The 282441-nt window shown below is 52.1% G+C and overlaps 3 protein-coding genes across 3 annotated transcripts; all 3 read right to left on the bottom strand.

The window, feature by feature from the left end:
* Positions 1 to 104499: 104499 nt before the first annotated feature.
* On the bottom strand, positions 104500 to 108573 carry LOC138101664 (serine/threonine-protein kinase pim-1-like). The gene is made up of 6 exons (XM_068999437.1): positions 108561 to 108573; positions 106320 to 106423; positions 106188 to 106228; positions 105495 to 105892; positions 104928 to 105104; positions 104500 to 104603 (listed from the first exon to the last, which is right to left on the bottom strand). The coding sequence occupies exons 1-6, from the start codon at positions 108571 to 108573 to the stop codon at positions 104500 to 104502; spliced, it is 837 nt and encodes a 278-aa protein (XP_068855538.1).
* Positions 108574 to 109460: 887 nt separating this feature from the next.
* LOC138101663 (centrosome-associated protein CEP250-like) lies at positions 109461 to 167221 on the bottom strand. Its single transcript, XM_068999436.1, has 34 exons — positions 167207 to 167221; positions 166273 to 166320; positions 165879 to 166126; positions 165269 to 165422; positions 154888 to 155081; positions 153465 to 153592; positions 153106 to 153275; positions 152191 to 152370; positions 151447 to 151581; positions 151027 to 151170; positions 150289 to 150569; positions 148931 to 149090; positions 148109 to 148352; positions 147344 to 147498; positions 146070 to 146411; positions 145509 to 145664; positions 130753 to 130800; positions 130359 to 130606; positions 129749 to 129902; positions 127448 to 127591; positions 126711 to 126991; positions 125353 to 125512; positions 124565 to 124774; positions 123567 to 123654; positions 122813 to 122967; positions 121539 to 121880; positions 119368 to 119561; positions 117982 to 118072; positions 115507 to 115635; positions 114770 to 115050; positions 113412 to 113571; positions 112591 to 112834; positions 111839 to 111993; positions 109461 to 109616 (listed from the first exon to the last, which is right to left on the bottom strand). Exons 1-34 carry the CDS (start codon positions 167219 to 167221, stop codon positions 109461 to 109463), a joined length of 5994 nt encoding a protein of 1997 aa, XP_068855537.1.
* Positions 167222 to 180621: 13400 nt separating this feature from the next.
* On the bottom strand, positions 180622 to 274567 carry LOC138101677 (centrosome-associated protein CEP250-like). Its single transcript, XM_068999451.1, has 33 exons — positions 274553 to 274567; positions 273619 to 273666; positions 273225 to 273472; positions 272615 to 272768; positions 262234 to 262427; positions 260811 to 260938; positions 260452 to 260621; positions 259537 to 259716; positions 258793 to 258927; positions 258373 to 258516; positions 257636 to 257916; positions 256278 to 256437; positions 255523 to 255699; positions 230648 to 230714; positions 229894 to 230048; positions 228620 to 228961; positions 226449 to 226642; positions 225063 to 225153; positions 222588 to 222716; positions 221851 to 222131; positions 220493 to 220652; positions 219738 to 219914; positions 194746 to 194812; positions 193992 to 194146; positions 192718 to 193059; positions 190547 to 190740; positions 189161 to 189251; positions 186686 to 186814; positions 185949 to 186229; positions 184591 to 184750; positions 183769 to 184012; positions 183003 to 183157; positions 180622 to 180777 (listed from the first exon to the last, which is right to left on the bottom strand). The coding sequence occupies exons 1-33, from the start codon at positions 274565 to 274567 to the stop codon at positions 180622 to 180624; spliced, it is 5604 nt and encodes a 1867-aa protein (XP_068855552.1).
* Positions 274568 to 282441: the final 7874 nt, after the last annotated feature.

Below are 282441 nucleotides of genomic sequence, written 5' to 3'. Positions count from 1 at the left end.
GAATGTAAAGGGAAAGATTCTCGGCTACGTCTCACTCAGCGCCCAGTTTTAGGTCACCAAGCTTACCCGGAGCTTACCCGCGACGCGTGGAAATTGGTATTTGAACCACATTCAAGTGGTAGCTTTCTTTTCTTTAAGCCTGCAGAGCGCCGTCAGATCGCGGTGCTCTCTGCACCTGCCTTCTCCCTTCCAAGTACCACCGCGCACCTTACAGCCTCGCAGGGAGCAAAGACGTGGAGAGATGTCTCGCAGAGAAGATCGTGCAAAGACGAAAAGATGTTCTTCTTTGCTCTTCCTCGTCGCCCAGATTGTGGTGCTCTACTGAAAGCGTGGGCTAACGAATGGCTAATCTAGCATGTGCTTCCCTTCTAATGCATTTCGTTGAGCGAGAGCTGAGGAAAATCCTTGCACTGTACACTATGGATGCATGCAGTAGACACGCAGAAGAGCGGCACAGCTCATAACCATCGCACACTCCAGCCCAGAGCTCTGGGGCTGCGTTCTTCTCAATTTCCGGCGCTGGACAGAACTGAGACATTGAGCTTTGGCTCTCTTTAGTGTGTGTACTGCACGCATCCAGAGCGCGCTGTGCACAGATTCTCCTCAGCGCTACGTGCAAGCACAGACTTTCTGCTTCGCAGAGCCCAACTGTCCGCCGAAGCTCTCGCTCAGAGAAATGTGTCAGGAGAGAAGCACTTGCTGGATTAGCCTTACACTGGCCAACAGTTCCAAAGAAGCACCATAGTCTTCTTGCGAGAAAGGATAATAAAACACATGTATTGTCCCAGCAAAGTTCTCTGTGCGAGCCGAAGCCGAGAATCTTTCCCTTAAGATTAAGGCCATAACGCAGACAGCATTTTGTGCCACTTAACGCTGAGAGGGATAGCCCAGGTGTGTTTCGGCAGAGGCAGAAGCCCGGAGCATTTCTCTGCCGGCACCGTGCTCTCCGGGCGAGAAGTAGACGACGCTTCGACTCCGGCAGAATGAAAAGCGCGACATGGTACGAAGAGCATACGAATGAGGGCGCAGAGCACCGAGCTGGTGTGCGCATCGCACAGGCTGCAAGAAGAAGCGTGGCTGCCGCTCGCTTCTTTTCGGATTCACGTTAGCAGTTGAAAACAAAAGTTCCACTTGCAGCTACTTGTGCTGCTACCTATTTCTCTTCCAGCTTTCCCTGGGAAGAATTGTGCCGAGCTTTATGCTTCGAGATGCAGAGATGACAGTGGTAGATGCGGCGGAGAAGGGAAATAAAGAGTACAGCGGACAGTTTATGGTGCTTCACGTGCGGCAAGGCGAAAGTACAGCCCGGCAGTGCTTTTTTACTTCTGGAGCATTTTGCTTTGGTAGCAGCTGCTGCAAGTGGGCAACGGAGCTGCGAGAGTGAATAACGTGACGGTACGTCTATCTGAGAAGGAAGCTCCCGAGCCGCAGTGTGTTGTGCTCAGTTTCAAGGCTGCTTGGAGGAGGGGGGTACTTGAAGACCGCCTTCTAGCTCGACGCGTCCTACTGCGTGTGCTCCAGCTGCATGGACGCTGCAGCATTGAAGGTGTAGGATACTGCTTCTGGCCAGGTAGTGTGATGAATGGAAACGGCTGCGCCTTACTTTGTGAAGCAGCCAGAGCATTCTCAGCTGAATCTGCTTATGAAGCAGCTTTTGGCTGGACATTTGAAATTCGGTCCACTGAGTACGTTAACGCGGTGCCCAGCTGCTTCGTTCTTCGCCTTCTGCGGTCTGGACAGAACTGAAGCCCAGCGATGGCTTTGAGTTTTGCCGCTCTTCAGCATGTGTACTGCACGCATCCACAGTGTGCTGTGCAAGGATTTTCCTCAGCTCTCCCTCAGCGAAATGCATCAGGTGAGAAACACTTGCTGGATCAGCCTTTCGCTGGCCAAGGCTTTTAATACAGCACCACAATCTGGGCGACAAGGAGGAGAAAGGAAGAACATCTTTTCGTCTTTGCACGTTCTTCTCTGCGAGACGACTATCCGCGCCTTTGCTTCCTGCAAGGCTATATTGTGCGCAGTGGTACTTGGAAGGGAGAAGGCAGGTGCAGAGAGCACCGCGATCTGACGGCGCTCTGCAGGCTGTAAAGGAAAGAGGGCTGCCACTGGAATGTGTGCAAACACAAGTTTCCACGAGTCGCGGGCAAGCTCTGGGCGTGCTTGTTGACCTAAAACTGTTCTCTGTGCCCGACATTGCTGAGAATCTTTCCCCTTACATTTGGACGACAAGAAAAGACCGAAAGTGCTGCTGTATGTCGCTGCGAGAAAAGTGCATAGCCCTGGTGTGTTTCGGAAGGGCGGTCGGCTGGGGCATTTCTCTTCCGGCACCGTGCTCTCCGGGCGAGAAGTAGACGACGCTTCGACTCCGGCAGAATGAAAAGCGCGACATGGTACGAAGAGCATACGAATGAGGGCGCAGAGCACCGAGCTGGTGTGCGCATCGCACAGGCTGCAAGAAGAAGCGTGGCTGCCGCTCGCTTCTTTTCGGATTCACGTTAGCAGTTGAGAACAAAAGTTCCACTTGCAGCTACTTGTGCTGCTACCTATTTCTCTTCCAGCTTTCCCTGGGAAGAATTGTGCCGAGCTTTATGCTTCGAGATGCAGAGATGACAGTGGTAGATGCGGCGGAGAAGGGAAATAAAGAGTACAGCGGACAGTTTATGGTGCTTCACGTGCGGCAAGGCGAAAGTACAGCCCGGCAGTGCTTTTTACTTCTGGAGCATTTTGCTTTGGTAGCAGCTGCTGCAAGTGGGCAACGGAGCTGCGAGAGTGAATAACGTGACGGCACATCTATCTGAGAAGGAAGCTCCCGAGCCGCAGTGTGTTGTGCCCAGTTTCAAGGCTGCTTGGAGGAGGGGGGTACTTGAAGAACGCCTTCTATCTCGACGCGTCCTACTGCGTGTGCTCCAGCTGCATGGACGCTGCAGCATTGAAGGTGTAGGATACTGCTTCTGGCCAGGTAGTGTGATGAATGGAAACGGCTGCGCCTTACTTTGTGAAGCAGCCAGAGCATTCTCAGCTGAATCTGCTTATGAAGCAGCTTTTGGCTGGACATTTGAAATTCGGTCCACTGAGTACGTTAACGCGGTGCCCAGCTGCTTCGTTCTTCGCCTTCTGCGGTCTGGACAGAACTGAAGCCCAGCGATGACTTTTAGCTGTGGCTCTCTTCAGCATGTGTACTGCACGCATCCGCAGTGTGCTGTGCAAGGATTTTCCTCAGCTCTCCCTCAGCGAAATGCATCAGGTGAGAAACACTTGCTGGATCAGCCTTTCGCTGGCCAAGGCTTTTAATACAGCACCACAATCTGGGCGACAAGGAGGAGAAAGGAAGAACATCTTTTCGTCTTTACACGTTCTTCTGAGCGACATGACTATCCGCGTCTTTGCTTCCTGCAAGGCTGTATTGTGCGCGGCGGTATTGGAACTGAGAAGGCAGGTGCAGAGAGCACCATGATCTGACGGCGTTCTGCAGCCTGTAAAGGAAAGACGGCTACCACTTGAATGTGGTGCAAACACAAGTTTCCACGCGTCGAGGGCAAGCTCTGGGCGTGCTGGTTGACCTAAAACTGTTCTCTGGGCGGGACATAGCAGAGAATCTTTCCCTTTCCATTTGGACGACAAGAAAGACCGAAAGTGCTGCTGTATGTCGCTGCGAGGGAAAGTGCATAGACCAGGCGTGTGTCGGCAGAAGCAGTCGGCTGGGGCATTTCTCTTCCGGCACCGTGCTCTCTGGGCGAGAAGTAGACGACGCTTCGACTCCGGCTGAATGAAAGAGCGACATGGGTACTAAAGAGGCCGAACGAAGGCGCAGAGCACCGGACTCGTGTCCGCAGCGTACAAACTGAGAAAGGAGCGTGGCTAGCACTCGCCTGCCTGCCCAATTCACGTTAGCACTGAGAAGGAGGAAGTTCAACGACAACTACTTCCTTGTGCTACTACTTATCCCTCTTCCAACCATCCCCAAAACCACTGGCGCTTAACTTTAGGCTTCGAGATGCAGCAAACACAGTGGTTGCTTCCAAGGAGAGGGGAAGTAGAGAGTGCAGCGGGGAGTTTAGGTGGCTTTACGTAAGGCAAGGGGAAGGTGCAGCCCAGCATTGGCTTTTTCTTCTAGTTCTTTTCTTCAGGAGAGCAGCTAGCAAGCAGGCTGCGAGAGGCAACAATGGGATGGCTCGTCTGTCGGAGAAGCCGCAGTCTACAGTGCTGCAGACTGCTGTGCACAGTTTTAATGCTGCTGTAAGTACACGGTACTTTTGGAACGTCTTCTCTCCTGACTCTCCCATCTCTGGGAGCTCTAGCTGCTTGAACCTGGCCACACTGAAGGTGTGTGGACGTGGTCGCGCTGCGAGTATCAAGTCTTCCAGAGAAGAGGGATAGTCAAGAAATGCTTTCTCACCTGGCCTATCTCTCAGTCCGAACTGTGGCTGCAAACGCTGCGCTGCAAGGGTGGACTTACCCACTTGGAGAGAATGTGATGATGCTCTAGATATAGTTGCGAAGGAAAGTGCTGCTCACTGGAATGTTTCGCCTAGTTCACAGACTTTAAAAGGACTAGGAAGGCCAACGCCTTGTTCTAGCACTTGTTCTCTGCGTGCAGCTGCTGGATGTTTGGAAGGGCTTTGGGATCCGCCAGAGGTGGAGGGTAGGATGCTACAGAGAGCTTGAAGGAAAGTGCCTATCTCCAGAGCCTTTGATGCAGTTCAGCGGGTGCGAGTGGCATGTTGAGCATGTTCATGATGGCACAGAAAAGGTTCTGAAAGAAAGAGGCCGTGCTGAAAGTGCCTTTACTTTTGCCGCTTGGAAACTGCTCAGCCAACAATGAAAAGATTCGTCTTGCTTCCCCGCTACGCGCAGGGTTGCATCCTTTTATGTCTCCAAGAGGCAGGATGCACAGCGGAGCTCTTCCTCCAACTGCTTCCACACGACTGGGGCCGCGCCAGCCAAGCGCTTTTTGCCGGGCACTGTCAGCGCTCATGGAAACAACCACACGATGGCGCTGCAGACTTGCAAAAGAAGGCCAAGCACCTGGCCCAGCTCGAAACCACCCCAAGGGCAGACAGAGGCAACTTGCAAACGGCCCTGCTCTCAAATCAACGGTGTCAGGACAAAAAGATTGCCCTCATCTTCCCCTTCCAAGAGCACACTCTTCTTTACACCACACCTCTTTGTGTGGTGTAACAAATCTTTTCCCTCTCGCAGATTCCGCCCACCAACTTGAAACCATCTGGCAAAAACAGGGCTCAAAACAGTGCCAGCTGAGGAAGATCTTGCTGCCTACAACTTCACCTGCACCCCTCAAACTAGCAGCACACACGCTGTTCTCAGCACTCTCCTTCTCAGCTCTAGGTACCATCCTAAGCCTTCCCTCTCCCAGAGTCAGGATCCAAAGGCAACGGCACCAGGGACTGCTCACACACTGAAGGCACCAGGACAAATAGCTTAAGAGCTTGGCCTTTGCATTCCCGCTGACAGCTCAACAGCTCGAACCCAGAGAGAGCTCTGCCTGTTGGGAAAAGCCTTTAAAATCCCTAGGAGTACCTGATGTGCACATCCAAACCTGCCTTCCTTGCCAAAGAGAGCAACTACAAGCCCATCTCCAAAGAAACGGCATCCCCTCCTCCAAAATACAACACATCCAGCGACTGATCCGCCTCCAGTATTGAATATGTCCAACAATTGCCCCCACACGCACAGGGGCCAGAAGAGAAATGTCTTGCTGGACTATTCCTCCCCACAGTACCTTAACATCTGCTCCAGCAACACTGGCACTATGTCCTTGCCTTCCCAAGGAAAGGCACTCCGAGTCTCTTGGCCTTGCCTTGTCTAGTTCTTCTTAAGGTACCCTTGCTCTGCTTCCTTTGCCTACGTCTGCCTTGCCTCGCACTGCCTACAACTTGCTGGCTTTGCTTTGCCCGGCCTACCACTCTTTCCCTTGCCTTCCATGCAGGCAAGGCGCTGCAAACCGAGTGCAGGCAATTGTGGGCAAGTCAAGGGAGAGGTAGGCAAGGCCAGAGCAGTGAGGGGAAAGCAAATGGAGTGGTAGGCAAGAGAAGGCCCAGAAGTTAGAGGCAAGGCTGGCTGTAGGAAGGAAGGGCCACTGATGGGAAGGCCAGGCAGAAACAGGAAGGGCTCAGCAAGCCAAGGCCCTGGAGGAAAACAGTAGGCAGGTCATGTGCTGGGCATGGCCGTGCAAAGGAATGCAAGGCTCCAGAGGGCTAGCAGGGCAAGGCAAGGCAACTGTTGTGTTGCCAAGGCAAGGCCAGGCAAGGCAGGTGAGAAGTACATTCAAGGACTGCTGGTACACAAAAGTGGCCAGGACCAAGTGCTCTGTGTGGCCTTGATCCCGCGTGGGTCATCTCTCCTCTGTACCTAAAAGACTTGAGCTACCTGCTTGCCCTTGTATGCAAAAGAACTCTCTTTCTGGTCCCCGAGCTCAAGGGCAAAATGTGAATTGCCCCTCCAAGGTTCAAGACATGCAAGGATTGCTCCCAGACAAAGGCTGCCCACAGAGATGAGTGTGGCAACATGCGTCCTCCCCTGGTCTTCCTCTCATGGGATCCTGAAACACCAGAGATGCTTGAGAGCTTTGAGATTCCTCGGAGGAGCAGAAAGGGCAGGGCAAGGCCCAGAAATGTCATTGAAAAGGGGTGTTGAATTCCAGGTGGGGGAGGGGTGAGCAAGGTCATGCAAGGCAAGGGAGGGGTTCAAGGGCAAGGCAAGGCAAGTGGTGGCTTTGCGAGGCGAGGCAAGGCAATGAGGGTCCTAGAAGGAAAAGGAAAGATGAGGCCAGACCTAGACGAATGTGAAAGGAAGTCAGGTGGGGGATGGGTGAGCAAGTCAGTGCAAGGCAGGGGAGAAAAGGCAGGTTGAGGGAAGGCTACAGAGGGGGCAGCAAGGAAATGCAAGGCATGGGGAAGCATGCGAGGAGTGGGTGCTGCCAGCCGGCGGGGATGGCAGGGGCGGGGCCACTGCAAGTAGCATGGTGGGGATGTGGAGGGGGTGTTAGTGTGCGGGAGGTGTGTGTGTGTGTGTGTGTGCAGTGGAGTGCAGGGTAAGTGCAGGTGTGTGTGTGCGTATACGGGGGTTTTGTGCCAGGTGCTGTGCCGGGGAGAGCCGTTCCACCGCAAGGAAGGTGTGGGAGTGAAAGGAGTAAGATAGATGTGTCTTTACAAAGAGACCGTGTGAATCTCTCCTTAGACAAGGCTAGGAATTTACAGGGAGGGAAGTAACAGAAGAAAGTATTCGTTCTAGAAACTGTTACTAATCAACAGAGACTGTTGCTCAGCCAAGGCCCTGCTAAATTCCCGAACCTAGAGCAAGGCAGCAAAGACTTCCCAGCATTAGGAATAGTTTGGTTTTCTTCCTTTTCCATTCCAAAAGGGGAGTGCATATTAGAGGGGGGCATAGAGTAGGCAGTTCCGGAAGTCTGTAATTCCCGAGTACCTCAGAGGGTGCTGTTGCCAGGAACTTAGCATCAGAAGGGGGCTGCATCCCGCAATCATTTGAGAGACTCCATGGCAAAAGCCCCATGGCCTCTCCCTGGAGTTGAAGAATGTTACAGGACTCCTCTGTCTCCTTTTTGGTGGATGAAGAAACTCAGAAAGCCACACTTCTGCCAGAACTCTCCAAGATGCCCCCTTTGCTCCCCGTGACTCCATCACTGCCCAGGAAGCTGTCTTTTCTACCACAGCAGTTTGACATACAGTTAAAAGTCGTGTGGCAGAGAAAAAAGGCAAGAATTGGTTTCCAAGGGATGGCAAACAAGAGATACCAGAACCTTTGGCCCTACCAATATTAAAGCAACTCCATTAAGAGAGTTCTTGCACTTCCTGAGGATTGGCAGAAGCCTATCTCATGATGTATGTTGCTGGGGGTCTTTTTAGACTGGCAAAAGGAGCTGTTGAAGGTTGCTTGATCTGTGCTAAAGCCAACAGCCAAGTTACAAAGTAACTTGCTAGGGGAGGGAGGCCTTGGGCTGCATGGCCCTTCCAAAGATGCCAGGTGGATTTTCCGGAGATGCCCCAAGTGGCAAGGCTTAATATCTTCTGGTAATCGTATGTCAGCTAGCAAGGTGGCCAGAAGTATTTCCAACTACTTCAGTAATGACAGGATCTGTTCTTAAGGCATTTTTGGAACAAATCATTCCAAGATACAGCATTGTAGAAGCAATAGATTCAGATAGGGGAACTCATTTTGCAGGAAAGATCCTTCAAGGGGTTTTGGCTTCTTTAGGAACACAATGGAACCTCCATAGGCCCTGGCACCCCCAGAGCTCGGCTCGGGTAGAAAACAATGAAGAGAGAAATAAACACCTTTTGAAGCTGGTAATAGAAACCAAGATGCCATGGGTAGGGCTTTGGACATTGGCTTTGGTGAGAATGAGGGCCCAACCCAGAAGAGAGATTCAGTTATCTCCCTTTCAATCGTTGTTTGCAATTGCCCTCCTGGTAAGTCTCCACCCAGTGGGGGGGGTAGAGGCAAGTGATGCATTTTTAAAACCATCTGTGGCCAGGATCCTGCTTCTTGTGAAACCCCTTCAACAGGAAACTCAGCTGGCGCAAGCCCGGCCTTTGGACTTTGCTGCTTTTAACATCCAACCAGGAGATTGAGTCCTAGTTAAGGAGTAGAAAGAAGCGCCAGTGCTGGTGAAATGGCGTGGCCCATTCCAAGTGTCACTGACGACAGAAAACAGCCGTCAAGTAAGCTGAACACAGGTGAACCCGTCACTCTCGGGTCAGGGTCTCTGAAGCCTCAGAGATTTGCACATCTCAGCTGGAGGAGAAGGCCGGGAGGCCGTGACTGACACTCTGCAGGAGTGGGCCGGAGCAGTAGGCAGTGCTTCGACATCGGAAGAAGCCCCGCAGTCCTACCTTCAGACCGTCTGCTGAAATAGACTGTATAGGCATCCCTCCTCTAGAATCTCCACTCACTTGGGGGCTAATACTTGTGGCCATTTTGTTACGTTAAGTGGTTTCTGTGTCTTCAATTGCCACAGGTGCTGCAGAAGACAACGGGAAAATTAGACTAGCTAATTAGATGACACTATTAAAACATTTTCCTTACTAATTCTACTTTGATATGGTTAGCTGAGTTTAGGCCAGGAGTGGGAGAATCAATTTGCAGCCTTAGGAGAAGAAGTAGCAAAAGTTTTTAACCTTAGCAATTGCTGGCTCTGTGGAGGGCCAGGAGGATCTGAAGAGTGGCCATAGTTGGCTAGCCCAGCTGAACCTAAATGGTGGGTCAATGTGAGGGCCACAGTGGGATGGGATTTGGGGCCAAAGAAGGAAGTTCATGGCCACTTCATTCTTCTCCAACAGGCACTTATTGCCTAAATAGGATAGGGCGTGTCTATGTAGGAAAAGGCAATTGTCAATTGACTTTCCCTCTGGGCTTGAACAACTGGGTTTGGACCCCCAATTGCCCTCCTTCCAATTGTTCCAAATATCAAGGCAAATGCAATCAAATACCTGTTCGGCTCACTAACAGTAGCTGCGTAAGGCGTTCTTATCACACTTACCAAAAATATTTGGAAGCCTGTAAAGCAATGGGGAGGGACAAGGGGTTTTTTTGACCACCTGTTTTTGAGCAGTCCCCACAAAAATTCCACAAGTAGAAGACATGTTGTTTGTGATTATCAGTGGGAATGGCCACACCGGATTGGAACTCAAAGCCTTTTAGTGAGTTCTGCTCCAAATCCAACCAAGCAGCTTGCAGATGTAAATGTAGGTGGGAACCCTGTGCGGGAGCTTGGAAATGCAAATGCTGGGACCCTTATGGTGGGGCAACTCTTGTTGGAGGACCGTTAGGCCCGGGAATCCTGCTGTATTTTGAGCCACCAATTGATGACCATGGGTAGGTTCCTTTGCTAATGGAACACGGGCTTTGAAAGGACAGTATTGGATTTGTGGCCAACATGCTTAGCTCAGGTTACCTCCAAACTGGTCAGGGATATGGTATATTTAGTAGACTGTTGTTCTTGTTGCTACTACAAGTTCTGGGAAATCGCTTAGGAATCAAAATCTGTGATGATTTAATTAGAGAAAAGCAGTCAGCTGATGCAGCCCTGGCTGGAGGAAGCACCCCAAAACGGGGAAATGATGAACGGCCAACAGAACAAGTTACCCAACACGATGGACCAGCCCCTTGGAAACCTAAGGAATTAATCCCAGATGCCTGGGAACCCATTTATCATTTGAAGGAGATAATTAGGTTACAAGCTGTCTCGGAAATAATTACCAACCAGCCAGCCACAGCGCTTGACCTTTTTGCTGACCAACCCACTTAAATGAGGAAAGCGGTATTTCAACATTGGATGGTATTAGATTATCTGTTAGCAGAAGAAGGAGGAGTTTGTGGGAAATTAAATGACTCGAGCTGCTGTTTGCAAGCAGATGACAGCAGAAAAGTGGTCAAACAAATAACAAAGGAAATAACGTCAGCTCGTGGACCTGTCCAAATGTTGAAAGGATGGGGATGGGACATGTTTTCATGGTTAACTGGCCAGCTCTGGGCTAAATGAATACGATTCCTCCTCTTATATGCTATAGCAACTCTCATCTTTTTACCATGTGTGACACCATGCTGGCTGCAGCTCTTTCAGCAGGTGCTCAAGGGGATGCCGCTAGCAGCCATGCCTACCTGATCCAGAAATGACTACAAAAGGACAGAAAAGAATGTCACTGCAAATAATAGCAAAACCCAAGAAGACTCCAGAAGAAAAAATTAAATCCATGGTAATTAAGGTTTGTAAAGACAAATACAGAGCAAATAAAAAGAGGAGGGATTAAAAGGAATGAGATGGATGAGTCTTTACAAAGAGACCGTGTGAATCGGCCTGTAGACAAGGCTAGGAAGTTATGGCTAGTGAAGTAACAGAAGAAACTAGGAGTTCTCTAGAACTGTTACTAATCATCAGAGACTGTTGATTAATCAAGGCCGTGTTAAATTCCTGAACCTAGAGCAAGGCAACAAAGACTTAAGAGCATTAGGAATGGGGTTCTTATCTTTCTTCTCGATGCCAAGAGGGGGGTGCATATTAGAGGGGGGCGCATAGAGTAGGCAGTTCCGGAAGTCTGTATCTCCCGAATACCTCAGCCAGTGGGGAAAAGGAAGAGGGTGCTGTGGCCGGGAACTTGGCATCAAAAGGGGGCTGCATCCCGCAACCGTTTGACAGACGCCATGGGAAAAGCCCCATGGACTCTCCGTGTAGTCGAAGAATGTTGCAGGACTCCTCTGTCTCCTTTTCGGATATAAACCTCAGGCATCGTGGATTAATTTTCCCTAACGGCAGCGACCTGCCGCGTGGTCTCCGTGCTCCTCTCCAGCCCCCCGGGACGTGTAAAATAGTTCCCAGCGGCTCCCACCGCGCGTTGCAGACGGCTGCGCGGCCCCGGGGCTGCCCGCAGTGCTCCCCTGCCCCGCCAGGGCTGCCCGCGGGCTGCGGAGCCGCCTCGCCACCGGCGCGGCCAGGGCCGGGGCCCTTCTCGACAGCAGCCGAGGGGCTGCGGAGCGGGCGGCTGCCGGACGATCAGCTATTTTATGCCGCGCGGTGCTGCCGCCTCCATCTAGCTCTCCATCGCGCCGCCGCCCGCCGCCCGCCTGGCGCGCTCACGCTCGGCCGCGCTCGCCGCCCGCCCAGCCTCGCCGGAAGCTCTCCCGCCCGGGCTGTGCCCCGGCTCCGCCGGCAGCTCGGCAGGGCCCGGCCGCACGCGTGCTGCGTGGCTCGGAGCAGCCGCGTTGCGCCGCAGGCGACGGGGAAGGCGGGGCGGGCCGGCGCCATCGTGGTAGCGCGAGGAGAGGAGCGCCCGGGCGGGGCGGCGAGCGGCGCGGCGGTGAGCGCTTCTGCTTCCTGTCGCTCGGCGGCCGCCCACGGCAGGTGCCGTGTGACCCCGCGGAGCGGCGGGGCCGGCCGGGCGGTGCGCGGCGAGGCTTTCGGCCAGCGGCGGCCACAGCGAGAGGCTGCTGGCACTGCCCGTGCCGGTGGAGAGAGCGGGGATCCGAGGCCGGCCTTCCCCGGGCGACGAGGGGAGGCCGCCTTTGCCGCGCTGCCCTCCGTGCAGCATGTGGCCGATTCCGGCGAACCCGGGGTCTCCGCAGCGGCGCGGGCGGGAGGGAAGTGGGGAGCGCGCTCGGTGCCGTGCCGGCCGCTCCCGGCCGGCCAGCGCTGCGCTGCGCCGAGGCGTTTTCCCGCCCGTCCTGGGAAGGACATAAGCGACACCGTAGTTGGAGCTTAGCTGTCAGGGGGTACAACTTCCCTCCATTGGCGACCTCCTTTTCCCTCTGATTCAGCTACCTTGTGGTAGGTGCGATGGTGCTGAAGAAGGGTGGCGGCTTGGCACAGTTGCTGTCATAGGTGGTGCGAGAGCTCCACGCAAGGAGCTTTGAGTGGCATGTGTGAGGGTAGGAGGGTACGGCACCCATAGCTGAAGGCAAAAAAGGTCAGGGCATGTCATCAGCCGCAGTCGTGCTAAGTTGTTCATCTTTGCAAACTGCTTGCCGAGTTGTTCCTTTCTTAGGTAATGGGGTTTTGTACCAACCAGAACTGCAAATGGTCAGTATTTGCAGACAAGGTTACTTGGACTGTTGTTGAAGTGAGTGTAGCAGTTTCTATGGCATTCTGCAAAAAAAGTGACAGGTCTCCCTGTGTTCCCCAGTTCTTAACAAAGATGAAGTTAACAAACCCCTGAAAAGAGGTTTTGCAAAACTTCAGGGATATTTTCCTACTAGTACTGTAGAGACAACCATAGTCACCTTGTCTTTCCAAAAGTGAAGGTTCCCTATTTTTGTCCAAGAGCATCAAGTGCTTTTGATCAGCGTTTGTGTGCATGCATTAGCCTCGTTCTTGCTCTTCCTTGGAGAACTTTTACAATACTCACATGATCTGTGTAGGCTGCAGACTGCAGTGGTGAACTTCAAGGCTTCCAGCAGAAGGGAGATGCTATCCACATTTTGGATTCTCCTTAGTCTGAACCTTCAACGTCCAAGGCTTCACTTTTCAAGCAGTTGGAAGAGCTCCAAATTAAGACATGAACAGGTCTTAATTGACCTTGCCACCGCCTCAGTTAGTCAAGTAATGCTGTGCATTGGATTTGACTAGTGCAACATGTGCTTAAAATATGTAGAGTAACTCCTCGATTACCCTCTCAGAAGGGTTGGAATGGAGAACAAGGAGTTCCCAAGACAAATATTTGGTGTACGAGGAGTAGAATTTAGGAGTTGATTGCAGAGCACTGCATGCACAAATGTCTAAGGAGAATCCATCTTTTGATGTCCCATCTATGCTTGTTCTCATTTGAAATCCTGCACATTCTGCAGGCTGGTTTTGTTAGGCTTGGGGCTGGGGAAGGAGTGATGGTGGGGGAGGAGTGGGTGTTGGTTTTGGGTTATTTTTTTGTTTCCAGAATAGTGTACACAGAACTTGTGCCCAAAACCAGCAGTAGGAAACAATGCAGGTATAAAAGAAGGTCACAGAAATGTCAGATAATACGAATCTGAAAGCGCTTCAGTATTTTACTCAGGAGTTTCACTCTAACAAGGTGATTTTCCTTCACAGAAATGTAGTGGCAGGCTTATGCCATGCTAGAAGTGATGACCTTTCTCTGCCCCAAATTGAGCAGCAAAAGGTTTTGGCTCTTAATTTGAACCCCTGAGCCAGCTGTGTTTCAGGCTGCAGAAGCTGCAGCTGTTGTGGCAGACGCGGGGTGCAGCCCTGCCTGCCAGTTCCGAGCTGGCCTGCGCTGGTGGCAGCCGTCAGCGCCCGGGGTCCCCTGTGCCACCCATGCCAGGGCTCTGCCTGCCTGCCTCGCAGCCCTGGTAGCCTCAGGGAAACATCGCACTACTCCATCTGCTTTAAAAACAAACAAGCAAACAAAAAGCTCCCTGTAAATATATGTAGAAGTCTTGAAACTAATTCTCAGCGCTTGCTCGGAGTTTGTTGATGGAGCAAATGGATTTTGGATAAACTGCTATTGCTAGTACTACTTAGGTTCCTAAACTTCAGAAGGGAGGCTATGGTGGTCACGTACCCCTGAGGAATGTTGGGAACAGTAAGACAGCTCAGTCATTTCAAGGTGGCCAGAAAATGGGTGTGGCAGTGGAGTGGACACTCTGTGAGTAGGTAGCCTTAAGTCATGTAACGACATGCACTTCAGTGGGAATTTTGCATCAACACCAAGAGATTGTGTCATGATGTGTTGCGTAACAACAAATTGGGCCAAAATTCTGCTGATTTTGACCAAGGTGGATGGGCCACCTTCACTTAAGCTGGCAAAGGGACATAAGTCAATGATGTTTGAAAAACAGCCATGAAACATAGCCCCTTTAGTTTGTTGCTCTGTTGCAAGTCTGCAAAGCTCTGTTGACAGGTCATTGGAAGTAGCTGTTGGAATCTAAGTGCAGTTGGACGCTTTGTCAGTCAGCATCAGCAGGAGGCTTAACGGTTTAGGTTGAGAGGTGGTGCATGGTTTTTTTTCAGAGGAATGGCCCAGTGAAGAGCAGTGTTCACTGCCATGACTACCGTTGTAGCCTTCAAGAGCAATGGTTCATTCAGAGAGAACTTCCTTGGTTCTGCTGGTTTGGTTTCGCAGCTGGAGCAAAGGTACAGCACTGGAAGCAATTCCTAGGGCAGAAGCGGGAGATATCCGAAGCTCTGGACTTCGTTGCCTAAGTGAGCGTAGTCTAATTGGAAGAGTGGTGAGCATCAGTGATATCAGATTTTTTACAAGTTCTTAATTCTGTCAAAACAAGAAAGAAGGAGAGTGATGAAGATGAAATCCTTTCCTCTTCAATCTGCCTACGCAACAACTTCAGCTGTAGTTGTAATGTGTATTCACCTATTTTGAATTGCCCAAAACCAGGCCTAGAGATGCTTCAGAGTCAGAGAAGCGGGTATTTGCTTTATTCGGCGCTGGGTGCATGGGGGATCACTCCTCCTAACACACACACACAGAGCACTCCATACAGTCCAGCATTATGTGTAAAATTTATGAACATTCATCACAATTCTTGGGATAGGAGTGGTTCTAGAAATTACTTCTCGGAAGTCATTAATATCATTAGCATACGTGCCATGCATGCGCTGTGTACGCTGATGGGCGCACTGAGGAAGGCTCCTCTTCTTCCTCGAGGGTCTTTCTGATGAAGATCAGTAGTCTTTGTCACAATGCACTTTTTACCTTTCTTTCTGGAGCATGCGCAGTTCTTCGGTGGCTGATGCAGCGATCTCTGTGCCGGTTTTCAAAAGATCCTGTTCCTCTTATCTTGACAAGATTAAGGCGAATCCTGCTGCTTAGGTTTTGTGATTAACATTTGCTGTCTCTTAGTAGTTCACTCGTGTTTACATGAGTTAACTATGGATCAACCCCCTTCTCAATTTTAGCACTGAAAGGATATTAGAGTCATTTAAAGAGATGTCTCCTATGGAGTACTATAAAACTGCCATAATGGTAAGACGTTTTCATACAGTAGTTTTAGCACAGAAGTAATATATGTACAATCTTGGATGTTTCATCCTGCTGGCTCAGGAGCCAGTATTGAGCTTTTCTCCTTTAAATCCAGTCTTAGAGCTCTGCAAGGATCACTGCAGCATGACGTTGTGACAAGGGGACGCTGATTCATGCATAAACCTTTGACGCTTTCCTTCTATCTTCAAGCAGCTTTGAAAACCAGTGATTATCTGGCATGTTGCGACTTGAGAGTCATGGTAAAGGTTTCACCAAACACTTTGTAATATCAGGCTACAGCTTTCATTCCTAAGGAAAGAGCATTGAGCAGATTGCTGGCAAAATGCTGAAAGAATGAGCCAAAACCAAAATCCTTTAATGGGAAAGATGGAAAAAATTTAGATGTGTTTATTTGAACTAAAAATAATGTGGACCAAGCCTAAATGTATTTCACACTAAATTCTTAGAACTGATTTTAAGGGAAGAAGTGAGAAAGATGAATTCCCAAGCGGAATTTTCAGCAGCATAATATTGAGCATTTATTAGTAGAACAAAGGCATATCACAGTGCAGGAGCACTTAGCAATATTGCTAGAGGCGTGGCTCCATTCATTTTACTGTGAACTTTAGTACTTCTTTAAACATAGTCCTTAAGCCCAGAAAGTCATTTACACTTCACTCAACTTTCCCCCCTCCGTCTCTGCCCCCTTGCGCCAGCACACGCCAGCACACTGCCACCTCGGTCCTCTGAGTAGCTCCAGAATTGAAGGCAGGCACCCCCCTCCGGTGCCTCCTCAGTCTCCAACCTAATTTGTAGTTGATGGGTTCTTTGGGAGGTGTGAGTTTTGATGAGATAACAGACTTCCTGGGATGCATGCGGTTTATCTTCTTTGTTTCTTGAAGATGTCTTGGTTTCCACCTCTGTAATTTCTCAACTGAAAGGACATTTATTATCATGTGTTTCTTCCTACGTTTCCCAACATGTTACCACTCATTCGAAGTTACAATTTACTCTAGTCTTGTTTTTACTTACCTATATTTTACCTTAACACTATTTCTACATAGTACATTCTCACTTCTAAATGTTAAAGTGATAGATGCGAAAGACAAAATTTATCGTTCACTCATTTATCACAAGGAGGAATGTGTTAGCTGCTTGTGTTGCAGTTCACTTGTAATTGTGGTCTATTACCGCAGGCCTGGGCCCTAGGGTGTATCACTGTGTCCCGCAGCCATAGGGAGGAGGAGGAGAGAAGATCCAGCAGGCAGGAATTGTGCACCAAGATTTATTCATTTAATTATTTCACAAACTCTTTTACAGACTTTTTTCTTCATAGTCTAATTGGACAAAGGATCAGCCCCCCCCCTTGGGGTGATTGGCTAAAATCCTAAACCATCCATTGTCAAAATATTTTTCTACTAGACCATAAACCAGACTTTTCAAGGTTGCAGGTGGCTTGGTTGTTTACATACTCTGCTACCTCTTCTGTGAGAGAGAAAAGTCTCTCACAGACTTAGAAAATAGCAAGAAAATCCTCGCTAGCAGCATTTTGGTATCTACAATTCCCCCTTTTTGTTTGATAAGATAACAACTCCACTATTAATCCTAAATAGAAATTTACATCAGTTATTAATTCTAAATATGTCCTTAAGGCTTTAACGATCTGACTCCATAACAAGAAATTTAAAGTTCAGTCTCTGCTTGTGGAAGGACCATCCCAGTCTCTGCTTGTAGAAGGACCATCTGCCTGATGGTCAACATCTTGGTCATCATCAGAAGAGTCTGATGGCTGATGATCTACATTCTGGTGGCCACTTGGATGGTTGGTGTTCTGGTCATCATTTGGAGGTTGCCTGTTCTGCCTCTGGTGCCGTAGGGCAGGGCGAACACATTTTGCAGCTAGCCACCGTACCCCAGTATCTGTAGAAACGCAAGCATAGCCACGACCCCAAACCATAAGTTCCCGCAGGCCTTCCCACTGGTTAGTGAGTAAATTCCACACCCAGACTTTTGCCCAGGGCAGTTGTCTCTTGCCTGCAGATTGCAATGAGAGAAAGTGATTCAGAAGAACAGGATTCTTTGAATTTTGTGGTACCGTAAGGTGATTAATTGTATACGAGCTTTTGCTAGTCGGCTTCAGTAACCAAATTCAAAGGTTCCTGTGAGAATCGTTGAAAAGCCATGATAACAGCCCTTAATTCAACTAACTAAGCAGAGTCTGACTCGGATTGGTGTGTTAATCAACCACTGCAAAGGCAGTGTAGGATACTGTGCACCTTTGCGCACAGTGACCCCTGCTAAAAATTTGTCCCGATCCGTATGCCCCAGGCTGCCAACACATCCCGTCCCCAAAGGTTAAGGGAAGTGGTAGTAACATAAGGCCTAATTGTAGCTGTGTGCCCCTCTGAGTCCTTCACCGTCACAGGCCGTTCGCTTCAATAGCTCTGTGTGGTTCATCCTCATCCTGTGATGGCCGATCCCACTGGGGGTAAAGGCCATGAGGGAGGCCACGCAGAGAAGGAGATGATAGTTACATCAGCACCAGTATCAATCAAACCTTGAAGCTGAGTCCAGGGCGGACGGGCGTTCGGCAGGATCAGGGTACACGTCATCTGTGGCCTTTGGTCAGAGATGTCTGCAGTCCAGAAGGCCTGCAGAAGTCCTGTAGATCCACTGCTGTTATCTTTGTGAGTTTGTTGTTCTATCCTGGGGACACAAGACTTAAAAGGCACTAATTTAGCAAGGCAGGTCTTTTCAGGAATAGTTACAGGGGGTTTTCAAATTCCCTATAAAACTGAGGACAAGGCTCCGAGGAGCGGATTCCCATCAATCCGACCTCATCCTCATCCTATCGCATTAAACCTGTTAGAAGCCAGACCTGAACAGCCCCTCTCTTCCTTTGTCTCTGAGCTAACGTGAGCCGACATCAACGGCTCCTGCCGTGTTTCCCTCTGCAAAGAAGCCAGCTAGCTAGCCCAGCAAGCTCTTTTCCTGATCCCGAAGTCGCTTCAGCGACGCGTGGAGGTAACGCAGCTGGACTGTCTCTGACCAGGGGCACGCCAGAGTCAGTGCCTCGAGCACCAAACGCTGCGTTATTGGACATTGAAGGTTCAGGCTAAGGAGAATCCAAAACGTGGACAGCATCTCCCTTCTGCTGGAAGCCTTGAAGTTCACCACTGCAGTCTGCAGCCTACACAGATCATGTGAGTATTGTAAAAGTTCTCCAAGGAAGAGCAAGAACGAGGCTAATGCATGCACACAAACGCTGATCAAAAGCACTTGATGCTCTTGGACAAAAATAGGGAACCTTCACTTTTGGAAAGACAAGGTGACTATGGTTGTCTCTACAGTACTAGTAGGAAAATATCCCTGAAGTTTTGCAAAACCTCTTTTCAGGGGTTTGTTAACTTCATCTTTGTTAAGAACTGGGGAACACAGGGAGACCTGTCACTTTTTTTGCAGAATGCCATAGAAACTGCTACACTCACTTCAACAACAGTCCAAGTAACCTTCTCTGCAAATACTGACCATTTGCAGTTCTGGTTGATACAAGCCCCCATTACCTAAGAAAGGAACAACTCGGCAAGCAGTTTGCATAGATGAACAACTTAGCACGACTGCGGCTGATGACATGCCCTGACCTTTTTTGCCTTCAGCTATGGGTGCCGTACCCTCCTACCCTCACACATGCCACTCAAAGATCCACCTGTGACAGCAACTGTGCCAAGCCGCCACCCTTCTTCAGCACCATCGCACCTACCACAAGGTAGCTGAATCAGAGGGAAAAGGAGGTCGCCAATGGAGGTGTTATAAACATATATTATATTGGCTTCTCGCAAAGTATAAAGTAGATATTATATAATGTTAGAAATGCTTTTTGCTGTGTGGATGTAGTTTTCTCTCTTTTTAGCAAGAATGTTAACAAGTGTGAGCACGTAAGATAACCTCCAAACGAACAGAGGATGAGGCCCGAAAAGCTGCTAATCAACACTTTGTCTAGGGAGCAAAAGGGCCCAAATGCTACTCCGCCCGGAGAACAGGCGGCCAGGAGAGTCCAAGAGCCGTTATCACCACTCTGCCCGGAGAGACGAAGAGGCCCAAAGCTGCAATCAGCCCTGTCTGTCTGGAGAATTAAGAAATCCACCCTACCATCGACTCTTGCCTAGCGGGCCCAACCCCAAGAATCAAGAGAAATAAAACCACAAGGCAGAAGACTACGCATGCTCTAAAAAGGCGGACCAAGGAGTGGCCATGCAGAACAGCTCCAGGAAAAGTTTTAATATGAATAAAGAACAGACAGTAAAAATGGTATAAAAAAGACTCACCTCTGGCATCAGGTGTGCTCTTGGCAGAGCACCAAGGCACCCGGCCATTACCCCGTTGCTTTATTTGATGTGTCTCTTATTGTCTTTATATTAAACCCTTTAAATTCTCACAGGAGAGTGAACCTCGTTTTTCACAATTAAGGGCTCGTCCCGGAGCTACACCTCGCCTCTGAAAAGCGTGGGAGGATTCAAGAAGCAAGGGTAAGGCGCCTCCCGCCCAAGTTGGCAGGACCTTTGCTTAGCATCCTCTGGCGTGATTTGGTGGCAGCAGGGCAACACCCGGAGGACAAGAAAGACACAAAAATAAAGCAAATGAAAGAGAGCGCTCTCGACAAAAATCCCACAGACACTGGAAAAGAAACAGGACTGGGAAGTATTGTCCAAAGAAAAAGGGGGTGGTTACGGGAGATGAGCGTGTGTGAATGAGACGTGGGCTGGTTGCCCCCAGATCTGCGAAGCGAGTGTGGCAGTCTCTGAGTGCTGCCGTTCCGTCTTGTTCACGAGAACAGCGGCCAGCGAGGAGACAAAGCGAGAGATAAGCGGAGTGAAAGAATCTCCGGGGGTGACTGGGATGGGGTCCCAGAGAAGGGGTTGCAAAGTGGGAGCTACCCCCCCATATGCTGGGTTGAGGAAAACCCCAAGAGCACCCAGGGCCTAAAAGTACCCCAAGAGAGGTTGGGGTTTGGATGCTAGCAATGCTGGGTTGAGGGAAATCCAAGAGCACCCAGAATCCTGAGGATTATATCATACCCATGGGTGGATACTAACAAGTGACTTGAAAGAGGTACCTTATTATTCTGTTGTGAGTAGGAATGAGTGAGTGAACAAATATTAAAAAAGAGTGAATGTGTGAATGAAAAACTGTGTAATTCGAAGTTAACTTTGTTTTTGGGGAAGGTGGGCTCTAATAAATTTTTTGGTGTTTTTTGTACTGTGAAAGGGTGGGTAGTATTTTACAGCAGTGAAGATTGGTGTTTTAAAGGAATGAATTAGTATTTCAAAGGGGGGGATAAATTGGTATTTTGAGTAATAGAGAACTCCTGGAAAAATGGGACAACAACCTAGTAAATTAAGTTCAAATTATAAAAGGGTGCCAGAGGATATACCCCGAGACAGTCCCCTCGGGGTCAAACTCGCAAACTGGGAAACTGATCCTTCTACAAAAGGAAAAGAGAAAGTAAAAATGATTCAATTCTGCATGAAAGAGTGGGTAAAAAAGGAAATCAGATCTGATCATGTGTACTGGCCAAAATACGGGTCTGATGAGGCATGGATTTGCCAGGCTCTAAATGTATTTGTAAATTCAAAGGAGCCATCTCACCCTGAGGAGAGAGAATATGCTTCTTGCTGGACAGGAATTACAAAACCTCTGGGAACCAAAGTCTTCAAAATATCAGAAACCGCAGAGGAAAAGCAAACAGAAGAGAAAAAAGGCTGAGACCCTTTAGAAGTATTGCCTCCGCCGCCAGCACCAGAAGCTGCCCTCCTCCCCCTGGCTCCGGGGCTTCCCCCGCCAGCCCCCCCTCCGCCCGCACCGGGGGCCTTTCCCCCGGCAGCCCTCCCGCCCCAATGGAGCTGGGGGGGAGCCCTGCCCCCGCCCATGCCGGGGATCCCACCCTTCCCATATATCTCGGGAATCCCAGCACCCTCAATTGCATCAAGGGAAAGGTCACACGTCCCGGCTTCAGCCCCTACCTCTCCTGCCTTGAGAAACCCGGCTTTAGCCCCGGTGCCCGCCTCCTGTGCTCCGGAATATCTGGCTTCACTGCCATACCCCACCCCCACCCTCTGCACCACAGAATATTCAGCTTCAGCGCCAGACTTTGAATCTGCCCCTCCTCCCCAGGGGAGTTCGGTGCTTTCTTCCCAAATCAACCCTCTTCTTAACGAAGGAGCACCATCCCAGAATACAGGAGGTGCCATTAAGGCTCCGAGGCAGCCCAACAAGCCCTCCATTGCTAAACAAACAGAGGGAAGCCGAGAAATTCATTTCTTTCCGTTAAGAGAAGTACCTACGGGAGGAGGGGGAAGCGGCTTTGTGAGTGCTCCTCTAACCTCTACAGAGGTTAGGAATTTCAAAAAAGAAATTAAAGGATTATTAGAAGACCCCATAGGTACAGCTGAAATGTTGGACCAGTTCTTAGGTCCCAACATTTTCACTTGGGAAGAAATGCAATCAATAATGAAAATAATATTCTCCCAAGAAGAAAGAGAAATGATTAGAATTGCTGGAATAAAAATTTGGGGAAAAGAAAACCAACAAGGTCCACCCGGGGATCAGAAAATGCCCATTACACCTCCTAACTGGAACCAAAATGATGAAGCTGGGAGGGGACATATGAATGATTATTGTAATTTGATAATCAAGGGAATAAAAGAGGGGGCACTCTGAGGACAAAATGTCAGAAAGGCCTTTGAGGGGCAGCAAGGGAAGGAAGAAACCCTGACTGAGTGGCTGGAGAGGCTCCGAAAGAATATGAAACAATATTCTGGGAGAGACCCGGAGTCCCTAGCAGGGCAAGCCCTGCTAAGAGTTCACTTTGTCACTCATGCCTGGCCAGATATTAGAAAAAAATTGGAAAAAATAGAAGATTGGTATGAGAAACCATTACAAGACCTAGTAAGGGAAGCTCAAAAGATATGTATGTCCGGAGGGATGAAGAAAAAGCCAAAGTGGGAGCAAAGATCATGATAGCCACTATGCGAGAGAGTACCTTCCAAAAAAAATCTAAAGCCCTCAGGTAACACTCCTAAACATTCCAGATTCAGAAATGGTGGAAAAGAGAAAAATAAAACCTCAGCACAATCAAGATTCCAAGAACAACCCAGGGATGCCTGTTTCTATTGCAAGGAAGAAGGGCATTATCAAAGAGAATGCCCCCACCTGAGGAGGGATCTGAAAAGATTTCAAGAGACACGCACAGAAGAAAAATAGGGAAATCATGGGCTCTATTTTTGGGGGGATAAATACCATCTGGAGCCTTTGATAACTTTAAAAGTAGGCCCCGAAGAGGAAGTATTGGAATTTATAGTTGACACTGGGGCAGAAAAGACTTGTGTGATGAATATTCCAAAAGGGTGGGATGTAAGTAATGATATGGTAAAAGTAACAGGAGCAAAGGGGGAAGGATTTAAGGTCCCTGTCATTAAAGATGTGGTTATTGAAGGGGAAACAAAAATAGGGATAGGGGATGCTTTGTTAGCTCCTGAGGCTGGCAGCAATTTATTGGGAAGGGATTTACAAATCCAACTGGGGATTGGAATCATACCAGAAGAAGGGAAAATGACGGCCAAAGTGTTTAAACTTAGCCAAGCAGATGAAAGCAAAATTAACAGAGAGGTTTGGGCTAGGGAAGGGAATAGGGGTGGACTAGATCTTGACCCCATAAGGGTCACAATTGAAAAAGAAGAAGGTCCCATTTGTGTACATCAGTACCCTATATCTTTAGAAGGGAGAAAAGGCTTAAAACCAGTGATAGAAGAATTAATAAAGGATGGGACACTAGAACCTTGTAAATCCCCTCATAATAGCCCTATTCTCCCAGTAAAGAAATCTGATGGAAATTATAAATTAGTGCAAGATTTAAGAGAAGTAAACAAAAGAACACGGGCCTGCTACCCTATGGTTCCTAATCCCTGCACTCTTTTAAGCAAAATTCCACCTCAACATCAGTGGTTTAGTGTGGTAGATCTTAAAAATGCCTTTTGGGCCTGCCCACTGGCAGAGGAAAGCCGAAATATTTTTGCCTTTGAATGGGAAGATCCAAACACAGGGAAAAAGAACCAGTTGAGGTGGACTAAACTGCCACAGGGCTATTGTGAGGCCCCAAATTTATTTGGGCAAGCCTTGGGAGAAATACTACAAACCTTCCCCACTCCCCCAGGAATACAATTTATCCAATATGGAGATGACCTTCTAATATCAGGGGAAGATGAAATGAAAGTTAAAGGAGCTACCATAAAGCTTCTAAATTTTCTTGGGAAAAAGGGACTAAAGGCATCAAAAAGGAAATTACAGTTTGTGGAATCAGAAGTAAAATATCTCGGCCACCTGATAAGCAAAGGTAGCTGACAACTAAGTCCTGAAACAATTACAGGGATTTTATCCCTCCCTCCTCCCTCTTCAAAAAAGGAGGTTAGGAGACTGCTGGGGCTACTGGGATATTGCAGATTATGGATTGAAAGATATACACAAGCAGTAAAATTTTTATATGAAAAATTAACAGGGGGAGACAATATACAATGGACCAAAGATGATGATGATAATAAATTAGAAAAACTGAAGTTGAAACTAGCCTCGGTACCAGCCCTAAGCTTACCCTCACTAGAAAAACCCTTTCATTTATATGTGAATGCAGAAAATGGAGTAGCTCATGGTGTATTAGTCCAGGAATGGGGAGGGGTGAGAAGACCAATAGCTTATTTAGCTAAACTATTGGACCCAGTAAGCCGTGGCTGGCCAGTATGCATTCAAGCCATAGCAGCTACCGCTATTTTGGTGGAGGAGAGCCGTAAGCTCACCTTTGGAAGTAAACTGATTGTATACACACCCCATGCGGTCCGAAATGTGCTAAATCAAAAAGCTGAAAAATGGTTAACAGACTCCAGGCTATTAAAATATGAAGCAATTCTGATTGACAGTAATGATCTAACTATAGAAGCAAGCAAAAGCCTCAATCCGGCCCAATTCCTGTATGGAGAACCAAAAGATGACCTGGCACATGATTGCTTAGAAATTACTCAATACCAAACAAAAGTTCGAGAAGATCTAGCTGAACAAGCCCTCTTAGAAGAGGAAAGAATATATGTGGATGGTTCATCCAGATGCTTGCAAGGAAAAAGAATGTCAAGATATGCCTTAGTCGATGGGATAAATATGCAGGCCATCGAAAAAGGAAAACTACCTTCAAATTGGTCGGCGCAGTCTTGTGAATTATACGCTCTAAAGAGAGCACTGGAGCATTTAGCACACAAAAAGGGGACCGTCTATACTGATTCAAAGTACATACCTTTGGAAAGATCTGGGAAGAAAGGGGTTTACTAAATTCAAAGGGGAAAGAACTGATACATGAAGGCCTGATTTCAGAAGTGTTGGAAGCATTAAAATTGCCTGAAGAAATAGCCGTAGTGCATATCAAAGGACACCAAGAAGGGATGACCCCAGAAATAAGAGGGAATAACCTAGCAGACCAAGAAGCCAAAGATGCAGCAGAAAATGGGACTGAACCAATTCTGTTAATCCTGACCCCAGAAAGGGGAGAATTGGAAATCCCCAAATTTAGTAAAGAAGAAGAAAAAGAATTATTTAAGATAGGGGGAGAACAAGATCAATCTGGAAAACGGAAACTTCCTGATGGGAGACAGTTACTTAATAAGCCACTCACTAAGAGAATATTAGAAGATATGCATCAAAAAACTCATTGGGGTACTCAAGCTAGCTTGTGTGATCATTTTCTAAAAAATTATGGGTGTATTGGAATCTTTGGGGTAGCAAAACAAATAACTGGGAACTGTAGAACTTGCCAAAGAGTGACTAGGAAAATAATGAGAAAAACAACATTAGGAGGCCACGAGTTAGCTCTGCGACCATTCCAAAGTATCCAAGTAGATTTCACTAAACTTCCTCAAGTACAGAGATGGAAGTTCCTATTAGTAATAGCAGACCACCTAACTTGTTGGGTAGAAGCAGTTCCTGCTACTAGAGCTACAGCTAACATAGTATGCAAAACCCTTCTGGAACAAATTATTCCCAGATATGGAATGGTTAATAAAATAAACTCAGGTAGAAGAACACATTTTACATCCAAAGTCTTACAACAAATAACTCAAGCCTTGGGAATAAAATGGGAATTACATACCCCCTGGCACCCACAAAGTTCAGGCCAAGTAGAAAGAGTGAACCAGACTTTGAAAAAAACTTTAACAAAATTAATGATTGAAACTCAAATGTCATGGGTAAAATGCTTACCTTTGGCTCTGTTGAGAGGCCGAACACAGCCCAGGTCAGACCTGGGAGTGTCTCCTTATGAGATGATGTTCGGATTACCCTTCCTTACTGCTCAACATGAAACAGCCACTTATGAAGTAGGAGAAGTAAGTGTCAAAAAATATGTCACCGCAATTGCCAGAACACTTGAAAATTTGCGGCTGAAAGGAATGATCCCTCAAACCACAGCTTTGGAGTTCAAAATTCATAATATCCATTCAGGGGAATGGGTACTAGTAAAAACATGGAAAGAACAATCTTTGACTCCACAATGGGAGGGTCCTTTTCAGGTACTGCTGATGACTGAGGCCGCAATCCAGACCAAGGAACGAGGGTAGATCCATGCCAGCAGAATCAAAGGACCTGTAAAAGAACCTGAAGAGTGGACTGTAATATCCAAACCAGGTGATACCAAATTGATTCTTAAACGGAGACCAGGTGGCAATGAGCTAGAACAATCTAAATAATCCAAGGGATATGCAAAGAATCACACCTAACTGAGAAGTAAAAGCCAAATTTATATCAGTGGCCCCTGGACAAATTCTGGGACATCGTGGAGAAGAATATTCTCACTTCAAACAGGAAGGGTTGGGACTGGATCAAACAGGGAACTCTCATGTTCTGATTCTAGCCTGTGATTTGTATTAAGAAGGGGGAGAATCACAACTTCCATCAGTGCCACATCATATACCCTGTTTGAATCATTCTAACACGGGGCATGCCAACCACGTCAAATATAAGTAATTAATCTAGAGGGAAATTGGCATTTCACACCGTCGACACCCTAGTTGTAAAGGGTGTCAAGCACAAAATCGACCCCCTATCCAGACAAAATCATAAGCAACAAAAGCAATAACTTTGCTCTGCAGATGGGAATTACTAGTGCCTGTTGAATGGGAAACACCTAAGATACGATAAGATACTACAGTTAAAAAGGTGCCAAAAGAAATTTGCCTAAAAGCTACAAAGGAAGTGACAAGGAAATAGAGGGCAAGACCGGGTCGGCCACTGTACTCGCTACCGAGAAGATCCAATACACCTGCTATGGGTTGCAACCTCATAGGCAAGGGAGGTGGGAGTATAAGCCATGCCGGACCTCTGTTATTCCTTCTTTTGTCACTTCTCCTGGTCCCTTTTGGGACACCGGCAAGACCATGTTACAAATGCTATCGAAAGCTCTACGTGGAAAGACACCGGGGCTTCTTTCTTATTACTCATACCCATACCAACAGTCACTGTTATGACTCATCCAAATTAGGTATTTGCATGCATAAAGGAGAAAAATATTGGATTACAGAAAATTTAGGAACAAGTGGAAACAGACTAAGAAGCAATTGTCCAAAAGGAGAAAAACAGATTTGCTCCACAGCTGCCACCAGGGGAACAGTCCAAGATTTGGTAAAAGAGCAAGTGGTAAGTAAAGATACAAAGCCAGCACAGCAACCTCGCCCTATATTCACCTCACCACGCCAGGACCTGTATGCAAAGCTCAAACAACAAAGAGGAAAAAACCCCAAGGTTAGGAAAAAACCTGTTTGTGGAATTGGGGGAGAGGATAGGTAAAGAACTTAACATAACCAACTGTTGGGTCTGTGGAGGAGCTTTAATGACAGAAGAATGGCCACGGAAAGGTAGCAGCGTAGGCCCGGTAGAACTCCTTAAATGGAACCGGACAAATATAAGAGGGGGGAACCGACCTGAGGGGTGGATTTTAAGTTCAACAGTGATAGGGGAAGAATGCCTCTGGCGAACTGGGATAAACTTTCTTAATGAAGTAGGAAACACTCCCTGTAAAAGCTATAAAGTGAGTAACAAAACTTCAAGGTGGTGGGTCCCAGAAAAACCAACTTGGTATTGAGCCCAGAAAAAAGGAAAAGACTGTGTATATGATCATGACGTTGGACTCTTTCAGTGTAATGACACGAGGAAAAATCCTTATTTTGGAATCCCAGAAATAGCCAAATTTGGGGAGAATATAAATCAACAAGAAGGTGATTATTGGAAAGCACCAGATGGCTTCTTTTGGATATGTGGGAAAAGGGCATCCCCAAGACTCCCTTCACATTGGAAAGGGAGTTGTACACTAAGAATCATTCAACCAGGGTTTTTCCTTTTCCCAGAACCAGTGGGAGATCAATTAGGTATACCTCTCTATGAAGACTTCAAAAGAAAGAAAAGAGATTTAATTGGAGGATTCCAAAAATGGAAAGATGAGGAATGGCCCCCTGAACGAATATTAGAAACAGATGGGCCAGCTACCTAAGCACAAGATGGAAGCTGGGGATATCAGACCCCAATTTACATGCTGAATCGTATCATCAGACTCCAAGCTCTTGTAGAAATCATAACCAATGAAACAGCTGGGGCTATGGAATTAATAGTCAGCCAGCAACGCCAAACCAGAGCTGCAATACATCAAAATAGGCTGGCTTTAGACTATTTACTGGCCGAAGAAGGCGGTGTGTGCAGGAAGTTCAATACATCGGACTGTTGTTTAAAAATTGATGACAATGGGGATGCCGTTCTAGATATGGCCAACCAAATCAGAAAAATAGCCCATGTACCAGTCCAAAAATGGGAATCAATGATGTCTGCTAACTGGTGGGATGGCATATTGGGGAAAGAATGGTGGAAGAAGCTAGGTTTCTTCCTCTTATGTGCTACAGCTAGTCTAATATTTCTCCCTTGCTTGATCCCCTGCTTTATTCGGCTAATCACCAGCATAGTTCAAGGCATGCAAGTTGTGGCAATGCCTACTGACCCAAAGTTGGCTATGTCTGGAACAGCACAAAAAATTATGGTATTAAAAAGACAAAGTGATATAAAAGACCCTCTTGAAGAAGCCAAATTGATCTGTGAAAAGAACGAACAGACATTAGAAGCCAAGAAAAAAGAATTATTGCTCAAGCCAAATGATTTATAAAATAGAAAAGGGGGGATTGTTATAAACATATATTATATTAGCTTCTCGCAAAGTATAAAGTAGATATTATATAACGTTAGAAATGCTTTCTGCTGTGTGGATGTAGTTTTCTCTCTTTTTAGCAAGAATGTTAGCAAGTGTGAGCACGTAAGATAACCTCCAAACGAACAGAGGATGAGGCCCGAAAAGCTGCTAATCAACACTTTGTCTAGGGAGCAAAAGGGCCCAAAGGCTGCTCCGCCCGGAGAACGGGCGGCCAGGAGAGTCCGGGAGATTTTATCACCACTCTGCCCGGAGAGACGAAGAGGCCCAAAGCTGCAATCAGCCCTGACTGTCTGGAGAATTAAGAAATCCACCCTACCATCGACTCTTGCCTAGCGGGCCCAACCCCAAGAATCAAGAGAAATAAAACCACAAGGCAGAAGACTACGCACGCTCTAAAAAGGCGGAACCAAGGAGTGGCCATGCAGAACAGCTCCAGGAAAAGTTTTAATGTGAATAAAGAACAGACAGTAAAAATGGTATAAAAAGGACTGACCTCTGGCATCAGGTGTGCTCTTGGCAGAGCGCCAAGGCAACTGGCTGTTACCCCGTTGCTTTATTTGATGTGTCTCTTATTGTCTTTATATTAAACCCCTTTAAATTCTCACAGGAGAGTGAACTTCGTTTTTCACAGAGAGAAGTTGTTCCCCCTGACAGCTAAGCTCCAACTACGGTGTCGCTTATGTCCTTCCCAGGACGGGCGGGAAAACGCCTTGGCGGAGCGCAGCGCTGGCCGGGAGCGGCCGGCACGGCACCGAGCGCGCTCCCCACTCCCTCCAGCCCGCGCCGCTGCGGAGACCCCGGGTTCGCCGGAATCGGCCACATGCTGCACGGAGGGCAGCGCGGCAAAGGCGGCCTCCCCTCGTCGCCCGGGGAAGGCCGGCCTCGGATCCCCGCTCTCTCCACCGGCACGGGCAGTGCCAGCAGCCTCTCGCTGTGGCCGCCGCTGGCCGAAAGCCTCGCCGCGCACCGCCCGGCCGGCCCCGCCGCTCCGCGGGGTCACACGGCACCTGCCGTGGGCGGCCGCCGAGCGACAGGAAGCAGAAGCGCTCACCGCCGCGCCGCTCGCCGCCCCGCCCGGGCGCTCCTCTCCTCGCGCTACCACGATGGCGCCGGCCCGCCCCGCCTTCCCCGTCGCCTGCGGCGCAACGCGGCTGCTCCGAGCCACGCAGCACGCGTGCGGCCGGGCCCTGCCGAGCTGCCGGCGGAGCCGGGGCACAGCCCGGGCGGGAGAGCTTCCGGCGAGGCTGGGCGGGCGGCGAGCGCGGCCGAGCGTGAGCGCGCCAGGCGGGCGGCGGGCGGCGGCGCGATGGAGAGCTAGATGGAGGCGGCAGCACCGCGCGGCATAAAATAGCTGATCGTCCGGCAGCCGCCCGCTCCGCAGCCCCTCGGCTGCTGTCGAGAAGGGCCCCGGCCCTGGCCGCGCCGGTGGCGAGGCGGCTCCGCAGCCCGCGGGCAGCCCTGGCGGGGCAGGGGAGCACTGCGGGCAGCCCCGGGGCGGCGCAGCCGTCTGTAACGCGCGGTGGGAGCCGCCGGCAACTATTTTACACCTCCCGGGTGGCTGGGGAGGAGCACGGAGACCACGCGGCAGGTCGCTGCCGTTAGGGAAAATTAATCCACGATGCCTGAGGTTTATATCCGAAAAGGAGACAGAGGAGTCCTGCAACATTCTTCGACTACAGGGAGAGTCCATGGGGCTTTTCCCATGGCGTCTGTCAAACGGTTGCGGGATGCAGCCCCCTTTTGATGCCAAGTTCCCGGCCACAGCACCCTCTTCCTTTTCCCCACTGGCTGAGGTATTCGGGAGATACAGACTTCCGGAACTGCCTACTCTATGCGCCTCCCTCTAATATGCACCCCCCTCTTGGCATCGAGAAGAAAGAAAAGAACCCCATTCCTAATGCTCTTAAGTCTTTGTTGCCTTGCTCTAGGTTCAGGAATTTAACACGGCCTTGATTAATCAACAGTCTCTGATGATTAGTAACAGTTCTAGAGAACTCCTAGTTTCTTCTGTTACTTCACTAGCCATAACTTCCTAGCCTTGTCTACAGGCCGATTCACACGGTCTCTTTGTAAAGACTCATCCATCTCATTCCTTTTAATCCCTCCTCTTTTTATTTGCTCTGTATTTGTCTTTACAAACCTTAATTACCATGGATTTAATTTTTTCTTCTGGAGTCTTCTTGGGTTTTGCTATTATTTGCAGTGACATTCTTTTCTGTCCTTTTGTAGTCATTTCTGGATCAGGTAGGCATGGCTGCTAGCGGCATCCCCTTGAGCACCTGCTGAAAGAGCTGCAGCCAGCATGGTGTCACGCATGGTAAAAAGATGAGAATTGCTATAGCATATAAGAGGAGAAATCGTATTCATTTAGCCCATAGCTGGCCAGTTAACTATGAAAATATGTCCCATTCCCATCCTTTCAACATTTGGACAGGTCCACGAGCTGACGTTATTTCCTTTGTTATTTGTTTGACCACTTTTCCGCTGTCATCTGCTTGCAAACAGCAGCTCGAGTCATTTAACTTCCCACAAACTCCTCCTTCTTCTGCTAACAGATAATCTAATACCATCCAATGTTGAAATACCGCTTTCCTCATTTAAGTGGGTTGCTCAGCAAAAAGGTCAAGCGCTGTGGCTGGCTGGTTGGTAATTATTTCTGAGACAGCTTGTAACCTAATTATCTCCTTCAAATGATAAATGGGTTCCCAGGCATCTGGGATTAATTCCTTAGGTTTCCAAGGGGCTGGTCCATCGTGTTGGGTAACTTGTTCTGTTGGCCGTTCATCATTTCCCCGTTTTGGGGTGCTCCCTCCAGCCAGGGCTGCATCAGCTGACTGCTTTTCTCTAATTAAATCATCACAGATTTTGATTCCTAAGCGATTTCCCAGAACTTGTAGTAGCAAAAAGAACAACAGTCTACTAAATATACCATATCCCTGACCAGTTTGGAGGTAACCTGAGCTAAGCATGTTGGCCACAAATCCAATACTGTCCTTTCAAAGCCCGTGTTCCATTAGCAAAGGAACCTACCCATGGTCATCAATTGGTGGCTCAAAATACAGCAGGATTCCCGGGCCTAACGGTCCTCCAACAAGAGTTGCCCCACCATAAGGGTCCCAGCATTTGCATTTCCAAGCTCCCGCACAGGGTTCCCACCTACATTTACATCTGCAAGCTGCTTGGTTGGATTTGGAGCAGAACTCACTAAAAGGCTTTGAGTTCCAATCCGGTGTGGCCATTCCCACTGATAATCACAAACAACATGTCTTCTACTTGTGGAATTTTTGTGGGGACTGCTCAAAAACAGGTGGTCAAAAAAACCCCTTGTCCCTCCCCATTGCTTTACAGGCTTCCAAATATTTTTGGTGTGATAAGAACGCCTTACGCAGCTACTGTTAGTGAGCCGAACAGGTATTTGATTGCATTTGCCTTGATATTTGGAACAATTGGAAGGAGGGCAATTGGGGGTCCAAACCCAGTTGTTCAAGCCCAGAGGGAAAGTCAATTGACAATTGCCTTTTCCTACATAGACACGCCCTATCCTATTTAGGCAATAAGTGCCTGTTGGAGAAGAATGAAGTGGCCGTGAACTTCCTTCTTTGGCCCCAAATCCCATCCCACTGTGGCCCTCACATTGACCCACCATTTAGGTTCAGCTGGGCTAGCCAACTATGGCCACTCTTCAGATCCTCCTGGCCCTCCACAGAGCCAGCAATTGCTAAGGTTAAAAACTTTTGCTACTTCTTCTCCTAAGGCTGCAAATTGATTCTCCCACTCCTGGCCTAAACTCAGCTGACCATATCAAAGTAGAATTAGGAAGGAAAATGTTTTAATAGTGTCATCTAATTAGCTAGTCTAATTTTCCCGTTGTCTTCTGCAGCACCTGTGGCAATTGAAGACACAGAAACCACTTAACGTAACAAAATGGCCACAAGTATTAGCCCCCAAGTGAGTGGAGATTCTAGAGGAGGGATGCCTATACAGTCTATTTCAGCAGACGGTCTGAAGGTAGGACTGCGGGGCTTCTTCCGATGTCGAAGCACTGCCTACTGCTCCGGCCCACTCCTGCAGAGTGTCAGTCACGGCCTCCCGGCCTTCTCCTCCAGCTGAGATGTGCAAATCTCTGAGGCTTCAGAGACCTTGACCCGAGAGTGACGGGTTCACCTGTGTTCAGCTTACTTGACGGCTGTTTTCTGTCGTCAGTGACACTCGGAATGGGCCACGCCATTTCACCAGCACTGGCGCTTCTTTCTACTCCTTAACTAGGACTCAATCTCCTGGTTGGATGTTAAAAGCAGCAAAGTCCAAAGGCCGGGCTTGCGCCAGCTGAGCTTCCTGTTGAAGGGGTTTCACAAGAAGCAGGATCCTGGCCACAGATGGTTTTAAAAATGCATCACTTGCCTCTACCCCCCCACTAGGTGGAGACTTACCAGGAGGGCAATTGCAAACAACGACTGAAAGGGAGATAACTGAATCTCTCTTCTGGGTTGGGCCCTCATTCTCACCAAAGCCAATGTCCAAAGCCCTACCCATGGCATCTTGGTTTCTATTACCAGCTTCAAAAGGTGTTTATTTCTCTCTTCATTGTTTTCTACCCGAGCCGAGCTCTGGGGGTGCCAGGGCCTATGGAGGTTCCATTGTGTTCCTAAAGAAGCCAAAACCCCTTGAAGGATCTTTCCTGCAAAATGAGTTCCCTTATCTGAATCTATTGCTTCTACAATGCTGTATCTTGGAATGATTTGTTCCAAAAATGCCTTAAGAACTGATCCTGTCATTACTGAAGTAGTTGCAAATACTTCTGGCCACCTTGCTAGCTGACATACGATTACCAGAAGATATTAAGCCTTGCCACTTGGGGCATCTCCGGAAAATCCACCTGGCATCTTTGGAAGGGCCATGCAGCCCAAGGCCTCCCTCCTCTAGCAAGTTACTTTGTAACTTGGCTGTTGGCTTTAGCACAGATCAAGCAACCTTCAACAGCTCCTTTTGCCAGTCTAAAAAGACCCCCAGCAACATACATCCTGAGATAGGCTTCTGCCAATCCTCAGGAAGTGCAAGGACTCTCTTAATGGAGTTGCTTTAATATTGGTAGGGCCAAAGGTTCTGGTATCTCTTGTTTGCCATCCCTTGGAAACCAATTCTTGCCTTTTTTCTCTGCCACACGACTTTTAACTGTATGTCAAACTGCTGTGGTAGAAAAGACAGCTTCCTGGGCAGTGATGGAGTCACGGGGAGCAAAGGGGGCATCTTGGAGAGTTCTGGCAGAAGTGTGGCTTTCTGAGTTTCTTCATCCACCAAAAAGGAGACAGAGGAGTCCTGTAACATTCTTCAACTCCAGGGAGAGGCCATGGGGCTTTTGCCATGGAGTCTCTCAAATGATTGCGGGATGCAGCCCCCTTCTGATGCTAAGTTCCTGGCAACAGCACCCTCTGAGGTACTCGGGAATTACAGACTTCCGGAACTGCCTACTCTATGCCCCCCTCTAATATGCACTCCCCTTTTGGAATGGAAAAGGAAGAAAACCAAACTATTCCTAATGCTGGGAAGTCTTTGCTGCCTTGCTCTAGGTTCGGGAATTTAGCAGGGCCTTGGCTGAGCAACAGTCTCTGTTGATTAGTAACAGTTTCTAGAACGAATACTTTCTTCTGTTACTTCCCTCCCTGTAAATTCCTAGCCTTGTCTAAGGAGAGATTCACACGGTCTCTTTGTAAAGACACATCTATCTTACTCCTTTCACTCCCACACCTTCCTTGCGGTGGAACGGCTCTCCCCGGCACAGCACCTGGCACAAAACCCCCGTATACGCACACACACACCTGCACTTACCCTGCACTCCACTGCACACACACACACACACACCTGCACACACACACACCTCCCGCACACTAACACCCGGTCCACATCCCCACCATGCTACTTGCAGTGGCCCCGCCCCTGCCATCCCCGCCGGCTGGCAGCACCCACTCCTCGCATGCTTCCCCATGCCTTGCATTTCCTTGCTGCCCCCTCTGTAGCCTTCCCTCAACCTGCCTTTTCTCCCCTGCCTTGCACTGACTTGCTCACCCATCCCCCACCTGACTTCCTTTCACATTCGTCTAGGTCTGGCCTCATCTTTCCTTTTCCTTCTAGGACCCTCATTGCCTTGCCTCGCCTCGCAAAGCCACCACTTGCCTTGCCTTGCCCTTGAACCCCTCCCTTGCCTTGCATGACCTTGCTCACCCCTCCCCCACCTGGAATTCAACACCCCTTTTCAATGACATTTCTGGGCCTTGCCCTGCCCTTTCTGCTCCTCCGAGGAATCTCAAAGCTCTCAAGCATCTCCGGTGTTTCAGGATCCCATGAGAGGAAGACCAGGGGAGGACGCATGTTGCCACACTCATCTCTGTGGGCAGCCTTTGTCTGGGAGCAATCCTTGCATGTCTTGAACCTTGGAGGGGCAATTCACATTTTGCCCTTGAGCTCGGGGACCAGAAAGAGAGTTCTTTTGCATACAAGGGCAAGCAGGTAGCTCAAGTCTTTTAGGTACAGAGGAGAGATGACCCACGCGGGATCAAGGCCACACAGAGCACTTGGTCCTGGCCACTTTTGTGTACCAGCAGTCCTTGAATGTACTTCTCACCTGCCTTGCCTGGCCTTGCCTTGGCAACACAACAGTTGCCTTGCCTTGCCCTGCTAGCCCTCTGGAGCCTTGCATTCCTTTGCACGGCCATGCCCAGCACATGACCTGCCTACTGTTTTCCTCCAGGGCCTTGGCTTGCTGAGCCCTTCCTGTTTCTGCCTGGCCTTCCCATCAGTGGCCCTTCCTTCCTACAGCCAGCCTTGCCTCTAACTTCTGGGCCTTCTCTTGTCTACCACTCCGTTTGCTTTCCCCTCACTGCCCTGGCCTTGCCTACCTCTCCCTTGACTTGCCCACAATTGCCTGCACTCGGTTTGCAGCGCCTTGCCTGCATGGAAGGCAAGGGAAAGAGTGGTAGGCCGGGCAAAGCAAAGCCAGCAAGTTGTAGGCAGTGCGAGGCAAGGCAGACGTAGGCAAAGGAAGCAGAGCAAGGGTACCTTAAGAAGAACTAGACAAGGCAAGGCCAAGAGACTCGGAGTGCCTTTCCTTGGGAAGGCAAGGACATAGTGCCAGTGTTGCTGGAGCAGATGTTAAGGTACTGTGGGGAGGAATAGTCCAGCAAGACATTTCTCTTCTGGCCCCTGTGCGTGTAGGGGCAATTGTTGGACATATTCAATACTGGAGGTGGATCAGTCGCTGGATGTGTTGTATTCTGGAGGAGGGGATGCCGTTTCTTTGGAGATGGGCTTGTAGTTGCTCTCTTTGGCAAGGAAGGCAGGTTTGGATGTGCACATCAGGTACTCCTAGGGATTTTAAAGGCTTTTCCCAACAGGCAGAGCTCTCTCTGGGTTCGAGCTGTTGAGCTGTCAGTGGGAATGCAAAGGCCAAGCTCTTAAGCTATTTGTCCTGGTGCCTTCAGTGTGTGAGCAGTCCCTGGTGCCGTTGCCTTTGGATCCTGACTCTGGGAGAGGGAAGGCTTAGGATGGTACCTAGAGCTGAGAAGGAGAGTGCTGAGAACAGCGTGTGTGCCGCTAGTTTGAGGGGTGCAGGTGAAGTTGTAGGCAGCAAGATCTTCCTCAGCTGGCACTGTTTTGAGCCCTGTTTTTGCCAGATGGTTTCAAGTTGGTGGGCGGAATCTGCGAGAGGGAAAAGATTTGTTTGGGCCATTTGTTTGGTCTGGCTCTTGGAGTTTGGTGTAAAGAAGAGTGTGCTCTTGTAAGGGGAAGATGAGGGCAACCTTTTTGTCCTGACACCGTTGATTTGAGTGCAGGGCCGTTTGCAAGTTGCCTCTGTCTGCCCTTGGGGTGGTTTCGAGTTGCGCCAGGTGCTTGGCCTTCTTTTGCAAGTCTGCAGCGCCATCGTGTGGTTGTTTCCATGAGCGCTGACAGTGCCCGACAAAAAGCGCTTGGCTGGCGCGGCCCCAGTCGTGTGGAAGCAGTTGGTGGAAGAGCTCCGCTGTGCATGCTGCCTCTTGGAGACATAAAAGGATGTAACCCTGCGCGTAGCGGGGAAGCAAGACGAATCTTTTCATTGTTGGCTGAGCAGTTTCTAAGCGGCAAAAGTAAAGGCAGTTTCAGCACGGCCTCTTTCTTTCAGAACCTTTTCTGTGCCATCATGAACATGCTCAACATGCCACTCGCACCCGCTGAACTGCATCAAAGGCCCTGGAGATAGGCACTTTCCTTCAAGCTCTCTGTAGCATCCTACCCTCCACCTCTGGCGGATCCCAAAGCCCTTCCAAACATCCAGCAGCTGCACACAGAGAACAAGTGCTAGAACAAGGCGTTGGCCTTCCTAGTCCTTTTAAAGTCTGTGAACTAGGCGAAACATTCCAGTGAGCAGCACTTTCCTTCGCAACTATATCTAGAGCATCATCACATTCTCTCCAAGTGGGTAAGTCCACCCTTGCAGCGCAGCGTTTGCAGCCACAGTTCGGACTGAGAGATAGGCCAGGTGAGAAAGCATTTCTTGACTATCCCTCTTCTCTGGAAGACTTGATACTCGCAGCGCGACCACGTCCACACACCTTCAGTGTGGCCAGATTCAAGCAGCTAGAGCTCCCAGAGATGGGAGAGTCAGGAGAGAAGACGTTCCAAAAGTACCGTGTACTTACAGCAGCATTAAAACTGTGCATAGCAGTCTGCAGCACTGTAGACTGCGGCTTCTCCGACAGACGAGCCATCCCATTGTTGCCTCTCGCAGCCTGCTTGCTAGCTGCTCTCCTGAAGAAAAGAACTAGAAGAAAAAGCCAATGCTGGGCTGCACCTTCCCCTTGCCTTACGTAAAGCCACCTAAACTCCCCGCTGCACTCTCTACTTCCCCTCTCCTTGGAAGCAACCACTGTGTTTGCTGCATCTCGAAGCCTAAAGTTAAGCGCCAGTGTTTCCAAGGATGGTTGGAAGAGGGATAAGTAGTAGCACAAGGAAGTAGTTGTCGTTGAACTTCCTCCTTCTCAGTGCTAACGTGAATTGGGCAGGCAGGCGAGTGCTAGCCACGCTCCTTTCTCAGTTTGTACGCTGCGGACACGAGCCCGGTGCTCTGCGCCTTCGTTCGGCCTCTTTAGTACCCATGTCGCTCTTTCATTCAGCCGGAGTCGAAGCGTCGTCTACTTCTCGCCCAGCGAGCACGGTGACGGCAGCGAAATGCCCCAGCCGACTGCTTCTGCCGACACACGCCTGGTCTATGCACTTTCCCTCGCAGCGACATACAGCAGCACTTTCGGTCTTTCTTGTCGTCCAAATGTAAAGGGAAAGAGTCTCAGCTCCGTCTGGCACAGTTTTAGGTCAACAAGCTTACCCGGAGCTTACCCGCGACGCGTGGAAACTTGTGTTTGCACCACATTCAAGTGGTTGCTGTCTTTCCTTTACAGCCTGCAGAGCACCGTCAGACCGCCGTGCTCTCTGCACCTGCCTTCTCAGTTCTAAGTACCACCGCGCCCCTTACAGCCTTGCAGGAAGCAAAGACACGGGTAGTCATCTCGCAGAGAAGAACGTGGAAGGACGAAAGGATGATCTTCCTTTCTCCTGCTTCTTGCCTGAATTGTGGTGCTGTATTGAAAGTCTTGGCTAGCGAAAAGCTCATCCAGCAAGTGCCTCATTCCTGACGCATCTCGCTGAGCGAGAGTTTCACGAAGAGTTTAGACTCTGGAAACAGCAAGAAAATGATTGTACGTCGAGCTGAGAAAAATCCGTGCACAGCACACTGTGGATGCGTGCAGTGTTCGCGCTGAAGAGCGACAAAACGCAAAGCCATCGCTGGGCTTCAGTTTCGTCCAGACGGCAGAAGGCAAAGAACGAAGCAACTGGGCACCGCGTTAATGTACTCAGTGGACCGAATTTCAAATGTCCAGCCAAAAGCTGCTTCACAAGCAGATTCAGCTGAGAATGCTCTGGCTGATTCACAAAGTAAGGCGTAGCCGTTGCACTCTATCACACTATCAGGCCAGAAGAAGTTTCTTACACCTTCAATGCTGCAGAGTCCATGCAGCTGGAGCACACCCAGAAGGACGCGTCCAGATAGACGGCGTTCTTCAAGTACCCCCCTCCTCCAAGCAGCCTTGAAACTGAGCACAACACACTGCGGCTCGGGAGCTTCCTTCTCAGATAGACGTGCCGTCACGTTATTCACTCTCGCAGCTCCGTTGCCCACTTGCAGCAGCTGCTACCAAAGCAAAATGCTCCAGGAAGTAAAAACCACTGCTGAGCAAACCTTTCCCTTTGCCTCACGTAAAGCACCATAAACTGTCCGCTGCACTCTTTATTTCCATTCTCCGCATCTACCACTGTCATCTCTGCATCTCGAAGCATAAAGCTCGGCACAATTCTTCCCAGGGAAAGCTGGAAGAGAAATAGGTAGCAGCACAAGTAGCTGCAAGTGGAACTTTTGTTTTCAACTGCTAACGTGAATCCGCAAAGAAGCGAGCGGCAGCCACGCTTCTTCTTGCAGCCTGTGCGATGCGCACACCAGCTCGGTGCTCTGCGCCCTCATTCGCATGCTCTTCGTACCATGTCGCGCTTTTCATTCTGCCGGAGTCGAAGCGTCGTCTACTTCTCGCCCGGAGAGCACGGTGCCGGAAGAGAAATGCCCCAGCCGACTGCCCTTCCGAAACACACCAGGGCTATGCACTTTTCTCGCAGCGACATACAGCAGCACTTTCGGTCTTTTCTTGTCGTCCAAATGTAAAGGGAAAGATTCTCAGCAATGTCGGGCACAGAGAACAGTTTTATTTCGACAAGTACGCCCAGAGCTTGCCCGCGGCTCGTGGAAACTTGTGTTTGCACACATTCCAGTGGCAGCCCTCTTTCCTTTACAGCCTGCAGAGCGCCGTCAGATCGTGGTGCTCTCTGCACCTGCCTTCTCAGTTCCAAGTACCACTGCGCACAATATAGCCTTGCAGGAAGCAAAGGCGCGGATAGTTGTCTCGCAGAGAAGAACGTGCAAAGACGAAAAGATGTTCTTCCTTTCTCCTCCTTGTCGCCCAGATTGTGGTGCTGTACTGAAAGCCATGGCCAGCGAAAGGCTAATCCAGCAAGTGTTTCTCACCTGATGCATTTCGCTGAGGGAGAGCTGAGGAAAATCCTTGCACAGCACACTGTGGATGCGTGCAGTACACATGCTGAAGAGCGGCAAAACTCAAAGCCATCGCTGGGCTTCAGTTCTGTCCAGACGGCAGAAGGCGAAGAACGAAGCAGCTGGGCACCGCGTTAACGTACTCAGTGGACCGAATTTCAAATGTCCAGCCAAAAGCTGCTTCATAAGCAGATTCCGCTGAGAATGCTCTGGCTGCTTCACAAAGTAAGGCGCAGCCGTTTCCATTCATCACACTACCTGGCCAGAAGCAGTATCCTACACCTTCAATGCTGCAGCGTCCATGCAGCTGGAGCACACGCAGTAGGACGCGTCGAGATAGAAGGCGTTCTTCAAGTACCCCCTTCTCCAAGCAGCCTTGAAACTGAGCACAACACACTGCGGCTCGGGAGCTTCCTTCTCAGATAGACGTGCCGTCACGTTATTCACTCTCGCAGCTCCGTTGCCCACTTGCAGCAGCTGCTACCAAAGCAAAATGCTCCAGAAGTAAAAAGCACTGCCGGGCTGCGCTTTCCCTTGCCGCACGTAAAGCACCATAAACTGTCCGCTGTGCTCTGTATTTCCATTCTCCGCCGCATCTACCACTGTTATCTCTGCATCTCGAAGCATAAAGCTCGGCAAAATTCTTCCCAGGGAAAGCTGGAAGAGAAATAGGTAGCAGCACAAGTAGCTGCAAGTGGAACTTTCTGTTTTAAAATGCTAACGTGAATCCGGAAACAAGCGAGTGACAGCCAGGCTTCCTCTTGCAGCCTGTGCGATGCACACACCAGCTCGGTGCTCTGCCCTCATTCTTTAATGCTCTTCGTACCATGTCGCGCTTTTCATTCTGCCGGAGTCGAAGCGTCGTCTACTTCTCGCCCGGAGAGCACGGTGCCAGCGGAGAAAGGCTCCAGAAAAACGCTCCAGGCTGCTGATCCTTCCCAAACACACCAGGGCTATGCACTTTCCTTCGCAGCGCTAAGTAGCATCGCATTCTGTTTGCGTTGGAGCCGGAATGTAAAGGGAAAGATTGTCGGCTACGTCTCAACGCCCAGTTTTAGGTCACCAAGCTTACCCGGAGCTTACCCGCGACGCGTGGAAATTGGTATTTGCACCACATTCAAGTGGTAGCTATCTTTCCTTTAAGCCTGCAGAGCGCCGTCAGATCGCGGTGCTCTCTGCACCTGCCTTCTCCCTTCCAAGTACCACCGCGCACCTTACAGCCTTGCAGGAAGCAAAGACGTGGAGAGATGTCTCGCAGAGAAGATCGTGCAAAGACGAAAAGATGTTCTTCTTTGCTCTTCCTCGTCGCCCAGATTGTGGTGCTCTACTGAAAGCGTGGGCTAACGAATGGCTAATCTAGCATGTGCTTCCCTTCTAATGCATTTCGCTGAGCGAGAGCTGAGGAAAATCCTTGCACTGTACACTATGGATGCGTGCAGTAGACACGCAGAAGAGCGGCACAGCTCATAACCATCGCACACTCCAGCCCAGAGCTCTGGGGCTGCGTTCTTCTCCCTTACCGGCGCTGGACGGAACTGAGACATTGAGCTTTGGCTCTCTTTAGTGTGTGTACTGCACGCATCCAGAGCGCGCTGTGCACAGATTCTCCTCAGCGCTACGTGCAAGCACAGACTTTCTGCTTCGCAGAGCCCAACTGTCCGCCGAAGCTCTCGCTCAGAGAAATGTGTCAGGAGAGAAGCACTTGCTGGATTAGCCTTACACTGGCCAACAGTTCCAAAGAAGCACCATAGTCTTCTTGCGAGAAAGGATAATAAAACACAAGTATTGTCCCAGCAAAGTTCTCTGTGCGAGCCGTAGCCGAGAATCTTTCCCTTAAGATTAAGACCACAACGCAGACAGCATTTTGTGCTACTTAAGGCTGAGAAGGATAGCCCAGGCGTGTTTCGGCAGAGGCAGAAGCCCGGAGCGTTTCTCTGCCGGCACCGTGCTCTCCGGGCGAGAAGTAGACGACGCTTCGACTCCGGCAGAATGAAAAGCGCGACATGGTACGAAGAGCATGCGAATGAGGGCGCAGAGCACCGAGCTGGTGTGCGCATCGCACAGGCTGCAAGAGGAAGCGTGGCTGCCGCTCGCTTCTTTTCGGATTCACGTTAGCAGTTGAAAACAAAAGTTCCACTTGCAGCTACTTGTGCTGCTACCTATTTCTCTTCCAGCTTTCCCTGGGAAGAATTGTGCCGAGCTTTATGCTTCGAGATGCAGAGATGACAGTGGTAGATGCGGAGAATGGAATAAAAGAGTGCAGCGGACAGTTTATGGTGCTTTACGTGAGGCAAAGGGAAAGGTTTGCTCAGCAGTGGTTTTTACTTCCTGGAGCATTTTGCTTTGGTAGCAGCTGCTGCAAGTGGGCAACGGAGCTGCGAGAGTGAATAACGTGACGGCCCGTCTATCTGAGAAGGAAGCTCCCGAGCTGCAGTGTGTTGCGCTCAGTTTCAAGGCTGCTTGGAGGAGGGGGGTACTTGAAGAACGCCGTCTATCTGGACGCGTCCTACTGCGTGTGCTCCAGCTGCATGGACTCTGCAGCATTGAAGGTGTAAGAAACTTCTTCTGGCCTGATAGTGTGATAGAGTGCAACGGCTACGCCTTACTTTGTGAACCAGCCAGAGCATTCTCAGCTGAATCTGCTTGTGAAGCAGCTTTTGGCTGGACATTTGAAATTCGGTCCACTGAGTACGTTAACGCGGTGCCCAGCTGCTTCGTTCTTCGCCTTCTGCCGTCTGGACAGAACTGAAGCCCAGCGATGACTTTTAGCTGTGGCTCTCTTCAGCATGTGTACTGCACGCGTCCGCAGTGTGCTGTGCAAGGATTTTCCTCAGCTCTCCCTCAGCGAAATGCATCAGGTGAGAAACACTTGCTGGATTAGCCTTTCGCTGGCCAAGGCTTTTAATACAGCACCACAATCTGGGCGACAAGGAGGAGAAAGGAAGAACATCTTTTCTTCCTGGCACGTTCTTCTCTGCGAGACGACTATCCGCGCCTTTGCTTCCTGCAAGGCTATATTGTGCGCAGTGGTACTTGGAAGGGAGAAGGCAGGTGCAGAGAGCACCACGATCTGACGGCGCTCTGCAGGCTGTAAAGGAAAGAGGGCTGCCACTGGAATGTGTGCAAACACAAGTTTCCACGAGCCGCGGGCAAGCTCTGGGCGTACTTGTTGACCTAAAACTGTTCTCTGTGCCCGACATTGCTGAGAATCTTTCCCTTTACATTTGGACGGCAAGAAAAGACCGAAAGTGCTGCTGTATGTCGCTGCGAGAAAAGTGCATAGCCCTGGTGTGTTTCGGAAGGGCAGTTGGCTGGGGCATTTCTCTTCCGGCACCGTGCTCTCCGGGCGAGAAGTAGACGACGCTTCGACTCCGGCAGAATGAAAAGCGCGACATGGTACGAAGAGCATGCGAATGAGGGCGCAGAGCACCGAGCTGGTGTGCGCATCGCACAGGCTGCAAGAGGAAGCGTGGCTGCCGCTCGCTTCTTTTCGGATTCACGTTAGCAGTTGAAAACAAAAGTTCCACTTGCAGCTACTTGTGCTGCTACCTATTTCTCTTCCAGCTTTCCCTGGGAAGAATTGTGCCGAGCTTTATGCTTCGAGATGCAGAGATGACAGTGGTAGATGCTGAGAATGGAATAAAAGAGTGCAGCGGACAGTTTATGGTGCTTTACGTGAGGCAAAGGGAAAGGTTTGCTCAGCAGTGGTTTTTACTTCCTGGAGCATTTTGCTTTGGTAGCAGCTGCTGCAAGTGGGCAACGGAGCTGCGAGAGTGAATAACGTGACGGCACGTCTATCTGAGAAGGAAGCTCCCGAGCCGCAGTGTGTTGTGCTCAGTTTCAAGGCTGCTTGGAGGAGGGGGGTACTTGAAGAACGCCGTCTATCTGGACGCGTCCTTCTGGGTGTGCTCCAGCTGCATGGACTCTGCAGCATTGAAGGTGTAAGAAACTTCTTCTGGCCTGATAGTGTGATAGAGTGCAACGGCTACGCCTTACTTTGTGAACCAGCCAGAGCATTCTCAGCTGAATCTGCTTGTGAAGCAGCTTTTGGCTGGACATTTGAAATTCGGTCCACTGAGTACGTTAACGCGGTGCCCAGCTGCTTCGTTCTTCGCCTTCTGCCGTCTGGACAGAACTGAAGCCCAGCGATGACTTTTAGCTGTGGCTCTCTTCAGCATGTGTACTGCACGCGTCCGCAGTGTGCTGTGCAAGGATTTTCCTCAGCTCTCCCTCAGCGAAATGCATCAGGTGAGAAACACTTGCTGGATTAGCCTTTCGCTGGCCAAGGCTTTTAATACAGCACCACAATCTGGGCGACAAGGAGGAGAAAGGAAGAACATCTTTTCGTCTTTGCACGTTCTTCTCTGCGAGACGACTATCCGCGCCTTTGCTTCCTGCAAGGCTATATTGTGCGCAGTGGTACTTGGAAGGGAGAAGGCAGGTGCAGAGAGCACCACGATCTGACGGCGCTCTGCAGGCTGTAAAGGAAAGAGGGCTGCCACTGGAATGTGTGCAAACACAAGTTTCCACGAGCCGCGGGCAAGCTCTGGGCGTGCTTGTTGACCTAAAACTGTTCTCTGTGCCCGACATTGCTGAGAATCTTTCCCTTTACATTTGGACGACAAGAAAAGACCGAAAGTGCTGCTGTATGTCGCTGCGAGAAAAGTGCATAGCCCTGGTGTGTTTCGGAAGGGCAGTCGGCTGGGGCATTTCTCTTCCGGCACCGTGCTCTCCGGGCGAGAAGTAGACGACGCTTCGACTCCGGCAGAATGAAAAGCGCGACATGGTACGAAGAGCATGCGAATGAGGGCGCAGAGCACCGAGCTGGTGTGCGCATCGCACAGGCTGCAAGAAGAAGCGTGGCTGCCGCTCGCTTCTTTTCGGATTCACGTTAGCAGTTGAAAACAAAAGTTCCACTTGCAGCTACTTGTGCTGCTACCTATTTCTCTTCCAGCTTTCCCTGGGAAGAATTGTGCCGAGCTTTATGCTTCGAGATGCAGAGATGACAGTGGTAGATGCGGAGAATGGAATAAAGAGTGCAGCGGACAGTTTATGGTGCTTTACGTGAGGCAAAGGGAAAGGTTTTCTCAGCAGTGGTTTTTACTTCCTGGAGCATTTTGCTTTGGTAGCAGCTGCTGGAAGTGGGCAACGGAGCTGCGAGAGTGAATAACGTGACGGCACGTCTATCTGAGAAGGAAGCTCCCGAGCCGCAGTGTGTTGTGCTCAGTTTCAAGGCTGCTTGGAGGAGGGGGGTACTTGAAGAACGCCGTCTATCTGGACGCGTCCTTCTGGGTGTGCTCCAGCTGCATGGACTCTGCAGCATTGAAGGTGTAAGAAACTTCTTCTGGCCTGATAGTGTGATAGAGTGCAACGGCTACGCCTTACTTTGTGAACCAGCCAGAGCATTCTCAGCTGAATCTGCTTGTGAAGCAGCTTTTGGCTGGACATTTGAAATTCGGTCCACTGAGTACGTTAACGCGGTGCCCAGCTGCTTCGTTCTTCGCCTTCTGCCGTCTGGACAGAACTGAAGCCCAGCGATGACTTTTAGCTGTGGCTCTCTTCAGCATGTGTACTGCACGCGTCCGCAGTGTGCTGTGCAAGGATTTTCCTCAGCTCTCCCTCAGCGAAATGCATCAGGTGAGAAACACTTGCTGGATTAGCCTTTCGCTGGCCAAGGCTTTTAATACAGCACCACAATCTGGGCGACAAGGAGGAGAAAGGAAGAACATCTTTTCTTCCTGGCACGTTCTTCTCTGCGAGACGACTATCCGCGCCTTTGCTTCCTGCAAGGCTATATTGTGCGCAGTGGTACTTGGAAGGGAGAAGGCAGGTGCAGAGAGCACCACGATCTGACGGCGCTCTGCAGGCTGTAAAGGAAAGAGGGCTGCCACTGGAATGTGTGCAAACACAAGTTTCCACGAGCCGCGGGCAAGCTCTGGGCGTACTTGTTGACCTAAAACTGTTCTCTGTGCCCGACATTGCTGAGAATCTTTCCCTTTACATTTGGACGGCAAGAAAAGACCGAAAGTGCTGCTGTATGTCGCTGCGAGAAAAGTGCATAGCCCTGGTGTGTTTCGGAAGGGCAGTTGGCTGGGGCATTTCTCTTCCGGCACCGTGCTCTCCGGGCGAGAAGTAGACGACGCTTCGACTCCGGCAGAATGAAAAGCGCGACATGGTACGAAGAGCATGCGAATGAGGGCGCAGAGCACCGAGCTGGTGTGCGCATCGCACAGGCTGCAAGAGGAAGCGTGGCTGCCGCTCGCTTCTTTTCGGATTCACGTTAGCAGTTGAAAACAAAAGTTCCACTTGCAGCTACTTGTGCTGCTACCTATTTCTCTTCCAGCTTTCCCTGGGAAGAATTGTGCCGAGCTTTATGCTTCGAGATGCAGAGATGACAGTGGTAGATGCTGAGAATGGAATAAAAGAGTGCAGCGGACAGTTTATGGTGCTTTACGTGAGGCAAAGGGAAAGGTTTGCTCAGCAGTGGTTTTTACTTCCTGGAGCATTTTGCTTTGGTAGCAGCTGCTGCAAGTGGGCAACGGAGCTGCGAGAGTGAATAACGTGACGGCACGTCTATCTGAGAAGGAAGCTCCCGAGCCGCAGTGTGTTGTGCTCAGTTTCAAGGCTGCTTGGAGGAGGGGGGTACTTGAAGAACGCCGTCTATCTGGACGCGTCCTTCTGGGTGTGCTCCAGCTGCATGGACTCTGCAGCATTGAAGGTGTAAGAAACTTCTTCTGGCCTGATAGTGTGATAGAGTGCAACGGCTACGCCTTACTTTGTGAACCAGCCAGAGCATTCTCAGCTGAATCTGCTTGTGAAGCAGCTTTTGGCTGGACATTTGAAATTCGGTCCACTGAGTACGTTAACGCGGTGCCCAGCTGCTTCGTTCTTCGCCTTCTGCCGTCTGGACAGAACTGAAGCCCAGCGATGACTTTTAGCTGTGGCTCTCTTCAGCATGTGTACTGCACGCGTCCGCAGTGTGCTGTGCAAGGATTTTCCTCAGCTCTCCCTCAGCGAAATGCATCAGGTGAGAAACACTTGCTGGATTAGCCTTTCGCTGGCCAAGGCTTTTAATACAGCACCACAATCTGGGCGACAAGGAGGAGAAAGGAAGAACATCTTTTCTTCCTGGCACGTTCTTCTCTGCGAGACGACTATCCGCGCCTTTGCTTCCTGCAAGGCTATATTGTGCGCAGTGGTACTTGGAAGGGAGAAGGCAGGTGCAGAGAGCACCACGATCTGACGGCGCTCTGCAGGCTGTAAAGGAAAGAGGGCTGCCACTGGAATGTGTGCAAACACAAGTTTCCACGAGCCGCGGGCAAGCTCTGGGCGTGCTTGTTGACCTAAAACTGTTCTCTGTGCCCGACATTGCTGAGAATCTTTCCCTTTACATTTGGACGACAAGAAAAGACCGAAAGTGCTGCTGTATGTCGCTGCGAGAAAAGTGCATAGCCCTGGTGTGTTTCGGAAGGGCAGTCGGCTGGGGCATTTCTCTTCCGGCACCGTGCTCTCCGGGCGAGAAGTAGACGACGCTTCGACTCCGGCAGAATGAAAAGCGCGACATGGTACGAAGAGCATGCGAATGAGGGCGCAGAGCACCGAGCTGGTGTGCGCATCGCACAGGCTGCAAGAAGAAGCGTGGCTGCCGCTCGCTTCTTTTCGGATTCACGTTAGCAGTTGAAAACAAAAGTTCCACTTGCAGCTACTTGTGCTGCTACCTATTTCTCTTCCAGCTTTCCCTGGGAAGAATTGTGCCGAGCTTTATGCTTCGAGATGCAGAGATGACAGTGGTAGATGCGGAGAATGGAATAAAGAGTGCAGCGGACAGTTTATGGTGCTTTACGTGAGGCAAAGGGAAAGGTTTTCTCAGCAGTGGTTTTTACTTCCTGGAGCATTTTGCTTTGGTAGCAGCTGCTGCAAGTGGGCAACGGAGCTGCGAGAGTGAATAACGTGACGGCACGTCTATCTGAGAAGGAAGCTCCCGAGCCGCAGTGTGTTGTGCTCAGTTTCAAGGCTGCTTGGAGGAGGGGGGTACTTGAAGAACGCCGTCTATCTGGACGCGTCCTTCTGGGTGTGCTCCAGCTGCATGGACTCTGCAGCATTGAAGGTGTAAGAAACTTCTTCTGGCCTGATAGTGTGATAGAGTGCAACGGCTACGCCTTACTTTGTGAACCAGCCAGAGCATTCTCAGCTGAATCTGCTTGTGAAGCAGCTTTTGGCTGGACATTTGAAATTCGGTCCACTGAGTACGTTAACGCGGTGCACAGCTGCTTCGTTCTTCGCCTTCTGCCGTCTGGACAGAACTGAAGCCCAGCGATGACTTTTAGCTGTGGCTCTCTTCAGCATGTGTACTGCACGCGTCCGCAGTGTGCTGTGCAAGGATTTTCCTCAGCTCTCCCTCAGCGAAATGCATCAGGTGAGAAACACTTGCTGGATTAGCCTTTCGCTGGCCAAGGCTTTTAATACAGCACCACAATCTGGGCGACGAGGAAGAACCTCTTTTCTTCCTGGCACGTTCTTCTGAGCGACATGACTATCCGCATGTTTGCTTCCTGCAAGGCTGTATTGTGCGCGGCGGTATTGGAACTGAGAAGGCAGGTGCAGAGAGCACCATGATCTGACGGCGCTCTGCAGCCTGTAAAGGAAAGACGGCTGCCACTTGAATGTGGTGCAAACACTGGTTTCCACGCGTCGAGGGCAAGCTCTAGGCGTGCTGGTTGACCTAAAACTGTTCTCTGGGCGGGACATAGCAGAGAATCTTTCCCTTTACATTTGGACGACAAGAAAGAGCGAAAGTGCTGCTGTATGTCGCTGCGAGGGAAAGTGCATAGACCAGGCGTGTGTCGGCAGAAGCAGTCGGCTGGGGCATTTCGCTGCCGGCACCGTGCTCTCTGGGCGAGAAGTAGACGACGCTTCGACTCCGGCACAATGAAAGTGCAACATGGGTACTAAAGAGGCCGAACGAAGGCGCAGAGCACCGGGCTGGTGTCCGCAGCGTACAAACTGAGAAAGGAGCGTGGCTGGCACTCGCCTGCCTGCCCAATTCATGTTAGCACTGAGAAGGAGGAAGTTCAACGACAACTACTTACTTGTGCTACTACTTATCCCTCTTCCAACCATCCCCAAAACCACTGGCGCTTAACTTTAGGCTTCGAGATGCAGCAAACACAGTGGTTGCTTCCAAGGAGAGGGGAAGTAGAGAGTGCAGCGGGGAGTTTAGGTGGCTTTACGTAAGGCAAGGGGAAGGTGCAGCCCAGCATTGGCTTTTTCTTCTAGTTCTTTTCTTCAGGAGAGCAGCTAGCAAGCAGGCTGCGAGAGGCAACAATGGGATGGCTCGTCTGTCGGAGAAGCCGCAGTCTACAATGCTGCGGACTGCTGTGCAGTTTTAATGCTGCTGTAAGTACACCGTACTTTTGGAACGTCTTCTCTCCTGACTCTCCCATCTCTGGGAGCTCTAGCTGCTTGAACCTGGCCACACTGAAGGTGTGTGGACGTGGTCGTGCTGCGAGTATCAAGTCTTCCAGAGAAGAGGGATAGTCAAGAAATGCTTTCTCACCTGGCCTATCTCTCAGTCCGAACTGTGGCTGCAAACGCTGCGCTGCAAGGGTGGACTTACCCACTTGGAGAGAATGTGATGATGCTCTAGATATAGTTGCGAAGGAAAGTGCTGCTCACTGGAATGTTTCGCCTAGTTCACAGACTTTAAAAGGACTAGGAAGGCCAACGCCTTGTTCTAGCACTTGTTCTCTGCGTGCAGCTGCTGGATGTTTGGAAGGGCTTTGGGATCCGCCAGAGGTGGAGGGTAGGATGCTACAGAGAGCTTGAAGGAAAGTGCCTATCTCCAGGGCCTTTGATGCAGTTCAGCGGGTGCGAGTGGCATGTTGAGCATGTTCATGATGGCACAGAAAAGGTTCTGAAAGAAAGAGGCCGTGCTGAAAGTGCCTTTACTTTTTCCGCTTGGAAACTGCTCAGCCAACAATGAAAAGATTCGTCTTGCTTCCCCGCTACGCGCAGGGTTACATCCTTTTATGTCTCCAAGAGGCAGGATGCACAGCGGAGCTCTTCCACCAACTGCTTCCACACGACTGGGGCCGCGCCAGCCAAGCGCTTTTTGTCGGGCACTGTCAGCGCTCATGGAAACAACCACACGATGGCGCTGCAGACTTGCAAAAGAAGGCCAAGCACCTGGCGCAACTCGAAACCACCCCAAGGGCAGACAGAGGCAACTTGCAAACGGCCCTGCACTCAAATCAACGGTGTCAGGACAAAAAGGTTGCCCTCATCTTCCCCTTCCAAGAGCACACTCTTCTTTACACCACACCTCTTTGGCCCAAACAAATCTTTTCCCTCTCGCAGATTCCGCCCACCAACTTGAAACCATCTGGCAAAAACGGGGCTCAAAACAGTGCCAGCTGAGGAAGATCTTGCTGCCTACAACTTCACCTGCACCCCTCAAACTAGCAGCACACACGCTGTTCTCAGCACTCTCCTTCTCAGCTCTAGGTACCATCCTAAGCCTTCCCTCTCCCAGAGTCAGGATCCAAAGGCAACGGCACCAGGGACTGCTCACACACTGAAGGCACCAGGACAAATAGCTTAAGAGCTTGGCCTTTGCATTCCCACTGACAGCTCAACAGCTCGAACCCAGAGAGAGCTCTGCCTGTTGGGAAAAGCCTTTAAAATCCCTAGGAGTACCTGATGTGCACATCCAAACCTGCCTTCCTTGCCAAAGAGAGCAACTACAAGCCCATCTCCAAAGAAACGGCATCCCCTCCTCCAGAATACAACACATCCAGCGACTGATCCACCTCCAGTATTGAATATGTCCAACAATTGCCCCTACACGCACAGGGGCCAGAAGAGAAATGTCTTGCTGGACTATTCCTCCCCACAGTACCTTAACATCTGCTCCAGCAACACTGGCACTATGTCCTTGCCTTCCCAAGGAAAGGCACTCCGAGTCTCTTGGCCTTGCCTTGTCTAGTTCTTCTTAAGGTACCCTTGCTCTGCTTCCTTTGCCTACGTCTGCCTTGCCTCGCACTGCCTACAACTTGCTGGCTTTGCTTTGCCCGGCCTACCACTCTTTCCCTTGCCTTCCATGCAGGCAAGGCGCTGCAAACCGAGTGCAGGCAATTGTGGGCAAGTCAAGGGAGAGGTAGGCAAGGCCAGGGCAGTGAGGGGAAAGCAAATGGAGTGGTAGACAAGAGAAGGTCCAGAAGTTAGAGGCAAGGCTGGCTGTAGGAAGGAAGGGCCACTGATGGGAAGGCCAGGCAGAAACAGGAAGGGCTCAGCAAGCCAAGGCCCTGGAGGAAAACAGTAGGCAGGTCATGTGCGGGGCATGGCCGTGCAAAGGAATGCAAGGCTACAGAGGGCTAGCAGGGCAAGGCAAGGCAACTGTTGTGTTGCCAAGGCAAGGCCAGGCAAGGCAGGTGAGAAGTACATTCAAGGACTGCTGGTACACAAAAGTGGCCAGGACCAAGTGCTCTGTGTGGCCTTGATCCCGCGTGGGTCATCTCTCCTCTGTACCTAAAAGACTTGAGCTACCTGCTTTCCCTTGTATGCAAAAGAACTCTCTTTCTGGTCCCCGAGCTCAAGGGCAAAATGTGAATTGCCCCTCCAAGGTTCAAGACATGCAAGGATTGCTCCCAGACAAAGGCTGCCCACAGAGATGAGTGTGGCAACATGCGTCCTCCCCTGGTCTTCCTCTCATGGGATCCTGAAACACCAGAGATGCTTGAGAGCTTTGAGATTCCTGGGAGGAGCAGAAAGGGCAGGGCAAGGCCCAGAAATGTCATTGAAAAGGGGTGTTGAATTCCAGGTGGGGGAGGGGTGAGCAAGGTCATGCAAGGCAAGGGAGGGGTTCAAGGGCAAGGCAAGGCAAGTGGTGGCTTTGCGAGGCGAGGCAAGGCAATGAGGGTCCTAGAAGGAAAAGGAAAGATGAGGCCAGACCTAGACGAATGTGAAAGGAAGTCAGGTGGGGGATGGGTGAGCAAGTCAGTGCAAGGCAGGGGAGAAAAGGCAGGTTGAGGGAAGGCTACAGAGGGGGCAGCAAGGAAATGCAAGGCATGGGGAAGCATGCGAGGAGTGGGTGCTGCCAGCCGGCGGGGATGGCAGGGGCGGGGCCACTGCAAGTAGCATGGTGGGGATGTGGACCGGGTGTTAGTGTGCGGGAGGTGTGTGTGTGTGTGTGTGCAGTGGAGTGCAGGGTAAGTGCAGGTGTGTGTGTGCGTATACGGGGGTTTTGTGCCAGGTGCTGTGCCGGGGAGAGCCGTTCCACCGCAAGGAAGGTGTGGGAGTGAAAGGAGTAAGATAGATGTGTCTTTACAAAGAGACCGTGTGAATCTCTCCTTAGACAAGGCTAGGAATTTACAGGGAGGGAAGTAACAGAAGAAAGTATTCGTTCTAGAAACTGTTACTAATCAACAGAGACTGTTGCTCAGCCAAGGCCCTGCTAAATTCCCGAACCTAGAGCAAGGCAGCAAAGACTTCCCAGCATTAGGAATAGTTTGGTTTTCTTCCTTTTCCATTCCAAAAGGGGAGTGCATATTAGAGGGGGGCATAGAGTAGGCAGTTCCGGAAGTCTGTAATTCCCGAGTACCTCAGAGGGTGCTGTTGCCAGGAACTTAGCATCAGAAGGGGGCTGCATCCCGCAATCATTTGAGAGACTCCATGGCAAAAGCCCCATGGCCTCTCCCTGGAGTTGAAGAATGTTACAGGACTCCTCTGTCTCCTTTTTGGTGGATGAAGAAACTCAGAAAGCCACACTTCTGCCAGAACTCTCCAAGATGCCCCCTTTGCTCCCCGTGACTCCATCACTGCCCAGGAAGCTGTCTTTTCTACCACAGCAGTTTGACATACAGTTAAAAGTCGTGTGGCAGAGAAAAAAGGCAAGAATTGGTTTCCAAGGGATGGCAAACAAGAGATACCAGAACCTTTGGCCCTACCAATATTAAAGCAACTCCATTAAGAGAGTCTTTGCACTTCCTGAGGATTGGCAGAAGCCTATCTCAGGATGTATGTTGCTGGGGGTCTTTTTAGACTGGCAAAAGGAGCTGTTGAAGGTTGCTTGATCTGTGCTAAAGCCAACAGCCAAGTTACAAAGTAACTTGCTAGGGGAGGGAGGCCTTGGGCTGCAGGGCCCTTCCAAAGATGCCAGGTGGATTTTCCGGAGATGCCCCAAGTGGCAAGGCTTAATATCTTCTGGTAATCGTATGTCAGCTAGCAAGGTGGCCAGAAGTATTTGCAACTACTTCAGTAATGACAGGATCAGTTCTTAAGGCATTTTTGGAACAAATCATTCCAAGATACAGCATTGTAGAAGCAATAGACTCAGATAGAGGAACTCATTTTGCAGGAAAGATCCTTCAAGGGGTTTTGGCTTCTTTAGGAACACAATGGAACCTCCATAGGCCCTGACACCCCCAGAGCTCGGCTCGGGTAGAAAACAATGAAGAGAGAAATAAACACCTTTTGAATCTGGTAATCGAAGCCAAGATGCCATGGGTAGGGCTCTGGACATTGGCTTTGGTGAGAATGAGGGCCCAACCCAGAAGAGAGATTCAGTTATCTCCCTTTCAATTGTTGTTTGCAATTACCCTGGTAAGTCTCCACCTAGTGGGGGGGGGGGGGGGTAGAGGCAAGTGATGTATATTTAAAACCATCTGTGGCCAGGATCCTGCTTCTTGTGAAACCCCTTCAACAGGAAACTCAGCCGGCACAAGTCCGGCTTTTGGACTTTGCTGCTTTTAACATCCAACCAGGAGATTGAGTCCTAGTTAAGGAGTAGAAAGAAGCGCCAGTGCTGGTGAAATGGCGTGGCCCATTCCAAGTGTCACTGACGACAGAAAACAGCCGTCAAGTAAGCTGAACACAGGTGAACCCGTCACTCTCGGGTCAAGGTCTCTGAAGCCTCGGAGATTTGCACATCTCAGCTGGAGGAGAAGGCCGGGAGGCCGTGACTGACACTCTGCAGGAGTGGGCCGGAGCAGTAGGCAGTGCTTCGACATCGGAAGAAGCCCCGCAGTCCTACCTTCAGACCGTCTGCTGAAATAGACTGTATAGGCATCCCTCCTCTAGAATCTCCACTCACTTGGGGGCTAATACTTGTGGCCATTTTGTTACGTTAAGTGGTTTCTGTGTCTTCAATTGCCACAGGTGCTGCAGAAGACAACGGGAAAATTAGACTAGCTAATTAGATGACACTATTAAAATATTTTCCTTACTAATTCTACTTTGATATGGTCAGCTGAGTTTAGGCCAGGAGTGGGAGAATCAATTTGCAGCCTTAGGAGAAGAAGTAGCAAAAGTTTTTAACCTTAGCAATTGCTGGCTCTGTGGAGGGCCAGGAGGATCTGAAGAGTGGCCATAGTTGGCTAGCCCAGCTGAACCTAAATGGTGGGTCAATGTGAGGGCCACAGTGGGATGGGATTTGGGGCCAAAGAAGGAAGTTCACGGCCACTTCATTCTTCTCCAACAGGCCTAAACAGGACAGGGTGTGTCTATGTAGGAAAAGGCAATTGTCAATTGACTTTCCCTCTGGGTTTAAACAGTTGGGTTTGGCCCCTCAATTGCCCTCCTTCCAATTGTTCCAAATATCAAGGCAAATGCAATCAAATACCTGTTCGGCTCACTAATGGTAGCTGCGTAAGGTGTTCTTATCACACTTACCAAAAATATTTGGAAGCCTGTAAAGCAATGGGGAGGGACAAGGGGTTTTTTTGACCACCTGTTTTTGAGCAGTCCCCACAAAAATTCCACAAGTAGAAGACATGTTGTTTGTGATTATCAGTGGGAATGGCCACACCGGATTGGAACTCAAAGCCTTTTAGTGAGTTCTGCTCCAAATCCAACCAAGCAGCTTGCAGATGTAAATGTAGGTGGGAACCCTGTGCGGGAGCTTGGAAATGCAAATGCTGGGACCCTTATGGTGGGGCAACTCTTGTTGGAGGACCGTTAGGCCCGGGAATCCTGCTGTATTTTGAGCCACCAATTGATGACCAAGGGTAGGAAGGCCCCTTTGCTAATGGAACACGGGCTTTGAAAGGACAGTATTGGATTTGTGGCCAACACGCTTAGCTCAGGTTACCTCCAAACTGGTCAGGGATATGGTATATTTAGTAGACTGTTGTTCTTTTTGCTACTACAAGTTCTGGGAAATCGCTTAGGAATCAAAATCTGTGATGATTTAATTAGAGAAAAGCAGTCAGCTGATGCAGCCCTGGCTGGAGGGAGCACCCCAAAACGGGGAAATGATGAATGGCCACCAGAACAAGTTACCCAACACGATGGACCAGCCCCTTGGAAACCTAAGGAATTAATCCCAGATGCCTGGGAACCCACTTATCATTTGAATGAGATAATTAGGTTACAAGCTGTCTCGGAAATAATTACCAACCAGCCAGCCACAGCTCTTGACCTTTTTGCTGAGCAACCCACTTAAATGAGGAAAGCGGTAATTCAACATTGGATGGTGGTGGGGTTTTAGTTTTGTCCTAGTTTTTTTTTCTGTTAGAGGAATTTTCTCCCATATGCATGTTGCTAGGGGAGAAATGACTATACTTAAGAAAGACAAAAGCAGAAGAGCAGCCCGTTTTGGGGGTGGGGTGGGCCTGGCTACTCTTTGTTTCACCTGGGCGTGTTGGGAGTTCGCTCTCAGCGTCTGGAGAGAGAAGCTGCAGAAAGAAGAGCTGCTGGTTCCCGTTTTAGGTGTCTTTCCTTTCTGCTGGAAAAAACACCGGGATCCCAAGGCTGCTTTCCCTGCCCTGCTGGAGGCTGGGGCTGTGGCCGCCCTGCCCCGCTGCTGTTTCGAGCCTTCGCTACGCTGTAGCCGTGCTCGCCCTGCCTGCCTGGAGCCCCGGGGGGTTCCCCTTTTGGATACATCTCGTCTGCCACCCGGGATTTGTGTTTGTGCCTGCCGCTCCGGCCTGCCATTCCAGCCTGCTGTTCCGGGAGTCCAGGATCGGCTGCCCAGCGGTTTGTGAAGCTCCTTTGTTCCACCCTTCCCCGGGATCCCAGGGCCCCATTGCCGCGTGTTCCCCGAGCTCGCTCCGGAGCGCCCCCTGCAGCCGCGGGGGAACCATCGCACGTGCCCTGCTCACCAGGAGCCGCCAGCGATCCCTGCTGGCTGCGAGCGGAACTGCACCCGAGGGGAAAGGGCCTGACAGCCGAGAAGGCTGGGACTGGGTTTGTGTTTGCTGTTACTGTCATAGTTGTTGTTGTTTTGTTCGACTGGTTATCTATCTATCTATCTATCTATCTATCTAGTAAAGAACTGTTATTCCTATTTCCCACATCTTTGCCAAAGACCCTTGATTTCAAAATCATAATAACTCAGAAGAAAAGGGGTTGTATCTGCCACTTCAAGGGGGGCTTCTGCCTTCCTTAGCACACACCTGTCTTTCAAACCGAGACAGATGGTATTAGATTATCTGTTGGCAGAAGAAGGAGGAGTTTGTGGGAAATTAAATGACTCAAGCTGCTGTTTGCAAGCAAATGACAGCGGAAAAGTGGTCAAACAAATAACAAAGGAAATAATGTCAGCTCGTGGACCTGTCCAAATGTTGAAAGGATGGGGATGGGACATGTTTTCATAGTTAACTGGCCAGCTCTGGGCTAAATGAATACGATTTCTCCTCTTATATGCTATAGCAATTCTCATCTTTTTACCATGCGTGACACCATGCTGGCTACAGCTCTTTCAGCAGGTGCTCAAGGGGATGCCGCTAGCAGCCATGCCTACCTGATCCAGAAATGACTACAAAAGGACAGAAAAGAATGTCACTGCAAATAATAGCAAAACCCAAGAAGACGCCAGAGAAAAAATTAAATCCATGGTAATTAAGGTTTGTAAAGACAAATACAGAGCAAATAAAAAGAGGAGGGATTAAAAGGAATGAGATGGATGAGTCTTTACAAAGAGACCGTGTGAATCGGCCTGTAGACAAGGCTAGGAAGTTATGGCTAGTGAAGTAACAGAAGAAACTAGGAGTTCTCTAGAACTGTTACTAATCATCAGAGACTGTTGATTAATCAAGGCCGTGTTAAATTCCTGAACCTAGAGCAAGGCAACAAAGACTTAATAGCATTAGGAATGGTTTCTTTTTCGTTCTTTTCGGTGCCAAGAGGGGGGTGCATATTAGAGGGGCGCATAGAGTAGGCAGTTCCGGAAGTCTGTATCTCCCGAATACCTCAGCCAGTGGGGAAAAGAGGGCGTTGTGGCCAGGAACTTGGCATCAAAAGGGGGCTGCATCCCACAACCGTTTGACAGACGCCATGGGAAAAGCCCCATGGACTCTCCCTGTAGTCGAAGAATGTTGCAGGACTCCTCTGTCTCCTTTTCGGATATAAACCTCAGGCATCGTGGATTAATTTTCCCTAACGGCAGTGAGCTGCCGCGTGGTCTCCGTGCTCCTCTCCAGCCCCCCGGGACGTGTAAAATAGTTCCCAGCGGCTCCCACCGCGCGTTGCAGACGGCTGCGTGGCCCCGGGGCTGCCCGCAGTGCTCCCCTGCCCCGCCAGGGCTGCCCGCGGGCTGCGGAGCCGCCTCGCCACCGGCGCGGCCAGGGCCGGGGCCCTTCTCGACAGGAGCCGAGGGGCTGCGGAGCGGGCGGCTGCCGGACGATCAGCTATTTTATGCCGCGCGGTGCTGCCGCCTCCATCTAGCTCTCCATCGCGCCGCCGCCCGCCGCCCGCCCAGCCTCGCCGGAAGCTCTCCCGCCCGGGCCGTGCCCCGGCTCCGCCGGCAGCTCGGCAGGGCCCGGCCGCACACGTGCTGCGTGGCTCGGAGCAGCCGCGTTGCGCCGCAGGCGACGGGGAAGGCGGGGTGGGCCGGCGCCATCGTGGTAGCGCGAGGAGAGGAGCGCCCGGGCGGGGCGGCGAGCGGCGCGGCGGTGAGCGCTTCTGCTTGCTGTCGCTCGGCGGCCGCCCACGGCAGGTGCCGTGTGACCCCGCGGAGCGGCGGGGCCGGCCGGGCGGTGCATGGCGAGGCTTTTGGCCAGCGGCGGCCACAGCGAGAGGCTGCTGGCACTGCCTGTGCCGGTGGAGAGGGCGGGGATCCGAGGCCGGCCTTCCCAGGGCGACGCGGGGTGGCCGCCTTTGCCGGGCTGCACTCCGTGCAGCACGTGGCCGATTCCGGCGAACCCGGGGTCTCCGCAGCGGCGCGGGCGGGAGGGAGTGGGGAGCGCGCTCGGTGCCGTGCCGGCCGCTCCCGGCCAGCGCTGCGCTGCGCCGAGGCGTTTTCCCGCCCGTCCTAGGAAGGACATAAGGGACACTGAACTTGGAGCTTAGCTGTGAGCGGGAGCAACTCCCTTCCATTGTCGATGTCTTTTTCCTGCCCTCCGATTCAGCTACCTTGTGGTAGGTGCGATGGTGCTGAAGAAGGGTGGCGGCTTGGCACAGTTGCTGTCATAGGTGGTGCGAGAGCTCCACGCAAGGAGCTTTGAGTGGCATGTGTGAGGGTAGGAGGGTACGGCACCCATAGCTGAAGGCAAAAAAGGTCAGGGCATGTCATCAGCCGCAGTCGTGCTAAGTTGTTCATCTTTGCAAACTGCTTGCCGAGTTGTTCCTTTCTTAGGTAATGGGGGCTTGTATCAACCAGAACTGCAAATGGTCAGTATTTGCAGACAAGGTTACTTGGACTGTTGTTGAAGTGAGTGTAGCAGTTTCTATGGCATTCTGCAACAAAAGTGACAGGTCTCTCTGTGTTCCCCAATTCTTAACAAAAATGAAGTTAACAAACCCCTGAGAAGAGGTTTTGCAAAACTTCAGGGATTTTTTCCTACTAGTACTGTAGAGACAACCATAGTCACCTTGTCTTTCCAAAAGTGAAGGGTACCTATTTTTGTCCAAGAGCATCAAGTGCTTTTGATCAGCGTTTGTGTGCATGCATTAGCCTCGTTCTTGCTCTTCCTTGGAGAACTTTTGCAGTACTCAGATGATCTGTGTAGGCTGCAGACTGCAGTGATGAACTTCAAGGCTTCCAGCAGAAGGGAGATGCTGTCCACATTTTGGATTCTCCTTAGTCTGAACCTTCAATGTCCAATAACGCAGCGTTTGATGCTCGAGGCACTGACTCTGGCGTGCCCCTGGTCAGAGACAGTCCAGCTGCGTTACCTCCACGCGTCGCTGAAGCGACTTCGGGATCAGGAAAAGAGGTGCTTGCTGGGCTAGCTAGCTGGCTTCTTTGCAGCGGGAAACACAGCAGGAGCCGATGAGGTCGGCTCACGTTAGCTCAGAGACAAAGGAAGAGAGAGGCTGTTCAGGTCTGGCTTCTAACAGGTTTAATGCGATAGGATGAGGATGAGGTCGGATTGATGGGAATCCGCTCCTTGAAGGCTTGTCCTCAGTTTTATAGGGAATTTGAAAACCGAGGTGAAAGGGGAAAACAACCATGAGTTACAAGCCAGGGGGAGGATACAATGAAACAAGAACCACTGTGGTAAACCGAGAGGCGGGAGGTATAACAGAACCAATGAACGACCGAGTAACCGAGATTTTTCCCCAACCGGGGGAGGCGGCTTGTACCCGGGCTCTGCCCAGGGGGTGTGGCTTAGGCTTCTGAGCCGCCCGCTGAGTCTGACTCTTCAGGGAACTCGATCCAGGGGAGGGGCTGGGATTGATTGGCATTACCCAGCTTCAGCCCTGCAGTGGGCTGGGTCACCCCAACAGTCCAAGGCTTCACTTTTCAAGCTGTTGGAAGACCTCCAAATTAAGCTATGAACAGGTCTTAATTGACCTTGCCACCGCCTCAGTCAAGTAATGCTGCGCATTGGATTTAATTGACTAGTGCAACATGTGCTTAAAATATGTAGAGTAACTCCTCGATTACCCTCTCAGAAGGGTTGGAATGGAGAACAAGGAGTTCCCAAGACAAATATTTGGTGTACGAGAAGTAGAATTTAGGAGTTGATTGCAGGGCACTGCATGCACAAATGTCTAAGGAGGATCCATCTTTTGATGTCCCATCTATGCTTGTTCTCATTTGAAATCCTGCACATTCTGCAGGTTGGTTTTGTTAGGGTTGTAGCTGGGGAAGGGGCAGTGGTGGGGGAGGGGTGGATGTTGTTTCTGATTTTTTAAATTTCCAGAATAGTGTACACAGAACTTGTGCCCAAAACCAGCAGTAGGAAACAATGCAGGTATAAAAGAAGGTCACAGAAATGTCAGATAATATGAATCTGAAAGCGCTTCAGTATTTTACCCAGGAGTTTCACTCCAACAAGGTGATTTTCCTTCACAGAAATGTAGTGGCAGGCTTATGCCATGCTAGAAGTGATGACCTTTCTCTGCCCCAAATTGAGCAGCAAACGATTTTGGCTCTTGATTTGAACCCCTGAGCCAGCTGTGTTTCAGGCTGCAGAAGCTGCAGCTGTTGTGGCAGACGCGGGGTGCAGCCCTGCCTGCCGGTTCCGAGCTGGCCTGCGCTGGTGGCAGCCGTCAGCGCCCGGGGTCCCCTGTGCCACCCATGCCAGGGCTCCGCCTGCCTGCCTCGCAGCCCTGGTAGCCTCAGGGAAACATCGCACTACTCCATCTGCTTTAAAAACAAACAAGCAAACAAAAAGCTTCCTGTAAATATTTGTAGAAGTCTTGAAACTAATTCTCAGCGCTTGCTCGGAGTTTGTTGATGGAGCAAATGGATTTTGGATAAACTGGTACTGCTAGTGCTACTTTTAAATTAGGTTCCTAAACTTCAGAAAGGAGGCCATGGTGGTCACGTACCCCTGAGGAATGTTGGGAACAGTAAGACAGCTCAGTCATTTCAAGGTGGCCAGAAAATGGGTGTGGCAGTGGAGTGGACACTCGGTGAGTAGGTAGCCTTAAGTCATGTAACGACATGCACTTCAGTGGGAATTTTGCATCAACACCAAGAGATCGTGTCATGATGTGTTGCATAACAGCAAATTGGGCCAAAATTCTACTGACTTTGATCAAGGTGGACGGGCCACCTTCACTTAGCCCAGCATAGAGACATAAGTCAATGATGTTTGAAAAACAGCCATGAAACATAGCCCCTTTAGTTTGTTGGACTGTTGCAAGTCTGCAAAGCTCTGTTGACAGGTCATTGGAAGTAGCTGTTGGAATCTAAGTGCAGTTGGACGCTTTGTCAGTCAGCATCAGCAGGAGGCTTAACGGTTTAGGTTGAGAGGTGGTGCATGTTTTTTTCAGAGGAATGGCCCAGTGAAGAGCAGTGTTCACTGCCTTGACTGCCGTTGTAGCCTTCAAGAGAAATGGGGTAGGCTTAGAACTGTGTGAGAATTCTTGGTCCATTCAGAGAGAACGTCCTTGGTTCTGTTGGTTTGGTTTCACAGCTGGAGCAAAGGTACAGCACTGGAAGCAATTCCTAGGGCAGAAGCGGAAGATATCCAAAGCTCTGTACTTCATTGTCCTCAGCACAGTGTAAGTGAGCGTAGTCTAATTGGAGGAGTGGTGAGCATCAGTGATATCAGATTTTTTACAAGTTCCTAATTCTGTCAAAACAATAAAGAAGGAAAGTGATGAAGATGAAATTATTTCCTCTTAAATCTGCCTACGCAACAGCTTCAGGAGTAGTTGTAATATGTATTAACCTATTCTGAATGGCCCAAAACCAGGCCTAGAGAAGCTTCAGAGACAGAGTCAGAGAAGCGGGTATTTGCTTTATTTGGCGCTGGGTGCGTGGGGGATCACTCCTCCTAACACACACACAGAGCACTCCATACAGTCCAGCATTATGTGTAAAATTTATGAACATTCATCACAATTCTTGGGATAGGAGTGGTTCTAGAAATTACTTCTCGGAAGTCATTAATATCATTAGCATACGTGCCATGCATGCGCTGTGTACGCTGATGGGCGCACTGAGGAAGGCTCCTCTTCTTCCTCGAGGGTCTTTCTGATGAAGATCAGTAGTCTTTGTCACAATGCACTTTTTACCTTTCTTTCTGGAGCATGCGCAGTTCTTCGGTGGCTGATGCAGCGATCTCTGTGCCGGTTTTCAAAAGATCCTGTTCCTCTTATCTTGACAAGATTAAGGCGAATCCTGCTGCTTAGGTTTTGTGATTAACATTTGCTGTCTCTTTATAGTTTATTCGTGCTTACATGAGTTAACTATGGATCATCCCCCTTCTCAATCCTCCCTTTTCCTTGATCGTTTGTAATTCTTTACAAACCTTGCATGTCTTGAATGTAAGTACCGTTCTCTATCTTGTTTCTATGTTTGTGCTTTTGCCATTGTGTATACGCATTGAGTTACTAAGCACCTAATATCATATTAACAATAACTACTAATACAATCAGTAAATAAGAACGTCACGAGACAAATAGCTATTACAAACAATTGTTTAAGCCAGGATAAGTTGGGTAACCATGCTGTGAGTTTATCTTCTATCTCTTTAAACTTGCAAGAAGCGTTATCTAATGTAATCTGATGCAGCGTTCGCGTTTTGTCCCAAATTGTAAGGTCCTTCCCGTTTTTCCTGGAGTGGATTTCCGGAAAGAGACTTAATATAAACCCAGTCTTTTGGATTCATATTATGGAAGGGTTTATCAGGTGGTGGTGGTTGACAATGAACAACTGTAGCGCATATTGATTGTAATTCTGGACGTAAATTCTTAGCAAAGCCATGGGCAGAGCCTGATACCAATAGAAATTAGTTTTTTGACAAATTTTGGCTCATTGTTGCTTTATTAAGAGACTCATCCTTTTTGCTTGTCTACTTGCTTGTGGCCTATATGGTGTATGTAGTTGCCACAGAATACTTAGTAGATGACTCACTCCTTGCACTACCTAGGCTACAAAGTGTGATCTCCTATCAGAATTCATTTCCCTCGGTACCCCAAATTGTGGAAGAATTTCTTGTACTAAAGCTTTAATAATTTCTCTAGCCTTATTTGTTCTACAAGGGAAAGCTTCTGGCCAACCTGAAAAAGTATTTGTGAGGACTAAGAAGTACTTGTATGTCCCTTTTCTAGGGAATTCAGAGAAGTCAATTTGCCACACATCTCTTGGTAAAATTCTTTTAGGGATAGTCTCTGTGCTTAGCCTAACAGTGGTATATTAGGGTTGTTTTTCCTCCTTTGTCTCCTTTAATTTCAGTGCTATTACTTTTTCTTCTCAGTGGTTATGTAAGGCGTCAACTCCCTAATGTGTTTTAGAATGTTTGCTTTGGATAAATAATTTTAACAGTTTTCTGGGTATGACTATGAGATCTTTTATTTTAGCCCACCTGTCTGTTCTTACTTGTCACATTTCTTCCTGTATCCAATTTAAATCATCAGTGTTGTATGGTGGGGGTTTTTTATTCCTAAGGATGCTAGAAGGGATTCAAGCTAGGGCTTGAACTTGAACCTTACTAGCCACTGCCTTTGCTGTTTTGTCTGCCATAGCATTTGTCAGTTCAGGGATGGTGTTACCTTGGGAGTGTCTTTTACAATGCATTATAGTCACTTTTGAAGGTTTTGACAGTGCTTCCAGCAAGTGTAAAATTTCATTAGCATGCTTGATTTGTTTCTTCTGTGGGGTCAATAAACTTATTTTTTTTCAAATAGCCCTGGGAGCATGTACTACTCCAAAAGCATACTTTGAACCAGTCCAAGTGTTGATAGGTTTTCCTTCAGCTGATACTAAGGCTCCATTTAGGGCTGTTATTTCAGCCTTATGAGCTATGTCCGCACAGGTAACAGATCTGCTTCAATGACAGCATCTGTGCTTGTAATTGCATAGCCAGCAAACTGCTTACCATTCTTGACATAGCTGCTTTCATCAGTGAACCAGTTGTCTGCATTTTCTAGTGGAGAGTCCTTCAAGTCTGGGTGGCTAGAGTAAACTGCCTCCATGGTTTCAGTGCAGTCATGCTGTACAGGCTCCTCAGCGGCCTTGCTCTGGCGGTAAGCTGCTGGATTGAAGATGTTAGTTACTTGGATACTCACGTCCTCCGATTCTGTTAGGACAGCTTGGTGTTTGAGAAAGCGAGATGGGGTTAACCAGTGATTTCCTTTCTGTATGAGCACTGCTGACACTGTATGTGAGACAAAAATGGTTAGCTGCTGGCCCATTGTGAACTTGAGGGCTTCCTCTATGTTCAGTACCGCGTCTCCCGCGGGTGGCACGGGTGGTGCGGGTGGCACGGGCCCAGCGCACCCCACACAGCGGGGTGCCTCTGGCATCTGCAGCAGGTGCTTTTACAAGCTGAGCAGTTCCAATAGCTGTCGTGATATATGCGGCAGTTCTGTCAACAAAGGCAAATGACATAATAGAAGGTCGACTGCTTGGGTCTGCGACTGCGCAGAACAGTCTGGCACTATGGAGGGTGATGGGCCGCACCCGGGCATTCTCGGTGCAGCAGACGCATGTGCAACATTGCCCGGGGCTACGCGGGGCAAGAAGGTACATCCAGGCATTCTCAGCGCAGTAGACGCATGCGCAGATGGGCTAGAAGCTGCCATGGGGGTCCAAGAGGCTAGACCGCTGACCCACAGCCCTGGATAAGCCGTGGCCACCGCTGAGCCAAACGGCAAGGTGGGCTGCACGCCCTCTTGCTGCCCCGATACCCCCACCAGTTCATCTGTTGGCGCGGAGTCCTTGGGGGGCGTGGAGCCCTGTGACTGTGCAGGGTGACCCGGTGCAGGCTCCAGGGCAGGCTCCGCCCGTGGACCCGGAGAGGATTTTTCATATCCACCACCACGTGCCCCTGGAGCCCGGTCAGTGGGGTCCACGTCAGATATCTCTCCTTCACTCTCCACCAAGACAGGCAAGCCAGCTCTGCTGCCACAGTTAAGGTCTGTCAGCAGAATAAACATTGAACGCCAAGTCTGGAATAATTCCAACACTGCCAGGTCCCCAAACGAGAGCTCGTGCCATATAGCACAGCCGAGTTCCTGCCACAGCCCAAAGTCCAGGGCAGTGTCTCTGTCCATAGGAATGCCATGCAGGGCAGCCCAGTCTAATAACTCACAAAGTGAGTTTTCAGGAATGGAGGTGTGCATTATACTGAAAACACCTTTCCAGACCGTTACCACAGCATCGGTTTATGAGCCGCTCTTCACCATTTTCTCAGTCCTGTCGGACCTCCTGGTCCCGGGGGGGGGGGGGGGAACAGTGTAGCTCTAGAGAAATTCGGCTTGGCTTGCAGCAGCAGGACACTTCGCAACGTGCAGATCACGTTGGCGTACACCAAATATTAGTGCAGTAAATATTACCGTACCCTGTCACGACGGAGGGAAGGCCTGGACACTCAAATATGAGGGATCAGCAGGATTCCGTTTATTAATCATACTAAAGTTTCTTATATACTATCGATAATAGATTTATGAATATTCGTAAAGGCGCATTCTATGTGGTTCACGTAGTCTTAGCTGACTTCTTAACCCCTCCTAGCTCCTCTTCTGTGGTCAGCAATTCTCTTTCTTCTTTGTCTTTTCTAACCAACAGTATTTTATTGTTTTACTGCCAAAGACTAACCTTGTTAACTCTGCAATAAAACACTTAGCTCAGCAATAAGAACTCAATGGAAGCCCAGTTGTTAAGCAGGAAAACTGTAGCTTTTTGCAACTTCATTTGTTACACAAGATGCGTGCGATCAAACCGCAGGGGTTTTATGTGCCCTTTTTCACGTAGCCAATCTTCCACAATATTCCCTTTCCCACAATCTTCCTCAATATTTCCCCCGATAGTACCCCGCAGCTGCAGGGAGGAGGAGAGAAGATCCAGCAGGCAGGAATTATGGAGCAGGATTGATTTCTTTAATTATTTTACAAACTCTTTTATAGACTTTTTTCTTCATAGTCTAATTGGACAAAGGGTCAGCCACCCCTTGGGGGTGATTGGCTAGAATCCTAAAACATCCATTGTCAAAATATTTTTCTACTGTACTATAAACAAAGCTTTTTCAAGGTCGCAGATGTTCATGGTTTACAAACTCTGTGACTATCTTCTCTGAGAGAGAAAAGTATCCCACGACTTAGAAAATAGCAAGAGAAATTCTTGTTAGCAGCAATATCGTATGCATACAGATGCGTACCATAGAGTGGCGGCAGGTGTGCGTCACATTGTGCGCATCCACTTCACCCCTGACGAGAACAAGGTGAGACTGGAGGAGCGTTACCTCCAAAGCCATGGTTTCCATTGCACTCTGGGTACAGCCCGTTCCATTCGCTTCAGGCCCTGGGCAGGCAGCCTGCAGCCAGTCACACCTTGGCATGTGCTGTCAGGCACTGCATGCAGGCCTGGCAGGCTCTGCTTCCCCTCCCTGCACATTGGTGAGCATTCCCAAGGGCAGATGCACAGGGAACAGTATGAAAATGACAGAGGAGTGTTGATATGTGTTCAGCCATCTCTAGGCACAGTGGAAGGGGTTTAATTATTGTGGAGAATACCAGAGGAACAAAAAGGTCAGAGAGCTTTCCTCCTTCCCAACTGGCAACAGCTTCCCTGCCTCACCCTGGACTGGAGCACAGACAGTGCTTTTTCACACCCTCTGTTCTCCAGCCTTGCAGCTGTGCTGTCCCAGATGCATGATACTGACCATGATACTACTGCAGGGCCAGGGCAGAGGATGTGCCATGCCTGTGGCAGGGAGCCAGCCTGGCACAGGCACACTGATCTCTAGGTGCCCTTAGTCAGCAGAAGGTTGGTGAGCTGCAGGTGACTTAGACACCTGCCTGAAAGAGCTCGTGTAGGGCAGGTACAACCTGCAGGCAGACAGACCTGTGACCCCAGAGCCTGTGGCAGTGACACTGCTGTGGCTCTGTCTTCATGCCTGTCACTGTGGTTGCTCTGTCAACTAGCACCCATTCTGTGCCAGACGTGCTTTTCCTTGGAGGTTTGAACAGCAGTGCTGAGGCCCTGGCAAGTCTGATCTCAGTGCTGTGATGTGAAGGGTTGATGCTGTGATCTGGGACTCGTTCATACAGAAGGGTTTAGGACATGGCATGGAAGGGAGGATGCCTTGCAGGGAAACAAAGAGAGGCTCTTTCCAACAGCATCCTGCTACCTCTTAGCACTGTTCTTCTCCTGACTTGGTTGGACAGGCAAAGTTAGAGGAAAGCTCTGAGACAACTGATGTTTCTACGCCAGGCCAGAGGTGCAGGATCTCTTTGGGTGCAGCTGTTTTCTCATCTTCCTTTTGCTGCTTAGAGTCAGTTTAACACTTTGTCCTATTCTCAAACAGCAGGAATATAGAAACCTAAAGAGGAATGTCCTGTGTTCCCTAGCTCCATGTACCTTTGAAGAGACTTAGGAATTATTTAACGTCATTAAAATTTAGAGTAAAAATTATGGTGGCGTAGGGCAGTTCTCTGTATGACACAAGAGCTTAATGCCACTGAGACAGGTTTTGCAAAGTGCACTGGTGCCTTTAAAATGCGACATATTAGTAGGACTTAGTGTTGATTTTGGGGGTGGAAGTGGTAAATTGATGCCCTTGAAGGGTTATAGGAAATGGTTTTTCTTCTGCCATGGAGATGGCACTAAATGCCCTGTGCTGAGCCAGTTTCTTTTCCTGCAGGATTATTCCCATGAGCTCTCCTGCACCAGTGGAAAGGAAAGGATAGTTGTGCCAATTCAGGCCATTGGTGGCCGACCTATCCTGGACTTCCCTGACCAGCTGGACTTCCCAGTCTGTATAGTCAAATGCAGCAGTGAGAAGACTCTGCTGGAAAACACTGGAAACCTGGAAGCTCAGTAGGAGATGAACACCAAGAGGTGAGGCAGCTCATCCATTCTTATGCAAAACACCTTTGGGTGAAAACAGAGTTGGGAAAGAGTAACAAAAGGAAGCAGCGCATCCGAGCTGCTGCCCTGAAGCCCTGGCTGGAAGTGAGCAGGATGGGTGGCATCTGCTCTTGCTTCCAGCGTTCTTAGCAGGATGCAACCTTTGAGCTTTCTTTGTCCCAGGTTTCCTGGAGGGTGCTGGAACATGTTAGTAGCTGGCTTGCACCCTCCTGAGCACAAGCAGCTTCTGAAATGGTTACTCAGCACTGTCAGCCAAATAGACAGGAGTAGGTAACCAAATTCTCTGGGAAGACACAGGCACGTGGCATTCCAGCTGTCCCCACATTGGATGCCCAACATGAGCTATGTTGTGGGCAGCCTGTGCAGTTCCTGTTACTTAAAGCTGATCTGATTTCCCTTGTCAGCTGAGGGCATCAGTCACCTCTTCTGTTCCATGATGAACCTTTGAAAGCCAGTTTAAAATTTCAAACAGATGATTTAAATCTCTGAATAAGGTCGGGCCCCCTTTCATTGAGATTTCTTTGTAAATACTCTGAAGTTCCTGTGTTTCTGCTCTGTTTTTCAATTTTGTTTTGTGTTAAATGTTTGCCAAAATTTCATGAATTCTTCATTGGGAACTTTCATAAAGGTCGAGCTCCTCTAATGCCTGTCAGTATAGCACGTGCCCATAGGTATATGCACAGGTGTGTAGGAAATATGACACATTTAGAGAATATGTGAAAAGCAATTGGGCTGATTTAGAAGAAAAAACTATAGAATAACTTTTGCTGGAAGGGACCTCTGGAAATCATTTGAGCAAACACACTGCTCAAAGCAAGACCAGTGTCTGGGGCTTGCAAGGTGCCCGTGGGAGATCTGGATGTGTCTTTGGATGCCGTACAAGAAAACAAACATCCAAATGGATCTAGTTAAAAAGCCGAAGAAAGCAAGCCATTAGAACCTCCTTCATACCTTACCTTTTCTGCCTGTCAGGTGCAGTAGTGATTCATGGAAAGGGTAGATCTAACAGGATGAGAACTATCTCAAGGAACAGCTCACAATGAACAGATAAAAGGCCGAAATGTAGCCTGCCAGCCCCATCTCTTGGCAGTGGTTTTCATTTGGTTATTACAGTGACAGGGATGTCTCCTTCACAGCTCTTCGTATGTGTGGGCTCAGGGAAGAGCTTAGTGATGTTGGCTGAAATTCAGAGGAGTTAAGTTTAACTGCAGAGCTTGTGTCCTTGGGTCTTGGGGAGCCTAGTCTATATGTGAGAGACGACTGCTACAGCAGTAACAGAGGAGTCTGGTGGGTACAGCCTAGGTTGGGATGTAGGAGATGCAGGGGTTGATTTGCACTCAGTTTTTCAGTCCTGACAGCTGAGTTCTGAGCTTGGCTGGATCCTCTTCTGAAAATTTGGAAATAAGAAGATACCTTCTTTCTCAGGCAACCCCTGAAGTCACCCCCAGGAGTGTTATTTCCCATCCTGCTAACTGAGGGCAGGAGTATGTAGACATGGGACAGGAGTGGGAAAGGGATGGGATGGAAGGCAGCGCTGAAGTGTGGCCAGAGATTCCCTTAACTTGCAGCTTCTCTGTTCTGGTGCAATCTCTGGAAAAAGAATAAGAAAAAAATCCTGTGCCTTGCCCACACCAGGCACTGATCCCCCCTAGCCTCAGCAGAGACCTGCAGCAGTCCTGGCACCACCCCTGGGGCAGATGCAGAAACACGTACAGTAATCCAGCTCTGGGGCTGGTGGGGCCTTGTCTTTCCTCCCCTCTCTCCAAAGTCTCAGGTCCAGCACATAAACATTTCTGGCCCAAGGCTTCTCCATCAGCCAGTAGTGATGCTCTCACTACTGGTAATGGGAACAGGCCAGGCCCATAATTGCAGCAATACGTCCTTAATGAGCAGAACCTGAAGCACCTTCATCAGCTGTCACTACTGACATGAATAAAGTTCAGCTTGCCAGATGTTCTCCTTATTTTTGTGTGTGATGCATTCATCACCAAACTCCCCAGAACACACTTTTAAGGTGACAGATTGACCACTAGCAAAGCACCAAGGCCAGGAACTTTTATTTCCTCAGTGACGCTCTGCAAGAGCGCAAAGCCCAGCAGCTGCTGGGCAGAAGCACATTTCACCTGACCTGTCCCTGTGCATCAAAGCACGGAGTCTTGTGTCTATCAGGCAAGAGCTGTTTACCTGGTGACCAATCTTAATTGCTCCTGTTAAATCAAAGTGCACCAACACATTTGCATAATTATTTCCAACACATTGCACAGAGTTTGTCTGGGGGGCCAAGCAAACAGTTAACCAGCCTGGATGACAACCCAGAGTCCCAGACTGCATTGCTGGTAAATACACAGAAACCTTCTATTCTGTTTCCTTGATGTGCTCCTGGTAATGGTGCTTCATTTAGCTGGGACTGGATCCTTCAGATGTAAATGGCATCCTCCTTTTGGGTCTTGTTTCCATGCCACTGTAGTCCTCTAATGTGCATTTGTACTCTTTCAGAGTGTTGATTGCTCCTTTTCTTAAAACAGCATTCATTGAAATGCTGATAAAATGTGCCCTTTTTAGGCTAAATCAGGTAGAAGAAACCTTTCTTCAAGGTAGAAGAAATCAAAGAACCACACTGCAAATTCAACAGTAATTATTCCTTGGTCTTCAAGGAGGAGCTCCTTTTCCCTGTCTGATTCCTAGGCTGTAATCTCACAGGGCAGGTAGTGCCCTAACATTTGCATCTCTTGAGATGAGGTTTATAGGCAGCAGGAAAAAATAAATTCCTGAGGCAGTCAGTGTCAAATTGTGCATGCAGATAGTTCTTAACCCTCTCTGTGCTTTTCACAAACCATTCTCTGATGGGATTGCTGACGGTCAGACCCTTGATTCTCCACTACTGTGTGGCTATATCTGGGTGAAGTTTTCTTTTATTCCTGGGCAGTGCCGTGTGTGAGGTGTCCATCAGACTCACTCCAATGCAACGTATTTCTTGCACGCTTCTGTCCTGTATGCTGCTTCTCCATTGTCTTGTCACGGACGCTTTTTCTATGTTGCCCTCTACACGTGTGTAATTTCTGTCTCATAACATTTTCAGGCCCTCATGTTCCTATTTGATAACAAATCAAGACAAATTTTTCCTCATCCCCATTCCCCAGGCCACTCATGCTGTTGCAAACCTCTCCCATCTATCTCCCATTTGATTTCCAGACTGAGGAATCCCATTCAGTCTTCATATAGAAGCTGCTCTCTACTTATTAATCTTTCCTTTGTCCCTTTTTTATTTAATTTGAAATGCTCCAGCTTGGTTTTTGAGATGAGAACAGTATCAAATATTTCAAGACTGATGTGGCTGTGCATTTGGACAGAGAGATGATGATTTTCATGGTGTTCGTTTTGTAGTTGTTTGTCATATTGCAGAGCACTGGGTTGTGTTTCCTTGCTTGTGTCCCCTCCTGCTGTGGGCTGTCACTTCACTTGTTCCTCTGGGCCTTCCTTTTCTGCCCACATGCCCCCAGGCATATTTTCTTGTCAGCAACAAGGGATCAGGAGAGACAGGAGTCTCGCAGGATGCCCAGGGGAGACCCTAGGCAAGCCAGGACTGAACAGGGCTCCTCAGCGTCACCTGAAGGACTTTGATGCAGAATTCCCAGTGATCAGCATGGGTCACCTGAGCACATCTGACAAATCCCACTGTAAATACTGTCACCTTGGGGCCAAATCTCTACAAACACACTCGGAAATAAAGCATTTAAGGAGGTGCCCAGGGCATCCTCACTCTCTACACACAGAGCTGTCAGGATGTGATAAATGTACTGATCCATAGAACTGCTTATTCAGCTAAAAGCTGTGACACTTTCTTCTGTCACCTGTGGCTTGCTCTGTTCCTTGTGCTTCCATCAGTGCCTGAGCTGAGCAAAGACTCCTCTTTGCTTTGTTCCAGATGAAACTATCCAGACAGAACTTCATGGAGAAGCTATAGATCTCAATGTTGGGTTGAGCACATACTCCGTGGAGCTTGAGAAGACTTACATCACCATGTTGTGCCACACAACCATGGTCATTGAAAACAGGAGTGACACCACAGCCCACTTCCAGTGGAGGACTTATCCTAATGAGGAAGAAAGGAATCAAAAGAAGATGAGGTGGGTTTGAAAGATGCATTTCAGTGAAATACGTGGCCCAAGACTAAAACTAATGTATGGCCTTAGGGGTTTGTTGGTGCTTTTGAATGGTTTAGGTCAAGTAAACCATCTCTGAAATTAGGGTGTGTGTCCCTGGGCTTCAGGAGCTCAGCACTTTGCATTCCAGTTCCATTTATACTCCAGCCAAGGATGGCGTTTTGGGGAGGAAAGGTTGATCGCAATGACTGGATTTCCTCAAGTTCTAATTGGGCTTTTGCCTCTCTAATTTTCTTCCTACGTGACCTGGCAACATCCTTAAACATTTCCTGAGTTGCCTGCCCCTCTTTCCAAAGGTCATACACCCTCTTTTTTTCCCTTAGATCCTTCAAAAGCTCCTTGCCCATCTGGGCTGGTTGTCTTCCCCATCAGCTCGTCTTTCAGCACATTGGGACAGTCTGTTCCTGTGCCTTCAAGACTTCTTTCTTGAAGAATGTCCATCCTTCCTGGACCCCTTTGTTTTTAAAGGCTGTTTCCCAAGGTACTCTCCAAATCAGTCTCTTGAACAGGCCGAAGTCTGCCCTCCAGAAGTCCAGAGTGGAAGTTTTGTTGATGCCTCTCCTTGTTTCACTGAATATTGAGAACTCTATTATTTCACAGTCATTGTACTCCAGACGGCCTCTGACCACATCTCCCACCAGCCCTTCTCTGTTTTATGAACAGCAGGTCCAGCAGAGCTCCACCCCTTGTAGGATCACTCACCAGCTGTGATAAGAAGCTCTCCTCCATATACTCTTAAGAACCTCCTAGATTGCCTCTTCTCTGCTGTGTTAAGTTCCCAGCAGACATCTGTCAGGTTAAAGTCACCTACAAGAACAAGTGCTGGCGATTTTGAAACATCCTTCAGCTGCTTGTAGAATAACACATCCACCTCTTGGTCCTGGTTGGGTGTTCTATAACAGACCCCCTGCCGGGATGTCAGCCTTGTTGGCCTTCCTCTGACTCTCACGCACAGGCACTCAACTTTATCATCATTAATCTCAAGTTCCATGGCGTCAAGAGCCTCCCTAATATACAGAGCCACCCCTCCACCTCTTCTCCCTCTCCCATCTCTTCTGAAGAGCTTGTAGCCATCCACTGCAGCACTCCAGTCATGCAAGTCGTCCCACCATGTTTCCATGATGGCGACTACATCATAGCTTTTCTGCTCTACCATGACTTCCAGCTTCTCCTGTTTGTTACGTGTGTCACTAATGCGTGCATTAGTGTACGTGCACTTCAGCTGGGCTGCTGACTTCACCCCTAACTCTGGCTTACCGCCCTTAGGCTCCTCTCTGGAGAGTGTGGTTTCATCCCCTTTCCCTTCAAATCTAGTTTAAAGCCCTCTCAATCAGACCTGCCAGCTCAGGGGCTCTAGCAGGCCAGGTGCCGTAAAAGTTGCCCCCTGATCAAAAAACCCAAAATTTCACCGATGATACCAGTCCTTAAACCACCTATTGATGATGTGGGTTTTCTTGTTCCTTTCATCATTCATCCCTGCTCCTGAAAGAACTGAGAACACCACCTGTGCTCCTGCCCCATCAACCAGTTGACTCAGAACCTTGAAGTTCTTTTTAATTACCCTGGTGCCTTTTCTGTCAGTCTCATCACTACCAGCCTGGACAACCAACAGAGTAATAATCAGAGAGCTGATTTAGTTCATTTAGTTATTAGGGAATCTTCTGGTGATATCTACTACCTGTATCCCAGGGAGGCAGCAGACTTCCCTGTGGAATGTATCCGGTCAACATACAGGGCCCTCAGCTCCCCTTAGAAGGGAGTCACCTACTGCAACTACTCTTCTTAACACTTGAGATTGTGATTTGTCTGACAGACAAAGTGTAACTGAAAGACTCTCCAGACAGAATTTTTTCTTTAGTGTCATCTGCCTGACCCTCTGGATCCAGGGCCTCGTACCTCTTCTGTCAGGGCACCTGGGTAGGTGATGGGGGTCAGGATGGAATTTTATTACCTCCCCAGGAGAGACCCATTTCCATTCCCCACCATTTCCTAGGTCTTCTCCTTCTGCCTGGTGGCAGGAAGGGCAGGGCTCTCTGACTGCTGCTGAGCTTCTCTCAGGGTTGGAAGGGTGTAAATCCACCAGCCTTTTTCCCTTTCCTTCTCCCTAATACTCCCTCAGCCTTTCCACTTCTTCCTTAAGCTCTGCCACCTGACAGAACAGATCATCCACCTGCTCACACCACACACAGGTGTCTTGTGAGCTGTCCTCTGGCACTAATGCCAGGCTCAGACCCTCCCTGCAGCCAGGGGCCTGCACAGCTGCATCCTTCCTGGGGGTTCTGTTTGGGTTAGTACACTCTTGCTGGCAGCAGCAGCAGTGGCTTTTGATAATTTTTAAGCCCTTCCTGGGGGGGGGGGGGGGGGGTGTGCGGAAATGCAAGCTCCTCAGAACCAGCAAAAAGACACGAGCCACTACCAGGAGGGTAGGTGGCTGCACCCTTTCTGTTCAGCCTGCTTGCGTGAATGGGCGCGCAAAAACTGACAAACTGCGTGCCAAAATCGCCATGCCAAAACTGCCGTAGCAAGCCCCTGTTTGCTGCGGTCTGGGTCACTCCCACTCCCCAGAGCCATTTTAAATTGCCTGCCAAGGACCAGGCGATCGACCCTCGCCAGCTTGAATGGATGGCAAGAGGGTCCTTTAGTGCCCTGGGCTTCTTGGTTTTCTACTGTTCTCTATCTACTTACACGGTATCTGACTTCATGCAAGCTCTGTGTGTTAAAAGAAAATCCCCTGACATTCTCTGGCTACTTCCCTGGACTGTTTATTTCCATTTTTTCCCACTTGCCTGCCTCAGCCTGGACCCCAAGACCCACTTTCCCCTCAGAAGCAACTAGGTTTCCCCACAGTTAACTTCCGCCTGGTTTTGGTTTTGTGGGTTTTTTTCCAATTACATTTGTTTTCATGCCATTTTGTGTCCTAGACTTTGACCAGGACGTTTTGTTCTTCCTTACTTCCAGTCTTAGGGATGGTTTTAGCTCCAAGGCTACTGTCTTGCTGTGAGATCTCAGAGCAGAGAGGACATTTTTATGAGAGGAGACAGTGCAGGATCCTTTCCCTCTCAGCACATTCTATGACCATGCACTGGGATGGGACCCAAAAAGCCCTGGATCATGAAAAAGTCTCTCCAGGAGTTTGCTGTCTCCCTCCTGCACAACAAAAGTCCCTTCCCTTCTCAGGGCCTCTGTTTTCATGCATATAAAACCTTGAATGTCACTGAAGGGATGCAATGTCTGAATTCATCAATTGCCTTTGGAAGTGCTCTGGGATGCTCTCATGGAAGGCAGAATAGGGAACAGGGCAGGTCGAAAATGAAAGAAACAAAGAGTGATGCTGGTGACCTGTAGCTGCAACCCAGCTTATTTTCCTCTTCCCAGAGAAGTCCTGCAATGGATGCTCCTTGATCTTGATCTGCCGCCCCTGAGTAGCTTAGCTTATGGAAAAGCCATTTGGGGTGGCTGGTGGATTCCCCTCAGCTGTGGCAGAGGTTTTGAGCCAGAAGGTTCTCTTGAGGGCTGCTGGCTTTCGAAACCTCTCCTGAGCTTGTAAGTGTGGAGTAAAACTGCATGCTATGCCAGTGAACAACAAGTGATCCTCTGATCCATTTGGGACCCCGTGGGTCGGGGTCAGCCCCTTGCTGAGGAGCTGCTGCTGCTACTCCCCAGGTGCTTTGCTCTCCTGCACTTACACTGATCTCTGCAAATATGTGGCTTATTAAATGATCTGCTGGGTTCGTCTCTCCCTGCGGCTGCAGGCTCTATCATTTGCTTAGTCTGGAGAAAGGGGTCTGGCTGGAAAATTTACTGGAGGAGAAAAAAGTAATGGAGGAGCTGGGCACTTGTGAAGATCGCACTGCCATCCTGAGCGACATGGTCAATGAGGAGATGGCAAAGGTGCAACAAGACCCCATACTGTTCTCTGATGAAATTTTTTTCATTGAGCCACTGCTGAGTAATAGCTGAGAACCTCATCCCCTCTTCCTCTTCCTCCTCCCTCCCCCCTTCCCGTCACCTCCCCCCATATGGTCACTCAGCAGATCCTCAGCTGGCTTGATGTGCTGACAGGGAAGACATCCATTTTCTGGTGAGGCTAGAGAGCTCGCTACTAAAAGCATTTCTGCCCTGTGGGCTCAAGGCAGGGGTGGGAGCCTGAAAAAGCCAAGGCCTGTCCTTGCCGTGTCCACAGGGACCGGTTATTGTAGGTAGGGGCTACCCCGTGGTGTGTGGGGTTTAGCAGGGGTGCTGGAGCACTGCCAGTTCACATATTGACCTGAAGCATGCAATGGTTCACTGGGAAAAGGAGGCCAAATTCAGCCCAAGGTTAATCATAGAAATGCCAATCCCTTCGTATAACCACGACTTGCACTAAGTTTCTGAGTCTCCCTTCCAGTGTCATCTGCGAGCCTGGACACAAGGCTGGCAGGTTTAAATGGGCTTTTTGGGTTCTGTTGCACACAGGGACAGAAAACCTTTTCCTTTCCTGTTTATGCAAACAAAGCCCCACCTCCTGCCATCAGCCAGAGCCCTGATTCTGAGTACTGGCATAGTGAGAGATGATGAATGCCTAATGTCTGCACAGTGCAAAATCCCTTCTCGGAGTAAACCCTAGAATAATCCCAACCACCTCTGCTTTCTTTCAAAACAGGTTAAACTAATATTTTTATTTCCAAGGAAGGTGTTAGGATCAGAGTTAGGAAAAGTTGGCTTTCACAAAGTTGTTGGTTAATTGTTGAAATAAAAATTGGTAATTAGGAGATAAAGAAAGTTGTTAATGAGTTGGTTGAGGGTTTCCACAGTTGAGCAATTGTGCATTGATCAGGTTTTAATTGTTGTAATTTATTCAAGGTTAAAAGTCATTAGTTACTGTGTTAATTATATTTATTGTTAATAAAAATCATTATAGGGATTGTGGTACAAAATGGGGAACAGGAGAATGTTCCAGAACCTCTATGAGGTAACCAAAGAGGGAGGTCCCCCGAACCTACGAGGTAATCAAAAGGGAGGGCTTCAGCCGTTATCTACATAAGGGTGGAAAAGAAGGACTTTTACTGGATGTACCCCGGAGCAGTCAGAAGACCCCAGACAACAGCCAAAGGACAAGGAGCCAACCAAAGGACTCTAGACATGGGATAGGCAAGCAGGATGCTCTGGCTGGGCGGGGAAAGGGGCGGCCGGGCACTAGGGGTATAAAATGTGTCACCCGAGGCAGGGAGAGGAGCCTCTTATTTGCCCTGGCCTGTGTCAAGCTTTCAGTGCTGCTCCCTTTGTCTTGCGTGAGGCAACTAGCCACAAGTGGTCTCTTACTGTCTTTTATTTCTTGTTAATAAGTTTATTTTAAAGCTCAATCTTGAGCCCATTTTTAACAAAGGAGATCGTGTTCTCTTCTTGGTTACCCCTGTGGCCCATCTAAGGCCAAGAGCTGCCAGTGCACAATGGCAGTTACACACCACTGTAGCTGACAGCAGCGTGAAATCACCAAGAGCTTGTGTAAGAGCAGTAGGAATATTGTGGAGAGTGGGAGCTCATCGGCTGAGCATTACGAGCTCCCAGCGGTGTGTTGAGCTTGGTTTGGTTTCCTCGGGCTCCTTGTGTTGTTCACTCCTTCCTCAACGTTGATGCTCCAAATAAAGGTTTATAGGACTGTGGGTAAAAACAAGAAATGTGATATTATAATATAAGTGGTTTGCTGTCTCTTTCTTGTTTTAGGAGGGAGAGATCGGGCCAAATTGTTCGGCCAAAATCAAGGTGACCTTTAAACCCCAAGAAGTGCTAGAGTATCGAAGCGTGGCTTACTGCAACATCTCAGGTACAGCTCCTTTCCCCTGCTCCTCTCACCCACAGTGAAGCCATGGTGCAAGCCCGAGCCTGTTGGGCTCCCATGTAACTGCTGGGAAGAGTCCGTGGTCAGCGGGGCAGTGCTGGCACATCCCCACTGTCCCTGCAGCTTCCAGGGAGTCTCCTGTGCAAGGCCAGGGCTCAGAGCACCTGTGTCTGGATTACTGATCCCAGAACAACCCAGGCAGTGCAGGGAGAAGCTTTCATGCCATGGCTTTGCCAGCATTTCCTCAAAGGCCAAAGAGCTACAGAGCAGAAGAGCTTTAGTGAATGAGCACTAAGTCCTTCTAGACCACTGACCTCCAGGATGGGTCCATTTGACATGGATCCATCATCAGGCAGTGGGAGCTGAGTTAGAAATGTGCTCCCTGACCCTGGATCACCTCCCACTGCCCAGACACCACCAGACCAGAGGTGGCTGAGGCCTGCAGAGCCTAGGGTGTTTGTGGAAGGACCACCATTGGCCAGCACCTGCTTCTCTCCTGTGTGGGAATTGTCACCTTACAGCTCTCAGTCTGTGGAAATAGAACACAGTGCTGAGTGTCAGAAGTTGAGGGCTTTGGCAACAGAGTCCTGTGCTGCTGGGCCACCTACAAAACCCAATTTGCCAGGTAGCAATTGCCAAACTCTTTATGAGCTTTGTGCCTTCACTGGATGGATTTCAAAGCTCCTCTAAGTGCATGGGAAGGAACCCATAGAATCACGTTAAGTATGTTAAGGATGGAATGGACTTTAAAGATCCCCTAGTCCCAAGCCCCCTGTCACTGGCAGGGCCACCTGCCACTAGACCAGGTAGCTCCAAGCCCCATCCAGCCTGGCTTTGAACACTTTCGGGGCTGGAACCTCCACAAAGTCCCTGGGCAGCCTGTTCTAGTGTCTCACTACCCTCACAGTAAAAATTTCTTCCTGGTATCTAACCTAAATTTCCTTTCTTTCAGTCTGTACCCATTACTCCTTGTCCTGTCACTACAGGACATCAGAGATGTTTTAAACTCAGCAAACTGGTGGCTAGATTAGAAACCAGCCCAAGGAATGGGTTAGAAATTGGAAGTCAGCCCTAAGGGATATCTCCTGAGGGAAGAAAAAGGTCCATATCTTCTCTTGGAGCATCAGGAGCTGGTTGCATCCAGCTCAGAGTCAGGGACTACCATTGAGGCAGCCTGGAAAATACAGGATAACAGAGAGAATTATTGTACTGAAATGGACATCCTTCCACAGGCTGTGAGACCAGGCTGCCCTTGAAGCTCAGAGGGGAAGGCAAAGGACCCTGGGTTGAAGTCAGCTATCATACACTGAACCTTGGGAACATATATGTCAACACACCCCACGCTCATAGAAGTGAGTAGCCAGGGTTGGGGTGGATCCTGATGGCTCCTGAGGCAGCAGTGAGCCTGGTGGACCTGTGGAATTCCTGGCAACTTGGGCAGTTGTGAGCAGGGAATATTTGATGTACTGCTCAAATCTGGAGGGGTCAGAAAGGCATGTCTGCTGTTCATGAAGCCCCAAACCCTGCTTTTTGGCAGCCTTCCTTGGCCATCAGCTGGTAGGCTTCCTGCAAAGTCTTGCCCCATGAAAGCAACACTGGGTCAAAAAGCTGCATGTGCAGAGGCTTTTGTTCCAGTCCCAGACACAAATCAGCTTTGTGCTCAGGCTGTCCAAAAGCAGCTGGAACAAACTGGCTGCATTTGAGTTCGAGTCCATTGCAAACAGTTTTCAGTCCAGTGCCTCCTGCCTATTCCTGGCAGTCGGAGGAAAGCCATCCACCCTCCTGGCTCAGCACTGGTCAAGGGGGCTTGGGAGTGCTTTCTCTTGCTGAGCAGTCCCTCACCACACTTCAGCCTTGGTGCATCTCTGGCTTTAGAAAAAGTGTTCCTGGAAATAAAGTAAAGGAATTTTCTACTTATTTGCCTCTACCCCAATACTGTCAAGTTTGCAAAACAAAAAAAACCAAAAAAACAAAGAGAGCAACTGAAATAGGTAGGAAATGAGGCACTACATCATGCCAGACACTTTCAAAAGCTTGGCTGTGGAAGGGAAAGGTGGTGATGGTCTATACAGTTTCATGCTGGTGCCTCATTGTTTATCAACGAATTGTTTCTGTGATCTGAGAAAAGGTGAATGAGTAGATGGTACTGTTGGAGCTGTGCTAACCAGGGCAGCAGCAGCTCTGTGGTGATTCACTACGCAGCTGCAATCACCTCACGTTGCTCCCAGGGCCAGGTCTGAATGAGCTTGGTGATGCTGACCAGAGGTGGACTGCTCTGTGTCCATGGGATAACCCCAGGGTGACTCTGGTTATGTGAAGTTACCATTGCTTTGCATGAAAACCCAAAGGCAGAACTTGTCCTGTTGTATTTTTTTGTCTTCTGTCGTTCAGCAGCACAAAGCATCTTCTGCCCTTTCCAGGTGTCAGTTGCTTCATTAGAAAATAACTCCCAAGAAGGGAAGATTCCACATGTATTTCCATTTTGCTTTCTTGCTGCTGCAGGTGGATCTGATTAACAAGGGCCCTATTGATGCTCACTTCATGCCTCCAACTGCACACGTGGCCTACTGCTTCGAGCTTGCGCCCAGGAAGGACATCATTGCACCAGCCGAGAGACAGACTATTCAGATCTCCTTCAAAGCCACCCTGTTGGGGATGTTTGATGAAGAATTCCAGTTCAGTGTGGCTGGATCTCCTATGCCTGCAGTGCTGAGAATCAAGTAAGGAGTCTGGGAGCTTGGTGGGCACATCTGTAGCTGACTCTGGGACATCCCCCAGATGTTTGGGGTGGAGCAGAGAAAAAAGGTGTTTCCTGAGGTCATAATCTCTGCTCTGATCCTGACATTGCCTTAGTGTGAGGATGCCTGCTGCCCTGTGTGGGTACCCAGGAGCTGGAGTGACTCCCCCTGCAGGGATCTCCCTCTGCCTTGAACCATGGCGGGCAGTGGGATGGATCAGCTTTGGGCAGTAGCTGCTCCGGCATGTCCCACCTGAATAACAGCCAGCAAGGCCTCCAGGGCTTTGGAGATGGGCCAGCCTGGGTGATTGTGCGCCAGAAGCAGCATTTTTAAATCCTCTGATAAGAATTGGTCCTAATGGGGCAGCAGCAGCCTCACCTCAGCTCTCATGCCCATGCATGGAGACAGGCTGAGCTCCCAACTCGTGTGTAGAGAGTGCTCTGGTACCTCCTTTCCACAGCCAGGAAAGGGCTGGTGTGGGACAGGGAACTCTGCAGCAGGGACTGTCACAAGAACTTGGCCTTCATTCCATGGGCTGGTGCCATTGCAAGAGATAATCCTTGCCTAGCAAAAGGGAGAAGGGGTGATAATAGGGGAGGCAGAGCTCACTTCTCAGAACCACAGCAGTGTGAGGGCTTGTCTCTGCTAGCCTGAGCCATGTGCTGGTGGGATAATGTAGTGTAAGCAGGAAAGCTGGTGCTGGCTGCTCTGGAGCTTTGGAGCTAGGCTGCTGCTGTTGGGGGGCACTGGGTTAAGGCAGTAAAGAAATGAAAGCAATCTGCAGTTGATTGTACCTTGTATCAATAAGAGGAAATGGATGAAAGAGAACAAGAAGGTTATTACTAAGTGAGAGAAAAGTGGTAAGTGGGTCTGCCCATAGCAGAGAAACAATTCTGCTGGCTTTGTTTTTGGAGGAAAAGTGCTGGGTTTTTATTTTGGAAATCAAGAGGGAACCTTTTAACATCAAGTAATTGATTCTCCTCTGTCCCTCCCCCAAACTGGTCATGGGCTGTTATTGCATAAGCAGCTTTCTCCGTGAGCAAGGCGTCTCTTGTTGACATGTGTAGAGCAGAGCCAAGGGCAGTCCTGTGAATACAATAGAAGGCACAGTTCACTGGTGCTTGATTTTTAACCAGAAGCCAGAGTGGGCATTGACTGGCATCAACCATGAAATAAACTTGTGAGTGTTGCTTCAAGTGCTGATTTCAATGGATGTTGGTGACTTTTGGAGCCTGTGTCTGCTGAGTTCAAGGGCAGGTGAGGTGGTGTGGTAGATTGAGGACACCCATGTTTGGTTGTTTAAACCATTGCTCTTGGCTATGTAAGCTGATGCACTGGGGACAAGCTGGTCCTTTCCTCTTAAGATTCATCTGTTCACTGTGTAGGATTGCTGCTGCTCTTTTCAGAAGATGTTTGGGGCTCCCCTGGCTTCATGTCTCAAAACTCTGTCTGTAATTACTGTGTGGGTCCTGAGAAAGCTCCATGGAAACACCAGTTACAGCTAAGAAGTAGCAAATCAGGGAAGCTGTGGCTGGAAAGGCTGGTTACAGAAGTCCATCACATTTCAGATGGGGAAACTGGCACAGAGCCATGTCTGGGTGTGTGTTCAGGGTCCTTCGTGGGACCAGCAGCAACTCCAGGGCACTTCCTGCCTGCCCTGTGCCCAAAGCCCCATCAGGGGCTGTTGGCTGCTGACCACTTGGCTTTGGCTGCCTCCTGTCCACATGGACACTGTGCTGAGCACATGGTGGTGTGTTGGTTTGAAACCCATGGTGTCCCTGACACCAGGTTTTCTGCCCCTGAGCCACGACAGGCGGACGCTTTGCAATTCCCTTTAACCAAGCCATTGCCTCCTCTGTCCTTGTCATCGCAGGGGGTGCATTGATGGACCGAATTTACACTTGGACGTCAAAGAGATCGACTCTGGTGACATCGCCTTTGGTGAGTGTTCCCTGGGCTTGGATGCAGTGTGAGGGGTCTGTGCATTCCAAAATTGAGCACGTAAGAGCATCCATCACTCACGTTCTGCCTCTTCAGGGTGTGAACTGCAGGGCTGCTGGTGCCTCAGGTAGCATTTTGCCATCGTGAGATCAAATAGAACCAAGGAATAGAATGTCAGTATGTTCTGGTGTGTCTCTGTCCTGGTTTAAAAGACAGATGTCTGCCAAGAAAGGCAGGAATCTTCATGGAATGGAAAGATGAACCCCTCCCTCCAAATTATTATACCTTTGGAATTACAGGGCTTCCAGGCAAAGATCTGGGAAAAGGAATAACGGGTCTTTACTAGAATAGATCAGGACAGCACAAACAACAACACAATAACAGAAGATTCCAACCCACCCAGTACTGTGTTTCCCTTTGGGTGTGATTATGATCCCAGGCAGGAGGAGCTGTTGGTTCTGGTAGGGCAGTGATCCTCTCCCAGCTGGCATCGGCAGGGAAGGAAGCAGGGAAATCACTCTTTTTGCAAACTCAGGGGCAGCAGGCGATCTCGGCACTGCTGAACAGCAGCAGGCAGGAGGGGGGAAGGCAGGCAGGTTTGATCATAGTGCCGAGTTGCAGCATAGCGGAGTCCCGGGGCCGAGCACACAAGCTCCCGCAGCACCACATGGCCAACCTTCCCGATCCCTGAGAGGAAGGAAGGAAAGGTCCGCTCCCTACGAAATCTCAGGTCCGAGTTCACAACCCCTCGTGGCATCACACCACAATTCCTGAAAAACCCTGAACGCAAAAGCCCACCCCCAAGCCAAAATCCTCCAAAACCTCTATCCCCCTTCCCAGACCAAGGGAAAATTTGCTATGAAGCCTGAACCCATAACAATGAAGTTCATGAACTTTTTAAAGAAAATTCATTGCCTTCCTGAGCTGCTTCTTCCCCTCCCTGCATCAGCACTGAGGCACTTGTTAAGCTGCCTTTTGAATAAATGAAACAAGAAAGGCAGCAGGTAGAAACATGTTTCTGTAATAGGAGATTCATCCTGCTTGATCCAATTTCATTCCTAAGGTCCCTTCAGCTGAAGGCAGCTGTTGTGTCTTTGCTTCTTTTCAACTGTTGTCTGCATGTGGCGACCTCAGCCTCGTTTGAGGTTGTGACATCTGTGTTTGTCCTTTTTGTGCCCCTCTGCCTGTGTGCTGGAGTCACTGCTGGAGCCGGCAATGGTCACTGTTGATGGGCACGGAGGAGCTCTGGGCTGTGCCTGCTGTTGGTTTTCCCCTCAACCTGTGTTCAAATGACTCTTGGTGAGAAGCCTGGGGAGAAGTCTCCTCTCCACAGAGCTGGCCAGCCAAGCCAGATGTCCACTGCAGAGCAGGTTGTGGCTGGTGTTTGCGCTCTGCGGGACACCCCCACCATGCGTGGCTGTATCTCTGGCTTTCCAGTATGGAAAGCAAATCTCAGAGCTGAAGTGGGGTAAACCCTTGCAGGCAGCAATTACAGTGAGCAGCATGGGTGTGATGTCCCCATTTGTTGGGTGAGGTGCGATGTGGTTCCTAATTGCGAATCTTGAAGAAAGGCTCAGGTTTGTCTCCAGTGGAGTGGGCCTGAGCTGTCACGTGCTCAGGCCCAAACCAAGAGATGCCTTAAGGATCCTGCAGAGAGAAACTGCATTAGGGTGCTTTGCAACACGTTCTGTTTCCTGATTCCATCCTCACTTTCTTTTGCTGTAGCTTCTTCTCAATGACAGCTCATTGCTGATACATCTTGAAAACAGTGGCAGTGTTGGCAGACTTAGCAGGGAATTTTACAGCTTGAATTTTCAGTAAGTGCTCAGTCTGGGTGCACACTCAGTGAGAAATAACTGGTGCTGGTTTGGAGCAGGTGAGGGAGCTTCTCCCCATGTGAAAGAGAGAAACTTGTGGTGTTCAGCAGGGCTAAGAGTGGGCATTTTCAAGGCAGCAGTCTGGGATCAGTGTCAAAGGGAACTAAGTGACGATTAATTCCTCATGCAGCTGCTCGGTGATCTGTAGTTCAGATAACAAAAAGCTAAACTCAATAGCCAGAGATCTGCTGGGATGAACCACGCTTCTCACAGAGATATGATGGAACTCCTTTTATTCTATTGTCAGTCCCACATAGTTATACTCTAATTCCCCAAGCACGCATAAGCAAGCTCCATACTATTGGATTACAGCTACTGTTCACATGGCCTTTAATAGCAAGCGATTGGTTGCAGATTAATGTGCACGCGACTAACTAACATAAGTCTTCCTCTCTCTGTGGTCAGCATCCCCCTCTGCAACATCCTGTTGGCTTGCCACATCAGCATTACTCCTCTCTTTTTTCCCTAGTCAAGGACAGTTCACTAATATAGCTTGGATTGTGCACGTATACATGTCCCTCTTCACTCAGCCATTTCTCTACAATTCCCCCTTTTTCTTCTTGTACAAGCCAAGCTCGATGAACAACTTTCTCTAAAGCTTTCCATATGCACCCCAAAACACAGCAAATTATTATTGCCACAATTACTAGTGTAGCTAGCAGACGTAATCCTTCTTGAACTAGATTTCCTAACCATCCTGTCAGACTGAGTGAGGACAGCCACTCAGAGAAGCTGGCTGTATGGATCTGTATCTTCTGAAAAGCATCTTGCAGTTCTGAGAGCTGTCGATGGATACTCTGGGAATGGTCTGATAGGTTCATACAACACATACCTTCAAACTCTTTGCAACCATGGCTGCGAGCTAGCAATAAAAAATCAATCACAGCTTGATTTTGTAGTACAGCATGCCTAATACTATCTACATCAGTTGAAAGCTCATTTAATAGATGGGAAGTCCTATTAAATTCCTTTTCTGACCAACAGGCCAACTTTTTCAGATTGTTATAGCCATGAGCTGCAGCACCCCCTGGGTTAAAAATAGCCAATGGTATAAATGCACTCAAACTCATAATGTTTACCTTATCATTACAATCTTTATCAAATGTGGAAACACTACGCTGGTATCTATTCCACATCCTACTTTTCAAACTTTTCGATGCCGTAATGTTTTTCCGTGCTCGTATAGAAGGGGCAAACATAGTTAGCTTTCCCAGGTAGGAAGGACCCCCAATCAGACTATGTGGAATCCCATTCCATGCTCTATCTCCGCATATCAAAAACACTCCAGGAGGTAAAATCTTTCCTCCGGGTGTATCAATAGACTCAGCTCCTCCCAACGTGGCTGGCACGTTCCAGCCTGGATGGAGTGTCCTGATACATGCTGTTTCCATGGAAAGTAGCCTATGCCCTGTCGTGCCTGGTAGTCCTCTGTCCGTTCCTCGCGCTTTCACATGTCGGAGGAAAAGAACTTTAAGGGATGGGACTATGCAACTACACGAATTTATTGTTTAAAATAACAAACGCATCAGTCGAGGCATGAGATTTTACAACACCTCCGAGTAATGGCGACTAGTCACAAGATTTAGGGTTACATTGTAATTTATAACTTTCTAATCCAATAGATACTTAAAACGACACTTTGTTTTAGATTAATGACCTATCACCTGTGGCACTCCTCACTGCATTGCAGCTATGTCTTGACCAATAACTTCTCATGTCACATACACACAGTTGTCTCTCTTGTACCATCTACAGTCTTAACTTAAACTATATAAAATCACACTATTATATTTTAAAACCCTTCACCAAAACACCCAGTGTACAATTTTACTTATAATGAGAGGAACACAAGTTTGTAATCCTTTTGCTTAAAGTCCACAAATCTCTGTCAATTAAGCCAGACCTAGTCTCTTCCAGGGTTGTAAATCAAAGCCTCCTTTAATTGCAGGAGTTTCTACTCGTCTGTCTCCCACAGTCCTCCCAAGGATCTCCATAGGAGAAAATCCCAGACCCATTGGCATATTGCATTGGAGGCACCACATTGGAACAGTTGCTCCATGGTGTTACGTTAACAAGAGTACTGGGAAGAAGGGACCCATAAAGCTGTAGCTCTTGAAGAGGCAAGGTTGCATTTTTTGTTAAATTGGCAAAAATACGGGTTTGCTGCAAGGAGTGCCAATAACTAGACCAACAACCTAAGCACTCACCCCAGTTTCTTTTGTTTTGCATTTGTTGCTCCACTTCCTCATTGATTTTCCCTATATCTGTCACCCATTTTTGAAATGTGTCCTCGAGTGAGATCCATGGCATGCCCATTAGACATGTGCGAAATGGATCTGCTGCCGATGCCACAGCCAGACAGAAGTCTGTCTGGTTCGCCTGGTGAGCCCATGTTACCCACACATTTTCTTTCTGACACTGAAGTTATCACAGCTTTACTCAGGGTGAAAGTACTTGAGAGGAGGAGCCATGTAGGGCACTATGCCTGGGTTACAGTGGTCTTTTAACTCACTTACAGATGTCTGATGGCTTCCTTCCCTGCCCACACTTCCAAGCTTCATACAAACTCATGTGGATCCCTGAATGAGCTAACTCTTATCTGTTGTGGTGGAATTCCGAACACAATAGATGCACACTGCCTAAAACTTCTTGTCTCAGCCACTTGGTAACATTCTCGGCATAAACTACCTTGCTTGTCTATATTCCAAGTTCCCCTAGTAAGCTCTTCCCCACAGCCCCCACAGCACAAGCGCAAGCACAAGCTATTATAACAGCATAAACAATTTTTGCAGCGATTAGCATGCACACTTGCTGACTGTTCCCAGACTCCGAGTGGTCGTCCAAATGTGAGGTCGTCGGCCACCAAGCAAAGGTTCACTTCCCAAAGGTTGGGAACATCTGCTGTACATGCCACGTCCTGGCTCAGTTGGTCACGCACTCGCTGGAGCCGCTTTTGTCGACAGCAGGACTGGGAGCAGGCTTGGTCCATCTGCTAGGAACCCATATTGGTCCAGTATGTGTAGAAACACAGCTATAACCTCGATCGTTAAATAACAATGGAGCTGCCCCCCCCCCCCCCCCATTGTCCCGTCCATGGGTCTTTATAACAAATTTGTAGCCCTGGGGTGGCTTGTAACCCAATACGTGTGATGGGGGGGCTGTTCGGCATCTCCTGCCAAACTCAAAAAATTTAGAGTGAACAGTACCTGTTGCAGCCTAATTACAGGATCTGTTTGCTCAGTACCCTTCTGTTTAGCTAAATACTCCTTGATTGTCTGATGGGCCCGTTCTTCAATGGCCTGTCCTGTAGACACATGAGGAATGTCGGTACTATGCTTTAACATCCCATAGCTGTAAAAACTTCCGCACTCGACCCCCCATGTAAGCAGGCCCATGATCAGTTTTTAAGGAGTCTAGTATACCCATGATGGCAAAACATGCAGTTAGGTGGCGAATCACATGGATTGCCTTCTCTCCTGCCTGTGCAGTATCCCATTATCATTTTAGAAAAGGGATCTACAGTGACATGCATGTATTTTGAACGCCCAAATTCAGGCACGTGTGACATCCATCTGCCACAGTTCGCACGCCTGCAGCCCTCTTGGGTTCACTCCGAGGCCTAAACTTGAGCCGTGCTGGCTGCACTGTGGGCAGGCCCTCACAATCCTGTGTGCATCAGTGTTGGTAACGCGGAACTGTCTTTGCAAGGCCTTTGTGGATTGGTGGAACATAGCATGACTGTTATGGGCTGCTGCAAAAGAGTCCTGAGGTGCCTTCAATAGCGGGCTAACCAAGGCATCGGCTCAGGTATTGCCTTCGCCTAATCCTCAGTCAGAGAGGTGACTTCTGATGTGCAGTATACTGCATGGCTCAGTCCGATCATACTTGCCACACCTCAAAGAACAACTGTCCAAGTTGTGGGTTGCTGGGTGGTTTAATCAAAGCATCCTTGATTCTCATCACTACATCCACCACTTACTTCCGCACCCCTTGGAAGGGTGGTGAGGTGTTGCCTCTCGGAGGCGTAGCGACCTGGTTCAGGAACGGCGCGACGACCACCTCAGGTCATTCGGACCATCAGCTCACAGACACCAATGTGGTGGACGGCAAATGGCGTTTATTCATGGATTACATAGGGTTAAATAACCTGGGTTTACTGCGTCACTTCCTTCTGCTCACGTATTACCTGTAGAGGGGAGGGGTTCTACCTGTCCCGTACAACGCGATATCTTCCGAACGCCTGTCCCTAATCACCTACATTTCCCCCCCCCCATCCTGAATTACCCACATTTCCCCCCTCCCCCGATTGATTAAGAAACATACAAAGTATAAATGGTATAAAATTTCAAGAACTAGTAAAACCTACATAACAAGTTATAAAAAGTGATATAACACTCACAAAATAGATGCGCTCTGGAGCAATTGTTGGCGGTCAACAAATAGAATGTCAACCTTTTCTAACCAGCTTTTAACAAATGACACTAATTTGTTTAGTATGCAAGGCCTGAAAATCAATGTTAGGAGTAACATAGTGAGGGGGCCTATTAGAGTGGAAACAAGGGTGGTCAGCCATGGAGACTGGTTAAACCATGACTCGAACCATCCTTGATGGGCTTCTCTTTCTCTTTTTCTCTGGGCTAGCCTTTCCCTTAGTTCAGTCATTGAGTCCCGTACGACTCCGGTGTGGTCTGCATAAAAGCAGCATTCTTCTTTCAAGGTGGCACACAGGCCTCCTTGTTGCATGAGCAAGAGGTCCAGTCCTCGCCTGTTCTGCAGGACGACTTCTGAGAGCGAGGAGACAGATTTCTCTAGAAAGGAGATGGATTTTTCAATTCTTTGTAAGTCCTCATCAATAGTCATCTGCAGCTGAGAAAGTCCCTGGTGTTGGGTCACGAGGGCTGAAACACCTGTGGTCGCGCCGGTGGCTCCAAGGCCGAGCAGCATTGCGATGGTTATGCCTGTTATTACTTCTCTCTTGTGGAGCCGGCTAGGTTCTTCGAAAAGGTGGTCCATTTCTTCTTCTTGGTGATACAGGACTCTAGGAACAATTAAAACTTGGACACAAAAATCAGCAGAGTTATCGAATCTATCAAGAAGCACACAGGGGCTTATTCCGGATTGCTGGCAAACAAACATTCTTGACATGGATGGGACCACCCACCTATTGATCGTTTTGTCAAATTTGACAAATTCAGTACAGACATTGCCTATTCGTTTTGCTAAGACTGCATTGCCAAAGCACTTGCCTTGGCCTGTGATCTGACTCAGAGTAACTCCTCTTCAGGGGGCGTCCCACCTACACTGGTCGATTTTGTGCTGCTGAGTAGCCGAAAGGAACATGCAGGGGGATGGAAAAGAAACAGTCTTTAACGTCAAGCACCGCACAGGGCTGCCCTTTTGGTATCATAGAGTTCATGGGCAGCAAAGTTTGGACTGGACCCATTGGTTGGATTTTCTTGTTCACCTCCCGCAGGTCGTGCAGGAGGCGAAAGCCCTCGCCAGATCGTTTGGGTATTACGAAAACCGGGGTGTTCCATGGGCTTGTGGAGGGCTCTATGTGGTTCCGCTGTAGCTCGCGGCTAACGAGCTCGAGGAGGGCGGTCATTCGAGGCTTTGACAAAGGCCACTGCTCGATCCACACTGGGTCAACCGATTTCCATACCAGTTTGATGGGCAGCGGTGGGTATGCGGCAGTGGCCCTTAGAATAAATTTGTCACCCTGACTTTCAGCAGGGCAAGGGCATCCCTCCCCAACAAGGGTGGACATTTTGGCATAACATATGGGAAAAGGGTGATAGTTTTCTCCGGTCCTCTTTCGGTGTGGAGCATTATCGCTATCAGTTGGGTGCTTTTTTGGGCCTGAGATAGTCCCCCAACTCTGCCCACCATGGGGGCCTCCTCCAGTTCCCAATGTATAGGCCAGTACATTTCTGGGATGACGGTAACATCTGATCCCGTATCAATCAAAAAGGGGAGACGAATAGCAGAGTCACCTGGGTTGTTGTGGAGACAGCAAACTCCCCACACTATCGGTGGGTGGCTGCCCACTTTCATGGCCAAAGCCACCCAGGGATCTCGCTCCCAGGGGGTTGTTCCTGCTGTGCCTGGAGCGCAGAGAGGTTTAACTGAGCCATCGGTTGAGCTGTGGAATTGGTCATTTCCCGGGGGGGGCAGTGGGTGCGGGAGCTCCGTGGCCCATTGAGGATTGGCATAGCTGGGCCGCTTCATGTCCCGAGTGGGAGGGAGCTGTGTGCGGCCCGGATGCCCCCTCCCCCTCCCGTTTCCCTGGAGCTTGGATCTGCATTCTCTGGCAAAATGTCCCTTTTTCCCACATGCCCAGCATGGCCCTCTAGGTCACGTCTGGTGTGGGGGAACTGCTGTTGATGGAGGCTCTAATTGGGGGCAATTCATTACAACGTGGCCTGCCTGGCCACACTTAAAGCATGCCATTACACTGGTTATTGCAGTGCAGACGGCTGCCTGGATTGGGGCCAGATGTTCTTCTTTTGCGACATGCTTATTCATATCTGCGATACTGGACCCGGCTGGTAATGACCGTAAGATGTCCTTAGTGGCAGAATAGCATTGTTGGCGCAGACATTCTGCCACCACAGGGCCCTTTGCTTCTGAGGGCAAGTTAGAGGAATCGACTGCTGCCTGGAGGCGGTCCAAAAACTGTGTGAAACTTTCACTCTCGCTCTGCTTTATTGTGGACCATGGCGATGGTCTAGCAATAACTCTGGAAGCAGAGCAGATAGCTTCTCTAGCGGCACAGGTAGTTGCCGTGACTTCGTGGGTCCGTAGGCCCTCGGCCTGCGCCTGGGGGGTGATCATGGTCGGATCCGTGCCCATTAGCCACTGCAGGCTGGACCTGTGGAGGGGGTGGTCTGCCCCAGTTACTAGGGCTAGTTGCTTTGCGCAATTGTCTTCCCACTCTTGTTTGAAATCATCCCTGCCCCGTCAAAAATTAATCTGCAGGTTTGTTTAATGTCAAATGGGAGCAGGTCATCCCCTCCAAAAAGGCTGTCAATGAGGGTGGAAATCATAGACGAATTAATCCCTCTGTCTGCAATTGCTTTAACAATTGCTTGTATATCTTTAGGATTTATTGGTGAGTAAGTCCTCTGGTTTCCGCCTTGCCCTTCTGCTCGGACCGGGAAAGCTAGCGTGGCTGAAGGGGCCCATTCAGCGCAGGCTGTTTTTATCTTTCTCCAGTCTGTAAGCGGAGTATGTTCTTTTTCAAATTTCCCCTTGGCCCGAGTAGGAGCGCGGTGGTTATAGCTTTTATCTATTCTGAAATCATCTTTGTCAGAGTCAGAGTCGGTTACGGACCACTCGTCAAGCCACTCGCTCCAGCTATAGTCCAACTCGGAGCCGGAAGTCGACTGACTGGATACTTCCAGGCTCTGGAGCTTTTTCCCCGGGCTCCTACCCCACCCCCTTCTCTTAGGATTGGGCCACTCCTTCCCCCTGGGCTCGCCTGCCTCCTGCTGAGGGAGGCTCTTGCTATATAAGGGCATGTTTCCAGGCGAGCGCTCTGGTTGGCCTTGGTTCCCCCTCCGGGATTCCCCCCCCTTTTCCGTTCACGCGCGTCTGTGGTATCTAGCGCACCTCCGCCGCTCCCGCCCGCCACGTGTGCGCCCCCCGGCGCACCTCCGCCGCTCCCGCCGGCCACGTGTGTGCCCCCCCCATGCCCTCCAGGGTCGGCACCATTCTGCGGGGCATAGGGCGGGGGTCTCACCCACGCCGTTTCGGACTCCGCTTTAATGGCAGCTTCCCTGGCCTCCTCCACCAGCCCGCCCCAGAATGACTGCACCCGCTCCTTTCCCTCTGTAGGTAGGGTTGGGCTGGGGGGCTGTGGAGAGGGTGCTTGCTCCTGCGAGTCGGTGCGCTCGGCAGGGCAGCTTTCATCCGTAGTTTGCGTGGCCACCCCAACTCCCAACCGAGGCCAGCAAACAGTTCCATGCGGCTTTCCAGGTCTCCTGCTCTTGCAGAGCCTTACGCAAAGCCTGCATGACTTTTCCCCATAATTTAAGGTATTTCCCCGAACCCGAGGACATCGTTTCATCGGCTAGAGCCTTAGTACATTTGTCCCATACTTCTGGGTGGAGGATATCCACCGGTCAGTCTATGACCCCAATTTCCAATAGCCTCGCAACAGCGAGTGTAAAATCTTTTGGCTTGCAATGGATACCCCATTGCTTATGAATCTGAGATACGACCTTCGCGAGAGCTTCCATCCTCCTCGCTGGTCTGGGAGCGTCCTCCCCGCTGGGCTGGTCCTGCCGCGCCGGCCGCCGTTCACCTGTCCAGGCGAATTCCCGATCCCGATTCCAATTCCGATTCCCGGGTTTCGGCACCACTTGTTGCCTCTCGGAGGCGTAGCGACCTGGTTCAGGAACGGCGCGACGACCACCTCAGGTCGTTCGGACCATCAGCTCACAGACACCAATGTGGTGGATGGCAAATGGCGTTTATTCATGGATTAATAGGGTTAAATAACCTGGGTTTACTGCGTCACTTCCTTCTGCTCACGTATTACCTGTAGAGGGGAGGGGTTCTACCTGTCCCGTACAACGCGATATCTTCCGAACGCCTGTCCCTAATCACCTACAGTGAGGACACGTTTCGTATTTGGATTGGCTCCTTCAAAGGCCAACAACTTAAACATACTCTGCTTTGCGTTCTCTGTCATGTCTGATTGGCTGGCCAGAGCTTGCCAAAGCCTATCGATGAAATGCGAGTATCCTTCAGAATGGCCTTGTCGGATGGTGGTGAAGCTGGGTTGAGGCCGGGAATCAGGTACTGTGTTGAAGGCTTGGCAGGCAAGCTACGCTGACAGATGATGTACGAGCAACGGGTATTGAAGCTGCACTTGTAAATGTCCATATACTCCAGACCCGGTCAACATGTCTGGGTTAATACCGTATAGAGGTTCATTCTGCTGTTGCGGACGATTGGCCTCCATCTGTGCTAGTCTTTTCCACTCTCGCTCCCAGTGAAGGAACTGGGAAGGTGTCAACAGAAGCCTTGCCAGGTTAGTGCTGTCTATAGGAGAGTTGGTATCTGCTGTAAAAATCCAATCCAAGGCCATGCGGGTGGCCTCAGATTTTATTCCATGATCTGTTACGGACTTCTTGGCTTGTTGTAAAATTTTCCAGCAATGCTGCTCATATCGTCATTCACCATTCTGGAATATGATGGGGCAGGCAATTTGCCCTGCCGCTTCCCAGTCTCCCTCCAAGATAGCACCTTTTATAATTCCAGACCACCTCTGTGCCAATCGAGAAGTAGTGGAAGCGCCTGTGACACAGGGTGGAGGTGGTGTGTTATCAAAGTCGGGAGGTGGAGTGGAGGGCTCTACTTGAGCCCATTCCTGTAGTTGCAGGGCTGTCTGGGCCACACCCTTTCGGGACTCAGTGGGACCCTGTTGTGGCTTGTGCTTCCATTGGAGCTTTTCTTCCATAGAAGACAGAGCACAATCAAAGTGTGGTTTCATTTGATGCATTGCCTCTTATACTTGATGAGCCCATCTTTCCAATGCTTGTGGGTTCTCACAAGATCCTGGGGGATGAGCAGGTAGCTCATTTGTTGCCTCTGTCATTGGTATGTCATCATCTGGCAGAGGAACAGTCTGTGGCTCTGGCCGAAAAACAGTCTATGGCAGAGAAGCAGTCTGTGGTCCGGGATGAATCTCTGCTGGCAGCGGAGGTGGAGGGGGTGGGCAAGCAGGGTAGAGGCGCACTTGACAAGAAGGACCACCCGTTGCTCTGCCCATTGACTGGTTGACTGTAACTTCCGCGTTTGCCTTCAGTTTGCTCTGAGGCGCGGTGGCGGTAACTTCCTCTTTTGGCTCTGATTGCAAGAGCTCTTTCTCCTGCTCCCACAGGAGCTCACTGACAGTCTCAAAGTGCTTCTCTGCTTTCTGCCCTTTTATCGCGCTTGGGCTTTTAAACAGTCCACTCAGCCCCCTGCGCTGCGTAGTTCGGGCAGGAGTGACAACCCCAGCCGGTGTTGCAATTGCCTCCACCACAGCTGCAGCTACTTTTGACTCGGCTTGCATATTTTTCAAGGCATTTATAACAGTTCTCCAGGTGGGCCCTAATTTTGTCATTTCTTTCCCTTTTCCTTGGATTGTACAGTCTCACAGGTGATCCCCTACTTCCCTCCACTTGGCTGCATCGAAGAGGAGGGGGGGACTCGCAAATGTCCATGCTCCCGTGTAGGTACAAAAATGCTGTTAGCGAGGATTTTCTTGCTATTTTCTAAGTCCGTGAGAGACTTTTCTCTCTCACAGAAGAGGTAGCAGGGAATGTAAACAACCAAGCCACCTGCAACCTTGAAAAGTCTTGTTTATGGTCTAGTAGAAAAATATTTTGACAATGGATGTTTTAGGATTCTAGCCAATCACCCCCAAGGGGTGGCTGGTCCCTTGTCCAATTAGACTATGAAGAAAAAAGTCTATAAAAGAGTTTGTAAAATAATTAAAGAAATCAATCTTGCTGCACAATTCCTGCCTGCTGGATCTTCTCCTCCTCCTTCCTATGGCTGCGGGACACGGTGATATACCGTAGGAACCAGGCCAGCGGTAATACTCCCGCGCCCATAAAACGAGCTTATTTAGATCCTTTTCCTCGACCTCCTCCCCTCGCTTAGTGAGGATACTGAGGAGTAATTCCTGTGCTGCCGCAAACTCTAAATCCATGCTAGCAGGGTATCACGGAGGGAAGGTAGCGACCCTTCTTACTGGCCTGACCGACGTCCTTTGATTCGCGGTCGACACTCTCTGCCTGCAGTGTCCCTGTCGCTCGTCATCATCACCCTTCTTTCGGTGATCAGCGAACATATCTTCCTCTGAGGAACTGTCCCTGGTCAGGCGCCAGAAATAGCCAGAGATCTGCCAGGATGAACCACGCTTCTCATAGAGATATGATGGAGCTCCATTTATTCTATTGTCAGTCCCATAGTTATACCCTAATTCTCCAAGCATGCATAAGCAAGCTCCATACTATTGGATTACAGCTACTGTTCACGCGGCCTTTAATAGCAAGCGATTGGTTGCAGATTAATATGCACGCGACTAACTAACGTAAGTCTTTCTCTTTCTATGGTCAGCATCCCCCTCTGCAACATCCTGTTGGCTTGCCACATCAGCATTGCCCCTCTCTTTTTTCCCTAGTCAAGGACAGTTCACTAATATAGCTTGGATTGTGCACATATACATGTCCCTGTTCACTCAGCCATTTCTCTACAAAACTCCAAGCACACTTTCATCCTACCAAGATATTCACACCAGGAGTCATGATGTAATTGGTGCCTGAATGGATATTTGTGTCCTTTTCCTAGGCCTTCCCTACACCAAGAACTTTTGCCTTACTAACACATCTTCGGCGTCCCTGACATTCAAGCTCTGCATTCCGGACGATGGTTCAGGGCCTGTTGTTACCTGCTATGACCAAATGCACAACAATACTGACCCATCCTGGAGGAAGGGAATTCATTTTTATGTGGAGCCAAAGGAGTTTACAATGACTCCCAGCCAAGGGACCATCCTCCCCCAGGGACACCAGGATAATGAGGTATAGGAAGAGTCCAGCTGGTGGGGCTGAAACTTCACTGGAGTGTGGGAGTGCTTTAGCTCTGCCAGCTTTGAGCATCGTGTGCGTGAGAGACCTGTGTGGATACAAAAATGCTGCTAGCAAGAATTTTCTTGCTATTTTCTAAGTCTGTGAGAGACTTTTCTCTCTCACAGAAGATAGTAGCAGAGTTCTATAAACAATGAAACACCTGCAACTTTGAGAAGCCTTGTTTATACTATAGTAGAAAAATATTTTGACAATGGATGTTTTAGGATTCTAGCCAATCATCCTCCACCAAGGGGTGGCTGATCCCTTGTCCAATTAGACTATGAAGAAAAAAGTCTATAAAAGGGTTTGTAAAATAATTAAAGAAATCAATCTTGCTGCACAATTCCTGCCTGCTGGATTTTCTCTCCTCCTCCCTACGGCTGCGGGACACGGTAATATTTTACGGCATTAATAGACCTGCACCGATGTGAGGCCTCTGTTAGCTGGGTTACTGGGGATGCTCCTGAAGGAGCTGTTTTGTCTCCAAAATAACAAGCTGAAACCATGTACCAGATGATCAGTACAGAAGCCGTTCTTGTACTTTTGAGAGAGATTTCTTTGATTGAAAGTGCGTAGAGGAAGGATGAGGACAGGAGGTGGCTATTAGAGAGATGTCACTGTATAAAGCAGTTTGCTTTTCTTCCTGGTCTCATTTCTCCTCTCCTGGAGCAGATGAGAAGATGAGTTGTGTTCACTGCAAGGATCTCCAGGGGAGACAGAAAAAACTCTGCAGCCATGAACTGCCCAGCACCTGCTGGGCCACACTTTGCCCTCAATTTCTTGCTGTAAAGCTGGACTAGTTCTGTTCAAGTCAGCAGACTTCCTCTGCGTTTATGTCATTGCAGTCAGATAAAAAATTGGCCCCTTAATTTGAATACAGTGGTGCACAGAGGTTTACTCTAATGTTTCAATTTAGCTGACCTATGCCCTGATAGAAGGGTGTGTTTAACAAATCCGGTATTGCCAGAAGGCTTGTGTTACTCCCAGAGACTGTGCTCTACACATGGACCAGCAGAAGAATTAAGGCAAAATCCTCCCCTTCCTTGCCATGAAACAAGAACTGGAGGACACCACACACGGGCAATGAGCTTTTGTAAGGAAGAATTTACTGCTCTTCTCTTCCACCAGGTGACCCTGTGTTCCAACACCGTGATGGAATACTACCGGTGTATCCTGGTGGTCATGGAGGGTGTTGGTGAGGGAGTGTCGGCACTGAACGTCATGGGCAGGTATCAGCATTTCCCTGGCCTCCCCCAGTGCCTTGGGGTGACCTTATGATGTGTATCCCATATCGCTGCCTATGCCCAGAAATGAATTCCTGTGCCTTTCTATGCCTCTAAACTGAGCCTGAGAGGGGGAAGGAAAAAAACTGAGCAAAACTTTTTCAAAGCAGTTTGCAGCTTGTTCAAGGTCACACACAGATAGCAATTTGTTTCCCAGCTGCAGCAGGGAAGGGAGGAAGCACCCGGCTTGCTGCGCCCAGGACAGCTTTTGTTTTGGCCAGTTGTTCAGCTGCTTTGTTCTCCGGAGAGAGACTGAGAGTTGAATTTTTCCTTCCCTGGAATTTCGGATTTTCTCCCTTTTCTACTGGACTGCTTGATTGCTTTAACATCAGAGCACATTGGGAGGACTTTACACCGGGCACAGAGGGCCTGGCCCTGGGCCAAGCCCCAGCTCTGAGGAGACCAACAGGAGGACTCTAACACTTCCCCAGGTTTTTTCTCCACAGCGAAAGATTTTATTATTTAGCATTATTTTCCTTTCCCGTGTGTTTGTTAAATAAATAGTTTTATCTCCTTCACTTTCCTTCGAGGAAAATTTATTTTTTCCCGACCCTGGTGGGGGAGGGGTGATTGTGCCTTCTCTCAGAGGATATATTTCTAAATTTGGCCAAACCGGAACACCCAGCACACTGCCATGCACAGGCTTTGCTGGCTGCAGCTCCCAAGGAGAAGTGTTGCTTAATGACCTTGTGTTCTGCCCAGCTGGACATGAGAACAGCAGTACTTGGAAAGCAGCTTGTGGTGAAAAGCACCCCTGCTTCCACCCCAGCATGACCCTGGGCCTTTTTCTAAAAGGAACAGGAATGGTATAATTTATTGGCCTGGTTTTTGGTGCTTGAGGTGGAACAAATTTCCCGAGGGCCTCTTCTCCTTTTTCCCGCAAGAGGTGGAGTTGTGCTGGGTTGTGAGCACCCTGCAGCATTGGTTTGGGACACAGGGAGCAGCTTGCCGAGAGTCAGGGTCTGGTTCTGTTAATGAGGGCACTTGCCAGTGGGGAAGTGGCTCACAGCGAGGGTGGTGAGGGCACGATCTTATGAAGGGAAAACAGCCCTTAATGGGGCAGGTCAGCTCTAGTTTTTCTCCTTCCCTCTGCTTCCCATTTTGAGCTTTAACGTTCTCAGGCTTAACCCAGAAGTTGTTCTTGCTGCAGCCAAATTCCATCCTGCTATGCTGCTGTGGACATCAGTTTAATGACAAGAGGGATGCAGCTCCCTCTCCCAGGCAGAGCCGTCTGGTCAGTGCCTGGGCAGCAGTTTTGTCAAGCAAATGCAAATGGGGACAGTCAGTGTAGAGAGCCGTGGGGTGAAGGACCAAGGGAGCTGTAGGAGGTGGGAGAGGGTGATCACCCACTCTGTAGGGCAGGTGGTGGCTTGTGACCTCCAAGGCTGGGGCAAGCCAGCTGACTTCTCAGGCCAGGGCAACAGCGCCATGAGAGAGAAGGGAGTTCTTTTTACTGAGACACTGTAGTCTTGTGTTCTTTGAGCCTTGGTGAGCACTGGTCCTTGTTGGCAAGGCTCCCCCAGAGCTCATGGATCACTGGGACTGTTACAGGAGTCCTTTCAAGCCTTCTTGGGTAAAGGAGGGGCTGAGGCAGCTGTGGGACAAGTGCTCTGCCTGGGGCACTTGGCAACCTCTGGGTGCTGCCTTTCAGGGTTTGCCCCTCCTTGACAAGACATGTTTGAGTGGGAAGACTTTGAAGGCAATTTATCACTGTAGGGCTGTTAAATGTCGATTTGACAGTGACAGATGTGTTACGCTCCATTTCACAACCTTCAGGGGTAAACGTTCTCCATTCTCAGTATCTCTGATTCCCTTGGGGTCATCTCTTTCCCCAGATGCATCGTTCCTAAGCTGAAAGTGTACCCCTACATCCTGTGCTATGATGAGTGCCATCTGAAGGAGCCGTACGAGAGGAAGTTCCTCATTGTGAATAACAGCCACATTCCTGGCTGCTACGGGCTTATTGCCCAGGTTTGGCATCGCATCCACCTCCTCCTCTCCAATATTATTGAGGAGATTATTGGGGGAAAAAAAGGGTTTGGTTTGCTGGTTTCTATTCAGTCTTAAAGATCTGCTGAGAACAAGATCCTACCTGAATGTAAACTTTAGGGTGCAGTTTAACCTCCTGAGGAAGCAGTTCATGTTCTAGTCTTCGGGATGTGGGAGATCTTAGAGGGTTGTGAAAAGCTGCTGCATCCACAGACACCAACGCCTGTGCTGGCAGCCTCCTTGCAGGACCCCCTGAGAATGCTAAACCTACAATTCTTGCATCTTGTTTGTGCCTTTCACCTTTTTCCTGGGGATTTTTAGAAGTGTGTGTGAGTTGCCATTGTGGTGGATGTTAAGGACTTTAAAGTTTCTTCAGAGGTCCCTCTGAAGTTGCATTTGATTCTGTCCCTTCTAGAAACGCAAGGAAGATACTCCTGTGTTCTACTCCAGCTCCGAGCCCTGTGGGATTGTCCAGCCTTTCAGCATAGCAGAGATTCCAGTTACAATCGAAGCCCAAAAATTGGGCGAGTATGACACCAGTGTCCTTATTGGCGTGTTCGGGGATGAAGGAAACTTGCTGGTGAGTGCAAGGGGAGACGTGTGCCTTTGTGCAACTCATCCTGGCAGGGTGCAAAGCGTACAGGGATTCTTCCAGAGAAAACAGGCACAGGCTGGTGTGGAGAAGGACAGAAGGGATTGGTGGCATACACAGCTCATGCCTTATAGGTGGTAATCTCAGTGTCTGACACAGCATATAGTTCATCTAAGCTGGAATCAAGGATAATTTTAGTTAATTAATCTTTAAAATGCCATTAACTTTGGAAACATCTGTTTAAAAATGTCATGTCATCTCTCTGAGCACAAAAGAGAATGTCAGAAGATTTCTGGAAACCTTGAGCTTTCTGTAAAAGAAAGGAAAGCTGGCATTTGGAAAGTAGTTGCAAGGATCCAAACATATTAAGACATATGGAAATGATGATGCCAAATCCCCTGGATGGCACCATCACACTGGGCCAGTGTGGCACTGCATGTAAGTCAGTCAACAGGAGGGCCAGGCAGTGCAGGCTGTGGCAGGGAGCCTGAAGTTTGACAAAACAGTTGCTTTTAACTATCACGCTCCTTACCTTAAAGAGGAGGGTTTCTCCCCACTAGAATAACCAGTTGTTTAACTGTCAGCCTGGTCTTAATTACAGATTTCTTGAAAAGCTTTTACCTTTGGGCCAATAATTTGTAGTTTGAAGCTTTCTCTTACCTTAATCCTTTTTAATTTGGAGGTGAATGTATAGGGATTCCTTGTGGAACAGGGGCATATGATAGCCCAGGAGAGTTTGGGCAACCCAGGACTGCTGCAGAAGCACCCCTGAAGGGGCCTCAGGCTGCAGATAGGCCAGAAAGACACCTGGCAGCAGGCAGCCTTGAACAGCCTTGGGAAAAGTTACATGCTGGTCGGCTCCCCTGCTGCTTAGAGGCTGTCCTGTGGAAATAGTGCGTGAAGCTTTGTAGATATAAGTGAGTGTAAGTAAACAATAAAGGAAGCACGATGCTCAAATAGTATTGGTGTTCGTATCGTGACTTTGGCCGGCTCCCCTGCACTCGGAACCACCCCCCCCCCCCCCCGCTAAAGGTGAATGTGTCTTTTTTTTTTCCCCCAAAAGCCCAGTATTTCAGCTGGAGAGTGGTAGTTGTCCCTAAAGAAATAACTTGAGCAGGATTGAGCTGTTTAAGCTTTTTAGCTTTCCCTGTTGTGGTTTGGTTTGGTTTTTTTTCAAATCTTTCTTGCCTGCTTTCTGGAACAGAGACAGGTGTTACGGAGCACTGGAACGCAGGCGGATATCTACCCAAGTCCAAGACTGATAGAATTTGTCATGATCCCAGCGCTACGTTGTAGTACACAAACCTTTCACCTCGTCAATGAGGGTTTTGTTGCTGCAGACTTCAGGATGGCGGTCGTACCCCCCCTACAGGGTCCCCAAGTGCAGGATCTCAAAGATTGAGTAATAGTTTTGGGCGCAGATTAATGCAAAATACAGTAACAGGATGAATCACCCCAGAACAAACATTTTGGAGGAAAACACCAGGTCCTGTCAGCATCTCCTGGAAAATGCTACATTGCCGTTATAAACATATTTTTCTTTGCAATGATGACATCAGAAGGGCAGATTATCAGACACTGTTTCTGGTCCACATTAAGACCTGGAAATGAAGACAGTCTCCAAGCTACTAACACCTCAAATTGTTCATTGAGAGCAATCTGATGACCAGGGAAATATAGCTACTCCCATACTGTTTTCCATCTTGTCTTCTCTTCTAGCCTCATTCCCTGCTTTTGTTGGTTCAAATTCACAAACGGGGGCTACCATTTCCATTGGCTCTACTGGACCATGGAATGTTACAGACCACCTGAGGAGGAGGGCCAGAGCCTCACATCTGTCAGTAGCTCCAAGGACGAAGAGGATTCCCAGAGCCCCTGTTTCAGCTGCAGCCACGGTCAATGGAGCTGCAGCCAGACGAGTCAGCTCACATGGTGGTGCAAGGCTTCTCCAGCGTTCGGCAGGTGAGGTCCCCACCAAGGGCTGAGCCTGGGGAACCATCAGATCCCCTCCCCTGGGCTTGTTCCACAGTCCCTTGACATTTGCCTGGGGGAATGAGCAGGGGCCTTCAAGAAACTGGCTTAAGGCCACACGTTTCCATGGCAGCACCAGTTGCTTTCCTTGCTGGCCACCATCAGGCCAGCTAAGGCTTTATCGTGATTTCACATCTACCAAAACCCAGTGCTGATCCCAAAATAGGGGTGGAAGGAAATACTGCTCTTTTGGGCAAACAGTGTTGCATGCTGAGTCAGCAAGGAAAGACAGAGAAATAAGTTACACTTAGACTAGGAGCCCAAGAAGAAAGTGAATTAAACAAGTGCCAAGTGGTTTATCTGGGGTATGCACAGAGTAAGACAAAAGTTGTGTGAGAAGGGAGGGAGGGTCTCCCAAGTGCCTTTTGTGGCTGTTGGGGTGCAGTGTTAGAGACAATTGAGAAGAATAAATAAGCTGGAAGAAAAGGGGGCAGTGACCATAACTCTGGGGCAGGAATAGGGCCCGTGGTGGGTGGTGAGCCAATTTGCTGGATGCCAGCAGCCGCTGGTGACAAGTGTCTCTTGCAGGCAGGCGGTGCAGGATTACGTGCTGTGTGAAGCCACCATTGGGGAAAGCACAACCGCAGAGCCAGTAACAGAAACAGTCCTTACTTGTGAGTTTATTGGTCCCTCTATAGAAGTATCAGCCAAAGAATTCCCTTTCCGAGTGGAGAAGGTAAGTCTCTGGATTGCAACCTGGCATTTAACAGCACAGCTGAGGAGGGTGTGTGCTTGTGTTAAAGCCCCTCTTTTTACCCTTCCTGAGGCACTTTGTAAAGTGAGTGAGGATGCTTTTAGAGATGAGACTGGTGTTTAACTTCCCCAAAGTAAAATTGCAGTAACAGCTGCACTGCCAAGGGGGATCGTGGCCACTTACAGAGAAATACCAGTTTCTCTGCTCACTATAAAGGGAGATTTTTGAAGATCCTCTAAGGCAGGGTGATGTCTAAACACTGATACTGTAGGGAAGCTGGGGAAAATGGGGATTCCTGTGAATTCCTCAGGCTTACAAGGAAAAACCCATCATCTCCTGTGTCTCTTTGCCTTCTCTGCTGTTGGCATGAATGCTTTATGGTATAGCTACATGGTATAGCTCTGTGCCCCCAAGCCTCACCTGCCTCAAAGGACCCCCAGACATCCTGCAGCTGCAGTGATGATAACACTGGGGCAGAGCAGGTGCCCTTTAGTCTCTGGATCCCAACTCCTGCATCATCTTTCCCTCTCCTGCAAGTTGTCTGAAAAAGAGATGTTTCATTATTTGGTTTCTGCAGTTTCAGGCCTCTCCTCTGGTACCCAGGCTTCCACAGATGTAATTAGAAGCTTTTCAGCTCTCCCTGATTCTGCCTGGCTTCTGCTCCATGCCACACACATTGATTTATCACATACTATAGCACAGCACCAGTTTGGTATCAGTACATCCAGAACTAGTTTCCCAAACTCTCTGGTTTCTTTAAACCATGCAGGAAGCCCAGCACAATGCATAGACAGGAAAGAAGAGCCTAGGCTGATCAGAGCTTTGAAGCCACAGACACCTTGTCCCTGTAGCAAGGGCAGCAGGACACATGTTGCAGATGAACTGCTTTTATGAGGCTGCTAGAGCCAATAAGGTTGTAAGAAATGACTGTACGTGAGTGAAGATCATCTAGTGCTGTTCTGCTCAATAGAGAGACAAAACTAGAGACAAATGCTCTGGATTCCCTTTCTGCTTTAGATCTTGTTCAAGCAGCTGCCTCCTCTCAGGGCCCTATTCCCTCATCTGTATGTGGGAGTGTTTCCCTGTCCCCCAGAGGATGCTGTGGTTTCTAAACATGAAAAGCATCTGCTATAAAGAAAAATCTCCTGGAAGGGTAGAAGCAAATAGAAAGGGTAATAGAGATGGATGCACTTCTGGGGCTGAAAAATGTGAAATGCAGCAGAAGCAGGAGGAGGTCTGTGGCCACTTGAGGTTGTTTTTCCTTGTCTCCCTCCCTTGCTGGACAGGAGGTGCTATGAGCATTCAGGGATTCTTTGTTGGCATAGCAAAGTCTCCAGAAGGCAGCTGGGGAGAAATACCACTCCTTCCACCCAGTGTTCTAAAGCTCTGGGCTACATGGTACAACAAAGTTATCAAGAGTTGCTCTGTTACATAACACAACTCCCGAATGTGAGATGGGGTTAGAGGCTGGTAACACCAGGGGGGTTCCCTTGGAGTCCCTAGGGATCACTTTCTCTGCCGCTCCTTCCTCGGCAGCGGGGGTCTCCTCATGCTCTTTCCCTGCCCCAGCGTGGGAGGCTGAGCCTGCTGGAGCGTGTCTATCTGCCCTAGAGTCTCTTTCAGCATCTGTGCATCCCTGCACAGCTCCTTTAGGTGCTGCTATCCCCTGAATCCGGGCAGACCGGGCTGCATTTGCCTGCTGCCAGTGTGAGGGGAAGAAAGAGCAAGAGTTCATTAGGGCTTGACCTGAAATGATGTTTTGGCATTTCTGCTTCTTCTCACAGCTTTGGCAGGTGAGCAGCATCTCTGTCCCTGCCGCCTGCTGGCCCTTGGAATGCACACATGAGCCCAGGTATCACTTCTGGTGAACCCAAGTGGCCGCGTCAGTTTGAAAGGGCAGCTGTTGTTTCACTGTTAGCTTTCTAGGCTGGTTACAGCTCCTCCTGCCTGTACTACAGCCTGTGCTTGAAGACACAGACCAGCCATGATGCCTGGAGGAAAGGCATCAAAAGCTTGACAAAGGCTGAAGGGAACACTCTGATTACCCCTTTTCCCAAGAGGGTTCTTTAGCTGAAGTTGCTAAACAGGACCAGACTTGACACCCCGGCATGGGTTTGTGATTGTTTTATTTCTCGAGCCCTCAGTCCTGCGTGGGACTCAGTAACCAGGTGCTGCAGAGGCTCCGGCAAGGCATCAAAGACGCCTGCCCCGCACCCAAGGGTGGCGCAAGATCTCCTCCAGCGCTGGCCTGTCCGCAGGGTGCTTGGACAAACACCAGCGGATCAGATGTTGGCACTCTGGGGAGAGAAGCCAGAAAGCGCCGGTCACTTGCAGAAGGCTCCTGCCCAGCTGCTCCCGGCACCCACAGGGCCCGGGCCGTGCTGCGTGTGCTCAGAGCTGTGCCAGCCTCCTGGCTGACTCTGCCCTTTGCGGGACAGTGGCACGGCAGGACACGCGCCACCTCCTTCAGCCAAGCAGGCCACACCGACCACGTCGTCACGGGCTGCCTCCTGCGGCCAGCTCTTGAGGGCAGATGGGCCTCCCGCGCAGCTGCGTGAGGGCCACGCTGGGCTGCGCGGTGCCATCTGCCAAAGCCTGCCTTCTTGAGGCCAGACACCAACCTGGAGAGACCTGCTGCCAGAAGAAGAGCTGCCCCGACACGATGTCACGGTCCTCCTGGAAGGGCATGTTCCCGCAGACCATGACATACAGCAGCACGCCCAGGGACCAGATGGTTGCCGAATGGCCGTGGTAGCAGCCAAGGCAGATCCACTCGGGTGGGCTGTACATGTGTGTTCCTAGGGGAGACAGGTGGCGCTGTCCAGGGCTTCCAGAGCCTGGTGCCAGCCTCCTGGCGGAAGCAGGGGCTGCACCGGTGGCCACAACTTCCCCCCGAGGCCACCAGGCGTTCCCCAGCCAATTGGCCAAAGCCAAGAAACCATTTTGCAAGGCAAACAAGGCCAGCGGAGCAGCCCAAGCCCTTGGGGGCCTGCCAAGCCGAACGGCTGGGGCCTGGCTTTGGCAGCCCCCCTCTGTGGGCAGGGCTGGCAGCTGGCTCCTGGGGCACAGCATCTGCCCCGTGCCAAAGGGCAGCCGGCAGCCGGCTGAATGCCGCACCCCACAGCCCAGGAGGTAATGGGGCCGTGCAGTGCCTGGCACTGGGAGCAGGGCCCGGCCTGTGGGCTCACCGGCAAATCGCGTAAAGGCCTGCTCCTGGAGGAAGGTGCCACAACCGAAGTCGATGAGCTTCAGGTCGCCGCTCTCCGGGTCCACGAGGAGATTCTCTGGCTTGATGTCCCGGTGCAGGACGCCGCAGGCGGTGCAGTGCCGCACGGCCTCCAGCACCTGGCAGAAAAGCCAGCGCGCCATCTCCTCGCACAGGAACCCCTGCTCTAGCAGGAAGGCCAGGAGATCCTGCGATGGCTCCGGACGCTCCATCACCAGCAGGAAGCTGTCAGGCAGCTCAAACCAGTCAAGGAGCTGGATGATGTTGTGGCAGCCAGAGCCCACCTTCTCCATGAGCACGATCTCCATGGGAACACGGGTGCCGTCGGGCTGTGAGGAGGAGACAGTGCCTCCAGCAGGCCTGATACTGCCCTGTGGCTCCGCTGCCTCGTGCCTGGGATGCCCCAGTGCCCCCTTGGGCAGCCTCCCTGGTGCTTGGGCTTCCTCCCGCCCAGGGGATGCTTGGGGGGGTGCCCCCCTGCCCGGCCCCATCACCAGTGTTTGGCATCCCCGGGCCCGCGATGCTCCGGCTCGCACGCTGAGCCCACGCCCGCTCCCCCCGCCCTGCGCCGCCTCCCGCCCTGGGGCCCCGGCCTTATCCCTGCCCGCCACGCCCCGCTCTGTCGCGGTGGCCCCGCTCACTCACCAGCTCGTACCACTGCAGGACGCTCTCCCGGGCCACGCGTTTGATGGCCACCTGCAAGCCCACGAGAGACGGGGCTGAGCTCAAGCCCTGCCCCGCCCCGCCCCTGGCCCTCCTCCCCCGCCCCGCCGTCCCGGCCACTTACCGGACTCCCGTCTGAGAGGCGGATGCCCGAGAAAACAGTGCCGAAGCTACCGCTGCCCAGCTGAGGGCCCAGCTGGTACAGCTCCTGCAGCTTCTTCTTTTGCCCTGCGACCGAGACCGAGCCATCAGCCTTGCGCCCAGGGCCCCCCCGGCCAAGTGCCCGCGAGTGAAGCGAGCCGAGCCACCGCCGGCCACGTTGCTCTGACCTGCTTCCTGCTGCGCGCCGGGCAGCGGCCACCGCCTTGCAGCCGTCGGGCAGGGGAGCGGCAGAGCTGGGGCAGGGGAGCGCGCAGAGGCGGCTGCAGGAGCCGGAGGGCAGCGGGGCAGGGCGGCACCGTCGCTGTCCCCGGCGTCGTGGGCTGGACTCTGCTGTTGAGGACTGCCGGGGCTACAGCCCGAGGACTCGCACAGGGGGGTGTCAGGAGCAGCTGCAAACCAGGGAGGGGTTTTTTGAAGCCGTGGCATCAGAAGCACTGGAAACAGCCAGAGACTCTGCTGCTCTCAAGGGCCCTGGCCTGGCCTGTGGATGCCCCTCAAGAGCCCCGAGGGAGCCTCAGACAGCTCCTCAGAAGATCTCACCTGCTACCAGAAAGGCCTTCCTGGTAGTCGGTGGCCGTCTTGGAGCAGCTTCCTGGAGATGGAGGAACCTCCTGGGTCTCTTGAGGGTCGTCTCTGCCACCAGGCACGGGCTGTTGCCAGCTGGCACAGCCAGCACAGCGTCCTGGGAGCTGTGGGCCGGCAACTGCTGGCTCCAGCTGACTTGCTGCTCCGCCACCTGCCACCTGCTCCTGAGAAGGCTCTCCTGGATCGGGCTGGGCTCCCACTTGGACTTCTGGGCTTTCCCTGGCCACATCAGTTGTCAGGGTTGCGCCCGTATTGTTGAAGTCCGTGAGTCCAAGGGAGCTGGGAGACCTGTCCACAGGCTCTGCACCTTCTGCAGGCTGAGAGACCCCTTTAGACAACCCTCTAAGACCATAAAAGGACTTCCAGTAAGGGGCAGAGGTGGGTAAATTAGTTCTAGGAAAGTAATGTTTATGTATTAGCCCGGAAGCACCTTGTAATGAATGTGTATGATCCTGACGGAATAAACACCCGGTGTAAAGTTTCATGACACACATCTGCTTAGAGGAGACATCCTCTGCATGTAAATATTAGTCGTTAATCAACAGTAATACCGGCTCCAGGGAGGATCAGTGAGTGGTGTCACCACAGCCTGGCCACTTCCTGCACCTGATCCAGCAGTACTGAGCCTGCTGGCTCGGGCAGTTTTCCATTCACTTGGCCGCTCACTCGGTCCGTACCTCACCAGTCCGGCTGTAAGGAGACTGTGTGGCTGTTGAATGGTTTGCAGTGTCAGCAAAACCCTCCCTGGTCCCCCATTATTCACAGAGTCCATCAGGTCGACCAGCCATGATTTCCCCCGTGGTAAATCTGTGCTGGCTCTTCCCAGTGCCCTTCCCTCGCAGTTGCTTGAAAGGGTGTCCAGGACCATTTGCTCCATCACCTTCCCAGGGATTCCAAAGGAGCTGATTAGCCTGTAGTTCTTCAGATCCTCTTCTGTGCCCATCTTTAAGACTGGTGTAACACTCTTTGCTGTTCTCAGGAACCTCCTTCAATGGCCAGGCTTTTTTGAAGATGACAGACAGCTCCTGTAGCTTCCTCTGGTCCTCAGACCTGGTGGATGCCTGGCTCAAGAGCTCCCTGACTATTCTCCCCCTCCCCTACTGCTTCCACAGCAATGTCTGTTCACTCCTTCTGGATAACTTGATTCTTCTTCCACAATTTTTTCTTCCACATTCCTCCTTTCTGAGATGAGGTTGATCACAAGTTCCCCGCTCAGTTGATCTCCTGTCAGCCAGGGCTGTGATTCTGCTTTTCACCTTGCTAAGTTACCTTATTCTAAACTAGGACCTCAACCCCTGACCTTCTCATCCTCAGCCAGTTCTTGAGTGTTTCCAGGATCAAGAATTCCTCCCACTGGGAGGGTGGCCGAGCACTGGTGCAGGTGCCCAGGGAGGTGGTGGAGTCTCCATCCCTGGAGAGATTCAAAAGCCGCCTGGACACCTCCTGGGCAGCCAGCTCTGGGTGGCCCTGATGGAGCAGGGGGCTGGGCAAGGTGACCTCCAGAGGTGCCTCCAGCCTCCCCCAGCCTGAGATTCTGTGACTCGGAGAAAAAACAGGTTGCAGTTTCCTAAGGACAAATGCAAAAGCTCCACATGTGGCAGGATTCTCCTGCCCTCACCAAAGTGGTTCATGTCACGTGTCTCCCATCTGCAGATTCCTCCCTGGAGTGAGGATGCCCCTCAAGGTCACTCCTTGAGGCTGACAGAAATATTTGCCCACGGTCATTGGTTTGGGTGAGAAGCATCAATCTTTAATTATTAATTGGTTTTGCTGGCTTGAATATAACTGCTTCCATGTTGCTTCAAATATAATGCACTCTACCGGAAGTTATAGTTCTCTGTACTGGGTAGTCAATAACTCTGATAAAGGTCTTTTTGTGTAGTCGTAATAAACACTTTATTTTTCTATAAATATATCCTTCATCCTATGGAACACAGTTGTATAAAGGTTCAATTACACCTATTATCCTACAATCCTACAATTACACCTGCAATCCTTTAAACATAAACTATGGACAAAATCCGAGGCTACGACTGCATGCAGCTGCACCCTGTCTCCTCTCTGACAAGCCTAGGAAGTAAGGAGGTCCTTGTGACTCAACGAGAGCATCTCCTGCCTGCTCCCTGCACAGCTCTCCAGGGGTTCCTGCCGGTCTCGGGCCAGCTGTGACTGCAGCAAGGACACCTGAAAGAGGCAGAAAGCCCAGCTCAGACAAGCCCACGTGGGCAGGAGCATCCGCAGCCCCACGGTACCGGCTGTGGGGGCAGACACAGCCTCCAACTCCAGCCCTCACCAACACTCTGCCCTTGGGGAAGGGGAAAGGAACAGGCTCCCACACTGCCCCTGAACGGAGCTCAGATGATCAACAAGTCCAGTTCATGGCTGGCAAACCCTTCCCTCATACAACCCTCAGCCACCACAGGTCTGGGAGAGAGAGTTCCGACAGGATTTAGGAACCCAGCTCTGATTCCCAAAGCACGCATTCTGGCCACTGACCCCTTTCTCCACAGGCTGTGCCTCAGCACGGGGGCTGCAGCTCCCCTGAGCTACTGGAGGACTCTTGTCTTTCAGAGGTTGATGCATTTTTCTGGTCAGACTGGGAGACAGGCAATGTAAAGTAGTCTGGGGGGAACACTCTCCAAAAAGTTCTGATTCTCCTCCCTTCATGTTCATCCTGCAGGTTGGATGGGAGAAAGGGTCACAGAAACCTGTCAGCAAACATGGGGCAAAAGGACCTCTGGACATCAAGGCAAGGAGATCTCTGCTCACAGACCCTCAATTGCACCAGACAGCACTGGGGGCAAAGAGCTCTCGCTGGGGGCTGTGCAGGAGAGGCCAGTGTGTGTCCGGGGACACGGGGCCAGGGAGGGAGGCAGCGGAGTGAAGGTGCCTTTGTGAAAGCCATGGGCTGCCACAACAGAGAGAACAAACAAAGGGGTGTGCCCACAGCAGGGACAGGGAGAGGCAAGGAAACAAGCAGAGGACTCCAAAGCACTGCCTGGGCACACGAGTCATGATCCAGAGGAGCCTGAGGCTCTGCAGAGGCAGTGAAAGCCCACTTTACCTCAAAAGTTCTCCTGAGCTCACGCTTCTCTGGCTTGTCTGCTGCTGCTGCTGCAACCTGGTCCCGCACACATTCCACACCCCTCCTGGAGTGCTCAGACAGCCGCTTGCCCTCTGCTCCAACAGCCTGCTGGGTATTCAGAGAGGAGATGATTCCCTTATTTCAAACACCACAAGAGCTGTCCCTCAGAAATCTCCATCTCGGGAAGCATCCTCGAAGCTCCAGCAGTGCAGCTGCTCTTCAGCCCTCGCTACAGAACTCTGCTCACTTCAGTCCATCACTCTGCTCACCTGCTCCATTCCTTTCCACACCAAATCCAACCCACACATGTTGCCTGCCCTTGCCTGGGCACGGGAGAAGCAATTCCCCATGCCCAGCTTTTGGCCTGGAGCTGATTTGAACAGCAGCTCCAGAGCTGCCTCAGTCGTTCCAGGCGTGCCAGCAAACAATCTGGCAGCCAATGGTCTCTGGCTGGAGCCAGGCAGACACACAAGGCTGCCTGCTGCAGCCCGGGCTGCTTTGCCCAAGCAGGCCTAGACTGACAGGGATCTAGAATCCCACCTCTTCATGGGAAACTTCATTGGAATCTTTGAGAGACGTTGCAGTGGACTGAAGATCAATGCCAGTGCCTACCTGGGGATGACTCTTTCCCTGCAGAAAGGCTGAGTGTTTCTTCAGAGCCTCTTTGGCAATTTTACACTTGGCCAGTGGAGCACACAGGACTTGAGCGTTTCCTCTGCCTTCCTTTAAAGCAGCAGCCCCATGCTCCAACTCCTCCTGTTTTCTTTCATTTTCAGCGTCCAATTGTTGCATTGTTTCCTTTCTTGGAATTTCAAGTGTTTTCATTTCATTCTTCTTTTTCAGATCCCTCATCTGCTCCTCGTACAATTCCCATTCACGCTGCCAAAACAGGGAGGTCACTCATTCCCTCTCTCAGTTTGCTTTTCATACCAGATCGGGACTCCTGCCACAGGCAGGCAAAGGCTGCCCCTCTCTCTCTGCCTCTTGGGATGCCTCAGACCTTTGCTGGGACCGCCCTTGACGCTGAGTCTTTCCCAGCTCACTCAGCCCATCCCAGCTCCCTTTCTGCCCTTCCCCGACCTCTTGCAGCTCCACTCGAGTGTTCCTTTGGGGAGCAGCTGCCAGAACTGCAGCCAGGATTCCAAGTCCACGCTAAGCAGGATTTAGGCGGTGCCATGAGGATGTGCTCTCCAGCAGGGAGAAAGGGAAGAGCAGACACCCCCAACATTTCATTCCCTGCAGCTGGGGTGACAGGAGTGGTTTTTGAGCTCTCCTGTGTAGAGTTTCCATGGCACCATCCCCGAGAGCCCCACTGCCCTCTCTTGGAGCAGCAATGGCCACATCAGTCTGTCATTCTCTGCTGCCACTCAGGACGAGTTCTCCCCTTGCAGGCACACGTCCTTATCTGCATCAGCACTTTGCTTTTCTCTCTTTTCTCCCCACTGGCTGCTCTCTGATGGCCAAGGCCAAACACCTTTCTATTAACAGCAAACTTGGCCTTCTCACCTCTCGTTCCAGGTCCAGGTATTTGAAATCTGGACGTGGGTTTGGACACGAGGAATTGCCCAGACCATGCAATGTCCATAGAGACAGTGTGGACATTGAGAACTACAGGGCACAAAACTCCAGCATGGAGGAAAACCAGCAGCCTCAGCACTAACTGGCTTTGGCATGACTACGACATCTTTTCCTCCTTATTCAGAAGAATGCAGTTTGAAAAGCTCAGCTGGAAAGAGGTGCTCCTTAGAACTATTAACACAAGGGCCAAACATAGCTAGGAAATGGCCCTTCATGGCATCTGCCGTTCTCACCAGCACATCCTTCCTTTCCTTCTCCAGGCTCTCCAGTTTCCTCTGCAGAGATGCCACCTCCTGACAAAGAGTCACACCCTCTTCCTTCAGGGCAATGGCCTCTTTCTCCAGGGCAGTTTCTCGAGAGGTCTTCTGGTGTTCTGCCCTCCACATCGCTGCAGCAGGAAGGAGAAGGAGAATGAGAACAGCAAAGCAAAGGCAAACTGATGTGCATCCTGCAGGGACAACAGCACTGTCTTCTTGGCCTGCCTGTGTTTGCCAGCCCCTAAGGCCGCAAGGGCTTCCAAAGATGACAGAAATGAAGAAGAAAAAAGCAGGAATCCAAGGGGCAAGGTTCAGAGGAATAGGAAAGTGTCTTTCCTCTTGGGCTTGTGCAGAGTGAGCAGTCCAAGAGAGACAAAGGAGCGGGGATGCCTGTGCAGCCCTGCTCCAGAGAGGCCAATAGCCTGGGGGCTCTGGCAGGGCCTGGAGTTGGGGGGAATCGAGCTGAGGCATCCAGCTACAGCTCCTCAGCACAGACACAGCACCTGAAAGGCACCACCTGTGCACGGGATCAGCCATAGCACAGCCAGATGGCACTGCCAGCCACGGCATCTTTCTCGAGAAAAAGCTTTCACTGGCACTGGATGGAGAAATCTCCTGCTGGTTGTTCTTCCCCTCTGCCATCTCTGGGCACTTTTCCTCTGCATGGGATCAGAGAGCCCTGCTGGCAAGACAGGATGGGGCAGTGGGTGCGAGAGGAGAAGCTCTACCTTGCTCACTTTCCTCCAACTCCTGCTGCAGCTCCTGGTTGCGAGCCTTCAGATGGTCTATCTGAGCCTGCACCTCCCTCAGCTCCAGCTCCAAAGTCTTACACTGCGTGGCCATGGCCTCTGCTCTTTCCTCAGAGCTCTGGAGCCTCACATGCAGCTCAGACCCCTCAGTTTCCAGCTCCTGCTTCTCCTGAGTAGGCTGGGGAGCCGCCTTCTCGATCACTGCTTCCAGCTCGGCCGGCATCTGGAAGATGGATGCACAGAGCCTCAGGGACAGGGCTGCTCCTGAGGCAGCAGAGCAGGCAGTAGAGCAAGCAACAAAGGAGAAATGATTTCAGGCAAAAAACATGCCCAAAACAGAAGGCACAGAGCCAAGGATTCCAGTGGAAACAAGTGTCCGGAAAATAGGGAAAGGGAGCCAATGGGCATCCTTGAGGCTGCAGCTCTGAACACCGGCTGAACTGGCTGCGCTGGAAGTGCCCTCCCCAGCCTGCCATAGCCACGTCTGTGTGCCCACATTGCTCGGTGCCCAGCACAGGCACCAACTCCATCTGGGACAACACTGCTAACAGAGGGATGGAGAAGCTCCAAAGGAGTCTGCTGCTGCTTCTCCTCCCACATTTCCTGCTGGGACCCGGGAGAGAACGGAGGAAAACATCGGCAGCAGACACCAGATCCAGCCTTGGCCTGTGGGTGCAGCAGCACCCCGGGGCAGAACACGGCAGCAGTGGATGCTGCTGGGAGGAGAAAGCAGTTGGGGCCTCCAAGCCAAAGGTGATGATGTGTGTCCCTGGAGAAGAGGACGCCAGGGCACAGATTACCTGGGTGTTGAGCTTCAGCACTTGTCCTGTGCGGTTTGCACAGAGCTGCTCGGCCTCGCGAAGAGCAGAACGAAATTGAGACACCTGATTGTTCAGTGCCTGGTTCTTTTCTTCCAGTGTTCTGAGGCACAGGTTCTTTTCCTCCAGAGACAGAAGCAGCCTAAAAGGGAAGCATGCAACTCATTACTACACGGTATCACATTTTAGGAACTCTTAGGACTCGCACCACCTCGGGGAAAACTGCTCTGTCTGATGAGGTTTGTCTAAACAACGTGGCTGTTTGTTTGTTCCCCCTGCAGTCACAGCCCAGCATGTGCCCACTCTGCTTTTATTCATGAAAGAATGGGGAGTTCCTGCCTACATGTCCTACCTTCTTCTTGAGATGGGAATGTGAATATAGACCTAACAAAGTCTTGCCATGAAGAGATTAGGGGAGAGGAAGAGTTTTCTTCTGACTACGCAGGCTCCAAGGGGGAAAGGTTTGGTCAACATGGAAGAGACATTTCCTTGCCCCATCTTGTATGTCCAGGTAGGAGGAGCAGCACCCTACAGCCAGAGGATCTCGGGGAAGTTCCCTAAGATTTACCAGCACCCATCCTACTTCCAGCTGGAGAAACAAAGGCCGATAGCAGAAGTGGCAACAGAGCCTTGGAGCACAACCTGATGGAAGATGCAGAAACCTGCAGGCAAGCAAGAGGGCCCTGCCCTTTCTTTGTCTTCTTCTCGAAAGAAGAATCCTGTGGCACTGAAGACCGGCAGGACTTGGTCAGCTGGAGGGGCCCCGCTAACCTTGGTCTTGTCTCTTGCATTCTTTGCACAGTCAGTATTGCCTGTGACTCTGGAGGCTGGCAGGGACCCTGCTTGAGCCCCCCCAGGCACCTGGGGGCATTTTCTGAGGAACGATGCAACAGAGACATTCTTGGTTCTTGGGTGCCTTTGAGGGGAATCTGGCCTAGGTCAGCAATCAGGGCCTTGAGATGGTTCTGCCAAGCAAAGGCATCAGGATGCCAGGCTGCTCCAGATCCCAAAGGCTTCAAGTTACAGGACCCAAGGCGGAGCTGCTGGATGTGTCCAGCTCCTTACACTGCAGCTTGGGCAGTGTTAGCACACCCACCTCACAACAGAACACACCCCTAGAGGGAAAGAGCTACTCCAAAAGCCTTTGTCTTCAGAAAAACTCTAACTGAAGGCTTGAAAGAAAAGAAAATGAAACACAACATCCAGATAACGAGACGCGTCTGCACGGAGAGTTCAGAACTCTGCCACATAGGAAATGCTGCCAGAGCCCCTGGCCAGTGCAAAGATGGCAAAGAGGGAATCCATTCCCACAAGGCAGAGTCCCACAGGCTTTCATTTACCTGGCTTTTTCCTTCTCTAGGGTGTTCAAGGAAGCCCAAAGTCCCGAATTTTGGCGTGCCACTTCTTCCCATTGACTCCTTTCCATCTCCAAGTTCTTCAGGTGCACTTGCAGCTCCTTGTTCTGATGTTCTGCCTCCTCCAGCATCTTCTGGAGCTGCTCAACCTGCAACAGCTTCTGCCTTGACTGCTTCTGGGCCTCCCTCACATCTTGCTGGGCTCTCTGAACAATCGTTGCCTGGGACTCTCTGGAGGCTGCCAGCTGAGATGTCAACTCTCCCACCTCCAGTCAAACAGAACAAAGCAGTCAGAGGCTACAGCCACAGCCTGTCACTGTCAGCCACAGCAGAGGCTGTGAGAAAAGGCAAAGGCCAACTTTCCATTTCTCCCTGTCCTCAGAGCACCAGATTCACAATGCATACGGACAACTTGTTTCAATCTCTACGTGGCCCACCAAGGGCACCTGAAAAAGCACCTCCCACACCAAGGCCAGCAAGAAGAGGCCAGCAGGAATCCGTGCTGATGGTTGCTGGCCAACAGCCCAGAGGACTAGCCCAGCTGTCCAGGGCAGCAGCTGAGATTCAGCAGAGCACCGAGGGTCCTTCAGAGCAGCTGCCAAGGAGCCCAGAGCACGAGGCAGCCCCAGGGACCACCCCAGCAGCTGCTGCTCTGCCATGGAAAAGCAAGAAGGGCACAGACCCCCTGCTGGATGCTGCGGTGCCACTGCTCTTTCACTCACCTGCTTTTGTAGAGCCTCCCTCTGCTCAAGGAGGAGATTCATTTCCTCTTTGATGCCTCGTAATTCTTCCTTGTGCCTCTTCTGCGCTGCCTGGATTCCCCTCCGAGCTTTCTGCAGCTCAGCTTGCAGCTTTGCCTGGATGGTCTGGCAACAAAATGCAGAGCAACTTCCTGCGACCTGCCCTCAGGCTCAGCTTTTCCCACTTGCTCTCTCAAAATCCCATTCCTTCAGCGACTTCTTTTGGCTTCTCTACCCAGCTCTGCTTCCATTGTAAGCCTTGCTTCCCGGGCCTGAGCTCTGGAGCTTGCCAGGCTCTGTGCTGCCAGGGCCTGAAGCAGCCCTTGCCTCCTGACTCCCAGCACCTGCCTTTTGTGCCTTTGCCACTGCCCTGCACTCTGTTCCCTGCCTGCTCAGACTTACCTGCCCCTTCTCTTGCTGCTCTTTCACCTCCTGCCTGAGCTGCTGCACCTGCTGGCAGGCTTGGCTTAGCTGTCCCCGAGTTTGGAGCAGTGTCTCTGATAAAGAATTCTTCTCCTTCTGCTTTTCCAGCAGGACCTGCACAGAAGGAAAGAGCAGAGGGCTTGACACTTCCCCTGCAAACTCTGTGTGGCAAGAGGCAAAGACTGATGGGCTCACGCGCTCTCAGAGCACTCGGCTGCTGCTCCCCTGGGCCACTGTCTGCCCTGGGGGGGACACAGCTTCCCAGAGAGTGACTTAGAACACAGCCCAGGAGACATCTCTGGGTTGCTGTTCAGAAATACTCCAGGCGAGTCTTTAAAAAGATTTGTCTCTTGTCAGCGTTCCCGCTGCGCCCTCCCTGTGCCCACAAAAGAAAAGTCCTACAAACTCAGTTTGGCTATGGACACCGACCAGTACACACCAAAAGAGGACCCTTAAGAGAACAGTGAAGATCCTCCGAGGTAAGTCTTAGGAAAACAGAGCACAAGAGCAGCACAAAAATCCCAACGGAAAGCTGATGTTTCTGCCGGGCTTCCTGTGAGAGGGCTCATTCCTGGGCCCAAAGATAGCCCTCTTCACCTTTCACCTCCCCAAATTCAATGTAGAAGACATGGAGGGCATGCTCCACACAGCCCCATAGCCTGCCATCTCCCACAGCTCCAGCCTTGCAAAAAATCACACCAATTCTCCTTGCACAATCATTACCTCTCGCTTGGCATTTTCAAATCTAGTTTGTTCCTCTTGTCTTTGAGCCTGCAGGGTGGCAACTTTCTGCCTCATCTCAAACAGCACCTTCTGGTGCTCCTGCTCTCTCTCTGCCTTCTCTTTTCCCCATTGCTGCAGCATCTCCTGTATGTCTGCATGGTACCTTTCCCGCTCAATTGCCTGAGGAGGTTTGGAAAAATCTTCAAGTTGAAGTCCCCAGGCAAGCTCCTCGCTGAAAAACGTGAAGCTTCATCCCTCCCACAAACCCCAACCTGAAAAGACAACAGCACTGGTTCTCTGCTCTCCAGAAACCGTGTCCTGTCAGGGAATTTAAAAGGAGGCTCAGCAGGTGCAAGGATCCCAGAACCATGGAATCATTTCTGTTGGGAAAGACCTGCACAAGCATTGAGTCCAACCATTCAGAAAAGGAGGTGTCACCTTCTGGCACCCTGATGCCCCAGTCACAAGGACTGAAGGACCGGGGCCTGTTCCATTTGCTTCCAGCCCAAAGCTAATCCCTCTGTCCACCGTGGGAGCACAGCAAGACAGGAACCGAGTTCCCACGCCTGCAGCCAGCAGCACTGTTGGCATCTGCTCCACGCTGGCATCTGCTCCGTGGCAGGTGGGACTCGGGGAAGATCCTGCCCTGGGCCGCCACGCTTTGGGTGGGCACTGCCCAAGCTGCTCTGGAACTCGCCTTACGCCCTCACGGAAGCCGTGGCTGCATTTACTGGCCCAGCACCATCCTGTGGGTCTTCACGCGCCTCCAAGTCCGAGCCGCCGCCTCTCCTGCCCGGCCCAGCAGCGGGAGGCCTCTGGCAGAGGACTGCTGCCCTTTCACACCCTCAGGCTCTGCTGGTGCTAAACCAGCCCCCAGGGCCAGCTTGGACAATTCAGAAGCGTATTGTCACCTACCAGGTCTTGCAGGAGCTTGTTTATTTCCACCTGCTGAGCAGTTCCCTGAAGCCTGAGGCTTTTGTGACACTGCTGCTCTACCTGCAAGAGCTGTTGTGCTGTGTCTTCCTGCTCCTGCTTCCTGAGAGCTCTCTCTGCTTCCAGCTCACGTTGGAGGCACTTCACTTCTCCTGCAAACACGACCAACAGCAAGATTCAGAGTCTTTACTGCCTTTACTGACTCAGGCCCTTTCAGTGTCAGCGTAGGAGGGCCCTGCCTCCAGCGCCACCGCTCCTCAGAAGCCCTGCAGACAGAGGAGGCTTTACAGCAGCTTCTCTAGGTGGGGCGGCACCACAAACAAAGCACACGAGGTTCTCACCTTGTAGCGCCTCCTTGGCCTGTGTGACTGTGAGCACTTGAGCCTCCAGATGGTTGCTGGTGATCTCCAGCTGGGATATCTGCTGCTGAGCAGCAAACAGGCTGGATTCCAGGCTCTCCTTCGCTGACCTACAGGTTGCAAATACGGAGAGACATGAGCTGCTCGCTCCTGACACTCCCGGGCAGTTATTCCAGGACAACGTGGCTCAAGATGCCCAGGCCTGAGAATGCAAAACGGGTCGCATGGAAACTTGTACAGAGAAGGCCCATTTGTGCCATTTCAGTAGCAAAGCAGGGCCCTCTGAGGGAGTGCCCAGGCCTTCCTTATGGCCTGGCACAGCACAGACAGCCCAGCCCAACGTGACCTCAACAGCCGAACCTTCAGCTGCTCTTCCTGACCTATGACCCTGGCTAGCTGTGCCCACACAGGCTGGGCCGAGGAGCAAAAGCCCAGCCTCTGCTCACAGCCCTTCTCTCATCAGCACTTCCAAGCTGCTCTGCAGGGGGACAGAACAGACTCTCGTCCTGGCTCACTCCTGACTTGTTAACTCTCTTCATCATGGACATAAAGGTACATAATTTTCCAGACACTCTGTATTTAAGAGACTTCAGAACTACTTTGCATGATACAGTAAAATCTCATGGTCATGGCAGCACTTGTAAAAATTCAGAACACCATGTTGTCTGAACAACAACTACCTGAATGCAGAGACTGCAGTTTAAGCTCCTGCACGGTCAAGGAATAGACTTGCCACCTTTCTTTTAGTGTTGCCAGCTAAGCAGGCAGTAGCCCAAGTCTTGTCCTTCTTTGGAGAGTGAGAGGGACCATCCAAAAGGACCTTGGCAGGTTTGACAGGTGGGTGCCCATCAACACAGCAAGAATCCCCAGGGGCTGTCAACAATTCCAAAGAGGTTTCCCTGCTGCTCTCTAAGCAGCTCTAGGTCCTGCCTCACACTTCTCAAGAGTGTGCTTGGAAGCAGAAGGCCCTCAGCATTTTCAGCAGGAGCCTCTGGCTTCCCCCTGAATGGCAGCATGCTACTGCCAACATCCCAAGGTCAGAGCCTGGAGTTCTGAAGATGAAGCTTCAGTTCTGAAGATCAGGATTGTGTCAAGCTACTTAGGAAGGAAAGAGGGATGTTCAATGCCCAGCACAAGGAACTAAACCCAAGAGAAACTTGAGGTTTCACTCAACAGCTGCATGGTTTAAGTACTACTCAATTCAGGGCCGGGTGGCTTGCTTTTGACTTCCCACACGAGTGTGCTTGGCGGCACAAACAGGAGCCCAAGGCTCACAACAGCTTTGCTGGCTTTAGATGTCAGAAAAATAACCTTCACATTGTGGCATATTTCTTTTTCTTGAGACTTCCATTTTCTGTCCATGCAAGGTAAAAGCATCCGGAAAGGGTCTCCTCCCTGCCTTTACCTGGTCTCTGCCAGCTGCTTGGAAAGGTCTTGTTGGTGACGCTCCATGGCTGCCAGTCGGCCCTCAAGGGCAGCCTTCTCCCGGCCCAGCAGCTCCTTCTCTCTGCACACCTGGGCCAGTGCGTGCCCTTGGCCAGAGGGCTCCTGGTGCAGCTGCTCCAGAGCCCTGCTCAATGACTCTTGCTCCTGGGAAACCTGGAAGCAGGACAAGGTACAGCTCGAGCCCTTCCTCAGGAGCCCTGTGCAGAGCCAGCCAGTGCCACCTCGCAGGCAGCCAGAGGACAGGGAGCTCCCGTGCTCTGGGCTCAAAGTTTCACAGCATCTGCCCTCTGCAGCTCCGATACCCTGGGCTGCCAAAAGCCTCTGGCACTGTTACCTTGGAAGTGCTGTGTCAGGCCCTGCTGGCTTGCCTGGCACCAGATTGCTCCTTCCCAACAAACATCCCTGCCCCAAATTCTGTGTTGTCACCCAAAAATACTGCATCTTCCACAACTGCCAATACACTTGACTCTAAGCACCAGCAGTGCAGCTGCTGTTCAGCCCTCGCTACAGAACTCTGCTCACTTCAGTCCATCACTGCTCACCCCCACGTGTTGCCTCCCCTTGCCTGGGCAAGGGAGAAGCAGATCCCCATGCCCGGCTTTTGGCCTGGAGCTGATCTGAACAGCAAGCTCCTGCACAGCCAGCCCAGGGACAGGGAGCAAACTCTCCTTCTCCCAAACTTCAGAGCATTCCACATGGGAGCAGAGCACAATGTGGGCAACGAAGCCCACGGGGAGAATGAGCCTTCAAGCACTGCTGAGGCCACGAAACTCCTCCAACTCTTCTTTCCTGACACCACGGGCTTGTGGCTGCTGGGCTGGCTGGCAGCAGAGAGCCAGCTGCTCCCACCTCCTGCTGGCTCTGCAGCGGGTGCAGCCACAGCAGCTCCAGCACGGTGCCCTCTGTCTGCTCTGGAGCAGAGGAGCTGCCAGCCCTGGGAGCAGCGCTCAGGGCTTGCCTGGCTTGGGGAAAACAGCTCAGCTCACAGCTGCTACTCTGCTTTCTGAGGGACATGTGCCTTGCCAAGGGTTGTGTTCCTCCCACCAAGGAAGATGATGTTCTCACCTGTCCAGAAGTCGACCTGCTGTGCTGGGAAGACGGGGGAGCATCCACTCTAATGGTATCCGAGAGGTAAACATTCCCAAAGATTCTCTGGACACTCCTCCCTTCAGGTTCCACCTGCAGGTTGGATGGGAGAAAGGGTCACAGAAACCTGTCAGCAAACATGGGGCAAAAGGACCTCTGGACATCAAGGCAAGGAGATCTCTGCTCACAGACCCTCAATTGCACCAGACAGCACTGGGGGCAAAGAGCTCTCGCTGGGGGCTGTGCAGGAGAGGCCAGTGTGTGTCCGGGGACACGGGGCCAGGGAGGGAGGCAGCGGAGTGAAGGTGCCTTTGTGAAAGCCATGGGCTGCCACAACAGAGAGAACAAACAAAGTGGTGTGCCCACAGCAGGGACAGGGAGAGGCAAGGAAACAAGCAGAGGACTCCAAAGCACTGCCTGGGCACACGAGTCATGATCCAGAGGAGCCTGAGGCTCTGCAGAGGCAGTGAAAGCCCACTTTACCTCAAAAGTTCTCCTGAGCTCACGCTTCTCTGGCTTGTCTGCTGCTGCTGCTGCAACCTGGTCCCGCACACATTCCACACCCCTCCTGGAGTGCTCAGACAGCCGCTTGCCCTCTGCTCCAACAGCCTGCTGGGTATTCAGAGAGGAGATGATTCCCTTATTTCAAACACCACAAGAGCTGTCCCTCAGAAATCTCCATCTCGGGAAGCATCCTCGAAGCTCCAGCAGTGCAGCTGCTCTTCAGCCCTCGCTACAGAACTCTGCTCACTTCAGTCCATCACTCTGCTCACCTGCTCCATTCCTTTCCACACCAAATCCAACCCACACATGTTGCCTCCCCTTGCCTGGGCACGGGAGAAGCAATTCCCCATGCCCAGCTTTTGGCCTGGAGCTGATTTGAACAGCAGCTCCAGAGCTGCCTCAGTCATTCCAGGCATGCCAGCAAACAATCTGGCAGCCAATGGTCTCTGGCTGGAGCCAGGCAGACACACAAGGCTGCCTGCTGCAGCCCGGGCTGCTTTGCCCAAGCAGGCCTAGACTGACAGGGATTTAGAATCCCACCTCTTCATGGGAAACTTCATTGGAATCTTTGAGAGACGTTGCAGTGGACTGAAGATCAGTGCCAGTGCCTACCTGGAGACAAAGCCTTTCCTTCAAGATGTCCAGGTCTTTCTTCAGAGCCCCTTTGGAAATTTCACTCTTGGTCAGTGCAACACTCAGGACTTGAGCGGTCTCTTGCCATTCCTTCAAAGCAGCAGCCCCATGCTCCAACTGTTCCTGCTTGGCTTCCCTCTCCACTTCCAGTTGTTGGGTGTTTTCCTTGACACTTCGCATCTCCGGTGTTTTCATTTCATTCTTCTTTTTCAGATCTCTCATCTGCTCCTCGTACAATTCCCGTTCACGCTGCCAAAACAGGGAGGTCACTCATTCCCTCTCTCAGTTTGCTTTTCATACCAGATCGGGACTCCTGCCACAGGCAGGCAAAGGCTGCCCCTCTCTCTCTGCCTCTCGGGATGCCTCAGACCTTTGCTGGGACCGCCCTTGACGCTGAGTCTTTCCCAGCTCACTCAGCCCATCCCAGCTCCCTTTCTGCCCTTCCCCGACCTCTTGCAGCTCCACTCGAGTGTTCCTTTGGGGAGCAGCTGCCAGAACTGCAGCCAGGATTCCAAGTCCACGCTAAGCAGGATTTAGGCGGTGCCATGAGGATGTGCTCTCCAGCAGGGAGAAAGGGAAGAGCAAACACCCCCAACATTTCATTCCCTGCAGCTGGGGTGACAGGAGTGGTTTTTGAGCTCTCCTGTGTAGAGTTTCCATGGCACCATCCCCGAGAGCCCCACTGCCCTCTCTTGGAGCAGCAATGGCCACATCAGTCTGTCATTCTCTGCTGCCACTCAGGACGAGTTCTCCCCTTGCAGGCACACGTCCTTATCTGCATCAGCACTTTGCTTTTCTCTCTTTTCTCCCCACTGGCTGCTCTCTGATGGCCAAGGCCAAACACCTTTCTATTAACAGCAAACTTGGCCTTCTCACCTCTCGTTCCAGGTCCAGGTATTTGAAATCTGGACGTGGGTTTGGACACGAGGAATTGCCCAGACCATGCAATGTCCATAGAGACAGTGTGGACATTGAGAACTACAGGGCACAAAACTCCAGCATGGAGGAAAACCAGCAGCCTCAGCACTAACTGGCTTTGACATGACTACGACATCTTTTCCTCCTTATTCAGAAGAATGCAGTTTGAAAAGCTCAGCTGGAAAGAGGTGCTCCTTAGAACTATTAACACAAGGGCCAAACATAGCTAGGAAATGGCCCTTCATGGCATCTGCCGTTCTCACCAGCACATCCTTCCTTTCCTTCTCCAGGCTCTCCAGTTTCCTCTGCAGAGATGCCACCTCCTGACAAAGAGTCACACCCTCTTCCTTCAGGGCAATGGCCTCTTTCTCCAGGGCAGTTTCTCGAGAGGTCTTCTGGTGTTCTGCCCTCCACATCGCTGCAGCAGGAAGGAGAAGGAGAATGAGAACAGCAAAGCAAAGGCAAACTGATGTGCATCCTGCAGGGACAACAGCACTGTCTTCTTGGCCTGCCTGTGTTTGCCAGCCCCTAAGGCCGCAAGGGCTTCCAAAGCTGACAGAAATGAAGGAGAAAAAAGCAGGACTCCAAGGGGCAAGGTTCAGAGGAATAGGAAAGTGTCTTTACTCTTGGGCTTGTGCAGAGTGAGCAGTCCAAGAGAGACAAAGGAGCGGGGATGCCTGTGCAGCCCTGCTCCAGAGAGGCCAATAGCCTGGGGGCTCTGGCAGGGCCTGGAGTTGGGGGGAATCGAGCTGAGGCATCCAGCTACAGCTCCTCAGCACAGACACAGCACCTGAAAGGCACCACCTGTGCACGGGATCAGCCATAGCACAGCCAGATGGCACTGCCAGCCACGGCATCTTCCTCGAGAAAAAGCTTTCACTGGCACTGGATGGAGAAATCTCCTGCTGGTTGTTCTTCCCCTCTGCCATCTCTGGGCACTGCCCTTTTCCTCTGTGTGGCATCAGAGATCCCTGCTGGGACAGGATGGGGCAGCGGGTGGGAGAGGTGAAGCTGTACCTGCTTGAATTTCTTCCAACTGTTTCAGCAGCTCCTGATTGCTGGCTCTGAGATTGTCCCTCTCAGCCTGCCCCATGCCCAGCTCCAGCTCCAAGGCCTGTATCTTCTTCCTTGCATCATTCTGGAAGAGGCAAGAGGAACAGAATCACCTGTCAGTGCCACTGCTGGCAGGAGACAAAGGGCTACAAACACTAAAGCAGAAATAGCCCAGGTGGGAGAGGGCAGCTGGACCGTACTGGTAGATGTGATCGTGATCCTCCTTCCTCCCCATGCTAGTGAGACAACCCCCCTACAAGAACTTCCACCCATCCTGGCCTTGGCACTCTGCTTGTCCAGCAGCCCAGCAGCAGGACAGGATTTCTGGGTGCATATTACCAGATCTTTCTGGGAATGCTCCAGGTGCTGCTGCAGGTCTTGCAGAGCTGCTGACACTCTGTCCACTGTGAGCTCTGCGGGGACATCCCCATCCTGAGAAGCACTTAGGCCCAAGACATGACCCTTTTCTGAAAAGAGAAGACATTCTGTTTCAAGATTTAATCCAACAGTCTCCAACAAACAAGGCCTCTTTCTACCTAGGAGGAGGTGCCTTTGTCATTGTCCTAGAGCTCGCCTTGCAGCAGGATGTGTGTCACAGGCTGACGTTATTTTGATGACCACTAATGTCAGCACTGCCCCAAAGACAACTGCATGGGCCCTGTGGCTTGACAGGACTTGGGCCCTTCTCCCTTCTGACTCTAATCACTTCTCTACAAACAAACATGGACTTGTGTCTCTGCAGGGAGACAAGACTTCCCAAGGCCTGAGTCAGCCTGAACTGACAGGGTGAGTGTGTCATACCAGGATGACCAGGAACCACCCCCTCGCTCCACCTGCTCTCCCAGCCTCCCACACTTGCCTGAGCTCCAGGTGACCAAGTCTCTGCTATCCCTGATCACGTGGTGGAGAACCAGGAGCAGTTTGTCCAGCTGGGATTGAGTTTCCTGGTGAGCACCACTGGCCTGCTGACACTTTGTGGCCAAGGCCTCTGCTCTGTTCTCAGAGCTCTGGAGCTTCCTACGCAGCTCAGACACCTCAGCCTCCAGCACCTGCACAGAGTCCCTCAAGCTCCGTTCTCCTGCTCGGGACTCCTCCAGCTCCTGCAGCAGCTGCTTCTCTCGAGTTGCCTGGGTAGCCTCCATCTCCAGCACTGCCTTCTGCAGGGCCCGCATCTGGAAGATGGATGCACAGAGCCTCAGGGACAGGGCTGCTCCTGAGGCAGCAGAGCAGGCAGTAGAGCAAGCAACAAAGGAGAAATGACTTCAGGCAAAAAAACATGCCCAAAACAGAAGGCACAGAGCCAAGGATTCCAATGGAAACAAGTGTCCTGAAAATAGGGAAAGGGAGCCAATGGGCATCCTTGAGGCTGCAGCTCTGAACACCGGCTGAACTGGCTGCGCTGGAAGTGCCCTCCCCAGCCTGCCATAGCCACGTCTGTGTGCCCACATTGCTCGGTGCCCAGCACAGGCACCAACTCCATCTGGGACAACACTGCTAACAGAGGGATGGAGAAGCTCCAAAGGAGTCTGCTGCTGCTTCTCCTCCCACATTTCCTGCTGGGACCCGGGAGAGAACGGAGGAAAACATCGGCAGCAGACACCAGATCCAGCCTTGGCCTGTGGGTGCAGCAGCACCCCGGGGCAGAACACGGCAGCAGTGGATGCTGCTGGGAGGGGAAAGCAGTTGGGGCCTCCAAGCCAAAGGTGATGATGTGTGTCCCTGGAGAAGAGGACGCCAGGGCACAGATTACCTGGGCGTTGAGCTTCAGCACTTGTCCTGTGCGGTTTGCACAGAGCTGCTCGGCCTCGCGAAGAGCAGAACGAAATTGAGACACCTGATTGTTCAGTGCCTGGTTCTTTTCTTCCAGTGTTCTGAGGCACAGGTTCTTTTCCTCCAGAGACAGAAGCAGCCTAAAAGGGAAGCATGCAACTCATTACTACACGGTATCACATTTTAGGAACTCTTAGGACTCGCACCACCTCGGGGAAAACTGCTCTGTCTGATGAGGTTTGTCTAAACAACGTGGCTGTTTGTTTGTTCCCCCTGCAGTCACAGCCCAGCATGTGCCCACTCTGCTTTTATTCATGAAAGAATGAGGAGTTCCTGCCTACATGTCCTACCTTCTTCTTGAGATGGGAATGTGAATATAGACCTAACAAAGTCTTGCCATGAAGAGATTAGGGGAGAGGAAGAGTTTTCTTCTGACTACCCAGGCTCCAAGGGGGAAAGGTTTGGTCAACATGGAAGAGACATTTCCTTGCCCCATCTTGTATGTCCAGGTAGGAGGAGCAGCACCCTACAGCCAGAGGATCTCGGGGAAGTTCCCTAAGATCTACCAGCACCCATCCTACTTCCAGCTGGAGAAACAAAGGCCGATAGCAGAAGTGGCAACAGAGCCTTGGAGCACAATCTGATGGAAGATGCAGAAACCTGCAGGCAAGCAAGAGGGCCCTGCCCTTTCTTTGTCTTCTTCTCGAAAGAAGAATCCTGTGGCAATGAAGACTGGCAGGACTTGGTCAGCTGGAGGGGCCCCGCTAACCTTGGTCTTGTCTCTTGCATTCTTTGCACAGTCAGTATTGCCTGTGACTCTGGAGGCTGGCAGGGACCCTGCTTGAGCCCCCCCAGGCACCTGGGGGCATTTTCTGAGGAACGATGCAACAGAGACATTCTTGGTTCTTGGGTGCCTTTGAGGGGAATCTGGCCTAGGTCAGCAATCAGGGCCTTGAGATGGTTCTGCCAAGCAAAGGCATCAGCATGCCAGGCTGGTCCAGATCCCAAAGGCTTCAAGTTACAGGACCCAAGGCGGAGCTGCTGGATGTGTCCAGCTCCTTACACTGCAGCTTGGGCAGTGTTAGCACACCCACCTCACAACAGAACACACCCCTAGAGGGAAAGAGCTACTCCAAAAGCCTTTGTCTTCAGAAAAACTCTAACTGAAGGCTTGAAAGAAAAGAAAATGAAACACAACATCCAGACAACCAGACGCGTCTGCACGGAGAGTTCAGAACTCTGCCACGTAGGAAATGCTGCCAGAGCCCCTGGCAGGTGCAAAGATGGCAAAGAGGGAATCCATTCCCACAAGGCAGAGTCCCACAGGCTTTCATTTACCTGGCTTTTTCCTTCTCTAGGGTGTTCAAGGAAGCCCAAAGTCCCGAATTTTGGCGTGCCACTTCTTCCCATTGACTCCTTTCCATCTCCAAGTTCTTCAGGTGCACTTGCAGCTCCTTGTTCTGATGTTCTGCCTCCTCCAGCATCTTCTGGAGCTGCTCAACCTGCAACAGCTTCTGCCTTGACTGCTTCTGGGCCTCCCTCACATCTTGCCGGGCTCTCTGAACAATCGTTGCCTGGGACTCTCTGGAGGCTGCCAGCTGAGATGTCAACTCTCCCACCTCCAGTCAAACAGAACAAAGCAGTCAGAGGCTACAGCCACAGCCTGTCACTGTCAGCCACAGCAGAGGCTGTGAGAAAAGGCAAAGGCCAACTTTCCATTTCTCCCTGTCCTCAGAGCACCAGATTCACAATGCATACGGACAACTTGTTTCAATCTCTACGTGGCCCACCAAGGGCACCTGAAAAAGCACCTCCCACACCAAGGCCAGCAAGAAGAGGCCAGCAGGAATCCGTGCTGATGGTTGCTGGCCAACAGCCCAGAGGACTAGCCCAGCTGTCCAGGGCAGCAGCTGAGATTCAGCAGAGCACCGAGGGTCCTTCAGAGCAGCTGCCAAGGAGCCCAGAGCACGAGGCAGCCCCAGGGACCACCCCAGCAGCTGCTGCTCTGCCATGGAAAAGCAAGAAGGGCACAGACCCCCTGCTGGATGCTGCGGTGCCTCTGCTGTTTCACTCACCTGCTTTTGTAGAGCCTCCCTCTGCTCAAGGAGGAGATTCATTTCCTCTTTGATGCCTCGTAATTCTTCCTTGTGCCTCTTCTGCGCTGCCTGGATTCCCCTCCGAGCTTTCTGCAGCTCAGCTTGCAGCTTTGCCTGGATGGTCTGGCAACAAAATGCAGAGCAACTTCCTGCGACCTGCCCTCAGGCTCAGCTTTTCCCACTTGCTCTCTCAAAATCCCATTCCTTCAGCGACTTCTTTTGGCTTCTCTACCCAGCTCTGCTTCCATTGTAAGCCTTGCTTCCCGGGCCTGAGCTCTGGAGCTTGCCAGGCTCTGTGCTGCCAGGGCCTGAAGCAGCCCTTGCCTCCTGACTCCCAGCACCTGCCTTTTGTGCCCTTGCCACTGCCCTGCACTCTGTTCCCTGCCTGCTCAGACTTACCTGCCCCTTCTCTTGCTGCTCTTTCACCTCCTGCCTGAGCTGCTGCACCTGCTGGCAGGCTTGGCTTAGCTGTCCCCGAGTTTGGAGCAGTGTCTCTGATAAAGAATTCTTCTCCTTCTGCTTTTCCAGCAGGACCTGCACAGAAGGAAAGAGCAGAGGGCTTGACACTTCCCCTGCAAACTCTGTGTGGCAAGAGGCAAAGACTGATGGGCTCACGCGCTCTCAGAGCACTCGGCTGCTGCTCCCCTGGGCCACTGTCTGCCCTGGGGGGGACACAGCTTCCCAGAGAGTGACTTAGAACACAGCCCAGGAGACATCTCTGGGTTGCTGTTCAGAAATACTCCAGGCGAGTCTTTAAAAAGATTTGTCTCTTGTCAGCGTTCCTGCTGCGCCCTCCCTGTGCCCACAAAAGAAAAGTCCTACAAACTCAGTTTGGCTATGGACACCGACCAGTACACACCAAAAGAGGACCCTTAAGAGAACAGTGAAGATCCTCCAAGGTAAGTCTTAGGAAAACAGAGCACAAGAGCAGCACAAAAATCCCAACGGAAAGCTGATGTTTCTGCCGGGCTTCCTGTGAGAGGGCTCATTCCTGGGCCCAAAGATAGCCCTCTTCACCTTTCACCTCCCCAAATTCAATGTAGAAGACATGGAGGGCATGCTCCACACAGCCCCATAGCCTGCCATCTCCCACAGCTCCAGCCTTGCAAAAAATCACACCAGTTCTCCTTGCACACTCCCTTACCAACAAAATGTCTATCAGGATCTATTCCAGTGCTGGACATTTTCAGGATGGTTGAGGAAAGCAATTTTGCTTGCTGAAGCAAGTGAAAATTCACAGGGTTTCTCCTTCTCGGACAAAACCCACATCAAAGTGTCCCCTCCTCCAGTGTGCAAAGCAGCTCTCTGCAACGAGGGCATGCCTGGCAGGGAAACGGCTCTTGTGGTGAGCAGTCCTTTAGTGACTGATGGCAGTCTGGCTGATGTGGCCAAAGCAGACTCTCTTTGTGCAGCAGTTCACACCGACAATACCATTTACTTGTCTTACACAAAGAAGGTGTCTCATGGCCCTTGCTGGTATTCAAGCCTGAAGACTACACTGTGGTTTTGAGCTTTTCTCTTCAAAAGCAAAACCTCTGCTGGGTATTTGCCAAACCTACCACATACTCCAGAACTGAGACTGTCTGACAGAGACCATCAGAAACAAACCCTTCTCTCACAGCTCTCCTGTAACACCCAATCCAAACCTCCCCCGGCACACTTGGGGCCGTTTCCTCTTGTCCTGTCCCTTGTTCCCTGGGAGCAAAGACCAACCCTCACCTGGCTGCACCTTCCTGTCACAGGGAGTTGGAGAGAGCGAGAAGGTGTCCCCTGAACCTCCTTTTCTCCAGGCTCAGCCCCCCCAGCTCCCTCAGCCACTCCTTGTCACACCTGTGCTCCAGACCCTTCCCCAGCTCCGTTCCCTCTTTTAGAGGCTCTGGGGCTGCCCAAAGGAACAAATTTTGCAGAAGCATGTAACCCTTTGCTGATGAACATGCATATGCCTGGCTAATAAATGCGTGTGCCATCTTGAGCCAGGTGTGCACAGCAGTGTCCCTCTCTTCTACTGCCAGAAACAGCATCTGGCCTGATCTGGCTGGCACAACTCCCACTCCCACAGGTGCTGCCTAGGAATAAGGTGTCCAGAGCCACGGTAACATCATGCCCCTCTTGCTCCAGCAGCTCCCTCTGAAGCTGCAATTCCTCCAGTGCCTGCCTGTTGACTTCCAGCTCCCTCTGCAGTGATGGGTCTTCTCCCTCAAGTGCAGCCAAGTCCTCCACTGTACAAGAAGGGGCAAGACAAGTTTTCAACGGAAAACCAGCCTCATTTCCAAAACCAACCTCCATCCTGTGCTGCTGCTCCGCCTTTTCCGCCTGGGCTGACGCTTCCTTCAGCTGCTTGCTGTTCTTCTGGCGCAGACTCAAGGCTCCTGGCTCCGGGATTCCAGTGCATTGCTGCAGCTTTTCCTTGGACTTCTCAAGGTTTTCACAGTCACTGCAGAGACAAGGCTCAGTCAGAAGAAGGAAGAGGCCTGAAGAGCCATCGATCCCATTTTCAGCCCTCCACAATGGAGCTGGGGGCAGTGGGCTAAGGAAGACCTTGCTCTTTCCCTCCCAAGGAAATCCTCCAGAGGCAAAGGGAAAGGAAGGCAGGATTTTGCCTTCCTTCAGTGAGAAGCAGTGGCTGGACAGGGGCTCTCAAAGAACAGAATTCAGGGAAGCAGCACGGTGAGAGGAAGGAGTCTTCTATTCCAACATCGCTGTGCATCTCCCAGGCAGCCTTGGGAGTCACAGTAGAGCATGAAAAGCCCTGACAGGACGATGCTCAAGAGCCACACTGAGGCCTACACATGGTAGGGCAGGTGAGTTCTTTGCCCAGAACACCTCTGAACTCCCAGACCTGGACGCAGATTGCCTCTGGAACGCAGGAGGAGGAGGAAGAAACACTCACCTTCTGATTTCTTCCATCACAGAGTCTATGTGCTCCCGGTGGCTACTGAGCCTCTTGCATCGCTCCTCCATTTTCTCAAAACATCGCTGCAAGCGCCCACAATTCTCTGTGGCTTCCCAAACCAATTCCAAGGGATGCTGTGCAGCAGTGGATGTCGGAGTTGAGAGGCTGTTCCTGGAGGCTGCATGCTGGGAACGGTCAGCGCCGGTGATGGAACTGGCCATGCTGTCACTGCCGTCTAACAGCACCTGAAAGCCCACATCCAGCTGTTAGTCAGGTACTCTGTTCCTATTCCAAAGTACCACTGAGATGCCTCTTCTGATTCCACAAGAACCAGTGTCCATTTGTGGAGGACCAGTTTCAAATCCGAGCCAGCTCAGCACAGTTTACTCACCTCAGGGGCTCTGGAGAAACGTCCCTGGTGAGAAAGGCCTCGAGCTCCCTGGAAGAGCATAGGGAAGAGCACACTCAGACTGCATGGCTGCCCCTGAGGCAGTCGCCTCTAAATGCTTCCCAGCCTGGAATTCCAGCTCAGCTCCTTCCTCCCCTCCTTGGGAATATTTTCAGCCCAGTAGGTTGACAGCAGCACAAACAAACATGCTGGAAGGTGTCTCATCACTTCTTAGAACACCACAAGGGGAATTGCCCAGAGCCCCATCCAACCTGGTCTTGAACACTGCCAGGGATCCAGGGGCAGCCACAGCTTCTGTGGGCAACCTGTGCCAGGGCCTCAGCAGCCTCACAGGGAAGAATTCCCTCCCAATATCCCATTAGACCCTGTCCTTTCCCTGCAGGCCCCTGGCTTAAGTCTCTCTCCAGCTCTCTTCCAGCCCCTTCATGCATTGGAAGGTCACCCTGGAACCTTCTCCAGGCTGGACAACCCCAACTCTTGCATCCTTTTCCCTTGGCACAGGTGCTCCAGCCCTTGGAGCATCTTCCTATCATCCTCGTGGCCTCCTCTGCACCACTGGGGATCATCTTGGAGATGTCTAGGAGAAACCCATTCTTGTCTCTGGGAAGCGCTCAGGCTGCGCTGTGAATTGGGCTGAGGGGAAGGCAGTGAAAGCTGCTCCCTTGTTTGTGCCCACACCCTCCAGTGGGACAAGGACGGAGGAGGAGATGTGGGTGTGCTCTGGGATGGCCAGGAGCCCCCCCATTCCCTCCCAGGCCTGTCCCCATGGCCAGCACCAAAGCTGCTGCTAGCTCTGGAACAGCCAACTGTTAATCCCTTGCTATTCCCAAAGGGAACTGTTCCCAGTGGCACAGCCCAGGCCCACCCAGGCCCCTGCTGGGCTTGGCACAAAGAGGGCAGCAGCTCTCTCACTCACCCGCCGGGTCTCCATCTGCCCCTTGGCACGAGCAGTGACCAAATGTCAGTGTCCAAAGGCCGTTGGCCTTTGCAGGGTCTAAACCCCAATCTCCAAAGGCCGTTGGCCTTTGCAGGGTCTAAACCCCAATCTCCAAAGGCTTTTGGCCTTTGCAGGGTCTAAACCCCAATCTCCAAAGGTTGTTTGACTTCGCAGGGTCTAAACCCCAATCTCCAAAGGCCGTTGGCCTTTGCAGGGTCAAACCCCAATATCCAAGGGTCGTTGGCCTTTGCAGGGTCAAGAGCACAAAATCAAAGTGCTGTTGGCAGTTGCAAGGTCAAAGCCCCAATGTTCAGGAGCTGTTGACAGTTGCCAGGCTCCAAACCCCAACATTCCATGGGCTGTTGATGGTTGCCAGGCTCCAAACCCCAACATTCCATGGGCTGTTGATGGTTGCCAGGCTGCAAACCCCAACATTCCAGGGGCTGTTGGAGAGGCCCTCCCCTGGCTCTCCACCCATCCCAGCTCACTGCTGCCCGGCACCTGCACCAGCACCCCCACATCCCCACAGCCCAGCCGGGCAGCTGGGCAGGGACCTGGCTCATAACATGAGTTCAAAGTTGCTGGCCCAGACAGCATCAGTTTTAAGGCTCAGCATTCCTGAGACCCGCATGCTCTTTAGGGATGCGCTTAGTTCCTGAGTCACAGGAATTTGTCTGTCTCCCCTGACAAAGGGGAGGTGTAAGAAAAAGCCTCAAAAGGTTCTTGGTGCTTACAAATATTCATGGAAAGTAAAGCTCTGCATCTAGAACAGCCACATGAGGAGGAAAAATGGTGTTTCAGGGTCTTTTCAAATTCCTACAGAGAAATGCCAGGAGTTGCAGTGTTTAAGGCTCATAAAAGAGATTCAGAATCCCGAGACAGACACGAGTGCATTTTTTTCTCTGCTCTCTGTTTGGCAACATATCACTAGGTCTTCTAGGCAGAAGAAAAGTCTTGCTGCTTATTTCAAAGATTCCTCGTGTCTTGGGGTGACCTTATGATGTGTAGCCCATATCGCTGCCTATGCCCAGAAATTAATTTCTATGCCTCTAAACTGAGCACAACTTTTTCAAAGCAGTTTGCAGCTTGTTCAAGGTCACACACAGATAGCGGGGTTTTTTTCCAGCTGCGGCAGGGGAGGGAGGAGGCACCTGGCTTGCGGCTTCCCGGTCAGCTTTTGGCCAGTTGTTCAGCTTCTTTTTCTCCGGAGAGAGAGGTGAATTTTTTTTTCCTTCCCTGGAATTTCGGACTTTCTCCCTTTTCCACTGGACTGCTACAATATTAGAACACATCAGGAGGACTTTCCACCGAGCGCAGAGGACCTGGCCTTGGGCCAAGCCCCAGCTCCGAGGAGACCAACAGGAGGACTCTAACACTTTCCCAGGTTTTTTCTCCACAGCGAGAGATTTTATTGTTTAGCATTATTTTCCTTTTCCCGTGTGTTTGTTCAATAAATAGTTTTATCTCCTTCACTTTCCTTCAAGGAAAATTTATTTTTTCCCAAACCTGGTGGGGGAGGGGTGGTTGTGCCTTCTCTCAGAGGATATATTTCTAAATTTGGCCAAACCGGAACACCTCGCTAGGAACAGACCTTCCAGAACCAAATGCTTGGAAAAGCTTTGGTAGATATTTTACTCCTTCATCTTTGAGAACATTCATCTGTGTCCTAGGGAGAATTTTTGTGCCCCAGTTGACAGGAATTGGTTTCTGGCAGGGTACAAATCGTCTGGGGAAGAGAAGAGCGGCACCTGCCTTCTCCAGGGCCTCTCCAGACTCTCTCCAGAGACTGACGGCCCAGGGATGTCACTGCCAAGTTCAGCTTCAGAGACCGATGCAGCTTCGAGTCTCTGCTTCCAGAACAGCAGCTTTGGGCTCCTTGAGCACAGCTGCAAAGGAGCAGGACAGCTCCCGGTGAAGGTCTGAGCTCCTGGCTGGTCCTTGCACAGCTCTCAGTGTAGTTCTGCCAGTGCTGTTGGTCTCAGGCCACCTGTGACTGCAGCAAGGACACCTGAAAGAGGCAGAAAGCCCAGCTCAGACAAGCCCACGTGGGCAGGAGCATCCGCAGCCCCACGGTACCGGCTGTGGGGGCAGACACAGCCTCCAACTCCAGCCCTCACCAACACTCTGCCCTTGGGGAAGGGGAAAGGAACAGGCTCCCACTAACTGCCCCTGAACGGAGCTCAGATGATCAACAAGTCCAGTTCATGGCTGGCAAACCCTTCCCTCATACAACCCTCAGCCACCACAGGTCGGGGAGAGAGAGTTCCGACAGGATTTAGGAACCCAGCTCTGATTCCCAAAGCACGCATTCTGGCCACTGACCCCTTTCTCCACGGGCTGTGCCTCAGCACGAGGGCCTCAGCTCCCCTGAGCTCCTGGAGGACTCTCCTACTTGAGCTGCTGGACAGCCAGCCCCGGCAGGAGGGGAATTTGGTGCTTGTGTTATAGCAGGTTGGCTTTCCCGGGCTGGTTACCTATATATCGATAATTAGTTGATGAATTGTTAAATAAAGTGCCTAATTAATGTACTATGAATTTAAATAGTTATAAGCTAATGAGTTAAGTGCGCGTGTGTACAGGAAGCAATGCATGGGTATAACCATTAGAGGCAGGTACAACAGGAACCTGATGGACTTTATAGAAGGATCCTTTTAGAACCATTACCCCATGAGACGATATCAGTACCCAAGACCCTGACTGGAAAAGGAGCTGACCAATGGAATGGATCCAATTAGAAATGATTGGTCAAGGATGCACCATGTTAAAAGGCAATCAGAACACCGGAAAGTGGCCAATCAGTGAGATTGAAAGCGCACCAGTCCTGGAGGTGACAGAGACAATAAAAACTGACCAAGTGCTCTGTACCAGGTTCTCTGGTGGAAACTTGTGGTCCAAGGGAGTACTCGATGTGTCACATTGTTCATTTTTCTGGCTTGTAGTGTAGGGTCTGAGCTTATCTTGGATCCTCGTTCTAAGTTGCTAATTAATAAACAAGTTAGCCTGCCAAAAGGTTTCCCACCTCGTTTATAACACCTGGGGTTTTTTGATGCCTTCTTGAGGCATTTTAGCACCCGAAGCCCCTTTCACACCGCCCCATTTTTTAATTATATGTTAAGTATAGCTTTAACTTCTTTATTCATATTTATTATGCTTCCACTTAATCTCACTTAATCCCGAGGGATTCTTAAAGGGGTTTTGGGGGTTTTCTTGGTTTTGCCACGTTTTTGTGCACAGTCCGCCTTTTCAACCCTCCATTCTTTAAATGTAACAAATATAGCCTTAAATTTTTCTATACTTATACAAATTTATTCCATTTTTGTCAGTTTTGTTAAGTTTTGAAAAGGTTTTGAGGCTTTGTTGGGTCATTTCCGGTACCCACCCAGCCAATGACTGAGGGGAGTTGGGCTGAGGTGGGAACAGCTCTCGCCCCGCCCCCTGTCCCGCCCAGCCAATGACTGAGGGGAGTTGGGCTGAGGCGGGAACAGCTCTCGCCCCGCCCCCTGTCCCGCCCAGCCAATGACTGAGGGGAGTTGGGCTGAGGCGGGAACAGCTCTCGCCCCGCCCCCTGTCCCGCCCAGCCAATGACTGAGGGGAGTTGGTCTGAGGCGGGAACAGCTCTCGCCCCGCCCCCTGTCCCGCCCAGCCAATGACTGAGGGCGCTTTTCCCCGCCCGCCGGTTGGGCGGGAGCCGCTCCCCACTTGTCAGTCAATGAGGGGGGTCCGGCTGAGGCTGGAACTTCCCCCTCTCCCCCTCCCCGGCCGATCACTCCCGCCCCTCCCTGCCTCGCTGCCACTGGCCCCTTGTGACTCTGAATTTTCCCCACCTGCCCCAGTCTGGACTGGTTTATACTGCTTTATACTCCCCCCTCCCCAGGCAGAGGAGCTCCTGTGCCCCCCACCCCGCAGTGGGTAAAATTCACCTCACTAGAAGTTCGTGTCCACAAAGGAGACCGAGGAGTCCTGTAAAATTGCCTTGATTTGGAGAAAGGGAGAAAGTCCGTCAGGTGTGTGTCCAACGGGGTCTCTCCCAATTAGTTGGAGCAAGTAGCCTTCTTTTCTCCTCATTTCCTGGCCGCATTTTCTCCTCCTTCCCTTTCCCTGTTGGCTGCGGTACTTGGAAGGTACTTGGGACTTCCCGATCCACCTATCCGTGTCCCCCCTTAGTATGTGCCCCCTGTAAAACACACGATCCATGAGCATTACAATTAGCTAAATCAAATGATCTATTTTAGTAAGCTTTACTAATTGGCACGGACTGCTGCTCAGCCAAAGTCATGCTGAAGTCCTGAACTTTGGGAAGAAGAACAAAGACTTTATAGGATTATGAATATTAATATCTTTGCCTAGGGTGGATTAAAAGCTAATTAGAGCCCCCCAAACTCCCATCTCACCTCCCACAGACTCCCAGAATGTCTCCGGAGCCACCCCAAACCCCCCTGTTAGCCCCTAGAAACGCCCAAGGGACCCCCCCTGTTGGAAAACCAACCAGTTTAAAACCACTTTTTTTATATAACTTTAGCCAGGTTTCTTCACCTTTGCCCCGGAGAAGGGAACTGAAGCTTCTTTCCAGGGCATTGTTTCTCTAGGTGAGGCCTGAGATGGGCTTAGCATTTCAACAGACTGGGAGTAGCCCCAAAGAGATGAAGGCCATCGACGGAACATCAACAGAACATCAGCGGCCATCTATGAACATCTACCCCAGACTCTGCCTCTGGCAGAGTTGGAGACATCTCCTCCAGAAAAGACTGATAAGAAAATCAAGGAATGAAGATCTAATTAACATCAGAAGAGAAGAAATCTGGATTCCATAGGAGAGCAATTGCTAAGAACTACACTCACTTGGGACCAATGAACACTGACCCAATTTGTTTCTATGACTTTTGACTGTATAAAAGATCTGGAAAATCTAGTAGAAGCCATGTGTCATGGAATGATTCTCTCTGCACACCTGGGCTATGTGTGGATGAGATGATTTCTGGGGTACATCCTGGCCAGAACAATATCCTGGCCAGAATAAAGTAATGCCTTGACTCTCTAACATTAAAAATGTTGTGTGAGGGCTTTGTTTTTCCCACAGTTTTGGTGACACCCCCAGGCCACACATCCAAGGACGTGTTCTCCTTCCACCCGGGGGGGGGGGGGGGGGGGGTAGGGGGGGAGGCTCTGTGGGAGTCTTGGTGTTCTGGGGTCCCATCTAGCGTTCGGGGGGGTTCCCCTGATTTTGGGGTTTCCTCTGATTTCATGCTCCCCCAGTTACATTTTCCTCCCATGTGGGGGAGCTCGGGGGTCCCAGCTTCTTTGGCAGGGGCGTCACCCTGATATTGGGGTCTTACAGCATGATTTTGGGGTGTCCCCCAATTTTAAAGCCCCCTGATTTTGGGGTCCCCCACAGGACATGTTCTCCTTGCATCTGAGGGGGTGGGCAGGTCTTGGGGATCTCCCATCTTGGGAGGTCTGGGGGATCTGGGGGTCCCATCTACTCTTGTGGGGTGTTACAAACAACTTATTGAGAGTTGGCTTTTGCCATATGTTTATGGGTTATGAATTACATTATGAGTTATAATATTAAATATTATGATATTTTCCTTGGGAAATATTAAGACAATGGTATATGTTAAAATGTTTAATGTTGTTAAAATAGTCTGGTTGTAAAGTTGTTTTTTTATAAGGGCTGCATGAGTTTGTGTGCTGTAATGTCAGTTCTGTAAGTGGGACACGCTGTTGCGAGCCAAACTTCGAAGACACAGCCATAAATGTGTGATAAATACATACTATAATATTGGCTTTCCGCAAATGTTAAAATGGATGCTATATGTATAATGTTAAAGTATTTAATGTTAAAGTATCGTTGTTATAAAGATACAGTTTTGCAACAATAACTAATGCCTTTATTTCTGCCATTAACTAAACTTAGACATAACAGTGAAATAGCTGATACAGTTATGCTTGCGATAATTGAACTGTCTGCTTGGTTGGATAACATCCAATGAACGGATGATGAAGACCCCTGCTACTGACATGCCAGCTATCGGCAACTGCCGTCTGCAGAAACCATCGACCAAAGCCCACCCTGGAGGTGATAATAAAAACTGACTGAAACCACAGCCAGGAAATGCGCGTGCTCTAAAAAGGCAGATCCAAGGAGGAGCCATGCTAAACAGTTCCTGGAACATGTAAACTAGTTTGGGGGGGAAGTTTGAATTGGCATGATTGATTATGAATATGCATTAGGCTGATGCAATAGGACAGGTGTGTAAAGGGTGTCTCCGCAATAGCAGGTGCGCTCTTGGCTGAGTGCCAAAGCACCCAGCGCCGTGACTTTTGCTTTATTGTCTTTGTCCCCTATTGTCCTTTATTAAACTTTTAAATCCTAACAGCAGAGTGAACCTCGTTTTTCACAAAAGGAGTGGGATTCCATCCAACGAGGACCCCGACGAGCACAGCAACAGAACTGCGCCGGCTCCTAAAAGAGTGACGTGGGGTGAGACTATGCAAAACTGTACATCAGTGTGCATAAGGCTGATGCAGCCACAGGGGTATAAAAGGTAGCACCACCATTTTGTGATTGAGCCTCTGGCCCCTGGCCATGCTCCCAGCACAATCCCTTTTGCTTTGCTGAATTTTATAGTTCTCAATAAAATTTTTAATAACTCATTTCCATATTGGATCTGGGTTGTTTATAACATGGGGTTTCCCCCTGATTTGGGGGTCCTGTCCCCAGGCTGCACACCCGAGGACGTTTTCTCCTGAGCTGCTCCAGTTCCCGCTGGAGGGGGGAGGGAATCTGTGGGAGTGGTTGGGGTTTAGGGGTGGGGGGGAAGCCCCCCCCTCCCCCCCCACCAGCTACTCCATGGTCTTCCACCCTCCTCCCAAACCCTCCTCGTCTACGGGGGGGCACCAGCCCTCTACTGCCACATATAGGGGGGTGCCTGGGGAGGGTACTGGGAAGGGCTGGGAGGGGATCTAGGGGGAGATATGGGAGGAGTATGTGGGATACAGAGTCCTGGGGAGTCTAGGAGGGAGATATGGTCGGGTAGAGGGTCCGGGGAGGTCTGGGGGGAGTTTTGTGGGGCCCTGGGATGGCTTGGGGGGTATGGGCCCTACACTGACAGGTTGGGGGGGTATCTGCCAAGTTCTGGGGTGTCTTAAGGGGGCTCTGGAGGGGTCTGGGAGGAAGATATGGGGGGTACAGAGTCCTGGGGGTCTTTGGTGGGGAGATAGGGGGGGCAGCAGCCTTCCACTGACAGGTACGGGGCATCCTGGGGGGGTCCTGGGAGGCTCTTGGGAGGTCCTGAGGGCGCTGGGGAGGAAGATATGGGGGGTACAGAGTCCCGGAGGTCTCTGGGTGGTCCTCAGCAGGGGGACATGAGGTGAGTTACGGGATCCTGCGACAGCTCTCGGGGTCTCTGGGGGCACTTATTGGGCTGCCCCTCACCTGCCCCACCCCTGCCCCACCCCTTGCTCATTCCTGCCGCACCCTTCCCCTCATCCTTCCCACCCTGTCTCACCCCTGCCTGGCCCCTGCCCTGCTCTGCCCCTCACCTGCCCCACCCCTGCCACGCTCTCTCGCCTGTGCAGGTTCAGTGTCCGGGTGAACTGCACCGACCTGTTCCATGTGGATCGGCACCACTGGACCCCCCCTGCAGGGTTCGGGTGTGGGGGGGTTCGGGAACCCCGGGAATGCGCCTTCCCCAGAGCCACCGGCATTGGGGACTCATGGTGGCCTGTGGTGAGATCCCCGGGACACCCCCAAATCCATAAGAACCCCCAGAAACCTGTGGCCTTTGGAGAGCAGCTGAGCTCTCCTTCGGGACTCTTAAGGCTTCTGGGTGCTTTTTCAGGGCTTTTTGGAGGCATTTTAGGACCAAAATTGCCTTTTCATCCTCCACATTCCAGAAATAATGCCATGTCCTGAATTTATTCAAATTCAGTCAATTTAGATCTATTTTAGTTACATTTATTAAAATTTTCCAATGTGGTTGAGGCATTTTGTGTCTTTTTGAGGTGTTTTAATGCCCAAATGATCTTTTAACCCTCCACTTTTGAAATACAACATAAATATCATCCTAAATTACTCATATTTATTCACATTTACTCCCATTTTCATCCGTTTTGTTTAAATTCCTGACAAGAATGAGAAGTTGTCTTTACAAACTGTGGGCCTGCTGTAGATAAAGCCACATACTGAGAGGTAAAAGAAGCAATAATGAATCGTGCCGCAACCGGGCCAGGAGACACTTCAGAGACAGAGTCAGAGAAGCGGGTATTTGCTTTATTCGGCGCGCCGGGTGTGTGGGGATCGCTCCTCCAAACACACACACCTGGTGCTCTCTACAACACAGTATTAAGGGTTAAATTATGAATATTCATCACATTCCTTGGGACAGGTGTGGTTACACAAATTATTTCTCGGAAGTCATTAGCATATGGGCCACGCATGCGCTGTGTGTCCTGGTGGTCGCGCTGAGGAAGGCCTCTCCTCTTCCTCGGGGGTCTTTCTGATGGAGGCCAGTAGTCATCCTCGCAGTGAACTTTTTCACCTTTCTCCCTGGGCATGCGTAGTCCTTTGAGGGATGATTCAGCAATCTCTGAGATGATCCTTGTCCCCTCTATCTTGACAAGATTAGGGTGAATTCGGCTTCTCAGGCTTTGTAATGAACATCTTCTGTCTGAACTAACATTGCTGTCTCCCAATAGTTAACTTGTGCTTACATGAGGTAGTTATTGACTGCCCCTTCTTCAATAAGAGGAACCAAAAATTCCATAGGAATTCCACTAATTGACAGGGAGTGTTACTCACTCAAGACTGCCTTAAATCCCTGGACTTAGAGAAAAAGAACAGAAACACAAGGCAAAAGAAAACAGGGGGGAGGGGGGGAGAGGGAAGGGGAGAGTACACATTGGAAGGGGGTATGTTACTAGGCAATTCGGGAAGTCTGTACCTCTCAAGTACCTCAGCCAACGGGGAAAGACAGAGGGAAATGTGGCCGGGAAATTAGGATAAAAAGAAGGCTGGATCCTCCAACAATTTGAGAGACCCCACAGGAAATGACCATGATCACTCCCTTTATGTGAATAAAGTAACAGGATTTCTCTGTCTCCTTTTTGGACATAAACCTCCAGTGGTTTTGGGTTAGTTTTCCTGACATTCCGAAGGGGTTTGGGGTCTTTTCTGGGTCCTTCTGAAGCGTCCCGTCCTGTCGTGACTCCGCCCAGCCAACCCCTGAGGGGACGTTTTGCTGAGGCGGGGACGGCTGGTGCACACCCACGCCCTCCCCTCGCACAGCCAACCCCTGTGGGGAGTTTTCCCCGAGCGCGGTTTCGGCAGGAGCCGCCCCTCCCTTCTCAAGCAAATCGGTGCGGAGGGGGGACCGTGCGACGGCAGCTGAAGCGCTTGGGAGCCTCCGAAACGGCGGGCGGGCCCCACCAGGCCGCCCAATGTTCCTCCCCTCTCCCTCTCTTGCCGCCATTCCCCCCCCGCCCCAGCCCGTCCCTCACGGCCACCGCACTCTGATTGGTCGTCGCCGTGAGGCGCGCTGCGCTCCCATTGGTTCAGCCCTTCCCGAGCCACGCGCTGATTGGCGTTAGCCGCCCCTGCTGCCGCGCTTCTTCTGTTGCCAAGGGCAGCCGCGCGCTGATTGGCCGGCGGGTGAAGAAAGGGGCGGGGCAGAGCGATCAGGGCAATCCCAAGCACAGACTCGGGCTGGGCGGAGAATGGATCGAGAGTCGCCCTGTGGAGAAGGACTTGGGGGTGTTGGTGCATAAAAAGCTCAACGTGCCCCAGCCCCTTGCACTGTCACCCAGAAACCCCCAATGTCCTGGACTGACCTCACAGCGTGGGCAGCAGGGGACAGGGGGATTCTGCCCCTCTGCCCTGCTTGGGTGAGATCCCACCTGCAGAGCTGCCTCCAGCCCTGGGGTCCAGCATCAGAAGGATGTGGAGCTGCTGGAGTGAGTTCAGAGAGGCTGCAGAGATGCTCCAAGGGCTGGAGCCCCTCTGCTCCGAGCCGGGCTGGGAGAGCTGCGGGTGTTCAGCCTGGAGAAGAGAAGGCTCCGGGGAGACCTTAGAGCCATTTCCAGTGCCTAAAGGGGCTCCAGGAGAGCGGGGAGTGGGCCTGGAATGCCAGGACAAGGGGAATGGCTTTCCATTCCAGAGGGCAGGGTTAGAAGAAGTTCTTCCCTGGGAGGGTGGGGAGGCCCTGGCACAGGGTGCCCAGAGAAGCTGTGGCTGCCCCATGCCTGGAAGTGTCCAAGGCCAGGTTGGAGGGGCCTTGGAGCAACCTGGTTTGGAGGCAGATGTCCCTGCCCACGGCCAGGGGTGGCATAGGATGAGCTTTGAGGTCCCTCCATCCCAGACCAGTTGGGGATTCTATGCTGAGGAGAAACATCACGCTAGGGATGGCTAATCCAGGGGGTGCCAAGCTGCCACGGCATCATGTCCATTGGGTGGTCCCTGACAAGGCCAAAGGGCAGCTCCTGAGGAGACCAGGTCATCCAGTTGGGCCAAGACTGCAAAAGTGGGATGCCATCACTCGGTGCTGAAGGCTCACTGCCAGGTGCCCTGACCCTTGAGCAGCTGTAGAAAGCGGAGGCTTATGTGCCTTCAAGGCAGGGTAGCCTGAGCACACGGCTTCTGTCTCTCCTGCCTGTGGGTCTCCCCTGTCTGGGCAAGGGATGCAAGCTGAGCTGAGGCTGGACATGACATCAGTGCGTGACACATCCGTCAGCCTCAGGGACCATAGAAATGGGGGCTGGCTCCAGATGCATCTTCTCCAGAAGATGCATCGCTGCCACTCACTGTGACAGACAACATGGAGAATAGAAATTTTCGGTTGCAAAATAGAGCTTAAAGACTAACTAGCAAATTAGATAAAAGAATGTAAAAGTAGACACACAGGATGCTAAACAGAGCTGAAAGCAGTGGACAAACAGATAATAAGGAACCTAAGTGGGTTTTGTGACAAAGTTATGTAACAAGAAACACCAGTGCATGCCCTAAGAGAAGTTCAAGGCAAGGTCACTTCCAATTTTGGGGGCTCTCAGCGAATACGACCACCAGAGACCCCTTTAGACAACCCTCTAAGACCATAAAAGGACTTCCAGTAAGGGGCAGAGGTGGGTAAATTAGTTCTAGGAAAGTAATGTTTATGTATTAGCCCGGAAGCACCTTGTAATGAATGTGTATGATCCTGACGGAATAAACACCCGGTGTAAAGTTTCATGACACACATCTGCTTAGAGGAGACTTCCTCTGCATGTAAATATTAGTCGTTAATCAACAGTAATACCGGCTCCAGGGAGGATCAGTGAGTGGTGTCACCACAGCCTGGCCACTTCCTGCACCTGATCCAGCAGTACTGAGCCTGCTGGCTCGGGCAGTTTTCCATTCACTTGGCCGCTCACTCGGTCCGTACCTCACCAGTCCGGCTGTAAGGAGACTGTGTGGCTGTTGAATGGTTTGCAGTGTCAGCAAAACCCTCCCTGGTCCCCCATTATTCACAGAGTCCATCAGGTCGGCCAGCCATGATTTCCCCCGTGGTAAATCTGTGCTGGCTCTTCCCAGTGCCCTTCCCTCGCAGTTGCTTGAAAGGGTGTCCAGGACCATTTGCTCCATCACCTTCCCAGGGATTCCAAAGGAGCTGATTAGCCTGTAGTTCTTCAGATCCTCTTCTGTGCCCATCTTTAAGACTGGTGTAACACTCTTTGCTGTTCTCAGGAACCTCCTTCAATGGCCAGGCTTTTTTGAAGATGACAGACAGCTCCTGTAGCTTCCTCTGGTCCTCAGACCTGGTGGATGCCTGGCTCAAGAGCTCCCTGACTATTCTCCCCCTCCCCTACTGCTTCCACAGCAATGTCTGTTCACTCCTTCTGGATAACTTGATTCTTCTTCCACAATTTTTTCTTCCACATTCCTCCTTTCTGAGATGAGGTTGATCACAAGTTCCCCGCTCAGTTGATCTCCTGTCAGCCAGGGCTGTGATTCTGCTTTTCACCTTGCTAAGTTACCTTATTCTAAACTAGGACCTCAACCCCTGACCTTCTCATCCTCAGCCAGTTCTTGAGTGTTTCCAGGATCAAGAATTCCTCCCACTGGGAGGGTGGCCGAGCACTGGTGCAGGTGCCCAGGGAGGTGGTGGAGTCTCCATCCCTGGAGAGATTCAAAAGCCGCCTGGACACATCCTGGGCAGCCAGCTCTGGGTGGCCCTGATGGAGCAGGGGGCTGGGCAAGGTGACCTCCAGAGGTGCCTCCAGCCTCCCCCAGCCTGAGATTCTGTGACTCGGAGAAAAAACAGGTTGCAGTTTCCTAAGGACAAATGCAAAAGCTCCACATGTGGCAGGATTCTCCTGCCCTCACCAAAGTGGTTCATGTCACGTGTCTCCCATCTGCAGATTCCTCCCTGGAGTGAGGATGCCCCTCAAGGTCACTCCTTGAGGCTGACAGAAATATTTGCCCACGGTCATTGGTTTGGGTGAGAAGCATCAATCTTTAATTATTAATTGGTTTTGCTGGCTTGAATATAACTGCTTCCATGTTGCTTCAAATATAATGCACTCTACCGGAAGTTATAGTTCTCTGTACTGGGTAGTCAATAACTCTGATAAAGGTCTTTTTGTGTAGTCGTAATAAACACTTTATTTTTCTATAAATATATCCTTCATCCTATGGAACACAGTTGTATAAAGGTTCAATTACACCTATTATCCTACAATCCTACAATTACACCTGCAATCCTTTAAACATAAACTATGGACAAAATCTGAGGCTACGACTGCATGCAGCTGCACCCTGTCTCCTCTCTGACAAGCCTAGGAAGTAAGGAGGTCCTTGTGACTCAACGAGAGCATCTCCTGCCTGCTCCCTGCACAGCTCTCCAGGGGTTCCTGCCGGTCTCGGGCCAGCTGTGACTGCAGCAAGGACACCTGAAAGAGGCAGAAAGCCCAGCTCAGACAAGCCCACGTGGGCAGGAGCATCCGCAGCCCCACGGTACCGGCTGTGGGGGCAGACACAGCCTCCAACTCCAGCCCTCACCAACACTCTGCCCTTGGGGAAGGGGAAAGGAACAGGCTCCCACACTGCCCCTGAACGGAGCTCAGATGATCAACAAGTCCAGTTCATGGCTGGCAAACCCTTCCCTCATACAACCCTCAGCCACCACAGGTCGGGGAGAGAGAGTTCCGACAGGATTTAGGAACCCAGCTCTGATTCCCAAAGCACGCATTCGGGCCACTGACCCCTTTCTCCACAGGCTGTGCCTCAGCACGGGGGCTGCAGCTCCCCTGAGCTACTGGAGGACTCTTGTCTTTCAGAGGTTGATGCATTTTTCTGGTCAGACTGGGAGACAGGCAATGTAAAGTAGTCTGGGGGGAACACTCTCCTAAAAGTTCTGATTCTCCTCCCTTCATGTTCATCCTGCACCTTGGATGGGAGAAAGGGTCACAGAAACCTGTCAGCAACCATGGGGCAAAAGGACCTCTGGACATCAAGGCAAGGAGATCTCTGCTCACAGACCCTCAATTGCACCAGACAGCACTGGGGGCAAAGAGCTCTCGCTGGGGGCTGTGCAGGAGAGGCCAGTGTGTGTCCGGGGACACGGGGCCAGGGAGGGAGGCAGCGGAGTGAAGGTGCCTTTGTGAAAGCCATGGGCTGCCACAACAGAGAGAACAAACAAAGGGGTGTGCCCACAGCAGGGACAGGGAGAGGCAAGGAAACAAGCAGAGGACTCCAAAGCACTGCCTGGGCACACGAATCATGATCCAGAGGAGCCTGAGGCTCTGCAGAGGCAGTGAAAGCCCACTTTACCTCAAAAGTTCTCCTGAGCTCACGCTTCTCTGGCTTGTCTTTTGCTGCTGCTGCAACCTGGTCCCGCACACATTCCACACCCCTCCTGGAGTGCTCAGACAGCCGCTTGCCCTCTGCTCCAACAGCCTGCTGGGTGTTCAGAGAGGAGATGATTCCCTTATTTCAAACACCACAAGAGCTGTCCCTCAGAAATCTCCATCTCGGGAAGCATCCTCGAAGCTCCAGCAGTGCAGCTGCTCTTCAGCCCTCGCTACAGAACTCTGCTCACTTCAGTCCATCACTCTGCTCACCTGCTCCATTCCTTTCCACACCAAATCCAACCCACACATGTTGCCTCCCCTTGCCTGGGCACGGGAGAAGCAATTCCCCATGCCCAGCTTTTGGCCTGGAGCTGATTTGAACAGCAGCTCCAGAGCTGCCTCAGTCATTCCAGGCATGCCAGCAAACAATCTGGCAGCCAATGGTCTCTGGCTGGAGCCAGGCAGACACACAAGGCTGCCTGCTGCAGCCCGGGCTGCTTTGCCCAAGCAGGCCTAGACTGACAGGGATTTAGAATCCCACCTCTTCATGGGAAACTTCATTGGAATCTTTGAGAGACGTTGCAGTGGACTGAAGATCAGTGCCAGTGCCTACCTGGAGACAAAGCCTTTCCTTCAAGATGTCCAGGTCTTTCTTCAGAGCCCCTTTGGAAATTTCACTCTTGGTCAGTGCAACACTCAGGACTTGAGCGGTCTCTTGCCATTCCTTCAAAGCAGCAGCCCCATGCTCCAACTGTTCCTGCTTGGCTTCCCTCTCCACTTCCAGTTGTTGGGTGTTTTCCTTGACACTTCGCATCTCCGGTGTTTTCATTTCATTCTTCTTTTTCAGATCTCTCATCTGCTCCTCGTACAATTCCCGTTCACGCTGCCAAAACAGGGAGGTCACTCATTCCCTCTCTCAGTTTGCTTTTCATACCAGATCGGGACTCCTGCCACAGGCAGGCAAAGGCTGCCCCTCTCTCTCTGCCTCTCGGGATGCCTCAGACCTTTGCTGGGACCGCCCTTGACGCTGAGTCTTTCCCAGCTCACTCAGCCCATCCCAGCTCCCTTTCTGCCCTTCCCCGACCTCTTGCAGCTCCACTCGAGTGTTCCTTTGGGGAGCAGCTGCCAGAACTGCAGCCAGGATTCCAAGTCCATGCTAAGCAGGATTTAGGCGGTGCCATGAGGATGTGCTCTCCAGCAGGGAGAAAGGGAAGAGCAAACACCCCCAACATTTCATTCCCTGCAGCTGGGGTGACAGGAGTGGTTTTTGAGCTCTCCTGTGTAGAGTTTCCATGGCACCATCCCCGAGAGCCCCACTGCCCTCTCTTGGAGCAGCAATGGCCACATCAGTCTGTCATTCTCTGCTGCCACTCAGGACGAGTTCTCCCCTTGCAGGCACACGTCCTTATCTGCATCAGCACTTTGCTTTTCTCTCTTTTCTCCCCACTGGCTGCTCTCTGATGGCCAAGGCCAAACACCTTTCTATTAACAGCAAACTTGGCCTTCTCACCCCTCGTTCCAGGTCCAGGTATTTGAAATCTGGACGTGGGTTTGGACACGAGGAATTGCCCAGACCATGCAATGTCCATAGAGACAGTGTGGACATTGAGAACTAGAGGGCACAAAACTCCAGCATGGAGGAAAACCAGCAGCCTCAGCACTAACTGGCTTTGACATGACTACGACATCTTTTCCTCCTTATTCAGAAGAATGCAGTTTGAAAAGCTCAGCTGGAAAGAGGTGCTCCTTAGAACTATTAACACAAGGGCCAAACATAGCTAGGAAATGGCCCTTCATGGCATCTGCCGTTCTCACCAGCACATCCTTCCTTTCCTTCTCCAGGCTCTCCAGTTTCCTCTGCAGAGATGCCACCTCCTGACAAAGAGTCACACCCTCTTCCTTCAGGGCAATGGCCTCTTTCTCCAGGGCAGTTTCTCGAGAGGTCTTCTGGTGTTCTGCCCTCCACATCGCTGCGGCAGGAAGGAGAAGGAGAATGAGAACAGCAAAGCAAAGGCAAACTGATGTGCATCCTGCAGGGACAACAGCACTGTCTTCTTGGCCTGCCTGTGTTTGCCAGCCCCTAAGGCCACAAGGGCTTCCAAAGCTGACAGAAATGAAGGAAACTTCAAGGCAGAGAAAAAAGCAGGAATCCAAGGGGCAAGGTTCAGAGGAATAGGAAAGTGTCTTTACTCTTGGGCTTGTGCAGAGTGAGCAGTCCAAGAGAGACAAAGGAGCGGGGATGCCTGTGCAGCCCTGCTCCAGAGAGGCCAATAGCCTGGGGGCTCTGGCAGGGCCTGGAGTTGGGGGGAATCGAGCTGAGGCATCCAGCTACAGCTCCTCAGCACAGACACAGCACCTGAAAGGCACCACCTGTGCACGGGATCAGCCATAGCACAGCCAGATGGCACTGCCAGCCACAGCATCTTTCTCGAGAAAAAGCTTTCACTGGCACTGGATGGAGAAATCTCCTGCTGGTTGTTCTTCCCCTCTGCCATCTAGGGCACTTTTCCTCTGCATGGGATCAGAGAGCCCTGCTGGCAAGACAGGATGGGGCAGTGGGTGCGAGAGGAGAAGCTCTACCTTGCTCACTTTCCTCCAACTCCTGCTGCAGCTCCTGGTTGCGAGCCTTCAGATGGTCTATCTGAGCCTGCACCTCCCTCAGCTCCAGCTCCAAAGTCTTACACTGTGTGGCCATGGCCTCTGCTCTTTCCTCAGAGCTCTGGAGCCTCACATGCAGCTCAGACCCCTCAGTTTCCAGCTCCTGCTTCTCCTGAGTAGGCTGGGGAGCCGCCTTCTCGATCACTGCTTCCAGCTCGGCCGGCATCTGGAAGATGGATGCACAGAGCCTCAGGGACAGGGCTGCTCCTGAGGCAGCAGAGCAGGCAGTAGAGCAAGCAACAAAGGAGAAATGATTTCAGGCAAAAAAACATGCCCAAAACAGAAGGCACAGAGCCAAGGATTCCAGTGGAAACAAGTGTCCTGAAAATAGGGAAAGGGAGCCAATGGGCATCCTTGAGGCTGCAGCTCTGAACACCGGCTGAACTGGCTGCGCTGGAAGTGCCCTCCCCAGCCTGCCATAGCCACGTCTGTGTGCCCACATTGCTCGGTGCCCAGCACAGGCACCAACTCCATCTGGGACAACACTGCTAACAGAGGGATGGAGAAGCTCCAAAGGAGTCTGCTGCTGCTTCTCCTCCCACATTTCCTGCTGGGACCCGAGAGAGAACGGAGGAAAACATCGGCAGCAGACACCAGATCCAGCCTTGGCCTGTGGGTGCAGCAGCACCCCGGGGCAGAACACGGCAGCAGTGGATGCTGCTGGGAGGAGAAAGCAGTTGGGGCCTCCAAGCCAAAGGTGATGATGTGTGTCCCTGGAGAAGAGGACGCCAGGGCACAGATTACCTGGGCGTTGAGCTTCAGCACTTGTCCTGTGCGGTTTGCACAGAGCTGCTCGGCCTCGCGAAGAGCAGAACGAAATTGAGACACCTGATTGTTCAGTGCCTGGTTCTTTTCTTCCAGTGTTCTGAGGCACAGGTTCTTTTCCTCCAGAGACAGAAGCAGCCTAAAAGGGAAGCATGCAACTCATTACTACACGGTATCACATTTTAGGAACTCTTAGGACTCGCACCACCTCGGGGAAAACTGCTCTGTCTGATGAGGTTTGTCTAAACAACGTGGCTGTTTGTTTGTTCCCCCTGCAGTCACAGCCCAGCATGTGCCCACTCTGCTTTTATTCATGAAAGAATGGGGAGTTCCTGCCTACATGTCCTACCTTCTTCTTGAGATGGGAATGTGAATATAGACCTAACAAAGTCTTGCCATGAAGAGATTAGGGGAGAGGAAGAGTTTTCTTCTGACTACCCAGGCTCCAAGGGGGAAAGGTTTGGTCAACATGGAAGAGACATTTCCTTGCCCCATCTTGTATGTCCAGGTAGGAGGAGCAGCACCCTACAGCCAGAGGATCTCGGGGAAGTTCCCTAAGATTTACCAGCACCCATCCTACTTCCAGCTGGAGAAACAAAGGCCGATAGCAGAAGTGGCAACAGAGCCTTGGAGCACAACCTGATGGAAGATGCAGAAACCTGCAGGCAAGCAAGAGGGCCCTGCCCTTTCTTTGTCTTCTTCTCAAAAGAAGAATCCAGTGGCACTGAAGACCGGCAGGACTTGGTCAGCTGGAGGGGCCCCGCTAACCTTGGTCTTGTCTCTTGCATTCTTTGCACAGTCAGTATTGCCTGTGACTCTGGAGGCTGGCAGGGACCCTGCTTGAGCCCCCCCAGGCACCTGGGGGCATTTTCTGAGGAACGATGCAACAGAGACATTCTTGGTTCTTGGGTGCCTTTGAGGGGAATCTGGCCTAGGTCAGCAATCAGGGCCTTGAGATGGTTCTGCCAAGCAAAGGCATCAGGATGCCAGGCTGCTCCAGATCCCAAAGGCTTCAAGTTACAGGACCCAAGGCGGAGCTGCTGGATGTGTCCAGCTCCTTACACTGCAGCTTGGGCAGTGTTAGCACACCCACCTCACAACAGAACACACCCCTAGAGGGAAAGAGCTACTCCAAAAGCCTTTGTCTTCAGAAAAACTCTAACTGAAGGCTTGAAAGAAAAGAAAATGAAACACAACATCCAGACAACCAGACGCGTCTGCACGGAGAGTTCAGAACTCTGCCACGTAGGAAATGCTGCCAGAGCCCCTGGCAGGTGCAAAGATGGCAAAGAGGGAATCCATTCCCACAAGGCAGAGTCCCACAGGCTTTCATTTACCTGGCTTTTTCCTTCTCTAGGGTGTTCAAGGAAGCCCAAAGTCCCGAATTTTGGCGTGCCACTTCTTCCCATTGACTCCTTTCCATCTCCAAGTTCTTCAGGTGCACTTGCAGCTCCTTGTTCTGATGTTCTGCCTCCTCCAGCATCTTCTGGAGCTGCTCAACCTGCAACAGCTTCTGCCTTGACTGCTTCTGGGCCTCCCTCACATCTTGCTGGGCTCTCTGAACAATCGTTGCCTGGGACTCTCTGGAGGCTGCCAGCTGAGATGTCAGCTCTCCCACCTCCAGTCAAACAGAACAAAGCAGTCAGAGGCTACAGCCACAGCCTGTCACTGTCAGCCACAGCAGAGGCTGTGAGAAAAGGCAAAGGCCAACTTTCCATTTCTCCCTGTCCTCAGAGCACCAGATTCACAATGCATACGGACAACTTGTTTCAATCTCTACGTGGCCCACCAAGGGCACCTGAAAAAGCACCTCCCACACCAAGGCCAGCAAGAAGAGGCCAGCAGGAATCCGTGCTGATGGTTGCTGGCCAACAGCCCAGAGGACTAGCCCAGCTGTCCAGGGCAGCAGCTGAGATTCAGCAGAGCACCGAGGGTCCTTCAGAGCAGCTGCCAAGGAGCCCAGAGCACGAGGCAGCCCCAGGGACCACCCCAGCAGCTGCTGCTCTGCCATGGAAAAGCAAGAAGGGCACCAGACCCCCTGCTGGATGCTGCGGTGCCTCTGCTGTTTCACTCACCTGCTTTTGTAGAGCCTCCCTCTGCTCAAGGAGGAGATTCATTTCCTCTTTGATGCCTCGTAGTTCTTCCTTGTGCCTCTTCTGCGCTGCCTGGATTCCCCTCCGAGCTTCCTGCAGCTCAGCTTGCAGCTTTGCCTGGATGGTCTGGCAACAAAATGCAGAGCAACTTCCTGCGACCTGCCCTCAGGCTCAGCTTTTCCCACTTGCTCTCTCAAAATCCCATTCCTTCAGCGACTTCTTTTGGCTTCTCTACCCAGCTCTGCTTCCATTGCAAGCCTTGCTTCCCGGGCCTGAGCTCTGGAGCTTGCCAGGCTCTGTGCTGCCAGGGCCTGAAGCAGCCCTTGCCTCCTGACTCCCAGCACCTGCCTTTTGTGCCCTTGCCACTGCCCTGCACTCTGTTCCCTGCCTGCTCAGACTTACCTGCCCCTTCTCTTGCTGCTCTTTCACCTCCTGCCTGAGCTGCTGCACCTGCTGGCAGGCTTGGCTTAGCTGTCCCCGAGTTTGGAGCAGTGTCTCTGATAAAGAATTCTTCTCCTTCTGCTTTTCCAGCAGGACCTGCACAGAAGGAAAGAGCAGAGGGCTTGACACTTCCCCTGCAAACTCTGTGTGGCAAGAGGCAAAGACTGATGGGCTCACGCGCTCTCAGAGCACTCGGCTGCTGCTCCCCTGGGCCACTGTCTGCCCTGGGGGGGACACAGCTTCCCAGAGAGTGACTTAGAACACAGCCCAGGAGACATCTCTGGGTTGCTGTTCAGAAATACTCCAGGCGAGTCTTTAAAAAGATTTGTCTCTTGTCAGCGTTCCCGCTGCGCCCTCCCTGTGCCCACAAAAGAAAAGTCCTACAAACTCAGTTTGGCTATGGACACCGACCAGTACACACCAAAAGAGGACCCTTAAGAGAACAGTGAAGATCCTCCAAGGTAAGTCTTAGGAAAACAGAGCACAAGAGCAGCACAAAAATCCCAACGGAAAGCTGATGTTTCTGCCGGGCTTCCTGTGAGAGGGCTCATTCCTGGGCCCAAAGATAGCCCTCTTCACCTTTCACCTCCCCAAATTCAATGTAGAAGACATGGAGGGCATGCTCCACACAGCCCCATAGCCTGCCATCTCCCACAGCTCCAGCCTTGCAAAAAATCACACCAATTCTCCTTGCACAATCATTACCTCTCGCTTGGCATTTTCAAATCTAGTTTGTTCCTCTTGTCTTTGAGCCTGCAGGGTGGCAACTTTCTGCCTCATCTCAAACAGCACCTTCTGGTGCTCCTGCTCTCTCTCTGCCTTCTCTTTTCCCCATTGCTGCAGCATCTCCTGTATGTCTGCATGGTACCTTTCCCGCTCAATTGCCTGAGGAGGGGAGGAAAAATCTTCAAGTTGAAGTCCCCAGGCAAGCTCCTCGCTGAAAAACGTGAAGCTTCATCCCTCCCACAAACCCCAACCTGAAAAGACAACAGCACTGGCTCTCTGCTCTCCAGAAACCGTGTCCTGTCAGGGAATTTAAAAGGAGGCTCAGCAGGTGCAAGGATCCCAGAACCATGGAATCATTTCTGTTGGGAAAGACCTGCACAAGCATTGAGTCCAACCATTCAGAAAAGGAGGTGTCACCTTCTGGCACCCTGATGCCCCAGTCACAAGGACTGAAGGACCGGGGCCTGTTCCATTTGCTTCCAGCCCAAAGCTAATCCCTCTGTCCACCGTGGGAGCACAGCAAGACAGGAACCGAGTTCCCACGCCTGCAGCCAGCAGCACTGTTGGCATCTGCTCCACGCTGGCATCTGCTCCGTGGCAGGTGGGACTCGGGGAAGATCCTGCCCTGGGCCGCCACGCTTTGGGTGGGCACTGCCCAAGCTGCTCTGGAACTCGCCTTACGCCCTCACGGAAGCCGTGGCTGCATTTACTGGCCCAGCACCATCCTGTGGGTCTTCACGCGCCTCCAAGTCCGAGCCGCCGCCTCTCCTGCCCGGCCCAGCAGCGGGAGGCCTCTGGCAGAGGACTGCTGCCCTTTCACACCCTCAGGCTCTGCTGGTGCTAAACCAGCCCCCAGGGCCAGCTTGGACAATTCAGAAGCGTATTGTCACCTACCAGGTCTTGCAGGAGCTTGTTTATTTCCACCTGCTGAGCAGTTCCCTGAAGCCTGAGGCTTTTGTGACACTGCTGCTCTGCCTGCAAGAGCTGTTGTGCTGTGTCTTCCTGCTCCTGCTTCCTGAGAGTTCTCTCTGCTTCCAGCTCACGTTGGAGGCACTTCACTTCTCCTGCAAACACGACCAACAGCAAGATTCAGAGTCTTTACTGCCTTTACTGACTCAGGCCCTTTCAGTGTCAGCGTAGGAGGGCCCTGCCTCCAGCGCCACCGCTCCTCAGAAGCCCTGCAGACAGAGGAGGCTTTACAGCAGCTTCTCTAGGTGGGGCGGCACCACAAACAAAGCACACGAGGTTCTCACCTTGTAGCGCCTCCTTGGCCTGTGTGACTGTGAGCACTTGAGCCTCCAGATGGTTGCTGGTGATCTCCAGCTGGGATATCTGCTGCTGAGCAGCAAACAGGCTGGATTCCAGGCTCTCCTTCGCTGACCTACAGGTTGCAAATACGGAGAGACATGAGCTGCTCGCTCCTGACACTCCCGGGCAGTTATTCCAGGACAACGTGGCTCAAGATGCCCAGGCCTGAGAATGCAAAACGGGTCGCATGGAAACTTGTACAGAGAAGGCCCATTTGTGCCATTTCAGTAGCAAAGCAGGGCCCTCTGAGGGAGTGCCCAGGCCTTCCTTATGGCCTGGCACAGCACAGACAGCCCAGCCCAACGTGACCTCAACAGCCGAACCTTCAGCTGCTCTTCCTGACCTATGACCCTGGCTAGCTGTGCCCACACAGGCTGGGCCAAGGAGCAAAAGCCCAGCCTCTGCTCACAGCCCTTCTCTCATCAGCACTTCCAAGCTGCTCTGCAGGGGGACAGAACAGACTCTCGTCCTGGCTCACTCCTGACTTGTTAACTCTCTTCATCATGGACATAAAGGTACATAATTTTCCAGACACTCTGTATTTAAGAGACTTCAGAACTACTTTGCATGATACAGTAAAATCTCATGGTCATGGCAGCACTTGTAAAAATTCAGAACACCATGTTGTCTGAACAACAACTACCTGAATGCAGAGACTGCAGTTTAAGCTCCTGCACGGTCAAGGAATAGACTTGCCACCTTTCTTTTAGTGTTGCCAGCTAAGCAGGCAGTAGCCCAAGTCTTGTCCTTCTTTGGAGAGTGAGAGGGACCATCCAAAAGGACCTTGGCAGGTTTGACAGGTGGGTGCCCATCAACACAGCAAGAATCCCCAGGGGCTGTCAACAATTCCAAAGAGGTTTCCCTGCTGCTCTCTAAGCAGCTCTAGGTCCTGCCTCACACTTCTCAAGAGTGTGCTTGGAAGCAGAAGGCCCTCAGCATTTTCAGCAGGAGCCTCTGGCTTCCCCCTGAATGGCAGCATGCTACTGCCAACATCCCAAGGTCAGAGCCTGGAGTTCTGAAGATGAAGCTTCAGTTCTGAAGATCAGGATTGTGTCAAGCTACTTAGGAAGGAAAGAGGGATGTTCAATGCCCAGCACAAGGAACTAAACCCAAGAGAAACTTGAGGTTTCACTCAACAGCTGCATGGTTTAAGTACTACTCAATTCAGGGCCGGGTGGCTTGCTTTTGACTTCCCACACGAGTGTGCTTGGCGGCACAAACAGGAGCCCAAGGCTCACAACAGCTTTGCTGGCTTTAGATGTCAGAAAAATAACCTTCACATTGTGGCATATTTCTTTTTCTTGAGACTTCCATTTTCTGTCCATGCAAGGTAAAAGCATCCGGAAAGGGTCTCCTCCCTGCCTTTACCTGGTCTCTGCCAGCTGCTTGGAAAGGTCTTGTTGGTGACGCTCCATGGCTGCCAGTCGGCCCTCAAGGGCAGCCTTCTCCCGGCCCAGCAGCTCCTTCTCTCTGCACACCTGGGCCAGTGCGTGCCCTTGGCCAGAGGGCTCCTGGTGCAGCTGCTCCAGAGCCCTGCTCAATGACTCTTGCTCCTGGGAAACCTGGAAGCAGGACAAGGTACAGCTCGAGCCCTTCCTCAGGAGCCCTGTGCAGAGCCAGCCAGTGCCACCTCGCAGGCAGCCAGAGGACAGGGAGCTCCCGTGCTCTGGGCTCAAAGTTTCACAGCATCTGCCCTCTGCAGCTCCGATACCCTGGGCTGCCAAAAGCCTCTGGCACTGTTACCTTGGAAGTGCTGTGTCAGGCCCTGCTGGCTTGCCTGGCACCAGATTGCTCCTTCCCAACAAACATCCCTGCCCCAAATTCTGTGTTGTCACCCAAAAATACTGCATCTTCCACAACTGCCAATACACTTGACTCTAAGCACCAGCAGTGCAGCTGCTGTTCAGCCCTCGCTACAGAACTCTGCTCACTTCAGTCCATCACTGCTCACCCCCACGTGTTGCCTCCCCTTGCCTGGGCAAGGGAGAAGCAGATCCCCATGCCCGGCTTTTGGCCTGGAGCTGATCTGAACAGCAAGCTCCTGCACAGCCAGCCCAGGGACAGGGAGCAAACTCTCCTTCTCCCAAACTTCAGAGCATTCCACATGGGAGCAGAGCACAATGTGGGCAACGAAGCCCACGGGGAGAATGAGCCTTCAAGCACTGCTGAGGCCACGAAACTCCTCCAACTCTTCTTTCCTGACACCACGGGCTTGTGGCTGCTGGGCTGGCTGGCAGCAGAGAGCCAGCTGCTCCCACCTCCTGCTGGCTCTGCAGCGGGTGCAGCCACAGCAGCTCCAGCACGGTGCCCTCTGTCTGCTCTGGAGCAGAGGAGCTGCCAGCCCTGGGAGCAGCGCTCAGGGCTTGCCTGGCTTGGGGAAAACAGCTCAGCTCACAGCTGCTACTCTGCTTTCTGAGGGACATGTGCCTTGCCAAGGGTTGTGTTCCTCCCACCAAGGAAGATGATGTTCTCACCTGTCCAGAAGTCGACCTGCTGTGCTGGGAAGACGGGGGAGCATCCACTCTAATGGTATCCGAGAGGTAAACATTCCCAAAGATTCTCTGGACACTCCTCCCTTCAGGTTCCACCTGCAGGTTGGATGGGAGAAAGGGTCACAGAAACCTGTCAGCAAACATGGGGCAAAAGGACCTCTGGACATCAAGGCAAGGAGATCTCTGCTCACAGACCCTCAATTGCACCAGACAGCACTGGGGGCAAAGAGCTCTCGCTGGGGGCTGTGCAGGAGAGGCCAGTGTGTGTCCGGGGACACGGGGCCAGGGAGGGAGGCAGCGGAGTGAAGGTGCCTTTGTGAAAGCCATGGGCTGCCACAACAGAGAGAACAAACAAAGTGGTGTGCCCACAGCAGGGACAGGGAGAGGCAAGGAAACAAGCAGAGGACTCCAAAGCACTGCCTGGGCACACGAGTCATGATCCAGAGGAGCCTGAGGCTCTGCAGAGGCAGTGAAAGCCCACTTTACCTCAAAAGTTCTCCTGAGCTCACGCTTCTCTGGCTTGTCTGCTGCTGCTGCTGCAACCTGGTCCCGCACACATTCCACACCCCTCCTGGAGTGCTCAGACAGCCGCTTGCCCTCTGCTCCAACAGCCTGCTGGGTGTTCAGAGAGGAGATGATTCCCTTATTTCAAACACCACAAGAGCTGTCCCTCAGAAATCTCCATCTCGGGAAGCATCCTCGAAGCTCCAGCAGTGCAGCTGCTCTTCAGCCCTCGCTACAGAACTCTGCTCACTTCAGTCCATCACTCTGCTCACCTGCTCCATTCCTTTCCACACCAAATCCAACCCACACATGTTGCCTGCCCTTGCCTGGGCACGGGAGAAGCAATTCCCCATGCCCAGCTTTTGGCCTGGAGCTGATTTGAACAGCAGCTCCAGAGCTGCCTCAGTCATTCCAGGCATGCCAGCAAACAATCTGGCAGCCAATGGTCTCTGGCTGGAGCCAGGCAGACACACAAGGCTGCCTGCTGCAGCCCGGGCTGCTTTGCCCAAGCAGGCCTAGACTGACAGGGATTTAGAATCCCACCTCTTCATGGGAAACTTCATTGGAATCTTTGAGAGACGTTGCAGTGGACTGAAGATCAGTGCCAGTGCCTACCTGGAGACAAAGCCTTTCCTTCAAGATGTCCAGGTCTTTCTTCAGAGCCCCTTTGGAAATTTCACTCTTGGTCAGTGCAACACTCAGGACTTGAGCGGTCTCTTGCCATTCCTTCAAAGCAGCAGCCCCATGCTCCAACTGTTCCTGCTTGGCTTCCCTCTCCACTTCCAGTTGTTGGGTGTTTTCCTTGACACTTCGCATCTCCGGTGTTTTCATTTCATTCTTCTTTTTCAGATCTCTCATCTGCTCCTCGTACAATTCCCGTTCACGCTGCCAAAACAGGGAGGTCACTCATTCCCTCTCTCAGTTTGCTTTTCATACCAGATCGGGACTCCTGCCACAGGCAGGCAAAGGCTGCCCCTCTCTCTCTGCCTCTCGGGATGCCTCAGACCTTTGCTGGGACCGCCCTTGACGCTGAGTCTTTCCCAGCTCACTCAGCCCATCCCAGCTCCCTTTCTGCCCTTCCCCGACCTCTTGCAGCTCCACTCGAGTGTTCCTTTGGGGAGCAGCTGCCAGAACTGCAGCCAGGATTCCAAGTCCACGCTAAGCAGGATTTAGGCGGTGCCATGAGGATGTGCTCTCCAGCAGGGAGAAAGGGAAGAGCAGACACCCCCAACATTTCATTCCCTGCAGCTGGGGTGACAGGAGTGGTTTTTGAGCTCTCCTGTGTAGAGTTTCCATGGCACCATCCCCGAGAGCCCCACTGCCCTCTCTTGGAGCAGCAATGGCCACATCAGTCTGTCATTCTCTGCTGCCACTCAGGACGAGTTCTCCCCTTGCAGGCACACGTCCTTATCTGCATCAGCACTTTGCTTTTCTCTCTTTTCTCCCCACTGGCTGCTCTCTGATGGCCAAGGCCAAACACCTTTCTATTAACAGCAAACTTGGCCTTCTCACCTCTCGTTCCAGGTCCAGGTATTTGAAATCTGGACGTGGGTTTGGACACGAGGAATTGCCCAGACCATGCAATGTCCATAGAGACAGTGTGGACATTGAGAACTACAGGGCACAAAACTCCAGCATGGAGGAAAACCAGCAGCCTCAGCACTAACTGGCTTTGACATGACTACGACATCTTTTCCTCCTTATTCAGAAGAATGCAGTTTGAAAAGCTCAGCTGGAAAGAGGTGCTCCTTAGAACTATTAACACAAGGGCCAAACATAGCTAGGAAATGGCCCTTCATGGCATCTGCCGTTCTCACCAGCACATCCTTCCTTTCCTTCTCCAGGCTCTCCAGTTTCCTCTGCAGAGATGCCACCTCCTGACAAAGAGTCACACCCTCTTCCTTCAGGGCAATGGCCTCTTTCTCCAGGGCAGTTTCTCGAGAGGTCTTCTGGTGTTCTGCCCTCCACATCGCTGCAGCAGGAAGGAGAAGGAGAATGAGAACAGCAAAGCAAAGGCAAACTGATGTGCATCCTGCAGGGACAACAGCACTGTCTTCTTGGCCTGCCTGTGTTTGCCAGCCCCTAAGGCCGCAAGGGCTTCCAAAGCTGACAGAAATGAAGGAGAAAAAAGCAGGACTCCAAGGGGCAAGGTTCAGAGGAATAGGAAAGTGTCTTTACTCTTGGGCTTGTGCAGAGTGAGCAGTCCAAGAGAGACAAAGGAGCGGGGATGCCTGTGCAGCCCTGCTCCAGAGAGGCCAATAGCCTGGGGGCTCTGGCAGGGCCTGGAGTTGGGGGGAATCGAGCTGAGGCATCCAGCTACAGCTCCTCAGCACAGACACAGCACCTGAAAGGCACCACCTGTGCACGGGATCAGCCATAGCACAGCCAGATGGCACTGCCAGCCACGGCATCTTCCTCGAGAAAAAGCTTTCACTGGCACTGGATGGAGAAATCTCCTGCTGGTTGTTCTTCCCCTCTGCCATCTCTGGGCACTGCCCTTTTCCTCTGTGTGGCATCAGAGATCCCTGCTGGGACAGGATGGGGCAGCGGGTGGGAGAGGTGAAGCTGTACCTGCTTGAATTTCTTCCAACTGTTTCAGCAGCTCCTGATTGCTGGCTCTGAGATTGTCCCTCTCAGCCTGCCCCATGCCCAGCTCCAGCTCCAAGGCCTGTATCTTCTTCCTTGCATCATTCTGGAAGAGGCAAGAGGAACAGAATCACCTGTCAGTGCCACTGCTGGCAGGAGACAAAGGGCTACAAACACTAAAGCAGAAATAGCCCAGGTGGGAGAGGGCAGCTGGACCGTACTGGTAGATGTGATCGTGATCCTCCTTCCTCCCCATGCTAGTGAGACAACCCCCCTACAAGAACTTCCACCCATCCTGGCCTTGGCACTCTGCTTGTCCAGCAGCCCAGCAGCAGGACAGGATTTCTGGGTGCATATTACCAGATCTTTCTGGGAATGCTCCAGGTGCTGCTGCAGGTCTTGCAGAGCTGCTGACACTCTGTCCACTGTGAGCTCTGCGGGGACATCCCCATCCTGAGAAGCACTTAGGCCCAAGACATGACCCTTTTCTGAAAAGAGAAGACATTCTCTTTCAAGATTTAATCCAACAGTCTCCAACAAACAAGGCCTCTTTCTACCTAGGAGGAGGTGCCTTTGTCATTGTCCTAGAGCTCGCCTTGCAGCAGGATGTGTGTCACAGGCTGACGTTATTTTGATGACCACTAATGTCAGCACTGCCCCAAAGACAACTGCATGGGCCCTGTGGCTTGACAGGACTTGGGCCCTTCTCCCTTCTGACTCTAATCACTTCTCTACAAACAAACATGGACTTGTGTCTCTGCAGGGAGACAAGACTTCCCAAGGCCTGAGTCAGCCTGAACTGACAGGGTGAGTGTGTCATACCAGGATGACCAGGAACCACCCCCTCGCTCCACCTGCTCTCCCAGCCTCCCACACTTGCCTGAGCTCCAGGTGACCAAGTCTCTGCTATCCCTGATCACGTGGTGGAGAACCAGGAGCAGTTTGTCCAGCTGGGATTGAGTTTCCTGGTGAGCACCACTGGCCTGCTGACACTTTGTGGCCAAGGCCTCTGCTCTGTTCTCAGAGCTCTGGAGCTTCCTACGCAGCTCAGACACCTCAGCCTCCAGCACCTGCACAGAGTCCCTCAAGCTCCGTTCTCCTGCTCGGGACTCCTCCAGCTCCTGCAGCAGCTGCTTCTCTCGAGTTGCCTGGGTAGCCTCCATCTCCAGCACTGCCTTCTGCAGGGCCCGCATCTGGAAGATGGATGCACAGAGCCTCAGGGACAGGGCTGCTCCTGAGGCAGCAGAGCAGGCAGTAGAGCAAGCAACAAAGGAGAAATGACTTCAGGCAAAAAAACATGCCCAAAACAGAAGGCACAGAGCCAAGGATTCCAATGGAAACAAGTGTCCTGAAAATAGGGAAAGGGAGCCAATGGGCATCCTTGAGGCTGCAGCTCTGAACACCGGCTGAACTGGCTGCGCTGGAAGTGCCCTCCCCAGCCTGCCATAGCCACGTCTGTGTGCCCACATTGCTCGGTGCCCAGCACAGGCACCAACTCCATCTGGGACAACACTGCTAACAGAGGGATGGAGAAGCTCCAAAGGAGTCTGCTGCTGCTTCTCCTCCCACATTTCCTGCTGGGACCCGAGAGAGAACGGAGGAAAACATCGGCAGCAGACACCAGATCCAGCCTTGGCCTGTGGGTGCAGCAGCACCCCGGGGCAGAACACGGCAGCAGTGGATGCTGCTGGGAGGAGAAAGCAGTTGGGGCCTCCAAGCCAAAGGTGATGATGTGTGTCCCTGGAGAAGAGGACGCCAGGGCACAGATTACCTGGGCGTTGAGCTTCAGCACTTGTCCTGTGCGGTTTGCACAGAGCTGCTCGGCCTCGCGAAGAGCAGAACGAAATTGAGACACCTGATTGTTCAGTGCCTGGTTCTTTTCTTCCAGTGTTCTGAGGCACAGGTTCTTTTCCTCCAGAGACAGAAGCAGCCTAAAAGGGAAGCATGCAACTCATTACTACACGGTATCACATTTTAGGAACTCTTAGGACTCGCACCACCTCGGGGAAAACTGCTCTGTCTGATGAGGTTTGTCTAAACAACGTGGCTGTTTGTTTGTTCCCCCTGCAGTCACAGCCCAGCATGTGCCCACTCTGCTTTTATTCATGAAAGAATGGGGAGTTCCTGCCTACATGTCCTACCTTCTTCTTGAGATGGGAATGTGAATATAGACCTAACAAAGTCTTGCCATGAAGAGATTAGGGGAGAGGAAGAGTTTTCTTCTGACTACCCAGGCTCCAAGGGGGAAAGGTTTGGTCAACATGGAAGAGACATTTCCTTGCCCCATCTTGTATGTCCAGGTAGGAGGAGCAGCACCCTACAGCCAGAGGATCTCGGGGAAGTTCCCTAAGATTTACCAGCACCCATCCTACTTCCAGCTGGAGAAACAAAGGCCGATAGCAGAAGTGGCAACAGAGCCTTGGAGCACAACCTGATGGAAGATGCAGAAACCTGCAGGCAAGCAAGAGGGCCCTGCCCTTTCTTTGTCTTCTTCTCGAAAGAAGAATCCTGTGGCACTGAAGACCGGCAGGACTTGGTCAGCTGGAGGGGCCCCGCTAACCTTGGTCTTGTCTCTTGCATTCTTTGCACAGTCAGTATTGCCTGTGACTCTGGAGGCTGGCAGGGACCCTGCTTGAGCCCCCCCAGGCACCTGGGGGCATTTTCTGAGGAACGATGCAACAGAGACATTCTTGGTTCTTGGGTGCCTTTGAGGGGAATCTGGCCTAGGTCAGCAATCAGGGCCTTGAGATGGTTCTGCCAAGCAAAGGCATCAGGATGCCAGGCTGCTCCAGATCCCAAAGGCTTCAAGTTACAGGACCCAAGGCGGAGCTGCTGGATGTGTCCAGCTCCTTACACTGCAGCTTGGGCAGTGTTAGCACACCCACCTCACAACAGAACACACCCCTAGAGGGAAAGAGCTACTCCAAAAGCCTTTGTCTTCAGAAAAACTCTAACTGAAGGCTTGAAAGAAAAGAAAATGAAACACAACATCCAGACAACCAGACGCGTCTGCACGGAGAGTTCAGAACTCTGCCACATAGGAAATGCTGCCAGAGCCCCTGGCCAGTGCAAAGATGGCAAAGAGGGAATCCATTCCCACAAGGCAGAGTCCCACAGGCTTTCATTTACCTGGCTTTTTCCTTCTCTAGGGTGTTCAAGGAAGCCCAAAGTCCCGAATTTTGGCGTGCCACTTCTTCCCATTGACTCCTTTCCATCTCCAAGTTCTTCAGGTGCACTTGCAGCTCCTTGTTCTGATGTTCTGCCTCCTCCAGCATCTTCTGGAGCTGCTCAACCTGCAACAGCTTCTGCCTTGACTGCTTCTGGGCCTCCCTCACATCTTGCTGGGCTCTCTGAACAATCGTTGCCTGGGACTCTCTGGAGGCTGCCAGCTGAGATGTCAACTCTCCCACCTCCAGTCAAACAGAACAAAGCAGTCAGAGGCTACAGCCACAGCCTGTCACTGTCAGCCACAGCAGAGGCTGTGAGAAAAGGCAAAGGCCAACTTTCCATTTCTCCCTGTCCTCAGAGCACCAGATTCACAATGCATACGGACAACTTGTTTCAATCTCTACGTGGCCCACCAAGGGCACCTGAAAAAGCACCTCCCACACCAAGGCCAGCAAGAAGAGGCCAGCAGGAATCCGTGCTGATGGTTGCTGGCCAACAGCCCAGAGGACTAGTCCAGCTGTCCAGGGCAGCAGCTGAGATTCAGCAGAGCACCGAGGGTCCTTCAGAGCAGCTGCCAAGGAGCCCAGAGCACGAGGCAGCCCCAGGGACCACCCCAGCAGCTGCTGCTCTGCCATGGAAAAGCAAGAAGGGCACAGACCCCCTGCTGGATGCTGCGGTGCCACTGCTCTTTCACTCACCTGCTTTTGTAGAGCCTCCCTCTGCTCAAGGAGGAGATTCATTTCCTCTTTGATGCCTCGTAATTCTTCCTTGTGCCTCTTCTGCGCTGCCTGGATCTCCCCCCGAGCTTCCTGCAGCTCAGCTTGCAGCTTTGCCTGGATGGTCTGGCAACAAAATGCAGAGCAACTTCCTGCGACCTGCCCTCAGGCTCAGCTTTTCCCACTTGCTCTCTCAAAATCCCATTCCTTCAGCGACTTCTTTTGGCTTCTCTACCCAGCTCTGCTTCCATTGCAAGCCTTGCTTCCCGGGCCTGAGCTCTGGAGCTTGCCAGGCTCTGTGCTGCCAGGGCCTGAAGCAGCCCTTGCCTCCTGACTCCCAGCACCTGCCTTTTGTGCCCTTGCCACTGCCCTGCACTCTGTTCCCTGCCTGCTCAGACTTACCTGCCCCTTCTCTTGCTGCTCTTTCACCTCCTGCCTGAGCTGCTGCACCTGCTGGCAGGCTTGGCTTAGCTGTCCCCGAGTTTGGAGCAGTGTCTCTGATAAAGAATTCTTCTCCTTCTGCTTTTCCAGCAGGACCTGCACAGAAGGAAAGAGCAGAGGGCTTGACACTTCCCCTGCAAACTCTGTGTGGCAAGAGGCAAAGACTGATGGGCTCACGCGCTCTCAGAGCACTCGGCTGCTGCTCCCCTGGGCCACTGTCTGCCCTGGGGGGGACACAGCTTCCCAGGAAGTGACTTAGAACACAGCCCAGGAGACATCTCTGGGTTGCTGTTCAGAAATACTCCAGGCGAGTCTTTAAAAAGATTTGTCTCTTGTCAGCGTTCCTGCTGCGCCCTCCCTGTGCCCACAAAAGAAAAGTCCTACAAACTCAGTTTGGCTATGGACACCGACCAGTACACACCAAAAGAGGACCCTTAAGAGAACAGTGAAGATCCTCCGAGGTAAGTCTTAGGAAAACAGAGCACAAGAGCAGCACAAAAATCCCAACGGAAAGCTGATGTTTCTGCCGGGCTTCCTGTGAGAGGGCTCATTCCTGGGCCCAAAGATAGCCCTGTTCACCTTTCACCTCCCCAAATTCAATGTAGAAGGCATGGAGGGCATGCTCCACACAGCCCCATAGCCTGTCATCTCCCACAGCTCCAGCCTTGCAAAAAATCACACCAGTTCTCCTTTCACACTCCCTTACCAACAAAATGTCTATCAGGATCTATTCCTGTGCTGGACATTTTCAGGATGGTTGAGGAAAGCAATTTTGCTTGCTGAAGCAAGTGAAAATTCACAGGGTTTCTCCTTCTCGGACAAAACCCACATCAAAGTGTCCCCTCCTCCAGTGTGCAAAGCAGCTCTCTGCAACGAGGGCATGCCTGGCAGGGAAACGGCTCTTGTGGTGAGCAGTCCTTTAGTGACTGATGGCAGTCTGGCTGATGTGGCCAAAGCAGACTCTCTTTGTGCAGCAGTTCACACCGACAATACCATTTACTTGTCTTACACAAAGAAGGTGTCTCATGGCCCTTGCTGGTATTCAAGCCTGAAGACTACACTGTGGTTTTGAGCTTTTCTCTTCAAAAGCAAAACCTCTGCTGGGTATTTGCCAAACCTACCACATACTCCAGAACTGAGACTGTCTGACAGAGACCATCAGAAACAAACCCTTCTCTCACAGCTCTCCTGTAACACCCAATCCAAACCTCCCCCGGCACACTTGGGGCCGTTTCCTCTTGTCCTGTCCCTTGTTCCCTGGGAGCAAAGACCAACCCTCACCTGGCTGCACCTTCCTGTCACAGGGAGTTGGAGAGAGCGAGAAGGTGTCCCCTGAGCCTCCTTTTCTCCAGGCTCAGCCCCCCCAGCTCCCTCAGCCACTCCTTGTCACACCTGTGCTCCAGACCCTTCCCCAGCTCCGTTCCCTCTTTTAGAGGCTCTGGGGCTGCCCAAAGGAACAAATTTTGCAGAAGCATGTAACCCTTTGCTGATGAACATGCATATGCCTGGCTAATAAATGCATGTGCCATCTTGAGCCAGGTGTGCACAGCAGTGTCCCTCTCTTCTACTGCCAGAAACAGCATCTGGCCTGATCTGGCTGGCACAACTCCCACTCCCACAGGTGCTGCCTAGGAATAAGGTGTCCAGAGCCACGGTAACATCATGCCCCTCTTGCTCCAGCAGCTCCCTCTGAAGCTGCAATTCCTCCAGTGCCTGCCTGTTGACTTCCAGCTCCCTCTGCAGTGATGGGTCTTCTCCCTCGAGTGCAGCCAAGTCCTCCACTGTACAAGAAGGGGCAAGACAAGTTTTCAACGGAAAACCAGCCTCATTTCCAAAACCAACCTCCATCCTGTGCTGCTGCTCCGCCTTTTCCGCCTGGGCTGACGCTTCCTTCAGCTGCTTGCTGTTCTTCTGGCGCAGACTCAAGGCTCCTGGCTCCGGGATTCCAGTGCATTGCTGCAGCTTTTCCTTGGACTTCTCAAGGTTTTCACAGTCACTGCAGAGACAAGGCTCAGTCAGAAGAAGGAAGAGGCCTGAAGAGCCATCGATCCCATTTTCAGCCCTCCACAATGGAGCTGGGGGCAGTGGGCTAAGGAAGACCTTGCTCTTTCCCTCCCAAGGAAATCCTCCAGAGGCAAAGGGAAAGGAAGGCAGGATTTTGCCTTCCTTCAGTGAGAAGCAGTGGCTGGACAGGGGCTCTCAAAGAACAGAATTCAGGGAAGCAGCACGGTGAGAGGAAGGAGTCTTCTATTCCAACATCGCTGTGCATCTCCCAGGCAGCCTTGGGAGTCACAGTAGAGCATGAAAAGCCCTGACAGGACGATGCTCAAGAGCCACACTGAGGCCTACACATGGTAGGGCAGGTGAGTTCTTTGCCCAGAACACCTCTGAACTCCCAGACCTGGACGCAGATTGCCTCTGGAACGCAGGAGGAGGAGGAAGAAACACTCACCTTCTGATTTCTTCCATCACAGAGTCTATGTGCTCCCGGTGGCTACTGAGCCTCTTGCATCGCTCCTCCATTTTCTCAAAACATCGCTGCAAGCGCCCACAATTCTCTGTGGCTTCCCAAACCAATTCCAAGGGATGCTGTGCATCAGTGGATGTCAGAGTTGAGAGGCTGTTCCTGGAGGCTGCATGCTGGGAACGGTCAGCGCCGGTGATGGAACTGGCCATGCTGTCACTGCCGTCTAACAGCACCTGAAAGCCCACATCCAGCTGTTAGTCAGGTACTCTGTTCCTATTCCAAAGTACCACTGAGATGCCTCTTCTGATTCCACAAGAACCAGTGTCCATTTGTGGAGGACCAGTTTCAAATCCGAGCCAGCTCAGCACAGTTTACTCACCTCAGGGGCTCTGGAGAAATGTCCCTGGTGAGAAAGGCCTCGAGCTCCCTGGAAGAGCACAGGGAAGAGCACACTCAGACTGCATGGCTGCCCCTGAGGCAGTCGCCTCTAAATGCTTCCCAGCCTGGAATTCCAGCTCAGCTCCTTCCTCCCCTCCTTGGGAATATTTTCAGCCCAGTAGGTTGACAGCAGCACAAACAAACATGCTGGAAGGTGTCTCATCACTTCTTAGAACACCACAAGGGGAATTGCCCAGAGCCCCATCCAACCTGGTCTTGAACACTGCCAGGGATCCAGGGGCAGCCACAGCTTCTGTGGGCAACCTGTGCCAGGGCCTCAGCAGCCTCACAGGGAAGAATTCCCTCCCAATATCCCATTAGACCCTGTCCTTTCCCTGCAGGCCCCTGGCTTAAGACTCTCTCCAGCTCTCTTCCAGCCCCTTCATGCATTGGAAGGTCACCCTGGAACCTTCTCCAGGCTGGACAACCCCAACTCTTGCATCCTTTTCCCTTGGCACAGGTGCTCCAGCCCTTGGAGCATCTTCCTATCATCCTCGTGGCCTCCTCTGCACCACTGGGGATCATCTTGGAGATGTCTGGGAGAAACCCATTCTTGTCTCTGGGAAGCGCTCAGGCTGCGCTGTGAATTGGGCTGAGGGGAAGGCAGTGAAAGCTGCTCCCTTGTTTGTGCCCACACCCTCCAGTGGGACAAGGACGGAGGAGGAGATGTGGGTGTGCTCTGGGATGGCCAGGAGCCCCCCCATTCCCTCCCAGGCCTGTCCCCATGGCCAGCACCAAAGCTGCTGCTAGCTCTGGAACAGCCAACTGTTAATCCCTTGCTATTCCCAAAGGGAACTGTTCCCAGTGGCACAGCCCAGGCCCACCCAGGCCCCTGCTGGGCTTGGCACAAAGAGGGCAGCAGCTCTCTCACTCACCCGCCGGGTCTCCATCTGCCCCTTGGCACGAGCAGTGACCAAATGTCAGTGTCCAAAGGCCGTTGGCCTTTGCAGGGTCTAAACCCCAATCTCCAAAGGCTTTTGGCCTTTGCAGGGTCTAAACCCCAATCTCCAAAGGTTGTTTGACTTCGCAGGGTCTAAACCCCAATGTCCAAAGGCCGTTGGCCTTTGCAGGGTCTAAACCCCAATGTCCAAAGGCCGTTGGCCTTTGTAGGGTCAAACCCCAATCTCCAAAGGTTGTTTGACTTCGCAGGGTCTAAACCCCAATGTCCAAAGGCCGTTGGCCTTTGCAGGGTCAAACCCCAATATCCAAGGGTCGTTGGCCTTTGCAGGGTCAAGAGCACAAGATCAAAGTGCTGTTGGCAGTTGCAAGGTCAAAGCCCCAATGTTCAGGAGCTGTTGACAGTTGCCAGGGCGAAAACCCCAACATTCCATGGGCTGTTGATGGTTGCCAGGCTCCAAACCCCAACATTCCATGGGCTGTTGATGGTTGCCAGGCTCCAAACCCCAACATTCCATGGGCTGTTGATGGTTGCCAGGCTGCAAACCCCAACATTCCAGGGGCTGTTGGAGAGGCCCTCCCCTGGCTCTCCACCCATCCCAGCTCACTGCTGCCCGGCACCTGCACCAGCACCCCCACATCCCCACAGCCCAGCTGGGCAGCTGGGCAGGGACCTGGCTCATAACATGAGTTCAAAGTTGCTGGCCCAGACAGCATCAGTTTTAAGGCTCAGCATTCCTGAGACCCGCATGCTCTTTAGGGATGCGCTTAGTTCCTGAGTCACAGGAATTTGTCTGTCTCCCCTGACAAAGGGGAGGTGTAAGAAAAAGCCTCAAAAGGTTCTTGGTGCTTACAAATATTCATGGAAAGTAAAGCTCTGCATCTAGAACAGCCACATGAGGAGGAAAAATGGTGTTTCAGGGTCTTTTCAAATTCCTACAGAGAAATGCCAGGAGTTGCAGTGTTTAAGGCTCATAAAAGAGATTCAGAATCCCGAGACAGACACGAGTGCATTTTTTTCTCTGCTCTCTGTTTGGCAACATATCACTAGGTCTTCTAGGCAGAAGAAAAGTCTTGCTGCTTATTTCAAAGATTCCTCGTGTCTTGGGGTGACCTTATGATGTGTAGCCCATATCGCTGCCTATGCCCAGAAATTAATTTCTATGCCTCTAAACTGAGCACAACTTTTTCAAAGCAGTTTGCAGCTTGTTCAAGGTCACACACAGATAGCGGGGTTTTTTTTCCAGCTGCGGCAGGGGAGGGAGGAGGCACCTGGCTTGCGGCTTCCCGGTCAGCTTTTGGCCAGTTGTTCAGCTTCTTTTTCTCCGGAGAGAGAGGTGAATTTTTTTTTCCTTCCCTGGAATTTCGGACTTTCTCCCTTTTCCACTGGACTGCTACAATATTAGAACACATCAGGAGGACTTTCCACCGAGCGCAGAGGGCCTGGCCTTGGGCCAAGCCCCAGCTCCGAGGAGACCAACAGGAGGACTCTAACACTTCCCCAGGTTTTTTCTCCACAGCGAGAGATTTTATTGTTTAGCATTATTTTCCTTTTCCCGTGTGTTTGTTCAATAAATAGTTTTATCTCCTTCACTTTCCTTCAAGGAAAATTTATTTTTTCCCAAACCTGGTGGGGGAGGGGTGGTTGTGCCTTCTCTCAGAGGATATATTTCTAAATTTGGCCAAACCGGAACACCTCGCTAGGAACAGACCTTCCAGAACCAAATGCTTGGAAAAGCTTTGGTAGATATTTTACTCCTTCATCTTTGAGAACATTCATCTGTGTCCTAGGGAGAATTTTTGTGCCCCAGTTGACAGGAATTGGTTTCTGGCAGGGTACAAATCGTCTGGGGAAGAGAAGAGCGGCACCTGCCTTCTCCAGGGCCTCTCCAGACTCTCTCCAGAGACTGACGGCCTAGGGATGTCACTGCCAAGTTCAGCTTCAGAGACCGATGCAGCTTCGAGTCTCTGCTTCCAGAACAGCAGCTTTGGGCTCCTTGAGCACAGCTGCAAAGGAGCAGGACAGCTCCCGGTGAAGGTCTGAGCTCCTGGCTGGTCCTTGCACAGCTCTCAGTGTAGTTCTGCCAGTGCTGTTGGTCTCAGGCCAGCTGTGACTGCAGCAAGGACACCTGAAAGAGGCAGAAAGCCCAGCTCAGACAAGCCCACGTGGGCAGGAGCATCCGCAGCCCCACGGTACCGGCTGTGGGGGCAGACACAGCCTCCAACTCCAGCCCTCACCAACACTCTGCCCTTGGGGAAGGGGAAAGGAACAGGCTCCCACACTGCCCCTGAACGGAGCTCAGATGATCAACAAGTCCAGTTCATGGCTGGCAAACCCTTCCCTCATACAACCCTCAGCCACCACAGGTCGGGGAGAGAGAGTTCCGACAGGATTTAGGAACCCAGCTCTGATTCCCAAAGCACGCATTCGGGCCACTGACCCCTTTCTCCACGGGCTGTGCCTCAGCACGGGGGCCTCAGCTCCCCTGAGCTCCTGGAGGACTCTCCTACTTGAGCTGCTGGACAGCCAGCCCCGGCAGGAGGGGAATTTGGTGCTTGTGTTATAGCAGGTTGGCTTTCCCGGGCTGGTTACCTATATATCGATAATTAGTTGATGAATTGTTAAATAAAGTGCCTAATTAATGTACTATGAATTTAAATAGTTATAAGCTAATGAGTTAAGTGCGCGTGTGTACAGGAAGCAATGCATGGGTATAACCATTAGAGGCAGGTACAACAGGAACCTGATGGACTTTATAGAAGGATCCTTTTAGAACCATTACCCCATGAGACGATATCAGTACCCAAGACCCTGACTGGAAAAGGAGCTGACCAATGGAATGGATCCAATTAGAAATGATTGGTCAAGGATGCACCATGTTAAAAGGCAATCAGAACACCGGAAAGTGGCCAATCAGTGAGATTGAAAGCGCACCAGTCCTGGAGGTGACAGAGACAATAAAAACTGACCAAGTGCTCTGTACCAGGTTCTCTGGTGGAAACTTGTGGTCCAAGGGAGTACTCGATGTGTCACATTGTTCATTTTTCTGGCTTGTAGTGTAGGGTCTGAGCTTATCTTGGATCCTCGTTCTCAGTTGCTAATTAATAAACAAGTTAGCCTGCCAAAAGGTTTCCCACCTCGTTTATAACACCTGGGGTTTTTTGATGCCTTCTTGAAGCATTTTAGCACCCGAAGCCCCTTTCACACCGCCCCATTTTTTAATTATATGTTAAGTATAGCTTTAACTTCTTTATTCATATTTATTATGCTTCTACTTAATCTCACTTAATCCCGAGGGATTCTTAAAGGGGTTTTGGGGGTTTTCTTGGTTTTGCCACGTTTTTGTGCACAGTCCGCCTTTTCAACCCTCCATTCTTTAAATGTAACAAATATAGCCTTAAATTTTTCTATACTTATACAAATTTATTCCATTTTTGTCAGTTTTGTTAAGTTTTGAAAAGGTTTTGAGGCTTTGTTGGGTCATTTCCGGTACCCACCCAGCCAATGACTGAGGGGAGTTGGGCTGAGGCGGGAACAGCTCTCGCCCCGCCCCCTGTCCCGCCCAGCCAATGACTGAGGGGAGTTGGGCTGAGGCGGGAACAGCTCTCGCCCCGCCCCCTGTCCCGCCCAGCCAATGACTGAGGGGAGTTGGGCTGAGGCGGGAACAGCTCTCGCCCCGCCCCCTGTCCCGCCCAGCCAATGACTGAGGGGAGTTGGTCTGAGGCGGGAACAGCTCTCGCCCCGCCCCCTGTCCCGCCCAGCCAATGACTGAGGGCGCTTTTCCCCGCCCGCCGGTTGGGCGGGAGCCGCTCCCCACTTGTCAGTCAATGAGGGGGGTCCGGCTGAGGCTGGAACTTCCCCCTCTCCCCCTCCCCGGCCGATCACTCCCGCCCCTCCCTGCCTCGCTGCCACTGGCCCCTTGTGACTCTGAATTTTCCCCACCTGCCCCAGTCTGGACTGGTTTATACTGCTTTATACTCCCCCCTCCCCAGGCAGAGGAGCTCCTGTGCCCCCCACCCCGCAGTGGGTAAAATTCACCTCACTAGAAGTTCGTGTCCACAAAGGAGACCGAGGAGTCCTGTAAAATTGCCTTGATTTGGAGAAAGGGAGAAAGTCCGTCAGGTGTGTGTCCAACGGGGTCTCTCCCAATTAGTTGGAGCAAGTAGCCTTCTTTTCTCCTCATTTCCTGGCCGCATTTTCTCCTCCTTCCCTTTCCCTGTTGGCTGCGGTACTTGGAAGGTACTTGGGACTTCCCGATCCACCTATCCGTGTCCCCCCTTAGTATGTGCCCCCTGTAAAACACACGATCCATGAGCATTACAATTAGCTAAATCAAATGATCTATTTTAGTAAGCTTTACTAATTGGCACGGACTGCTGCTCAGCCAAAGTCATGCTGAAGTCCTGAACTTTGGGAAGAAGAACAAAGACTTTATAGGATTATGAATATTAATATCTTTGCCTAGGGTGGATTAAAAGCTAATTAGAGCCCCCCAAACTCCCATCTCACCTCCCACAGACTCCCAGAATGTCTCCGGAGCCACCCCAAACCCCCCTGTTAGCCCCTAGAAACGCCCAAGGGACCCCCCCTGTTGGAAAACCAACCAGTTTAAAACCACTTTTTTTATATAACTTTAGCCAGGTTTCTTCACCTTTGCCCCGGAGAAGGGAACTGAAGCTTCTTTCCAGGGCATTGTTTCTCTAGGTGAGGCCTGAGATGGGCTTAGCATTTCAACAGACTGGGAGTAGCCCCAAAGAGATGAAGGCCATCGACGGAACATCAACAGAACATCAGCGGCCATCTATGAACATCTACCCCAGACTCTGCCTCTGGCAGAGTTGGAGACATCTCCTCCAGAAAAGACTGATAAGAAAATCAAGGAATGAAGATCTAATTAACATCAGAAGAGAAGAAATCTGGATTCCATAGGAGAGCAATTGCTAAGAACTACACTCACTTGGGACCAATGAACACTGACCCAATTTGTTTCTATGACTTTTGACTGTATAAAAGATCTGGAAAATCTAGTAGAAGCCATGTGTCATGGAATGATTCTCTCTGCACACCTGGGCTATGTGTGGATGAGATGATTTCTGGGGTACATCCTGGCCAGAACAATATCCTGGCCAGAATAAAGTAATGCCTTGACTCTCTAACATTAAAAATGTTGTGTGAGGGCTTTGTTTTTCCCACAGTTTTGGTGACACCCCCAGGCCACACATCCAAGGACGTGTTCTCCTTCCACCCGGGGGGGGGGGGGGGGTAGGGGGGGAGGCTCTGTGGGAGTCTTGGTGTTCTGGGGTCCCATCTAGCGTTCGGGGGGGTTCCCCTGATTTTGGGGTTTCCTCTGATTTCATGCTCCCCCAGTTACATTTTCCTCCCATGTGGGGGAGCTCGGGGGTCCCAGCTTCTTTGGCAGGGGCGTCACCCTGATATTGGGGTCTTACAGCATGATTTTGGGGTGTCCCCCAATTTTAAAGCCCCCTGATTTTGGGGTCCCCCACAGGACATGTTCTCCTTGCATCTGAGGGGGTGGGCAGGTCTTGGGGATCTCCCATCTTGGGAGGTCTGGGGGATCTGGGGGTCCCATCTACTCTTGTGGGGTGTTACAAACAACTTATTGAGAGTTGGCTTTTGCCATATGTTTATGGGTTATGAATTACATTATGAGTTATAATATTAAATATTATGATATTTTCCTTGGGAAATATTAAGACAATGGTATATGTTAAAATGTTTAATGTTGTTAAAATAGTCTGGTTGTAAAGTTGTTTTTTTATAAGGGCTGCATGAGTTTGTGTGCTGTAATGTCAGTTCTGTAAGTGGGACACGCTGTTGCGAGCCAAACTTCGAAGACACAGCCATAAATGTGTGATAAATACATACTATAATATTGGCTTTCCGCAAATGTTAAAATGGATGCTATATGTATAATGTTAAAGTATTTAAATAACAATGTTAAAGTATTTAATGTTAAAGTATCGTTGTTATAAAGATACAGTTTTGCAACAATAACTAATGCCTTTATTTCTGCCATTAACTAAACTTAGACATAACAGTGAAATAGCTGATACAGTTATGCTTGCGATAATTGAACTGTCTGCTTGGTTGGATAACATCCAATGAACGGATGATGAAGACCCCTGCTACTGACATGCCAGCTATCGGCAACTGCCGTCTGCAGAAACCATCGACCAAAGCCCACCCTGGAGGTGATAATAAAAACTGACTGAAACCACAGCCAGGAAATGCGCGTGCTCTAAAAAGGCAGATCCAAGGAGGAGCCATGCTAAACAGTTCCTGGAACATGTAAACTAGTTTGGGGGGGAAGTTTGAATTGGCATGATTGATTATGAATATGCATTAGGCTGATGCAATAGGACAGGTGTGTAAAGGGTGTCTCCGCAATAGCAGGTGCGCTCTTGGCTGAGTGCCAAAGCACCCAGCGCCGTGACTTTTGCTTTATTGTCTTTGTCCCCTATTGTCCTTTATTAAACTTTTAAATCCTAACAGCAGAGTGAACCTCGTTTTTCACAAAAGGAGTGGGATTCCATCCAACGAGGACCCCGACGAGCACAGCAACAGAACTGCGCCGGCTCCTAAAAGAGTGACGTGGGGTGAGACTATGCAAAACTGTACATCAGTGTGCATAAGGCTGATGCAGCCACAGGGGTATAAAAGGTAGCACCACCATTTTGTGATTGAGCCTCTGGCCCCTGGCCATGCTCCCAGCACAATCCCTTTTGCTTTGCTGAATTTTATAGTTCTCAATAAAATTTTTAATAACTCATTTCCATATTGGATCTGGGTTGTTTATAACATGGGGTTTCCCCCTGATTTGGGGGTCCTGTCCCCAGGCTGCACACCCGAGGACGTTTTCTCCTGAGCTGCTCCAGTTCCCGCTGGAGGGGGGAGGGAATCTGTGGGAGTGGTTGGGGTTTAGGGGTGGGGGGGAAGCCCCCCCCTCCCCCCCCACCAGCTACTCCATGGTCTTCCACCCTCCTCCCAAACCCTCCTCGTCTACGGGGGGGCACCAGCCCTCTACTGCCACATATAGGGGGGTGCCTGGGGAGGGTACTGGGAAGGGCTGGGAGGGGATCTAGGGGGAGATATGGGAGGAGTATGTGGGATACAGAGTCCTGGGGAGTCTAGGAGGGAGATATGGTCGGGTAGAGGGTCCGGGGAGGTCTGGGGGGAGTTTTGTGGGGCCCTGGGATGGCTTGGGGGGTATGGGCCCTACACTGACAGGTTGGGGGGGTATCTGCCAAGTTCTGGGGTGTCTTAAGGGGGCTCTGGAGGGGTCTGGGAGGAAGATATGGGGGGTACAGAGTCCTGGGGGTCTTTGGTGGGGAGATAGGGGGGGCAGCAGCCTTCCACTGACAGGTACGGGGCATCCTGGGGGGGTCCTGGGAGGCTCTTGGGAGGTCCTGAGGGCGCTGGGGAGGAAGATATGGGGGGTACAGAGTCCCGGAGGTCTCTGGGTGGTCCTCAGCAGGGGGACATGAGGTGAGTTACGGGATCCTGCGACAGCTCTCGGGGTCTCTGGGGGCACTTATTGGGCTGCCCCTCACCTGCCCCACCCCTGCCCCACCCCTTGCTCATTCCTGCCGCACCCTTCCCCTCATCCTTCCCACCCTGTCTCACCCCTGCCTGGCCCCTGCCCTGCTCTGCCCCTCACCTGCCCCACCCCTGCCACGCTCTCTCGCCTGTGCAGGTTCAGTGTCCGGGTGAACTGCACCGACCTGTTCCATGTGGATCGGCACCACTGGACCCCCCCTGCAGGGTTCGGGTGTGGGGGGGTTCGGGAACCCCGGGAATGCGCCTTCCCCAGAGCCACCGGCATTGGGGACTCATGGTGGCCTGTGGTGAGATCCCCGGGACACCCCCAAATCCATAAGAACCCCCAGAAACCTGTGGCCTTTGGAGAGCAGCTGAGCTCTCCTTCGGGACTCTTAAGGCTTCTGGGTGCTTTTTCAGGGCTTTTTGGAGGCATTTTAGGACCAAAATTGCCTTTTCATCCTCCACATTCCAGAAATAATGCCATGTCCTGAATTTATTCAAATTCAGTCAATTTAGATCTATTTTAGTTACATTTATTAAAATTTTCCAATGTGGTTGAGGCATTTTGTGTCTTTTTGAGGTGTTTTAATGCCCAAATGATCTTTTAACCCTCCACTTTTGAAATACAACATAAATATCATCCTAAATTACTCATATTTATTCACATTTACTCCCATTTTCGTCCGTTTTGTTTAAATTCCTGACAAGAATGAGAAGTTGTCTTTACAAACTGTGGGCCTGCTGTAGATAAAGCCACATACTGAGAGGTAAAAGAAGCAATAATGAATCGTGCCGCAACCGGGCCAGGAGACACTTCAGAGACAGAGTCAGAGAAGCGGGTATTTGCTTTATTCGGCGCGCCGGGTGTGTGGGGATCGCTCCTCCAAACACACACACCTGGTGCTCTCTACAACACAGTATTAAGGGTTAAATTATGAATATTCATCACATTCCTTGGGACAGGTGTGGTTACACAAATTATTTCTCGGAAGTCATTAGCATATGGGCCACGCATGCGCTGTGTGTCCTGGTGGTCGCGCTGAGGAAGGCCTCTCCTCTTCCTCGGGGGTCTTTCTGATGGAGGCCAGTAGTCATCCTCGCAGTGAACTTTTTCACCTTTCTCCCTGGGCATGCGTAGTCCTTTGAGGGATGATTCAGCAATCTCTGAGATGATCCTTGTCCCCTCTATCTTGACAAGATTAGGGTGAATTCGGCTTCTCAGGCTTTGTAATGAACATCTTCCGTCTGAACTAACATTGCTGTCTCCCAATAGTTAACTTGTGCTTACATGAGGTAGTTATTGACTGCCCCTTCTTCAATAAGAGGAACCAAAAATTCCATAGGAATTCCACTAATTGACAGGGAGTGTTACTCACTCAAGACTGCCTTAAATCCCTGGACTTAGAGAAAAAGAACAGAAACACAAGGCAAAAGAAAACAGGGGGGAGGGGGGGAGAGGGAAGGGGAGAGTACACATTGGAAGGGGGTATGTTACTAGGCAATTCGGGAAGTCTGTACCTCTCAAGTACCTCAGCCAACGGGGAAAGACAGAGGGAAATGTGGCCGGGAAATTAGGATAAAAAGAAGGCTGGATCCTCCAACAACTTGAGAGACCCCACAGGAAATGACCATGATCGCTCCCTTTATGTGAATAAAGTAACAGGATTTCTCTGTCTCCTTTTTGGACATAAACCTCCAGTGGTTTTGGGTTAGTTTTCCTGACATTCCGAAGGGGTTTGGGGTCTTTTCTGGGTCCTTCTGAAGCGTCCCGTCCTGTCGTGACTCCGCCCAGCCAACCCCTGAGGGGACGTTTTGCTGAGGCGGGAACGGCTGGTGCACACCCACGCCCTCCCCTCGCACAGCCAACCCCTGTGGGGAGTTTTCCCCGAGCGCGGTTTCGGCAGGAGCCGCCCCTCCCTTCTCAAGCAAATCGGTGCGGAGGGGGGACCGTGCGACGGCAGCTGAAGCGCTTGGGAGCCTCCGAAACGGCGGGCGGGCCCCACCAGGCCGCCCAATGTTCCTCCCCTCTCCCTCTCTTGCCGCCATTCCCCCCCCCGCCCCAGCCCGTCCCTCACGGCCACCGCATTCTGATTGGTCGTCGCCGTGAGGCGCGCTGCGCTCCCATTGGTTCAGCCCTTCCCGAGCCACGCGCTGATTGGCGTTAGCCGCCCCTGCTGCCGCGCTTCTTCTGTTGCCAAGGGCAGCCGCGCGCTGATTGGCCGGCGGGTGAAGAAAGGGGCGGGGCAGAGCGATCAGGGCAATCCCAAGCACAGACTCGGGCTGGGCGGAGAATGGATCGAGAGTCGCCCTGTGGAGAAGGACTTGGGGGTGTTGGTGCATAAAAAGCTCAACGTGCCCCAGCCCCTTGCACTGTCACCCAGAAACCCCCAATGTCCTGGACTGACCTCACAGCGTGGGCAGCAGGGGACAGGGGGATTCTGCCCCTCTGCCCTGCTTGGGTGAGATCCCACCTGCAGAGCTGCCTCCAGCCCTGGGGTCCAGCATCAGAAGGATGTGGAGCTGCTGGAGTGAGTTCAGAGAGGCTGCAGAGATGCTCCAAGGGCTGGAGCCCCTCTGCTCCGAGCCGGGCTGGGAGAGCTGCGGGTGTTCAGCCTGGAGAAGAGAAGGCTCCGGGGAGACCTTAGAGCCATTTCCAGTGCCTAAAGGGGCTCCAGGAGAGCGGGGAGTGGGCCTGGAATGCCAGGACAAGGGGAATGGCTTTCCATTCCAGAGGGCAGGGTTAGAAGAAGTTCTTCCCTGGGAGGGTGGGGAGGCCCTGGCACAGGGTGCCCAGAGAAGCTGTGGCTGCCCCATGCCTGGAAGTGTCCAAGGCCAGGTTGGAGGAGCCTTGGAGCAACCTGGTCTGGAGGCAGATGTCCCTGCCCACGGCCAGGGGTGGCATAGGATGAGCTTTGAGGTCCCTCCATCCCAGACCAGTCGGGGATTCTATGCTGAGGAGAAACATCACGCTAGGGATGGCGAATCCAGGGAGTGCCAAGCTGCCACGGCATCATGTCCATTGGGTGGTCCCTGACAAGGCCAAAGGGCAGCTCCTGAGGAGACCAGGTCATCCAGTTGGGCCAAGACTGCAAAAGTGGGATGCCATCACTCGGTGCTGAAGGCTCACTGCCAGGTGCCCTGACCCTTGAGCAGCTGTAGAAAGCGGAGGCTTATGTGCCTTCAAGGCAGGGTAGCCTGAGCACACGGCTTCTGTCTCTCCTGCCTGTGGGTCTCCCCTGTCTGGGCAAGGGATGCAAGCTGAGCTGAGGCTGGACATGACATCAGTGCGTGACACATCCGTCAGCCTCAGGGACCATAGAAATGGGGGCTGGCTCCAGATGCATCTTCTCCAGAAGATGCATCGCTGCCACTCACTGTGACAGACAACATGGAGAATAGAAATTTTCGGTTGCAAAATAGAGCTTAAAGACTAACTAGCAAATTAGATAAAAGAATGTAAAAGTAGACACACAGGATGCTAAACAGAGCTGAAAGCAGTGGACAAACAGATAATAAGGAACCTAAGTGGGTTTTGTGACAAAGTTATGTAACAAGAAACACCAGTGCATGCCCTAAGAGAAGTTCAAGGCAAGGTCACTTCCAATTTTGGGGGCTCTCAGCGAATACGACCACCAGAGACCCCTTTAGACAACCCTCTAAGACCATAAAAGGACTTCCAGTAAGGGGCAGAGGTGGGTAAATTAGTTCTAGGAAAGTAATGTTTATGTATTAGCCCGGAAGCACCTTGTAATGAATGTGTATGATCCTGACGGAATAAACACCCGGTGTAAAGTTTCATGACACACATCTGCTTAGAGGAGACATCCTCTGCATGTAAATATTAGTCGTTAATCAACAGTAATACCGGCTCCAGGGAGGATCAGTGAGTGGTGTCACCACAGCCTGGCCACTTCCTGCACCTGATCCAGCAGTACTGAGCCTGCTGGCTCGGGCAGTTTTCCATTCACTTGGCCGCTCACTCGGTCCGTACCTCACCAGTCCGGCTGTAAGGAGACTGTGTGGCTGTTGAATGGTTTGCAGTGTCAGCAAAACCCTCCCTGGTCCCCCATTATTCACAGAGTCCATCAGGTCGGCCAGCCATGATTTCCCCCGTGGTAAATCTGTGCTGGCTCTTCCCAGTGCCCTTCCCTCGCAGTTGCTTGAAAGGGTGTCCAGGACCATTTGCTCCATCACCTTCCCAGGGATTCCAAAGGAGCTGATTAGCCTGTAGTTCTTCAGATCCTCTTCTGTGCCCATCTTTAAGACTGGTGTAACACTCTTTGCTGTTCTCAGGAACCTCCTTCAATGGCCAGGCTTTTTTGAAGATGACAGACAGCTCCTGTAGCTTCCTCTGGTCCTCAGACCTGGTGGATGCCTGGCTCAAGAGCTCCCTGACTATTCTCCCCCTCCCCTACTGCTTCCACAGCAATGTCTGTTCACTCCTTCTGGATAACTTGATTCTTCTTCCACAATTTTTTCTTCCACATTCCTCCTTTCTGAGATGAGGTTGATCACAAGTTCCCCGCTCAGTTGATCTCCTGTCAGCCAGGGCTGTGATTCTGCTTTTCACCTTGCTAAGTTACCTTATTCTAAACTAGGACCTCAACCCCTGACCTTCTCATCCTCAGCCAGTTCTTGAGTGTTTCCAGGATCAAGAATTCCTCCCACTGGGAGGGTGGCCGAGCACTGGTGCAGGTGCCCAGGGAGGTGGTGGAGTCTCCATCCCTGGAGAGATTCAAAAGCCGCCTGGACACCTCCTGGGCAGCCAGCTCTGGGTGGCCCTGATGGAGCAGGGGGCTGGGCAAGGTGACCTCCAGAGGTGCCTCCAGCCTCCCCCAGCCTGAGATTCTGTGACTCGGAGAAAAAACAGGTTGCAGTTTCCTAAGGACAAATGCAAAAGCTCCACATGTGGCAGGATTCTCCTGCCCTCACCAAAGTGGTTCATGTCACGTGTCTCCCATCTGCAGATTCCTCCCTGGAGTGAGGATGCCCCTCAAGGTCACTCCTTGAGGCTGACAGAAATATTTGCCCACGGTCATTGGTTTGGGTGAGAAGCATCAATCTTTAATTATTAATTGGTTTTGCTGGCTTGAATATAACTGCTTCCATGTTGCTTCAAATATAATGCACTCTACCGGAAGTTATAGTTCTCTGTACTGGGTAGTCAATAACTCTGATAAAGGTCTTTTTGTGTAGTCGTAATAAACACTTTATTTTTCTATAAATATATCCTTCATCCTATGGAACACAGTTGTATAAAGGTTCAATTACACCTATTATCCTACAATCCTACAATTACACCTGCAATCCTTTAAACATAAACTATGGACAAAATCTGAGGCTACGACTGCATGCAGCTGCACCCTGTCTCCTCTCTGACAAGCCTAGGAAGTAAGGAGGTCCTTGTGACTCAACGAGAGCATCTCCTGCCTGCTCCCTGCACAGCTCTCCAGGGGTTCCTGCCGGTCTCGGGCCAGCTGTGACTGCAGCAAGGACACCTGAAAGAGGCAGAAAGCCCAGCTCAGACAAGCCCACGTGGGCAGGAGCATCCGCAGCCCCACGGTACCGGCTGTGGGGGCAGACACAGCCTCCAACTCCAGCCCTCACCAACACTCTGCCCTTGGGGAAGGGGAAAGGAACAGGCTCCCACACTGCCCCTGAACGGAGCTCAGATGATCAACAAGTCCAGTTCATGGCTGGCAAACCCTTCCCTCATACAACCCTCAGCCACCACAGGTCGGGGAGAGAGAGTTCCGACAGGATTTAGGAACCCAGCTCTGATTCCCAAAGCACGCATTCTGGCCACTGACCCCTTTCTCCACAGGCTGTGCCTCAGCACGGGGGCTGCAGCTCCCCTGAGCTACTGGAGGACTCTTGTCTTTCAGAGGTTGATGCATTTTTCTGGTCAGACTGGGAGACAGGCAATGTAAAGTAGTCTGGGGGGAACACTCTCCAAAAAGTTCTGATTCTCCTCCCTTCATGTTCCACCTGCAGGTTGGATGGGAGAAAGGGTCACAGAAACCTGTCAGCAAACATGGGGCAAAAGGACCTCTGGACATCAAGGCAAGGAGATCTCTGCTCACAGACCCTCAATTGCACCAGACAGCACTGGGGGCAAAGAACTCTCGCTGGGGGCTGTGCAGGAGAGGCCAGTGTGTGTCCGGGGACACGGGGCCAGGGAGGGAGGCAGCGGAGTGAAGGTGCCTTTGTGAAAGCCATGGGCTGCCACAACAGAGACAACAAACAAAGGGGTGTGCCCACAGCAGGGACAGGGAGAGGCAAGGAAACAAGCAGAGGACTCCAAAGCACTGCCTGGGCACACGAGTCATGATCCAGAGGAGCCTGAGGCTCTGCAGAGGCAGTGAAAGCCCACTTTACCTCAAAAGTTCTCCTGAGCTCACGCTTCTCTGGCTTGTCTTTTGCTGCTGCTGCAACCTGGTCCCGCACACATTCCACACCCCTCCTGGAGTGCGGCTCAGACAGCCGCTTGCCTTCTGCTCCAACAGCCTGCTGGGTGTTCAGAGAGGAGATGATTCCCTTATTTCAAACACCACAAGAGCTGTCCCTCAGAAATCTCCATCTCGGGAAGCATCCTCGAAGCTCCAGCAGTGCAGCTGCTCTTCAGCCCTCGCTACAGAACTCTGCTCACTTCAGTCCATCACTCTGCTCACCTGCTCCATTCCTTTCCACACCAAATCCAACCCACACATGTTGCCTCCCCTTGCCTGGGCACGGGAGAAGCAATTCCCCATGCCCAGCTTTTGGCCTGGAGCTGATTTGAACAGCAGCTCCAGAGCTGCCTCAGTCATTCCAGGCGTGCCAGCAAACAATCTGGCAGCCAATGGTCTCTGGCTGGAGCCAGGCAGACACACAAGGCTGCCTGCTGCAGCCCGGGCTGCTTTGCCCAAGCAGGCCTAGACTGACAGGGATTTAGAATCCCACCTCTTCATGGGAAACTTCATTGGAATCTTTGAGAGACGTTGCAGTGGACTGAAGATCAGTGCCAGTGCCTACCTGGGGATGACTCTTTCCCTGCAGAAAGGCTGAGTGTTTCTTCAGAGCCTCTTTGGCAATTTTACACTTGGCCAGTGGAGCACACAGGACTTGAGCATTTCCTCTGCCTTCCTTCAAAGCAGCAGCCCCATGCTCCAACTCCTCCTGTTTTCTTTCATTTTCAGCGTCCAATTGTTGCGTTGTTTCCTTTCTTGAAATTTCAAGTGTTTTCATTTCATTCTTCTTTTTCAGATCCCTCATCTGCTCCTCGTACAATTCCCGTTCACGCTGCCAAAACAGGGAGGTCACTCATTCCCTCTCTCGGTTTGCTTTTCATACCAGATCGGGACTCCTGCCACAGGCAGGCAAAGGCTGCCCCTCTCTCTCTGCCTCTTGGGATGCCTCAGACCTTTGCTGGGACCGCCCTTGACGCTGAGTCTTTCCCAGCTCACTCAGCCCATCCCAGCTCCCTTTCTGCCCTTCCCCGACCTCTTGCAGCTCCACTCGAGTGTTCCTTTGGGGAGCAGCTGCCAGAACTGCAGCCAGGATTCCAAGTCCACGCTAAGCAGGATTTAGGCAGTGCCATGAGGATGTGCTCTCCAGCAGGGAGAAAGGGAAGAGCAAACACCCCCAACATTTCATTCCCTGCAGCTGGGGTGACAGGAGTGGTTTTTGAGCTCTCCTGTGTAGAGTTTCCATGGCACCATCCCCGAGAGCCCCACTGCCCTCTCTTGGAGCAGCAATGGCCACATCAGTCTGTCATTCTCTGCTGCCACTCAGGACGAGTTCTCCCCTTGCAGGCACACGTCCTTATCTGCATCAGCACTTTGCTTTTCTCTCTTTTCTCCCCACTGGCTGCTCTCTGATGGCCAAGGCCAAACACCTTTCTATTAACAGCAAACTTGGCCTTCTCACCCCTCGTTCCAGGTCCAGGTATTTGAAATCTGGACGTGGGTTTGGACACGAGGAATTGCCCAGACCATGCAATGTCCATAGAGACAGTGTGGACATTGAGAACTAGAGGGCACAAAACTCCAGCATGGAGGAAAACCAGCAGCCTCAGCACTAACTGGCTTTGACATGACTACGACATCTTTTCCTCCTTATTCAGAAGAATGCAGTTTGAAAAGCTCAGCTGGAAAGAGGTGCTCCTTAGAACTATTAACACAAGGGCCAAACATAGCTAGGAAATGGCCCTTCATGGCATCTGCCGTTCTCACCAGCACATCCTTCCTTTCCTTCTCCAGGCTCTCCAGTTTCCTCTGCAGAGATGCCACCTCCTGACAAAGAGTCACACCCTCTTCCTTCAGGGCAATGGCCTCTTTCTCCAGGGCAGTTTCTCGAGAGGTCTTCTGGTGTTCTGCCCTCCACATCGCTGCAGCAGGAAGGAGAAGGAGAATGAGAACAGCAAAGCAAAGGCAAACTGATGTGCATCCTGCAGGGACAACAGCACTGTCTTCTTGGCCTGCCTGTGTTTGCCAGCCCCTAAGGCCGCAAGGGCTTCCAAAGCTGACAGAAATGAAGGAAACTTCAAGGCAGAGAAAAAAGCAGGAATCCAAGGGGCAAGGTTCAGAGGAATAGGAAAGTGTCTTTCCTCTTGGGCTTGTGCAGAGTGAGCAGTCCAAGAGAGACAAAGGAGCGGGGATGCCTGTGCAGCCCTGCTCCAGAGAGGCCAATAGCCTGGGGGCTCTGGCAGGGCCTGGAGTTGGGGGGAATCGAGCTGAGGCATCCAGCTACAGCTCCTCAGCACAGACACAGCACCTGAAAGGCACCACCTGTGCACGGGATCAGCCATAGCACAGCCAGATGGCACTGCCAGCCACGGCATCTTCCTCGAGAAAAAGCTTTCACTGGCACTGGATGGAGAAATCTCCTGCTGGTTGTTCTTCCCCTCTGCCATCTCTGGGCACTTTTCCTCTGCATGGGATCAGAGAGCCCTGCTGGCAAGACGGGATGGGGCAGTGGGTGCGAGAGGAGAAGCTCTACCTTGCTCACTTTCCTCCAACTCCTGCTGCAGCTCCTGGTTGCGAGCCTTCAGATGGTCTATCTGAGCCTGCACCTCCCTCAGCTCCAGCTCCAAAGTCTTACACTGCGTGGCCATGGCCTCTGCTCTTTCCTCAGAGCTCTGGAGCCTCACATGCAGCTCAGACCCCTCAGTTTCCAGCTCCTGCTTCTCCTGAGTAGGCTGGGGAGCCGCCTTCTCGATCACTGCTTCCAGCTCGGCCGGCATCTGGAAGATGGATGCACAGAGCCTCAGGGACAGGGCTGCTCCTGAGGCAGCAGAGCAGGCAGTAGAGCAAGCAACAAAGGAGAAATGATTTCAGGCAAAAAAACATGCCCAAAACAGAAGGCACAGAGCCAAGGATTCCAGTGGAAACAAGTGTCCTGAAAATAGGGAAAGGGAGCCAATGGGCATCCTTGAGGCTGCAGCTCTGAACACCGGCTGAACTGGCTGCGCTGGAAGTGCCCTCCCCAGCCTGCCATAGCCACGTCTGTGTGCCCACATTGCTCGGTGCCCAGCACAGGCACCAACTCCATCTGGGACAACACTGCTAACAGAGGGATGGAGAAGCTCCAAAGGAGTCTGCTGCTGCTTCTCCTCCCACATTTCCTGCTGGGACCCGGGAGAGAACGGAGGAAAACATCGGCAGCAGACACCAGATCCAGCCTTGGCCTGTGGGTGCAGCAGCACCCCGGGGCAGAACACGGCAGCAGTGGATGCTGCTGGGAGGAGAAAGCAGTTGGGGCCTCCAAGCCAAAGGTGATGATGTGTGTCCCTGGAGAAGAGGACGCCAGGGCACAGATTACCTGGGTGTTGAGCTTCAGCACTTGTCCTGTGCGGTTTGCACAGAGCTGCTCGGCCTCGCGAAGAGCAGAACGAAATTGAGACACCTGATTGTTCAGTGCCTGGTTCTTTTCTTCCAGTGTTCTGAGGCACAGGTTCTTTTCCTCCAGAGACAGAAGCAGCCTAAAAGGGAAGCATGCAACTCATTACTACACGGTATCACATTTTAGGAACTCTTAGGACTCGCACCACCTCGGGGAAAACTGCTCTGTCTGATGAGGTTTGTCTAAACAACGTGGCTGTTTGTTTGTTCCCCCTGCAGTCACAGCCCAGCATGTGCCCACTCTGCTTTTATTCATGAAAGAATGGGGAGTTCCTGCCTACATGTCCTACCTTCTTCTTGAGATGGGAATGTGAATATAGACCTAACAAAGTCTTGCCATGAAGAGATTAGGGGAGAGGAAGAGTTTTCTTCTGACTACCCAGGCTCCAAGGGGGAAAGGTTTGGTCAACATGGAAGAGACATTTCCTTGCCCCATCTTGTATGTCCAGGTAGGAGGAGCAGCACCCTACAGCCAGAGGATCTCGGGGAAGTTCCCTAAGATTTACCAGCACCCATCCTACTTCCAGCTGGAGAAACAAAGGCCGATAGCAGAAGGGGCAACAGAGCCTTGGAGCACAACCTGATGGAAGATGCAGAAACCTGCAGGCAAGCAAGAGGGCCCTGCCCTTTCTTTGTCTTCTTCTCAAAAGAAGAATCCAGTGGCACTGAAGACCGGCAGGACTTGGTCAGCTGGAGGGGCCCCGCTAACCTTGGTCTTGTCTCTTGCATTCTTTGCACAGTCAGTATTGCCTGTGACTCTGGAGGCTGGCAGGGACCCTGCTTGAGCCCCCCCAGGCACCTGGGGGCATTTTCTGAGGAACGATGCAACAGAGACATTCTTGGTTCTTGGGTGCCTTTGAGGGGAATCTGGCCTAGGTCAGCAATCAGGGCCTTGAGATGGTTCTGCCAAGCAAAGGCATCAGCATGCCAGGCTGCTCCAGATCCCAAAGGCTTCAAGTTACAGGACCCAAGGCGGAGCTGCTGGATGTGTCCAGCTCCTTACACTGCAGCTTGGGCAGTGTTAGCACACCCACCTCACAACAGAACACACCCCTAGAGGGAAAGAGCTACTCCAAAAGCCTTTGTCTTCAGAAAAACTCTAACTGAAGGCTTGAAAGAAAAGAAAATGAAACACAACATCCAGACAACCAGACGCGTCTGCACGGAGAGTTCAGAACTCTGCCACATAGGAAATGCTGCCAGAGCCCCTGGCCAGTGCAAAGATGGCAAAGAGGGAATCCATTCCCACAAGGCAGAGTCCCACAGGCTTTCATTTACCTGGCTTTTTCCTTCTCTAGGGTGTTCAAGGAAGCCCAAAGTCCCGAATTTTGGCGTGCCACTTCTTCCCATTGACTCCTTTCCATCTCCAAGTTCTTCAGGTGCACTTGCAGCTCCTTGTTCTGATGTTCTGCCTCCTCCAGCATCTTCTGGAGCTGCTCAACCTGCAACAGCTTCTGCCTTGACTGCTTCTGGGCCTCCCTCACATCTTGCCGGGCTCTCTGAACAATCGTTGCCTGGGACTCTCTGGAGGCTGCCAGCTGAGATGTCAACTCTCCCACCTCCAGTCAAACAGAACAAAGCAGTCAGAGGCTACAGCCACAGCCTGTCACTGTCAGCCACAGCAGAGGCTGTGAGAAAAGGCAAAGGCCAACTTTCCATTTCTCCCTGTCCTCAGAGCACCAGATTCACAATGCATACGGACAACTTGTTTCAATCTCTACGTGGCCCACCAAGGGCACCTGAAAAAGCACCTCCCACACCAAGGCCAGCAAGAAGAGGCCAGCAGGAATCCGTGCTGATGGTTGCTGGCCAACAGCCCAGAGGACTAGCCCAGCTGTCCAGGGCAGCAGCTGAGATTCAGCAGAGCACCGAGGGTCCTTCAGAGCAGCTGCCAAGGAGCCCAGAGCACGAGGCAGCCCCAGGGACCACCCCAGCAGCTGCTGCTCTGCCATGGAAAAGCAAGAAGGGCACAGACCCCCTGCTGGATGCTGCGGTGCCACTGCTCTTTCACTCACCTGCTTTTGTAGAGCCTCCCTCTGCTCAAGGAGGAGATTCATTTCCTCTTTGATGCCTCGTAGTTCTTCCTCGTGCCTCTTCTGCGCTGCCTGGATTCCCCTCCGAGCTTTCTGCAGCTCAGCTTGCAGCTTTGCCTGGATGGTCTGGCAACAAAATGCAGAGCAACTTCCTGCGACCTGCCCTCAGGCTCAGCTTTTCCCACTTGCTCTCTCAAAATCCCATTCCTTCAGCGACTTCTTTTGGCTTCTCTACCCAGCTCTGCTTCCATTGTAAGCCTTGCTTCCTGGGCCTGAGCTCTGGAGTTTGCCAGGCTCTGTGCTGCCAGGGCCTGAAGCAGCCCTTGCCTCCTGACTCCCAGCACCTGCCTTTTGTGCCCTTGCCACTGCCCTGCACTCTGTTCCCTGCCTGCTCAGACTTACCTGCCCCTTCTCTTGCTGCTCTTTCACCTCCTGCCTGAGCTGCTGCACCTGCTGGCAGGCTTGGCTTAGCTGTCCCCGAGTTTGGAGCAGTGTCTCTGATAAAGAATTCTTCTCCTTCTGCTTTTCCAGCAGGACCTGCACAGAAGGAAAGAGCAGAGGGCTTGACACTTCCCCTGCAAACTCTGTGTGGCAAGAGGCAAAGACTGATGGGCTCACGCGCTCTCAGAGCACTCGGCTGCTGTTCCCCTGGGCCACTGTCTGCCCTGGGGGGGACACAGCTTCCCAGAGAGTGACTTAGAACACAGCCCAGGAGACATCTCTGGGTTGCTGTTCAGAAATACTCCAGGCGAGTCTTTAAAAAGATTTGTCTCTTGTCAGCGTTCCCGCTGCGCCCTCCCTGTGCCCACAAAAGAAAAGTCCTACAAACTCAGTTTGGCTATGGACACCGACCAGTACACACCAAAAGAGGACCCTTAAGAGAACAGTGAAGATCCTCCAAGGTAAGTCTTAGGAAAACAGAGCACAAGAGCAGCACAAAAATCCCAACGGAAAGCTGATGTTTCTGCCGGGCTTCCTGTGAGAGGGCTCATTCCTGGGCCCAAAGATAGCCCTCTTCACCTTTCACCTCCCCAAATTCAATGTAGAAGACATGGAGGGCATGCTCCACACAGCCCCATAGCCTGCCATCTCCCACAGCTCCAGCCTTGCAAAAAATCACACCAATTCTCCTTGCACAATCATTACCTCTCGCTTGGCATTTTCAAATCTAGTTTGTTCCTCTTGTCTTTGAGCCTGCAGGGTGGCAACTTTCTGCCTCATCTCAAACAGCACCTTCTGGTGCTCCTGCTCTCTCTCTGCCTTCTCTTTTCCCCATTGCTGCAGCATCTCCTGTATGTCTGCATGGTACCTTTCCCGCTCAATTGCCTGAGGAGGGGAGGAAAAATCTTCAAGTTGAAGTCCCCAGGCAAGCTCCTCGCTGAAAAACGTGAAGCTTCATCCCTCCCACAAACCCCAACCTGAAAAGACAACAGCACTGGCTCTCTGCTCTCCAGAAACCGTGTCCTGTCAGGGAATTTAAAAGGAGGCTCAGCAGGTGCAAGGATCCCAGAACCATGGAATCATTTCTGTTGGGAAAGACCTGCACAAGCATTGAGTCCAACCATTCAGAAAAGGAGGTGTCACCTTCTGGCACCCTGATGCCCCAGTCACAAGGACTGAAGGACCGGGGCCTGTTCCATTTGCTTCCAGCCCAAAGCTAATCCCTCTGTCCACCGTGGGAGCACAGCAAGACAGGAACCGAGTTCCCACGCCTGCAGCCAGCAGCACTGTTGGCATCTGCTCCACGCTGGCATCTGCTCCGTGGCAGGTGGGACTCGGGGAAGATCCTGCCCTGGGCCGCCACGCTTTGGGTGGGCACTGCCCAAGCTGCTCTGGAACTCGCCTTACGCCCTCACGGAAGCCGTGGCTGCATTTACTGGCCCAGCACCATCCTGTGGGTCTTCACGCGCCTCCAAGTCCGAGCCGCCGCCTCTCCTGCCCGGCCCAGCAGCGGGAGGCCTCTGGCAGAGGACTGCTGCCCTTTCACACCCTCAGGCTCTGCTGGTGCTAAACCAGCCCCCAGGGCCAGCTTGGACAATTCAGAAGCGTATTGTCACCTACCAGGTCTTGCAGGAGCTTGTTTATTTCCACCTGCTGAGCAGTTCCCTGAAGCCTGAGGCTTTTGTGACACTGCTGCTCTACCTGCAAGAGCTGTTGTGCTGTGTCTTCCTGCTCCTGCTTCCTGAGAGCTCTCTCTGCTTCCAGCTCACGTTGGAGGCACTTCACTTCTCCTGCAAACACGACCAACAGCAAGATTCAGAGTCTTTACTGCCTTTACTGACTCAGGCCCTTTCAGTGTCAGCGTAGGAGGGCCCTGCCTCCAGCGCCACCGCTCCTCAGAAGCCCTGCAGACAGAGGAGGCTTTACAGCAGCTTCTCTAGGTGGGGCGGCACCACAAACAAAGCACACGAGGTTCTCACCTTGTAGCGCCTCCTTGGCCTGTGTGACTGTGAGCACTTGAGCCTCCAGATGGTTGCTGGTGATCTCCAGCTGGGATATCTGCTGCTGAGCAGCAAACAGGCTGGATTCCAGGTTCTCCTTCGCTGACCTACAGGTTGCAAATACGGAGAGACATGAGCTGCTCGCTCCTGACACTCCCGGGCAGTTATTCCAGGACAACGTGGCTCAAGATGCCCAGGCCTGAGAATGCAAAACGGGTCGCATGGAAACTTGTACAGAGAAGGCCCATTTGTGCCATTTCAGTAGCAAAGCAGGGCCCTCTGAGGGAGTGCCCAGGCCTTCCTTATGGCCTGGCACAGCACAGACAGCCCAGCCCAACGTGACCTCAACAGCCGAACCTTCAGCTGCTCTTCCTGACCTATGACCCTGGCTAGCTGTGCCCACACAGGCTGGGCCAAGGAGCAAAAGCCCAGCCTCTGCTCACAGCCCTTCTCTCATCAGCACTTCCAAGCTGCTCTGCAGGGGGACAGAACAGACTCTCGTCCTGGCTCACTCCTGACTTGTTAACTCTCTTCATCATGGACATAAAGGTACATAATTTTCCAGACACTCTGTATTTAAGAGACTTCAGAACTACTTTGCATGATACAGTAAAATCTCATGGTCATGGCAGCACTTGTAAAAATTCAGAACACCATGTTGTCTGAACAACAACTACCTGAATGCAGAGACTGCAGTTTAAGCTCCTGCACGGTCAAGGAATAGACTTGCCACCTTTCTTTTAGTGTTGCCAGCTAAGCAGGCAGTAGCCCAAGTCTTGTCCTTCTTTGGAGAGTGAGAGGGACCATCCAAAAGGACCTTGGCAGGTTTGACAGGTGGGTGCCCATCAACACAGCAAGAATCCCCAGGGGCTGTCAACAATTCCAAAGAGGTTTCCCTGCTGCTCTCTAAGCAGCTCTAGGTCCTGCCTCACACTTCTCAAGAGTGTGCTTGGAAGCAGAAGGCCCTCAGCATTTTCAGCAGGAGCCTCTGGCTTCCCCCTGAATGGCAGCATGCTACTGCCAACATCCCAAGGTCAGAGCCTGGAGTTCTGAAGATGAAGCTTCAGTTCTGAAGATCAGGATTGTGTCAAGCTACTTAGGAAGGAAAGAGGGATGTTCAATGCCCAGCACAAGGAACTAAACCCAAGAGAAACTTGAGGTTTCACTCAACAGCTGCATGGTTTAAGTACTACTCAATTCAGGGCCGGGTGGCTTGCTTTTGACTTCCCACACGAGTGTGCTTGGCGGCACAAACAGGAGCCCAAGGCTCACAACAGCTTTGCTGGCTTTAGATGTCAGAAAAATAACCTTCACATTGTGGCATATTTCTTTTTCTTGAGACTTCCATTTTCTGTCCATGCAAGGTAAAAGCATCCGGAAAGGGTCTCCTCCCTGCCTTTACCTGGTCTCTGCCAGCTGCTTGGAAAGGTCTTGTTGGTGACGCTCCATGGCTGCCAGTCGGCCCTCAAGGGCAGCCTTCTCCCGGCCCAGCAGCTCCTTCTCTCTGCACACCTGGGCCAGTGCGTGCCCTTGGCCAGAGGGCTCCTGGTGCAGCTGCTCCAGAGCCCTGCTCAATGACTCTTGCTCCTGGGAAACCTGGAAGCAGGACAAGGTACAGCTCGAGCCCTTCCTCAGGAGCCCTGTGCAGAGCCAGCCAGTGCCACCTCGCAGGCAGCCAGAGGACAGGGAGCTCCCATGCTCTGGGCTCAAAGTTTCACAGCATCTGCCCTCTGCAGCTCCGATACCCTGGGCTGCCAAAAGCCTCTGGCACTGTTACCTTGGAAGTGCTGTGTCAGGCCCTGCTGGCTTGCCTGGCACCAGATTGCTCCTTCCCAACAAACATCCCTGCCCCAAATTCTGTGTTGTCACCCAAAAATACTGCATCTTCCACAACTGCCAATACACTTGACTCTAAGCACCAGCAGTGCAGCTGCTGTTCAGCCCTCGCTACAGAACTCTGCTCACTTCAGTCCATCACTGCTCACCCCCACGTGTTGCCTCCCCTTGCCTGGGCAAGGGAGAAGCAGATCCCCATGCCCGGCTTTTGGCCTGGAGCTGATCTGAACAGCAAGCTCCTGCACAGCCAGCCCAGGGACAGGGAGCAAACTCTCCTTCTCCCAAACTTCAGAGCATTCCACATGGGAGCAGAGCACAATGTGGGCAACGAAGCCCACGGGGAGAATGAGCCTTCAAGCACTGCTGAGGCCACGAAACTCCTCCAACTCTTCTTTCCTGACACCACGGGCTTGTGGCTGCTGGGCTGGCTGGCAGCAGAGAGCCAGCTGCTCCCACCTCCTGCTGGCTCTGCAGCGGGTGCAGCCACAGCAGCTCCAGCACGGTGCCCTCTGTCTGCTCTGGAGCAGAGGAGCTGCCAGCCCTGGGAGCAGCGCTCAGGGCTTGCCTGGCTTGGGGAAAACAGCTCAGCTCACAGCTGCTACTCTGCTTTCTGAGGGACATGTGCCTTGCCAAGGGTTGTGTTCCTCCCACCAAGGAAGATGATGTTCTCACCTGTCCAGAAGTCGACCTGCTGTGCTGGGAAGACGGGGGAGCATCCACTCTAATGGTATCCGAGAGGTAAACATTCCCAAAGATTCTCTGGACACTCCTCCCTTCAGGTTCCACCTGCAGGTTGGATGGGAGAAAGGGTCACAGAAACCTGTCAGCAAACATGGGGCAAAAGGACCTCTGGACATCAAGGCAAGGAGATCTCTGCTCACAGACCCTCAATTGCACCAGACAGCACTGGGGGCAAAGAGCTCTCGCTGGGGGCTGTGCAGGAGAGGCCAGTGTGTGTCCGGGGACACGGGGCCAGGGAGGGAGGCAGCGGAGTGAAGGTGCCTTTGTGAAAGCCATGGGCTGCCACAACAGAGAGAACAAACAAAGTGGTGTGCCCACAGCAGGGACAGGGAGAGGCAAGGAAACAAGCAGAGGACTCCAAAGCACTGCCTGGGCACACGAGTCATGATCCAGAGGAGCCTGAGGCTCTGCAGAGGCAGTGAAAGCCCACTTTACCTCAAAAGTTCTCCTGAGCTCACGCTTCTCTGGCTTGTCTGCTGCTGCTGCTGCAACCTGGTCCCGCACACATTCCACACCCCTCCTGGAGTGCTCAGACAGCCGCTTGCCCTCTGCTCCAACAGCCTGCTGGGTATTCAGAGAGGAGATGATTCCCTTATTTCAAACACCACAAGAGCTGTCCCTCAGAAATCTCCATCTCGGGAAGCATCCTCGAAGCTCCAGCAGTGCAGCTGCTCTTCAGCCCTCGCTACAGAACTCTGCTCACTTCAGTCCATCACTCTGCTCACCTGCTCCATTCCTTTCCACACCAAATCCAACCCACACATGTTGCCTCCCCTTGCCTGGGCACGGGAGAAGCAATTCCCCATGCCCAGCTTTTGGCCTGGAGCTGATTTGAACAGCAGCTCCAGAGCTGCCTCAGTCATTCCAGGCATGCCAGCAAACAATCTGGCAGCCAATGGTCTCTGGCTGGAGCCAGGCAGACACACAAGGCTGCCTGCTGCAGCCCGGGCTGCTTTGCCCAAGCAGGCCTAGACTGACAGGGATTTAGAATCCCACCTCTTCATGGGAAACTTCATTGGAATCTTTGAGAGACGTTGCAGTGGACTGAAGATCAGTGCCAGTGCCTACCTGGAGACAAAGCCTTTCCTTCAAGATGTCCAGGTCTTTCTTCAGAGCCCCTTTGGAAATTTCACTCTTGGTCAGTGCAACACTCAGGACTTGAGCGGTCTCTTGCCATTCCTTCAAAGCAGCAGCCCCATGCTCCAACTGTTCCTGCTTGGCTTCCCTCTCCACTTCCAGTTGTTGGGTGTTTTCCTTGACACTTCGCATCTCCGGTGTTTTCATTTCATTCTTCTTTTTCAGATCCCTCATCTGCTCCTCGTACAATTCCCGTTCATGCTGCCAAAACAGGGAGGTCACTCATTCCCTCTCTCAGTTTGCTTTTCATACCAGATCGGGACTCCTGCCACAGGCAGGCAAAGGCTGCCCCTCTCTCTCTGCCTCTCGGGATGCCTCAGACCTTTGCTGGGACCGCCCTTGACGCTGAGTCTTTCCCAGCTCACTCAGCCCATCCCAGCTCCCTTTCTGCCCTTCCCCGACCTCTTGCAGCTCCACTCGAGTGTTCCTTTGGGGAGCAGCTGCCAGAACTGCAGCCAGGATTCCAAGTCCACGCTAAGCAGGATTTAGGCGGTGCCATGAGGATGTGCTCTCCAGCAGGGAGAAAGGGAAGAGCAGACACCCCCAACATTTCATTCCCTGCAGCTGGGGTGACAGGAGTGGTTTTTGAGCTCTCCTGTGTAGAGTTTCCATGGCACCATCCCCGAGAGCCCCACTGCCCTCTCTTGGAGCAGCAATGGCCACATCAGTCTGTCATTCTCTGCTGCCACTCAGGACGAGTTCTCCCCTTGCAGGCACACGTCCTTATCTGCATCAGCACTTTGCTTTTCTCTCTTTTCTCCCCACTGGCTGCTCTCTGATGGCCAAGGCCAAACACCTTTCTATTAACAGCAAACTTGGCCTTCTCACCTCTCGTTCCAGGTCCAGGTATTTGAAATCTGGACGTGGGTTTGGACACGAGGAATTGCCCAGACCATGCAATGTCCATAGAGACAGTGTGGACATTGAGAACTAGAGGGCACAAAACTCCAGCATGGAGGAAAACCAGCAGCCTCAGCACTAACTGGCTTTGACATGACTACGACATCTTTTCCTCCTTATTCAGAAGAATGCAGTTTGAAAAGCTCAGCTGGAAAGAGGTGCTCCTTAGAACTATTAACACAAGGGCCAAACATAGCTAGGAAATGGCCCTTCATGGCATCTGCCGTTCTCACCAGCACATCCTTCCTTTCCTTCTCCAGGCTCTCCAGTTTCCTCTGCAGAGATGCCACCTCCTGACAAAGAGTCACACCCTCTTCCTTCAGGGCAATGGCCTCTTTCTCCAGGGCAGTTTCTCGAGAGGTCTTCTGGTGTTCTGCCCTCCACATCGCTGCAGCAGGAAGGAGAAGGAGAATGAGAACAGCAAAGCAAAGGCAAACTGATGTGCATCCTGCAGGGACAACAGCACTGTCTTCTTGGCCTGCCTGTGTTTGCCAGCCCCTAAGGCCGCAAGGGCTTCCAAAGCTGACAGAAATGAAGGAGAAAAAAGCAGGACTCCAAGGGGCAAGGTTCAGAGGAATAGGAAAGTGTCTTTCCTCTTGGGCTTGTGCAGAGTGAGCAGTCCAAGAGAGACAAAGGAGCGGGGATGCCTGTGCAGCCCTGCTCCAGAGAGGCCAATAGCCTGGGGGCTCTGGCAGGGCCTGGAGTTGGGGGGAATCGAGCTGAGGCATCCAGCTACAGCTCCTCAGCACAGACACAGCACCTGAAAGGCACCACCTGTGCACGGGATCAGCCATAGCACAGCCAGATGGCACTGCCAGCCACGGCATCTTCCTCGAGAAAAAGCTTTCACTGGCACTGGATGGAGAAATCTCCTGCTGGTTGTTCTTCCCCTCTGCCATCTCTGGGCACTGCCCTTTTCCTCTGTGTGGCATCAGAGATCCCTGCTGGGACAGGATGGGGCAGCGGGTGGGAGAGGTGAAGCTGTACCTGCTTGAATTTCTTCCAACTGTTTCAGCAGCTCCTGATTGCTGGCTCTGAGATTGTCCCTCTCAGCCTGCCCCATGCCCAGCTCCAGCTCCAAGGCCTGTATCTTCTTCCTTGCATCATTCTGGAAGAGGCAAGAGGAACAGAATCACCTGTCAGTGCCACTGCTGGCAGGAGACAAAGGGCTACAAACACTAAAGCAGAAATAGCCCAGGTGGGAGAGGGCAGCTGGACCGTACTGGTAGATGTGATCGTGATCCTCCTTCCTCCCCATGCTAGTGAGACAACCCCCCTACAAGAACTTCTACCCATCCTGGCCTTGGCACTCTGCTTGTCCAGCAGCCCAGCAGCAGGACAGGATTTCTGGGTGCATATTACCAGATCTTTCTGGGAATGCTCCAGGTGCTGCTGCAGGTCTTGCAGAGCTGCTGACACTCTGTCCACTGTGAGCTCTGCGGGGACATCCCCATCCTGAGAAGCACTTAGGCCCAAGACATGACCCTTTTCTGAAAAGAGAAGACATTCTCTTTCAAGATTTAATCCAACAGTCTCCAACAAACAAGGCCTCTTTCTACCTAGGAGGAGGTGCCTTTGTCATTGTCCTAGAGCTCGCCTTGCAGCAGGATGTGTGTCACAGGCTGACGTTATTTTGATGACCACTAATGTCAGCACTGCCCCAAAGACAACTGCATGGGCCCTGTGGCTTGACAGGACTTGGGCCCTTCTCCCTTCTGACTCTAATCACTTCTCTACAAACAAACATGGACTTGTGTCTCTGCAGGGAGACAAGACTTCCCAAGGCCTGAGTCAGCCTGAACTGACAGGGTGAGTGTGTCATACCAGGATGACCAGGAACCACCCCCTCGCTCCACCTGCTCTCCCAGCCTCCCACACTTGCCTGAGCTCCAGGTGACCAAGTCTCTGCTATCCCTGATCACGTGGTGGAGAACCAGGAGCAGTTTGTCCAGCTGGGATTGAGTTTCCTGGTGAGCACCACTGGCCTGCTGACACTTTGTGGCCAAGGCCTCTGCTCTGTTCTCAGAGCTCTGGAGCTTCCTACGCAGCTCAGACACCTCAGCCTCCAGCACCTGCACAGAGTCCCTCAAGCTCCGTTCTCCTGCTCGGGACTCCTCCAGCTCCTGCAGCAGCTGCTTCTCTCGAGTTGCCTGGGTAGCCTCCATCTCCAGCACTGCCTTCTGCAGGGCCCGCATCTGGAAGATGGATGCACAGAGCCTCAGGGACAGGGCTGCTCCTGAGGCAGCAGAGCAGGCAGTAGAGCAAGCAACAAAGGAGAAATGACTTCAGGCAAAAAAACATGCCCAAAACAGAAGGCACAGAGCCAAGGATTCCAATGGAAACAAGTGTCCTGAAAATAGGGAAAGGGAGCCAATGGGCATCCTTGAGGCTGCAGCTCTGAACACCGGCTGAACTGGCTGCGCTGGAAGTGCCCTCCCCAGCCTGCCATAGCCACGTCTGTGTGCCCACATTGCTCGGTGCCCAGCACAGGCACCAACTCCATCTGGGACAACACTGCTAACAGAGGGATGGAGGAGCTCCAAAGGAGTCTGCTGCTGCTTCTCCTCCCACATTTCCTGCTGGGACCCGAGAGAGAACGGAGGAAAACATCGGCAGCAGACACCAGATCCAGCCTTGGCCTGTGGGTGCAGCAGCACCCCGGGGCAGAACACGGCAGCAGTGGATGCTGCTGGGAGGAGAAAGCAGTTGGGGCCTCCAAGCCAAAGGTGATGATGTGTGTCCCTGGAGAAGAGGACGCCAGGGCACAGATTACCTGGGCGTTGAGCTTCAGCACTTGTCCTGTGCGGTTTGCACAGAGCTGCTCGGCCTCGCGAAGAGCAGAACGAAATTGAGACACCTGATTGTTCAGTGCCTGGTTCTTTTCTTCCAGTGTTCTGAGGCACAGGTTCTTTTCCTCCAGAGACAGAAGCAGCCTAAAAGGGAAGCATGCAACTCATTACTACACGGTATCACATTTTAGGAACTCTTAGGACTCGCACCACCTCGGGGAAAACTGCTCTGTCTGATGAGGTTTGTCTAAACAACGTGGCTGTTTGTTTGTTCCCCCTGCAGTCACAGCCCAGCATGTGCCCACTCTGCTTTTATTCATGAAAGAATGGGGAGTTCCTGCCTACATGTCCTACCTTCTTCTTGAGATGGGAATGTGAATATAGACCTAACAAAGTCTTGCCATGAAGAGATTAGGGGAGAGGAAGAGTTTTCTTCTGACTACCCAGGCTCCAAGGGGGAAAGGTTTGGTCAACATGGAAGAGACATTTCCTTGCCCCATCTTGTATGTCCAGGTAGGAGGAGCAGCACCCTACAGCCAGAGGATCTCGGGGAAGTTCCCTAAGATTTACCAGCACCCATCCTACTTCCAGCTGGAGAAACAAAGGCCGATAGCAGAAGTGGCAACAGAGCCTTGGAGCACAACCTGATGGAAGATGCAGAAACCTGCAGGCAAGCAAGAGGGCCCTGCCCTTTCTTTGTCTTCTTCTCAAAAGAAGAATCCAGTGGCACTGAAGACCGGCAGGACTTGGTCAGCTGGAGGGGCCCCGCTAACCTTGGTCTTGTCTCTTGCATTCTTTGCACAGTCAGTATTGCCTGTGACTCTGGAGGCTGGCAGGGACCCTGCTTGAGCCCCCCCAGGCACCTGGGGGCATTTTCTGAGGAACGATGCAACAGAGACATTCTTGGTTCTTGGGTGCCTTTGAGGGGAATCTGGCCTAGGTCAGCAATCAGGGCCTTGAGATGGTTCTGCCAAGCAAAGGCATCAGGATGCCAGGCTGCTCCAGATCCCAAAGGCTTCAAGTTACAGGACCCAAGGCGGAGCTGCTGGATGTGTCCAGCTCCTTACACTGCAGCTTGGGCAGTGTTAGCACACCCACCTCACAACAGAACACACCCCTAGAGGGAAAGAGCTACTCCAAAAGCCTTTGTCTTCAGAAAAACTCTAACTGAAGGCTTGAAAGAAAAGAAAATGAAACACAACATCCAGACAACCAGACGCGTCTGCACGGAGAGTTCAGAACTCTGCCACATAGGAAATGCTGCCAGAGCCCCTGGCCAGTGCAAAGATGGCAAAGAGGGAATCCATTCCCACAAGGCAGAGTCCCACAGGCTTTCATTTACCTGGCTTTTTCCTTCTCTAGGGTGTTCAAGGAAGCCCAAAGTCCCGAATTTTGGCGTGCCACTTCTTCCCATTGACTCCTTTCCATCTCCAAGTTCTTCAGGTGCACTTGCAGCTCCTTGTTCTGATGTTCTGCCTCCTCCAGCATCTTCTGGAGCTGCTCAACCTGCAACAGCTTCTGCCTTGACTGCTTCTGGGCCTCCCTCACATCTTGCCGGGCTCTCTGAACAATCGTTGCCTGGGACTCTCTGGAGGCTGCCAGCTGAGATGTCAACTCTCCCACCTCCAGTCAAACAGAACAAAGCAGTCAGAGGCTACAGCCACAGCCTGTCACTGTCAGCCACAGCAGAGGCTGTGAGAAAAGGCAAAGGCCAACTTTCCATTTCTCCCTGTCCTCAGAGCACCAGATTCACAATGCATACGGACAACTTGTTTCAATCTCTACGTGGCCCACCAAGGGCACCTGAAAAAGCACCTCCCACACCAAGGCCAGCAAGAAGAGGCCAGCAGGAATCCGTGCTGATGGTTGCTGGCCAACAGCCCAGAGGACTAGTCCAGCTGTCCAGGGCAGCAGCTGAGATTCAGCAGAGCACCGAGGGTCCTTCAGAGCAGCTGCCAAGGAGCCCAGAGCACGAGGCAGCCCCAGGGACCACCCCAGCAGCTGCTGCTCTGCCATGGAAAAGCAAGAAGGGCACAGACCCCCTGCTGGATGCTGCGGTGCCACTGCTCTTTCACTCACCTGCTTTTGTAGAGCCTCCCTCTGCTCAAGGAGGAGATTCATTTCCTCTTTGATGCCTCGTAATTCTTCCTTGTGCCTCTTCTGCGCTGCCTGGATCTCCCCCCGAGCTTCCTGCAGCTCAGCTTGCAGCTTTGCCTGGATGGTCTGGCAACAAAATGCAGAGCAACTTCCTGCGACCTGCCCTCAGGCTCAGCTTTTCCCACTTGCTCTCTCAAAATCCCATTCCTTCAGCGACTTCTTTTGGCTTCTCTACCCAGCTCTGCTTCCATTGCAAGCCTTGCTTCCCGGGCCTGAGCTCTGGAGCTTGCCAGGCTCTGTGCTGCCAGGGCCTGAAGCAGCCCTTGCCTCCTGACTCCCAGCACCTGCCTTTTGTGCCCTTGCCACTGCCCTGCACTCTGTTCCCTGCCTGCTCAGACTTACCTGCCCCTTCTCTTGCTGCTCTTTCACCTCCTGCCTGAGCTGCTGCACCTGCTGGCAGGCTTGGCTTAGCTGTCCCCGAGTTTGGAGCAGTGTCTCTGATAAAGAATTCTTCTCCTTCTGCTTTTCCAGCAGGACCTGCACAGAAGGAAAGAGCAGAGGGCTTGACACTTCCCCTGCAAACTCTGTGTGGCAAGAGGCAAAGACTGATGGGCTCACGCGCTCTCAGAGCACTCGGCTGCTGCTCCCCTGGGCCACTGTCTGCCCTGGGGGGGACACAGCTTCCCAGAGAGTGACTTAGAACACAGCCCAGGAGACATCTCTGGGTTGCTGTTCAGAAATACTCCAGGCGAGTCTTTAAAAAGATTTGTCTCTTGTCAGCGTTCCCGCTGCGCCCTCCCTGTGCCCACAAAAGAAAAGTCCTACAAACTCAGTTTGGCTATGGACACCGACCAGTACACACCAAAAGAGGACCCTTAAGAGAACAGTGAAGATCCTCCGAGGTAAGTCTTAGGAAAACAGAGCACAAGAGCAGCACAAAAATCCCAACGGAAAGCTGATGTTTCTGCCGGGCTTCCTGTGAGAGGGCTCATTCCTGGGCCCAAAGATAGCCCTGTTCACCTTTCACCTCCCCAAATTCAATGTAGAAGGCATGGAGGGCATGCTCCACACAGCCCCATAGCCTGTCATCTCCCACAGCTCCAGCCTTGCAAAAAATCACACCAGTTCTCCTTTCACACTCCCTTACCAACAAAATGTCTATCAGGATCTATTCCTGTGCTGGACATTTTCAGGATGGTTGAGGAAAGCAATTTTGCTTGCTGAAGCAAGTGAAAATTCACAGGGTTTCTCCTTCTCGGACAAAACCCACATCAAAGTGTCCCCTCCTCCAGTGTGCAAAGCAGCTCTCTGCAACGAGGGCATGCCTGGCAGGGAAACGGCTCTTGTGGTGAGCAGTCCTTTAGTGACTGATGGCAGTCTGGCTGATGTGGCCAAAGCAGACTCTCTTTGTGCAGCAGTTCACACCGACAATACCATTTACTTGTCTTACACAAAGAAGGTGTCTCATGGCCCTTGCTGGTATTCAAGCCTGAAGACTACACTGTGGTTTTGAGCTTTTCTCTTCAAAAGCAAAACCTCTGCTGGGTATTTGCCAAACCTACCACATACTCCAGAACTGAGACTGTCTGACAGAGACCATCAGAAACAAACCCTTCTCTCACAGCTCTCCTGTAACACCCAATCCAAACCTCCCCCGGCACACTTGGGGCCGTTTCCTCTTGTCCTGTCCCTTGTTCCCTGGGAGCAAAGACCAACCCTCACCTGGCTGCACCTTCCTGTCACAGGGAGTTGGAGAGAGCGAGAAGGTGTCCCCTGAGCCTCCTTTTCTCCAGGCTCAGCCCCCCCAGCTCCCTCAGCCACTCCTTGTCACACCTGTGCTCCAGACCCTTCCCCAGCTCCGTTCCCTCTTTTAGAGGCTCTGGGGCTGCCCAAAGGAACAAATTTTGCAGAAGCATGTAACCCTTTGCTGATGAACATGCATATGCCTGGCTAATAAATGCATGTGCCATCTTGAGCCAGGTGTGCACAGCAGTGTCCCTCTCTTCTACTGCCAGAAACAGCATCTGGCCTGATCTGGCTGGCACAACTCCCACTCCCACAGGTGCTGCCTAGGAATAAGGTGTCCAGAGCCACGGTAACATCATGCCCCTCTTGCTCCAGCAGCTCCCTCTGAAGCTGCAATTCCTCCAGTGCCTGCCTGTTGACTTCCAGCTCCCTCTGCAGTGATGGGTCTTCTCCCTCGAGTGCAGCCAAGTCCTCCACTGTACAAGAAGGGGCAAGACAAGTTTTCAACGGAAAACCAGCCTCATTTCCAAAACCAACCTCCATCCTGTGCTGCTGCTCCGCCTTTTCCGCCTGGGCTGACGCTTCCTTCAGCTGCTTGCTGTTCTTCTGGCGCAGACTCAAGGCTCCTGGCTCCGGGATTCCAGTGCATTGCTGCAGCTTTTCCTTGGACTTCTCAAGGTTTTCACAGTCACTGCAGAGACAAGGCTCAGTCAGAAGAAGGAAGAGGCCTGAAGAGCCATCGATCCCATTTTCAGCCCTCCACAATGGAGCTGGGGGCAGTGGGCTAAGGAAGACCTTGCTCTTTCCCTCCCAAGGAAATCCTCCAGAGGCAAAGGGAAAGGAAGGCAGGATTTTGCCTTCCTTCAGTGAGAAGCAGTGGCTGGACAGGGGCTCTCAAAGAACAGAATTCAGGGAAGCAGCACGGTGAGAGGAAGGAGTCTTCTATTCCAACATCGCTGTGCATCTCCCAGGCAGCCTTGGGAGTCACAGTAGAGCATGAAAAGCCCTGACAGGACGATGCTCAAGAGCCACACTGAGGCCTACACATGGTAGGGCAGGTGAGTTCTTTGCCCAGAACACCTCTGAACTCCCAGACCTGGACGCAGATTGCCTCTGGAACGCAGGAGGAGGAGGAAGAAACACTCACCTTCTGATTTCTTCCATCACAGAGTCTATGTGCTCCCGGTGGCTACTGAGCCTCTTGCATCGCTCCTCCATTTTCTCAAAACATCGCTGCAAGCGCCCACAATTCTCTGTGGCTTCCCAAACCAATTCCAAGGGATGCTGTGCATCAGTGGATGTCAGAGTTGAGAGGCTGTTCCTGGAGGCTGCATGCTGGGAACGGTCAGCGCCGGTGATGGAACTGGCCATGCTGTCACTGCCGTCTAACAGCACCTGAAAGCCCACATCCAGCTGTTAGTCAGGTACTCTGTTCCTATTCCAAAGTACCACTGAGATGCCTCTTCTGATTCCACAAGAACCAGTGTCCATTTGTGGAGGACCAGTTTCAAATCCGAGCCAGCTCAGCACAGTTTACTCACCTCAGGGGCTCTGGAGAAACGTCCCTGGTGAGAAAGGCCTCGAGCTCCCTGGAAGAGCACAGGGAAGAGCACACTCAGACTGCATGGCTGCCCCTGAGGCAGTCGCCTCTAAATGCTTCCCAGCCTGGAATTCCAGCTCAGCTCCTTCCTCCCCTCCTTGGGAATATTTTCAGCCCAGTAGGTTGACAGCAGCACAAACAAACATGCTGGAAGGTGTCTCATCACTTCTTAGAACACCACAAGGGGAATTGCCCAGAGCCCCATCCAACCTGGTCTTGAACACTGCCAGGGATCCAGGGGCAGCCACAGCTTCTGTGGGCAACCTGTGCCAGGGCCTCAGCAGCCTCACAGGGAAGAATTCCCTCCCAATATCCCATTAGACCCTGTCCTTTCCCTGCAGGCCCCTGGCTTAAGACTCTCTCCAGCTCTCTTCCAGCCCCTTCATGCATTGGAAGGTCACCCTGGAACCTTCTCCAGGCTGGACAACCCCAACTCTTGCATCCTTTTCCCTTGGCACAGGTGCTCCAGCCCTTGGAGCATCTTCCTATCATCCTCGTGGCCTCCTCTGCACCACTGGGGATCATCTTGGAGATGTCTGGGAGAAACCCATTCTTGTCTCTGGGAAGCGCTCAGGCTGCGCTGTGAATTGGGCTGAGGGGAAGGCAGTGAAAGCTGCTCCCTTGTTTGTGCCCACACCCTCCAGTGGGACAAGGACGGAGGAGGAGATGTGGGTGTGCTCTGGGATGGCCAGGAGCCCCCCCATTCCCTCCCAGGCCTGTCCCCATGGCCAGCACCAAAGCTGCTGCTAGCTCTGGAACAGCCAACTGTTAATCCCTTGCTATTCCCAAAGGGAACTGTTCCCAGTGGCACAGCCCAGGCCCACCCAGGCCCCTGCTGGGCTTGGCACAAAGAGGGCAGCAGCTCTCTCACTCACCCGCCGGGTCTCCATCTGCCCCTTGGCACGAGCAGTGACCAAATGTCAGTGTCCAAAGGCCGTTGGCCTTTGCAGGGTCTAAACCCCAATCTCCAAAGGCCGTTGGCCTTTGCAGGGTCTAAACCCCAATCTCCAAAGGCTTTTGGCCTTTGCAGGGTCTAAACCCCAATCTCCAAAGGTTGTTTGACTTCGCAGGGTCTAAACCCCAATGTCCAAAGGCCGTTGGCCTTTGCAGGGTCTAAACCCCAATGTCCAAAGGCCGTTGGCCTTTGTAGGGTCAAACCCCAATCTCCAAAGGTTGTTTGACTTCGCAGGGTCTAAACCCCAATGTCCAAAGGCCGTTGGCCTTTGCAGGGTCAAACCCCAATATCCAAGGGTCGTTGGCCTTTGCAGGGTCAAGAGCACAAGATCAAAGTGCTGTTGGCAGTTGCAAGGTCAAAGCCCCAATGTTCAGGAGCTGTTGACAGTTGCCAGGGCGAAAACCCCAACATTCCATGGGCTGTTGATGGTTGCCAGGCTCCAAACCCCAACATTCCATGGGCTGTTGATGGTTGCCAGGCTGCAAACCCCAACATTCCAGGGGCTGTTGGAGAGGCCCTCCCCTGGCTCTCCACCCATCCCAGCTCACTGCTGCCCGGCACCTGCACCAGCACCCCCACATCCCCACAGCCCAGCTGGGCAGCTGGGCAGGGACCTGGCTCATAACATGAGTTCAAAGTTGCTGGCCCAGACAGCATCAGTTTTAAGGCTCAGCATTCCTGAGACCCGCATGCTCTTTAGGGATGCGCTTAGTTCCTGAGTCACAGGAATTTGTCTGTCTCCCCTGACAAAGGGGAGGTGTAAGAAAAAGCCTCAAAAGGTTCTTGGTGCTTACAAATATTCATGGAAAGTAAAGCTCTGCATCTAGAACAGCCACATGAGGAGGAAAAATGGTGTTTCAGGGTCTTTTCAAATTCCTACAGAGAAATGCCAGGAGTTGCAGTGTTTAAGGCTCATAAAAGAGATTCAGAATCCCGAGACAGACACGAGTGCATTTTTTTCTCTGCTCTCTGTTTGGCAACATATCACTAGGTCTTCTAGGCAGAAGAAAAGTCTTGCTGCTTATTTCAAAGATTCCTCGTGTCTTGGGGTGACCTTATGATGTGTAGCCCATATCGCTGCCTATGCCCAGAAATTAATTTCTATGCCTCTAAACTGAGCACAACTTTTTCAAAGCAGTTTGCAGCTTGTTCAAGGTCACACACAGATAGCGGGGTTTTTTTCCAGCTGCGGCAGGGGAGGGAGGAGGCACCTGGCTTGCGGCTTCCCGGTCAGCTTTTGGCCAGTTGTTCAGCTTCTTTTTCTCCGGAGAGAGAGGTGAATTTTTTTTTCCTTCCCTGGAATTTCGGACTTTCTCCCTTTTCCACTGGACTGCTACAATATTAGAACACATCAGGAGGACTTTCCACCGAGCGCAGAGGGCCTGGCCTTGGGCCAAGCCCCAGCTCCGAGGAGACCAACAGGAGGACTCTAACACTTTCCCAGGTTTTTTCTCCACAGCGAGAGATTTTATTATTTAGCATTATTTTCCTTTTCCCGTGTGTTTGTTCAATAAATAGTTTTATCTCCTTCACTTTCCTTCAAGGAAAATTTATTTTTTCCCAAACCTGGTGGGGGAGGGGTGGTTGTGCCTTCTCTCAGAGGATATATTTCTAAATTTGGCCGGAACACCTCGCTAGGAACAGACCTTCCAGAACCAAATGCTTGGAAAAGCTTTGGTAGATATTTTACTCCTTCATCTTTGAGAACATTCATCTGTGTCCTAGGGAGAATTTTTGTGCCCCAGTTGACAGGAATTGGTTTCTGGCAGGGTACAAATCGTCTGGGGAAGAGAAGAGCGGCACCTGCCTTCTCCAGGGCCTCTCCAGACTCTCTCCAGAGACTGACGGCCCAGGGATGTCACTGCCAAGTTCAGCTTCAGAGACCGATGCAGCTTCGAGTCTCTGCTTCCAGAACAGCAGCTTTGGGCTCCTTGAGCACAGCTGCAAAGGAGCAGGACAGCTCCCGGTGAAGGTCTGAGCTCCTGGCTGGTCCTTGCACAGCTCTCAGTGTAGTTCTGCCAGTGCTGTTGGTCTCAGGCCACCTGTGACTGCAGCAAGGACACCTGAAAGAGGCAGAAAGCCCAGCTCAGACAAGCCCACGTGGGCAGGAGCATCCGCAGCCCCACGGTACCGGCTGTGGGGGCAGACACAGCCTCCAACTCCAGCCCTCACCAACACTCTGCCCTTGGGGAAGGGGAAAGGAACAGGCTCCCACACTGCCCCTGAACGGAGCTCAGATGATCAACAAGTCCAGTTCATGGCTGGCAAACCCTTCCCTCATACAACCCTCAGCCACCACAGGTCGGGGAGAGAGAGTTCCGACAGGATTTAGGAACCCAGCTCTGATTCCCAAAGCACGCATTCGGGCCACTGACCCCTTTCTCCACGGGCTGTGCCTCAGCACGAGGGCCTCAGCTCCCCTGAGCTCCTGGAGGACTCTCCTACTTGAGCTGCTGGACAGCCAGCCCCGGCAGGAGGGGAATTTGGTGCTTGTGTTATAGCAGGTTGGCTTTCCCGGGCTGGTTACCTATATATCGATAATTAGTTGATGAATTGTTAAATAAAGTGCCTAATTAATGTACTATGAATTTAGATAGTTATAAGCTAATGAGTTAAGTGCGCGTGTGTACAGGAAGCAATGCATGGGTATAACCATTAGAGGCAGGTACAACAGGAACCTGATGGACTTTATAGAAGGATCCTTTTAGAACCATTACCCCATGAGACGATATCAGTACCCAAGACCCTGACTGGAAAAGGAGCTGACCAATGGAATGGATCCAATTAGAAATGATTGGTCAAGGATGCACCATGTTAAAAGGCAATCAGAACACCGGAAAGTGGCCAATCAGTGAGATTGAAAGCGCACCAGTCCTGGAGGTGACAGAGACAATAAAAACTGACCAAGTGCTCTGTACCAGGTTCTCTGGTGGAAACTTGTGGTCCAAGGGAGTACTCGATGTGTCACATTGTTCATTTTTCTGGCTTGTAGTGTAGGGTCTGAGCTTATCTTGGATCCTCGTTCTCAGTTGCTAATTAATAAACAAGTTAGCCTGCCAAAAGGTTTCCCACCTCGTTTATAACACCTGGGGTTTTTTGATGCCTTCTTGAAGCATTTTAGCACCCGAAGCCCCTTTCACACCGCCCCATTTTTTAATTATATGTTAAGTATAGCTTTAACTTCTTTATTCATATTTATTATGCTTCCACTTAATCTCACTTAATCCCGAGGGATTCTTAAAGGGGTTTTGGGGGTTTTCTTGGTTTTGCCACGTTTTTGTGCACAGTCCGCCTTTTCAACCCTCCATTCTTTAAATGTAACAAATATAGCCTTAAATTTTTCTATACTTATACAAATTTATTCCATTTTTGTCAGTTTTGTTAAGTTTTGAAAAGGTTTTGAGGCTTTGTTGGGTCATTTCCGGTACCCACCCAGCCAATGACTGAGGGGAGTTGGGCTGAGGCGGGAACAGCTCTCGCCCCGCCCCCTGTCCCGCCCAGCCAATGACTGAGGGGAGTTGGGCTGAGGCGGGAACAGCTCTCGCCCCGCCCCCTGTCCCGCCCAGCCAATGACTGAGGGGAGTTGGGCTGAGGCGGGAACAGCTCTCGCCCCGCCCCCTGTCCCGCCCAGCCAATGACTGAGGGGAGTTGGGCTGAGGCGGGAACAGCTCTCGCCCCGCCCCCTGTCCCGCCCAGCCAATGACTGAGGGGAGTTGGGCTGAGGCGGGAACAGCTCTCGCCCCGCCCCCTGTCCCGCCCAGCCAATGACTGAGGGGAGTTGGGCTGAGGCGGGAACAGCTCTCGCCCCGCCCCCTGTCCCGCCCAGCCAATGACTGAGGGGAGTTGGGCTGAGGCGGGAACAGCTCTCGCCCCGCCCCCTGTCCCGCCCAGCCAATGACTGAGGGGAGTTGGGCTGAGGCGGGAACAGCTCTCGCCCCGCCCCCTGTCCCGCCCAGCCAATGACTGAGGGCGCTTTTCCCCGCCCGCCGGTTGGGCGGGAGCCGCTCCCCACTTGTCAGTCAATGAGGGGGGTCCGGCTGAGGCTGGAACTTCCCCCTCTCCCCCTCCCCGGCCGATCACTCCCGCCCCTCCCTGCCTCGCTGCCACTGGCCCCTTGTGACTCTGAATTTTCCCCACCTGCCCCAGTCTGGACTGGTTTATACTGCTTTATACTCCCCCCTCCCCAGGCAGAGGAGCTCCTGTGCCCCCCACCCCGCAGTGGGTAAAATTCACCTCACTAGAAGTTCGTGTCCACAAAGGAGACCGAGGAGTCCTGTAAAATTGCCTTGATTTGGAGAAAGGGAGAAAGTCCGTCAGGTGTGTGTCCAACGGGGTCTCTCCCAATTAGTTGGAGCAAGTAGCCTTCTTTTCTCCTCATTTCCTGGCCGCATTTTCTCCTCCTTCCCTTTCCCTGTTGGCTGCGGTACTTGGAAGGTACTTGGGACTTCCCGATCCACCTATCCGTGTCCCCCCTTAGTATGTGCCCCCTGTAAAACACACGATCCATGAGCATTACAATTAGCTAAATCAAATGATCTATTTTAGTAAGCTTTACTAATTGGCACGGACTGCTGCTCAGCCAAAGTCATGCTGAAGTCCTGAACTTTGGGAAGAAGAACAAAGACTTTATAGGATTATGAATATTAATATCTTTGCCTAGGGTGGATTAAAAGCTAATTAGAGCCCCCCAAACTCCCATCTCACCTCCCACAGACTCCCAGAATGTCTCCAGAGCCACCCCAAACCCCCCTGTTAGCCCCTAGAAACGCCCAAGGGACCCCCCCTGTTGGAAAACCAACCAGTTTAAAACCACTTTTTTTATATAACTTTAGCCAGGTTTCTTCACCTTTGCCCCGGAGAAGGGAACTGAAGCTTCTTTCCAGGGCATTGTTTCTCTAGGTGAGGCCTGAGATGGGCTTAGCATTTCAACAGACTGGGAGTAGCCCCAAAGAGATGAAGGCCATCGACGGAACATCAACAGAACATCAGCGGCCATCTATGAACATCTACCCCAGACTCTGCCTCTGGCAGAGTTGGAGACATCTCCTCCAGAAAAGACTGATAAGAAAATCAAGGAATGAAGATCTAATTAACATCAGAAGAGAAGAAATCTGGATTCCATAGGAGAGCAATTGCTAAGAACTACACTCACTTGGGACCAATGAACACTGACCCAATTTGTTTCTATGACTTTTGACTGTATAAAAGATCTGGAAAATCTAGTAGAAGCCATGTGTCATGGAATGATTCTCTCTGCACACCTGGGCTATGTGTGGATGAGATGATTTCTGGGGTACATCCTGGCCAGAACAATATCCTGGCCAGAATAAAGTAATGCCTTGACTCTCTAACATTAAAAATGTTGTGTGAGGGCTTTGTTTTTCCCACAGTTTTGGTGACACCCCCAGGCCACACATCCAAGGACGTGTTCTCCTTCCACCCGGGGGGGGGTAGGGGGGGAGGCTCTGTGGGAGTCTTGGTGTTCTGGGGTCCCATCTAGCGTTCGGGGGGGTTCCCCTGATTTTGGGGTTTCCTCTGATTTCATGCTCCCCCAGTTACATTCTCCTCCCATGTGGGGGAGCTCGGGGGTCCCAGCTTCTTTGGCAGGGGCGTCACCCTGATATTGGGGTCTTACAGCATGATTTTGGGGTGTCCCCCAATTTTAAAGCCCCCTGATTTTGGGGTCCCCCACAGGACATGTTCTCCTTGCATCTGAGGGGGTGGGCAGGTCTTGGGGATCTCCCATCTTGGGAGGTCTGGGGGATCTGGGGGTCCCATCTACTCTTGTGGGGTGTTACAAACAACTTATTGAGAGTTGGCTTTTGCCATATGTTTATGGGTTATGAATTACATTATGAGTTATAATATTAAATATTATGATATTTTCCTTGGGAAATATTAAGACAATGGTATATGTTAAAATGTTTAATGTTGTTAAAATAGTCTGGTTGTAAAGTTGTTTTTTTATAAGGGCTGCATGAGTTTGTGTGCTGTAATGTCAGTTCTGTAAGTGGGACACGCTGTTGCGAGCCAAACTTCGAAGACACAGCCATAAATGTGTGATAAATACATACTATAATATTGGCTTTCCGCAAATGTTAAAATGGATGCTATATGTATAATGTTAAAGTATTTAAATAACAATGTTAAAGTATTTAATGTTAAAGTATCGTTGTTATAAAGATACAGTTTTGCAACAATAACTAATGCCTTTATTTCTGCCATTAACTAAACTTAGACATAACAGTGAAATAGCTGATACAGTTATGCTTGCGATAATTGAACTGTCTGCTTGGTTGGATAACATCCAATGAACGGATGATGAAGACCCCTGCTACTGACATGCCAGCTATCGGCAACTGCCGTCTGCAGAAACCATCGACCAAAGCCCACCCTGGAGGTGATAATAAAAACTGACTGAAACCACAGCCAGGAAATGCGCGTGCTCTAAAAAGGCAGATCCAAGGAGGAGCCATGCTAAACAGTTCCTGGAACATGTAAACTAGTTTGGGGGGGAAGTTTGAATTGGCATGATTGATTATGAATATGCATTAGGCTGATGCAATAGGACAGGTGTGTAAAGGGTGTCTCCGCAATAGCAGGTGCGCTCTTGGCTGAGTGCCAAAGCACCCAGCGCCGTGACTTTTGCTTTATTGTCTTTGTCCCCTATTGTCCTTTATTAAACTTTTAAATCCTAACAGCAGAGTGAACCTCGTTTTTCACAAAAGGAGTGGGATTCCATCCAACGAGGACCCCGACGAGCACAGCAACAGAACTGCGCCGGCTCCTAAAAGAGTGACGTGGGGTGAGACTATGCAAAACTGTACATCAGTGTGCATAAGGCTGATGCAGCCACAGGGGTATAAAAGGTAGCACCACCATTTTGTGATTGAGCCTCTGGCCCCTGGCCATGCTCCCAGCACAATCCCTTTTGCTTTGCTGAATTTTATAGTTCTCAATAAAATTTTTAATAACTCATTTCCATATTGGATCTGGGTTGTTTATAACATGGGGTTTCCCCCTGATTTGGGGGTCCTGTCCCCAGGCTGCACACCCGAGGACGTTTTCTCCTGAGCTGCTCCAGTTCCCGCTGGAGGGGGGAGGGAATCTGTGGGAGTGGTTGGGGTTTAGGGGTGGGGGGGAAGCCCCCCCCTCCCCCCCACCAGCTACTCCATGGTCTTCCACCCTCCTCCCAAACCCTCCTCGTCTACGGGGGGGCACCAGCCCTCTACCGCCACATATAGGGGGGTGCCTGGGGAGGGTACTGGGAAGGGCTGGGAGGGGATCTAGGGGGAGATATGGGAGGAGTATGTGGGATACAGAGTCCTGGGGAGTCTAGGAGGGAGATATGGTCGGGTGGAGGGTCCGGGGAGGTCTGGGGGGAGTTTTGTGGGGCCCTGGGATGGCTTGGGGGGTATGGGCCCTACACTGACAGGTTGGGGGGGGTATCTGCCAAGTTCTGGGGTGTCTTAAGGGGGCTCTGGAGGGGTCTGGGAGGAAGATATGGGGGGTACAGAGTCCTGGGGGTCTTTGGTGGGGAGATAGGGGGGGCAGCAGCCTTCCACTGACAGGTACGGGGCATCCTGGGGGGGTCCTGGGAGGCTCTTGGGAGGTCCTGAGGGCGCTGGGGAGGAAGATATGGGGGGTACAGAGTCCCGGAGGTCTCTGGGTGGTCCTCAGCAGGGGGACATGAGGTGAGTTACGGGATCCTGCGACAGCTCTCGGGGTCTCTGGGGGCACTTATTGGGCTGCCCCTCACCTGCCCCACCCCTGCCCCACCCCTTGCTCATTCCTGCCGCACCCTTCCCCTCATCCTTCCCACCCTGTCTCACCCCTGCCTGGCCCCTGCCCTGCTCTGCCCCTCACCTGCCCCACCCCTGCCACGCTCTCTCGCCTGTGCAGGTTCAGTGTCCGGGTGAACTGCACCGACCTGTTCCATGTGGATCGGCACCACTGGACCCCCCCTGCAGGGTTCGGGTGTGGGGGGGTTCGGGAACCCCGGGAATGCGCCTTCCCCAGAGCCACCGGCATTGGGGACTCATGGTGGCCTGTGGTGAGATCCCCGGGACACCCCCAAATCCATAAGAACCCCCAGAAACCTGTGGCCTTTGGAGAGCAGCTGAGCTCTCCTTCGGGACTCTTAAGGCTTCTGGGTGCTTTTTCAGGGCTTTTTGGAGGCATTTTAGGACCAAAATTGCCTTTTCATCCTCCACATTCCAGAAATAATGCCATGTCCTGAATTTATTCAAATTCAGTCAATTTAGATCTATTTTAGTCACATTTATTAAAACTTTCCAATGTGGTTGAGGCATTTTGTGTCTTTTTGAGGTGTTTTAATGCCCAAATGATCTTTTAACCCTCCACTTTTGAAATACAACATAAATATCATCCTAAATTACTCATATTTATTCACATTTACTCCCATTTTCGTCCGTTTTGTTTAAATTCCTGACAAGAATGAGAAGTTGTCTTTACAAACTGTGGGCCTGCTGTAGATAAAGCCACATACTGAGAGGTAAAAGAAGCAATAATGAATCGTGCCGCAACCGGGCCAGGAGACACTTCAGAGACAGAGTCAGAGAAGCGGGTATTTGCTTTATTCGGCGCGCCGGGTGTGTGGGGATCGCTCCTCCAAACACACACACCTGGTGCTCTCTACAACACAGTATTAAGGGTTAAATTATGAATATTCATCACATTCCTTGGGACAGGTGTGGTTACACAAATTATTTCTCGGAAGTCATTAGCATATGGGCCACGCATGCGCTGTGTGTCCTGGTGGTCGCGCTGAGGAAGGCCTCTCCTCTTCCTCGGGGGTCTTTCTGATGGAGGCCAGTAGTCATCCTCGCAGTGAACTTTTTCACCTTTCTCCCTGGGCATGCGTAGTCCTTTGAGGGATGATTCAGCAATCTCTGAGATGATCCTTGTCCCCTCTATCTTGACAAGATTAGGGTGAATTCGGCTTCTCAGGCTTTGTAATGAACATCTTCCGTCTGAACTAACATTGCTGTCTCCCAATAGTTAACTTGTGCTTACATGAGGTAGTTATTGACTGCCCCTTCTTCAATAAGAGGAACCAAAAATTCCATAGGAATTCCACTAATTGACAGGGAGTGTTACTCACTCAAGACTGCCTTAAATCCCTGGACTTAGAGAAAAAGAACAGAAACACAAGGCAAAAGAAAACAGGGGGGAGGGGGGGAGAGGGAAGGGGAGAGTACACATTGGAAGGGGGTATGTTACTAGGCAATTCGGGAAGTCTGTACCTCTCAAGTACCTCAGCCAACGGGGAAAGACAGAGGGAAATGTGGCCGGGAAATTAGGATAAAAAGAAGGCTGGATCCTCCAACAACTTGAGAGACCCCACAGGAAATGACCATGATCGCTCCCTTTATGTGAATAAAGTAACAGGATTTCTCTGTCTCCTTTTTGGACATAAACCTCCAGTGGTTTTGGGTTAGTTTTCCTGACATTCCGAAGGGGTTTGGGGTCTTTTCTGGGTCCTTCTGAAGCGTCCCGTCCTGTCGTGACTCCGCCCAGCCAACCCCTGAGGGGACGTTTTGCTGAGGCGGGAACGGCTGGTTGCACACCCACGCCCTCCCCTCGCACAGCCAACCCCTGTGGGGAGTTTTCCCCGAGCGCGGTTTCGGCAGGAGCCGCCCCTCCCTTCTCAAGCAAATCGGTGCGGAGGGGGGACCGTGCGACGGCAGCTGAAGCGCTTGGGAGCCTCCGAAACGGCGGGCGGGCCCCACCAGGCCGCCCAATGTTCCTCCCCTCTCCCTCTCTTGCCGCCATTCCCCCCCCCGCCCCAGCCCGTCCCTCACGGCCACCGCATTCTGATTGGTCGTCGCCGTGAGGCGCGCTGCGCTCCCATTGGTTCAGCCCTTCCCGAGCCACGCGCTGATTGGCGTTAGCCGCCCCTGCTGCCGCGCTTCTTCTGTTGCCAAGGGCAGCCGCGCGCTGATTGGCCGGCGGGTGAAGAAAGGGGCGGGGCAGAGCGATCAGGGCAATCCCAAGCACAGACTCGGGCTGGGCGGAGAATGGATCGAGAGTCGCCCTGTGGAGAAGGACTTGGGGGTGTTGGTGCATAAAAAGCTCAACGTGCCCCAGCCCCTTGCACTGTCACCCAGAAACCCCCAATGTCCTGGACTGACCTCACAGCGTGGGCAGCAGGGGACAGGGGGATTCTGCCCCTCTGCCCTGCTTGGGTGAGATCCCACCTGCAGAGCTGCCTCCAGCCCTGGGGTCCAGCATCAGAAGGATGTGGAGCTGCTGGAGTGAGTTCAGAGAGGCTGCAGAGATGCTCCAAGGGCTGGAGCCCCTCTGCTCCGAGCCGGGCTGGGAGAGCTGCGGGTGTTCAGCCTGGAGAAGAGAAGGCTCCGGGGAGACCTTAGAGCCATTTCCAGTGCCTAAAGGGGCTCCAGGAGAGCGGGGAGTGGGCCTGGAATGCCAGGACAAGGGGAATGGCTTTCCATTCCAGAGGGCAGGGTTAGAAGAAGTTCTTCCCTGGGAGGGTGGGGAGGCCCTGGCACAGGGTGCCCAGAGAAGCTGTGGCTGCCCCATGCCTGGAAGTGTCCAAGGCCAGGTTGGAGGAGCCTTGGAGCAACCTGGTCTGGAGGCAGATGTCCCTGCCCACGGCCAGGGGTGGCATAGGATGAGCTTTGAGGTCCCTCCATCCCAGACCAGTCGGGGATTCTATGCTGAGGAGAAACATCACGCTAGGGATGGCGAATCCAGGGAGTGCCAAGCTGCCACGGCATCATGTCCATTGGGTGGTCCCTGACAAGGCCAAAGGGCAGCTCCTGAGGAGACCAGGTCATCCAGTTGGGCCAAGACTGCAAAAGTGGGATGCCATCACTCGGTGCTGAAGGCTCACTGCCAGGTGCCCTGACCCTTGAGCAGCTGTAGAAAGCGGAGGCTTATGTGCCTTCAAGGCAGGGTAGCCTGAGCACACGGCTTCTGTCTCTCCTGCCTGTGGGTCTCCCCTGTCTGGGCAAGGGATGCAAGCTGAGCTGAGGCTGGACATGACATCAGTGCGTGACACATCCGTCAGCCTCAGGGACCATAGAAATGGGGGCTGGCTCCAGATGCATCTTCTCCAGAAGATGCATCGCTGCCACTCACTGTGACAGACAACATGGAGAATAGAAATTTTCGGTTGCAAAATAGAGCTTAAAGACTAACTAGCAAATTAGATAAAAGAATGTAAAAGTAGACACACAGGATGCTAAACAGAGCTGAAAGCAGTGGACAAACAGATAATAAGGAACCTAAGTGGGTTTTGTGACAAAGTTATGTAACAAGAAACACCAGTGCATGCCCTAAGAGAAGTTCAAGGCAAGGTCACTTCCAATTTTGGGGGCTCTCAGCGAATACGACCACCAGAGACCCCTTTAGACAACCCTCTAAGACCATAAAAGGACTTCCAGTAAGGGGCAGAGGTGGGTAAATTAGTTCTAGGAAAGTAATGTTTATGTATTAGCCCGGAAGCACCTTGTAATGAATGTGTATGATCCTGACGGAATAAACACCCGGTGTAAAGTTTCATGACACACATCTGCTTAGAGGAGACTTCCTCTGCATGTAAATATTAGTCGTTAATCAACAGTAATACCGGCTCCAGGGAGGATCAGTGAGTGGTGTCACCACAGCCTGGCCACTTCCTGCACCTGATCCAGCAGTACTGAGCCTGCTGGCTCGGGCAGTTTTCCATTCACTTGGCCGCTCACTCGGTCCGTACCTCACCAGTCCGGCTGTAAGGAGACTGTGTGGCTGTTGAATGGTTTGCAGTGTCAGCAAAACCCTCCCTGGTCCCCCATTATTCACAGAGTCCATCAGGTCGGCCAGCCATGATTTCCCCCGTGGTAAATCTGTGCTGGCTCTTCCCAGTGCCCTTCCCTCGCAGTTGCTTGAAAGGGTGTCCAGGACCATTTGCTCCATCACCTTCCCAGGGATTCCAAAGGAGCTGATTAGCCTGTAGTTCTTCAGATCCTCTTCTGTGCCCATCTTTAAGACTGGTGTAACACTCTTTGCTGTTCTCAGGAACCTCCTTCAATGGCCAGGCTTTTTTGAAGATGACAGACAGCTCCTGTAGCTTCCTCTGGTCCTCAGACCTGGTGGATGCCTGGCTCAAGAGCTCCCTGACTATTCTCCCCCTCCCCTACTGCTTCCACAGCAATGTCTGTTCACTCCTTCTGGATAACTTGATTCTTCTTCCACAATTTTTTCTTCCACATTCCTCCTTTCTGAGATGAGGTTGATCACAAGTTCCCCGCTCAGTTGATCTCCTGTCAGCCAGGGCTGTGATTCTGCTTTTCACCTTGCTAAGTTACCTTATTCTAAACTAGGACCTCAACCCCTGACCTTCTCATCCTCAGCCAGTTCTTGAGTGTTTCCAGGATCAAGAATTCCTCCCACTGGGAGGGTGGCCGAGCACTGGTGCAGGTGCCCAGGGAGGTGGTGGAGTCTCCATCCCTGGAGAGATTCAAAAGCCGCCTGGACACCTCCTGGGCAGCCAGCTCTGGGTGGCCCTGATGGAGCAGGGGGCTGGGCAAGGTGACCTCCAGAGGTGCCTCCAGCCTCCCCCAGCCTGAGATTCTGTGACTCGGAGAAAAAACAGGTTGCAGTTTCCTAAGGACAAATGCAAAAGCTCCACATGTGGCAGGATTCTCCTGCCCTCACCAAAGTGGTTCATGTCACGTGTCTCCCATCTGCAGATTCCTCCCTGGAGTGAGGATGCCCCTCAAGGTCACTCCTTGAGGCTGACAGAAATATTTGCCCACGGTCATTGGTTTGGGTGAGAAGCATCAATCTTTAATTATTAATTGGTTTTGCTGGCTTGAATATAACTGCTTCCATGTTGCTTCAAATATAATGCACTCTACCGGAAGTTATAGTTCTCTGTACTGGGTAGTCAATAACTCTGATAAAGGTCTTTTTGTGTAGTCGTAATAAACACTTTATTTTTCTATAAATATATCCTTCATCCTATGGAACACAGTTGTATAAAGGTTCAATTACACCTATTATCCTACAATCCTACAATTACACCTGCAATCCTTTAAACATAAACTATGGACAAAATCTGAGGCTACGACTGCATGCAGCTGCACCCTGTCTCCTCTCTGACAAGCCTAGGAAGTAAGGAGGTCCTTGTGACTCAACGAGAGCATCTCCTGCCTGCTCCCTGCACAGCTCTCCAGGGGTTCCTGCCGGTCTCGGGCCAGCTGTGACTGCAGCAAGGACACCTGAAAGAGGCAGAAAGCCCAGCTCAGACAAGCCCACGTGGGCAGGAGCATCCGCAGCCCCACGGTACCGGCTGTGGGGGCAGACACAGCCTCCAACTCCAGCCCTCACCAACACTCTGCCCTTGGGGAAGGGGAAAGGAACAGGCTCCCACACTGCCCCTGAACGGAGCTCAGATGATCAACAAGTCCAGTTCATGGCTGGCAAACCCTTCCCTCATACAACCCTCAGCCACCACAGGTCTGGGAGAGAGAGTTCCGACAGGATTTAGGAACCCAGCTCTGATTCCCAAAGCACGCATTCTGGCCACTGACCCCTTTCTCCACAGGCTGTGCCTCAGCACGGGGGCTGCAGCTCCCCTGAGCTACTGGAGGACTCTTGTCTTTCAGAGGTTGATGCATTTTTCTGGTCAGACTGGGAGACAGGCAATGTAAAGTAGTCTGGGGGGAACACTCTCCTAAAAGTTCTGATTCTCCTCCCTTCATGTTCATCCTGCACCTTGGATGGGAGAAAGGGTCACAGAAACCTGTCAGCAAACATGGGGCAAAAGGACCTCTGGACATCAAGGCAAGGAGATCTCTGCTCACAGACCCTCAATTGCACCAGACAGCACTGGGGGCAAAGAGCTCTCGCTGGGGGCTGTGCAGGAGAGGCCAGTGTGTGTCCGGGGACACGGGGCCAGGGAGGGAGGCAGCGGAGTGAAGGTGCCTTTGTGAAAGCCATGGGCTGCCACAACAGAGAGAACAAACAAAGGGGTGTGCCCACAGCAGGGACAGGGAGAGGCAAGGAAACAAGCAGAGGACTCCAAAGCACTGCCTGGGCACACGAGTCATGATCCAGAGGAGCCTGAGGCTCTGCAGAGGCAGTGAAAGCCCACTTTACCTCAAAAGTTCTCCTGAGCTCACGCTTCTCTGGCTTGTCTGCTGCTGCTGCTGCAACCTGGTCCCGCACACATTCCACACCCCTCCTGGAGTGCTCAGACAGCCGCTTGCCTTCTGCTCCAACAGCCTGCTGGGTGTTCAGAGAGGAGATGATTCCCTTATTTCAAACACCACAAGAGCTGTCCCTCAGAAATCTCCATCTCGGGAAGCATCCTCGAAGCTCCAGCAGTGCAGCTGCTCTTCAGCCCTCGCTACAGAACTCTGCTCACTTCAGTCCATCACTCTGCTCACCTGCTCCATTCCTTTCCACACCAAATCCAACCCACACTTGTTGCCTCCCCTTGCCTGGGCACGGGAGAAGCAATTCCCCATGCCCAGCTTTTGGCCTGGAGCTGATTTGAACAGCAGCTCCAGAGCTGCCTCAGTCATTCCAGGCGTGCCAGCAAACAATCTGGCAGCCAATGGTCTCTGGCTGGAGCCAGGCAGACACACAAGGCTGCCTGCTGCAGCCCGGGCTGCTTTGCCCAAGCAGGCCTAGACTGACAGGGATTTAGAATCCCACCTCTTCATGGGAAACTTCATTGGAATCTTTGAGAGACGTTGCAGTGGACTGAAGATCAGTGCCAGTGCCTACCTGGGGATGACTCTTTCCCTGCAGAAAGGCTGAGTGTTTCTTCAGAGCCTCTTTGGCAATTTTACACTTGGCCAGTGGAGCACACAGGACTTGAGCATTTCCTCTGCCTTCCTTTAAAGCAGCAGCCCCATGCTCCAACTCCTCCTGTTTTCTTTCATTTTCAGCGTCCAATTGTTGCGTTGTTTCCTTTCTTGAAATTTCAAGTGTTTTCATTTCATTCTTCTTTTTCAGATCCCTCATCTGCTCCTCGTACAATTCCCGTTCACGCTGCCAAAACAGGGAGGTCACTCATTCCCTCTCTCGGTTTGCTTTTCATACCAGATCGGGACTCCTGCCACAGGCAGGCAAAGGCTGCCCCTCTCTCTCTGCCTCTTGGGATGCCTCAGACCTTTGCTGGGACCGCCCTTGACGCTGAGTCTTTCCCAGCTCACTCAGCCCATCCCAGCTCCCTTTCTGCCCTTCCCCGACCTCTTGCAGCTCCACTCGAGTGTTCCTTTGGGGAGCAGCTGCCAGAACTGCAGCCAGGATTCCAAGTCCACGCTAAGCAGGATTTAGGCAGTGCCATGAGGATGTGCTCTCCAGCAGGGAGAAAGGGAAGAGCAAACACCCCCAACATTTCATTCCCTGCAGCTGGGGTGACAGGAGTGGTTTTTGAGCTCTCCTGTGTAGAGTTTCCATGGCACCATCCCCGAGAGCCCCACTGCCCTCTCTTGGAGCAGCAATGGCCACATCAGTCTGTCATTCTCTGCTGCCACTCAGGACGAGTTCTCCCCTTGCAGGCACACGTCCTTATCTGCATCAGCACTTTGCTTTTCTCTCTTTTCTCCCCACTGGCTGCTCTCTGATGGCCAAGGCCAAACACCTTTCTATTAACAGCAAACTTGGCCTTCTCACCCCTCGTTCCAGGTCCAGGTATTTGAAATCTGGACGTGGGTTTGGACACGAGGAATTGCCCAGACCATGCAATGTCCATAGAGACAGTGTGGACATTGAGAACTAGAGGGCACAAAACTCCAGCATGGAGGAAAACCAGCAGCCTCAGCACTAACTGGCTTTGACATGACTACGACATCTTTTCCTCCTTATTCAGAAGAATGCAGTTTGAAAAGCTCAGCTGGAAAGAGGTGCTCCTTAGAACTATTAACACAAGGGCCAAACATAGCTAGGAAATGGCCCTTCATGGCATCTGCCGTTCTCACCAGCACATCCTTCCTTTCCTTCTCCAGGCTCTCCAGTTTCCTCTGCAGAGATGCCACCTCCTGACAAAGAGTCACACCCTCTTCCTTCAGGGCAATGGCCTCTTTCTCCAGGGCAGTTTCTCGAGAGGTCTTCTGGTGTTCTGCCCTCCACATCGCTGCAGCAGGAAGGAGAAGGAGAATGAGAACAGCAAAGCAAAGGCAAACTGATGTGCATCCTGCAGGGACAACAGCACTGTCTTCTTGGCCTGCCTGTGTTTGCCAGCCCCTAAGGCCGCAAGGGCTTCCAAAGCTGACAGAAATGAAGGAAACTTCAAGGCAGAGAAAAAAGCAGGAATCCAAGGGGCAAGGTTCAGAGGAATAGGAAAGTGTCTTTCCTCTTGGGCTTGTGCAGAGTGAGCAGTCCAAGAGAGACAAAGGAGCGGGGATGCCTGTGCAGCCCTGCTCCAGAGAGGCCAATAGCCTGGGGGCTCTGGCAGGGCCTGGAGTTGGGGGGAATCGAGCTGAGGCATCCAGCTACAGCTCCTCAGCACAGACACAGCACCTGAAAGGCACCACCTGTGCACGGGATCAGCCATAGCACAGCCAGATGGCACTGCCAGCCACGGCATCTTCCTCGAGAAAAAGCTTTCACTGGCACTGGATGGAGAAATCTCCTGCTGGTTGTTCTTCCCCTCTGCCATCTCTGGGCACTTTTCCTCTGCATGGGATCAGAGAGCCCTGCTGGCAAGACGGGATGGGGCAGTGGGTGCGAGAGGAGAAGCTCTACCTTGCTCACTTTCCTCCAACTCCTGCTGCAGCTCCTGGTTGCGAGCCTTCAGATGGTCTATCTGAGCCTGCACCTCCCTCAGCTCCAGCTCCAAAGTCTTACACTGCGTGGCCATGGCCTCTGCTCTTTCCTCAGAGCTCTGGAGCCTCACATGCAGCTCAGACCCCTCAGTTTCCAGCTCCTGCTTCTCCTGAGTAGGCTGGGGAGCCGCCTTCTCGATCACTGCTTCCAGCTCGGCCGGCATCTGGAAGATGGATGCACAGAGCCTCAGGGACAGGGCTGCTCCTGAGGCAGCAGAGCAGGCAGTAGAGCAAGCAACAAAGGAGAAATGATTTCAGGCAAAAAAACATGCCCAAAACAGAAGGCACAGAGCCAAGGATTCCAGTGGAAACAAGTGTCCTGAAAATAGGGAAAGGGAGCCAATGGGCATCCTTGAGGCTGCAGCTCTGAACACCGGCTGAACTGGCTGCGCTGGAAGTGCCCTCCCCAGCCTGCCATAGCCACGTCTGTGTGCCCACATTGCTCGGTGCCCAGCACAGGCACCAACTCCATCTGGGACAACACTGCTAACAGAGGGATGGAGAAGCTCCAAAGGAGTCTGCTGCTGCTTCTCCTCCCACATTTCCTGCTGGGACCCGGGAGAGAACGGAGGAAAACATCGGCAGCAGACACCAGATCCAGCCTTGGCCTGTGGGTGCAGCAGCACCCCGGGGCAGAACATGGCAGCAGTGGATGCTGCTGGGAGGAGAAAGCAGTTGGGGCCTCCAAGCCAAAGGTGATGATGTGTGTCCCTGGAGAAGAGGACGCCAGGGCACAGATTACCTGGGTGTTGAGCTTCAGCACTTGTCCTGTGCGGTTTGCACAGAGCTGCTCGGCCTCGCGAAGAGCAGAACGAAATTGAGACACCTGATTGTTCAGTGCCTGGTTCTTTTCTTCCAGTGTTCTGAGGCACAGGTTCTTTTCCTCCAGAGACAGAAGCAGCCTAAAAGGGAAGCATGCAACTCATTACTACACGGTATCACATTTTAGGAACTCTTAGGACTCGCACCACCTCGGGGAAAACTGCTCTGTCTGATGAGGTTTGTCTAAACAACGTGGCTGTTTGTTTGTTCCCCCTGCAGTCACAGCCCAGCATGTGCCCACTCTGCTTTTATTCATGAAAGAATGGGGAGTTCCTGCCTACATGTCCTACCTTCTTCTTGAGATGGGAATGTGAATATAGACCTAACAAAGTCTTGCCATGAAGAGATTAGGGGAGAGGAAGAGTTTTCTTCTGACTACCCAGGCTCCAAGGGGGAAAGGTTTGGTCAACATGGAAGAGACATTTCCTTGCCCCATCTTGTATGTCCAGGTAGGAGGAGCAGCACCCTACAGCCAGAGGATCTCGGGGAAGTTCCCTAAGATTTACCAGCACCCATCCTACTTCCAGCTGGAGAAACAAAGGCCGATAGCAGAAGTGGCAACAGAGCCTTGGAGCACAACCTGATGGAAGATGCAGAAACCTGCAGGCAAGCAAGAGGGCCCTGCCCTTTCTTTGTCTTCTTCTCGAAAGAAGAATCCTGTGGCACTGAAGACCGGCAGGACTTGGTCAGCTGGAGGGGCCCCGCTAACCTTGGTCTTGTCTCTTGCATTCTTTGCACAGTCAGTATTGCCTGTGACTCTGGAGGCTGGCAGGGACCCTGCTTGAGCCCCCCCAGGCACCTGGGGGCATTTTCTGAGGAACGATGCAACAGAGACATTCTTGGTTCTTGGGTGCCTTTGAGGGGAATCTGGCCTAGGTCAGCAATCAGGGCCTTGAGATGGTTCTGCCAAGCAAAGGCATCAGGATGCCAGGCTGCTCCAGATCCCAAAGGCTTCAAGTTACAGGACCCAAGGCGGAGCTGCTGGATGTGTCCAGCTCCTTACACTGCAGCTTGGGCAGTGTTAGCACACCCACCTCACAACAGAACACACCCCTAGAGGGAAAGAGCTACTCCAAAAGCCTTTGTCTTCAGAAAAACTCTAACTGAAGGCTTGAAAGAAAAGAAAATGAAACACAACATCCAGACAACGAGACGCGTCTGCACGGAGAGTTCAGAACTCTGCCACATAGGAAATGCTGCCAGAGCCCCTGGCAGGTGCAAAGATGGCAAAGAGGGAATCCATTCCCACAAGGCAGAGTCCCACAGGCTTTCATTTACCTGGCTTTTTCCTTCTCTAGGGTGTTCAAGGAAGCCCAAAGTCCCGAATTTTGGCGTGCCACTTCTTCCCATTGACTCCTTTCCATCTCCAAGTTCTTCAGGTGCACTTGCAGCTCCTTGTTCTGATGTTCTGCCTCCTCCAGCATCTTCTGGAGCTGCTCAACCTGCAACAGCTTCTGCCTTGACTGCTTCTGGGCCTCCCTCACATCTTGCCGGGCTCTCTGAACAATCGTTGCCTGGGACTCTCTGGAGGCTGCCAGCTGAGATGTCAACTCTCCCACCTCCAGTCAAACAGAACAAAGCAGTCAGAGGCTACAGCCACAGCCTGTCACTGTCAGCCACAGCAGAGGCTGTGAGAAAAGGCAAAGGCCAACTTTCCATTTCTCCCTGTCCTCAGAGCACCAGATTCACAATGCATACGGACAACTTGTTTCAATCTCTACGTGGCCCACCAAGGGCACCTGAAAAAGCACCTCCCACACCAAGGCCAGCAAGAAGAGGCCAGCAGGAATCCGTGCTGATGGTTGCTGGCCAACAGCCCAGAGGACTAGCCCAGCTGTCCAGGGCAGCAGCTGAGATTCAGCAGAGCACCGAGGGTCCTTCAGAGCAGCTGCCAAGGATCCCAGAGCACGAGGCAGCCCCAGGGACCACCCCAGCAGCTGCTGCTCTGCCATGGAAAAGCAAGAAGGGCACAGACCCCCTGCTGGATGCTGCGGTGCCACTGCTCTTTCACTCACCTGCTTTTGTAGAGCCTCCCTCTGCTCAAGGAGGAGATTCATTTCCTCTTTGATGCCTCGTAGTTCTTCCTCGTGCCTCTTCTGCGCTGCCTGGATTCCCCTCCGAGCTTTCTGCAGCTCAGCTTGCAGCTTTGCCTGGATGGTCTGGCAACAAAATGCAGAGCAACTTCCTGCGACCTGCCCTCAGGCTCAGCTTTTCCCACTTGCTCTCTCAAAATCCCATTCCTTCAGCGACTTCTTTTGGCTTCTCTACCCAGCTCTGCTTCCATTGTAAGCCTTGCTTCCCGGGCCTGAGCTCTGGAGCTTGCCAGGCTCTGTGCTGCCAGGGCCTGAAGCAGCCCTTGCCTCCTGACTCCCAGCACCTGCCTTTTGTGCCCTTGCCACTGCCCTGCACTCTGTTCCCTGCCTGCTCAGACTTACCTGCCCCTTCTCTTGCTGCTCTTTCACCTCCTGCCTGAGCTGCTGCACCTGCTGGCAGGCTTGGCTTAGCTGTCCCCGAGTTTGGAGCAGTGTCTCTGATAAAGAATTCTTCTCCTTCTGCTTTTCCAGCAGGACCTGCACAGAAGGAAAGAGCAGAGGGCTTGACACTTCCCCTGCAAACTCTGTGTGGCAAGAGGCAAAGACTGATGGGCTCACGCGCTCTCAGAGCACTCGGCTGCTGCTCCCCTGGGCCACTGTCTGCCCTGGGGGGGACACAGCTTCCCAGAGAGTGACTTAGAACACAGCCCAGGAGACATCTCTGGGTTGCTGTTCAGAAATACTCCAGGCGAGTCTTTAAAAAGATTTGTCTCTTGTCAGCGTTCCCGCTGCGCCCTCCCTGTGCCCACAAAAGAAAAGTCCTACAAACTCAGTTTGGCTATGGACACCGACCAGTACACACCAAAAGAGGACCCTTAAGAGAACAGTGAAGATCCTCCAAGGTAAGTCTTAGGAAAACAGAGCACAAGAGCAGCACAAAAATCCCAACGGAAAGCTGATGTTTCTGCCGGGCTTCCTGTGAGAGGGCTCATTCCTGGGCCCAAAGATAGCCCTCTTCACCTTTCACCTCCCCAAATTCAATGTAGAAGACATGGAGGGCATGCTCCACACAGCCCCATAGCCTGCCATCTCCCACAGCTCCAGCCTTGCAAAAAATCACACCAATTCTCCTTGCACAATCATTACCTCTCGCTTGGCATTTTCAAATCTAGTTTGTTCCTCTTGTCTTTGAGCCTGCAGGGTGGCAACTTTCTGCCTCATCTCAAACAGCACCTTCTGGTGCTCCTGCTCTCTCTCTGCCTTCTCTTTTCCCCATTGCTGCAGCATCTCCTGTATGTCTGCATGGTACCTTTCCCGCTCAATTGCCTGAGGAGGGGAGGAAAAATCTTCAAGTTGAAGTCCCCAGGCAAGCTCCTCGCTGAAAAACGTGAAGCTTCATCCCTCCCACAAACCCCAACCTGAAAAGACAACAGCACTGGCTCTCTGCTCTCCAGAAACCGTGTCCTGTCAGGGAATTTAAAAGGAGGCTCAGCAGGTGCAAGGATCCCAGAACCATGGAATCATTTCTGTTGGGAAAGACCTGCACAAGCATTGAGTCCAACCATTCAGAAAAGGAGGTGTCACCTTCTGGCACCCTGATGCCCCAGTCACAAGGACTGAAGGACCGGGGCCTGTTCCATTTGCTTCCAGCCCAAAGCTAATCCCTCTGTCCACCGTGGGAGCACAGCAAGACAGGAACCGAGTTCCCACGCCTGCAGCCAGCAGCACTGTTGGCATCTGCTCCACGCTGGCATCTGCTCCGTGGCAGGTGGGACTCGGGGAAGATCCTGCCCTGGGCCGCCACGCTTTGGGTGGGCACTGCCCAAGCTGCTCTGGAACTCGCCTTACGCCCTCACGGAAGCCGTGGCTGCATTTACTGGCCCAGCACCATCCTGTGGGTCTTCACGCGCCTCCAAGTCCGAGCCGCCGCCTCTCCTGCCCGGCCCAGCAGCGGGAGGCCTCTGGCAGAGGACTGCTGCCCTTTCACACCCTCAGGCTCTGCTGGTGCTAAACCAGCCCCCAGGGCCAGCTTGGACAATTCAGAAGCGTATTGTCACCTACCAGGTCTTGCAGGAGCTTGTTTATTTCCACCTGCTGAGCAGTTCCCTGAAGCCTGAGGCTTTTGTGACACTGCTGCTCTACCTGCAAGAGCTGTTGTGCTGTGTCTTCCTGCTCCTGCTTCCTGAGAGCTCTCTCTGCTTCCAGCTCACGTTGGAGGCACTTCACTTCTCCTGCAAACACGACCAACAGCAAGATTCAGAGTCTTTACTGCCTTTACTGACTCAGGCCCTTTCAGTGTCAGCGTAGGAGGGCCCTGCCTCCAGCGCCACCGCTCCTCAGAAGCCCTGCAGACAGAGGAGGCTTTACAGCAGCTTCTCTAGGTGGGGCGGCACCACAAACAAAGCACACGAGGTTCTCACCTTGTAGCGCCTCCTTGGCCTGTGTGACTGTGAGCACTTGAGCCTCCAGATGGTTGCTGGTGATCTCCAGCTGGGATATCTGCTGCTGAGCAGCAAACAGGCTGGATTCCAGGCTCTCCTTCGCTGACCTACAGGTTGCAAATACGGAGAGACATGAGCTGCTCGCTCCTGACACTCCCGGGCAGTTATTCCAGGACAACGTGGCTCAAGATGCCCAGGCCTGAGAATGCAAAACGGGTCGCATGGAAACTTGTACAGAGAAGGCCCATTTGTGCCATTTCAGTAGCAAAGCAGGGCCCTCTGAGGGAGTGCCCAGGCCTTCCTTATGGCCTGGCACAGCACAGACAGCCCAGCCCAACGTGACCTCAACAGCCGAACCTTCAGCTGCTCTTCCTGACCTATGACCCTGGCTAGCTGTGCCCACACAGGCTGGGCCGAGGAGCAAAAGCCCAGCCTCTGCTCACAGCCCTTCTCTCATCAGCACTTCCAAGCTGCTCTGCAGGGGGACAGAACAGACTCTCGTCCTGGCTCACTCCTGACTTGTTAACTCTCTTCATCATGGACATAAAGGTACATAATTTTCCAGACACTCTGTATTTAAGAGACTTCAGAACTACTTTGCATGATACAGTAAAATCTCATGGTCATGGCAGCACTTGTAAAAATTCAGAACACCATGTTGTCTGAACAACAACTACCTGAATGCAGAGACTGCAGTTTAAGCTCCTGCACGGTCAAGGAATAGACTTGCCACCTTTCTTTTAGTGTTGCCAGCTAAGCAGGCAGTAGCCCAAGTCTTGTCCTTCTTTGGAGAGTGAGAGGGACCATCCAAAAGGACCTTGGCAGGTTTGACAGGTGGGTGCCCATCAACACAGCAAGAATCCCCAGGGGCTGTCAACAATTCCAAAGAGGTTTCCCTGCTGCTCTCTAAGCAGCTCTAGGTCCTGCCTCACACTTCTCAAGAGTGTGCTTGGAAGCAGAAGGCCCTCAGCATTTTCAGCAGGAGCCTCTGGCTTCCCCCTGAATGGCAGCATGCTACTGCCAACATCCCAAGGTCAGAGCCTGGAGTTCTGAAGATGAAGCTTCAGTTCTGAAGATCAGGATTGTGTCAAGCTACTTAGGAAGGAAAGAGGGATGTTCAATGCCCAGCACAAGGAACTAAACCCAAGAGAAACTTGAGGTTTCACTCAACAGCTGCATGGTTTAAGTACTACTCAATTCAGGGCCGGGTGGCTTGCTTTTGACTTCCCACACGAGTGTGCTTGGCGGCACAAACAGGAGCCCAAGGCTCACAACAGCTTTGCTGGCTTTAGATGTCAGAAAAATAACCTTCACATTGTGGCATATTTCTTTTTCTTGAGACTTCCATTTTCTGTCCATGCAAGGTAAAAGCATCCGGAAAGGGTCTCCTCCCTGCCTTTACCTGGTCTCTGCCAGCTGCTTGGAAAGGTCTTGTTGGTGACGCTCCATGGCTGCCAGTCGGCCCTCAAGGGCAGCCTTCTCCCGGCCCAGCAGCTCCTTCTCTCTGCACACCTGGGCCAGTGCGTGCCCTTGGCCAGAGGGCTCCTGGTGCAGCTGCTCCAGAGCCCTGCTCAATGACTCTTGCTCCTGGGAAACCTGGAAGCAGGACAAGGTACAGCTCGAGCCCTTCCTCAGGAGCCCTGTGCAGAGCCAGCCAGTGCCACCTCGCAGGCAGCCAGAGGACAGGGAGCTCCCATGCTCTGGGCTCAAAGTTTCACAGCATCTGCCCTCTGCAGCTCCGATACCCTGGGCTGCCAAAAGCCTCTGGCACTGTTACCTTGGAAGTGCTGTGTCAGGCCCTGCTGGCTTGCCTGGCACCAGATTGCTCCTTCCCAACAAACATCCCTGCCCCAAATTCTGTGTTGTCACCCAAAAATACTGCATCTTCCACAACTGCCAATACACTTGACTCTAAGCACCAGCAGTGCAGCTGCTGTTCAGCCCTCGCTACAGAACTCTGCTCACTTCAGTCCATCACTGCTCACCCCCACGTGTTGCCTCCCCTTGCCTGGGCAAGGGAGAAGCAGATCCCCATGCCCGGCTTTTGGCCTGGAGCTGATCTGAACAGCAAGCTCCTGCACAGCCAGCCCAGGGACAGGGAGCAAACTCTCCTTCTCCCAAACTTCAGAGCATTCCACATGGGAGCAGAGCACAATGTGGGCAACGAAGCCCACGGGGAGAATGAGCCTTCAAGCACTGCTGAGGCCACGAAACTCCTCCAACTCTTCTTTCCTGACACCACGGGCTTGTGGCTGCTGGGCTGGCTGGCAGCAGAGAGCCAGCTGCTCCCACCTCCTGCTGGCTCTGCAGCGGGTGCAGCCACAGCAGCTCCAGCACGGTGCCCTCTGTCTGCTCTGGAGCAGAGGAGCTGCCAGCCCTGGGAGCAGCGCTCAGGGCTTGCCTGGCTTGGGGAAAACAGCTCAGCTCACAGCTGCTACTCTGCTTTCTGAGGGACATGTGCCTTGCCAAGGGTTGTGTTCCTCCCACCAAGGAAGATGATGTTCTCACCTGTCCAGAAGTCGACCTGCTGTGCTGGGAAGACGGGGGAGCATCCACTCTAATGGTATCCGAGAGGTAAACATTCCCAAAGATTCTCTGGACACTCCTCCCTTCAGGTTCCACCTGCAGGTTGGATGGGAGAAAGGGTCACAGAAACCTGTCAGCAAACATGGGGCAAAAGGACCTCTGGACATCAAGGCAAGGAGATCTCTGCTCACAGACCCTCAATTGCACCAGACAGCACTGGGGGCAAAGAGCTCTCGCTGGGGGCTGTGCAGGAGAGGCCAGTGTGTGTCCGGGGACACGGGGCCAGGGAGGGAGGCAGCGGAGTGAAGGTGCCTTTGTGAAAGCCATGGGCTGCCACAACAGAGAGAACAAACAAAGTGGTGTGCCCACAGCAGGGACAGGGAGAGGCAAGGAAACAAGCAGAGGACTCCAAAGCACTGCCTGGGCACACGAGTCATGATCCAGAGGAGCCTGAGGCTCTGCAGAGGCAGTGAAAGCCCACTTTACCTCAAAAGTTCTCCTGAGCTCACGCTTCTCTGGCTTGTCTGCTGCTGCTGCTGCAACCTGGTCCCGCACACATTCCACACCCCTCCTGGAGTGCTCAGACAGCCGCTTGCCCTCTGCTCCAACAGCCTGCTGGGTATTCAGAGAGGAGATGATTCCCTTATTTCAAACACCACAAGAGCTGTCCCTCAGAAATCTCCATCTCGGGAAGCATCCTCGAAGCTCCAGCAGTGCAGCTGCTCTTCAGCCCTCGCTACAGAACTCTGCTCACTTCAGTCCATCACTCTGCTCACCTGCTCCATTCCTTTCCACACCAAATCCAACCCACACTTGTTGCCTCCCCTTGCCTGGGCACGGGAGAAGCAATTCCCCATGCCCAGCTTTTGGCCTGGAGCTGATTTGAACAGCAGCTCCAGAGCTGCCTCAGTCATTCCAGGCATGCCAGCAAACAATCTGGCAGCCAATGGTCTCTGGCTGGAGCCAGGCAGACAAACAAGGCTGCCTGCTGCAGCCCGGGCTGCTTTGCCCAAGCAGGCCTAGACTGACAGGGATTTAGAATCCCACCTCTTCATGGGAAACTTCATTGGAATCTTTGAGAGACGTTGCAGTGGACTGAAGATCAGTGCCAGTGCCTACCTGGAGACAAAGCCTTTCCTTCAAGATGTCCAGGTCTTTCTTCAGAGCCCCTTTGGAAATTTCACTCTTGGTCAGTGCAACACTCAGGACTTGAGCGGTCTCTTGCCATTCCTTCAAAGCAGCAGCCCCATGCTCCAACTGTTCCTGCTTGGCTTCCCTCTCCACTTCCAGTTGTTGGGTGTTTTCCTTGACACTTCGCATCTCCGGTGTTTTCATTTCATTCTTCTTTTTCAGATCTCTCATCTGCTCCTCGTACAATTCCCGTTCATGCTGCCAAAACAGGGAGGTCACTCATTCCCTCTCTCAGTTTGCTTTTCATACCAGATCGGGACTCCTGCCACAGGCAGGCAAAGGCTGCCCCTCTCTCTCTGCCTCTCGGGATGCCTCAGACCTTTGCTGGGACCGCCCTTGACGCTGAGTCTTTCCCAGCTCACTCAGCCCATCCCAGCTCCCTTTCTGCCCTTCCCCGACCTCTTGCAGCTCCACTCGAGTGTTCCTTTGGGGAGCAGCTGCCAGAACTGCAGCCAGGATTCCAAGTCCACGCTAAGCAGGATTTAGGCGGTGCCATGAGGATGTGCTCTCCAGCAGGGAGAAAGGGAAGAGCAGACACCCCCAACATTTCATTCCCTGCAGCTGGGGTGACAGGAGTGGTTTTTGAGCTCTCCTGTGTAGAGTTTCCATGGCACCATCCCCGAGAGCCCCACTGCCCTCTCTTGGAGCAGCAATGGCCACATCAGTCTGTCATTCTCTGCTGCCACTCAGGACGAGTTCTCCCCTTGCAGGCACACGTCCTTATCTGCATCAGCACTTTGCTTTTCTCTCTTTTCTCCCCACTGGCTGCTCTCTGATGGCCAAGGCCAAACACCTTTCTATTAACAGCAAACTTGGCCTTCTCACCTCTCGTTCCAGGTCCAGGTATTTGAAATCTGGACGTGGGTTTGGACACGAGGAATTGCCCAGACCATGCAATGTCCATAGAGACAGTGTGGACATTGAGAACTAGAGGGCACAAAACTCCAGCATGGAGGAAAACCAGCAGCCTCAGCACTAACTGGCTTTGACATGACTACGACATCTTTTCCTCCTTATTCAGAAGAATGCAGTTTGAAAAGCTCAGCTGGAAAGAGGTGCTCCTTAGAACTATTAACACAAGGGCCAAACATAGCTAGGAAATGGCCCTTCATGGCATCTGCCGTTCTCACCAGCACATCCTTCCTTTCCTTCTCCAGGCTCTCCAGTTTCCTCTGCAGAGATGCCACCTCCTGACAAAGAGTCACACCCTCTTCCTTCAGGGCAATGGCCTCTTTCTCCAGGGCAGTTTCTCGAGAGGTCTTCTGGTGTTCTGCCCTCCACATCGCTGCAGCAGGAAGGAGAAGGAGAATGAGAACAGCAAAGCAAAGGCAAACTGATGTGCATCCTGCAGGAACAACAGCACTGTCTTCTTGGCCTGCCTGTGTTTGCCAGCCCCTAAGGCCGCAAGGGCTTCCAAAGCTGACAGAAATGAAGGAGAAAAAAGCAGGACTCCAAGGGGCAAGGTTCAGAGGAATAGGAAAGTGTCTTTACTCTTGGGCTTGTGCAGAGTGAGCAGTCCAAGAGAGACAAAGGAGCGGGGATGCCTGTGCAGCCCTGCTCCAGAGAGGCCAATAGCCTGGGGGCTCTGGCAGGGCCTGGAGTTGGGGGGAATCGAGCTGAGGCATCCAGCTACAGCTCCTCAGCACAGACACAGCACCTGAAAGGCACCACCTGTGCACGGGATCAGCCATAGCACAGCCAGATGGCACTGCCAGCCACGGCATCTTCCTCGAGAAAAAGCTTTCACTGGCACTGGATGGAGAAATCTCCTGCTGGTTGTTCTTCCCCTCTGCCATCTCTGGGCACTGCCCTTTTCCTCTGTGTGGCATCAGAGATCCCTGCTGGGACAGGATGGGGCAGCGGGTGGGAGAGGTGAAGCTGTACCTGCTTGAATTTCTTCCAACTGTTTCAGCAGCTCCTGATTGCTGGCTCTGAGATTGTCCCTCTCAGCCTGCCCCATGCCCAGCTCCAGCTCCAAGGCCTGTATCTTCTTCCTTGCATCATTCTGGAAGAGGCAAGAGGAACAGAATCACCTGTCAGTGCCACTGCTGGCAGGAGACAAAGGGCTACAAACACTAAAGCAGAAATAGCCCAGGTGGGAGAGGGCAGCTGGACCGTACTGGTAGATGTGATCGTGATCCTCCTTCCTCCCCATGCTAGTGAGACAACCCCCCTACAAGAACTTCCACCCATCCTGGCCTTGGCACTCTGCTTGTCCAGCAGCCCAGCAGCAGGACAGGATTTCTGGGTGCATATTACCAGATCTTTCTGGGAATGCTCCAGGTGCTGCTGCAGGTCTTGCAGAGCTGCTGACACTCTGTCCACTGTGAGCTCTGCGGGGACATCCCCATCCTGAGAAGCACTTAGGCCCAAGACATGACCCTTTTCTGAAAAGAGAAGACATTCTCTTTCAAGATTTAATCCAACAGTCTCCAACAAACAAGGCCTCTTTCTACCTAGGAGGAGGTGCCTTTGTCATTGTCCTAGAGCTCGCCTTGCAGCAGGATGTGTGTCACAGGCTGACGTTATTTTGATGACCACTAATGTCAGCACTGCCCCAAAGACAACTGCATGGGCCCTGTGGCTTGACAGGACTTGGGCCCTTCTCCCTTCTGACTCTAATCACTTCTCTACAAACAAACATGGACTTGTGTCTCTGCAGGGAGACAAGACTTCCCAAGGCCTGAGTCAGCCTGAACTGACAGGGTGAGTGTGTCATACCAGGATGACCAGGAACCACCCCCTCGCTCCACCTGCTCTCCCAGCCTCCCACACTTGCCTGAGCTCCAGGTGACCAAGTCTCTGCTATCCCTGATCACGTGGTGGAGAACCAGGAGCAGTTTGTCCAGCTGGGATTGAGTTTCCTGGTGAGCACCACTGGCCTGCTGACACTTTGTGGCCAAGGCCTCTGCTCTGTTCTCAGAGCTCTGGAGCTTCCTACGCAGCTCAGACACCTCAGCCTCCAGCACCTGCACAGAGTCCCTCAAGCTCCGTTCTCCTGCTCGGGACTCCTCCAGCTCCTGCAGCAGCTGCTTCTCTCGAGTTGCCTGGGTAGCCTCCATCTCCAGCACTGCCTTCTGCAGGGCCCGCATCTGGAAGATGGATGCACAGAGCCTCAGGGACAGGGCTGCTCCTGAGGCAGCAGAGCAGGCAGTAGAGCAAGCAACAAAGGAGAAATGACTTCAGGCAAAAAAACATGCCCAAAACAGAAGGCACAGAGCCAAGGATTCCAATGGAAACAAGTGTCCTGAAAATAGGGAAAGGGAGCCAATGGGCATCCTTGAGGCTGCAGCTCTGAACACCGGCTGAACTGGCTGCGCTGGAAGTGCCCTCCCCAGCCTGCCATAGCCACGTCTGTGTGCCCACATTGCTCGGTGCCCAGCACAGGCACCAACTCCATCTGGGACAACACTGCTAACAGAGGGATGGAGGAGCTCCAAAGGAGTCTGCTGCTGCTTCTCCTCCCACATTTCCTGCTGGGACCCGAGAGAGAACGGAGGAAAACATCGGCAGCAGACACCAGATCCAGCCTTGGCCTGTGGGTGCAGCAGCACCCCGGGGCAGAACACGGCAGCAGTGGATGCTGCTGGGAGGAGAAAGCAGTTGGGGCCTCCAAGCCAAAGGTGATGATGTGTGTCCCTGGAGAAGAGGACGCCAGGGCACAGATTACCTGGGTGTTGAGCTTCAGCACTTGTCCTGTGCGGTTTGCACAGAGCTGCTCGGCCTCGCGAAGAGCAGAACGAAATTGAGACACCTGATTGTTCAGTGCCTGGTTCTTTTCTTCCAGTGTTCTGAGGCACAGGTTCTTTTCCTCCAGAGACAGAAGCAGCCTAAAAGGGAAGCATGCAACTCATTACTACACGGTATCACATTTTAGGAACTCTTAGGACTCGCACCACCTCGGGGAAAACTGCTCTGTCTGATGAGGTTTGTCTAAACAACGTGGCTGTTTGTTTGTTCCCCCTGCAGTCACAGCCCAGCATGTGCCCACTCTGCTTTTATTCATGAAAGAATGGGGAGTTCCTGCCTACATGTCCTACCTTCTTCTTGAGATGGGAATGTGAATATAGACCTAACAAAGTCTTGCCATGAAGAGATTAGGGGAGAGGAAGAGTTTTCTTCTGACTACCCAGGCTCCAAGGGGGAAAGGTTTGGTCAACATGGAAGAGACATTTCCTTGCCCCATCTTGTATGTCCAGGTAGGAGGAGCAGCACCCTACAGCCAGAGGATCTCGGGGAAGTTCCCTAAGATTTACCAGCACCCATCCTACTTCCAGCTGGAGAAACAAAGGCCGATAGCAGAAGTGGCAACAGAGCCTTGGAGCACAACCTGATGGAAGATGCAGAAACCTGCAGGCAAGCAAGAGGGCCCTGCCCTTTCTTTGTCTTCTTCTCGAAAGAAGAATCCTGTGGCACTGAAGACCGGCAGGACTTGGTCAGCTGGAGGGGCCCCGTTAACCTTGGTCTTGTCTCTTGCATTCTTTGCACAGTCAGTATTGCCTGTGACTCTGGAGGCTGGCAGGGACCCTGCTTGAGCCCCCCCAGGCACCTGGGGGCATTTTCTGAGGAACGATGCAACAGAGACATTCTTGGTTCTTGGGTGCCTTTGAGGGGAATCTGGCCTAGGTCAGCAATCAGGGCCTTGAGATGGTTCTGCCAAGCAAAGGCATCAGGATGCCAGGCTGCTCCAGATCCCAAAGGCTTCAAGTTACAGGACCCAAGGCGGAGCTGCTGGATGTGTCCAGCTCCTTACACTGCAGCTTGGGCAGTGTTAGCACACCCACCTCACAACAGAACACACCCCTAGAGGGAAAGAGCTACTCCAAAAGCCTTTGTCTTCAGAAAAACTCTAACTGAAGGCTTGAAAGAAAAGAAAATGAAACACAACATCCAGACAACCAGACGCGTCTGCACGGAGAGTTCAGAACTCTGCCACATAGGAAATGCTGCCAGAGCCCCTGGCCAGTGCAAAGATGGCAAAGAGGGAATCCATTCCCACAAGGCAGAGTCCCACAGGCTTTCATTTACCTGGCTTTTTCCTTCTCTAGGGTGTTCAAGGAAGCCCAAAGTCCCGAATTTTGGCGTGCCACTTCTTCCCATTGACTCCTTTCCATCTCCAAGTTCTTCAGGTGCACTTGCAGCTCCTTGTTCTGATGTTCTGCCTCCTCCAGCATCTTCTGGAGCTGCTCAACCTGCAACAGCTTCTGCCTTGACTGCTTCTGGGCCTCCCTCACATCTTGCCGGGCTCTCTGAACAATCGTTGCCTGGGACTCTCTGGAGGCTGCCAGCTGAGATGTCAACTCTCCCACCTCCAGTCAAACAGAACAAAGCAGTCAGAGGCTACAGCCACAGCCTGTCACTGTCAGCCACAGCAGAGGCTGTGAGAAAAGGCAAAGGCCAACTTTCCATTTCTCCCTGTCCTCAGAGCACCAGATTCACAATGCATACGGACAACTTGTTTCAATCTCTACGTGGCCCACCAAGGGCACCTGAAAAAGCACCTCCCACACCAAGGCCAGCAAGAAGAGGCCAGCAGGAATCCGTGCTGATGGTTGCTGGCCAACAGCCCAGAGGACTAGCCCAGCTGTCCAGGGCAGCAGCTGAGATTCAGCAGAGCACCGAGGGTCCTTCAGAGCAGCTGCCAAGGAGCCCAGAGCACGAGGCAGCCCCAGGGACCACCCCAGCAGCTGCTGCTCTGCCATGGAAAAGCAAGAAGGGCACAGACCCCCTGCTGGATGCTGCGGTGCCACTGCTCTTTCACTCACCTGCTTTTGTAGAGCCTCCCTCTGCTCAAGGAGGAGATTCATTTCCTCTTTGATGCCTCGTAATTCTTCCTTGTGCCTCTTCTGCGCTGCCTGGATCTCCCCCCGAGCTTCCTGCAGCTCAGCTTGCAGCTTTGCCTGGATGGTCTGGCAACAAAATGCAGAGCAACTTCCTGCGACCTGCCCTCAGGCTCAGCTTTTCCCACTTGCTCTCTCAAAATCCCATTCCTTCAGCGACTTCTTTTGGCTTCTCTACCCAGCTCTGCTTCCATTGCAAGCCTTGCTTCCCGGGCCTGAGCTCTGGAGCTTGCCAGGCTCTGTGCTGCCAGGGCCTGAAGCAGCCCTTGCCTCCTGACTCCCAGCACCTGCCTTTTGTGCCCTTGCCACTGCCCTGCACTCTGTTCCCTGCCTGCTCAGACTTACCTGCCCCTTCTCTTGCTGCTCTTTCACCTCCTGCCTGAGCTGCTGCACCTGCTGGCAGGCTTGGCTTAGCTGTCCCCGAGTTTGGAGCAGTGTCTCTGATAAAGAATTCTTCTCCTTCTGCTTTTCCAGCAGGACCTGCACAGAAGGAAAGAGCAGAGGGCTTGACACTTCCCCTGCAAACTCTGTGTGGCAAGAGGCAAAGACTGATGGGCTCACGCGCTCTCAGAGCACTCGGCTGCTGCTCCCCTGGGCCACTGTCTGCCCTGGGGGGGACACAGCTTCCCAGAGAGTGACTTAGAACACAGCCCAGGAGACATCTCTGGGTTGCTGTTCAGAAATACTCCAGGCGAGTCTTTAAAAAGATTTGTCTCTTGTCAGCGTTCCTGCTGCGCCCTCCCTGTGCCCACAAAAGAAAAGTCCTACAAACTCAGTTTGGCTATGGACACCGACCAGTACACACCAAAAGAGGACCCTTAAGAGAACAGTGAAGATCCTCCGAGGTAAGTCTTAGGAAAACAGAGCACAAGAGCAGCACAAAAATCCCAACGGAAAGCTGATGTTTCTGCCGGGCTTCCTGTGAGAGGGCTCATTCCTGGGCCCAAAGATAGCCCTGTTCACCTTTCACCTCCCCAAATTCAATGTAGAAGGCATGGAGGGCATGCTCCACACAGCCCCATAGCCTGTCATCTCCCACAGCTCCAGCCTTGCAAAAAATCACACCAGTTCTCCTTGCACACTCCCTTACCAACAAAATGTCTATCAGGATCTATTCCAGTGCTGGACATTTTCAGGATGGTTGAGGAAAGCAATTTTGCTTGCTGAAGCAAGTGAAAATTCACAGGGTTTCTCCTTCTCGGACAAAACCCACATCAAAGTGTCCCCTCCTCCAGTGTGCAAAGCAGCTCTCTGCAACGAGGGCATGCCTGGCAGGGAAACGGCTCTTGTGGTGAGCAGTCCTTTAGTGACTGATGGCAGTCTGGCTGATGTGGCCAAAGCAGACTCTCTTTGTGCAGCAGTTCACACCGACAATACCATTTACTTGTCTTACACAAAGAAGGTGTCTCATGGCCCTTGCTGGTATTCAAGCCTGAAGACTACACTGTGGTTTTGAGCTTTTCTCTTCAAAAGCAAAACCTCTGCTGGGTATTTGCCAAACCTACCACATACTCCAGAACTGAGACTGTCTGACAGAGACCATCAGAAACAAACCCTTCTCTCACAGCTCTCCTGTAACACCCAATCCAAACCTCCCCCGGCACACTTGGGGCCGTTTCCTCTTGTCCTGTCCCTTGTTCCCTGGGAGCAAAGACCAACCCTCACCTGGCTGCACCTTCCTGTCACAGGGAGTTGGAGAGAGCGAGAAGGTGTCCCCTGAGCCTCCTTTTCTCCAGGCTCAGCCCCCCCAGCTCCCTCAGCCACTCCTTGTCACACCTGTGCTCCAGACCCTTCCCCAGCTCCGTTCCCTCTTTTAGAGGCTCTGGGGCTGCCCAAAGGAACAAATTTTGCAGAAGCATGTAACCCTTTGCTGATGAACATGCATATGCCTGGCTAATAAATGCATGTGCCATCTTGAGCCAGGTGTGCACAGCAGTGTCCCTCTCTTCTACTGCCAGAAACAGCATCTGGCCTGATCTGGCTGGCACAACTCCCACTCCCACAGGTGCTGCCTAGGAATAAGGTGTCCAGAGCCACGGTAACATCATGCCCCTCTTGCTCCAGCAGCTCCCTCTGAAGCTGCAATTCCTCCAGTGCCTGCCTGTTGACTTCCAGCTCCCTCTGCAGTGATGGGTCTTCTCCCTCGAGTGCAGCCAAGTCCTCCACTGTACAAGAAGGGGCAAGACAAGTTTTCAACGGAAAACCAGCCTCATTTCCAAAACCAACCTCCATCCTGTGCTGCTGCTCCGCCTTTTCCGCCTGGGCTGACGCTTCCTTCAGCTGCTTGCTGTTCTTCTGGCGCAGACTCAAGGCTCCTGGCTCCGGGATTCCAGTGCATTGCTGCAGCTTTTCCTTGGACTTCTCAAGGTTTTCACAGTCACTGCAGAGACAAGGCTCAGTCAGAAGAAGGAAGAGGCCTGAAGAGCCATCGATCCCATTTTCAGCCCTCCACAATGGAGCTGGGGGCAGTGGGCTAAGGAAGACCTTGCTCTTTCCCTCCCAAGGAAATCCTCCAGAGGCAAAGGGAAAGGAAGGCAGGATTTTGCCTTCCTTCAGTGAGAAGCAGTGGCTGGACAGGGGCTCTCAAAGAACAGAATTCAGGGAAGCAGCACGGTGAGAGGAAGGAGTCTTCTATTCCAACATCGCTGTGCATCTCCCAGGCAGCCTTGGGAGTCACAGTAGAGCATGAAAAGCCCTGACAGGACGATGCTCAAGAGCCACACTGAGGCCTACACATGGTAGGGCAGGTGAGTTCTTTGCCCAGAACACCTCTGAACTCCCAGACCTGGACGCAGATTGCCTCTGGAACGCAGGAGGAGGAGGAAGAAACACTCACCTTCTGATTTCTTCCATCACAGAGTCTATGTGCTCCCGGTGGCTACTGAGCCTCTTGCATCGCTCCTCCATTTTCTCAAAACATCGCTGTAAGCGCCCACAATTCTCTGTGGCTTCCCAAACCAATTCCAAGGGATGCTGTGCATCAGTGGATGTCAGAGTTGAGAGGCTGTTCCTGGAGGCTGCATGCTGGGAACGGTCAGCGCCGGTGATGGAACTGGCCATGCTGTCACTGCCGTCTAACAGCACCTGAAAGCCCACATCCAGCTGTTAGTCAGGTACTCTGTTCCTATTCCAAAGTACCACTGAGATGCCTCTTCTGATTCCACAAGAACCAGTGTCCATTTGTGGAGGACCAGTTTCAAATCCGAGCCAGCTCAGCACAGTTTACTCACCTCAGGGGCTCTGGAGAAACGTCCCTGGTGAGAAAGGCCTCGAGCTCCCTGGAAGAGCACAGGGAAGAGCACACTCAGACTGCATGGCTGCCCCTGAGGCAGTCGCCTCTAAATGCTTCCCAGCCTGGAATTCCAGCTCAGCTCCTTCCTCCCCTCCTTGGGAATATTTTCAGCCCAGTAGGTTGACAGCAGCACAAACAAACATGCTGGAAGGTGTCTCATCACTTCTTAGAACACCACAAGGGGAATTGCCCAGAGCCCCATCCAACCTGGTCTTGAACACTGCCAGGGATCCAGGGGCAGCCACAGCTTCTGTGGGCAACCTGTGCCAGGGCCTCAGCAGCCTCACAGGGAAGAATTCCCTCCCAATATCCCATTAGACCCTGTCCTTTCCCTGCAGGCCCCTGGCTTAAGACTCTCTCCAGCTCTCTTCCAGCCCCTTCATGCATTGGAAGGTCACCCTGGAACCTTCTCCAGGCTGGACAACCCCAACTCTTGCATCCTTTTCCCTTGGCACAGGTGCTTCAGCCCTTGGAGCATCTTCCTATCATCCTCGTGGCCTCCTCTGCACCACTGGGGATCATCTTGGAGATGTCTGGGAGAAACCCATTCTTGTCTCTGGGAAGCGCTCAGGCTGCGCTGTGAATTGGGCTGAGGGGAAGGCAGTGAAAGCTGCTCCCTTGTTTGTGCCCACACCCTCCAGTGGGACAAGGACGGAGGAGGAGATGTGGGTGTGCTCTGGGATGGCCAGGAGCCCCCCCATTCCCTCCCAGGCCTGTCCCCATGGCCAGCACCAAAGCTGCTGCTAGCTCTGGAACAGCCAACTGTTAATCCCTTGCTATTCCCAAAGGGAACTGTTCCCAGTGGCACAGCCCAGGCCCACCCAGGCCCCTGCTGGGCTTGGCACAAAGAGGGCAGCAGCTCTCTCACTCACCCGCCGGGTCTCCATCTGCCCCTTGGCACGAGCAGTGACCAAATGTCAGTGTCCAAAGGCCGTTGGCCTTTGCAGGGTCTAAACCCCAATCTCCAAAGGCCGTTGGCCTTTGCAGGGTCTAAACCCCAATCTCCAAAGGCTTTTGGCCTTTGCAGGGTCTAAACCCCAATCTCCAAAGGTTGTTTGACTTCGCAGGGTCTAAACCCCAATGTCCAAAGGCCGTTGGCCTTTGCAGGGTCTAAACCCCAATGTCCAAAGGCCGTTGGCCTTTGTAGGGTCAAACCCCAATCTCCAAAGGTTGTTTGACTTCGCAGGGTCTAAACCCCAATGTCCAAAGGCCGTTGGCCTTTGCAGGGTCAAACCCCAATATCCAAGGGTCGTTGGCCTTTGCAGGGTCAAGAGCACAAGATCAAAGTGCTGTTGGCAGTTGCAAGGTCAAAGCCCCAATGTTCAGGAGCTGTTGACAGTTGCCAGGGCGAAAACCCCAACATTCCATGGGCTGTTGATGGTTGCCAGGCTCCAAACCCCAACATTCCATGGGCTGTTGATGGTTGCCAGGCTGCAAACCCCAACATTCCAGGGGCTGTTGGAGAGGCCCTCCCCTGGCTCTCCACCCATCCCAGCTCACTGCTGCCCGGCACCTGCACCAGCACCCCCACATCCCCACAGCCCAGCTGGGCAGCTGGGCAGGGACCTGGCTCATAACATGAGTTCAAAGTTGCTGGCCCAGACAGCATCAGTTTTAAGGCTCAGCATTCCTGAGACCCGCATGCTCTTTAGGGATGCGCTTAGTTCCTGAGTCACAGGAATTTGTCTGTCTCCCCTGACAAAGGGGAGGTGTAAGAAAAAGCCTCAAAAGGTTCTTGGTGCTTACAAATATTCATGGAAAGTAAAGCTCTGCATCTAGAACAGCCACATGAGGAGGAAAAATGGTGTTTCAGGGTCTTTTCAAATTCCTACAGAGAAATGCCAGGAGTTGCAGTGTTTAAGGCTCATAAAAGAGATTCAGAATCCCGAGACAGACACGAGTGCATTTTTTTCTCTGCTCTCTGTTTGGCAACATATCACTAGGTCTTCTAGGCAGAAGAAAAGTCTTGCTGCTTATTTCAAAGATTCCTCGTGTCTTGGGGTGACCTTATGATGTGTAGCCCATATCGCTGCCTATGCCCAGAAATTAATTTCTATGCCTCTAAACTGAGCACAACTTTTTCAAAGCAGTTTGCGGCTTGTTCAAGGTCACACACAGATAGCGGGGTTTTTTTTCCAGCTGCGGCAGGGGAGGGAGGAGGCACCTGGCTTGCGGCTTCCCGGTCAGCTTTTGGCCAGTTGTTCAGCTTCTTTTTCTCCGGAGAGAGAGGTGAATTTTTTTTTCCTTCCCTGGAATTTCGGACTTTCTCCCTTTTCCACTGGACTGCTACAATATTAGAACACATCAGGAGGACTTTCCACCGAGCGCAGAGGGCCTGGCCTTGGGCCAAGCCCCAGCTCCGAGGAGACCAACAGGAGGACTCTAACACTTTCCCAGGTTTTTTCTCCACAGCGAGAGATTTTATTATTTAGCATTATTTTCCTTTTCCCGTGTGTTTGTTCAATAAATAGTTTTATCTCCTTCACTTTCCTTCAAGGAAAATTTATTTTTTCCCAAACCTGGTGGGGGAGGGGTGGTTGTGCCTTCTCTCAGAGGATATATTTCTAAATTTGGCCGGAACACCTCGCTAGGAACAGACCTTCCAGAACCAAATGCTTGGAAAAGCTTTGGTAGATATTTTACTCCTTCATCTTTGAGAACATTCATCTGTGTCCTAGGGAGAATTTTTGTGCCCCAGTTGACAGGAATTGGTTTCTGGCAGGGTACAAATCGTCTGGGGAAGAGAAGAGCGGCACCTGCCTTCTCCAGGGCCTCTCCAGACTCTCTCCAGAGACTGACGGCCCAGGGATGTCACTGCCAAGTTCAGCTTCAGAGACCGATGCAGCTTCGAGTCTCTGCTTCCAGAACAGCAGCTTTGGGCTCCTTGAGCACAGCTGCAAAGGAGCAGGACAGCTCCCGGTGAAGGTCTGAGCTCCTGGCTGGTCCTTGCACAGCTCTCAGTGTAGTTCTGCCAGTGCTGTTGGTCTCAGGCCAGCTGTGACTGCAGCAAGGACACCTGAAAGAGGCAGAAAGCCCAGCTCAGACAAGCCCACGTGGGCAGGAGCATCCGCAGCCCCACGGTACCGGCTGTGGGGGCAGACACAGCCTCCAACTCCAGCCCTCACCAACACTCTGCCCTTGGGGAAGGGGAAAGGAACAGGCTCCCACACTGCCCCTGAACGGAGCTCAGATGATCAACAAGTCCAGTTCATGGCTGGCAAACCCTTCCCTCATACAACCCTCAGCCACCACAGGTCGGGGAGAGAGAGTTCCGACAGGATTTAGGAACCCAGCTCTGATTCCCAAAGCACGCATTCGGGCCACTGACCCCTTTCTCCACGGGCTGTGCCTCAGCACGGGGGCTGCAGCTCCCCTGAGCTCCTGGAGGACTCTCCTACTTGAGCTGCTGGACAGCCAGCCCCGGCAGGAGGGGAATTTGGTGCTTGTGTTATAGCAGGTTGGCTTTCCCGGGCTGGTTACCTATATATCGATAATTAGTTGATGAATTGTTAAATAAAGTGCCTAATTAATGTACTATGAATTTAAATAGTTATAAGCTAATGAGTTAAGTGCGCGTGTGTACAGGAAGCAATGCATGGGTATAACCATTAGAGGCAGGTACAACAGGAACCTGATGGACTTTATAGAAGGATCCTTTTAGAACCATTACCCCATGAGACGATATCAGTACCCAAGACCCTGACTGGAAAAGGAGCTGACCAATAGAATGGATCCAATTAGAAATGATTGGTCAAGGATGCACCATGTTAAAAGGCAATCAGAACACCGGAAAGTGGCCAATCAGTGAGATTGAAAGCGCACCAGTCCTGGAGGTGACAAGAGACAATAAAAACTGACCAAGTGCTCTGTACCAGGTTCTCTGGTGGAAACTTGTGGTCCAAGGGAGTACTCGATGTGTCACATTGTTCATTTTTCTGGCTTGTAGTGTAGGGTCTGAGCTTATCTTGGATCCTCGTTCTCAGTTGCTAATTAATAAACAAGTTAGCCTGCCAAAAGGTTTCCCACCTCGTTTATAACACCTGGGGTTTTTTGATGCCTTCTTGAGGCATTTTAGCACCCGAAGCCCCTTTCACACCGCCCCATTTTTTAATTATATGTTAAGTATAGCTTTAACTTCTTTATTCATATTTATTATGCTTCTACTTAATCTCACTTAATCCCGAGGGATTCTTAAAGGGGTTTTGGGGGTTTTCTTGGTTTTGCCACGTTTTTGTGCACAGTCCGCCTTTTCAACCCTCCATTCTTTAAATGTAACAAATATAGCCTTAAATTTTTCTATACTTATACAAATTTATTCCATTTTTGTCAGTTTTGTTAAGTTTTGAAAAGGTTTTGAGGCTTTGTTGGGTCATTTCCGGTACCCACCCAGCCAATGACTGAGGGGAGTTGGGCTGAGGCGGGAACAGCTCTCGCCCCGCCCCCTGTCCCGCCCAGCCAATGACTGAGGGGAGTTGGGCTGAGGCGGGAACAGCTCTCGCCCCGCCCCCTGTCCCGCCCAGCCAATGACTGAGGGGAGTTGGGCTGAGGCGGGAACAGCTCTCGCCCCGCCCCCTGTCCCGCCCAGCCAATGACTGAGGGGAGTTGGGCTGAGGCGGGAACAGCTCTCGCCCCGCCCCCTGTCCCGCCCAGCCAATGACTGAGGGGAGTTGGGCTGAGGCGGGAACAGCTCTCGCCCCGCCCCCTGTCCCGCCCAGCCAATGACTGAGGGGAGTTGGGCTGAGGCGGGAACAGCTCTCGCCCCGCCCCCTGTCCCGCCCAGCCAATGACTGAGGGCGCTTTTCCCCGCCCGCCGGTTGGGCGGGAGCCGCTCCCCACTTGTCAGTCAATGAGGGGGGTCCGGCTGAGGCTGGAACTTCCCCCTCTCCCCCTCCCCGGCCGATCACTCCCGCCCCTCCCTGCCTCGCTGCCACTGGCCCCTTGTGACTCTGAATTTTCCCCACCTGCCCCAGTCTGGACTGGTTTATACTGCTTTATACTCCCCCCTCCCCAGGCAGAGGAGCTCCTGTGCCCCCCACCCCGCAGTGGGTAAAATTCACCTCACTAGAAGTTCGTGTCCACAAAGGAGACCGAGGAGTCCTGTAAAATTGCCTTGATTTGGAGAAAGGGAGAAAGTCCGTCAGGTGTGTGTCCAACGGGGTCTCTCCCAATTAGTTGGAGCAAGTAGCCTTCTTTTCTCCTCATTTCCTGGCCGCATTTTCTCCTCCTTCCCTTTCCCTGTTGGCTGCGGTACTTGGAAGGTACTTGGGACTTCCCGATCCACCTATCCGTGTCCCCCCTTAGTATGTGCCCCCTGTAAAACGCACGATCCATGAGCATTACAATTAGCTAAATCAAATGATCTATTTTAGTAAGCTTTACTAATTGGCACGGACTGCTGCTCAGCCAAAGTCATGCTGAAGTCCTGAACTTTGGGAAGAAGAACAAAGACTTTATAGGATTATGAATATTAATATCTTTGCCTAGGGTGGATTAAAAGCTAATTAGAGCCCCCCAAACTCCCATCTCACCTCCCACAGACTCCCAGAATGTCTCCAGAGCCACCCCAAACCCCCCTGTTAGCCCCTAGAAACGCCCAAGGGACCCCCCCTGTTGGAAAACCAACCAGTTTAAAACCACTTTTTTTATATAACTTTAGCCAGGTTTCTTCACCTTTGCCCCGGAGAAGGGAACTGAAGCTTCTTTCCAGGGCATTGTTTCTCTAGGTGAGGCCTGAGATGGGCTTAGCATTTCAACAGACTGGGAGTAGCCCCAAAGAGATGAAGGCCATCGACGGAACATCAACAGAACATCAGCGGCCATCTATGAACATCTACCCCAGACTCTGCCTCTGGCAGAGTTGGAGACATCTCCTCCAGAAAAGACTGATAAGAAAATCAAGGAATGAAGATCTAATTAACATCAGAAGAGAAGAAATCTGGATTCCATAGGAGAGCAATTGCTAAGAACTACACTCACTTGGGACCAATGAACACTGACCCAATTTGTTTCTATGACTTTTGACTGTATAAAAGATCTGGAAAATCTAGTAGAAGCCATGTGTCATGGAATGATTCTCTCTGCACACCTGGGCTATGTGTGGATGAGATGATTTCTGGGGTACATCCTGGCCAGAACAATATCCTGGCCAGAATAAAGTAATGCCTTGACTCTCTAACATTAAAAATGTTGTGTGAGGGCTTTGTTTTTCCCACAGTTTTGGTGACACCCCCAGGCCACACATCCAAGGACGTGTTCTCCTTCCACCCGGGGGGGGGGGGGGGGGGGGGGTAGGGGGGGAGGCTCTGTGGGAGTCTTGGTGTTCTGGGGTCCCATCTAGCGTTCGGGGGGGTTCCCCTGATTTTGGGGTTTCCTCTGATTTCATGCTCCCCCAGTTACATTTTCCTCCCATGTGGGGGAGCTCGGGGGTCCCAGCTTCTTTGGCAGGGGCGTCACCCTGATATTGGGGTCTTACAGCATGATTTTGGGGTGTCCCCCAATTTTAAAGCCCCCTGATTTTGGGGTCCCCCACAGGACATGTTCTCCTTGCATCTGAGGGGGTGGGCAGGTCTTGGGGATCTCCCATCTTGGGAGGTCTGGGGGATCTGGGGGTCCCATCTACTCTTGTGGGGTGTTACAAACAACTTATTGAGAGTTGGCTTTTGCCATATGTTTATGGGTTATGAATTACATTATGAGTTATAATATTAAATATTATGATATTTTCCTTGGGAAATATTAAGACAATGGTATATGTTAAAATGTTTAATGTTGTTAAAATAGTCTGGTTGTAAAGTTGTTTTTTTATAAGGGCTGCATGAGTTTGTGTGCTGTAATGTCAGTTCTGTAAGTGGGACACGCTGTTGCGAGCCAAACTTCGAAGACACAGCCATAAATGTGTGATAAATACATACTATAATATTGGCTTTCCGCAAATGTTAAAATGGATGCTATATGTATAATGTTAAAGTATTTAAATAACAATGTTAAAGTATTTAATGTTAAAGTATCGTTGTTATAAAGATACAGTTTTGCAACAATAACTAATGCCTTTATTTCTGCCATTAACTAAACTTAGACATAACAGTGAAATAGCTGATACAGTTATGCTTGCGATAATTGAACTGTCTGCTTGGTTGGATAACATCCAATGAACGGATGATGAAGACCCCTGCTACTGACATGCCAGCTATCGGCAACTGCCGTCTGCAGAAACCATCGACCAAAGCCCACCCTGGAGGTGATAATAAAAACTGACTGAAACCACAGCCAGGAAATGCGCGTGCTCTAAAAAGGCAGATCCAAGGAGGAGCCATGCTAAACAGTTCCTGGAACATGTAAACTAGTTTGGGGGGGAAGTTTGAATTGGCATGATTGATTATGAATATGCATTAGGCTGATGCAATAGGACAGGTGTGTAAAGGGTGTCTCCGCAATAGCAGGTGCGCTCTTGGCTGAGTGCCAAAGCACCCAGCGCCGTGACTTTTGCTTTATTGTCTTTGTCCCCTATTGTCCTTTATTAAACTTTTAAATCCTAACAGCAGAGTGAACCTCGTTTTTCACAAAAGGAGTGGGATTCCATCCAACGAGGACCCCGACGAGCACAGCAACAGAACTGCGCCGGCTCCTAAAAGAGTGACGTGGGGTGAGACTATGCAAAACTGTACATCAGTGTGCATAAGGCTGATGCAGCCACAGGGGTATAAAAGGTAGCACCACCATTTTGTGATTGAGCCTCTGGCCCCTGGCCATGCTCCCAGCACAATCCCTTTTGCTTTGCTGAATTTTATAGTTCTCAATAAAATTTTTAATAACTCATTTCCATATTGGATCTGGGTTGTTTATAACATGGGGTTTCCCCCTGATTTGGGGGTCCTGTCCCCAGGCTGCACACCCGAGGACGTTTTCTCCTGAGCTGCTCCAGTTCCCGCTGGAGGGGGGAGGGAATCTGTGGGAGTGGTTGGGGTTTAGGGGTGGGGGGGAAGCCCCCCCCTCCCCCCCCACCAGCTACTCCATGGTCTTCCACCCTCCTCCCAAACCCTCCTCGTCTACGGGGGGGCACCAGCCCTCTACTGCCACATATAGGGGGGTGCCTGGGGAGGGTACTGGGAAGGGCTGGGAGGGGATCTAGGGGGAGATATGGGAGGAGTATGTGGGATACAGAGTCCTGGGGAGTCTAGGAGGGAGATATGGTCGGGTAGAGGGTCCGGGGAGGTCTGGGGGGAGTTTTGTGGGGCCCTGGGATGGCTTGGGGGGTATGGGCCCTACACTGACAGGTTGGGGGGGTATCTGCCAAGTTCTGGGGTGTCTTAAGGGGGCTCTGGAGGGGTCTGGGAGGAAGATATGGGGGGTACAGAGTCCTGGGGGTCTTTGGTGGGGAGATAGGGGGGGCAGCAGCCTTCCACTGACAGGTACGGGGCATCCTGGGGGGGTCCTGGGAGGCTCTTGGGAGGTCCTGAGGGCGCTGGGGAGGAAGATATGGGGGGTACAGAGTCCCGGAGGTCTCTGGGTGGTCCTCAGCAGGGGGACATGAGGTGAGTTACGGGATCCTGCGACAGCTCTCGGGGTCTCTGGGGGCACTTATTGGGCTGCCCCTCACCTGCCCCACCCCTGCCCCACCCCTTGCTCATTCCTGCCGCACCCTTCCCCTCATCCTTCCCACCCTGTCTCACCCCTGCCTGGCCCCTGCCCTGCTCTGCCCCTCACCTGCCCCACCCCTGCCACGCTCTCTCGCCTGTGCAGGTTCAGTGTCCGGGTGAACTGCACCGACCTGTTCCATGTGGATCGGCACCACTGGACCCCCCCTGCAGGGTTCGGGTGTGGGGGGGTTCGGGAACCCCGGGAATGCGCCTTCCCCAGAGCCACCGGCATTGGGGACTCATGGTGGCCTGTGGTGAGATCCCCGGGACACCCCCAAATCCATAAGAACCCCCAGAAACCTGTGGCCTTTGGAGAGCAGCTGAGCTCTCCTTCGGGACTCTTAAGGCTTCTGGGTGCTTTTTCAGGGCTTTTTGGAGGCATTTTAGGACCAAAATTGCCTTTTCATCCTCCACATTCCAGAAATAATGCCATGTCCTGAATTTATTCAAATTCAGTCAATTTAGATCTATTTTAGTCACATTTATTAAAACTTTCCAATGTGGTTGAGGCATTTTGTGTCTTTTTGAGGTGTTTTAATGCCCAAATGATCTTTTAACCCTCCACTTTTGAAATACAACATAAATATCATCCTAAATTACTCATATTTATTCACATTTACTCCCATTTTCGTCCGTTTTGTTTAAATTCCTGACAAGAATGAGAAGTTGTCTTTACAAACTGTGGGCCTGCTGTAGATAAAGCCACATACTGAGAGGTAAAAGAAGCAATAATGAATCGTGCCGCAACCGGGCCAGGAGACACTTCAGAGACAGAGTCAGAGAAGCGGGTATTTGCTTTATTCGGCGCGCCGGGTGTGTGGGGATCGCTCCTCCAAACACACACACCTGGTGCTCTCTACAACACAGTATTAAGGGTTAAATTATGAATATTCATCACATTCCTTGGGACAGGTGTGGTTACACAAATTATTTCTCGGAAGTCATTAGCATATGGGCCACGCATGCGCTGTGTGTCCTGGTGGTCGCGCTGAGGAAGGCCTCTCCTCTTCCTCGGGGGTCTTTCTGATGGAGGCCAGTAGTCATCCTCGCAGTGAACTTTTTCACCTTTCTCCCTGGGCATGCGTAGTCCTTTGAGGGATGATTCAGCAATCTCTGAGATGATCCTTGTCCCCTCTATCTTGACAAGATTAGGGTGAATTCGGCTTCTCAGGCTTTGTAATGAACATCTTCCGTCTGAACTAACATTGCTGTCTCCCAATAGTTAACTTGTGCTTACATGAGGTAGTTATTGACTGCCCCTTCTTCAATAAGAGGAACCAAAAATTCCATAGGAATTCCACTAATTGACAGGGAGTGTTACTCACTCAAGACTGCCTTAAATCCCTGGACTTAGAGAAAAAGAACAGAAACACAAGGCAAAAGAAAACAGGGGGGAGGGGGGGAGAGGGAAGGGGAGAGTACACATTGGAAGGGGGTATGTTACTAGGCAATTCGGGAAGTCTGTACCTCTCAAGTACCTCAGCCAACGGGGAAAGACAGAGGGAAATGTGGCCGGGAAATTAGGATAAAAAGAAGGCTGGATCCTCCAACAATTTGAGAGACCCCACAGGAAATGACCATGATCACTCCCTTTATGTGAATAAAGTAACAGGATTTCTCTGTCTCCTTTTTGGACATAAACCTCCAGTGGTTTTGGGTTAGTTTTCCTGACATTCCGAAGGGGTTTGGGGTCTTTTCTGGGTCCTTCTGAAGCGTCCCGTCCTGTCGTGACTCCGCCCAGCCAACCCCTGAGGGGACGTTTTGCTGAGGCGGGGACGGCTGGTGCACACCCACGCCCTCCCCTCGCACAGCCAACCCCTGTGGGGAGTTTTCCCCGAGCGCGGTTTCGGCAGGAGCCGCCCCTCCCTTCTCAAGCAAATCGGTGCGGAGGGGGGACCGTGCGACGGCAGCTGAAGCGCTTGGGAGCCTCCGAAACGGCGGGCGGGCCCCACCAGGCCGCCCAATGTTCCTCCCCTCTCCCTCTCTTGCCGCCATTCCCCCCCCGCCCCAGCCCGTCCCTCACGGCCACCGCACTCTGATTGGTCGTCGCCGTGAGGCGCGCTGCGCTCCCATTGGTTCAGCCCTTCCCGAGCCACGCGCTGATTGGCGTTAGCCGCCCCTGCTGCCGCGCTTCTTCTGTTGCCAAGGGCAGCCGCGCGCTGATTGGCCGGCGGGTGAAGAAAGGGGCGGGGCAGAGCGATCAGGGCAATCCCAAGCACAGACTCGGGCTGGGCGGAGAATGGATCGAGAGTCGCCCTGTGGAGAAGGACTTGGGGGTGTTGGTGCATAAAAAGCTCAACGTGCCCCAGCCCCTTGCACTGTCACCCAGAAACCCCCAATGTCCTGGACTGACCTCACAGCGTGGGCAGCAGGGGACAGGGGGATTCTGCCCCTCTGCCCTGCTTGGGTGAGATCCCACCTGCAGAGCTGCCTCCAGCCCTGGGGTCCAGCATCAGAAGGATGTGGAGCTGCTGGAGTGAGTTCAGAGAGGCTGCAGAGATGCTCCAAGGGCTGGAGCCCCTCTGCTCCGAGCCGGGCTGGGAGAGCTGCGGGTGTTCAGCCTGGAGAAGAGAAGGCTCCGGGGAGACCTTAGAGCCATTTCCAGTGCCTAAAGGGGCTCCAGGAGAGCGGGGAGTGGGCCTGGAATGCCAGGACAAGGGGAATGGCTTTCCATTCCAGAGGGCAGGGTTAGAAGAAGTTCTTCCCTGGGAGGGTGGGGAGGCCCTGGCACAGGGTGCCCAGAGAAGCTGTGGCTGCCCCATGCCTGGAAGTGTCCAAGGCCAGGTTGGAGGGGCCTTGGAGCAACCTGGTCTGGAGGCAGATGTCCCTGCCCACGGCCAGGGGTGGCATAGGATGAGCTTTGAGGTCCCTCCATCCCAGACCAGTCGGGGATTCTATGCTGAGGAGAAACATCACGCTAGGGATGGCGAATCCAGGGGGTGCCAAGCTGCCACGGCATCATGTCCATTGGGTGGTCCCTGACAAGGCCAAAGGGCAGCTCCTGAGGAGACCAGGTCATCCAGTTGGGCCAAGACTGCAAAAGTGGGATGCCATCACTCGGTGCTGAAGGCTCACTGCCAGGTGCCCTGACCCTTGAGCAGCTGTAGAAAGCGGAGGCTTATGTGCCTTCAAGGCAGGGTAGCCTGAGCACACGGCTTCTGTCTCTCCTGCCTGTGGGTCTCCCCTGTCTGGGCAAGGGATGCAAGCTGAGCTGAGGCTGGACGTGACATCAGTGCGTGACACATCCGTCAGCCTCAGGGACCATAGAAATGGGGGCTGGCTCCAGATGCATCTTCTCCAGAAGATGCATCGCTGCCACTCACTGTGACAGACAACATGGAGAATAGAAATTTTCGGTTGCAAAATAGAGCTTAAAGACTAACTAGCAAATTAGATAAAAGAATGTAAAAGTAGACACACAGGATGCTAAACAGAGCTGAAAGCAGTGGACAAACAGATAATAAGGAACCTAAGTGGGTTTTGTGACAAAGTTATGTAACAAGAAACACCAGTGCATGCCCTAAGAGAAGTTCAAGGCAAGGTCACTTCCAATTTTGGGGGCTCTCAGCGAATACGACCACCAGAGACCCCTTTAGACAACCCTCTAAGACCATAAAAGGACTTCCAGTAAGGGGCAGAGGTGGGTAAATTAGTTCTAGGAAAGTAATGTTTATGTATTAGCCCGGAAGCACCTTGTAATGAATGTGTATGATCCTGACGGAATAAACACCCGGTGTAAAGTTTCATGACACACATCTGCTTAGAGGAGACTTCCTCTGCATGTAAATATTAGTCGTTAATCAACAGTAATACCGGCTCCAGGGAGGATCAGTGAGTGGTGTCACCACAGCCTGGCCACTTCCTGCACCTGATCCAGCAGTACTGAGCCCGCTGGCTCGGGCAGTTTTCCATTCACTTGGCCGCTCACTCGGTCCGTACCTCACCAGTCCGGCTGTAAGGAGACTGTGTGGCTGTTGAATGGTTTGCAGTGTCAGCAAAACCCTCCCTGGTCCCCCATTATTCACAGAGTCCATCAGGTCGGCCAGCCATGATTTCCCCCGTGGTAAATCTGTGCTGGCTCTTCCCAGTGCCCTTCCCTCGCAGTTGCTTGAAAGGGTGTCCAGGACCATTTGCTCCATCACCTTCCCAGGGATTCCAAAGGAGCTGATTAGCCTGTAGTTCTTCAGATCCTCTTCTGTGCCCATCTTTAAGACTGGTGTAACACTCTTTGCTGTTCTCAGGAACCTCCTTCAATGGCCAGGCTTTTTTGAAGATGACAGACAGCTCCTGTAGCTTCCTCTGGTCCTCAGACCTGGTGGATGCCTGGCTCAAGAGCTCCCTGACTATTCTCCCCCTCCCCTACTGCTTCCACAGCAATGTCTGTTCACTCCTTCTGGATAACTTGATTCTTCTTCCACAATTTTTTCTTCCACATTCCTCCTTTCTGAGATGAGGTTGATCACAAGTTCCCCGCTCAGTTGATCTCCTGTCAGCCAGGGCTGTGATTCTGCTTTTCACCTTGCTAAGTTACCTTATTCTAAACTAGGACCTCAACCCCTGACCTTCTCATCCTCAGCCAGTTCTTGAGTGTTTCCAGGATCAAGAATTCCTCCCACTGGGAGGGTGGCCGAGCACTGGTGCAGGTGCCCAGGGAGGTGGTGGAGTCTCCATCCCTGGAGAGATTCAAAAGCCGCCTGGACACATCCTGGGCAGCCAGCTCTGGGTGGCCCTGATGGAGCAGGGGGCTGGGCAAGGTGACCTCCAGAGGTGCCTCCAGCCTCCCCCAGCCTGAGATTCTGTGACTCGGAGAAAAAACAGGTTGCAGTTTCCTAAGGACAAATGCAAAAGCTCCACATGTGGCAGGATTCTCCTGCCCTCACCAAAGTGGTTCATGTCACGTGTCTCCCATCTGCAGATTCCTCCCTGGAGTGAGGATGCCCCTCAAGGTCACTCCTTGAGGCTGACAGAAATATTTGCCCACGGTCATTGGTTTGGGTGAGAAGCATCAATCTTTAATTATTAATTGGTTTTGCTGGCTTGAATATAACTGCTTCCATGTTGCTTCAAATATAATGCACTCTACCGGAAGTTATAGTTCTCTGTACTGGGTAGTCAATAACTCTGATAAAGGTCTTTTTGTGTAGTCGTAATAAACACTTTATTTTTCTATAAATATATCCTTCATCCTATGGAACACAGTTGTATAAAGGTTCAATTACACCTATTATCCTACAATCCTACAATTACACCTGCAATCCTTTAAACATAAACTATGGACAAAATCTGAGGCTACGACTGCATGCAGCTGCACCCTGTCTCCTCTCTGACAAGCCTAGGAAGTAAGGAGGTCCTTGTGACTCAACGAGAGCATCTCCTGCCTGCTCCCTGCACAGCTCTCCAGGGGTTCCTGCCGGTCTCGGGCCAGCTGTGACTGCAGCAAGGACACCTGAAAGAGGCAGAAAGCCCAGCTCAGACAAGCCCACGTGGGCAGGAGCATCCGCAGCCCCACGGTACCGGCTGTGGGGGCAGACACAGCCTCCAACTCCAGCCCTCACCAACACTCTGCCCTTGGGGAAGGGGAAAGGAACAGGCTCCCACACTGCCCCTGAACGGAGCTCAGATGATCAACAAGTCCAGTTCATGGCTGGCAAACCCTTCCCTCATACAACCCTCAGCCACCACAGGTCTGGGAGAGAGAGTTCCGACAGGATTTAGGAACCCAGCTCTGATTCCCAAAGCACGCATTCTGGCCACTGACCCCTTTCTCCACAGGCTGTGCCTCAGCACGGGGGCTGCAGCTCCCCTGAGCTACTGGAGGACTCTTGTCTTTCAGAGGTTGATGCATTTTTCTGGTCAGACTGGGAGACAGGCAATGTAAAGTAGTCTGGGGGGAACACTCTCCAAAAAGTTCTGATTCTCCTCCCTTCATGTTCATCCTGCACCTTGGATGGGAGAAAGGGTCACAGAAACCTGTCAGCAAACATGGGGCAAAAGGACCTCTGGACATCAAGGCAAGGAGATCTCTGCTCACAGACCCTCAATTGCACCAGACAGCACTGGGGGCAAAGAACTCTCGCTGGGGGCTGTGCAGGAGAGGCCAGTGTGTGTCCGGGGACACAGGGCCAGGGAGGGAGGCAGCGGAGTGAAGGTGCCTTTGTGAAAGCCATGGGCTGCCACAACAGAGAGAACAAACAAAGGGGTGTGCCCACAGCAGGGACAGGGAGAGGCAAGGAAACAAGCAGAGGACTCCAAAGCACTGCCTGGGCACACGAGTCATGATCCAGAGGAGCCTGAGGCTCTGCAGAGGCAGTGAAAGCCCACTTTACCTCAAAAGTTCTCCTGAGCTCACGCTTCTCTGGCTTGTCTGCTGCTGCTGCTGCAACCTGGTCCCGCACACATTCCACACCCCTCCTGGAGTGCTCAGACAGCCGCTTGCCTTCTGCTCCAACAGCCTGCTGGGTGTTCAGAGAGGAGATGATTCCCTTATTTCAAACACCACAAGAGCTGTCCCTCAGAAATCTCCATCTCGGGAAGCATCCTCGAAGCTCCAGCAGTGCAGCTGCTCTTCAGCCCTCGCTACAGAACTCTGCTCACTTCAGTCCATCACTCTGCTCACCTGCTCCATTCCTTTCCACACCAAATCCAACCCACACGTGTTGCCTGCCCTTGCCTGGGCACAGGAGAAGCAATTCCCCATGCCCAGCTTTTGGCCTGGAGCTGATTTGAACAGCAGCTCCAGAGCTGCCTCAGTCGTTCCAGGCGTGCCAGCAAACAATCTGGCAGCCAATGGTCTCTGGCTGGAGCCAGGCAGACACACAAGGCTGCCTGCTGCAGCCCGGGCTGCTTTGCCCAAGCAGGCCTAGACTGACAGGGATTTAGAATCCCACCTCTTCATGGGAAACTTCATTGGAATCTTTGAGAGACGTTGCAGTGGACTGAAGATCAGTGCCAGTGCCTACCTGGGGATGACTCTTTCCCTGCAGAAAGGCTGAGTGTTTCTTCAGAGCCTCTTTGGCAATTTTACACTTGGCCAGTGGAGCACACAGGACTTGAGCATTTCCTCTGCCTTCCTTCAAAGCAGCAGCCCCATGCTCCAACTCCTCCTGTTTTCTTTCATTTTCAGCGTCCAATTGTTGCGTTTTTTCCTTTCTTGAAATTTCAAGTGTTTTCATTTCATTCTTCTTTTTCAGATCCCTCATCTGCTCCTCGTACAATTCCCGTTCACGCTGCCAAAACAGGGAGGTCACTCATTCCCTCTCTCGGTTTGCTTTTCATACCAGATCGGGACTCCTGCCACAGGCAGGCAAAGGCTGCCCCTCTCTCTCTGCCTCTCGGGATGCCTCAGACCTTTGCTGGGACCGCCCTTGACGCTGAGTCTTTCCCAGCTCACTCAGCCCATCCCAGCTCCCTTTCTGCCCTTCCCCGACCTCTTGCAGCTCCACTCGAGTGTTCCTTTGGGGAGCAGCTGCCAGAACTGCAGCCAGGATTCCAAGTCCACGCTAAGCAGGATTTAGGCGGTGCCATGAGGATGTGCTCTCCAGCAGGGAGAAAGGGAAGAGCAAACACCCCCAACATTTCATTCCCTGCAGCTGGGGTGACAGGAGTGGTTTTTGAGCTCTCCTGTGTAGAGTTTCCATGGCACCATCCCCGAGAGCCCCACTGCCCTCTCTTGGAGCAGCAATGGCCACATCAGTCTGTCATTCTCTGCTGCCACTCAGGACGAGTTCTCCCCTTGCAGGCACACGTCCTTATCTGCATCAGCACTTTGCTTTTCTCTCTTTTCTCCCCACTGGCTGCTCTCTGATGGCCAAGGCCAAACACCTTTCTATTAACAGCAAACTTGGCCTTCTCACCCCTCGTTCCAGGTCCAGGTATTTGAAATCTGGACGTGGGTTTGGACACGAGGAATTGCCCAGACCATGCAATGTCCATAGAGACAGTGTGGACATTGAGAACTAGAGGGCACAAAACTCCAGCATGGAGGAAAACCAGCAGCCTCAGCACTAACTGGCTTTGACATGACTACGACATCTTTTCCTCCTTATTCAGAAGAATGCAGTTTGAAAAGCTCAGCTGGAAAGAGGTGCTCCTTAGAACTATTAACACAAGGGCCAAACATAGCTAGGAAATGGCCCTTCATGGCATCTGCCGTTCTCACCAGCACATCCTTCCTTTCCTTCTCCAGGCTCTCCAGTTTCCTCTGCAGAGATGCCACCTCCTGACAAAGAGTCACACCCTCTTCCTTCAGGGCAATGGCCTCTTTCTCCAGGGCAGTTTCTCGAGAGGTCTTCTGGTGTTCTGCCCTCCACATCGCTGCGGCAGGAAGGAGAAGGAGAATGAGAACAGCAAAGCAAAGGCAAACTGATGTGCATCCTGCAGGGACAACAGCACTGTCTTCTTGGCCTGCCTGTGTTTGCCAGCCCCTAAGGCCACAAGGGCTTCCAAAGCTGACAGAAATGAAGGAAACTTCAAGGCAGAGAAAAAAGCAGGAATCCAAGGGGCAAGGTTCAGAGGAATAGGAAAGTGTCTTTACTCTTGGGCTTGTGCAGAGTGAGCAGTCCAAGAGAGACAAAGGAGCGGGGATGCCTGTGCAGCCCTGCTCCAGAGAGGCCAATAGCCTGGGGGCTCTGGCAGGGCCTGGAGTTGGGGGGAATCGAGCTGAGGCATCCAGCTACAGCTCCTCAGCACAGACACAGCACCTGAAAGGCACCACCTGTGCACGGGATCAGCCATAGCACAGCCAGATGGCACTGCCAGCCACAGCATCTTTCTCGAGAAAAAGCTTTCACTGGCACTGGATGGAGAAATCTCCTGCTGGTTGTTCTTCCCCTCTGCCATCTCTGGGCACTTTTCCTCTGCATGGGATCAGAGAGCCCTGCTGGCAAGACAGGATGGGGCAGTGGGTGCGAGAGGAGAAGCTCTACCTTGCTCACTTTCCTCCAACTCCTGCTGCAGCTCCTGGTTGCGAGCCTTCAGATGGTCTATCTGAGCCTGCACCTCCCTCAGCTCCAGCTCCAAAGTCTTACACTGCGTGGCCATGGCCTCTGCTCTTTCCTCAGAGCTCTGGAGCCTCACATGCAGCTCAGACCCCTCAGTTTCCAGCTCCTGCTTCTCCTGAGTAGGCTGGGGAGCCGCCTTCTCGATCACTGCTTCCAGCTCGGCCGGCATCTGGAAGATGGATGCACAGAGCCTCAGGGACAGGGCTGCTCCTGAGGCAGCAGAGCAGGCAGTAGAGCAAGCAACAAAGGAGAAATGATTTCAGGCAAAAAAACATGCCCAAAACAGAAGGCACAGAGCCAAGGATTCCAATGGAAACAAGTGTCCTGAAAATAGGGAAAGGGAGCCAATGGGCATCCTTGAGGCTGCAGCTCTGAACACCGGCTGAACTGGCTGCGCTGGAAGTGCCCTCCCCAGCCTGCCATAGCCACGTCTGTGTGCCCACATTGCTCGGTGCCCAGCACAGGCACCAACTCCATCTGGGACAACACTGCTAACAGAGGGATGGAGAAGCTCCAAAGGAGTCTGCTGCTGCTTCTCCTCCCACATTTCCTGCTGGGACCCGGGAGAGAACGGAGGAAAACATCGGCAGCAGACACCAGATCCAGCCTTGGCCTGTGGGTGCAGCAGCACCCCGGGGCAGAACACGGCAGCAGTGGATGCTGCTGGGAGGAGAAAGCAGTTGGGGCCTCCAAGCCAAAGGTGATGATGTGTGTCCCTGGAGAAGAGGACGCCAGGGCACAGATTACCTGGGTGTTGAGCTTCAGCACTTGTCCTGTGCGGTTTGCACAGAGCTGCTCGGCCTCGCGAAGAGCAGAACGAAATTGAGACACCTGATTGTTCAGTGCCTGGTTCTTTTCTTCCAGTGTTCTGAGGCACAGGTTCTTTTCCTCCAGAGACAGAAGCAGCCTAAAAGGGAAGCATGCAACTCATTACTACACGGTATCACATTTTAGGAACTCTTAGGACTCGCACCACCTCGGGGAAAACTGCTCTGTCTGATGAGGTTTGTCTAAACAACGTGGCTGTTGGTTTGTTCCCCCTGCAGTCACAGCCCAGCATGTGCCCACTCTGCTTTTATTCATGAAAGAATGGGGAGTTCCTGCCTACATGTCCTACCTTCTTCTTGAGATGGGAATGTGAATATAGACCTAACAAAGTCTTGCCATGAAGAGATTAGGGGAGAGGAAGAGTTTTCTTCTGACTACCCAGGCTCCAAGGGGGAAAGGTTTGGTCAACATGGAAGAGACATTTCCTTGCCCCATCTTGTATGTCCAGGTAGGAGGAGCAGCACCCTACAGCCAGAGGATCTCGGGGAAGTTCCCTAAGATTTACCAGCACCCATCCTACTTCCAGCTGGAGAAACAAAGGCCGATAGCAGAAGTGGCAACAGAGCCTTGGAGCACAACCTGATGGAAGATGCAGAAACCTGCAGGCAAGCAAGAGGGCCCTGCCCTTTCTTTGTCTTCTTCTCAAAAGAAGAATCCAGTGGCACTGAAGACCGGCAGGACTTGGTCAGCTGGAGGGGCCCCGCTAACCTTGGTCTTGTCTCTTGCATTCTTTGCACAGTCAGTATTGCCTGTGACTCTGGAGGCTGGCAGGGACCCTGCTTGAGCCCCCCCAGGCACCTGGGGGCATTTTCTGAGGAACGATGCAACAGAGACATTCTTGGTTCTTGGGTGCCTTTGAGGGGAATCTGGCCTAGGTCAGCAATCAGGGCCTTGAGATGGTTCTGCCAAGCAAAGGCATCAGGATGCCAGGCTGCTCCAGATCCCAAAGGCTTCAAGTTACAGGACCCAAGGCGGAGCTGCTGGATGTGTCCAGCTCCTTACACTGCAGCTTGGGCAGTGTTAGCACACCCACCTCACAACAGAACACACCCCTAGAGGGAAAGAGCTACTCCAAAAGCCTTTGTCTTCAGAAAAACTCTAACTGAAGGCTTGAAAGAAAAGAAAATGAAACACAACATCCAGACAACCAGACGCGTCTGCACGGAGAGTTCAGAACTCTGCCACGTAGGAAATGCTGCCAGAGCCCCTGGCAGATGCAAAGATGGCAAAGAGGGAATCCATTCCCACAAGGCAGAGTCCCACAGGCTTTCATTTACCTGGCTTTTTCCTTCTCTAGGGTGTTCAAGGAAGCCCAAAGTCCCGAATTTTGGCGTGCCACTTCTTCCCATTGACTCCTTTCCATCTCCAAGTTCTTCAGGTGCACTTGCAGCTCCTTGTTCTGATGTTCTGCCTCCTCCAGCATCTTCTGGAGCTGCTCAACCTGCAACAGCTTCTGCCTTGACTGCTTCTGGGCCTCCCTCACATCTTGCCGGGCTCTCTGAACAATCGTTGCCTGGGACTCTCTGGAGGCTGCCAGCTGAGATGTCAACTCTCCCACCTCCAGTCAAACAGAACAAAGCAGTCAGAGGCTACAGCCACAGCCTGTCACTGTCAGCCACAGCAGAGGCTGTGAGAAAAGGCAAAGGCCAACTTTCCATTTCTCCCTGTCCTCAGAGCACCAGATTCACAATGCATACGGACAACTTGTTTCAATCTCTACGTGGCCCACCAAGGGCACCTGAAAAAGCACCTCCCACACCAAGGCCAGCAAGAAGAGGCCAGCAGGAATCCGTGCTGATGGTTGCTGGCCAACAGCCCAGAGGACTAGCCCAGCTGTCCAGGGCAGCAGCTGAGATTCAGCAGAGCACCGAGGGTCCTTCAGAGCAGCTGCCAAGGATCCCAGAGCACGAGGCAGCCCCAGGGACCACCCCAGCAGCTGCTGCTCTGCCATGGAAAAGCAAGAAGGGCACAGACCCCCTGCTGGATGCTGCGGTGCCACTGCTCTTTCACTCACCTGCTTTTGTAGAGCCTCCCTCTGCTCAAGGAGGAGATTCATTTCCTCTTTGATGCCTCGTAGTTCTTCCTCGTGCCTCTTCTGCGCTGCCTGGATTCCCCTCCGAGCTTTCTGCAGCTCAGCTTGCAGCTTTGCCTGGATGGTCTGGCAACAAAATGCAGAGCAACTTCCTGCGACCTGCCCTCAGGCTCAGCTTTTCCCACTTGCTCTCTCAAAATCCCATTCCTTCAGCGACTTCTTTTGGCTTCTCTACCCAGCTCTGCTTCCATTGTAAGCCTTGCTTCCCGGGCCTGAGCTCTGGAGTTTGCCAGGCTCTGTGCTGCCAGGGCCTGAAGCAGCCCTTGCCTCCTGACTCCCAGCACCTGCCTTTTGTGCCCTTGCCACTGCCCTGCACTCTGTTCCCTGCCTGCTCAGACTTACCTGCCCCTTCTCTTGCTGCTCTTTCACCTCCTGCCTGAGCTGCTGCACCTGCTGGCAGGCTTGGCTTAGCTGTCCCCGAGTTTGGAGCAGTGTCTCTGATAAAGAATTCTTCTCCTTCTGCTTTTCCAGCAGGACCTGCACAGAAGGAAAGAGCAGAGGGCTTGACACTTCCCCTGCAAACTCTGTGTGGCAAGAGGCAAAGACTGATGGGCTCACGCGCTCTCAGAGCACTCGGCTGCTGTTCCCCTGGGCCACTGTCTGCCCTGGGGGGGACACAGCTTCCCAGAGAGTGACTTAGAACACAGCCCAGGAGACATCTCTGGGTTGCTGTTCAGAAATACTCCAGGCGAGTCTTTAAAAAGATTTGTCTCTTGTCAGTGTTCCCGCTGCGCCCTCCCTGTGCCCACAAAAGAAAAGTCCTACAAACTCAGTTTGGCTATGGACACCGACCAGTACACACCAAAAGAGGACCCTTAAGAGAACAGTGAAGATCCTCCAAGGTAAGTCTTAGGAAAACAGAGCACAAGAGCAGCACAAAAATCCCAACGGAAAGCTGATGTTTCTGCCGGGCTTCCTGTGAGAGGGCTCATTCCTGGGCCCAAAGATAGCCCTCTTCACCTTTCACCTCCCCAAATTCAATGTAGAAGACATGGAGGGCATGCTCCACACAGCCCCATAGCCTGCCATCTCCCACAGCTCCAGCCTTGCAAAAAATCACACCAATTCTCCTTGCACAATCATTACCTCTCGCTTGGCATTTTCAAATCTAGTTTGTTCCTCTTGTCTTTGAGCCTGCAGGGTGGCAACTTTCTGCCTCATCTCAAACAGCACCTTCTGGTGCTCCTGCTCTCTCTCTGCCTTCTCTTTTTCCCATTGCTGCAGCATCTCCTGTATGTCTGCATGGTACCTTTCCCGCTCAATTGCCTGAGGAGGGGAGGAAAAATCTTCAAGTTGAAGTCCCCAGGCAAGCTCCTCGCTGAAAAACGTGAAGCTTCATCCCTCCCACAAACCCCAACCTGAAAAGACAACAGCACTGGCTCTCTGCTCTCCAGAAACCGTGTCCTGTCAGGGAATTTAAAAGGAGGCTCAGCAGGTGCAAGGATCCCAGAACCATGGAATCATTTCTGTTGGGAAAGACCTGCACAAGCATTGAGTCCAACCATTCAGAAAAGGAGGTGTCACCTTCTGGCACCCTGATGCCCCAGTCACAAGGACTGAAGGACCGGGGCCTGTTCCATTTGCTTCCAGCCCAAAGCTAATCCCTCTGTCCACCGTGGGAGCACAGCAAGACAGGAACCGAGTTCCCACGCCTGCAGCCAGCAGCACTGTTGGCATCTGCTCCACGCTGGCATCTGCTCCGTGGCAGGTGGGACTCGGGGAAGATCCTGCCCTGGGCCGCCACGCTTTGGGTGGGCACTGCCCAAGCTGCTCTGGAACTCGCCTTACGCCCTCACGGAAGCCGTGGCTGCATTTACTGGCCCAGCACCATCCTGTGGGTCTTCACGCGCCTCCAAGTCCGAGCCGCCGCCTCTCCTGCCCGGCCCAGCAGCGGGAGGCCTCTGGCAGAGGACTGCTGCCCTTTCACACCCTCAGGCTCTGCTGGTGCTAAACCAGCCCCCAGGGCCAGCTTGGACAATTCAGAAGCGTATTGTCACCTACCAGGTCTTGCAGGAGCTTGTTTATTTCCACCTGCTGAGCAGTTCCCTGAAGCCTGAGGCTTTTGTGACACTGCTGCTCTACCTGCAAGAGCTGTTGTGCTGTGTCTTCCTGCTCCTGCTTCCTGAGAGCTCTCTCTGCTTCCAGCTCACGTTGGAGGCACTTCACTTCTCCTGCAAACACGACCAACAGCAAGATTCAGAGTCTTTACTGCCTTTACTGACTCAGGCCCTTTCAGTGTCAGCGTAGGAGGGCCCTGCCTCCAGCGCCACCGCTCCTCAGAAGCCCTGCAGACAGAGGAGGCTTTACAGCAGCTTCTCTAGGTGGGGCGGCACCACAAACAAAGCACACGAGGTTCTCACCTTGTAGCGCCTCCTTGGCCTGTGTGACTGTGAGCACTTGAGCCTCCAGATGGTTGCTGGTGATCTCCAGCTGGGATATCTGCTGCTGAGCAGCAAACAGGCTGGATTCCAGGTTCTCCTTCGCTGACCTACAGGTTGCAAATACGGAGAGACATGAGCTGCTCGCTCCTGACACTCCCGGGCAGTTATTCCAGGACAACGTGGCTCAAGATGCCCAGGCCTGAGAATGCAAAACGGGTCGCATGGAAACTTGTACAGAGAAGGCCCATTTGTGCCATTTCAGTAGCAAAGCAGGGCCCTCTGAGGGAGTGCCCAGGCCTTCCTTATGGCCTGGCACAGCACAGACAGCCCAGCCCAACGTGACCTCAACAGCCGAACCTTCAGCTGCTCTTCCTGACCTATGACCCTGGCTAGCTGTGCCCACACAGGCTGGGCCGAGGAGCAAAAGCCCAGCCTCTGCTCACAGCCCTTCTCTCATCAGCACTTCCAAGCTGCTCTGCAGGGGGACAGAACAGACTCTCGTCCTGGCTCACTCCTGACTTGTTAACTCTCTTCATCATGGACATAAAGGTACATAATTTTCCAGACACTCTGTATTTAAGAGACTTCAGAACTACTTTGCATGATACAGTAAAATCTCATGGTCATGGCAGCACTTGTAAAAATTCAGAACACCATGTTGTCTGAACAACAACTACCTGAATGCAGAGACTGCAGTTTAAGCTCCTGCACGGTCAAGGAATAGACTTGCCACCTTTCTTTTAGTGTTGCCAGCTAAGCAGGCAGTAGCCCAAGTCTTGTCCTTCTTTGGAGAGTGAGAGGGACCATCCAAAAGGACCTTGGCAGGTTTGACAGGTGGGTGCCCATCAACACAGCAAGAATCCCCAGGGGCTGTCAACAATTCCAAAGAGGTTTCCCTGCTGCTCTCTAAGCAGCTCTAGGTCCTGCCTCACACTTCTCAAGAGTGTGCTTGGAAGCAGAAGGCCCTCAGCATTTTCAGCAGGAGCCTCTGGCTTCCCCCTGAATGGCAGCATGCTACTGCCAACATCCCAAGGTCAGAGCCTGGAGTTCTGAAGATGAAGCTTCAGTTCTGAAGATCAGGATTGTGTCAAGCTACTTAGGAAGGAAAGAGGGATGTTCAATGCCCAGCACAAGGAACTAAACCCAAGAGAAACTTGAGGTTTCACTCAACAGCTGCATGGTTTAAGTACTACTCAATTCAGGGCCGGGTGGCTTGCTTTTGACTTCCCACACGAGTGTGCTTGGCGGCACAAACAGGAGCCCAAGGCTCACAACAGCTTTGCTGGCTTTAGATGTCAGAAAAATAACCTTCACATTGTGGCATATTTCTTTTTCTTGAGACTTCCATTTTCTGTCCATGCAAGGTAAAAGCATCCGGAAAGGGTCTCCTCCCTGCCTTTACCTGGTCTCTGCCAGCTGCTTGGAAAGGTCTTGTTGGTGACGCTCCATGGCTGCCAGTCGGCCCTCAAGGGCAGCCTTCTCCCGGCCCAGCAGCTCCTTCTCTCTGCACACCTGGGCCAGTGCGTGCCCTTGGCCAGAGGGCTCCTGGTGCAGCTGCTCCAGAGCCCTGCTCAATGACTCTTGCTCCTGGGAAACCTGGAAGCAGGACAAGGTACAGCTCGAGCCCTTCCTCAGGAGCCCTGTGCAGAGCCAGCCAGTGCCACCTCGCAGGCAGCCAGAGGACAGGGAGCTCCCGTGCTCTGGGCTCAAAGTTTCACAGCATCTGCCCTCTGCAGCTCCGATACCCTGGGCTGCCAAAAGCCTCTGGCACTGTTACCTTGGAAGTGCTGTGTCAGGCCCTGCTGGCTTGCCTGGCACCAGATTGCTCCTTCCCAACAAACATCCCTGCCCCAAATTCTGTGTTGTCACCCAAAAATACTGCATCTTCCACAACTGCCAATACACTTGACTCTAAGCACCAGCAGTGCAGCTGCTGTTCAGCCCTCGCTACAGAACTCTGCTCACTTCAGTCCATCACTGCTCACCCCCACGTGTTGCCTCCCCTTGCCTGGGCAAGGGAGAAGCAGATCCCCATGCCCGGCTTTTGGCCTGGAGCTGATCTGAACAGCAAGCTCCTGCACAGCCAGCCCAGGGACAGGGAGCAAACTCTCCTTCTCCCAAACTTCAGAGCATTCCACATGGGAGCAGAGCACAATGTGGGCAACGAAGCCCACGGGGAGAATGAGCCTTCAAGCACTGCTGAGGCCACGAAACTCCTCCAACTCTTCTTTCCTGACACCACGGGCTTGTGGCTGCTGGGCTGGCTGGCAGCAGAGAGCCAGCTGCTCCCACCTCCTGCTGGCTCTGCAGCGGGTGCAGCCACAGCAGCTCCAGCACGGTGCCCTCTGTCTGCTCTGGAGCAGAGGAGCTGCCAGCCCTGGGAGCAGCGCTCAGGGCTTGCCTGGCTTGGGGAAAACAGCTCAGCTCACAGCTGCTACTCTGCTTTCTGAGGGACATGTGCCTTGCCAAGGGTTGTGTTCCTCCCACCAAGGAAGATGATGTTCTCACCTGTCCAGAAGTCGACCTGCTGTGCTGGGAAGACGGGGGAGCATCCACTCTAATGGTATCCGAGAGGTAAACATTCCCAAAGATTCTCTGGACACTCCTCCCTTCAGGTTCCACCTGCAGGTTGGATGGGAGAAAGGGTCACAGAAACCTGTCAGCAAACATGGGGCAAAAGGACCTCTGGACATCAAGGCAAGGAGATCTCTGCTCACAGACCCTCAATTGCACCAGACAGCACTGGGGGCAAAGAGCTCTCGCTGGGGGCTGTGCAGGAGAGGCCAGTGTGTGTCCGGGGACACGGGGCCAGGGAGGGAGGCAGCGGAGTGAAGGTGCCTTTGTGAAAGCCATGGGCTGCCACAACAGAGAGAACAAACAAAGTGGTGTGCCCACAGCAGGGACAGGGAGAGGCAAGGAAACAAGCAGAGGACTCCAAAGCACTGCCTGGGCACACGAGTCATGATCCAGAGGAGCCTGAGGCTCTGCAGAGGCAGTGAAAGCCCACTTTACCTCAAAAGTTCTCCTGAGCTCACGCTTCTCTGGCTTGTCTGCTGCTGCTGCTGCAACCTGGTCCCGCACACATTCCACACCCCTCCTGGAGTGCTCAGACAGCCGCTTGCCCTCTGCTCCAACAGCCTGCTGGGTATTCAGAGAGGAGATGATTCCCTTATTTCAAACACCACAAGAGCTGTCCCTCAGAAATCTCCATCTCGGGAAGCATCCTCGAAGCTCCAGCAGTGCAGCTGCTCTTCAGCCCTCGCTACAGAACTCTGCTCACTTCAGTCCATCACTCTGCTCACCTGCTCCATTCCTTTCCACACCAAATCCAACCCACACATGTTGCCTCCCCTTGCCTGGGCACGGGAGAAGCAATTCCCCATGCCCAGCTTTTGGCCTGGAGCTGATTTGAACAGCAGCTCCAGAGCTGCCTCAGTCATTCCAGGCATGCCAGCAAACAATCTGGCAGCCAATGGTCTCTGGCTGGAGCCAGGCAGACACACAAGGCTGCCTGCTGCAGCCCGGGCTGCTTTGCCCAAGCAGGCCTAGACTGACAGGGATTTAGAATCCCACCTCTTCATGGGAAACTTCATTGGAATCTTTGAGAGACGTTGCAGTGGACTGAAGATCAGTGCCAGTGCCTACCTGGAGACAAAGCCTTTCCTTCAAGATGTCCAGGTCTTTCTTCAGAGCCCCTTTGGAAATTTCACTCTTGGTCAGTGCAACACTCAGGACTTGAGCGGTCTCTTGCCATTCCTTCAAAGCAGCAGCCCCATGCTCCAACTGTTCCTGCTTGGCTTCCCTCTCCACTTCCAGTTGTTGGGTGTTTTCCTTGACACTTCGCATCTCCGGTGTTTTCATTTCATTCTTCTTTTTCAGATCTCTCATCTGCTCCTCGTACAATTCCCGTTCACGCTGCCAAAACAGGGAGGTCACTCATTCCCTCTCTCAGTTTGCTTTTCATACCAGATCAGGACTCCTGCCACAGGCAGGCAAAGGCTGCCCCTCTCTCTCTGCCTCTCGGGATGCCTCAGACCTTTGCTGGGACCGCCCTTGACGCTGAGTCTTTCCCAGCTCACTCAGCCCATCCCAGCTCCCTTTCTGCCCTTCCCCGACCTCTTGCAGCTCCACTCGAGTGTTCCTTTGGGGAGCAGCTGCCAGAACTGCAGCCAGGATTCCAAGTCCACGCTAAGCAGGATTTAGGCGGTGCCATGAGGATGTGCTCTCCAGCAGGGAGAAAGGGAAGAGCAAACACCCCCAACATTTCATTCCCTGCAGCTGGGGTGACAGGAGTGGTTTTTGAGCTCTCCTGTGTAGAGTTTCCATGGCACCATCCCCGAGAGCCCCACTGCCCTCTCTTGGAGCAGCAATGGCCACATCAGTCTGTCATTCTCTGCTGCCACTCAGGACGAGTTCTCCCCTTGCAGGCACACGTCCTTATCTGCATCAGCACTTTGCTTTTCTCTCTTTTCTCCCCACTGGCTGCTCTCTGATGGCCAAGGCCAAACACCTTTCTATTAACAGCAAACTTGGCCTTCTCACCTCTCGTTCCAGGTCCAGGTATTTGAAATCTGGACGTGGGTTTGGACACGAGGAATTGCCCAGACCATGCAATGTCCATAGAGACAGTGTGGACATTGAGAACTACAGGGCACAAAACTCCAGCATGGAGGAAAACCAGCAGCCTCAGCACTAACTGGCTTTGACATGACTACGACATCTTTTCCTCCTTATTCAGAAGAATGCAGTTTGAAAAGCTCAGCTGGAAAGAGGTGCTCCTTAGAACTATTAACACAAGGGCCAAACATAGCTAGGAAATGGCCCTTCATGGCATCTGCCGTTCTCACCAGCACATCCTTCCTTTCCTTCTCCAGGCTCTCCAGTTTCCTCTGCAGAGATGCCACCTCCTGACAAAGAGTCACACCCTCTTCCTTCAGGGCAATGGCCTCTTTCTCCAGGGCAGTTTCTCGAGAGGTCTTCTGGTGTTCTGCCCTCCACATCGCTGCAGCAGGAAGGAGAAGGAGAATGAGAACAGCAAAGCAAAGGCAAACTGATGTGCATCCTGCAGGAACAACAGCACTGTCTTCTTGGCCTGCCTGTGTTTGCCAGCCCCTAAGGCCGCAAGGGCTTCCAAAGCTGACAGAAATGAAGGAGAAAAAAGCAGGACTCCAAGGGGCAAGGTTCAGAGGAATAGGAAAGTGTCTTTACTCTTGGGCTTGTGCAGAGTGAGCAGTCCAAGAGAGACAAAGGAGCGGGGATGCCTGTGCAGCCCTGCTCCAGAGAGGCCAATAGCCTGGGGGCTCTGGCAGGGCCTGGAGTTGGGGGGAATCGAGCTGAGGCATCCAGCTACAGCTCCTCAGCACAGACACAGCACCTGAAAGGCACCACCTGTGCACGGGATCAGCCATAGCACAGCCAGATGGCACTGCCAGCCACGGCATCTTCCTCGAGAAAAAGCTTTCACTGGCACTGGATGGAGAAATCTCCTGCTGGTTGTTCTTCCCCTCTGCCATCTCTGGGCACTGCCCTTTTCCTCTGTGTGGCATCAGAGATCCCTGCTGGGACAGGATGGGGCAGCGGGTGGGAGAGGTGAAGCTGTACCTGCTTGAATTTCTTCCAACTGTTTCAGCAGCTCCTGATTGCTGGCTCTGAGATTGTCCCTCTCAGCCTGCCCCATGCCCAGCTCCAGCTCCAAGGCCTGTATCTTCTTCCTTGCATCATTCTGGAAGAGGCAAGAGGAACAGAATCACCTGTCAGTGCCACTGCTGGCAGGAGACAAAGGGCTACAAACACTAAAGCAGAAATAGCCCAGGTGGGAGAGGGCAGCTGGACCGTACTGGTAGATGTGATCGTGATCCTCCTTCCTCCCCATGCTAGTGAGACAACCCCCCTACAAGAACTTCCACCCATCCTGGCCTTGGCACTCTGCTTGTCCAGCAGCCCAGCAGCAGGACAGGATTTCTGGGTGCATATTACCAGATCTTTCTGGGAATGCTCCAGGTGCTGCTGCAGGTCTTGCAGAGCTGCTGACACTCTGTCCACTGTGAGCTCTGCGGGGACATCCCCATCCTGAGAAGCACTTAGGCCCAAGACATGACCCTTTTCTGAAAAGAGAAGACATTCTGTTTCAAGATTTAATCCAACAGTCTCCAACAAACAAGGCCTCTTTCTACCTAGGAGGAGGTGCCTTTGTCATTGTCCTAGAGCTCGCCTTGCAGCAGGATGTGTGTCACAGGCTGACGTTATTTTGATGACCACTAATGTCAGCACTGCCCCAAAGACAACTGCATGGGCCCTGTGGCTTGACAGGACTTGGGCCCTTCTCCCTTCTGACTCTAATCACTTCTCTACAAACAAACATGGACTTGTGTCTCTGCAGGGAGACAAGACTTCCCAAGGCCTGAGTCAGCCTGAACTGACAGGGTGAGTGTGTCATACCAGGATGACCAGGAACCACCCCCTCGCTCCACCTGCTCTCCCAGCCTCCCACACTTGCCTGAGCTCCAGGTGACCAAGTCTCTGCTATCCCTGATCACGTGGTGGAGAACCAGGAGCAGTTTGTCCAGCTGGGATTGAGTTTCCTGGTGAGCACCACTGGCCTGCTGACACTTTGTGGCCAAGGCCTCTGCTCTGTTCTCAGAGCTCTGGAGCTTCCTACGCAGCTCAGACACCTCAGCCTCCAGCACCTGCACAGAGTCCCTCAAGCTCCGTTCTCCTGCTCGGGACTCCTCCAGCTCCTGCAGCAGCTGCTTCTCTCGAGTTGCCTGGGTAGCCTCCATCTCCAGCACTGCCTTCTGCAGGGCCCGCATCTGGAAGATGGATGCACAGAGCCTCAGGGACAGGGCTGCTCCTGAGGCAGCAGAGCAGGCAGTAGAGCAAGTAACAAAGGAGAAATGACTTCAGGCAAAAAAACATGCCCAAAACAGAAGGCACAGAGCCAAGGATTCCAATGGAAACAAGTGTCCTGAAAATAGGGAAAGGGAGCCAATGGGCATCCTTGAGGCTGCAGCTCTGAACACCGGCTGAACTGGCTGCGCTGGAAGTGCCCTCCCCAGCCTGCCATAGCCACGTCTGTGTGCCCACATTGCTCGGTGCCCAGCACAGGCACCAACTCCATCTGGGACAACACTGCTAACAGAGGGATGGAGAAGCTCCAAAGGAGTCTGCTGCTGCTTCTCCTCCCACATTTCCTGCTGGGAGCCGGGAGAGAACGGAGGAAAACATCGGCAGCAGACACCAGATCCAGCCTTGGCCTGTGGGTGCAGCAGCACCCCGGGGCAGAACACGGCAGCAGTGGATGCTGCTGGGAGGGGAAAGCAGTTGGGGCCTCCAAGCCAAAGGTGATGATGTGTGTCCCTGGAGAAGAGGACGCCAGGGCACAGATTACCTGGGCGTTGAGCTTCAGCACTTGTCCTGTGCGGTTTGCACAGAGCTGCTCGGCCTCGCGAAGAGCAGAACGAAATTGAGACACCTGATTGTTCAGTGCCTGGTTCTTTTCTTCCAGTGTTCTGAGGCACAGGTTCTTTTCCTCCAGAGACAGAAGCAGCCTAAAAGGGAAGCATGCAACTCATTACTACACGGTATCACATTTTAGGAACTCTTAGGACTCGCACCACCTCGGGGAAAACTGCTCTGTCTGATGAGGTTTGTCTAAACAACGTGGCTGTTTGTTTGTTCCCCCTGCAGTCACAGCCCAGCATGTGCCCACTCTGCTTTTATTCATGAAAGAATGAGGAGTTCCTGCCTACATGTCCTACCTTCTTCTTGAGATGGGAATGTGAATATAGACCTAACAAAGTCTTGCCATGAAGAGATTAGGGGAGAGGAAGAGTTTTCTTCTGACTACCCAGGCTCCAAGGGGGAAAGGTTTGGTCAACATGGAAGAGACATTTCCTTGCCCCATCTTGTATGTCCAGGTAGGAGGAGCAGCACCCTACAGCCAGAGGATCTCGGGGAAGTTCCCTAAGATCTACCAGCACCCATCCTACTTCCAGCTGGAGAAACAAAGGCCGATAGCAGAAGTGGCAACAGAGCCTTGGAGCACAACCTGATGGAAGATGCAGAAACCTGCAGGCAAGCAAGAGGGCCCTGCCCTTTCTTTGTCTTCTTCTCGAAAGAAGAATCCTGTGGCAATGAAGACTGGCAGGACTTGGTCAGCTGGAGGGGCCCCGCTAACCTTGGTCTTGTCTCTTGCATTCTTTGCACAGTCAGTATTGCCTGTGACTCTGGAGGCTGGCAGGGACCCTGCTTGAGCCCCCCCAGGCACCTGGGGGCATTTTCTGAGGAACGATGCAACAGAGACATTCTTGGTTCTTGGGTGCCTTTGAGGGGAATCTGGCCTAGGTCAGCAATCAGGGCCTTGAGATGGTTCTGCCAAGCAAAGGCATCAGCATGCCAGGCTGGTCCAGATCCCAAAGGCTTCAAGTTACAGGACCCAAGGCGGAGCTGCTGGATGTGTCCAGCTCCTTACACTGCAGCTTGGGCAGTGTTAGCACACCCACCTCACAACAGAACACACCCCTAGAGGGAAAGAGCTACTCCAAAAGCCTTTGTCTTCAGAAAAACTCTAACTGAAGGCTTGAAAGAAAAGAAAATGAAACACAACATCCAGACAACCAGACGCGTCTGCACGGAGAGTTCAGAACTCTGCCACGTAGGAAATGCTGCCAGAGCCCCTGGCAGGTGCAAAGATGGCAAAGAGGGAATCCATTCCCACAAGGCAGAGTCCCACAGGCTTTCATTTACCTGGCTTTTTCCTTCTCTAGGGTGTTCAAGGAAGCCCAAAGTCCCGAATTTTGGCGTGCCACTTCTTCCCATTGACTCCTTTCCATCTCCAAGTTCTTCAGGTGCACTTGCAGCTCCTTGTTCTGATGTTCTGCCTCCTCCAGCATCTTCTGGAGCTGCTCAACCTGCAACAGCTTCTGCCTTGACTGCTTCTGGGCCTCCCTCACATCTTGCCGGGCTCTCTGAACAATCGTTGCCTGGGACTCTCTGGAGGCTGCCAGCTGAGATGTCAACTCTCCCACCTCCAGTCAAACAGAACAAAGCAGTCAGAGGCTACAGCCACAGCCTGTCACTGTCAGCCACAGCAGAGGCTGTGAGAAAAGGCAAAGGCCAACTTTCCATTTCTCCCTGTCCTCAGAGCACCAGATTCACAATGCATACGGACAACTTGTTTCAATCTCTACGTGGCCCACCAAGGGCACCTGAAAAAGCACCTCCCACACCAAGGCCAGCAAGAAGAGGCCAGCAGGAATCCGTGCTGATGGTTGCTGGCCAACAGCCCAGAGGACTAGCCCAGCTGTCCAGGGCAGCAGCTGAGATTCAGCAGAGCACCGAGGGTCCTTCAGAGCAGCTGCCAAGGATCCCAGAGCACGAGGCAGCCCCAGGGACCACCCCAGCAGCTGCTGCTCTGCCATGGAAAAGCAAGAAGGGCACAGACCCCCTGCTGGATGCTGCGGTGCCTCTGCTGTTTCACTCACCTGCTTTTGTAGAGCCTCCCTCTGCTCAAGGAGGAGATTCATTTCCTCTTTGATGCCTCGTAGTTCTTCCTTGTGCCTCTTCTGCGCTGCCTGGATTCCCCTCCGAGCTTTCTGCAGCTCAGCTTGCAGCTTTGCCTGGATGGTCTGGCAACAAAATGCAGAGCAACTTCCTGCGACCTGCCCTCAGGCTCAGCTTTTCCCACTTGCTCTCTCAAAATCCCATTCCTTCAGCGACTTCTTTTGGCTTCTCTACCCAGCTCTGCTTCCATTGTAAGCCTTGCTTCCCGGGCCTGAGCTCTGGAGCTTGCCAGGCTCTGTGCTGCCAGGGCCTGAAGCAGCCCTTGCCTCCTGACTCCCAGCACCTGCCTTTTGTGCCCTTGCCACTGCCCTGCACTCTGTTCCCTGCCTGCTCAGACTTACCTGCCCCTTCTCTTGCTGCTCTTTCACCTCCTGCCTGAGCTGCTGCACCTGCTGGCAGGCTTGGCTTAGCTGTCCCCGAGTTTGGAGCAGTGTCTCTGATAAAGAATTCTTCTCCTTCTGCTTTTCCAGCAGGACCTGCACAGAAGGAAAGAGCAGAGGGCTTGACACTTCCCCTGCAAACTCTGTGTGGCAAGAGGCAAAGACTGATGGGCTCACGCGCTCTCAGAGCACTCGGCTGCTGCTCCCCTGGGCCACTGTCTGCCCTGGGGGGGACACAGCTTCCCAGAGAGTGACTTAGAACACAGCCCAGGAGACATCTCTGGGTTGCTGTTCAGAAATACTCCAGGCGAGTCTTTAAAAAGATTTGTCTCTTGTCAGCGTTCCTGCTGCGCCCTCCCTGTGCCCACAAAAGAAAAGTCCTACAAACTCAGTTTGGCTATGGACACCGACCAGTACACACCAAAAGAGGACCCTTAAGAGAACAGTGAAGATCCTCCAAGGTAAGTCTTAGGAAAACAGAGCACAAGAGCAGCACAAAAATCCCAACGGAAAGCTGATGTTTCTGCCGGGCTTCCTGTGAGAGGGCTCATTCCTGGGCCCAAAGATAGCCCTGTTCACCTTTCACCTCCCCAAATTCAATGTAGAAGACATGGAGGGCATGCTCCACACAGCCCCATAGCCTGCCATCTCCCACAGCTCCAGCCTTGCAAAAAATCACACCAGTTCTCCTTGCACACTCCCTTACCAACAAAATGTCTATCAGGATCTATTCCAGTGCTGGACATTTTCAGGATGGTTGAGGAAAGCAATTTTGCTTGCTGAAGCAAGTGAAAATTCACAGGGTTTCTCCTTCTCGGACAAAACCCACATCAAAGTGTCCCCTCCTCCAGTGTGCAAAGCAGCTCTCTGCAACGAGGGCATGCCTGGCAGGGAAACGGCTCTTGTGGTGAGCAGTCCTTTAGTGACTGATGGCAGTCTGGCTGATGTGGCCAAAGCAGACTCTCTTTGTGCAGCAGTTCACACCGACAATACCATTTACTTGTCTTACACAAAGAAGGTGTCTCATGGCCCTTGCTGGTATTCAAGCCTGAAGACTACACTGTGGTTTTGAGCTTTTCTCTTCAAAAGCAAAACCTCTGCTGGGTATTTGCCAAACCTACCACATACTCCAGAACTGAGACTGTCTGACAGAGACCATCAGAAACAAACCCTTCTCTCACAGCTCTCCTGTAACACCCAATCCAAACCTCCCCCGGCACACTTGGGGCCGTTTCCTCTTGTCCTGTCCCTTGTTCCCTGGGAGCAAAGACCAACCCTCACCTGGCTGCACCTTCCTGTCACAGGGAGTTGGAGAGAGCGAGAAGGTGTCCCCTGAGCCTCCTTTTCTCCAGGCTCAGCCCCCCCAGCTCCCTCAGCCACTCCTTGTCACACCTGTGCTCCAGACCCTTCCCCAGCTCCGTTCCCTCTTTTAGAGGCTCTGGGGCTGCCCAAAGGAACAAATTTTGCAGAAGCATGTAACCCTTTGCTGATGAACATGCATATGCCTGGCTAATAAATGCGTGTGCCATCTTGAGCCAGGTGTGCACAGCAGTGTCCCTCTCTTCTACTGCCAGAAACAGCATCTGGCCTGATCTGGCTGGCACAACTCCCACTCCCACAGGTGCTGCCTAGGAATAAGGTGTCCAGAGCCACGGTAACATCATGCCCCTCTTGCTCCAGCAGCTCCCTCTGAAGCTGCAATTCCTCCAGTGCCTGCCTGTTGACTTCCAGCTCCCTCTGCAGTGATGGGTCTTCTCCCTCAAGTGCAGCCAAGTCCTCCACTGTACAAGAAGGGGCAAGACAAGTTTTCAACGGAAAACCAGCCTCATTTCCAAAACCAACCTCCATCCTGTGCTGCTGCTCCGCCTTTTCCGCCTGGGCTGACGCTTCCTTCAGCTGCTTGCTGTTCTTCTGGCGCAGACTCAAGGCTCCTGGCTCCGGGATTCCAGTGCATTGCTGCAGCTTTTCCTTGGACTTCTCAAGGTTTTCACAGTCACTGCAGAGACAAGGCTCAGTCAGAAGAAGGAAGAGGCCTGAAGAGCCATCGATCCCATTTTCAGCCCTCCACAATGGAGCTGGGGGCAGTGGGCTAAGGAAGACCTTGCTCTTTCCCTCCCAAGGAAATCCTCCAGAGGCAAAGGGAAAGGAAGGCAGGATTTTGCCTTCCTTCAGTGAGAAGCAGTGGCTGGACAGGGGCTCTCAAAGAACAGAATTCAGGGAAGCAGCACGGTGAGAGGAAGGAGTCTTCTATTCCAACATCGCTGTGCATCTCCCAGGCAGCCTTGGGAGTCACAGTAGAGCATGAAAAGCCCTGACAGGACGATGCTCAAGAGCCACACTGAGGCCTACACATGGTAGGGCAGGTGAGTTCTTTGCCCAGAACACCTCTGAACTCCCAGACCTGGACGCAGATTGCCTCTGGAACGCAGGAGGAGGAGGAAGAAACACTCACCTTCTGATTTCTTCCATCACAGAGTCTATGTGCTCCCGGTGGCTACTGAGCCTCTTGCATCGCTCCTCCATTTTCTCAAAACATCGCTGTAAGCGCCCACAATTCTCTGTGGCTTCCCAAACCAATTCCAAGGGATGCTGTGCAGCAGTGGATGTCGGAGTTGAGAGGCTGTTCCTGGAGGCTGCATGCTGGGAACGGTCAGCGCCGGTGATGGAACTGGCCATGCTGTCACTGCCGTCTAACAGCACCTGAAAGCCCACATCCAGCTGTTAGTCAGGTACTCTGTTCCTATTCCAAAGTACCACTGAGATGCCTCTTCTGATTCCACAAGAACCAGTGTCCATTTGTGGAGGACCAGTTTCAAATCCGAGCCAGCTCAGCACAGTTTACTCACCTCAGGGGCTCTGGAGAAACGTCCCTGGTGAGAAAGGCCTCGAGCTCCCTGGAAGAGCACAGGGAAGAGCACACTCAGACTGCATGGCTGCCCCTGAGGCAGTCGCCTCTAAATGCTTCCCAGCCTGGAATTCCAGCTCAGCTCCTTCCTCCCCTCCTTGGGAATATTTTCAGCCCAGTAGGTTGACAGCAGCACAAACAAACATGCTGGAAGGTGTCTCATCACTTCTTAGAACACCACAAGGGGAATTGCCCAGAGCCCCATCCAACCTGGTCTTGAACACTGCCAGGGATCCAGGGGCAGCCACAGCTTCTGTGGGCAACCTGTGCCAGGGCCTCAGCAGCCTCACAGGGAAGAATTCCCTCCCAATATCCCATTAGACCCTGTCCTTTCCCTGCAGGCCCCTGGCTTAAGTCTCTCTCCAGCTCTCTTCCAGCCCCTTCATGCATTGGAAGGTCACCCTGGAACCTTCTCCAGGCTGGACAACCCCAACTCTTGCATCCTTTTCCCTTGGCACAGGTGCTCCAGCCCTTGGAGCATCTTCCTATCATCCTCGTGGCCTCCTCTGCACCACTGGGGATCATCTTGGAGATGTCTAGGAGAAACCCATTCTTGTCTCTGGGAAGCGCTCAGGCTGCGCTGTGAATTGGGCTGAGGGGAAGGCAGTGAAAGCTGCTCCCTTGTTTGTGCCCACACCCTCCAGTGGGACAAGGACGGAGGAGGAGATGTGGGTGTGCTCTGGGATGGCCAGGAGCCCCCCCATTCCCTCCCAGGCCTGTCCCCATGGCCAGCACCAAAGCTGCTGCTAGCTCTGGAACAGCCAACTGTTAATCCCTTGCTATTCCCAAAGGGAACTGTTCCCAGTGGCACAGCCCAGGCCCACCCAGGCCCCTGCTGGGCTTGGCACAAAGAGGGCAGCAGCTCTCTCACTCACCCGCCGGGTCTCCATCTGCCCCTTGGCACGAGCAGTGACCAAATGTCAGTGTCCAAAGGCCGTTGGCCTTTGCAGGGTCTAAACCCCAATCTCCAAAGGCCGTTGGCCTTTGCAGGGTCTAAACCCCAATCTCCAAAGGCTTTTGGCCTTTGCAGGGTCTAAACCCCAATCTCCAAAGGTTGTTTGACTTCGCAGGGTCTAAACCCCAATCTCCAAAGGCCGTTGGCCTTTGCAGGGTCAAACCCCAATATCCAAGGGTCGTTGGCCTTTGCAGGGTCAAGAGCACAAAATCAAAGTGCTGTTGGCAGTTGCAAGGTCAAAGCCCCAATGTTCAGGAGCTGTTGACAGTTGCCAGGCTCCAAACCCCAACATTCCATGGGCTGTTGATGGTTGCCAGGCTCCAAACCCCAACATTCCATGGGCTGTTGATGGTTGCCAGGCTGCAAACCCCAACATTCCAGGGGCTGTTGGAGAGGCCCTCCCCTGGCTCTCCACCCATCCCAGCTCACTGCTGCCCGGCACCTGCACCAGCACCCCCACATCCCCACAGCCCAGCTGGGCAGCTGGGCAGGGACCTGGCTCATAACATGAGTTCAAAGTTGCTGGCCCAGACAGCATCAGTTTTAAGGCTCAGCATTCCAGAGACCCGCATGCTCTTTAGGGATGCGCTTAGTTCCTGAGTCACAGGAATTTGTCTGTCTCCCCTGACAAAGGGGAGGTGTAAGAAAAAGCCTCAAAAGGTTCTTGGTGCTTACAAATATTCATGGAAAGTAAAGCTCTGCATCTAGAACAGCCACATGAGGAGGAAAAATGGTGTTTCAGGGTCTTTTCAAATTCCTACAGAGAAATGCCAGGAGTTGCAGTGTTTAAGGCTCATAAAAGAGATTCAGAATCCCGAGACAGACACGAGTGCATTTTTTTCTCTGCTCTCTGTTTGGCAACATATCACTAGGTCTTCTAGGCAGAAGAAAAGTCTTGCTGCTTATTTCAAAGATTCCTCGTGTCTTGGGGTGACCTTATGATGTGTAGCCCATATCGCTGCCTATGCCCAGAAATTAATTTCTATGCCTCTAAACTGAGCACAACTTTTTCAAAGCAGTTTGCAGCTTGTTCAAGGTCACACACAGATAGCGGGGTTTTTTTCCAGCTGCGGCAGGGGAGGGAGGAGGCACCTGGCTTGCGGCTTCCCGGTCAGCTTTTGGCCAGTTGTTCAGCTTCTTTTTCTCCGGAGAGAGAGGTGAATTTTTTTTTCCTTCCCTGGAATTTCGGACTTTCTCCCTTTTCCACTGGACTGCTACAATATTAGAACACATCAGGAGGACTTTCCACCGAGCGCAGAGGGCCTGGCCTTGGGCCAAGCCCCAGCTCCGAGGAGACCAACAGGAGGACTCTAACACTTCCCCAGGTTTTTTCTCCACAGCGAGAGATTTTATTGTTTAGCATTATTTTCCTTTTCCCGTGTGTTTGTTCAATAAATAGTTTTATCTCCTTCACTTTCCTTCAAGGAAAATTTATTTTTTCCCAAACCTGGTGGGGGAGGGGTGGTTGTGCCTTCTCTCAGAGGATATATTTCTAAATTTGGCCAAACCGGAACACCTCGCTAGGAACAGACCTTCCAGAACCAAATGCTTGGAAAAGCTTTGGTAGATATTTTACTCCTTCATCTTTGAGAACATTCATCTGTGTCCTAGGGAGAATTTTTGTGCCCCAGTTGACAGGAATTGGTTTCTGGCAGGGTACAAATCGTCTGGGGAAGAGAAGAGCGGCACCTGCCTTCTCCAGGGCCTCTCCAGACTCTCTCCAGAGACTGACGGCCCAGGGATGTCACTGCCAAGTTCAGCTTCAGAGACCGATGCAGCTTCGAGTCTCTGCTTCCAGAACAGCAGCTTTGGGCTCCTTGAGCACAGCTGCAAAGGAGCAGGACAGCTCCCGGTGAAGGTCTGAGCTCCTGGCTGGTCCTTGCACAGCTCTCAGTGTAGTTCTGCCAGTGCTGTTGGTCTCAGGCCAGCTGTGACTGCAGCAAGGACACCTGAAAGAGGCAGAAAGCCCAGCTCAGACAAGCCCACGTGGGCAGGAGCATCCGCAGCCCCACGGTACCGGCTGTGGGGGCAGACACAGCCTCCAACTCCAGCCCTCACCAACACTCTGCCCTTGGGGAAGGGGAAAGGAACAGGCTCCCACACTGCCCCTGAACGGAGCTCAGATGATCAACAAGTCCAGTTCATGGCTGGCAAACCCTTCCCTCATACAACCCTCAGCCACCACAGGTCGGGGAGAGAGAGTTCCGACAGGATTTAGGAACCCAGCTCTGATTCCCAAAGCACGCATTCTGGCCACTGACCCCTTTCTCCACGGGCTGTGCCTCAGCACGAGGGCCTCAGCTCCCCTGAGCTCCTGGAGGACTCTCCTACTTGAGCTGCTGGACAGCCAGCCCCGGCAGGAGGGGAATTTGGTGCTTGTGTTATAGCAGGTTGGCTTTCCCGGGCTGGTTACCTATATATCGATAATTAGTTGATGAATTGTTAAATAAAGTGCCTAATTAATGTACTATGAATTTAAATAGTTATAAGCTAATGAGTTAAGTGCGCGTGTGTACAGGAAGCAATGCATGGGTATAACCATTAGAGGCAGGTACAACAGGAACCTGATGGACTTTATAGAAGGATCCTTTTAGAACCATTACCCCATGAGACGATATCAGTACCCAAGACCCTGACTGGAAAAGGAGCTGACCAATAGAATGGATCCAATTAGAAATGATTGGTCAAGGATGCACCATGTTAAAAGGCAATCAGAACACCGGAAAGTGGCCAATCAGTGAGATTGAAAGCGCACCAGTCCTGGAGGTGACAGAGACAATAAAAACTGACCAAGTGCTCTGTACCAGGTTCTCTGGTGGAAACTTGTGGTCCAAGGGAGTACTCGATGTGTCACATTGTTCATTTTTCTGGCTTGTAGTGTAGGGTCTGAGCTTATCTTGGATCCTCGTTCTAAGTTGCTAATTAATAAACAAGTTAGCCTGCCAAAAGGTTTCCCACCTCGTTTATAACACCTGGGGTTTTTTGATGCCTTCTTGAGGCATTTTAGCACCCGAAGCCCCTTTCACACCGCCCCATTTTTTAATTATATGTTAAGTATAGCTTTAACTTCTTTATTCATATTTATTATGCTTCCACTTAATCTCACTTAATCCCGAGGGATTCTTAAAGGGGTTTTGGGGGTTTTCTTGGTTTTGCCACGTTTTTGTGCACAGTCCGCCTTTTCAACCCTCCATTCTTTAAATGTAACAAATATAGCCTTAAATTTTTCTATACTTATACAAATTTATTCCATTTTTGTCAGTTTTGTTAAGTTTTGAAAAGGTTTTGAGGCTTTGTTGGGTCATTTCCGGTACCCACCCAGCCAATGACTGAGGGGAGTTGGGCTGAGGCGGGAACAGCTCTCGCCCCGCCCCCTGTCCCGCCCAGCCAATGACTGAGGGGAGTTGGGCTGAGGCGGGAACAGCTCTCGCCCCGCCCCCTGTCCCGCCCAGCCAATGACTGAGGGGAGTTGGGCTGAGGCGGGAACAGCTCTCGCCCCGCCCCCTGTCCCGCCCAGCCAATGACTGAGGGGAGTTGGGCTGAGGCGGGAACAGCTCTCGCCCCGCCCCCTGTCCCGCCCAGCCAATGACTGAGGGGAGTTGGGCTGAGGCGGGAACAGCTCTCGCCCCGCCCCCTGTCCCGCCCAGCCAATGACTGAGGGCGCTTTTCCCCGCCCGCCGGTTGGGCGGGAGCCGCTCCCCACTTGTCAGTCAATGAGGGGGGTCCGGCTGAGGCTGGAACTTCCCCCTCTCCCCCTCCCCGGCCGATCACTCCCGCCCCTCCCTGCCTCGCTGCCACTGGCCCCTTGTGACTCTGAATTTTCCCCACCTGCCCCAGTCTGGACTGGTTTATACTGCTTTATACTCCCCCCTCCCCAGGCAGAGGAGCTCCTGTGCCCCCCACCCCGCAGTGGGTAAAATTCACCTCACTAGAAGTTCGTGTCCACAAAGGAGACCGAGGAGTCCTGTAAAATTGCCTTGATTTGGAGAAAGGGAGAAAGTCCGTCAGGTGTGTGTCCAACGGGGTCTCTCCCAATTAGTTGGAGCAAGTAGCCTTCTTTTCTCCTCATTTCCTGGCCGCATTTTCTCCTCCTTCCCTTTCCCTGTTGGCTGCGGTACTTGGAAGGTACTTGGGACTTCCCGATCCACCTATCCGTGTCCCCCCTTAGTATGTGCCCCCTGTAAAACACACGATCCATGAGCATTACAATTAGCTAAATCAAATGATCTATTTTAGTAAGCTTTACTAATTGGCACGGACTGCTGCTCAGCCAAAGTCATGCTGAAGTCCTGAACTTTGGGAAGAAGAACAAAGACTTTATAGGATTATGAATATTAATATCTTTGCCTAGGGTGGATTAAAAGCTAATTAGAGCCCCCCAAACTCCCATCTCACCTCCCACAGACTCCCAGAATGTCTCCGGAGCCACCCCAAACCCCCCTGTTAGCCCCTAGAAACGCCCAAGGGACCCCCCCTGTTGGAAAACCAACCAGTTTAAAACCACTTTTTTTATATAACTTTAGCCAGGTTTCTTCACCTTTGCCCCGGAGAAGGGAACTGAAGCTTCTTTCCAGGGCATTGTTTCTCTAGGTGAGGCCTGAGATGGGCTTAGCATTTCAACAGACTGGGAGTAGCCCCAAAGAGATGAAGGCCATCGACGGAACATCAACAGAACATCAGCGGCCATCTATGAACATCTACCCCAGACTCTGCCTCTGGCAGAGTTGGAGACATCTCCTCCAGAAAAGACTGATAAGAAAATCAAGGAATGAAGATCTAATTAACATCAGAAGAGAAGAAATCTGGATTCCATAGGAGAGCAATTGCTAAGAACTACACTCACTTGGGACCAATGAACACTGACCCAATTTGTTTCTATGACTTTTGACTGTATAAAAGATCTGGAAAATCTAGTAGAAGCCATGTGTCATGGAATGATTCTCTCTGCACACCTGGGCTATGTGTGGATGAGATGATTTCTGGGGTACATCCTGGCCAGAACAATATCCTGGCCAGAATAAAGTAATGCCTTGACTCTCTAACATTAAAAATGTTGTGTGAGGGCTTTGTTTTTCCCACAGTTTTGGTGACACCCCCAGGCCACACATCCAAGGACGTGTTCTCCTTCCACCCGGGGGGGGGGGGGGGGGGGGGTAGGGGGGGAGGCTCTGTGGGAGTCTTGGTGTTCTGGGGTCCCATCTAGCGTTCGGGGGGGTTCCCCTGATTTTGGGGTTTCCTCTGATTTCATGCTCCCCCAGTTACATTTTCTTCCCATGTGGGGGAGCTCGGGGGTCCCAGCTTCTTTGGCAGGGGCGTCACCCTGATATTGGGGTCTTACAGCATGATTTTGGGGTGTCCCCCAATTTTAAAGCCCCCTGATTTTGGGGTCCCCCACAGGACATGTTCTCCTTGCATCTGAGGGGGTGGGCAGGTCTTGGGGATCTCCCATCTTGGGAGGTCTGGGGGATCTGGGGGTCCCATCTACTCTTGTGGGGTGTTACAAACAACTTATTGAGAGTTGGCTTTTGCCATATGTTTATGGGTTATGAATTACATTATGAGTTATAATATTAAATATTATGATATTTTCCTTGGGAAATATTAAGACAATGGTATATGTTAAAATGTTTAATGTTGTTAAAATAGTCTGGTTGTAAAGTTGTTTTTTTATAAGGGCTGCATGAGTTTGTGTGCTGTAATGTCAGTTCTGTAAGTGGGACACGCTGTTGCGAGCCAAACTTCGAAGACACAGCCATAAATGTGTGATAAATACATACTATAATATTGGCTTTCCGCAAATGTTAAAATGGATGCTATATGTATAATGTTAAAGTATTTAAATAACAATGTTAAAGTATTTAATGTTAAAGTATCGTTGTTATAAAGATACAGTTTTGCAACAATAACTAATGCCTTTATTTCTGCCATTAACTAAACTTAGACATAACAGTGAAATAGCTGATACAGTTATGCTTGCGATAATTGAACTGTCTGCTTGGTTGGATAACATCCAATGAACGGATGATGAAGACCCCTGCTACTGACATGCCAGCTATCGGCAACTGCCGTCTGCAGAAACCATCGACCAAAGCCCACCCTGGAGGTGATAATAAAAACTGACTGAAACCACAGCCAGGAAATGCGCGTGCTCTAAAAAGGCAGATCCAAGGAGGAGCCATGCTAAACAGTTCCTGGAACATGTAAACTAGTTTGGGGGGGAAGTTTGAATTGGCATGATTGATTATGAATATGCATTAGGCTGATGCAATAGGACAGGTGTGTAAAGGGTGTCTCCGCAATAGCAGGTGCGCTCTTGGCTGAGTGCCAAAGCACCCAGCGCCGTGACTTTTGCTTTATTGTCTTTGTCCCCTATTGTCCTTTATTAAACTTTTAAATCCTAACAGCAGAGTGAACCTCGTTTTTCACAAAAGGAGTGGGATTCCATCCAACGAGGACCCCGACGAGCACAGCAACAGAACTGCGCCGGCTCCTAAAAGAGTGACGTGGGGTGAGACTATGCAAAACTGTACATCAGTGTGCATAAGGCTGATGCAGCCACAGGGGTATAAAAGGTAGCACCACCATTTTGTGATTGAGCCTCTGGCCCCTGGCCATGCTCCCAGCACAATCCCTTTTGCTTTGCTGAATTTTATAGTTCTCAATAAAATTTTTAATAACTCATTTCCATATTGGATCTGGGTTGTTTATAACATGGGGTTTCCCCCTGATTTGGGGGTCCTGTCCCCAGGCTGCACACCCGAGGACGTTTTCTCCTGAGCTGCTCCAGTTCCCGCTGGAGGGGGGAGGGAATCTGTGGGAGTGGTTGGGGTTTAGGGGTGGGGGGGAAGCCCCCCCCTCCCCCCCCACCAGCTACTCCATGGTCTTCCACCCTCCTCCCAAACCCTCCTCGTCTACGGGGGGGCACCAGCCCTCTACTGCCACATATAGGGGGGTGCCTGGGGAGGGTACTGGGAAGGGCTGGGAGGGGATCTAGGGGGAGATATGGGAGGAGTATGTGGGATACAGAGTCCTGGGGAGTCTAGGAGGGAGATATGGTCGGGTAGAGGGTCCGGGGAGGTCTGGGGGGAGTTTTGTGGGGCCCTGGGATGGCTTGGGGGGTATGGGCCCTACACTGACAGGTTGGGGGGGGTATCTGCCAAGTTCTGGGGTGTCTTAAGGGGGCTCTGGAGGGGTCTGGGAGGAAGATATGGGGGGTACAGAGTCCTGGGGGTCTTTGGTGGGGAGATAGGGGGGGCAGCAGCCTTCCACTGACAGGTACGGGGCATCCTGGGGGGGTCCTGGGAGGCTCTTGGGAGGTCCTGAGGGCGCTGGGGAGGAAGATATGGGGGGTACAGAGTCCCGGAGGTCTCTGGGTGGTCCTCAGCAGGGGGACATGAGGTGAGTTACGGGATCCTGCGACAGCTCTCGGGGTCTCTGGGGGCACTTATTGGGCTGCCCCTCACCTGCCCCACCCCTGCCCCACCCCTTGCTCATTCCTGCCGCACCCTTCCCCTCATCCTTCCCACCCTGTCTCACCCCTGCCTGGCCCCTGCCCTGCTCTGCCCCTCACCTGCCCCACCCCTGCCACGCTCTCTCGCCTGTGCAGGTTCAGTGTCCGGGTGAACTGCACCGACCTGTTCCATGTGGATCGGCACCACTGGACCCCCCCTGCAGGGTTCGGGTGTGGGGGGGTTCGGGAACCCCGGGAATGCGCCTTCCCCAGAGCCACCGGCATTGGGGACTCATGGTGGCCTGTGGTGAGATCCCCGGGACACCCCCAAATCCATAAGAACCCCCAGAAACCTGTGG

Source organism: Aphelocoma coerulescens, unplaced genomic scaffold (genome assembly GCF_041296385.1).
Source record: "Aphelocoma coerulescens isolate FSJ_1873_10779 unplaced genomic scaffold, UR_Acoe_1.0 HiC_scaffold_39, whole genome shotgun sequence".
Classification (NCBI taxonomy): Eukaryota; Metazoa; Chordata; class Aves; order Passeriformes; family Corvidae; genus Aphelocoma; species Aphelocoma coerulescens.
This window is presented reverse-complemented; position numbering and strand designations above follow the sequence as displayed.

Coding starts and splice junctions, on each gene's coding strand:
- LOC138101664 (XM_068999437.1), bottom strand. Junction 105,893..106,187: donor CGGGAGAGCGTCCTGCAGTG/GTACGAGCTGGT, acceptor GGGCAGTATCAG/GCCTGCTGGAGGCACTGTCT. Junction 105,105..105,494: donor GGCCTTTACGCGATTTGCCG/GTGAGCCCACAG, acceptor TGTCTCCCCTAG/GAACACACATGTACAGCCCA.
- LOC138101663 (XM_068999436.1), bottom strand. Junction 153,593..154,887: donor AAGCAGCTGGCAGAGACCAG/GTAAAGGCAGGG, acceptor TGCAACCTGTAG/GTCAGCGAAGGAGAGCCTGG. Junction 145,665..146,069: donor ATGAAGTTTCCCATGAAGAG/GTGGGATTCTAA, acceptor GTTTGAAATAAG/GGAATCATCTCCTCTCTGAA.
- LOC138101677 (XM_068999451.1), bottom strand. Junction 258,928..259,536: donor TTGAAAATGCCAAGCGAGAG/GTAATGATTGTG, acceptor CCTTCTGTGCAG/GTCCTGCTGGAAAAGCAGAA. Junction 257,917..258,372: donor GGGAGGCTCTACAAAAGCAG/GTGAGTGAAAGA, acceptor GTTTGACTGGAG/GTGGGAGAGTTGACATCTCA.